Here is a 243,793-nt window from a genome sequence, read left to right as displayed (position 1 = left end):
CTCGCGAGTGCCTGGTCCTGGGCGGGGACTTTAACACCACCCTCGAGGACCGGGACCGCTCCGGGCCTGAGTCTTCCCAGGCAGCCGCGGGCGTCCTCAGGGAGATCGTAGACCATCACTCCCTGGTGGACGTCTGGCGCGACCACCACCCGGACGACGACACCACCTTCACCTATGTCCGGGTGGAGGACGACCGGTCGCGCCACTCCCGGTTGGACCGCATTTATCTGTCCCGTTTTCATCTGGCGCGGGCCCATGCCTCCAGCGTTCGGCCGGCCCCGTTCTCAGATCACCACCTGGTGACCGTGACGGCCTCTCTCAGTTCCGAGCGGCCGGGGCCGGCCTATTGGCATTTTAATAATAGTTTGCTGGAGGACGTGGGCTTTGTGGCATCCTTCCGGGAGTTCTGGCTGGCCTGGCGGGGGCAGCGACGCGCCTTTCCCTCGGCGCGGCGGTGGTGGGATGTGGGGAAGGTCCGCGCGCGGCTCTTCTGCCGGAACTACACCCGGGGCGCCAGCCGGCGGCGGGATGCGTTGTTGGGGCAGTTGGAGCGGGAGGTTTTGGAGCTGGAGAGGCGTCTGGCCTCCGGCCCCGAGGATCCACCCCTCCGCGCGGCGTACCGGGAGAAGCGGGAGGAGCTCCGGGCCCTGGAAGACCACCGGGCCCGGGGCGCGTTTGTTCGATCCCGCATCCGTCTCCTTCGGGAGATGGATCGCGGCTCCCGCTTCTTCTACGCTCTGGAGAAACGGAGGGGGGCCAAACAGCATGTCACCTGCCTCCTGGCGGAGGATGGCGCCCCCCTCACGGATCCGGAGGAGATGCGTGGCAGGGCCAGGGCCTTCTACGCCGCTCTTTTCTCCCCAGATCCGACCGACGCCGAGGCCTGCAGGGTGCTCTGGACCGAGCTCCCGACGGTCAGCGCGGGCGGCCGAGACCGGCTGGAGCTGCCTCTTTCTCTGGCTGAGTTCTCGGCGGCCCTCCGGCTCATGCCCACTAACAAATCTCCAGGCATGGACGGGCTGACCGTGGAGTTTTACCGCGTGTTCTGGGACGTCCTCGGCCCAGACCTCGTCACCGTCTGGGCCGAGTCCTTGCAGAGCGGGGTCCTCCCTCTCTCGTGCAGGCGAGCAGTGCTCGCCCTGTTGCCGAAGAAGGGGGACCTCCGCGATTTACGAAACTGGCGTCCCATCTCGCTCCTCAGCACGGACTATAAGGTCGTAGCGAAGGCCATCTCGCTGCGACTGGGGTCCGTGCTGGCGGACGTGGTCCACCCCGACCAGACCTGCGCCGTCCCGGGCCGGAGCATCTTTAACAACCTGTACTTGGTCCGGGACCTATTAGAGCTGGGACATAGGGATGGTCTGTCGTTCGCCCTCCTGTCTCTGGACCAGGAGAAGGCGTTCGACAGGATGGACCACGGGTACCTCCTGGGCACTCTGCGGGCATTCGGCTTCGGGCCCCAGTTTGTGGGCTTTCTCCAGGTGCTGTACGCTGAGGCGGAGTGTCTGGTCAGGCTCAACTGGACCCTGACCGAGCCGGTCAGCTTTGGGCGGGGAGTACGGCAGGGGTGCCCCCTCTCGGGCCAGCTGTACGCTCTGGCGATCGAGCCCTTCCTCTGCCTCCTCCGCCGGAGGTTAGCAGGGTTGGTGCTCCGGGAGCCGGAGCTGCGGCTGGTCCTGTCGGCGTACGCCGACGACGTGCTCCTCGTGGTCCAGGACCCTGAGGATCTGGTGCGGGTGGAGGCCTGCCAGGCCGTTTATTCGACCGCCTCCTCTGCCCGGGTCAACTGGGCCAAGAGCTCTGGCCTGGTGGTCGGGGACGGTTGGCAGGCGGGCTCCCTCCCACCCGCGCTTCAAGCCATTCGGTGGAGCGCGGGCCCGCTGCTCTATCTGGGCGTTTATCTTTCCGCCACGCATCCCTCTCCGCCGGAGAACTGGCTAGATTTGGAGGCCAGGGTGCGTGAGCGGTTGCAGAGATGGACGGGACTGCTCCGGTGTCTCTCCCTGCGGGGGAGGGCGCTGGTGCTGAACCAGCTTGTCCTGTCCATGCTCTGGCACCGGCTCAACACCCTGAGCCCGACCCCGGGACTCCTGGCCAGGCTCCAGAGGATAGCCCTGGAGTTCTTCTGGCCTGGACTGCACTGGGTCTCTGCGGGGGTTCTGAGTCTTCCCCTGGAGGAGGGGGGACAGGGCCTGGTCTGCCTTCGTAGCCAGGTCCATGTCTTCCGCCTCCAGGCCCTGCAGAGGCTCCTTTATGGTGAAGGTAGTCCGGCATGGAGCAAGTTAGCGCACGCCTTCCTCCGCCGCCTCCGAGGGCTCCGATACGACCGGCAGCTCCTTTTTCTTCATCCGAGAGGTCTTCCGCGAGACCTCTCGGAGCTGCCGGTCTTCTACCAGGACCTTCTCCGGACCTGGAAGCTTTTCTCGGCGACCAGGTCCATTGTGGCCACCGAGGGCGCGGATCTCCTCGCGGAGCCCCTGCTGCACAATCCCGATCTTCGTGTGCAGGTGGCGGAGTCGCCCTCGGTGAGCCGGAGGTTGGTCCTGGCGGAAACCACCAGGGTCGGAGACCTCCTGGACTACACCAGAGGGGACTGGGTGGATCCCCGCGCGCTTGGTCGGCGCATGGGGCTCTCCACCCTCGCGACCCCTCTGCGTGTACTCCAGGAGGTGGGCGCTGCATTGTCACCTCCTGCTCTCAGCTTCCTGTGGCGGGCCCTGCGGGAGGGTGTTCCCCGCCCACCCCTCACCCCGGGCCCTCCGGACCTTTTTCTCGGGCCCCTGTTCCATGAGCCCCCCCGGCTCTCCCGCTCCCATAACCCGAGCCGGCTGCGCGCTTTGCAGCCGGTCCAGTTTCGAACCGCGCCTAGGGACTATCTGTACGCGCTCGTGCTTCACACGTTGCATCACCTCACCCTCGTGTCCCGCCCCGACACCAAGTGGAGGGACTATCTGTTACCTGTGGAGGGTGAGGAGCCCCGGTGGGCCAGCCTTTATTCCACCTTAGTTCCAAGGCCCGCCGGGGACATTGGTTGGCGGCTCCTTCATGGGGCCGTGAGCACGGGCGTGTACTTGGCGCGGTTCACCCCTATTCCTGAGGCCTGCCCATTTTGTGGCATTAGGGAGACCCTGGCGCACGCTTACCTTGAGTGCGCCAGGCTGCAGCCCCTTTTCCGGCTTCTCCAGAACCTCTTGTTGAGGTTCTGGCTACACTTTTCCCCGCACTTGTTTATTTATGCACACCCTGTCCGTGGCCCCACTAAGTCGCGAGACCTCCTCGTCAACCTCTTCCTGGCCCTGGCCAAACTCACCATCTATAATACCAGGGAGAAGATGTTGGACGAGGGGGTGCTTTGCGACTGTGGGGCCTACTTTCACACCTCTTTGGTTTCACGTCTCCGTGCGGAGTTTCACTGGGCAGCGTCCGCTGGCTCCCTTGCCACCTTCGAGGAGCAGTGGGCGCTGTCCGGGGTTCTCTGCTCGGTGTCCCCATCTGGTTCCCTGATTTTGAACCTTTGACTGTCACCTCGCTCCCTGTTTTTTTATTAGTTGTCCCACGTAATCATTTGGTACTGGGTCCAGTGGTCCCTCCCCCTAGGCTGGAGGAGGGGCCTTTAGTAGTGGGCGGCTAAGCCCGCCCACTTCCCGGTTTGCCAATACGGCCTCACTACAGTTACCAAGAAAGAGATCTTGGAGTCATTGTGGATGGTTCTCTGAAATCATCGACTGAATGTGCAGCGGCAGTCAAAAAAGTGAACAGAATGTTGGGAATCATCAAGAAAGGGATAGATAAGACCAAAAATATCATATTGCCTCTATATAAATCCATGGTACGCCCACACCTTGAATTCTGCATGCAGATGTGGTCCCCCTATCTCAAAAAAGATATATTGGAATTGGAAAAGGTTCAGAAAAGGCCAACAAAAATGATTAGGGGTATAGAACGGCTTCTGTATGAGGAGAGATTAATAAGACTGGGACTTTTCAGCTTAGAAAAGAGGTGACTAAGGGAGGATATGATAGAGGTCTATAAAATCATGAGTGCTATAGAGAAAGTAAATAAGGAAGTGTTATTTACTCCTTCTCCTAATATAAGAACAAGACGCCACCAAATGAAATTAATAGGTAGCAGGTTTAAAACAAACACAAGAAAGTAGTTTTTTCACACAACGCACTGTCAACCTCTGGAACTCCTTGCCAGAGGGTGTTGTGAAGTCCAATACTATAACGGGGTTCAAAAGGGAACTAGATAGATTCATGGAAGATAGGTCCATCAATGGCTATTAGCCAGGACGGGCAGGAATGGTGTCCCTAGCCTCTGTTTGCCAGAAGCTGGGATTGGATGACAGGGCATGGATCACTTGATGATGACCTGTTTGTTCATTCCCTTTGGGGCACCTGCCATTGGCCACTGTCAGAGGACAGGATACTGGGCTTGATGGACCTTTGGTTTGACCCAGTATGGCTGTTCTTATGTATTCTGACTTAAGCCCATTTCTAGCCAGCACTTATGGTTTCTTAAATGATCAGGGAATCATAACTGAGCTTGTCTAGAAATGGAAAATTAACTGAAAAAATTCAATATTTTTAAAATTATTTCTATTTTGCATAGTTTGAAAGAATAATTCAGTTTTACTGACATTTTTGCAAGCTATTTTTAAAAAATAAATTTTCTACTATTCTAAAATTTGATATTTTTTCCACTTTCAGTACAACGAATAGTATGAAAATGTTTGGGTTTTGGCTTTTTCCATTTTTTTTTCTTTTCATCTTTTCTTTTGTACTCTGTTATTTTTCAAAACTTCTCCAATCTTTGAAAAGTCACAAAGAGGCAGAGTGGCAGAGTTCCATTTTTTCCTGAAGTTGAAGAAGTTTTGAAAAATTAGTGTGTCATAAGGAAAAACAGAAAAGTGCAAAAAACCCTATTAATTTAGGTATCATTTATTCTAAAAGAAAAAAGGGGGCAAAAAAGAAAATTAAAAAAATAATTTGAAACATTGAAATTTGACATTTCTAAATTTTGAAACTTTCGTTTACTATGAAAAACAGAGAATTCTGAAAAATTGAATGCTTTTTCCTAAAGTTTTGGGGTTAGAAAAAAGGCAATTGTCCATCTTAAAAAAATGGGCAATGAGAATTTTGACCACTTTTAGCTATAATGGAACTTAATTCATGGCCTCTTACTTCCAAGAGCCACCAGCAAAAAGATTGGTTGGTACATCTTGAGGGGAAAAATTCACCCTTAAGGTTTGTGTGTCTCTTTCAATGTTGTTCCAGTAAGTGAAGCAGCTTCTCCTTTCATATGTTCTCAAATGTTCGATTTCAATCTCCATCAGCAGGGTTGTGTGGTGGCAGGTTATGTGGTGGGGGAAGATAAAGGAAGTAAAAAGAAAAGGAGAAGATCCTTATTCAAACTGATCCACACCTGAATGGTTTTGGAACTTCTCCCAGCACTGGTGATTTTCAAGACGGCAGCTCCTTCAGTTTGTTAATTTATCTCATAACAGGTGAGTCCCTAGTATTGCAATACTGACCCTTCTTTAGCCTTTAACTCCCCATACCCTTCATTCGGTAGCAGGGCAATTGTCCTTATGTGTGAGGGCCAGAGCTGGCTTCTTCTAGAATTTGCCAATGCCTCTCTTGGGTCATTCAGAGTTCTTCCCTTTTAGACATGAATTACCCTGAAAACGTCTTAGAACATTGCCTTATTTTTGGCCACCTGGGAAAATACTAAACATAAAAGTGACAAATACTTTCAAGATGCAAACGATGTGTGTGCTGATTCACATTACATTTTGGAAGGAGAAAGTTTGAGTTTCCAGGTAGACGGACTGGACTTGTCTGGTGTTTGGGGTTTTTTTTTTTTTTTTTTCCTTCTTCCTGTGCAGTGTAATGAGAGACCTTGCCTAAAATGATGAAACACTGACTCCCAGCCAAAAACTGAAAGCAACATATGTGTATTTTCCACTAGGAAAGTTATTAGCTCATTAGCATCCTTCACAGCTGAAATAACACAGTGAGCCAATGTGAATCAAACATTCCCAAGGGGCTAATTTCCTCCCACTGATTGGAGAGTGGTGAAAACAAAGAAAAAGAGATCAGCCTACTTCTAATTTTAGAAACTGCCCTGTTGATTGAAAAAAAATCTTAGCTCAAAAGACCATCACCCAGGTGCAATCCATACTGTCCTGATCTATGATAAGCAGTGAAATCGCCCATTATAAGAACATTAACATTCATTATTATAGCACATTTGATAATCCTCTCATATAGGCCTTCTCTGCACAAAATCTGTAGTTGTATTGGTGCAGTTCTCTTGTACAGTGAGTTGATGAACATCTTATTTGGCAGTTACCTGGCAGTTAGACAAAATATCCACTGTCACCACAGTAGTCTCACAGTAGTTGGTTTACCTGGTTGGTAAAAGGGAGAGAATATCTGAATGTAAGAGTTCCAGTGGAGTGATATACCTCCTAAAGTGGGCTGTCTTTGCACTCCACAGCCCCTCTTTAACACACATTCTCTGAGGTGCATATCTTCAGCTGCTTAACGGTCTCTGAAACCAGCAGTTAAAAATTAAAAATAAAAACCCAAACCTCAGCACATAACAGATGCACAAATGAATGTTGAGATGAATATAGTATGGGGTCACAAGTTAACTGTGATCACTCCCCAATGCATTTTTGTCTCTTTCATGTGCTGTGCACCTGTGGCTTGTAGACAATGGATTTGATTGCACTGTGGAAAATTGGCAGTCAAGTTCAAAGCTGCTGCTCCTGCTGTTGTGTCTTTGTTCCCTCCTGTGAGCTTTCTGCATGTTTTTTTCTCCCTTTTTTCATTGCCTCTGTGTGCTCTTACAATTATATTATTAGTATCTTTAACACCCCTTTGCTGCTCCTTTTGAGACATGCTGAACATAGCAAAGGAAAAATATAGCTTGATAAACTAAGACATCACAGATTGTAGAGAAAAGAAAATCTTCAGCAGGCTTTGAAATAGACAGAAATATGGCATGATTTACTCTAATCCAATGTTGTAGTAACTTGAGAGCACCACACAATAGAAATAGGAGCTGAACACCCCAAGAGTATAATAATCAAAATAAAGTGACACCTGCACTAAATAAAATTGTGCTGAACCAGCATGAATATTCAGAACATTCAATGCTGGGATTGATTTATCATTCCATTGCTCAAGTTTTATGCTAGTGTAAATCCATTTTAAAGTGATGGAGTTACACTGATGTAAAACTGGAGTAACACCAGTGTGAATCAAATCCTTCTGTTTCTTAATCATGCTGGTGTGGAGGGTGTGTGCATAATACTGGAGGGCCAACAAAGATACTGTTTAGTGTCATTTCTGGTTGTATTTTGTGATGTGGACACTTGTTGGATTGCATGAATTTGATGAAATGTTATTTTTGCAAAATTTATTATTTTTGACAGTTTATTTTACAAGATTTTTTGAGATTTTGAAATTTTGCTTTTGCCAGAATTGTGAAGGCCAAATAATTTTTCGCTGCTGTGGCAAAGTACCTTCTTCTCATCAGCAGGCTCAGTCCTTTTTAGCCTTGGAGACACAGGCTTGGGCAAGGCAAATCCTTATAGGTAGCACAGGGTCCGGCTATTCCTTTCCTCAGTCAGTCCCTTGTGCTTGTTTTCCTTCCCTTCTGGGGAGGGAGTGCAGCCTTCCTTCCTGGAAGGATTCAGTGTCTTGCTGCACCTAGTCTACTGGTAGCTTCCCTGCTTCTCTCTCACCCCCTCCTCCTGCCAAGCCGGGGAGGGTTTAAAAAGGTCTCAAGCAGTTGGAGCCAGCTGAACCTAATTAGATCCCCGGTAACCCCTTTTCCAGCTGAACCTTATTTTCCCTGGTTCTCTCTCCTCAGTGGATAGGGAGAGGCCTTTTAACCCCCTGAGACTAATTACTCCCCTCACTCCCCCCCCCACCACGTAGCTGTTTGTCCTGGATTTACCACATTGCATAATGCACTTCTGCCTGAAAACATAATGCATTTCACAATTCCTAATTAAGTACCATCATGTGCAATTTTAGGCCCTGGTCCTGTAATGAGTTCTGTGTGGCTACATCCCTGCATCCTTGTGAATCAACCACTGGGGCTCTGCAACACTGCAAGGATTTGCTTGGGCAGAAATCATTGCAGGGGTGAGGGCCTTCGTGTGTACAGAGTAATGGAGTATCAATCACATGTACATTTATACACAGACACACTCCAGATCAGTTTGGAATAGAAGAGTCCAATGTGAAATGCATTTAGATTCCATCTCCAGAATTGGTACAGGGATCACTGCTGACTGAGTCCTGCCTAGATGAAACATGAGCTGCTGCCAGATCTTTCCACTGTGCAAGACCAGATTAAAGTAGTTCCCAGTTGTTTTGGGAATGCTCTCACTCAGCATAACTGGGCTCTGTGTGACTGGGAATTCTGAGTGCTCAGCTGGAAATACAGGCCTATCCTACCTTGTGCTGCCAATATCCCACATCTAATTTGAGTTTCTGGCCAATGTGTTGGCTATTTCTTATTTTGTCTGAACCATTTGGTGCATCCCTAATGAACTGTGTAATTTTCCGAGTCTCAATGCTCAGCTCCTCACTTCATAGATTCATAGATTCTAGGGCTGGAAGGGACCTTGAGAGGTCATTGAGTCCAGTCCCCTGCCCTCATGGCAGGACCAAATACTGTCTAGACCATCCCGGATAGACATTTATCTAACCTACTCTTAAATATCTCCAGAGATGGAGATTCCATAACCTCCCTAGGCAGTTTATTCCAGTGTTTAACCACCCTGACAGTTAGGAACTTTTTCCTAATGTCCAACCTAAACCTCCCTTGCTGCAGTTTAAGCCCATTGCTTGTTCCATCCTTAGAGGCTAAGGTGAACAAGTTTTCTCCCTCCTCCTTATGACACCCTTTTAGATACCTGAAAACTGTTATCATGTCCCCTCTCAGTCTTCTCTTTTCCAAACTAAACAAACCCAATTCTTTCAGCCTTCCTTCATAGGTCATGTTCTCAAGACCTTCAATCATTCTTGTTGCTCTTCTCTGGACCCTCTCCAATTTCTCCACATCTTTTTTGAAATGCGATGCCCAGAACTGGACACAATACTCCAGTTGAGGCCTAACCCATGCAGAGTAGAGTGGAAGAATGACTTCTTGTGTCTTGCTCACAACACACCTGTTAATGCATCCCAGAATCATCTTTGCTTTTTTTGCAACAGCATCACACTGTTGACTCATATTTAGCTTGTGGTCCACTATAACCCCTAGATCCCTTTCTGCCGTACTCCTTCCTAGACAGTCTCTTCCCATTCTGTATGTGTGAAACTGATTGATTGTTCCTTCCTAAGTGGAGCACTTTGCATTTGTTTTTTGCATTAACTTCATCCTATTTACCTCACACCATTTCTCCAATTTGTCCAGATAATTTTGAATTATGATCCTATCCTCTAAAGCAGTTGCAATTCCTCCCAGTTTGGTATCATCTGCAAACTTAATAAGCGTACTTTCTATGCCAATATCTAAGTCATTGATGAAGATATTGAACAGAGCCAGTCCCAAAACAGACCCCTGCGGAACACCACTTGTTATACCTTTCCAGCAGGATTGGGCACCATTAATAACTACTCTCTGAGTACGGTTATGCAGCCAGTTATGCACCCACCTTATAGTAGCCCCATCTAAGTTGTATTTGCCTAAGTTTATCGATAAGAATATCATGCAAGACCGTATCAAATGCCTTACTAAAGTCTAAGTATACCACACCATCCGCTTCTCCCTTATCCACAAGGCTCGTTATCCTATCAAAGAAAGCTATCAGATTGGTTTGACATGATTTGTTCTTTACAAATCCATGCCGGCTATGCCCTATCACCTTACCACTTTCCAAGTGTTTGCAGATGATTTCCTTAATTACTTGCTCCATTAGCTTCCCTGGCACAAAAGTTAAACTAACTGGTCTGTAGTTTCCTGGGTTGTTTTTTTTCCCTTTTTATAGATGGGCACTATGTTTGCCCTTTTCCAGTCTTCTGGAATTTCTCCCGTCTCCCATGATTTTCCAAAGATAATAGCTAGAGGCTCAGATACCTCCTCTATTAGCTCCTTGAGCATTCTAGGATGCATTTCTTCAGGCCCTGGTGACTTGCAGGCATCTAACTTTCCTAAGTGATTTTTAACTTGTTTTTTTAATTTTATCTTCTAAATCTACCCCCTTCCCATTAGCATTCACTATGTTAGTCATTCCTTCAGACTTCTTGGTGAAAACCGAAACAAAGAAGTTATTAAGCATCTCTCCCATTTCCAAGTTTCCTGTTACTGTATCTCCCTCCTCACTGAGCAGTGGGCCTACCTTGTCCTTGGTCTTCCTCTTGCTTCTAATGTATTGATAAAAAGTCTTCTTGTTTCCCTTTTATTCCCGTAGCCAGTTTGAGCTCATTTTGTGCCTTTGCCTTTCTAATCTTGCTCCTGCATTCCTGTGTTGTTTGCCTATATTCATCCTTTGTAATCTGTCCTAGTTTCCATTTTTATATGACTCCTTTTTATTTTTTAGATCATGCAAGATCTCGTGCTTAAGCCAAGGAGGTCTTTTGCCACATTTCCTATCGTTCCTACCCAGTGGAATAGCTTGCTTTTGGGCCCTTAATAGTGTTCCTTTGAAAAACTGCCAACTCTCCTCAGTTGCTTTTCCCCTCAGTTTTGATTCCCATGGGACCTTACCTGTCAGCTCTCTGAGCTTACCAAAATCTGCCTTCCTGAAATCCATTGTCTCTATTTTGCTGTACTCCCTTCTACCCTTCCTTAGAATTGTGAACTCTGATTTCATGATCACTTTCACCCAAGCTGCCTTCTACTTTCAAATTCTCAACAAGTTCCTCCCTATTTGTTAAAATCAAGTCTAGAACAGCTTCCCCCCTAGAAGCTTTTTCAACCTTCTGAAATAAAAAGTTGTCTGCAATGCAATCCAAGAACTTAGTGGATGGTCTGTGCCCCGCTGTGTTATTTTCCCAACATATATCTGGGTAGCTGAAGTCCCCCATCACCACCAAATCTTGGGCTTTGGATGATTTTGTTAGTTGTTTAAAAAAAGCCTCATCCACCTCTTCCATTTGGTTAGCTGTAGTAGACTCCTAGAATGACATCACCCTTGTTTTTTACCCCTTTTAGCCTAACCCAGAGACTCTCAACACTTCCGTCTCCTCCTCCCTTTTTCCCGTTTATCCTTCCTGAGCAAACTGTACCCATCCACACCAACATTCCAATCATGTGTATTATCCCACCAAGTTTCAGTGATGCCAACAACGTCATAGTTGTATTTATTTATTAGCACTTCCAGTTCTTCCTGCTTATTACCCATACTTCTCGCATTTGTATATAGGCATCTAAGATACTGATTTGATCTTGCCTCCCAGTTTTGCCCTGACCCTCCTTTCTCTCTGCCATTATGGCCCACACTCCCTCCTATTTCCGACCCATCTCCCAGATCTCCATGTTCCCCACCTACCTGTGGGCTTTGCTCACCTGTCCCCGTCAAACCTAGTTTAAAACCCTCCTCACTAGGTTAACTAGTCTGTGTCCAAATAGGGTCTTTCCCCTCCTCGATAGGTGAACGCCATCTCTGCCTAGCAGTCCATCCTGGAATAGCATCCCATGGTCGAGGAAGCCAGCTTGGACATGTGTTATTCAGAACATCTGAATATCTTTTTACTGATATGGTAGAACTAGAGATATTTCAGGAGAAAGGTAGTAAAAAGGCTGTGAGATACTTGTGAATACAGCCAGGGCCATAGTACTGCAAGTAAAAATATTAGGATACCAAAATATATTGAGACCATAGTCTCAGTCCTGTGTCTCATAGGGTTCAAGCTAACATCCATTAAAATCAATGAAAAGACTCCTGTTCACCTCAGTGGGCATTGGATCAAGCCCTTATTCCTTTTCATTTTAAAGCTTCCATTAACACAGATAGTTGTCTTTTCAAAAACCTAATACGACTTTTTCACCAGGTGTTAAGTAAATAATTTGCTCTGCTTATGACTAAAACATCCCTTTCTTCAGACATACAGCTGTGTTTTCTGAATTATATGTTATAAGTCTTCAAACACACTCAGGAAACTAAAACAGGACCTTGCAGTTCTGAGAAAATATTTTCAACATAAAGTCACCTTAAAAAAACTCATTCTCTTATGATTCATCTTCATCTACTAAAGTTGCCTCCCAAATATACTTCATCCAAGAAAGTTCTCTATTTATCAATTCAGACTGACTTGACAAAGACATCTCCAATCCTCTAATGATTTCTTACTGAGAATCTCCTGATCTCTGCAAGCATCTAGTGAGAGCTGTAATAAACCACCCTCAAAGTAACCTTGACTCTGAGTCCTGAAATTCCAAATGACAGCAGCCAGAATGTTTCAATATTCAGTCTTACATATGGCAGTAATTTTCCATGTAGTGTCCTCCATGGTGGTCACCTTATTTTAATTTAATCTATGTTATGGATGTGCACTAGTGCCCATCACCGTAGTATCTGAGACATAGTATCTCCCTTCTTTGGCAGATACGTTTCCAATAGATGTTATATTTGATGCAATGTGCACCGCCTGTTTTTTTGCGGGTTTCTCTGAGAAGTATTGCAAGAGCCAGAGTAAGACTGAGGAACTCCCGTAAATAGGGGTGCTCACTGCATTGATCATCAGCCACGTTCTGCTATTACTTACCTGACCCATACAGAAAGGGAATGCAGTGAGCTACCATTGAGCCCAACACTGCTCAAGCAGAGCAGGCTAGTTCAGGGCAGCCGACAAGGGTGATGAGACAGCAAGGGAGGAACTGGCCATTCCCCTGAGTTGGATCATAGACGTTCTTGGTGAGGTGGTGATCAGGTCAGTAGTCCACCTGCAATGGCAGTATTGTGGGGGCTGATCTATGTTTCTGCCCCTGCATGTTGTTCTTAAGTAAGTTGTTTCATGTGCTCAGGCAAGGCAAGGCCCATGGCTGCTGGGGACGAAGGCCAGAGTGGGATCCAGGGGGCTGGAGTGGCCAACACAGCACCCAGGATTGGGATGGGGAGCAGGTAGGAATCGGGGTGATCAGGTTGGGGCTGGGAGCTCCTAGCACTGGCAAGAGACATGCTAACTGCTGGGACCCCCTACCCTCCTGAGTCTCAGTAGCTCCCCTCACCACTCCATGCAGAGCACCCCGACCCCTGACTTCCTCCCACTCCCTCCAACTCACCCCACTCCCCGTGCTTAATATGGTGTTTAGTATATTTAGGTCTCACTGTGTACCTCTGCCCCACCCCCATTCAAAGTGGGCTTCTGACACACTTCTGGGGAGTGGGGAAGTATTAAAGGAAGCAGTTCTCCTTCTCTTAGCATGACAATGTAGCAAGATTCTGTGTGTGTGTGTGTGTGTGTGTGTGTGTGTGTGTGTGTGTGTGTGTGTGTGTGTGTGTCCAGATCACTGGTTCATTCTAGCACTAGATGATGCTGAGTTTCTGTGCAGAAATGTCACTTGCAGAAATATTTGAGATGCTGAATCAGAGTCAATAAGTAAATTATGAGGGGCTTGGGGGTTGGGTTTTTAATTTTAATTGTTAAAAAGCAAACGTAATGCTGTTATGATCAAATGTCTGTGCTTGTCAAAAAAACAGCCCATGATCAGATCTCTTTGTTTACAGACACCCAACATAGGCACTCCAGGGCTCAACCGTTCACCAATAGGTGCAATGGCAGCATGATCATGATTCATGTGAGTACTGACAAAATTCCATAATTTTGGACAATCTGGACTGTTAAACAGCTGCATTCCCTCAATTCCCCAGTCTGGAGTGCCTTTTTCACTTATGTGCTATGAGAACAACCACTCCTGATCCTGCTCACACACAGCCTCTAGCATGCAAAATCATTCCTAGTTGAGTATCAGAGGGGTAGCCGTGTTAGTCTGGATCTGTAAAAAGCAACAGAGAGTCCTGTGGCACCTTTAAGACTAACAGATGTATTGGAGCATAAGCTTTCGTGGGTGAATGCCCACATGCATCCGACGAAGTGGACATTCACCCACGAAAGCTTATGCTCCAATACATCTGTTAGTCTTAAAGGTGCCACAGGACTCTCTATTCCTAGTTGAGTTACATGAATGTGCTGGTCAGTCACTTGTGAATTACATACAGGCCAATACAAGCAAGTTTCCAATTCCAGACCTTTCCCAGAAATGTGTGTCTTGTACTGCCCTGATCTCTCTTTCTGGACAATGCAAGCTCATAGAAAGTCTATCATTTCATCAATGGAAAATGATATTCATCAGTTCTGTTATCTCAAGTGGAAGTTCCCAAACACTTCAGTTCAAACATACACTGGTTTAGATAAAACAATAAAACAAGTTTATTAACTACAGAAAGATAGATTTTAAGTGCTTACAGTAATGAGGTACAAAGTCAGAATTGGTTACAAAGAAAATAAAAGATAATACCCAAATTAATACCTAATTTTGCATGCTAAATGGATTCAAAGCAAAGGTTTCAACTCGCGTTATGCTTACAGCAGTCTGAACTATCTAAAAAGCCTCCCAGCCAGGACCCCTCCCCCAGTTCAATGATGCTTCCTTTGTCTTTCAAGTGTTGTAGCTGCTGTGAGTAGAGATGGAGGGAGGGAGAGAGAGGTATGTTTGGAGGTCACTGTTTCTCATTCTTCTACCCTTCTCTTTTCTTTGATGATTATCTCCAGCTGGGGTCCAGGCAACAGCCAGTTTGTTTACATGGAAACTCTCACTGTTTCATTGTCAACATGTAAAGTTTTTGCTCACGCCCTCTTCCCTGCTAAAGAATGGCTAGTTAGCCAGGTGATACTTCATGATTCTCCATTTGATTATGCTGATACCTGTCCAGGGTGTCAGTATGTCTTTTGTCTCTGAAGAACTGGTTTGGGCCTGCCTTTCTAACTCTGGAACATGTTACAGCAATGTTATGCAGTAGAATCTTATAACTTTACATACAAATACAATAATGTTCAGCAGATTATGAGTTTTCAAATGATACCTCACAAGGCATACTTTGTCCAAAATGTACTATAGTTTTGTAAAAAGCCTGACAAGTCTGTCCCAATGGCTATTTTATTTTATTTAAAAAAATGTAAATAGCAATGTACAGTTCTGTAGCCTTGTCTGCCTTGGAGAACCACCCAGATTCTAGCAGTCATTGGCCAGCCACTGATGGTGTTTGCACTGGTGCTGCTATATGTGTCGAGAAGGCAAGCCACAGCTTGCACTGGTGGAATTTACCCTAGTTTCAAGGAAGTGTGCAGCAGGCTATAGCAGTGGCTGGCTCTAGATTGCTGGAACTGGGGCAAATTGCCATTTTAGCCAGTGCTTGAGTTGAGGCACATTGGTAAGACACAGTTCCACAACTTTCACTGCTATGCTCTTGCTGCACCTTTGATGTGGATGAGCCGAAGTCTTTAACCTCTGGGACTGTTAATCCTGCACCTTTTCCATGCACTCATTTACACACAAACATTTTCTCAAAAGAAAGAGATGTAATGAATAGAATAGAGATGGTGTCGTTTTATAGCACAGTGGAAAGGTTGTATTCAGGATTTAATTCCTACTATGTTGTTTTAATGCAAAATATCCCATGCTATTGGGAACTTCTTAACAGTCGTCCTCTTTGATTGCAGGGGCATTTTTAGCTTGCTAGTCTCAAAGCAGGCATCAATACAGAATGTCAATTTCTAGTTACAAGGAAATTGTTACCAGTCCCCTAGATCATTTGCAGCCTGATAACTAAACTGTCTTCCTCAAAGAGGTTAGACAAATATAACTAAACAATGAATACCCCAACGGAACATCACAAGTGTGTACACAAACACAGTAAAGAGAAGGAAACACACAATCCATATTGTTGACATCTACAATATGTTGGAAAAAATCCCATCTGATAGTTTTAGATGTTGTCTGATCCAGCTCCACTGAATTAAATCTTGCATTGACTTCATGGATGCAGATTCAATGTGCCTAGTCTTATTGAAATCAATCGGAGTTTTGCTACTGACTTCAGTGGCAGCTGAAGTATGAGGTAATGCTCTGTGGATAATATTCATCTGGGAGTGTAAGGCTAATGCAAGCCCTTCCATGCCATTTAAGTCCGGAAGAGGCTGGGCAGCTGGGTTGGAGTGTTGTGCACCATCTACCCAACATACATGCTGTATAAAAGATCTCCGTCATTGGCATGAAAGGCTATCTGGAGATAAGCTTGAGGGTATTCATAAGGGAAGGGGCTTAGATCTGGTTTTATAATGATCTGATGGCCCCAGTACCCATGCAAATAGTATGGAAGATCTGCAGATACTACTCCAGCATGTAGGTTGCAATAGTGATGGATTCCAGATATCTTCCACCTGTATAGGGCCTGATCCAAAGCCCACTGAACTCAGCGTGGGTCTTTCCATTGATTTCAATGGGCCTTAGATCATGCCCATAAAGCCCAAATTCTTATGTTTTATGCAGGTGAGCAGAGTTCACACTATATGACGATGTTCATGGTAAAGTGAATGACAGTAGCACTAAAATCAAAACTGAAGCAAGCTTTCACATGGTTTCAGAGTTCATAATGCTTTTTCCCGGAGACATAAAAATAAACTAGTGCATCAGAGCAAAATGCAATGCACTGTATTGGGGGATAGTTTTGGAGCAACAGAAGAATAAAGTAAAATCCAGGGACAAAGCTGGACAGTGATGTGAACGTGCTGGAGAACTGTCTTGTGAAAACAAAGCTGTTTTTTAACAGACAAATAAATCTGTCACGGAAAGGAAATGTAAAGAAAATTATTACATCATGCAATACAGGCTGTAGTTACCCTAGGAATAAGGAGTCATAGGAGGTAGTGAAATTTATTTTAAAGGGGACTGTATAAATCCTACAAAGCCTTTTGACCTGTTTTACATCCTGGATATTAAATCTTTACTATAAAAACATCGCGTGGAAATTGTAACATCCTTTTCTTTTTTAGATAGAAGAATCAGCAATGTTCCATTTTTAAAGTATTACTGAAGTGTTGGTGAGTTACTTCTTCCTTTTTTCTTTCTAAAAAGAATAACACCAGAAGACAAATTCATTTCTGGCGTTACTACATTGATTTTACACTATGGATTAATTTAGCCTGTGATCGTAATAGTTTCCGATTAGAACCTTAGTTTTTTTAAATGATTATGTACATAGTTGTGCAACCATTTTGCATGCAGGATTATTGTAAAGAAGGTAATTGAACATGCAAATGGATAGTTCTGGCCATTTGTACATGCAATTGCATGTACAGTTGTAATAATTTGCATGCACAAATTAGGTGCACGGTTGCATGTCTAACTGTTTTAAAAAACAAGCTTTTGCTGTTCGGTATAGTATTTGCCATTTAGAGTGTTTTTCAGACTTGAAGCTTTCCTGTGATGAATAACAATCCCTGAAATAAATTGTGTGCATAAAATATATGAAAAACTAAACAGACAAGAGCTGCACATTAACTTAATAATAGGGCAGCATTTGTCAAGCAAACTAAAATAGCTGTTGCCACTTTAATCCTTCTACATTTATTTAAGTAGACTAAGCACTTCTAAAAAAATCTATAGCAATTCTGAACCAAGGGGAAAGGAATTCTGAATCTGCAGCTGAGTATAGTGGATTCTGTAGCTCATTTGTGGCAGTCAAGGCTTGGAGCCCCCACAGAATGAATTGCTAGCTGACCTACTCCAGGAATATCTGGCTTTTCACAAAACTATTGACATGAAATCATTCACTATCTCCCTCTCTTAGATGTATGGGGTGGAGGGACTGGGAAGGAAGGGGAAAAAAGAGAAAAACCCATGTTTCTGGTTTGTCTTTCTACTGAAGCTACTACTACGTACTTTCTACATAGGAGAACGTTGATGTCACATATGCTCTACAGTGATGCTTCTGTATATTTTAACTTTATCACTTAAGCCTGCCATATAATATGGCGAAGGAAGGATTTCTTTGTCTTTGAAAGGCTTTTAAAAATTGTAGCAACAATATTACTGGAATAAAATTCCTATTGGTCAATCAGTTGGACTGATGATGGAATCTGGTATACTGAAAAATATTAACAAGATTTCATCCAATCAGAAACCTATGCATATATAAATGTCTATAATATAAACTGCACTTTTATGCATAAAATACTTTTTAATTAGTTGACTCATGGAGCAAATCTATTCTCCCAATTCATCAGAATAGTGTTTCAATTACAGTAGAATGAGCAATTGCCCATGTTTGGACCACTCTCCATCCCACAAAATGATTACATTTACATCATTAAGTATTTGGTCTAATTGGAATAAAACATAGTTACAGGATAAATGTCATCTTCTTTGAAAATAAACATCCCTGCTTCTCCTTTAATGTTTATTGAAATTGATAGTTATAATTACATAATGGCCAAATAGATATATTTTTTAAACATGTTGTTTAAAAAACAAAACAAAAAATTCCAAAAACATTCACTCTGAATATGGAGCCTCATGTGCCAAATTTTAGCTTGAAGTACATAATTTTTCAGCCAAATTTTTATAGGTCCCTGAATGTTTGGGTGTATGATAGAAACAGCTGCTCAGCTGGAACTATAATTATAGTGGTGCAGTTGCGCTCTTCCATTTTATACATAAAATGCCCCAATAGGAGTAAAACCATCAATAGAAAGGAGCCTGCTGGAGAGAGCAATAAGATAATGTTCAACTAAAGTATTTAAAAGATTTGATCATTCACAGAAGCTCAATGGATACCTGAAGTATCAACTAGAAAAAGGCACAAAATAAAAGTACTGAAATCTTAACCAGGCTGAAGACACAGAACTAACTGCCCCTCACTAGATTGTGTCAGGCAAAAGTATAACCAGACTTCTCAAAAGAGAGGAGGGGGATTTGAGGTAGAGATCTTCCATACCAGTCAAAAAGCACATAACATTCTTGAGTAAAGCTGAGAAAACTCTCCTTCCACTAAACTTTGTATCTGCTCTGTTTCTGTACGGACTGTGATGTCAAAACAAATTTCAGAGAATGATGAAGAAGAATGAAAATACACAAAATGCAGTGAAGGGAAATCGCACAGATTATCCGAACACTAGTAAAAAGACAGAACCTCTTCCAGAAGTGAAATCAAAGGCTGCATAATCAAGTGTACATTTTGAAAAAAAAGGGGGCAAGCCCATTCATCTAATCATATTTTCCCTTCTGTCAGTGCAGCCAGCAAACTGTCCAGTACCATAAATCCATATTGTACACATTAACACCTCTACTCTTTTTTGGAAGAGTGCTAGAGCACAGGTCATCTCTGCACCGAGTCTGATTTGTAAGCAAGCAGAGTGAAGGCACACTGTCAGCAGGCACAGGTCATCTCTGCACTGACGTCAGTAAGACAAACAGGGTGAGTTAAGGGCAACAGGGTGAAATCTTGGCCCCATTAAAGTCAATGGTAAACCTCCCACTGGCTTCAGTGGGGACAGGATTTCACCCACAGCATTAAAGTCTAGAAAATCTTGATGGCAGTTTTACCTGAATAAGAACTGAGCAGAGACTGCAAGACTGGACCTCTAGTCTATAAAACTGTGTTCTTTATTCCTATTAAAACCCTTTGAAAATCTCTGAGTGTGGAGGAAGGTCAACAGCAATTACACCAGGCAGAGAAAGGAAGGATGGCCTTGCAATTGAAGTACTAGCTTGGGATGCTGGAGATTTGTGTTTAATTCCCCGCTCTACCACAGGCTCCCTCTGTGACCTTTACTAAGTCACTTAACTTGTCTGTGCATTAGATTCCCGCTCTGTGTAATAGCAGAATAATAATTATTTTCTCCCATTCTTTTGTTTGGGTAACAGTGGGGTCCTGTTCTTGGCTGGGGTGTCTAGCCGCTACTGTCATACAAATAATAATTAAAATAGGCTAATATTACGTATGCTTCTTTATGCAGTTCTGCAACTGCAACTCTGGCCAGGCCAACAATCTCACTACTGTTCCAGTCTCTAGCATCTCTCTAGATGAGCATGTCAATCAGGCTGAAGAGCACAGTGAGTTTGCATCTGTATATTATAAATGCAGGAATGAAGGCAGAGGAGACATTAGTTATTTTTGCTTGGGACATTAGTCAGTGCTTGAACCTAGGTCTTCAGAAATTAAAGGCTAGTGCACTAACCAATCTCTCTCTCTCTTTTTTTTTAATCTTTTTCAATTTCATGGAACTGGTAAATGGTTATTAGGTAATTTAAAAGATCATATGGGGCCTTTAAAGAATGACTTTTAATCTACCTATTAAGTTAGAATCTAATTTTATCTCAATTGGCTTTTTACAATGTGTCACTATTCCTGAGGGATTCCAGATTCACTGTAATGGTCTGAATAAATATATATGTTTTCCACCATATATGCCACACCGTTATTTGCACTTCTGGTGAAGGGGTGGAATTATATGGACAAATTCCTGATTAGCATAATTTTAATCAAAGTAACGTGAGCCATCTTCACTGTCACTCTCCATCAGTTGGTTACCGCAAGGCACCCATACGTCTCACCATCCAGAGGCAGCCTGGTGCCCCTACACATTTGTTTATTTTAACTGTGATTCATGATTCCTACAATGGCACTCAGGGAATGTGCAATAGGTGCTGGGGAAAAAGAGGAAGTTATTAATATTTATTAACTGCAGTAATGTGCTCAGTGCTATACAAGAGCCCAGTAAAGGCCTGGATTCATATGCTTAGCTATATGCATGAGTTTTGTCCCACCTCATTGGCACTAATCTGGTGCATAATGTCAAGCACGTGCCTAAGAATTCACAGGATCAGGGTCAAACACTGCCTCTGCCCTGTGCAGTGAACAACCCAAAAACTTGTGCCTAGGATACAACACAAATGCTTTTCTGAGAGTTGTATAGTTTTCATGATTATCAGGAATTGTAGGTCCCATGACTGTTTTGACAAAATTTATGACAACAATAGTACCGTGTACTTACATAGTGCCTTTTTTCCTCTGAGGAACTCAAAATGCTTTGCAAACTTTAGTCCTTTAATGCTCCTCTGAAGTAGGTAAGCATTGTTATTTCCATTTTAGCAGTGAGTGCAGTGAAGAACAGAACAACAAGAACAATTATCAGCAGTTTTTAAAATGTTTTGTCCCTTCTACACAGGCCAGCGTACCTGGAATGATTTGTTATCCATTCCCCAAATGTCTGTCTTTTTTTCCCCAGCTGTTATTCACCAGGAAAAGGTGATTGGTTCTAACTTTGCCAGAAGAAAAGGTGCTGATGAGTTTGTGACACAAGTCATTCCTTTTAGAAGTGAAATGAGAGAGATGCAGCAGTAGAAGAAAAATCATGAACCTTCAAGTGTCACATACCTTCAAGTGTCTTTCTTCCTCACTCATTTACCAGTGTAAATATGCATATTATGATCTCACACCTAAATCCTTTATATGGTAAGCAATAGCCTTCTGAAACCGATCTTCCCTGCCTCTCTTTTAGGCACTGCTCACTGAAACATGTGTCCTCAGATACTTCAAAATGTCCAGGTGGAACTGTGCACAGCATGACTGCAATGCCAGGCACATCATCTTCTATCTCTTCCATCTGGACATTTTGAAGTATCTGAGGACACATGTTTTGCAATTTTATGATCTGCTACTAAATGACGCAGAAAGTTTCCAACTTACTGTTTGATCATCATGTATACCCAGAAAGAAACCCTCTCTCAAATGTTCAGTTTTAAATAGTTCCTTAAAAACCCAACCTCTGAGGTTAGAACACATAGTATCTCTGGAAGAATTAGAATTGTTGATAATTATTTCTCTATCCTAACTTGGTTTTAAAAAGCATTACTTGGTGCTAGTTGAGCTGAGGACCTCAGAAGACTGGGAGTGTTTCGTGGCAGTAGCTAGCAAATACCCTTTCTACCCAGGAGACTCTAAAGAGCATCAACTCAGAAGGTTGCATCTAAGCAGTTTCTAATGAGTACACAAAAACATTTTGAAAGGGAACTGGATGATTCAGAGTATTTGTAATAAGATCTAAAGATTTTGAGCTTAGGTCATCTGTTCAAATCCAGGCAGGACCAGTAATGACTGAAACACTTTTGAAACACTCCATGAAATTACTCAGAATTAAAGCAACAGAGAGTCCTGTGGCAGCTTTAAGGCTATGTCTTCACTACCCGCCTGAATCGGTGGGTAGAAATCGATCTCTCGGGGATCGAATTATCGTGTCTCGTCGGGACGCGACAATCAATCCCCGAATCGACGCTTGTACTCCACCAGCGCAGGTAGGAGTAAGCGCCGTTGATGGAGGAGCCACGGAGGTCGATTGGCCGCCGTCCTCACAGCGGGGTAAGTCGGCTTGGATACGTCGAATTCAGCTACGCTATTCGCGTAGCTGAATTTGCGTATCTTAAATCAACCTCTTCTCCCCTCCCTCCCCCCCGTAGTGAGACTAACAGATGTATTGGAACATAAGCTTTCGTGGGTGAATGCCCACTTCGTTGGATGCAAGCTTATGCTCCAATACATCTGTTAGTCTTAAAGGTGCCACAGGACTCTGTTGCTTTTTATAGATCTAGACTAACATGGCTACCCCTCTGATACCCAGAATTAAAGACTATTATGACTTCAAAAACTGGCTAAATTTAATTTTTTTTAAATGAAGTCCATTTTTAGTGAAAATGGCTCCATTCTCTGAACAAAAACAGCTTTCACATCAGAACATGCAATAGATAACTTTTCACATGGGTTTTTGATGTGAAAATAACAATTTCATCAAATTTGCAAAAGAGGTGAATTTTGAAGGTGCAAAACTCACACAAAACAAAATAGCAAAAATATTCATGAGGAATTCTGTGACTTGTTCAGTGTGAATTGTACGCAGTTAAGGCTGTTAGCACTGGTTGGTTGTTTGGCCTATGGGGAGTGAATTTGTATCCTCAGTCCAGCTCCCAGAGGAAAGGTCTGTGTCACTGAAACAACCACTACATTTAACACCACAGCTGGCAGCCTTAACAGAAATACTAGAGAATAGATGAGTCAGATTAGTTCAATTTCCATCTCAGTCCCAGCGGGAATCCCCCTAGGTTAGTGTGGATGCACATTGGCAGGATGGGGAAGGCGCGAAGCAACAACTTATAGCGCTACTACCAATGCAATATCTGTGGATAAAGAGAGATCTTCTTTTGCCAAGACTTTCAGTTTGGGATCATTCAGATACACTAAGGTAGTTCCAATCCAGCAAAACACTTTAGCACATACAGTAAGCATGTGAGTGACTTTAATATTAAACACATGCTTTGCTGGGTTAGGGCCTAAATTTGCATCAATTAATAAATCGCCATTAAAATGCCAACAAAATAAATGTTTATATTTTGAGGAGTGTGTTTCTAAAATGCCTGCATGAAATTACATATGCAAAATGTATGGTTATTATTATTCATATTATGATAGCATCTAGATACCCCCACTACATATACATAGTAGGAAACAGTCCTTGCATGAATTGCTTACAATCTAAAATGGCAACAGAGAAAATGTCATATAGCAAACAGGCAGAGAGCAGTAAAGTGATTTGACTAAAATCACATATCAGGTCTGTAGCAGAGCCAGGATTAGAATCCAGATCTCCTGACTTCCTGTCCAGTGCACTACCCCCGGGTTGTGTTGCCTCCCCTGTGTGCCTGATTTGTTCCTGTAGTTATCCTGGTAATACAGGTAACAGTACATGCAGAGTTGAGGAAATCAGAATGCAAGATCTTGTAAAGTTCCAAATAACTGTTATCAAGTATCTGCTGAGAAACCTAACAATGCTTAATATTGTGATGCATGTTGCACACATTCATGGACCTTCTTTCCTTCCACAGGTTGAAAGAATTATTTTTTTAAATAATGTTATAAAAGTCCAAAAAGGATACTGTAAAAATATTATAAATGGGCTCATTTCTTTTACAGCCCCAAAACATGTAGTAGGCACTTTACAGTAAAGCTAAACACATAGTTGCTGCCCCCAAAGGGCTTACAATCTAAAATCTGCCACAGGATTTTTTATTTCTTTAAAATAAAACTATTTAACACAAGTTCAACATATCAATCAGGTTCCCCCCCCCCCCCCCCCCGGCACACACACACACATATCCCCTCACAGGTTCTCTGTAGGAGCCTATCTATTCCCAGCGGACCTATGTTTGATGGGTAATCTGCCTGGGAGCCAAGGCAAGTCTCCCTTATCCCTTCTCCTTCCAGCAGGATTAGGCTCTGCATATCATCCACTGTGAGCCATCCATGGGTGGTGCATGCATTCCCCCGTTTGGGGAGGCTAGCCCCCTGCCTCACCTCTTCTGCCCAGGTCTGGCCTCTTCCACACCCACTCCTCTCTCGCCAGCCAGCCCACCGGCACAGCTCCAAATCCTGGCTGGCACCTGGAGCAGCCCCAAGCCCCGGCTGGCCCGCCAGCACCTGGAGCAGTCCAGAGGAGCCTCAAGCGCTGGTCAGATGGCCATGGCTGAGCCTGGGCCGCCCAGAGGAGTGTTTTCGTGGCCTGGCTGTGGCAGGGAGCATTGGTGGAGGTTTGGGGAGGCTTAACCTCCCCCAGCCTCCATTACCTGCTGCCCATGGAGTCATCTATACACTTGGTTCCTTCCCTTGCCTTAGGATCTCCTGTATGAACCTATTCACTCCCTACATCTATTCCTGTAACAATATGGAAGCAAGGATGTTGGAGCCTTCCACGCTACCCCCCTGCTTACCAACCTGCCCAGGGTAGGTGGGGCCTGAAAGCAACCGCCTTGCCTGTGTCCCTTCCCTCCTGGGCTCCCCGCCCAAGACAGGTGGAGGGACCCAGGCTCCCCACAGCTGGCTGTGTGGCTCTCCCCGACCCGTCTCCAGGGCCTTGGAGCCGCAGCCCAGCTATGATAAGAGCCATGCAGGCAGTTGTGGAGAGCCGTGGTGGACCCTCCACCTGCCTGCGGTGCAAGGGGCCCGCCGAGAGCAGCCCCTGGCCCATGTCCCCACCCCCCGAGACCTCTGTTCACTGAAATTCCTCATGCTCTACACAACTTAGAAGCAATCGTGATAGTCACCAGAAGAATGAAAATGGTGGAAAGATGTAATTTCTTTAGTCAGGATCAAGTAGCTGAGGAGGGTGTAGATGTGTACAGCACCAATTTAAAAGTGCTAGCTGCCAGTTGCACTTCTGGAAATATTAAAGATCCATTTCCAATCGATTGGATAGTGTGTGGGATACAAGCCTGGCAAGTACAAGAGTGGTTGCTGAGGAAAGCTGATTTAGCTTTGGGGAAAGTTTGAAGATATTCAAGGCGACAGAGCTCTCCAGAGAGATGTTTAGAACCCTGGAAGGGCAATCGGCCGAAACTGTCCAGGCAGTACATAAGAATATGAAATCAAAACCAGATACAACACCAGTAGCTGACAATGGTGCAGACACATGCAAATACTGTGGGAGAAAACATGTAAGACCAGAAAAGTGTCTGGCTTATGGGAAAAAATGCCAAATCTGTGACAAATTTAATCATGTTGAAGTCCAGTGTTTGTCTAGAGAGGAGAAAAACAAATCCAAAGTACACTCAGTAACTGAGGAGAGTAACTGAGTATGAGGACAGTCAGGTGGGTGACCGGACAGCTGTTAAACACAGTGCAAGAAGACCCTACCAAGCACCAAAACCAGTTGTATGCAGCCTTGTTACTTGGAAAAAAAGTGATACTGGATTGTGGTGCAAGTTGTAACATTATCCCGATCAGTCTGTTGAACCCAGATATATGGATGGAAGAGACTAACCGGCTGTTAACAGGGTACAATCAGACTACTTTGAAGCCCATGGGGAAATGTATAAATTGAATTAAGAAATCCAAAGAACAAAAGGAAATACAGACTGGACTTTGTGGCCATAGATGATGAGACAGCAGTACCACTTCTGGGCAGCAAGGCCACCCAAGCCATGAACCTGATAAAAGTACAGTTCCCAAACATAATGAAAGTGGATAGCAGGCTGACTGAAGATACCATGGATGGTATTACCTGGGACCAGGAGATGATACAGAAGAAATAGAGATGTGTTTCAGGAAGATGGATGACTAGATGGTAGCATGAAGTCAGTCAAATTGCCAAGAAGAAAAGTACCTACTGCATTACTACAGCCACTGAAAGATGAACTTCAGAGCCAATGGAATCATGGAATAATATAGCCTGTATCAAAAACACAGACTGGATAAGTAGTTTTCTTGATGGCTTTCTTGCTACCACAAGACTGAGACCCAAAGCCTTTAAAAAAAACTTTGACACTGAACCATTTCCCTCTGCCTACAATTGAGGACTTATTACCAGATCTGTGTAAAGCCAGACTTTTTACCGTATGCCTTGTAAAAAATGGATTCCAGCACAACAAACTGACTGAGGAATCCAGTTACTTGACAACACCTTATAGGAGTGGAAGAACCAACAAGAACAAGCAGCCCAGAAAGTAAAAGAGATGATTGGGAAGGCTCCTATTTTGAAATATCACTATGCAAAGGAGCCCCTTGATTCTGCAATGTGATCCATCCAAGATGGGTCTCAGGGCTACCAAGCTGCAAGGGGGACAACCCATTGCTTTCATAAGCAGAGCACTGTCCGTGACAGAGAAGGGCTATGCTCAAATTGAAAAAGAGTTGTTAGCAATACCCTTTGGAATGGAGAATTTCACCAATATGCTTATGTTTGCACCATGGACATACAATCTGACCATAAACCTCTCTAAACCATTTGAGAAAGCCATTAATCAGTGCACTAAAGTCCTTACAGCAGATGTACCTCTGCAGTTGCATCATCCACATACAGATCAAGTACTGCCCAGCCAGAGATTTGGTGTCAGTGAACATCTTGAACTGTGCATACCTGTCCGAAGCCAGCAAGGAGGGATCCATAGACGCTGAGATGGAGGCAATAAATATGATACAGTATTTACCTATTTCAGAAGAAAGGCTGAGAGAGATACAGAGCCAGACAGAATGCTGCAGATATTGAAACTCATGATCTTACAAGGATTGCCAGCAACAAGAGACCAAGTACTTAGAGGCCTTGGCTACACTTGCGAGTTGCAGCGCTCTAAAGCCGCCCCCAGTGCTGTAACTCACTCCCAGTCCACGCTGGCAAGGCTTTTGCAGCGCTATATCTCCGTGGTTGCAGCACTGCATGTACTCCACCTCTCCGAGAGGAATAGCGAGTGCAGCGCTGCCACCAGTCTGGCCGCCCAATGCGCTGTGAATGGCCTCCAGAATTATTCGGCAGTATCCCACAATGCCTGTTCTAGCCACTCTCGTCATCAGTTCAACCTCTACTGCCCTGGCCTCAGGTAACCAACCATGTGACCGACTCTTTACATTCTCTGGGAATTTTAAAAATCCCCTTCCTGTTTGCTCAGCCCGGCGTGGCGTGGAGTGCTATCAGCGAATCTTTCCAGGTGACCATGCCTCCACGTGCCAAGTGAGCCCCAGCATGGAGCAATGGCGAATTGCTGGACCTCATCAGTGTTTGGGGGGAGGAAGCTGTACAGTCCCAGCTGCGCTCCAGCCGTAGGAATTTACGATACCTTCGGGAAGGTATCAAAGAACATGATGGAAAGGGGCCATGACCGGGATGCCCTGCAGTGCAGGATTAAAGTGAAGGAGCTGCGGAGTGCCTACCGCAAAGCCCACGATGCAAACAGCCACTCGGGTGCTCCCCCCGTGACCCGCCGATTTTACAAAGAGCTGGATGTGATACTTGGGGTTAACTCCACTTCCACTCCGAGCACCACCATGGACACTTCAGAGCCGGTGGGGGGGGGGGGGAGAGGAGGAAGAGGAGGAGGAAAACGGGCGTGATGGTGGTAGGCCAGATGGAGACACCCTGACATCCCTGGAGCCATGCAGCCAGGAGCTCTTCTCGAGCCAGGTGGAAGGTAGCCAGTCGCAATGACCGGTACTTGGTGGAGAACAAACAGAAGAGCAGGTTCCCGGTAAGCAGGTTTTTTTTTCGGGAAGGAATTTTTTCGGTGCGGGCTCTTTGGGAGAGGAGAGTTAGGCATGCATGCCTAGATGCAGAATAGTGCATTGATGTGGTTTATCACATCTCGGTAATCTCCTCAAATGTCTCATCCAGAACGTGTGCAATGCGTTTGCGCAGGTTTATCGGGAGAGCCACCGTGGTCCTTGTCCCAGCCAGGCTAACGTGTCTGCGCCACTGTGCCGCGAGGGGTGGGGGACCATTGCTGCACACAGGCAAGCTGCATATGGGCCAGGGCAGAAGCCGCATTGCAGTAGAAGACCCTCCCTTGCTTCCCAGGTCACCCTCAGCAGCGAGATATCGTCCAGGACGATCTCCTATGGAAAACGTTGGAACAGTGTTCAGTGTAGGTGCCCCCTGAAGCTGTTGGCTCTCCCCAAGGCACAGAAACCCAGAGGACAGTACAGCCCTGAAATAATCAGTCCCCCTTACTCACCATTTGGAGGCTCCCGTGGGATATGTGTGCTCTGTTTCGGATGGGAAAATTATGCCATTGTGTAGACCCTGTGTGTTTTCTACTCCTTAAGTGCGGGGGGAATCATTACTCTACCTGCTATAAACAATGCTGCCTCTGTTAAATGTTGCATTTTGCCTATACAGCTGCATCAACCTTGAGACCTCAGCTGTCCCTCTTATCGCCTGCTCAGAGACTGCAAAGACTCAGGAAGAGACCGTGAAAAAGCAAAGAAGACATGCTTCAAGAAGTGATGCGGCAATCCATTAAAGAGAATGAGAAAGCACAGAACTGGAGGGAGAGAGAAAGCAGGATCCGCCAGGAAAACGCAGTGCACCGGCGGCAAAGCACCGCGCACTGGCAACAAAGCACTGATAGGCTCATAAGCATCCTGGAGTGCCAAGCAGACACTATCCAGGAGCTGGTAGCCATGCGGAAGAGGAGCAGTACCGCAAACGCAAACACCACCCCCCACAGCCCTTGTCCCAAAACTCTTTCCGTTGTGCCCCACTGTCACCTCCAACCCACTTTCCCCAACTTCCGTGTTCTTCACACCACCCACTGCCTCCAACACCAGTATCTTCACCACCCAGCCCTGAAAACCACGACCCTTACCCTCTGCACTCAACCCCCATCACCATGCAGAATAGCTATCCTGAAGTGCAGCACTCACTGCACAGCACACCAGACAGGACATACGCGAATCTGTGATTGTACTGTTCCCCACTCCACCCCCTTGTTTCTTTTCAATAAATGGATTCTTGGGCTTTGAAAACATTCTTTATTATTGCATGAAGTAAAAGACTCCTTAGCCCAGGAACTACACGGGCACTGCAAGTCTGCTTGTCTGCTAAGCAGACACTGATTCCTAAAGATTGGAACTACTGCACTTCACTCCCATGCAGGGCACCAGATATCACTGCTGGTTTTCAGCCTCAAATTGCTCCCTCAAGGCATCCCTAATCCTTGCAGCCCCACGCTGGGCCCCTGTAATAGCCCTGCTCTCTGGCTGTGCAAATTCAGCCTCCGGGTGTTGAACCTCGGAGATCCATGCCTGAGTGAAGCTTTCACCCTTCCCTTCACAAATATTATTGAGGGCACAGCACGCGGATATAACCGCGGGGATGCTGTTTTCGGCCAAGTCCAGCTTCCCATACAGAGATCGCCAGTGGGCCTTTAAACGGCCAAAGGCACACTCCACAATCATTCGGCACCGGCTCAGCCTGTTGTTGAACCATTCCTTGCTGCTGTCAAGGCTCCCTGTGTAGGGTTTCATGAGCCACGGCATTAACGGGTAAGCGGGATCTCCAAGGATCACAATGGGCATTTCAACTTCCCCTACCGTGATCTTCCGCTCTGGGAAAAAAGTCCCATCCTGCATCTTCCTGAACAGCCAAGTGTTCCAAAAGATGCATGCATCATGCACCTTTCCAGGCCAGCCTGTGTTAATGTCAATGAAACACCCATGGTGATCCACAAGCGCCTGGAGAACCATAGAGAAATACCCCTTCCGATTAACGTACTCGGATCCTAGGTGGGGTGGTGCCAGAATAGGAATGTGCGTCCCATCTATTGCTCCTCCACAGTTAGGGAACCCCATTTGTGCAAAGCCATCAACTATTTCCTGCACGTTACCCAGAGTCATGGTTCTTCTGAGTAGGATGCGATTAATGGCCTTGCAAACTTGCATCAACACGATTACAATGGTCGACTTCCCCACTCCAAACTGGTTTGCGACCAACCGGTAGCTGTCTGGAGTTGCCAGATTGCAGATTGTCTTCCAGATTGCAATAGCCACCCTCTTCTCCACTGGCAGGGCAGCTCTCAATCTCGTGTCCTTGTGCTGCACGGTGGGGGCGAGCTCCTCATACAGTCCCATGAAAGTGGCTTTTCTCATCCGAAAGTTCTGCAGCCACTGCTCGTCATCCCAGACTTCAATGACGATGTGATCCCACAACTCGGTACTTGTTTCCCGAGCCCAAAAGCGGCATTCCACGGTGCTGAGCATGTCCGCAAATGCCACAAGCAATTTCGTGTCATACGCGTTACGCAGCTCGATAGCATCGTCGGACTCCTCACCCTCACTCTCACTGTCACTTTGGATCTTAAGGAATAGTTCGACAGCCAAACGTGACATGCTGGTGAGACTCCTCAGCATACGCCTCAGCAGTTCGGGCTCCATTTCCCGCAGACAGATCGCGCTGCAGAGAAACCGCTGAAAGATGGCGCCAAAGGTGGACGGAAACAAAGGGCTTTCTGGGATGCGAAGCGATGCATCACGGGGCATTGGGACAGGACCCAGAATCCCCTGCACCCACGCCCCCTTCCCACAACCCACGGCGCCAGAATGGAAAAAGGTGCTCTGTGGGATAGCTGCCCATAATGCACCGCTCCCAACAGCGCTGCAATTGCCGCAAGTGTGGCCACGACAGTGCGCTGGGCAGCTGTCAGTGTGGACAGACTGCAGCGCTTCCCCTACTCAGCTGCACGAAGTCAGGTTTAACTCACAGCGCTGTACATCTGCAAGTGTAGCCAAGGCCAGAGTGAGAACACCATTCTTTCAGATAAGAGATGAGTTGTGCGCACAGAATAGCATTATATTTTGGGGAGAGAGCAGTTATTCCCAAGAGCTGGAATGAGATTATTCACAAAGTTCATCCATTACATCTGGGAACTGAAGGTTGCTTAAGGCAAGCCAGAGAGACTATATAATGGCAAGGAATGAATGAGCAATTAAGGACGTTCATGAAAAAGTGTGATCTATGCAGATCCTGGGAAGACTGTCAACCAAAAAAGACCCTTTGGCAACGGAATACTGGATATCACATGTTCAGATAACGGACCACAGTTTGTTTCAGGCAAGTTCCAGAAGTTCAGTAAGGACTGAGATTTTGATCACATAACATCTTCACTGGGGTATCCTCAAAGCAACTGCAAAGTGGAATCAGCAGTAAACAAACAAACAAAAACACCAAAGACAAAAACCTAAGAAACTGTTGAAAAAAGCAAAAACATCAGAGGTGAGACATCTGACAGATCTGGAGCTAGGTGACAAAGTGCATACACAATCATTAACAAAACAAGATAAGGTCTGGCACAAAGTGATAGTGGTACAACCAGGAAACCAAAGATCATATCAAGTGCAAATGGATAATGGACAGACAATGAGGCAAAACCACAGGCACCTCAGGAAAATACAAGAAACCTCTAAGAACAGGACGGACAACACGTGTTAGGGTTCTACAGCAGGAGAATCCCAAGCCAGAGTGTTGGATGTGGACAATGTCAAGGGCATAGAATCATAGAATATCAGGGTTGGAAGGCCCCTCAGGAGGTCATCTAATCCAACCCCCTGCTCAAAGCAGGACCAACTCCCAACTAAACCATCCTAGCCAGGGCTTTGTCAAGCCTGACCTTAAAAACCTCTAAGGAAGGAGATTCCACCACCTCCCTAGGTAACCCATTCCAGTGTGTCACCACCCTCCTAGTGAAAAAGTTTTTCCTAATATCCAACCTAAACCTCCCCCACTGCAACTTGAGACCATTACTCCTTGTTCTGTCATCTGGTACCACTGAGAACAGTCTAGATCCATCCTCTTTGGAACCCCCTTTGAGGTAGTCTGGTACCAGAGGACAGACAGGAGGAAGAAGATGGTTTGAGGGACACTCCCAGAACTTCAAGCCAAGAGACTGTGGCTGACCAGATGGGAGGAAGACGACATCAGGGAGGCGACAATGAACCACACCATTTTAGCGGTGGGTGGATTGTTAAGAGATCTGCTCACCTGAGGGTGATGGACTTACAAGTTGTTACGATTTTATAGCTAGACAAACTGATTAACGCAGTAACTGCAAGAATAGTCAGCCTCTGAAAGGAATATTAGATTATCAGTCATTTCTGGCGTGTTTTATTGTTTTAAAAGAGAAAGGATGTGACAATATGAAAGTGTTAGCAGATGCTTTCTGGCAGCATGCTGTTTCCTGGGGCGAACTCTTTGGAAGCAAGAGCTCCTGGAGAACTGTGTGAGAAGCCATGAGGCTGAAAAAGTCATGTTGTAAGCAGCCACAATAAAGCTAGAGTTTTTTAATTAACCCTGCATCAGCATGAGATCTTACATGACAGGTGAACCAGACACAACAAAGCATAAACCACTCCTAGCAACTGAAGCCTAAATTCATAGAAGTATGTAGGCACGTAAACTCCAGATTTATGTACTTACATCCCAATTTTAGGCTGCACAGCAATTCACAAAACTCTCCTGAACCCTGTAGTCTTCTAAACTCAGTGCCTACATTTTTGAGTAAAAAGGTTCTTACATGTCTGTTTCTGCCTTTGAGCATGTGCACTGCTACCTTACTGTAGGCACCCAGATGCCTAATCTCCCACCTAAACCCCACAGCAATTCCCAAACCAGGGGAAGATAGTGTTCACCTGCTTAACTTGTGTGTGGGGCCAAATCCAGTAGGCATGCTCCCAGGCTGCCTATCGAATCGGGTCCCTCAGGCAAGTTCACACAAAACAGCTGGGGGTTGAGGACCTCCTTCATACATTTTAGCCCAGTGGTTAGGATATTCATTTGGGAAGTGGGAGACCTCCAGTTCAGGTCTCCCCTGCACCTGATTAGAAGAAGGATTTGAACAGGGATCTGCCACCCTTCAGGTGAGTGCTGTAACCAGTGAGCTATGGGATACTGTGCAGGGATGGCTGACAACATTCTAGCAGGTTCAAGGAAAACGTAGTTCTCAGAAAGTCTGGAAGGTTACATGAGATTCTACAAAGGTCCAGAACGTACTAGGAGATTAGTGAAAAATGAATCCATATACGGAATACCTGAACCATTTTACTTCAAACATTCTATTTCCCTTTTGTCGCCTACAACAAAAACAGCCCCCTAAGTCCGGCACCCCAGGCAGTCGCCTGCTCCTAATTCTGGCCCTGCAGACTTGAAGAAGAGCTCTGTGTAGCTCAAAACTTCTCTTTCACCAACAGAAGTGGGTTCAATTGAAGATTTTACCTCACCCACCTTGTCTCTCTTGAGTCATTGGAGCAGAGAACTGGATCCTGAGTCTCCATGTCCTGCACGAGTTATAAGTTAGAGTCATTCTCATAAAAAGAACAGGAGTACTTGTGGCACCGTAGAGACTAACAAATTCTTCCAGTATTGGGAGGTGAGAAAGTGGAATAATGCCCTTCCACCTCATGTGTGCTCAATGGAGGGTAGCTCTAGTGCACCTCAGAATCTAGCCCTTGAAATCTATTTGAAGTGAATGTTTCCAAAATACAGTGCTGTTGTCTAGAGGGGGTATTTTGGAGGGCAAACATATTATCTGTATCTCAGCAATTTTTAAAAAGGTATGTCAGTAATTTTTGCACCGTCTGACAGTTACAGTCTGCATTCATGAGGAGCAAAAGAGGACATTGAAGCTCAGTCATTAAATCATTTGAGCTTCTCATAATTCACCAAACCATAGAGATCATGTCTGCCCTTATAATCGTATGGTGTATTGCAAGTTTTTTCTAACATTTTGCACAAAGCGGAACCATCCATCAACACTCCAGAACATGTTCTGATTCTGCAGGCATTCATTTAATTGCAACGTCTTATTTCAAAATGTACAAATGGCTTAGAAATATTGCAAACTCATGTTTATCTAATGTTAAGCAAACAAGTTTGAAAAATTCATTTGCTCATACTAATAGACTATAATCCCAAGAATATACATATTATTCATCTTAGAAAATAGTACTGGGAATGCCATATTTCTAAACTACTTTAGCAATATAGTATAAAACAACTTGTGCAATACTGTAAGCTGTCTAAAAATTAGAAATGTTGAACCAAAGAAACAATCTTTGTTTACACATCATGTTGTACTTAATCACATTAGTCTCAAATATGCCTTGATGATTTTTGTACTTAAGATGCCACTATTGTTTATTTTTCAATTTCTTCATTAATGCCGGATTCAAACAGCATTAGGCATAGTTTGCTGAGGTGCTGGCATATATTTTATTGCAAAAATGTAATCATGGTTGTCAATTATAAAACTGATTGCATTATATCTCTAAGGCACTTCTGCTTCACATAATTTAGAAGAAAAAGAGGTCTTTAAATCAATCTTACAAGTAGCATCTTGTACAGAAAAATAAAATTAACATCCAGTTCATTCATTACTTATACTAACATTAAAAGTATACAGTGATTGACAAAAGCAACCTGCTGTGACAATAGTGTAGTTGCTAATTACAAACAGAGATGTGATTCTGATAGGTCAAAGCTTGATAAACAAAAAGATCATCATGTGTTTCACAGGAGCTTCTAGCTCTCCATTATGTTTGAGATTTGGTTTTGTGTGGCATAATGTTTTACCGTATAAGTTTGGTAGGGCTGTGTAACAGAGTCCTTGGAGGCCAGGAGGCCTAGTGTGTAGCACATCCAGTTTCTAATCTCGTTTCCCTGTGGGAAGGGCTTTCAGTCTAGTTCCTAACCCTTGAATGTGACCTAGCTCCACCTTAAGGATTTCAACAACCTTGCCCTCTCCTTACTAGAGAAGGAGTGGGGTGGGAATGACGCTTATGCCCCTCTTGCAACAAGGGCAACTGGTAGGGGAGCCAGGACCATCCTTCTCCACCGGGCTCTGACAGTCAACAGTGTCTGGTACCTTGGAGTTTCCTCAGAGTTACCTCCCTCGGTCACTTCCTACCCTCTTCCCCATGTCTTCAAGTCCAACATAAGTTAGGAAAAGAAAAGACAACTAAACCTTCAGCACCAATTGGGCTAAAGCAGGCAGTCTTCTTCCTCACAAGGAGGCTTCTTTGGCACCCTAGTTCTGAAGCCCTCAGGGTAAGTCTATTTACCTCCCTCTTCGGAGCTGAATTTTGCTCCCTTTTGAGCTTCCTCTGCAGGTCTGGAGGTACAGGGCTAGCTGGGCCCAGTATTATCCTTTATCTCCTTCAGGTTCAGTGTGGGGTTTGTACACCCCATCACAGGCTGCTTCATCCATGAGTGATAAAGGTTATACAGGTCATGAGTGGAAATACTATCTGCATGCCGTGATACATCATCATGCATTCTATACGAGCATTATGCCATGTATTACACAGAAAATCCAGTTTAGAACTATTTTAGGGGTGTTTTTCTATTTTACTTTGTTGGAACCACTTCTTCCATCCTCCCTAATGTTGTTGTGAGTCCTACTGAGCATGGTTCATAGGGAGAAAAATATTAAGCCTCTAAACAAAGATGTCTCAGCTTTAAAATCTGAACTCTCGGGACGTTTAAGAACTGGACAGCAGTATGTGCCGGGTTGGGAATCTTCACTTTTCAGTGCTCTGAATCTCCTGTGTCTAGCTTTCAGGATTACAAGTGGTCAGAATTTACACACATTCCTGACCCAGGACTGAATATTGCCCATCCTATGCCTCAGGTGAGGGTAATTTTTGGGTGTGTGGGAAGGGGGCAGAACAGGGGTCCTGGAGTAGGGTAGAGAATGGCTGCCTCTTCCTGAGGACTGAAAAGGAAAAGACATTTTATGAGTGGTTATTGTACACATTTATATACAAAGTGGAAATAACATGCTACTCCATGTCTCATCCTACCTACTGACGGCTTGCTGCTGGCAAAGCAGATGTTGCTCTCAGGCTGTTGCTTGGCTGTTTGTAAATAACTTCCTTCAGTGGCATTCCCATGAGCATATCCCTTCTCTTTTGCAGTGATTTTTTTTCTTTTCTAGTCCCTCTTACTTGCTGTGACCCCAGTTGCTGCTAGACTTCATTAAAACTTTGGAGTGCCTGTCTGTTCTGACAGGTGTAATTATCTCTGCAGTATTACCACTAATTGCTAATAATTACTATTTCACTCTTTTTGGATTGTCACAGGTTTAATGGTGTGAGTTTGGATGTGGGATACTGTATTCCAGCCTCCCTGCCATGTCTCACTCTTCTGTATTGACAAGCTTGGCTAAGAGTTCCAAGAACAGACAGTTTTCATAGCGGGAACCAGAAATGCTTATACTGTGAGAGCCACTGAAAAGGAATTAGCTCCAAACAACCAGTATCCCCTGCCAACGTGGGGGAGGGAGGGTCAGTCAAACAGAGAGAGGAAGTCTGGGGTTGGTGGAGAATATATTGTGTGAGGTAAAGGTGAGTTTACTCACAGGAGGAGCTAACTGACTCCTGGAATTCAGATGTACAGTAGATAGTCAGTAGGTCATTGGGGGGTGTTTGTTTACTTTTATTTTGTAGTATATTGTACAATTAACTTTTATTAGGCATTAATCCTGGTAAAGTAATAAGAATACAATATAATTTGTAAGACAAAAGGGGAGAAAGTAGCAAATCTAGAGGGTGAAAGTCTTTACATTTTGTTATCAAGTCCCCGAGCCAGCCAGTCACCCAATAATGCACATTTTGAAGAAGAGGATGGTCTTTTGGTTCAGGCACAAGATTGGAAGTCAGGAGATCTTGGTTCTGTTACTGGCATTTCCACAGCCTTCCTATGTAAAGCTGCTGTAGAAGTGTGAAGTTGTTGTTCTGTGAATGGGGTAGGACAATGGGTAGACAATGCATTTATTACTGGTTGAAATCAAAATAAATATATTTGGCACTTTAAAACATCCAAATTATGGGATTTTCTAAAAAAAATTAATCCTTCCACCTAAGGATCTTAAAACACTTCAAAGCCTGACAACAACCTTCTGAGGTATGTAAGGGGATGTACCATATTGAGAACACTTAGCTGATCATGGAAATGCAGCCACCTTAGAGGTTAAATGTTGAAGCTCTTTGACAATGAATACCATTTTTACACAATGCTTTTAATGTCAGCCAATAGCCAATATTGACAGATGAGTTGTTGACTCTTGAACAACAGCTGTATTATGGATTTGCTGAAAGACCCTTGAGTGTGAAGGTGCTATCAAGCAACTTTCCAACATTTTTATAGTTTTGGAAATAATGGTTCTTGCATTGTTTCCCTAAGCAATATTGTTCTGTATTAGAACAAAGTGTAATAACATCTCTGCTCAATACTGAAGGTGATAAGGCATGAGTGCCTGCAGCATAATTCATGCTCTGAGTTCTGTCTCTTTATGCTCTTACTGATCTCAGAGCCAAGTAGAAGCTATTATATCAATTGAGTGACAAAGCACTCGCCTCAACATAGTTGATCTAAAACAGATGTTGCAGAAAGTCCAATGGGATGGTAAAGGAAATTACAGTCTGCATTTAATGTTAATCTACGTCATCAGGTACCATATCTGCTGCTTCCACCTACTTGTATTGTACCTTCTTAAAAATACAGAGCTGTACAAAGCACAGCGGGAGGTGTCCTGGCTAGGGGTAAAAATGTGACTAGAGGATCCTTGCATCCTGGTGACCCCCAATTTCAAGAATGGCCTTTGGTGCCAGGGGTAGCCAGCACAAATTAGAGCATCCTTAAGACTGCTCTAACTTTAACAGGAGACTGGCATGATGCAAAGCAACCCATGATCAGGGGAACATAAATGGCAGATGAAATTTCATGTTGATAAATGCAAAGTAATAAACATTGGAAAGCATAATCCGAACTATACATATTAAATGATGGGGTCTAAATTAGCTGTTACCACTCAAGAAAGATCTTGGAGTCATTGTGGATAGTTCTCTGAAAACATCCACTCAAAGTGCAGTGGCAGTCAAAAAAGCGAACAGAATGCTGGGAATAATTAAGAAATGGATAGATAATAGGACAGGAAAATAACATGTTGCCTCTATATAAATCATGGTATGTCCACATCTTGAATACTGTATGCAGATGTGGTCACCCCATCTCAAAAAAGATGTATTGGAATTGGAAAAGGTTCAGAAAAGGGCAACAAAAATGATGAGTGGTATGGAATGGCTTCCGTATGAGGAGAGATTAATAAGACTGGGACTTTTCAGCTTGAAAAAGAGGTATAATTGAGGTCTATAAAATCATGACTGCTATAGAGAAAGTAGATATGAGAAGTAGTAAACAACACTTCCTTAACACAAGAACTTGGGGTCACCAAATGAAATTAATGGGCAGCTGGTTTAAAACCAATAAAAGGAAGTTTTTCTTCACACAACATAAAGTCAACCTGTGGAACTCCTTGCCAGAGGATGCTGTGAAGGCCAAGACCATAACAGGGTTCAAAAAAGAACTAGATAAATTCATGGAGGATAGGTCCATCAATGGCTATTAGCCAGGATGGGCAGGAATGGTGTTCCTAGCCTCTGTTTGCTAGAAGCTGGGAATGAGTGACAGCGGATAGATCACTTAATGATTACCTGTTCTGCTCATTCCCTCTGGGGCACCTGGCATTGGCCACTGTCGGAAGACAGGATACTGAGCTAGATGGACCCTTGGTCTGACCCAGTATGGCCATTCTTATGTTATTATGATTAAAAGTCTTTAGGGGCAGTTGAGGATTGAGGTTAATAATCCTAATGGGAAAAATGCCTAATTTATATATAATAAGCGAAATCGCCACTTATTTTAGAGACTATCCCCCTGAAGTTATCAGCGGCCCCAAATGTGCACCCAGTGCAAATTGGAATTTGTCATTGTTTTGAATGGGATAAGGAGCAGGTCCTTTACTTAATACTTGTTTGAAGAATTTCCAATCCTCTATATATTTAAGGCATGTTTCATTCTGTCTCTGAAATACTGTTCCTTAACAACAACAAAGCAATTAGCATCACACGTGTAAAAAAGTCCTGTGGGGCTGTAAATTATTTACCATCTTTCACCAGAATGCATTTAGAACATAATATGGCCACAGCAATCCATTTCTTCTTAATGTTATTGAATGGTCAAAATCGCAACTGATTCCTTCCTGTCTCTGGCACCCATCACAATCCTTTGATCTATACATTTAACTTTCTCTATGGCCATTAGTAGGGATGTAATATTAATATTTTCAGTTTAGTTTCCCAGGCAGATTCAATAGGCAGCATCAAAACATTATTTCTGGTGCAGCAAGACTGATGTAGTAATTCCTAAACCATCCTTAATTGAAGGGTAGCCTCATCTAGCCTTATAAGCTAGTGTAAGCAGATGTCATCAGGGTGGCATTTGACCCCTGGAGTCTTGTTAATTCATTTGGAGTAAGCCAGAAACTAATTGAAACTTGATAGGCCAAATCCATTCCTGGTGTAACGCCACTGAAATAACAGGGATGAATTTGGCCTGAGAAATTTGACAAACAGGACAGTACTCTGGATATACATTTGCATGACAGAAGGAGAAAACCATCAAGGAGAGGTATAGGGAATGATTTGTGGGTGCTACAGAGATATTGTTTTCCCTTACATAAGATAATTGACAGAGGTTGTAGAGACCTTTTACTTTTTAGAAAAACAAGTACTCAAAAACATGTCATTTCTAATTTTCTTCAGTGGGACTCTTATAGCATTTGGGCTTTGCATGTGAGTCCCTGTACTCCCGGTGCCTTTATAGACAGGAGACTTATAGCTGAGTGAAAGCCACCACATTACATGCAGCAGCTTGCAAAAGTACAATAAATATCCTTCAAACAAATCCTCATGTGCCCTGACTACAAAGTGAATTGAAAGCAACATACGGTGCTGGAAAGAAACCATATTTCTAGGCAGGATTGTCAATAGATTCCTAGTTTTCCACTGCATTCGTTCTCACTGAGTCTTCCTATTGTACCCTACTCCCCACACACCTGCAGCTCATCTCCAGTGTGCCTAGAGTTGTGACATTTTGGGGGAAACAATTTTTAAATCATTGTAGGCACCCTTTTCTAGTGGGGTATCTGAACTTAATTGGGACCATTCCAGTTATCCTGATTTTTATATGGACAGTCCTGATATTCAGGGCTTTTTCTTATATAGGCGCCTATTACATCCCATTCCCTGTCCCGATTTTCCACACTTGCTATCTGGTCACCCTAGTTGGGAAGATCTTGTGTGCAGCAATCCAGCTTTAGAGACCACAACTCCCATGATGCCTTGGGGAAAGTGAGAGACTTCCTCTTCCAGGGAGAGCAGGCAGTGGGCTCCATTTTTGGGGGGAGAAGCGAGATTGCTGGAGTGGAGTGCTCTCCATACGAGGAACTGCTGCTAAGAGCCTGCTGGGGCTTTGATCAAGTAGGGAGCTTGAGAGGTGGTTGGTGCTTCACTGGAGCTAGGGCAGAGACTATTGCTATGCCTAGAGCTAACTGAGGTGGGCCTGCAGTGAAAGAACTGAGTAACCCCCACTCTTGTTTGGGAAAGTACTTGCAAAGGAAGAGGTCCAGCAGAGAGCCTGAATCTGAGGAGAGGCAGAGTGATCTTCCCATAGAACCAGTACCCATTGCTGACCTTTGGTGGGGCCAACTCCAATCTTCAGAGGGGTTGTGCAGCTTGTTGCCTTGGCTGGACTGATGCACAGAACCAACAGAGCGCTGTCTCCAGCAGCAGATCTTCAAGTACGCCCATGCAAGCAAGTGTCTAGGACTCTGAAATCCAGAGGAGTGTACACTCTGAGGTGGCAGTGTAAATGCCAGTTAGATAAGTTTCATTTATTACTGTATACTATACTTGTTAGTTGATTTTATTCAACTGCCCCCTGTGGATTTAAATTAGTAGTGACATTTAATCTTAGTCTGTTACACCCTGTTTCTTAAATTGTTAAGTAAATGAGTGTTCGCTCTAGTGTAAGTATGTTGGATGTTTATTATTTATAATTGGTATTTTTGAGTTAGACCCATGCTGCAGATGATGATGATTTTATTAGAATAGGTTTATTCCTGGAGGTTCCCTAGGCACACCATTGTGTGTATTGAGGCTAGCCAGGTGGAGGCACCACCAATTGTAAATTCCTCTAGGAGTAAAGGGACTGCAGCAGAGGGGGTGGCTTAAGGATGCCTACCTATCCAAGATCATCATTGGGATACTTCAGGATGTCCTCTAATGTCAACAACATCAGGTGCCCAGGCACACAGGTGAGTGTTGCCTGCTCCTGAGTAACCCAGGGAGGAAAGGGGGGGTTACGTAATAATTAAAAATGGCCAGTTGTGTAGGGTTGGTAAATGTAATTTAAAATTCAGTCAATAGAGAAATTAAAAATAGCAAACGCTATCTCCTTCTGCTGCACAACAGGAGCAGGAAGTAGAGTAGGAGAGCAGATTGAAGCAGAACTCAGGGTTAGCTTAAATACTTGAGCCACATTGTGTATTTTTAAACAGAAATTTCCACTGAGCTCAGTGCGGATTTCTGATTAAAAATCAATGGCACAGAAAGATTCCCCCCAGAATAAGTTACAAAGCTGGAAGATGGGTCCAGCCTGGTGAAGAGTTGTTGGAATAGATTTCCCCTCCAGAGGGAGTTGCTCTTCTTGACTGTAAATGAGAGGCAGAGAAAGGCAAAGACATTCCCAGGCAGGAGGATTGTTATTCTACTGTAAAGTTAACTTACACCAGACTTCCCTAGTATCATTAGAACAAATTCAGAGGCATATTAAGTATTAATCAGTTCTACTTATCTGGTAACATCCAGAGTCTTCATCAGAAACTAGAGTGCACTGTTTAGGAAAAGGAAGGATTATAGTCTAAGGACTATAACAGGGATTGGCAACCTTTGGCACACGGCTTGCCAGGGTAAGTACCGTGGCGGGCCGGGCCGGTTTGTTTACCTGCCACGTCCGCAGGTTTGGCCGATCGCGGCTCCCACTGGCCGCAGTTCGTTGCTCCAGGCCAATGGGGGTGGCGGGAAGCGGCATGGGCCGAGGGATGTGCTGGCTGCTGCTTCCCAACGCCCCCATTGGCCTGGAGCAGCGAACCATGGCCAGTGAGAGTCGCGATCGCCAAACCTGCAGACGCAGCAGGCAAACAACCCGGCCCGGCCCACCAGGGTGCTTACCCTGGCGAGCCACGTGCCAAAGGTTGCCGATCCTTGGACTATAATAAACTCTATACATCTGCTATTCTGAAAGTATTTATTTATAATTTATTTATTTTATTATATTTATTTTCTGTAGGGTTTAGCCCCTAGTACCTGGGCACCTCTCACTAGTGGTGATTTTACCCTTGATAGACCATGTGAGGTGGGGAAGTATCATTATCCCCATTTTACCGATGGGCAACTAAGGCACAGCAAGGTTAAATGACTTGCCCAGGTTCACACAGGAAGTCTGTGTCAAAACTGGGAATTAAAACCCACATTTCCCAGTTCAGTGAATAACCACAAGTTCTTCCTTCTCTCTTTGGAAGGATGATTAAGGATTTTACAAGGAAGGGGAATTTTTCGTATGGATTTTAAGTGGTAACAGGATAAGTTTCAGAAAACTTAATTAGAACCTTTGCTAACAAGTGGATTAGGACACGAAAGGCTTTTGTTAAAATCATAATTTTTTGGCTAGTTAAAAATGGCAGAACTTGCTGGAAGGAACATGAAGATGAGACTTAAGGAAGAGCTTACTGAAAATGATTGTCAAATAACGGGATGAAAACACTCAGATTCCCATCTGTGGATTCTTGATTCTAATTACCTGATTGTAGGCCCCAGTCAGGTAGCTAGAAGCACAAGTGCTCAGATTTACAACCACAGTTCACCTTGCTGGGCCAATAAGGTAGGTGCAGAGTTTGTTGATTCATATGGCCACTGCAAACTGCAAAGCTGGGCCTCGGCCTGGAGGAAAATATATGCTGATATTTTGAAAACAAAATGCATTGTTGTTAATGGAAGACTTAGACCTGGCATTTCCCCCCTCAGAAATACTGCCCTGCATGCATAGAAGCAGATAGTACTATCTGAATGTGCATGATTTTGTCCACAAGATTACATGCAATTTCCTCAATGAATGAAGGCGACCTAGATTAACCAGACTTTCTACAACTCAAAAATAAATCTACTGATTGACACTTAATTGACCTAACCCAGGGGTCGGCAACGTTTGGCACGCGGCTCACCAGGGTAAGCACCCTGGCGGGCCAGGCCAGTTTTATTTACCTGTTGAGCGGCAGGTTCGGCCGATCGCGGCCCCCACTGGCCACGGTTCGCCATCCCGGGCCAATGAGGGCGGCGGGAAGCGGCGCAGGAGAGCGATGTGCTGGCTGCGGCTTCTCGCCCCTTCCCAGCTTTTGGCAAACAGAGGCTAGTTATACCATCCCTGCCCATCCTGGCTAATAGCCACTGATGGACCTATCCTCCATGAAATTATCTAGCTCTTTGTTGAACCCTGTTATAGTCTTGGCCTTCACAACATCCTCTGGCAAGGAGTTCCACAGGTTGACTGTGCATTATGTGATAATGGGGTAATGATCGGGGTGTTTTGAACTAGGATGTCTGTATTTGGGTAACTGCATTGGGTGAATTCAGGACAGGTGATACCCTTTACATGGTTGCATAAATAAAGTATTTTTAAACAATGATTGAAGCAGAGCAATGTAGAGGGAAAAAATGGTTTCATAGAATATCAGGGTTGGAAGGAAACTCAGGAAGTCATCTAGTCCAACCCCCTGCTCAAAGCAGGACCACCCCCCAACTAAATCATTCCAGCCAGGGCTTTGTCAAGCCTGACCTTAAAAACCTCTAAAAAAACCACTGTCTGTGCCAACTCCACCAGCCATGGGCAACATAAACGCTCTCCTCCAGGACTTGCAGGCCCCTCTGTTTCGCTACAGGATAGCAATAGGCACACTCCAACCCTTGAGCCCTCTGATTGTCATCTTGGTCCACTGACCCCTCACACTGTTCACAGATTCACTGCTTCCATAAAAACAGTACACCCCAGCTTGCTAGTTCCACCTCAGAACACTGCTGTGCTCATTACTCAGCTCTTATACTTGATGTCACTATAAACATATCTAAGTTTATTTAACAAAGCATACAGATTCAAGTAATAGCAAGTAGAAGCATTGGAAACAAATGGTTACATATAAAATCATAACATCCATTCTAGAGCCTAGACTTGAGATACTCTCATGTCTTGTAGAGTAATACTCACCCCAAATCCTTGCAATGTGTTATGGCCATGCATGGCTGTGGTCCTCCTTTCTTGAGATGAGTACTTTGTGAGCTAGCTTCCCAAGTGAAGGATTCCAGGTGTTTCCTTGCATCCTCAAGGTATACTGCAACAATCCTTTGTCTTTAGTCAGAAACAGGACACCTCCTGCTGTTTGTTTCATCTCGTGAATTTCCTTTCTTGTATATTTTGCAATCTCTTCTTTTGCCTGTGTATGCAAATAGGCCCATCTTGTGAGGCATACAGTATGCCAATGACCAGACAGGAAGATAGGTGACTGCTACTTCCTGCCTGAAAGGAACATTTCCAAGGAATGTCCCCTCTTGGTGACCTATCTTAACTCTAAGACCTGAGGAACATAACTTTTGGTATAGATATGTAACTCTAAATTTCATTTGTACATATGTTTTACAATGGCTATGTTGACCAGTGGACCACTGGTTCTTTGGTAGAGACCTCACAAGCCACCCTTTGGAGAACTGTTCTGCATAGAGGGATCCGCTGGATCAGATAAAAAACTTATGCACCTCCTGTGCCCTCTGACAGTTGCCACTAAAAGGTCCCTGGGTCACAGCAGGGGACAATCTGGGAAAACGGAGGGGAGAGAGGGCACTCTGGGGGCCAGCAGTGTCCATTGTGCAATTTAGGGCATGTTTACATAGTGGTTTAAACCAAAGCTTTTTGATGCAAATCAGGTAACTCCCATCAACTGTTTTCAATTCACATCATGTAAACACAGGGCAGTAGTCTGCTGTGAACTGAAGGCAGAGTCGTCTTGACAGGTATTCCATAGTCCTTGACTTCACTGCTGGGCAACATGCATCCTGGGATCGTTAGAGGCACCTGTCAAAATCAGTTAGTCGAGAATCCACGAAGCTAGGTTCATGTCCCACCCCTGTCCCACCCATTCACCTGGGCTGGGCTTTTCTTGGTGTAGTAAGGAATCTTCCCTTTATGTGTAAACCATATTTGAAAGCTAAGCATCGTTATTATTTATTGCTGTCCCCTTGTGCATGTGCTGACAGGTTCTCCATGTTTGGAGACACCAGATCTTTTCCATCCCAGTTCTCTGCTGAAAAAAATCCTTTATTGAAATCCATTCCACTCTTGCTCCTCCCTTTCTTCATCTCTCTGATATTCATTTAAAAAAACTTGAAAATTATCTTTTAAAATTCATTCCATCTGTGCTGTCTCTTCTCTTTCAGCCCTAGGTCACAGAGCACACACAGAAAATATGTATGTTCATAATGAGATAATAAATAATGCAGTGGTCTTATTCTGATCTCATCCTTTCAGCATATCTGTGGATTCTCGTGCTCTGAGCAGTTTGAATTTCTCAGCATTGCTATCTTTGTAAGATCTATGGGCTGACTCCCTGTTATGATGTACTTAATGTGAAGGACACAGACTAGAGCTTGTGATTTTTGGGTAGATATTTTGTTTGCTTTTTATTAAGAACTTAACAGATGCATGGCACATTAATCAGGTAGGGGCTTGTGTACTGAGAGTCCTGATGCAGCTAGGTTCATGCTACACTCCACTCTGACCTTTGGAGGGTTGTGCCCCGAGAGGCACATAGTGGTTGTGTGGTGGTGTTGAGCATTGGCAGTGGATCCTGCTAGGCTAATTAGATTGAAAGAGGCAAAAGAAGACCCTCTGAATATTTGGACATGGAAGCAAGTTCCCCACCTACTCATAGGTTCTAGATGGTCTGCCTCATCTACAGTCAGAACATTTTCAAAGGGTAAAAAGGTTGAGTCATCTGCATAAAATTTGATTGCACCATGATTGCTACTTAAATTTAACTCAAAAATAAAACATCAAGTTTAAATTTATTTCTTTATTGCTGTGTATTTTGTTGGCAAGTTCTACAGATTGGCCGCATGCAGATACTTCCATTGATTTGTCAGTCTGGACACATGTTGTTGTTAAACAAAACTTGTTAATCGTCACTAATCTCCTATCACCACAGGCTAGATACCCCGCCCCCCAGGGACACACCTGTTGCAGGGGGCCAGAGAGTCAAGAATCTCTGTGATATGAATCTTGTGGGGCTCTCTGTGCAGCAGCCCACACTAAGGAGAGGGTCTTGAAGGTTTCTTAATCCTGCACATCCTGTGGCTTCCCAGGGAAGAAACCTGCTCCACCAAACATAAGAGGCCTGGAAACTCCCCAAATGGCTCTCCTGCCTCCTGATGTCCTGTGGCAGCATGATTCCTGTGAGATTCCCATTGGCTGGCTCCCCAGTAGCAGGTGTGGAGATAACTGAGAGGAGGCAAAAGGGGATAGTATTACAAAATGTACAGTACCAGGTCCCCTCCTCTTTCCCTTCCCACCCCATGTCCTATCACAAACCCCTATGGAGCACTGAGCCCACCAACTCTAGAAAAGAAGTATTTGAGGGCTTCAGGAAGGATAGAAACATGATGCAGGGGCAGCAATAGAATATTTAATAAAATACACTCTGGTGTGAGCGCTGGTGTTTTCTCTGCATGTTTAAGGTAGGTGTTATCTAGCTTTCACGAGTTTTGCCTAGCTCAAGCAGAAGCATTGCCAATTTGTTTTGGGCTCTTTTCCCCTCACATCTGTATGCTAATCCTAATTGGTAAGGGTGATGAGCATGTTTGGATTAGTGATATGGAGCAATGATAATGCAGCAAAGGAAAGTTGCTTATTACTTGAAATGATTTATTTTTAAACAAACAACTCTAAAGGCTTGTTAATCGAAAATGCATATACCACTGCAGCCAATGGGAAACCTCTCTCTTCCTACATACTTCGGAATTAAAAATAGTATGTTATCCCATTATCCTTTGACTCAGTTACCAAAGGAATAGGCCCAATTGTTTAGAGGACATGTTGCTGTTTGGATTTGCATCTCCTTAGCAAACAGTAGCAAGCTGTCATTTCACAGGCATTTGGCAAAGAATTCTGCCACTTCACAGGTTACAGTCTATTAGATGTAAGGCTTGAAAACTTGATGTCTTTTTGGTAAACTGCCCAGCCTGTAAAGTAGTATTATATAACATAAAAAGTATGACATAACAATAGGGCAAATGATGCTGTATTGTTTTCTTGGTAAAAACATTGTAACCTGAAATCATAATAATTGCTGAAAAAGGAAACTTTATTTTCTATCTGGAAGCTCAAATAATGTAGGTTCTTATTTATATTATAGCAGCACTGATAGATGTCAACTGAGATTGGAGCCCCATTGCCTTAGGCATTGCACAATCGCATAGTAAGTGACAGTCTCTGCCCCAAAGAGGTTCCAGTCTAAATAGACCAACAACAAAAAATGTAAGAGAAGGGAATTATCATTCTCATCTTACAGATGGGGAATCAGGCACAGAGAGATTATGTGATTTGGTCAAGGTCATGCAGAACAGCTGGGCAGAACCAGGAATTGAACCCATGTCTTCTGGAACTATAAGATCCTCCTTCCACCCTAAGTGCAAACTCAAGCCTGGGCTACATCTCAAACTTAGGTCAACCATCTATATTGCTCAGGACTGTGAAAAATTTCACACCCTGTGCGATGTAGTTAGGTGGACATAACCCCCACTGTAGACATAGCAAGATTGATGGAAGAATTTTTCCATTGGCCTAGCTATTGCCTTTCGAGGAGGTGGATTTACTATGTCGACGAGGGGAGGGAAACCCCTTCTGTCACTTTAGTAAGTGTCTGCAATACAGTGGCATAGCTGCAGAGCCTCTGATGGGGAGAAGATTGTGGCCAGGCACAGCACTTGCAATTGCAGATGTAGACTATGGAATGAGTCTGGAGCCCTTTTTATCAAACTGTGAATCCTGTCCTAACCCGAAGAGATGGAAGTAGAAAGCTGGACAGACGTTATCACATCTGTAAAACTTTCCTATTCAAGGGGTTAAATATTGAGGCTTTGGGGAGGGTATTCATATTTTAGCCAAAGCAGTTAATCCATCCCTTTATTTAGATTCCCCATTGTTCATACAGCATGTAAGTGTCCCATATTCCAGCTATCTGAGTTATTAGCGAATGGTTCATTGCATTTTAGGCATAATCATTATTGTGTCTGATAAAACATTTCATCTGAGTTCATTTGAATTAATTTATTATATGATGAAAGACTAGTTTGTGGCATAATTCCCAGATTAGACAGCTCTTGGTAATGGAATCCCTTTGTATATGTGAGTGACACTAACATATTTGCTGTGTTTGTGTAAATATTCATAGAGAGATTTTCTATTTACATCATTATGCAGTATGTACACAGTATATTGTATTTTTGCAAAGACATTTTTGGAGTAAACAGACTGAATACTCAAAGTCGTAAGTGTTAGGGAATGGGAAATGGCAAACTTCCATACTCTTTGGTTTAATAGAGCTTTGTTGGAAAAAGCTTTCTGCTGTAGATGATTTACAGCCTTCTGTTAAAGTGCATATAATAATTTAATTAAGTGACAAACTGCCAGTGTGAGACAAAGTTTAGTTTTGTTTAAGAAAGAGAAATACTTTACTAGTACTACTAATGGGAAGAAATAGATTAGGCTATGTCTACACTACAGTCTATGTTGGCAACACTTATTTCACTCAGGGGGTGAATATTCCAACCCCTTGAGGGACATAAGTTACCCTGACATAAGCGCTTGTGTGAACAGTGCTATGTCAACAGGAGAGCCTCTCCCACCAATATAGCTTCTACTGTTCACAGAGGTGTAGGGGTTTTTTTTGGGGGGGGGGTTGTTTTGCCAACGGGAGAGCTCTCTCCCATTGGCACAGAACGTCTTCACCAGATGCAGTGCTGTATGTATATAGACATACCTTTAGAATAAACTCAAATACAGAGTAGTTCAATTGTACAGCTAGTGAGTTCAAAGCCTAGCTGAACAAAATCCCTTCTCATGGGTGTAGAGTGTTTTTGTGGAACAGATGAAATCCAGGCCATTAAGTTAGTCTCCAGATTCTGTCCCCAACTTTAGAGTGATTAGTGATACCAGGTGGGGACCATTATTGAGATCCTCAGATCAAAAAGTCGAGATTAAAACTTTCCCAAAGTGAAGATGGGGAGTTTGAAATACCTTGAATCTCTGAAACCAAAGATTTTAATCTCAGCAGGATTTAACTCAGCTTTTCATCCTTCTGCGCTAACTGAAGGCCATGCATTTTACTGTGGAATAGAGTTGGTCAGAATTTTATTTTTCCCAGTGAAAAATTGAAAACTGAATATTTAAATTTGGAAATGCTACTGTGGTATCTTATAAGAATTGTAGTTCAGTAGCCTCATGCTATCATTCTCATTTATAGGCTGAGCTCCCTGGTCAGACTACATATCCCATGATGCACTCCAGTCTCCCCCTGAGTGAGGGGAAGGACATGGGTGTCCTGTGGCTAAATTTCTCCATGAGAGATGAAGTTCTGCTGGAGAGCCTGAACTACAGCTTCCATAATGCACTGCAGCAGCATATCAAAATAGCAATATTTCCATTTTTGGCCAAAATATTGTTTTGGTTTTCAGATGACAAACAAACATTTTCTGTTTTGGGGTGTTGGGTTTTTGACAGAAAATCAATATTTTTGTGTGTGGAAAGCAGACCCTTTTGTGAAAAAATAATTTGAGAACCCATTTTTTGTGTGTGAAAAAAAAAAAGCAGTGGGGAAAAAAATCAGCAAGCCCTACTGTGCAGATATCTTTCAAACAAGATGATAAAAATAAACATTTACATAATTTATGTATTTTAGCACAGTGTGCCTGTGGTGAATTGTTTACTTAGTTGTGTACTATTCTGTGACTAATACTTTGGAACAAAAACATTTTGAAAAATAAAAATGGAAACTCAGTCTCTGTACCAGATGACTGGAGCTAATGTAATGCCTAGTTTTTAAAAAAGACTCCAGTGATGATCCTGGAAATTACAGGCTGGTAAGCCTAACTTCAGCTATGTTTATACTGCACTTTTTGTTTGTAAAACTTTTTTGTTGGTCAGGGGTGTGGGAAAAAAAACACACCCTGACCAACAAAAGTTTTACCAACAAAAAGTGCCGGTGCGGACAGCGCTTTGTCGGTGGGAGACAAAGCTACTGCCCCTCATTGGGGGGGGCTTTATTTTGTTGGCAGGAGAGCTTTCTCCTGCAGATACGCTGCGTACCTTACAGCAGCGCAGTTGAAGCGGCAAGGCAGTGCCACTGTAAGGTGGGCAGTGTAGACGTAGCCTGAATATCAGGCAAATTGGTTGACACTATAATAAAGAACAAAATTATCAGACTCCTAGATAAACATGATATGTTGGGGAAGAGTTGACACAAATATTGTAAAGGGAAATAATGCCTCACCAATCTATTAGAATTCTTTGAGGTTGTCAACAGGCAATGGACGAGGTTGGCCCATCGATATAGTCTACTTAGACTTTCAGAAAGCCATTGACGAGGTCCCTCACCAAAGGCTTTTATGCAAAGTAAGCAGTTATGGGATAAGGATAAGCATAGGAATAAGTGGTCAGCTTTCACAATAGATGGGAGGAAAATAGTGGGGTTCCCCCCAAGGATCTGTGCTGTTCAACATATTCATTAATGATCTGGAAAAGGCAGTGAACAGTGAAATGGCAAATTTTGGCAAAATGGCAAAATCCAAAGCTGACTGTTAAGACTTTCAAAGGGATCTCACTAAAGTGGGTGACAGAGTGACAAAATGGCAGATGAAATTCAATGTTGATGAGTGCAAAGTAGTACACATTGGGAAAAAATAATCTTAACTATATACAAAAAAATGAAGTTTCTGAGCTGTTACCACTCAAGAAAGATCTTGGAGTCATCATGGATAGTTCTTTTAAAACATCCACTCAATGTGCAGCAGTAGTGTGTGGGAACAATTAGGAAAGGGATAGATAATAAATGAGAAAATATCATAATGCCACTATATAAATCCCAGTAGGCCTACCCTGTGAATACTGTGTCCAGTTCCAGTTGCCCCATTTAAAAAAAAAAAAAAGATGTATTAGAAGTGGAAAAGGTGCAAAGAAAGGTAATAAAGATTAGGGGTCTGAAACAGCTTTTGTATGAGAAAAGATTAAAAAGACTGGGACTGGTCATCTTAGAAAAGAGATTGGGGGGATTGGATAGAGGTCTATAAAATCATGAATGGGGTAGAGAAAGTGAATAGGGAAGAGTTATTTATCCCTTCACGCAACAAAAGAACTAGGTGTCGCCGAATGAAATTAATAGCAGCAGGATTAAAACTAAATACTTCATGCAACACACAGTCAATTTATGGAAGTTGTCATCTTGGGATGTTGTGAAGGCCAAAAGTATTAGATAAGTTTATGGACTATTAGCTGAGATGGTCAAGGATGCAACGTCATGCTCCTGGTGTCCCTAAACCTCCACCTGCCAGAAGCTGGGACTGGACAACGGGGATGGATCACTCAAAATTTCCCTGTTCTGTTCATTTCCTCTGATGCATCTGGCACTGGCCACTGTTTGTGACAGGATACTGGGCTAGATGAACCATTGGTCTGACTCAATATGTCTGTTCTTGTTATGTCTACTCTGTGCCTAACTGTTTACTCAGTTGTATAATATCCTGTGCCTTTGGAACACACAAACATTTAAAAAATAAAGTGTTTTTGGATGTTAAACATCCCAAGGCACATTTAATCTAGTGACAAGAAAACATACTCCATTAAGACTCCCTTTGACTTCAGTGGAAGCCTTGATTGAGTAAGGATGTCAGGATTAGCTCTGGTGGGTGAGGTAATCTATTTTATTGGACTAAATTCTGTTGATGAGAGAGACAAGCTTTTGGGCCACATACACAGCTCTTCGGGTCTGAGAAAGGTACTCCCAAGGTCACAGAAAAATGCAAGGTGGAACAGATAGTTTAGCACAAGTATTTAGCACATATTGTATGGGACTATTCAAGGTAAGTGGCCTGTTAACACCTCTGCAGTCATAGGACAAAAAGAGGTGGTTTGGGTTACAAATTGTGGTAATAAACTATAAATCCAGTGTCTCTGTTCAGTCCATGATTTTTTAGTGTCTAGCTGAGAAATGAATTTAAGCTCCCGGGCTCATCTTTTGAAAGTGTTTTGCAGTTTTCCTTTGAAGAGAAGGACCGCAGGTCGCATATCGAGTGATCGCTTTGTGAAGTGTTCACCCACAGGTGATAGGGTGTTTTTGTCTTTTATCATTTTCCTGTGTGAGTTCATTTGAGAGTGTAGCGATTGTTTGGTTTCACCCACATAGTAATTGTTGGGGCATTTAATGCACTGGAGGAGGTATACCATATGTTGTGATAAGCATGTGTATGATCCATGAATCTTTGGGGGGGTTGATCATTGTAGGAGAGATGTCTGCAGGTTTTGCAACTGTTGTTCTGGCAGGGTTTGGTGCTCCTTTGATCAAATGTTGGTTTCCTGGTCTGTGAGAAGCTTACATCTGATGATGAGATTGGGGGAGAGGGGGCTTGTCTGAAAGCCAGAAATGGGGGTTCAGGAAAGATTTTTTTTAGGGTGGGAATCCCCATTGAGTATAGGGGTTGTATTGAAGCAGGTTCTCTTAGAGTATTTAGGTGGCTCATTCCATGCCATGATGCGATCTACTTCTCTGGTAGGGTGCCCTTGTTTGGTGAAGGCAGTTTTAAGTGTGTTAAGGTGTATATCCCAGCCTTTTTCTTCTTACAGCATAGTCTGTGGTAGCTGAGGGCTTGTCTATACTACAGGTTATGTTGGTATAGCTTATGTCACTCAGGGGTGTGAGTAAGCCACCCCCCACCCCAAGCAACATAAGTTACACTGATCTAAGCACCACTGTGGACATAGCTACTGCATCTCGGGGAGCTGGATTTATTATGCCAACAGGAGAGCTCTCTCCTGTTGACAGAGAGTGTCTTCTCCAGATGTACTACAGAGGTGCAGCTGTAGTGCTTCTAGTGTAGACTAGCCCTTGTGCCAGGCTGTAGATAACAGACTTCTTGGGAGTGTTTGGGGTGGTTACTGGATTTATGAACGGTTTCAGAGTAGCAGCCGTGTTAGTCTGTATCCGCAAAAAGAACAGGAGTACTTGTGGCACCTTAGAGACTAACAGATTTATTAGAGCATAAGCTTTCGTGCATACAGAGTGGAATAAATATTGAGGAGATATATATACACACATACAGAGAGCATAAACAGGTGGGAGTTGTCTTACCAACTCTGAGAGGCCAATGAAGTAAGAGGAAAAAAAACTTTTGAAGTGATAATCGAGATAGCCCAGTAGACAGTTTGATAAAAAGTGTGAGAATACTTACAAGGGGAGAATACTATTCTCACACTTTTTATCAAACTGTCTGTACTGGGCTATCTCGATTATCACTTCAAAAGTTTTTTTTCCTCTTACTTAATTGGCCTCTCAGAGTTGGTAAGACAACTCCCACCTGTTTATGCTCTCTGTATGTGTGTATATATATCTCCTCAATATTTATTCCACTCTGTATGCATCCGAAGAAGTGGGCTGTAGTCCACGAAAGCTTATGCTCTAATAAATCTGTTAGTCTCTAAGGTGCCACAAGTACTCCCATTCTTTTTGTGGATTTATGAAGGTAGGCAGTACCACAATAGCTAAGGTTGCATCACAACATCTTATTTAGAGGTTGACCTTTCTAAACCCTCTAAAATTGACATGGTCAATTCCTTTGAAATGTGGTGTGTCTTTGGCGGGTGCAAAGTGGGGTTAATGACCCTAATTTGAACTTGAGGTTGTGGCAATATAAGCCTCCCCACGGCAAAAAAGCTACTTTCCCACCAAATTTTAAGCTTACAGCTGGAGATCAAACTATTGATGTGATGTGGGTCAAAAAGGTCTCAATCTGTCTAGTTTTACCCAGGGTTGTGCATGACACCCACTAAATTCTTGAGGGATCCAAACTGAGAACAATATTTAAGAAAATCTGCACTTTGTACAGTGTACATGCCCTGATTCAGAAAAATGTATGGAGGATTTCCATTTCTGCCATTTTATATGCTTTAAAGCTCGACTCTTGTAAGTGCTCTAAATCCAAACAGTTAGTTGGATAGTTTTGCAATGTGGCACGCCTTGTGGAGGTGCAGGGATAGCATTAGTGGTCCAGATTTGGGGTCATTTGACCAAGAGGTTCCCAGGTTAATGCCCCTTCAAAATGATTTCCTACTGCTGTCTTGTACTGTTAAACTGAGAGGTACCAATGATGGGAGGAATCAATGACCCTATGGAGTTCAATGGCTGTGAATTCTCAATTGAAATAATTAGGGCTAAGTTAATCACAAACCCCCACCTAAGACAAAAGGAGTTTTGGACTGAGTGGCCGGAGGATGCTACAATTTGTGAATCAGGGGGACACTTTTATTTGTAGGGGGGAATGTAATCAAAGTCTTTGGGGGAGAGAATGAGACATGTGGATGCTTCTTGGGAGGGGAGGAGTATTCGGGGGCAGAGGAGTGGGGAAATGGGGGAGAAGGGTTGGGGCTTCAGTGAGGGGAAGGGATTTATAGGGGGACACATGGTAGGAGAGGGTAGAGAGTTTGAGGGCTCAGGTGAGGGTGGATTTGGGCATTGGAGGGGTGAGACAGTAAGAAGTGGGACATGAGGGTGAGTGGCAGGGAAACTGGGAGAGAATAGGGGCAGAGGCATAGATTGGTCCCACATTTCCCTCCTTCCATGTGTGCCCAGATTTGGGGGGCTCTTGAACCTCTGGGGCTCTGAGCCCCCTCTCTGTTCTCCTCTTATGAGCTGGGATATAGAGGGTCTTGCCCCTCTGGGAGCATCTGAGCCCCATCACTGCCCCCAATGCATATGCCAGGATCTGGGGGGCCCATGACCATCTACATGGGTTAGACCCTTTACCCCTTATATATGTGACCTGGGTTCTTGGGCATGGGGCTTGCCTTTTCGAGAGGCCCTCTCCATGTGAGCCAACATCTGGGGTGTGGAGCTGAAAATGGGTATATTTCATCCATATTATAGGCTGTAAAGCACTCAGGAGCGGGATGGAAACACCCATTGAGATTAATGGAGCAGTTCACACATCTTAGAGCTTTTTCGGGTCATATTCATCTCAGTGTTGTGTTCTCATTCTGCTGAAAACATCACCTTGAGATGAATGGGCTACTTCACACCTTTCAGAGTGTCCCATGATGCAGATGGGTGTGTGGAGGAGCCTTTTCCTTCTAAGGATGACATTTCTTAAGTGCTCTAAAAATCCACAGAATTTCTTGAAGTTTCCTGAACCATGTGGAAGTACAGAATAGGGTTACTGATCTACAGTGGGGTCATTTGATTCAGAGGTTCCACAGATATAAGCCCTGAAAAAAACACTTAGGTCATTTTTGTGTGAGCACAGAGATAGAGACCACACTATTGCTGTGATACAGGTCCGAATGGCTCAGTTGTTGTTTTCCACCCAAGGTAGTGCTTGGTACCTTGGGGGACCCAAATGGTGGATGATATTTAAGAACATGTTCACTTCTTCATTTGTGTAGCTATGCAGTCTGGCAGCATTACAGGCTATGTCTACACTTGAACCTGTGGGTGATTCCCAGCTCGATTAGACATACTCAGGCTAACTTTCATCCTTTGTCCATTATTAGTGTTAGATGGAGTATTGTGGGTGAGAATGAATGGGTTGTAAAAGAAGATGTTAAGGTTGGTTGGGCATTTTGTGATGGTCAGACGATTGAGTTTTGCTCAGCTCTGTGTTCTGCAAGAGAATGACATATAACCAAGCACCCCTAACTGTGCATTATTGTAGCTTTTTGCCAATGATTATTTGCACAATGTGGGGAAAAGAATGCTATGAGACATGCAGTAGGTTCTGCTCCCCAAGTGTCTTCTCGGAGGCTACGACTTGTGTAAACACTCAGTGGGCTCCCAGGTAAAGCCTATGCCTTAAATACCCTCTCTCCTCCTCCAGCCATTGACTGAGGATTCCAAACTTGAGAGAAAAAGCCAATAAAAATGTATTTCCTGACCGTCTCTCTTCAAATGCAATCACCTGTTTGCTGTCTTGCTCACAATTCTCAGAAAGTAAAGGGCAATGATGCTGTTCAGATCAGTTCTTACCCTTCTGTTTGATGACTTAGTCATGTCATGCCAGCCAACGTGAATGTGAACATCATTTTCGGGAGTCTAAGTTAAACAGTCTCAGTAGTCCACAGCTGCCCTGTCGTGTGCTTGCCGAGGCAAAGAACTTTGAATCACAGCAGAAGACACCGTGGTTTGCTAAACTAGGTTTCAATTCACTACTTGAATGTGGCGGTGATGGTGGTGGCAGGGGGAAGTCAGTGGTCCACAGCCTCACAATACCACACTAACACAGTGTTCAGTATGCCCTCTTCTAAAACGCCAGAACACCAACATGCACTGCACTACCAGTCAATACTGGCATTTGAGTCTAAGCTGGGACAGAAGCCTTTGTGAGTGTCTTAATATCCTGAATGACCTTATCTTTCTAAACAGTGTCTGTCTCAAGGGACATAGAAGAATTTAAAGAGTGAATTTGCAAGGATGTGTTGTGTTTATAAAAATAACTGAGTATTTTCTGAACAAGACTCATCTGAAAGCTTTTGAAAAAATTAAGGCTAATGTGTTGACAACTGTAGCTTTTAATCTTTAGGCTTTTTTTCATTAATAGGGATTCCAAGACATGGGTAGCAGAAGATTAGGTTTATCCACTAACAATATAAAATCCTGTAATCCCTTGAAAGTTTAAAATCTTTCTTGGGCTGGAGAAGGAAACACTTTATCAATATGTACTGGTAGTGGCCTCTTTTGGCTATACAAGCACATCCCCTTGCTTCGGGTTAGGGAGGGGTGGGGGAGGGATTTGGAATATTTTGAGTCTAATAAATCTAATTTTTTAACCCTGTGCATCAATAAATGGAAAAGGTTTTGGGGAAACTGTACTACCGATTGTTCAGATAACTTCTTTGGTGGGCAGATTTCAGATTCAGGGAAATTAATTATACTACTACTACTTCGAGTGCTTGTTCATGTCGATTCCAATCAGGTGTGTGCACACTGCATGCACAGTTGCTGGAAAGTTTTTTTCCCCAGTAGCTCCCGTCGGGTCAGCTGTGAAGCCCCCCGGGAGTGGCGCCTTCATGGCACTCAATATATGACCCTGCCGACCCAGTCCCTTCTTAGTTCTTTCTTATCGCCTGTGATGGTTGTTGGAACTGCGAGTGGCTTGCTTGCAAGTTCTCCTCGCTTCCCCTAGCTTTCCAGTGTAGTTTATCTCAGTAGTTCTAGCTTTAATTAGTGAGTAGTAGTTCTGTTGGGAGTGGGGGGTTCTCCTTCCATCCCAACCTTTCCCCTTTGGGACCTTAGGGCATGTCTTGATCCCCAGGGTTCAAGTCCTGCAATAAGCCCATGCTAATCGGCAACCCCCACAACGCTTGTTTAAAGTGTTTGGGAGAGGCTCACCAAGCCGATAGGTGCAGGATTTACAAGGGTTTTTGACCCAGAACAAAAAGAAGTGGGACTTCAGACTGAAACAGCTCCTTATGGAGGCGGCTCTTAAACTGCAGGCATGGCAGGACCCGACACCAAGCTCCTCGGTGCGGAGCGTGCCACTGTTGGTGGCAGAATCGGCACCGCGGAAGATCTCAGGGCACAGAGACTTGCGGCACCGCTGATTCCTCCTCCTCCCCATACCTAAGACTGTGGGAACTACCCGGCACCGGTCCCGCTCTCCAGTGCCGCAGAAGAGGCACACCAAACAAGGTAGAGACAAATCTCCTGTGAGACCCTCCCCTGCAGTCTCAACTAATAGGGCACATCCCAGAGAGGAGTACTTAGCTCCAAGACCCTCGGAGTCAGCACCAGGAATGTCACACCGGCAAGGAGTACCATTGAGTCCGGGGCTATTGGACTCCCCAATCCATATGGTGGAGGAGGAGGGACTATCGTCTACCCCAGACACCTTTGAGGCCACGCAGGACTTCATTGCCATGATGGCACCGTGCTCCCTGACTCTCCGCAACAAGCCCCCGGCACTGCTGAGGATGCTATAGTCCCGCGACAAGCCAGTGATGATGCGCCCACCCGCGTCTCCAAGTCACCTGTCCCCAGCACCGGAAAGGGGGCATGATCCTGCAATCCCGGTCCCAATCCTCAGAATCAGATGCAGGATCTAGATACGCCAGCACCAGTTGGCACATCGACGGCCCGACATGGGTGCAATGCCATGGTTGCCTCAATGCCAAGGATTGGCACAATGGCCTTTTAGCCCAGGGTGCTGATGGCCTCGGACAGCTACCCTGCGCCCAGAGGGGCGGAAGGGATTTCAGCTATAGCACCTTCACCGGCACAGACCCCTGCCCCTATGGTGGAACCGGTGGTTACTCCGAAACAGCAGGTGAAACAAGAGGTTCCCATGGACTAACAGGCCCATAATGACCCGGTTTCTCCCATCTGCATCCTCGTCCTTTTCCCCGGATGAGGCGGTAGTGGGAACTTCGGTCTCAGGGGCACCACCCATAGATAGTCATGCCCACCACGACCTACTCCACCAGGGTGGTGCGCAACATGGGCTTACAAGCCGAGAAGGTGGTGGAACAGGAGGAGCCAATGGTGGACATTTTGGCCCCAGAAGGTCCATCCTAAGTGGCACGGCCACTCATTAGGACCATTCAAAACAACAACAAAACTGTGTGGCAGACCCCGGCCTCTATCCCCCCGATGGCCACGGGAGTAGAATGCAAATACTTAGTCCCCTCCAAGGGTTACAAGTATCTATACTCCCACACCTAAGTCCAAGGACTCTTTAAAAAAAAAAACGTGACCTTTTTGGTAGAAAGGTCTACTCCATGGGGGGCCTACAGCTTAGGATTGCTAACCAGCAGGCAGTCCTTAAGTCCTAGTGACTTTAAAGTTAACCAAATATTTAAGTGTCCTTCCTGAATCACAGCCAAAGTATTTACCCCACCTTAGGTCCCATTTCAGCATCATACAGTACTTAAGAAGTATGGCCCTTTAAAATGGAGTTAGGTGCCTAAATACCTTTGATCTGGGCCTACATGCCTCACTTTAAACATGTGAGTGTTCCTATTGAAATCAATGGGACTACTCACATGATTAAGTTAAACATTTGCCTAAGCACCTTGCTGAATCAATGCTTTAAGCCCCCAGACTTGCAACTGGGTCTACACATTGGTTCAAGAGTCTACTCTTGTGGAACCACTTGCAGAATCAGGGCTTTAGAGATTAAAGAAAGACCTTTAAATCCCCTTGCAATTGGGCTTCTACAAATAGAATAGACATCTATATTTTTTTCTCCCCAAAACATTATAAAAAGCCATTAAGGCCATATTCTTTCTTTCTACGTATAATAGAATAATTAAAAAACAATAAACTACAAACTGAGGGATCAGAAAATTTAGAATAGTGATATATAATTTATCTTTGGTATCAACTTAATTTGTATCATTATTCATCTGAATACATAAAAATTCTTTAGATTCATCATAGAACAAATTTATTTTACTGTGGCATAATTTAGATGGAAAAATATGAAGACTCTAAAGCAAATGGCAAAAAATCTGTCCTCAGAAATCAGTACTTTTCTTCCAACTGTGAGTTATTCTTGAGACATCTGGAAATGTGAGCCTGATTCAAATCCCATTGAAGTCAGTGGGAATCTTTTTTCTTTTACTCAATGGTCATCAGATGGAGCTCTATATGAACTTTTCTATTACTATTTTTTCTCTGGATATAGTGTACCAATTTTTTACAATCCGGAAAAGTTAATAACAGACCAATACTATAAACTCTTACTCACATGAGTAACTTTATGCATGTGAATCGTCCCTTTCAGTACCTTAGGACTAGAGGAATTACATGTGCACATAAACATCTTTGTATGCATGTATTTTTGAAGGAGTGAGGTCCTAAATAGATATAGACCAGGGCCAAGTCATTTAACCACTCCATTCCTCAGTTTCCATATCTGTAATATGGTGATGATATCTATCCTGCAAAGTGCCATGAGCTCTATGAATGAGAAACAATGGAAGGTAAGTTTTATTACCAATACTTTAAGAAGAAACATCCCGAACTACAATTGGGGCAGATTCAAATTATAACTGGGACTAGTTCAAAAAAGATTTTTCCCAATAAAAATTAGGGTTAGCTCCAAAAGGAACCTCTCCAGTAGCAACTAAGGTTATTTTGATAAAGAAAAAAATAAGAGTAAATTTAAAAAAAAAAGTAACACATTGCAACTAGATATGACTAAAAATAAAGTTCCTCAATGATAAATGGAACCATTTCCAGATGGAAACTTGTCAGATTACAATAAGGGTTACTTGAGTTGCATCTGAAGAAGTGGGTTTTTTACCCACGAAAGCTTATGCCCAAATAAACTGTTAGTCTTTAAGGTGCAATCGGACTCCTTGTTGTTTTTGTGGATACAGACTAACACGGCTACCCCCTGATACTTAAAAAGAGTGTCCCATGTTATAGGAATGCCTATTTCATTAAGAAAATTCCCCAGTATCAATCAGGACAGATTTAGGGGCGGGGGGGGAGGGGGAGGAATTTCCCCAGCTGCAGAAGAACATTCAAATACCCTTAAGCCCAACAAAGGATATTGCAAAAGGTCTCGATTCAGCAAAGCATTTAAGAGAAACCTCTATTTAGGAGAGTGGGAAGCAGATTAACAGGTTCAAGCATCTAGCAGCAACAGGATCTGAAGAGGGGAATATGGCTTTGTGCCTCAATTTACTGACCTCATGTTTTGCGAGAAGCCTTGGTGTAAAAAAGAAGGGAAGTCGAGGACCAAGACCCAGCCTCCATAGTAATGGGTCATATTGTCAGTGATTAGGGAACAGAATCCATTGCCATTGAAGTCTGTGGGCACTTGGCCATTGAGTTCACTTGCAGCAGGATTCAATCTTCAATACCCTGCTCCTTTTTCTGCTTCACTGTAAGGCTCTATACCTCATATTTTAAGGCTTTATAAATTCTTGGTCATTCCACCCCATCTGTCTGAAAAGAATAAACTACTATGTACGCTCCACAATTTCCTGAAAGTAGCATTCTCAGAGAGAGAAAATGGAAGAATATCTATAGCTATCATTTCACCTATTCCAGATCCTAAAAATTACGAGTAACGGTGGGGCTGGAAGCTATACTTTGACTTCACTTTCCTGGGTATGAATACAATACAATTTATTTTTATGTAGTGTCCTTCATACAAAGTATCATCACTTGAAGCATGATTTTGTGCTCGCTGCCAGAACTAAGCTACTGAAGATACTATAATGACATCTCCTACATCATCATCATCATCAATATTATGACAACCTAAACTGACAATAGTGCTATATCCCATCTCCTAGAACTGGAAGGGACCTTGAAAGGTCATCGAGTCCAGCCCCCTGCCTTCACTAGCAGGACTAAGTACTGATTTTGCCCCAGATCCCCAAGTGGCCCCCTCAAGGATTGAACTCACAACCCTGGATTTAGCAGGCCAATGCTCAAACCACTGAGCTATCCCTCCCCCCCACCACTATGTATGGTGGTATAGTGAAAATAAACAATGCATCAGCATAATGGCTTAGAAGGAGACAGTGGGGTTTGTAATATTATAGGCAGAGCTGGTAGTGCTGCCTATACTTAAGGATGTCTACCACTTCCCTGTATAAGACCCTCTTTTCAGTTGCATGAGCAAACTTAATTCTGGCATTTCCTAATTTCGAGTGCTTGACTTTGCAAACTTTGTTGTTTTAATATAGTTTTTTGTCTGAAATATGTATGTTTAAATTGTTATTGCTATCCTCATTCTTCCTCCCCTATTCCCTTTGTTTTAAAGCTAACTAGATAGTTTGCTTTCTGGAGCAGGGACTATATGTTTGTACAATGCCTAGTGCAGTGGGACTGCAATTCCAAATGGATCCAGTAATGGGTAAACTGGCCCTTTAAGAGAGAGATGAGGGAAGTATCTAGAACCATTTAAACATGTTGCAGCAGTTTTATGGTAAAGGCAGAGTTGTAGGACAAGAAGAACAGCCACTTAGAAATAAAAGGAAGCAGTATTGGGGAGGCAGTAGGGATGTTTGTAAGTACAGCAGGACTGCTGCCTCTGCCCAAGAATGGAACCCTTGAAGCAAAGTGAGTGGAAGCTTCCATCTGATCTCAATTCAGAGGGAATGCTGGGTAGTGTATTCCCAGGACTTCTGGTACATGTATGCTAGTCTGGAGAGAGATTGTGGGAGGATATTGCAGGCAATCTGTCCCAGGTACAGGGAAAACTCTGTTTTGATGTTTCAACTTTGATCTCTGAGGATGGTCTGAGTTCTCAGAAGAAGAAAAACCCTGCTGTGACCTCTGACAAATGTTGGCCTGCCCCAGGGTCCTTAGTTACTATTGAGATGCATATAAATAATAACCCATCAGCATTTTAAGTCACTGCCAGTCCAAACCTGTCAAAATTATGAGTCAGGCCATACTGCTTTAAAAATCATGCCACTTATAAAAATCCTACATGTATTTTTTTTTTGTTTGCCTCTGGATTTTCAGCCACTAGAGTTCACATTTTCAAGTTTTTCTCTGCAATCATGAGGACAATTTTTTTTTAAATGGAAGCTGATGTAACTGCTTATTCCAGGAACTGGGGCTTTAGTGGACACATCCAATATCATGAATTGGTAACACTGTACCGCTTTCCTAGGGCATTGTTGAAATAGGGTAGAGTTACGGTTGCATAGACAATTTTAACTCTGCATTTCCTAGTTTTCAGAAGTTTGAGTTTTGCTCAACACAACATTCTGCAAGGAAATAACATAACATCAAGCAACCTTAACTCTTAATCAGCTGGCCTTTCCATCAGTTCATTGAGAGTCCACCTGGCTGTCTATATCAGCAGTATGCCATTTCTCACTCTTTGATATCCAGATTTCAGAAAGTTCTAGTCAAGGTCTACCCTACTGTGTCTGATCCAGTATCTTTAGTCTGGAGAAAACTAGGTTAAGATCCCATAATGTATTCCCCTTTTGAACCTATGGTGAGAACCTCACTAGCTCTATTGTGTATGAAGACTGCATTTCTGGTGTCAAGCACTTCTGCAAGGAGAGTCTCAAAACTTGAAGATCTCTTAGCTAATCCTCCTTTTGTAGCCTTTCAGAAAGATAAGGTTTCCCTTAGGATGGACCCTAGGTTCACGTTAAAGGTGATGTCAGCTTTCCACCTCATTCAAACTATTCAACTTCTGGTGGTTTTTTTTTTCTTCTAAACACTCACTCGTCCACAGCTGAAGAAGTGTTCCATACCTTAAATGTTTGCAGAGCTTTGGCATTTTACCTACACTATGCAAAGTCTTTCAAATCTTCTCCCAGACTCTTTGTGACTTTACTTAGAGAATTAAGGGTCAACCAGTAACAGCGCAGCAAATTTCACATTGGATTTCTGACTGCATAAAGGGCTGTGCTCAGGGCTGGCTCCAGGCACCAGCATAGGAAGCAGGCGCTTGGGGCGGCCAATGGAAAGGGGCGCACGTCCGGGTCTTCGGCAGCAATTTGGCGGCGGATCCCTCAGTCCCTCTCGGAGGGAAGGACCGGCCGCCGAAGTGCCGCCGATCGCAGCTTCCCCCCCTTTCTTTCTCTTCACCACTTGAGGCGGCAAAAAAGCTGGAGCCGGCCCTGGCTGTGCTATGATCTTGCTAGAGTCTCTCCACCAACGATAGCAGCTCACTCTACCAGAGCTCAATCAACTACATCAGCTTTTCTGAACAACATTCTGTTACTGGGGCACCCCCTAGGCTCTGGGTGGGGCCCAAGCACTCACCTAGGCTATGGCTCTGGGATGTCTAGGTGGTTTTCCCACTTCAGTTCCAACCCTAAAAGGCTCATCTCTCTAGCTGGTCCCCAGATAATCCACCTCTTCTGGGGTTGTCAATGAACAGAAAGAAAGGGTAATTAACACAAATGGGTTGTCCAAAGCTGGGTTAAGGCTTTCTCTTTTCAGAGGGTGCTCATCAGGCTGTGGCCCTATACTAAGTTCACGGTAATAGAGAGGAATAGTCCCCTCTCAAGGAAAGTCAGGCCCTTCCTTCCTTCATGGAGGGGCTACTGGGCAGTAGTCAGTAAGGCGCTCCTACCTTTAGTTGGCCCTCTCTCCAGGAGCTGAGGACTGAAGATCTGGTCTGCCATTAACTGAGCTGGGTTTCTCCCTCTTAAAGCTCCTCACTCCAATTCTGACCTCTCTCACAGGTGTGAGGGGGGTGGGGCTGCCTGAGCCCACACTAGCTCATTAAACCCATGTTGCCCAGTGTGGTCTTTGTGTACCTTATGACACATCCCTATAGTGGATATCTGCAAAGCAGCAATATGGTCATCTGTACATACCTTTTCCAGACATTACACCATCAGTCAAGTCTCTAGACACAATGCCACCTTTGGCAAGTTGATGTTGCAAAAAAATCTGCTCAAGTGATCCGAAGTCCCACCACTTGGAAGGGAACTGCTGGTGCATCACCTGCAGTAGAATGTATAGGTGCACTATCACTTGAAGGAGAAAGCATGCTTACTTATCTATTCTGTAACTGTTGTTCTTTAAGATATTTTGTGCACATATACATTCTACAACTCTCCCACCTTTCCTGCTGTTTTGGACTTTACGTATACGTTGGTGTGAAGAAATGCAGAGAGGCAGTGGATATGCCCCTTCTATGCCCTCGGCCCAGCTCATGAGGAGATCAAGTGCTTGTGTTGACTAGTGATACTGCTGGCAAAAGTCTCCAACTACAGTGCACGAGGTGCACTGGCAGTAGAATGTATATATACACAACACATTTTGAACAACAGTTACTGTACTGATACATGACTCTTCTCCCCCCTTTCCTCCCCCCATGAAGGTTAACTTCTGTAAGGCTTAATTACATTCTGTAAGTGCCGGCCAGTCCTGAAATTGTTAAAACCTGACTTTTCAGAAAAAAAATTGAGGTTCTTTGGAGAAGAAAATGACCTGTGATAGTTAAATACTTTGAACAAGTTTAAGTCACAGACAGAGAGATTCATCCATCTCAGAAATGTCAATTCTAGCTACAGGTGAATCCTAAAAGACTTGCTGGTAAGCATGTAAAAGTTCAGATGATTATCCACTCCTTTTTGGTTTGGAACTATAGGAAGAATAGGCTTTCACATACTGTTTTGGCATATGCATTCTATGACTTATCCCAGACAAAAATCAGGAATAATTTTTAAAAAGTTTTTAGACCTTAAGACTTTTTAGACCTTAAATAATGTTTCATTTCTTTCCAGTATAGAGTTTTGGGACAGTTATGACTTATTTCAGACTGACAGGCCTATACTTAGTTAGATCTCTTTTCTTATGCTTGACATACCATCATGCTAATGTAGAATTTACTCTTGATGCCAGAGGTTCCCAAACTGCAGTCTGCAGAGTATTTCCCCAAGGTATATGGAGATCTGGGAAGCCATGTGAGGAACTGCCACAGATATCTGCTGCTTTCCAGGAATCTGCTGCTACCACCAGAGTTGTTGCCACTGAGGAACATTCTGCAGTTATACAAGTTGCCATTGTCACCAGAAACTCTGTGAGATCTGTAACCATGGGACTCTCTGCTGCTGAAAGATCAGCCATCAAGGGAGTCCCATTGCCCACAACTTCTGCAGGACCCTAGCTGCTGCAACTACTTCTCTGAGACCTCCTACCACTGAGGGACCAGCTGCTGCCACTGAGGGGAGAGTAGGAAATATAAAAATCCAAAACAGGGGCCTGTGAATGAGGGAAGGAGTTGTGGGTACGTCTGAATGGGGAAGGAGGAGTAATGGTCAGTCTGGGGCAGCTGGAGACTGGGTATCCTCGGTGTGACTGGGGCAGGAACCTCAGTGTGTAACCCGAGGCCAAGGGAGGAAGACAGGAACCAAGTGCCAGGAGACAGGAACTGAGGACTGGTGTGCATCTGTGTTCCCCCTCTATGGTTCACCAAGGGTCACGTTTCTTTGGTGGAGGCACACATCTCTCTCACTGACTTGAGTAGTTCCAGGCTGCACAGTCTCTGCCTACCCAGTGCATTCCCCAACAAGTCAGACTGCCTAAACTGACCTGCTTTGCATTTCACCTCAGGTTATAAACAGCAGAATTGCCCACTGTTATAAGTTACCACAGTTTATCCTAAGCAAGCACAATTATTTTTTAAAGTGAAAGCATTACAGAGAAAACATATTAAAATAATAAAAGCGCCTACTTGAATGCTAATAAGCTTGCCAGCGATCACCCCAGCTCCAACAAGGGCTCTGGTAGGAATCAGTCCTTCAAACCCCACCAAAGGGTTTTTCTGTGGCTACAAGTTCATAACCACCTTGGCTCAGAATAAACAAACTTATGAACCTGAGAGTCAGTCCTTTATACAGTGTGGGCCTCTGAGCCTGTCCTCCTATAACAGGTGATCTGCAACCATAGGTCTTCTCCTTAGGGTGAAGCTTCAAATGACTGAGTTCTTGCATAACCAGAAGGGGTATATTTGCATACATTTTCCTCTAGAGAGTTTCTGGGAACCCTCTTTAACTTTGTTTGTCCCAAAAGTGCTTTGTTGCCTGGCACACTGTTTAAAAAAGTCCTTTGAAACTCATAACACTTCCCAGGGTTTACACTGACCATATCTCCCCTCCTCTCCCCACCACCCCCGAGAAGTTACATACAATCCCACAATAATACATAAACATTTGCATTTTTAGTTCAATGAACTCCTAAGATAGTTAAACTTGCAATGTGAGAAACTCACACCATTTAGTCCCCATGCAACATTGCAGGAATTCAGTTGTAGATTTATTGGATCCTGAAGTACTGAAAAAGGACAGACATGCAGGTAGTAAGTTGCATCTGGATGCACCAAGCCATAAATAAACAAGTTTTATTTGGTTCATAAAACTATCATCTGCGTGTCAATCATAGCAGAAGTGGAGCTGATATGCATTGCTGAAATTAAGGATGAGTAAATGGTGGTGATAAAATTCTAGACTCGCTCAATTATTAAGGCCTTGTTGCCAGCTGAACAGAAATAATACATCCAGGAACAAACCTCCAGCACACAAAGCAAAACCATACGAAAGCTTCAAATTTTTATTTGACCTGGTGCCTGAATAATTAAAAAAAACAAAAATTATGTTGAGCAAGCGAGATCTGATCTGCTACCATCAGTTCCCACCAAATTGCTCCTGCTATATGAAAAAAACAAAACAGAAGAACTTGAGGCTACATCTGTCACATAAATCCAACTGAAGAGGGCATGGTTGCAGCTCACTCCAATACCATTTAATACTACTCCATACGTTAGCCAGAAGCAATCACTCAGGGTGCTCTCTCCTGGAAGGCAACAAGTGTTTTGCATGCAGTGCTCTCATTCACTCTTGAGATGGGACACAAGGGACAAATGAAGGACTCAAATTCAGATCCCCTCTAAGGACTCTAAACCAGAAAGTTTGCTTGTATTTTCTTGATCAGCCCCCCTATTGTTCTTACCAATTAACTCAATTTGATACTCAATTATCCAGCTGTGTATGTCCATGATGGCTGGTAAGGAGGTCTAGAAAACCACAATCCCGTTTTGTGGGGAGGAAAATGAGGTTTCTAGATTTGTTTTTGTTCAACAGGACTAAATCAAGACCTTGCAATATTTTTGAGGGAGCAACAGGATAGCAAATAGTCCAGTGGTTTGGGCACTCAACTGACATAGAAGACTCAGGTTTAAGTTCCTGGTCTGGCTGAATCAACCCAGGGATTTAAACTTGGGTTTGCCAAATTCTAGGTGAGCATATTAGCCACCAGGTTATCAAGTCAGTCAGTTTCTCCTGATGGAACTGTTCTACTTTGTATAAATAATTCAATTTTCACGGGACTAGAGAGAGAAAGAGAGAGACAGACTTAATCTATAGCAGGGGTCGGCAACCTTTGGCACGCGGCTCGCCAGGGTAAGCATCCTGGCGGGCCAGGCCGGTTTGTTTACCTGCCACGTCCGCAGGTTTGGCCGATCGTGGCTCCCGCTGGCCGCGGTTTGCCGCTCTGTGCCAATGGGGGTGGCGGGAAGAGGTGGCCAGCACATCTCTTGGCCTGCGTCGCTTCCTGCCGCCCACATTGGCCCAGGAAGGCGAACCGCGGCCAGCGGGAGCTGCAATCGGCCGAACCTGTGGACGCTGCAGGTAAAAAAACCGGCCCGGCCCGCCAGAGTGCTTACCCTGGCGAGCCGCGTGCCAAAGGTTGCTGATAGCTGCTCTATAGCCTGTTAGTTAAGGTCTCCCACATCCCCGAAAAGTGCTGCAACCGCTAGGCTATTGGCTAATCAGGTAGGGGTAGGTGAATTCATGAACACATCAGAAATTCCATCCTGGATCGGAGAATTCCTTCTGACGATTCTCATTGAAAGCAATACTTTTTAATGAAAAGTTTTGGTTTTAATTAATCAGTATCCAAAGTAAATTCAACAGCACGCTGATGTTGCAGATTGCTCTTTTTGGCTCATTCTGTATGTTTTGCTGTTTTTCATGCTCTATTACTAGTTAATAGAGCATGAAAAACAGCAAAACATACAGAACACTAGTTAATGCCCAGTGTTGATCAGCCAGTTATGGCAAGCTGTTGTCACATTTTTGATTAATCACATTATACCCTATCAGCATATTTTGTGATGTTTGTATTACACGTCTTCACATCTCCAATTCCTGCTATTGAAGAAAGTGATACTGTCATGCAATTAAGCCTTTGGTGTCCAGACTTCTGAATGTTGTTTTTTGTAATAATAAACGATAAAACCTGGGTCATCTGGCATATCTTTGGGTATTTTGATTCTGACAAGTATTGATTTCCCCACACATTATTTCCTGTTGTTCTCCAGTTTTAATGGTTGACTTGCCTCAGTATGATTTCAACCTCTTCCTGGTGACTGAATCCTGGATATTTCAGTCTGGGGATCTGACCCTTAATCATTGCTGTTCCTCTCTATGCCTAACAGTGATATTCTGAAACCTAACTATTGTCTCTGAGACATTGATATATTTAAATGGCTCATGAAAAATGACACAAGTTCATTTTTCAAGATTTAATCTTGGGGACTTTCCAATGTATATTCAGGGAGAGTTGTAATTCTCACTTGTTCTGGAGGCCTAAGAGATTCTAAGATCATTGTTCTTTCCAGTACAGAGAGGCTGTCCATGAATTATGCTGGTGTTAGCTCTGGTAGAACTTTGTGAGCACCATTTAGCTGAGGCCTTGAAAGCTCACTGCTGAAGTTGTAAATAGTGATATGGGAACCAATTAAAAGAGAAATCTCCAACCCCAAATGCAAATCTTCACATTGATGTGTGAAATCTTACAGGCTAGATGCTCCTAAAACTCATTTAAGTTATTTTTTCTTCCTTCCTCATTCCATTGCACTATAAAACTATATGTATTTTTTTTTTACTTCTACTTAATTTTTTGTTGTTAAAATGTTTTTAAATCACATGGCCATCCATATATATTGTATATTAGTAGAAAGATGCATTTAGGCTCCCAAATGCTCTTTGAAAAATAGGTTACTCCTAGTCATGTTTAGTATTTTTTTTTTCTCTCCTCAGGATGGAATCTGCTTTCAGACTATTTTTCACAGAGGATAAGGATTAGTGCCCCTTTATCAATGTTGTCCATATCCCCACTCAGTATACTTTATTATAACTGCTAGAAGGTGCTTCTCAAAGACTGAGCTGTGAAGCTGTAAAAATCAAGCTTCTCAAAGCTGGGGAAAATTGAAATGTCACTCTCTACAAGGAGTTTTAGGAGTGAGACTAAGCATTTACCTCAACACAGGCCATCCATTCCATGGCCTAGTTCAGAAACTTTCAAAATCAATTTTAAATCTTTTTCTTATAGCTCTCATGTCCCTTCAATATCATACTTTATTATTAAATTGCCATACTCAGAGCAACATTTGGGGAAGAAATTGATTTGTTATTTGCAGTGACTACTATTCTTCCTCCCTCTGCTCTACCAAACACCAAACTGGATGCAGAACTTCCTATTTTCACCAGATGCAATAGGCTACTGTGCTGTTTGACAGATGATTCCTCATGTTCATCGAACTAGCAGTGCTCTTCAAGGCCAAATTAGATTTATATGGAACGGTAGGTCAGCTAACGGCATTATGTACCAGTCTGAGTGGCCAGGTTAATTAGCAGCCAAAATATAAATAGTAGCATCTCCACAAGGAGGAAGCTGACATGCTAAATGCATCTGTGGCAAATCAAATTAAGAGAAATCCCATTATCTTGTTTGGGATTCTGCTTTCTACCGACCATGTGTTTCAATGTCCAAACAGGCCAGTTTTTGCAGAGATATTTCATTACTCTAATATACTGTCCTAAAACAGAGTATAAAACTAGGGGTGGAAAACCTAACCATACAACAAGATCATTATTTACAATTAAACTATATTCATTTGTTTTCTCTTTTCTCAGCTGAGATTACACAGTCAGAAAAGCACATGGTATTTTTGCATTTTTAATACAGCCTCTGAACATTTTTATTTAGCTCTCTGTTATCATAGTATTACTAATGAGCTGGTTGGAAGACAAATGTTTTTAACAATACTTATAACCTTGTCATGCTCTGGGGTTTGTTTTCTGATGTTTATGAATATTTCTCATAGGGACTGAGTATAGTAAGCTGTCCATTAATCTCTAACTTTACAGTCTTCAAGTTATTGAAGAAAGACAAAAGAAACCAATAAGCATTGGGAGTTTTTAAACAAGATTATTTTATTACTAAGGGAATGAAGGACATGAATAAAAGCAGAAACGAGAAACATGTACAAGTTTTTATATAAAATGATACTGTGGGTGGAATAAAAAGCAAAGAATAAGAGGAACATGCACTGATCCCTTTGTACCTTTGCTAACTCTGGATCATTAAATTCAGCTTCATGGGCAAGACCTGACATTTAAGTTGCATATTTAACTACGCTTTGACACTGATACTTTCCAACAAGGGATAAGAAAATAATTTGATTTTCAGAGCAAACTATTACTATTTTAAATATTTAAGATAATGTAATTCATTTTTTTCCAGCATGTAGCCATATTATAACCAAAACATCCCCAAAGGGACAAATCCTCCAGCATTAAGTATTTTACCTAACTCAATTTTAATTAAGGATACCTGAAAATAAATCCCATCTTTTCTGTGGCCCGTTTCCTCAGTCTGTTAAATCTTTGCCAATGAAAATAGGTCTCAGATTCTTATGTAAAACAGCAAGCAGTGTAATTAAGTGTTCCAGCAAACCAATCATGCGCTTTCAGGTATCTTAAATATGTAGACTGCCAGCGATACATTCTTCGATAGAACTTTAATTGAGATAATTGCATGTATTTTAGCATTTTTCCCTTCTGTTATGTTTCAGGTTTTAAATTGTGTTCTGTTTCCTTGTGCTGGCTCATCATCACTTTCACTTTTAATTTGACAGAAAGAGTGGTAATAATTTTAGAAGAGGAATACATTTTTGTCAGAAAGTAGCAGCCCATTTCCACCTGCGTGGCATGATGCTGTGTACAAAGCACTACATAGGTAAGTTCTGTACATATTATACTTTAATGATTTCCTTTGATTGGAGGTGTGACCAAGGATCACACATCTCCTTCTCAGGAGTGAAAATTCAGTTAAAAAACTGTTCTGTTGTGACTGTCATTTCAGTCCCAATGTGGACCGACAAAAACATTGCATATATATCATAATATTTCTCCTGCCACCTTGTGTTATTTTATTTATGTACTTTAAGTGAATATAGTACTCTTGAAAATACCAGATTGATAGCACCGGAGACTGATTTTCTGTATTTATCCACAATTATAGGTATAGTGCAAGCTTTTCCATACCTCTCTGCTCATGTATTCATAACCAGAACCAGGAGGACCATCTGCAAAGGATGAGAAGGTACAATAGTCACCACCATTTTTTAAGTGCTACCACGTAGCAGTCTCAGATAAACCATTTATGCACTAGATTTTTTAGAGAATGGTGTGTGACATACAATGACATGATTTCTGATAGTAGCGAGTGGCAGCGGTTGGTAAGTGTTCACTTTTAATGTTGACTACTCTTTTTCAGTCTCCATGCCCATTTAGCCCATGGCATCTCCTCATAGAATTTAGGGACCCAATTAAGAGGGAGTGGGAAAATAAGTAATACAAACAAGATTTATAATGCATCAAGCTGTTAGCATTGTTTACATAAGATAATGTGTGTTTCATGAAGTATCAATAATAATACAATATTATTTTGTTGGTTTACTCAGATATCTCCCCCCCCCCCCCCCCCCCCCACACACACACAGTTTTTGAAGACCAGACATAAGTTGTTTGTGGCTGGCAGGTATCTCAATCCTTGCATATCTGAACTATGTAAGAGTTAATTATATCCCACTTCACTGCAGCTGTGGTTAGATTCATGGGACCTCTCTGTGTATAATGCTGCACTTTAATAATGTGTGTCACTGTAGAGACAAGACACATTAATGCAGACCTGAAATTATTAACAACAATTTTTGTGACTTACAATACTTAAAAATATCAGAGCTAGATGAGATTCATTATGAATAAAATTCATTATGAATTTAGCCCTTTTGGGGGTAGTAAATATTTCATTAACATTATTTTTTTAGTGCATTTGTTATTTTTCAATATTTGCTGGGTAGTCTGGACAAGTAACATTTTAGCCTATCTATTTTTAGTAGTTAATTTTGACTATTTGTTTTTGTTATTCATTTTGTGTCACATAGCATTATTTCTGCTCCTTGTTTGGATGTCAGGAACTTTCAGATAGCAAAGACTGAATAACGCCTTTCCAATAAAAATATTTAGATGAATAAACTTTCAGGATTCGTGAACATTTTCACAGGTACCTCACAGATGTCCAAATACTTTTGTGCAACAAATAATATGATCCTTAAATTACAATGAACGGAACTTGGTGTTTTTTAAATAGTCATTAAGCATTTTTTTTTGCTTGCTAATTTCTTAAAAAACATTCACTACAAATTAGAGCTAGTCAGAAATATTCCCTCAACATTTTCCCTCAGATTTTATCAATTTTTGTTCAAAATTGAAACATTCTGTGTAGCTGGTTCAATTTAGATTAAATTCCTCCAAGCAGTCTTTGAAACATGCCTGCCAAGACTTCCAGGTTTCAGGGCAGCCCTCCAGGTGGATGGTTCACATGCTGGGAACTCCTGGGTTTTCCCTTTTGTGGAGAATTTCAAAATTTTTGGTTCTCATTCCAAATCAGGACAAAAACCAAATTTCAAAATATCAAAATGGAATTTCTCAGCACAGCTCTATTACAAATAGATTCATAGATGTTAAAGTCAGAAGGAACCATTAGATCATTTGGTGTAACCTCCTGTATATTAAAGGCCACAGAATTTAATCCAATTATTCCTGGACCAAATTAAGCCCAATAACTTCCATTTGCCTGAAAGATATCTTTTAGAAGGGCATCTAGTCTTGATTTGAAGATTTCAAGAAATGGAGAATCCATCTCTTCCCTTGGTAGTTTTGTTCCAATGGTTAATCAGCCTGACTGTTAAATAATTGTGCCTTATTTATAAGTTGAGTCTTCCTTCAACTTCCAGATGTTAGTTCTTATTCTCTGCTACATTCATAATCCCTATGTTACCTGGTATTATTGTTGAAAATCATGAAAGTAGTGATGGTGACATTTTAATTTGAATATCTGCCTCCTAACTGTCTCAAGTTCACTTTGATTACAGTGAATAGGGTCCCAACAACTTGGGGTATGATGTCTAGAAAATGTTTTCTATCTTTGGTGAGAAATCAAAACTCATGTTTTGCTTCTTTCTTAGAAAGTCAAAATAAATATGCATTCTGTTCCTCAGTGCAATCTAACCTATTTTTTGCATTAAGTAACCAGATGTTTTTGCCAGTTAAACTGTTATGTGCTTAGCAAAATTTAAATATTTGTGTCCAATGGAGGGGAAAGTTGAAAATCAATTGGTAAATTCCTCTTCAAGTGGGAGGTTTTCATAGCCTGAATTTTCCCTGTGTCATCAGTAACATCCAGATTCCCAGCAGGGAGAACTTGATAGAAAAAGTTGTCTAGCTGTCTTAGGATTTATTTTGTGATTGAGAATGAGACAGACAACACTATCAACTGAATGGGAGTCAAGAGATTTGGATTCTTTCCCGAGCTCTGTCACTAAGCTGCTGAGGCACATTGGGCAAGTTTGATTAATTTTCCATGCCTAACATTCCCTAATGATTGAAGAGGAGACTATCAGAAGCACCCACGGGATTTTGTAGCATAATTCTCCTTGAAAGTCAATGAAGCTTGTGCGCCTAAATCTCATAATTGTTTTAGAAAATTTCTCCAAGAATCAGTTACTTACCAAACACAGCATAGTTTAAAGTACAGTTCTGCTCTGAAAGTGACTATAAAGAAAAGCAGCATGGAGTTTCTGGTTTATTTTCTCACTATTTGATATCACCTGTGTACATTTTCCAAGTAAACTGATGGGGGATTTTTTTTAACTGCCATTCCAGCAAACTCAACCAACGCTCTGAAAATCAGATCAGGATCTTTTCTGCCCAAACATAGGACCCCTAACAAAGTTTAAATTAGTTCTTCAGTGACACTTGTGCAACCCCACTGCTGTTGTAAGATTGTCACAGATGTAACTTATTGGAACTTAGCAGGCAATTCTCCTGGTGATGCAAGTGGTGGCATTTTGTGTGACTTCAATCTACAGCACTTAAAATGAATAGAACTTTAGTATCTCTAATAGAAGGGAAAATATCTTACAAAAAGAAGATACAAACCTTAGCACAGAGTTGGCAAGGGTATAAATATGGATTTTAAGAAAAGTACAAGCAGATTAAGAGAGATTCCAGTATTTACATATATCCCTCCCCCACCCCAGTGGAGTGCTGTTGAGAGTTCTAGTAGCATCTCTCTCCAGAGTTTCCCTGAGAATTTTCTCAAGCTACCGTACTCTTCTTGAGACCTTGGACATCTATATATCTCCATAGCATATGCACATTTTCTCCCCGTGCCTTGATCAAGCTCCCATGACTCATTTGACAGGTCCACCCCCATAAGGCCAGTAATTGAGTAGCAGAGCATTGGAAAGTGTTGTGCTTTGAATGCTAGTGATTGCAAATCGAGGTCCCTTCTAATCTGTTGCAGGGGTTGTGTACACTCCTTCCAGCTGTATCAGATCCAAGTGCAGTAGCAGCAAAGAGTCTTTCCTGGCCCTAGGAAATTAATCCTAGCTATGCAGGGCAAACCCCCCTTGCAGGGAAGCTCATCCCATGGTACGATTTTTAAATCTCCTCCTGAATTGCTAGACGAAATAGACTCAAGAATACCCAAGAAGATGTAGAATGCATTTCTCCCTTGGAAGTTTTAACAAGTGTAAAAGGCAGTAATCACTTTTATATTATTTTTTTTTATTTCTTTTTTCATTGCTTAAGTCACTTCATGTGTCTTTGAATAATCACAGGGAGGGGGTTAGGAGGCTGCCATTTTTACATTAGCACTTTTCAGAGCACAACCATGCTTGAATTCATCAGCCTGCTCCTATGCATGAGTTCAATCAAGAGCAGGAATGAGCCCATTACTTGTCAGCAAAAAGAATGAGGAGTACTTGTGGCACCCTAGAGACTAACACATTTATTTGGGCATAAGCTGAAACCACTCTGAAACCTGTCACATTACTTGTCAGTTGCTTGGAGATCTTCAGATAACAAGCAAGGTGTTAAGGGAACTTGTAACACGATAAGGCTTCTGGACAAAGTACTGTTGTTTGGAAAACTATGCCAAGCAATAAAAATCACTATTATATTTCAATTTCTTTTATTGTAACAACTGTCTTTGAAAGAAGCAGTTGTTACAAGTGTGTTTTACTGGCACAATATGGAAAATAGGCTGGCAAAAGAGCAGTGGTACCTGTGGAGATAATAATAATGATCAAAATAGACTGTATTTGCAGCTCAGACAGTTGGTTACTCTTATTAGACATATCTATGGCCAGACAGTCTAAATTCACCACATGTACTTTTTCTTTAAGAAAGGATCTCTTTCATTCTAAACACTTCACTGACAATTATCAGCCATTCTATGATGTGATCGGAAATATGAAATCTTACTCCTGTAGCCATGCGTCTGTTACACGTTCACTTGGAAACTTAAATTACCATGGACTGGATCATGACAGCTGTAGCTTTTGCTGTATTAGAGGATGGGATATATACAGGGGCCTTGAACAAGCAGCAATGGCTAGAGATATGTTGTCTGCAAAGGGCAGCAGTAATGTCTCTGAGGTCTGCAGAGTACATTCAGAAGTACATACTATTATGATTGCCTTTATAAAGGATACAGTAGCTGTTCCTTGTGCCAGACTCAGATCTCTAGAAATCATGGCCTGTTTTCTTTGTAGTGCCTAGCAACCACTGATGCTCCTCCACACTTCACAGCAAGGGAGCTTATGGAGAAGGTATGTCAGTTTGTAACTACAATAGGGTCTTCTGCCAAAAGTTTCCCATGATTACTGCAGCTGGTTCAGGACAGCTATTGTAGACATGGTTCCAGACAACTGCTAGTATTTCAAGCACTGTAACACCTAACCTTGATCTGAGCATGTGCTCGTAAGGCCAGCAGCTGCCAGAACTTTGTCTATGCTATCATTCCCACCATTCCTGCTACTGCGACGGCTAAGTTAGAGGTAGAAACAATGGGAAATATCATGAAAATAAGTCTAGGATAGGGAGGCTGTGGAGTGAAAGGCATAGGATTGAGGGTATGTCTACATGGCAAACCCAACCTCTTATCCCCCTGCAGCAGCAAGTCTCAGAGTCCAAATCTACAGACTTGGGCTTGTGCTACAGTGCTAAAAATTGCTGTGTAGGCATTTGGGCTTGGGCTCTGAAACCTTTTTGGGCTTCAGAGCCTGAGCCCAGATGTCTACACAGGTGTTTTTAGTGCCGTAGTGTGAGCCGTAGTGTGAGCCTGAGTCTGTAGACCTGGGCTCTGATACTCGCTACCATGGGTTTATTGTTGGGCTTATTTTTTGCCCAAAAATAAGCCCAAAATCCGAATATTCGGGTACATCACTCATGAAAAGTTGTACAGAGATTTGGTTGTGGAAAGCATTAGGCTGCAATTTTCTCTGAACCACTAGCAGGGAAGGAATCATGCACTATCTTTCCCTTTGCAAACATGCCATGAGCAGCCAAAATATAGCCCAACTATGTTTACTTCATACAGACCAGTCCTGTGTTCTTCGTGAAGTTAAATACCATTGTCTTCAATAAGCAACAGAGGGTCCTGTGGCACCTTTGAGACTAACAGAATTATTGGGAGCATAAGCTTTCGTGGGTAAGAACCTCACTTCTTCAGATGCCATCTCAAAGGTGCCACAGGACCCTCTTTTCAGAGTAGCAGCCGTGTTAGTCTGTATCCGCAAAAAGAAGAACAGGAGTACTTGTGGCACCTTAGAGACTAACAAATTTATTAGAGCATAAGCTTTCGTGGACTACAGCCCACTTCTTCGGATGCTCTGTTGCTTTTTACAGATTCAGACTAACACGGCTACCCCTCTGATAATTGTCTTCAGTGTGTGTCTTGAGCATGCAAGGAATGTAGGTGTTGTGTCGTTTGCTATATACACAACAAACAGAATGTGAGGGACAGAACACTGGCACAGTGGGGTCAAAATAATCATGTTTACAGAATACACATAGAACTCTCAAGGTCTAGCAGCCTATATATACTGCTGCTCTGGGAGGGTTCTCCTAGATTCTAAGTATAGAACATAGTGAGTACTATTAGGGGACTCCAACTATTTAAAGGGATACTTCTCTATTCCTATACACTATAGTAGGATAGGGTCCTTTAGTGATTTTGAAAATGCTATATTTTGACAAAGTGGTGAGGTAATATCTTTTACTGGACCAACTTCTAAATAAATAAATAAAATATATTACCTCACCCACCTTGTCTCTCTTATATCCTGGGACCAACAGGGCAACAACACTACTGCATATTTTGACAAGTGATTTCTAGAATTTTTTAGTCTGTTCCATCTGTCCTTTTTAGCTGAAACAGAGTGTCTGAATATTGAGCTTGTACTGTTAACAGGAAAAGAAATATTTCGTTCCCATTTTTCAGAGTGTTTTAATCTCCTAAAATGTAATATTTTCCCAGTATAACTTCATATAGGTTTCATTTAACCTAACTTTTAAAAACAATCCTTCCATTAAATGTTAAAATAAGAAGTTGTTTCTTTTGTGAAAAAGCTAAAAAATGCAGATTTCACAGGCCTGTTCAGTGAAGACCACCAGAAAGCTGCCAAAGCAAATTGGATTCATCCATACAGAAGAACATGGTTTTCTTGCAGTAAAATTTATTAAGTTGCCCAGAATCAGAATTTCCCAATGCTAATCCCAAGCTTGATTCTTTCATGAGGGTGGAATGCTCTGCTGGAGTATCTTGTTTGAATTCAATGGAGTTACGCTGGACTATACAGAGTTAAGTTTGGAGTACAGAAGAAATAAGGGTGGCAGACTTTTTCTTCTGAGAGATTAAAAGTTTTTATTTAAGCTAATGTTAAAAAAATTATAAAATACATAGGTTGGGAAAAGAGTGTCTGTACATCTGGGTATAGTGCTTAGATTATCCACAAATACAAAGTTTGTTTTTGAAGTCATATGATACATAGAGTACATAATATCAATAACCCAAATTTAGGTGAATAGATTTAACAATACAGTTTAGATATTAGAATCCGAATATTCGGGTACATCACTCATGAAAAGTTGTACAGAGATTTGGTTGTGGAAAGCAAAATATATCGATGAGTGGAGATTGTCCCTCAGTAATTGAGAATTAGGTTGGTTGTCCATTTAGAAAATACAATCCATGAGGAAACTAATTGTTACTTTCCTGACTGTGCTTCTCATCCCGCAGTCAGGAAAGTAACAAATATATCTACAATATCAAAGTGTGTTTGTGTGTGTGTGTAGTGTCTGAGGCACATAGGGCTTATTTCTGCAAGGTGTTGAGCTCCCTCAACTTCCATCTAGCTCAATCAGAGTTGAGGGTGCTCAGCCCTGATACAAGAAACTCTGCATCTCACAGAAGCAGGCCTTTAGACAGCAAGTGCTTGGATCTTACCCTCCCATTCCTATTTCACCATTTGTGCCACGAACATATTTCCCTTCAGGAGAAAGGCTTAGTTAACTGGATTATGTGTGAAGCTTTAATTGCTCAGATAAATTGCCTATGGTATATTATTTTGGTATCTTGTGAATCAGCATGCAGAAAAACGCTAAGTACCCTTGGTGTATATCCAAATGGGCCAAAATGTGACTTTTAGTGACACCAGTTTAAATCTGGAATACATCCATTGACTTTCATGATTATTCTGATTTTTTTACCAGCGCGCATGAGAGCAGAATTTGGCCCAGTAAACCTTTCTTATTGCATAACTCCTCTGCAACTGTGCAATCCATTTTTCATATGGAGAACATTGGTATTCTATGGCATTCTAGTCACGATATGTAACAGGACCCCAAAGACAGATTATGCAGTCACAACGATGAAAATTGATTACTAAGCACTCAATGAGTCATCTGCCTCAGGAAGTAACTACTTCAATCTATTATTGTCAAAGTCCTGATGGGTCAACCAGGACGTGAAAAGGAATTTGCATTAAATTGATTTGAGTGTTTTTTTCTAGAAATAACATCACTCAATCAAAGGAAACATTCAGACAGAGCTAGACAGAACTGACTGAATTTGATTTGAGAAGGCAGAGCAGCAAAGGATGAGCAGGCTGATTCAGATAAAAATATAAATGGGATTTAGAGCACCATAAATCTAATTTTACAGAATAACAAGTTAGAGGTGGTGGTAAGAAATTCTGCAATGCAGATGGGGATGCACAAGCAAAGAATCTTTTATTTGGTTATAGATGTGTGTATGTATATATAAACAGCACACACTATAGTGTGTTTATACAGGTAGTGTATTTATATATGTATTCACCATAAAAAAAAAGGGGGGGGGGAAAGTGTTGTCATTCAGTAATAAAGGATAAGCTCAATTTCCAACATTGGGTGATGTCATAAATCACAAGAGCAAAGATCTTATGCTTTGTAACAAGATGCTGAAAATGGAGTTGTTCTGGATTATGTAGTTGCATTGAATATTTATTTTTTATAGCTCGGGGTTAGCGTGTTTCTGTTTTGAAGGCTTTTACCTTCCAAAGTCAGGATTTCAGTATATGCAGCCCACCACTGCATAAAATTCAAAAAGTGAAATATTTTCTCTTGATTTACATTAATCTGAGATCAGGATCAGGCTTTCAGAATAGGCAGAAAACGGGGCATTGAAATTCTGTTGTTTTTTCTGACAACATTCTGTATCCTGAATAGTCTCCTCCCTCTCCCCGCCCCCCTTATAATCTAGCTCTTGTGATCACTGGCAAGTCATCTTCAAACTGTTTAAAATGTATGGCTTGCCAGATGTCTGGTTTTCAACCGGAACCCTGGCAGCTCCCATCAGCACTGCTGACGGGGCCATTAAAAGTCCAGTTGGTGTGGCTGGCAGGCCCCATACCTGACTCAGCGCGACTCTCTGGAAGCTGTAACATGTCCCTCGGCTCTTAAGCAGAGGAGCAGCCAGGGGGGCTCCGTGCGTTGCCCCTGCCCTGAGCACCGGCTCTGCAGCTCCCATTGGAGCTGCGGCCAATGGGAGCTGCAGGGGCAGTGCCTGCAGGCAGAGGCAGCGCGCAGAACTGCCTGGCCGCACCTCCCCCTAGGAGTCAAGGGACATGTTGCAGCTTCTAGGGACACCCCAAAGGTGAGTGTAACCTGGAACCTGCATGCCCTCCCATACCCCCACCCCCTGCCACAGCCCTGAGCTCCCTCCCAGAGCCTGCACCCTGACCCTCTACCCCAGCCCAGAGCTGCCTCCCATACTCTGAATCCCATGGTTGCACCACCAGCCCGGAGCCCCCTCCTGGACCCTGAACACCTCATTTCTGGCCCCACCCTGGAGTCCGTACCCCCAGCTGGAGCCCTCACCCCCTCCTACACCCCAACACTCTGTCACAGCCTGGTGAAAATGAGCAAGTGTGTGAGGGTGGGGGGATGGAGTCAGTGGGCGCAGGGCCTCAGAGAAGGGGAATGGCAGGGATGGAGCCTAGGAGAAGGAGTGGGCAAGGATGTTCAGTTTTGTGTGATTAGAAAGTTGGCAACCTTATGTATGACAGACCATTATTTATGGAACAGTTCCTAAAACTCTAGGGGCAGATCCTCAACTGATGTAAATTGTCACACTCCTATTGACTTCAACAGAGCTATGACAACTTACCCTGATTGCGGATGTGCCCCCTAAACTTTGTATTCTTTAATCCAATTCTGCAACTCCCATTCAGTCTGAATAGTAGTTATGAGACTAGGCCCAAGAGAACTCAATGTGAGTAGTCCTATAAAGCCCCATTGTGTTCTGTATTGTACAAATGCATAGTTGGAGGCAGTCCCTGCCCTGAAGAGTTTGCAAACTAAAGGAGAGGTTTTTCAAATGTCTCAGGCTTTAGGAACTCAAATCCAATTGAAAGAACTTGGGCTCCTACATCACTTGAACACATTTGAAAATCTTCTGTAGAGATGAGACAGGCAAAAGGTGGGTAAAAAGACATTTTATTTCCATTACTGGCGGGGTTGAAGCACACAGAGACTCAAGTCCTGATTCAGCACAGTACTTAAGCATGTGCCTAATGTTGACTTTAATCAGCATTTTGGGTGGCTAAGGAATGCAGGTTTGGGCTCCTTGTGAGAAACAGAATTAGCATGAACAGGGACCAAACTGTAAAATAGTTGAATTTTACCAGTGAGCAAAGAGGTGTCAGGGCAGACAGAAATCTGCGTCTGACATAAGCTCTCAGATGGAACATAGACATCGATCAATTCCTATAAATAACAAGTTCCTTGAACATAAGTAGAACTTGAAATTATATCCCCATTCTCAAAAAAAAGTCCAGTGAAGCTTCTTAATCCAAGGGGTAACATGATCAAAATTGGTTTCAGGGCAGATAAATCAAGGCACCAAATTCCAAACAGCCTGCCAAATGGGTGAAAGTAGACCCACCATAAGTGCAGTGATACAAATCAGGAAGCGTCCTTCCCTACCCTGGCATCTTGAAATTAAAGCAAATTAGAACTCTGGGCTCTGTATTCACTGGTACATTTAAGCTGGTACATACAAACTTTATTAACTCTGTATTCACTGGTACATTTAAGCTGCTTTGTGCTACTCCAGTTAAAATACACCTCTACCTCGATATAAGGCTGTCCTCGGGAGCCAAAAAATCTCACCGCGTTACAGGTGAAACCGTGTTATGTCGAACTTGCTTTGATCCACTGGAGTGTGCAGCCCTGCCCCCCCAGAGCACTGCTTTACTGCGTTATATCCGAATTCGTGTTATATCAGGTTGCGTTATATTGGGGTAGAGGTGTATGTGAAACCTAATTGGATTCCCCATTACATTTCCTAAATACAAGAATCCTGAACAACACCATCTAAAAGACTGGAGGTATGGAACACCTCTTCCCAAATCAATGGTACTGCATGTGTGAGTAAGTTTTGCTGTAATGGGCCCTTAATGTTTGTACTGCACCTATATCATCTAAGACCTGATTTTTCTCTGTTCAGCCTATGTCTGTGTGCACACTGGTATGCATGCTTAGTGTGGTAACATCATTTACGTGAACCTCTGACAAAATGTGCATGTGTAGAGCAGATCAAACATGCAAGTATTAGTACACCAAACAGTACAAAAGGTGTGTGCAGGTGCAAAGTTGCACATGAAGGCTGCCTGCTGAAATGGGGTTCATAAAGTGCTATATTAGAGATAAAAATATTGTTTTCCTTACTACTATTTTGTAAAATGACTGCCTGGGATTGTCTCATTGAAAGTCAGTTTCTCATTAAACACTATCACTGTGCATTTTTGTAGAATCATAGAATATCAGGGTTGGAAGGGACCTCAGGAGGTCATCTAGTCCAACCCCCTGCTCAAAGCAGGACCAATCCCCAGACAGATTTTGCCCCAGATTCCTAAATGGCCCCCTCAAGGATGGAACTCACAACCCTGGGTTTAGTAGGCCAATGCTCAAACCCCTGAGCTATCCCTCCCCCCGCTTATGCTCCCCTTAGGCTCCATCTACACTACCCATTGCTGGTGGCAACATGTCGGGTATGTGCAGCTACATGCTACAGTGAAAATGCTGCTGTGTCCACATTGAGATGTGTAGCTACACATGCCAGTGAAAAGCTCTGGTGGGGGGAGACAGTGAGGAGAAGTTTCAGCACCTCCTCCCAACCCTCCCACTGGAGCCTTTCACTGTGGTGAGGAAAGGCTGTAGAAGTGGGGAGCTGGTGAAGCCTTTCCCTGCTGCCTCCCAGGTGCCAGAATCTTTCCCTGTGGTGAAGGGCTCCAGCAGCAGGGAGGCACTGGCACACTATGCTGCTAAACATAGCAGTGTAGATGGGGTGGCATGGCTTGGGCAAATAGAGAGCTGTTTAGGGTACGTACTTGTGTACATACTAAAACCCGTCAGGCATGTCTGCACTCTACTCACTTAAGCCATGCCCCACCAACTACACTACTGTTTATACCCATGCAAGGGGGCTGTGTGGGGATGTACACCACACACTGCCCTGTGCCGTCTAGACATACCCTAAATGAAAACTCTTCTTCCACGTCCATCTGGATTCAAATGAAAACCAAAGCCAGGCAGAAGAACCTCTTCATAGGCTCATCTCTAGTACAGCTTATTCCATTTGGAGGGGTCGAGAGAGTGCTATTAGACTGATCAGCTATATTCTTAACATCAGAAAAAAGCATTGAGGTAAAGAGGAAATGGCTCTCTACCAGGAGTGTTGGTACCAAGTGCCATCAAATTACAGCACTCAACACTATGGCAAGGAGGAGCTGACCACTGGATTCTTTTAACAGAAGTGCATTTATTGTTACTTAAAAGTTGAAGAGCATTACTAGACTCAGGCAGCAGCTAGTGCTCTGAGCTGGGATAGAGGATGCTGATGAATTTCAAATGATTTCAATGAAAGCCAGAGAAGGTGGCATTATTTAATATGAATATTGAAATAAAATATTTAAATTGACAGCAAAATGTACATGTACATACAAACTTTATTAACTCATATGAATGATATATAATCGCCAGCTATCTTTACATGGAAATAACTGAACTGCATCTTTTTGAAGGTGGAATGATCTAAGAGGCTTTAGGTAGAGGTCAGCATAAATAAATAATATATTAGGAAGGATACTCCTATCACTTGCACTAATTTCACATAGATGTAACTTTATTGACTTCTTCATTTAACTTCCCAGTATAAGTAAGAGAAGAAGTGTGTTCCTCACCATCCTTCTAACTTTATTTTAAATAAAGAGTGGGTCTCTGCAACTAAGGCAGATTCACTAATCATCTGGCATAGTTAGTCAAATTTCAATTACAACAAATACATCAGCTCCTTCAGAAGTCCAGCAGGCAGTTCTAGAAGAACATTAGATTTTGTCTAGGGAGTTAGCCATCCCATATATAACAAAATTAAGACGTTAACTAGTGTGTTCAGACTCTGATGTCTTTGCAGGATTACAATGGTGAGAATGATTGTAAGGCCTAGAGACATTCCTCCTTTGCCTAAAATGAGCAGTCCTTAAAACACATTATCTTACAAAAGAGCTGGAGTCTAGTTCTGGGTTGTCATTTCTCTATGAACGTAATAGTCTGAGCCACAGCCAAAGTATTTGAATGACATATAAATAATTGAAACAAACTATATATACTTGGTACAAGGCTGAGAAGAGCTGCCACTTGGATTAGGAAACCCAGCTCAGGATGAAACAGACCTCAATCTGCTCTTCTGCAGTCAGCCCCAAAATACTTGGGCACTACAAGAAACCAAAATACAATAATATAATTGGAACAGTTGAAAACTGAAGTACAGAATTCTGTATCCAACCCACAGGGAACACCAATAAGAGAAGAAAGAAATGTGTTCAATAGCATAAAGAACATTAAGTGAAATTAATCATATTTGAACACCTAAATTAAAAATGCTTCTCTGAGACAAAGTTACGAAAAAGTCAAAGGTTGCACAGAAATCACCCCAGCAGAAGCGCATGACTGGCAGAAAACACCAATAACTGACCATAGTTACCTAGAGCAATATCAAAGCGTGTTTAAATTGTCAAAACACATTGACTAAACAAAGCTTCTTGGAGCCAAGTTAAAGGCAGACAAAATCTCTACAGATAGCAGTAGAACTGATTCTTTTTTAAATGATGCTGGTATAAACCTGGAGTAAGTCTACAGAAAGCAATGGACCTACAGAAGGGTAAAATCAGAACTGGTCTGAATAAGTCCAAAATCAAGCAGGAGGTCCATACCCAATGGTTTTATAAAAAGACTTGTCCATAGAACAGATATATCAGAACAAACTAGTGTGCCTGGATGTTTCCTGTGAAGAGTAGCTCAGGGATCCTTATGTAATGCCCATACTTTGCCAAGACGTCATTGCTCATTGTCTGCTGACAGAGAAATTAAATTAGTTTCTCTCTGGTTGGCTCTGTTTAATTGGCAGAGCTCTTCAACCTCATAGACTTTTAGCAAATGCAAGTCAGTTCCCTTTTATCTCCAAATTGTCCAGATACCTCCTTTACAACAACTCGATCTCCAAAGACAAGAAAGTGGTCCAACCAACAATGTTTCCTAGCCCAGCATGCTAAAACATTTAGACTGAAATGGGAAGAAAAGCGGCACAGATGATGTTATGCCATTTATTGTTAAGCAGATGTTTCGATCACCACTTGCAAAGAGACCAGATTATTTCCATGTGCGTGTGCTGTCAATCTTTCTGCAAATGCATCTGTGCATTATTTTGCTAAGATTAAGCAAAATTCAATTTTACTAAAAGACTTTTAAATTATCATTTAAATGGAGATTTTTCTTAATTGATTGTGTGAGAGAGGTTTTGAAAGACTAGGCTAGATCTTTAGCTAGTGTCAATCAGTGTAGCTTAATTGAAGTCAGTGGAACTTCACCTCACAACAGCTGAGGACCTGGCCCTCTATAGCTGAACCAGAGATAATGGGGAGGAACTCCAGATAACTGGGAAATACTGCAGAAAGGGCACAGAGACAATTGCAGAAGTCAAAGGGCTGTGAAGGGTATTCCATTTCCTTCTCTTTCTACAGTGCTTTTCCATTAAATGAAAGCCAGGTGTCTGAAAAGAATTCAAGCTCAAAAAAGCAGCGACCATTAGCACTGGAGCAAATGAGGAACCAGGAACTGATTAGCAGAGGATCAAAGTGAATGTGACTGGTGCCCCAAGGAGCAATAAGTGGTTTGTTTGTACATTCAGACATTTTGTGCCCCAAAAGTATCTTTAGGTTTACTCTCAAGCATGTGACAACTGGATGGAATAGTAGTCCTTGTACATGAATCAAGATGGATCAATTGGCAAGAGAGTTGTTTAGATGCAAAGTAGTTGCCACTGTCTTGGTTGAATTAGTCTCCATTGCTGAAAGTAAGTGATCAAAGTATTTAGGTCTTGGCTGAGATTCCCTTTAATCCTGTGGAAATCGTATCCATTGTCAGCAAAACAGATGCCATCAGCATACACATATTTCTTGGTCTGCATTTCAAGAAGGTTGTATGTGTAGATATTGAACAAAAGAGGAGCCAACATTGACCTTTATGAAGGCCATTGCGGAGATGTTTAAGGTGACAGATTATCTCACCGACTTGCAGAATGAAGCTTCAGTTGCTAATCATTTCTTGAATGAATGGCACCATCCGCCTACATGGAATAACTTGCAGCTGCTTGGCAGTCAGCCCGATGTGCCGTGTCATAGGCTGACGTAAGATCAATAAGAAATGCACCAACTTTCTTTCCTGATTCAAATGCATTTTCTGTATCTTGATTTGGGTAGAGTACTTTCTATTGTCCCCTGCTAAATCAGCCTAAAGGCGAGGCAGCTGAGGATAGACTACCTCATTAATCTGCATCAGTATTAGTCTCTTCATCATCTTGTAGATAATACAGAGCAGAGAAAATGGTTGATAGCTCTTTGGGTCTGTCAATGCTTTCTCTGGCTTGGGAAGCTATGACCTTTGCTCGGCACCAGACTTTTGGGATGCTGCAATCCTGGGTACCGGGATGCTGCAATCCTGGGTACCAGGATGCAAAAATCAAAGGAGCCAGCTTTTGGTGATTGGCCCAAAATGAAAGATGAACTTGTTATGGATGTTATCTAGACCAGGAGCCTTTTTAGGCTGCAGTTGATGTATAGCCAGGTTGAGTTCTTGATTGGTAGAAAGAGCAGGTTCATGTTCACGCTCAATATATATTCCAGTGAGCGATTGAATGACTCTAGAACAATGTTATGCATAGAACTTGTATAATCATGGGGGAAAACTGAATTTAAATGTTAGTTTCCAGAAAACAATACTTATGCATGGGACTTGGAAATTCGGACATCTCAGCCAACGTTAATGCCAGCAAAACTCAATTGGTAGTGGAAAGTGAACACAAAAAGAGTCTGAATATGGTGGGAGAAAATTTGCTTAAAAATGCAAACCAATATTCAAAATATTTGCTTTTGTAATCATCTAATCAGGGAACAGAAAAAATATGATATGACTTACATGGCGAATCACAACACAGCTCAGTGGTTGGATATATATGTGATCAATCTGGAGAGTTAAAAGAAAAAAGTGTTAAATTAATGCAAATAACAAACCTGTAGAAATTACAATGTGCCCATGGATATTCTGTGAACAGTAAAAAAGGCTAAGTTTATTGAATAAGGTATTCATTGTAAAATATTAATTCAGCTCCAATTATGAATGAACATAACCTATAACCTTCAGTGAACCTGGGTGGCAATGTCTGTCTGTTTAGAACAGAGCTGTACTAAGGGGTACGTAGAACAAAAGAAGAGATTAAATATGCATTGAACTGCTAAGAATCACATGGGTCCATATGTAGATGAGAAAATGTCTAGGCTTGCTAAAGAAGGAAAGCATAAAGTGGAAAGAGGTGTAAAAGGTCTCAGTATTAACAAAAAGCATTTTGGCTGCCTGATGTAGACCTGTTGGCATTTTCCCAGGGCCTTAAAAATTTAATTTGAGGCTTACTGTGCATAGCCTGTCTGCCTTGCAATTTCTTCGCAAGTTAGATTCAGGACTACTTACGTGGAACACACTCTGATACCAAGGAAAGGGTTGATGCAGTAGTAGCAAAACTTGAGAAGCATTAATATTCAGATAATCTTGACAACTTGGGAGTATCCTTTTTTTTTCTTCCCAGAAGTTACAGTCCTACCTTACTTATCCTAATCACGTCTGAGAAAATGGCTTATCTGCAATGTATGAGCTTGCAGGGCTACTTCTTATAGTGATTAATGGTGAGCAACTGATTCCCCTTCCCTTCCATTCACTTGCTGAGCAGTCAGGGCTGATAAAGACAGGGTTCAGAAAACAGCCTCACAACTTGTTCCCTACAGCCTGGTGGAGATGCCAGGCATTCTTGAAAAATGCCAAAAACATTTAAAATAATTCCCATTAAGTTTTTTTTTATCCTTAGCTAAACCCAGCATTGTTTGTATAGTCCATCTGCCCCCAGTGATTTATAAATATTCAAAACTTCCAACAAGATATTGGCACAGCATTGAGTTGCTCTGTTTGTATCTTTTGTACAGGGGTATTTATAATATTAAAGAATACTTGTTTATTGCAAGTGGGCCGGAAATGCAACAGCTATTATGGGCATCTAAGGGTAGCGAGTCTAAAAGAATCTCTTGACAACATTACTTCCTTCTGCATTTTTGCAGTTTATATATGTTCTTTCTCTGGACCCCAAACATACAGTGGCAGAGTCATAAGTAGGATTGTGTATAACACACTGGTTTTGATTTTATTGATTTCACCACATCCTGTGGGTTAAGTTGACACTTCACAAATCCAAAACCTTCAAGCAGAGTTGGAGCTAGCACCTGTAAAACAAGTTGGTTTCTTATAGTGGGTGTCCTTTGTTTAGTATTATCGGTACTACAGAGAGGGCTGTGTTAAATGATAGAACATTCTAACAAAGTAAATGATTCAAAAACAAGATAGTCTTTACTAAACTTAAGCATGACTTCATCTCTTTTAGCTCTTTGTTATTGTTCAGGCTATATAGATTATATCTTGTAATACTCGGAGGGATGTTTTCTATTTCTAAAAGAAGAATACTTTCTTGTAATCAGTGAGGGCAATAAGAAAAAGAGATGTACCAATGTAGATAATCTGTCTCTGAGCAAATGTTCTCTCATGTAACATATGAGGTTGTCAAATCCACTCTCATCCTTTGGGCTAAGGTGGTTAATAGTTGAGTCTAGACATATTAAGTTGATTGGGGGTACACAGAATTTCACAGCATGGTGGTAAGAACCAAAGGGCTCTATGGCAGATATTTCCAAGGTGGGTATATGAATGGAAGATGATGAATAAAGATATCAATATGCTGTTGTCAAGCCAGACCTCATAGCATGTTCTCATTGAAACTTTGAAGAAGAATATCTTTCAAAAGAAGTTCATGTTAACATTATCTACTTTGATAAAGGCAGAACATCTTAAAGGCCTGCGGGCTACTAAGTCTACAATAAAATTGTACTATAGTGTTGATGTTTACTTTTTGGTCACTGGATTATCAATGGATATTTATGCAGCATTTGTGAGTAACCATACATTGGTCACCCTTTAAAAAATATTCAGGGTGAGATCCACAAATGGATCCCCATTCAGCTGCCACCTAATCTTGTAAGCATTTTTTTTTTTTTTTGGCAAGAAGGGGCTGACCTAGTGTAGACATCTAACTCCAGGAGATGATTCATGGCTGTGAATAAATGAAAGTAGGTGCCTTCCTCTTGCCAAGAAATAGGTGCCTGACTTCTGAGGGATGGGGTTTAGGCCAGCTCAGCTCGCTGGCTTTTGTGGATCCCATTCTTAGGAGCCTAACTCTTTCCAAGTCTTGTGTAGGGAGTCTGGACTCCTGTCTTGGGGTAATGGAGTCCACTGGCATGGCACCCAAAGCTAGGTGTGGCAGGGCTAAGTCCAAGTCCCCTTTGTGACTCTAATCTCTCAGGTCTATAGAACCCTATAGAAAGTATAGGGAATACTGGAAATAATGATGTAATTTAGGATGCATGAAATCTCAATGTATAAAACTTGAAAGCACATGGGATAAGACAGCAGATATTCCTTTTCCTTTCCATTCCTTTTCCATCCTGAAATTTGAGGGTGAAAGTAATGAATATTAAAATATTTTTCTTGGATTAAATTAAGACCAAATACCACAATCAATGGCTACATTAATCCAGTTTGTCTTTAGTAAAGAAATCGAGTCAAATGGGTGCCTTTCTTTGCGCCCATTTAAGAAGATGGGTGGCAACTTAAGAAAATCAGAAAAGACCTCTCAGAAAATTTTGACAAGTCTTTAAACACATATATATGACCACCAGATTTTTTCAAAGTTACTTTTAAAAGACTTTAGAAGTTTGTTTGTTTGTTTGTTTGTTGGGTAAGAGAGCTTTGTGCTTTGTCTACCAGGATTGATTTTAAAAATTTGGGACATGGCCCAGTAATGAGCTGTGTGGGAGAACACTGCATCTTGGGTCTTGAGAGACCAGGGATCTGAGCATGTAAAAGAGTGGTATCAAATTGTTGTCTGAAAAGGGGATATTGGAAGATTGGTCTGGCATGTCCAGGGTATTTCAAATAATTGAGAGAAACATGAAAGTGCTTCACCACATGCAGATCACTATGGCATTTTAAAATCTGTATACCCTTCTCTCTTTGTTTTAATATCACATAATTCCTTCAGAGCCTTTAGCTGGCTGGCTTTATCCAGTAGGTTCTCAAATAAATCTTCTGTGGAGCCTGCTAGCCCAGCAATAGCTATGAAAGTCTAGCACCTTTTTGATATAAAGATATCTGTTGGGTGAAATTCACCCTTGATTGCCAGGACAAGGTCCTGAGGACTTATGTGATGTCCGGGCTTTATGCTGACACTCTGTGCAAGAGTACATTTCACCCATTCTAGTCATCTTCTAGTTGTTTGTTTCTGAGCCCAGAGAAAGTGAATATACATAGTTACAACTTTTAAGAGCTAAGCAAATTACATTGGATGATTTTGAAGAGAAATTAAAAAAAGACAGTATTCATTATTAAAACATTAATTCTATCCAAAAAGAGAGTTCTACTCTTTAAATTGTGTTGTATTTTCTATGCTACTATCTCAGTTAAAAGCTACCAAACAAAAATAAAATGCTAAACATTTTAATGGCATAAAGTACATGACATCCATTTTACAGTAGAATCAGGAACTGCATATGGAGTTGTAATGGGATTTGAAGTCTTTTATTTTTTCTTTAAGAATTGAGATATAAAACTTCAAAAATGTGATTGAACAATCTTAATTAGAGTAGCTCAGCAGTCAGAACGGAAGCAACAGACTGATTCCTCAAATCTTTCTCAGCAGTGTAGAACTGAAGTGATAAGTCTTTTGCCCTTTCTCTTCAACACCCATCTCTCAATTATGTTTCTCTTGTGGCTAGGCAGAAGAGGGAGCTATGACCAGCTCTTTGAAGCTGATCATTTCCGTTCTTCCCCTGGATGGAGTGGAGTTGAGCCCTTGGCATCTAACTTCAAAACTTTCTACAAACATGAAGGGTTTTATTATGGCTCATGAGTCTCGGGTTTAACTGGGGTGGGATGTGGGCAGCACCCAAGCAATGAAACCCTTGATGAATTATGCCTACATAGGCCAGGAACAGGCATCATGCAGCAGGGGTGCTGGGGTAAGCAACTCCCCTGGAGTACCTGAAACACTTGTCTGTGTAATAGGTGCAGTACATATTCCCACAATCAGCTGATATGCAGTATTCTACAGGGTGTGTGCATTTTAGCCAATGCTGGACAGCTTCCTCTCATTGAATTCCTCTTGAAGAGTGCAGCTATTAGTTGAGCCCTTTGTAATTAATCCTTATGTCATTTGTAAGGTAGGTAATATATACTATTAGGCCCATTTCATAGGTGAGGAGATAGAGGCACAGATATATTAAGTAACTTGTCCAAGACTAGATAGTGAATTAATGGCAGAGCCAGGATTAGAACTCAAGATTTCCTGGTTTACAGCCCCATGGTCAGGCCAGGAGCCCATGCTGTGTCTCATTTATTGTGACGTGTAGAATGCAAATTATGCTGCATTTTTCCTGACTCTCTGAAATGAACCATGTTTTCCCACAAATGGGGTTTTGTTGGTCACAATATTAGATCTGTTGAAAAGGTTATAAGTTAAAAAATGAATAATGGGTAGAAATGTATCTTGATATTATAAGTTGTACTGGGCAAATAATGGATTTTTCAGTTTGCTGGCAATTCCAAAATAAATAAATAAAGCTCAAATTAAAAAATAAATTGTTTTGGGTAAAAAATAGTTTCTTTTCAATTTTGAACATTATAGTATGTTTTAATTTTTGAAATAAAATTAGAGAAAATTTCTAAACAAAGTCATTTTGAACTTAAAAATCAACATTTTGTTTCAAAAATGTCAAATGGAACATTTCACATTTTTTGGAATTTTTACCGAACAATTCAGTGAAATCAACGAGGATTCACCAAAAAATTTTGGGGCTGAAAAATTTTGCCCAGCCCTAATTACAAGACATTTTGTGATGGAAAAACAAATGAAGATTCAGAGCTCTGTAGGTAAAGAAAACAGTATATGTTATAGCAATTTGTATTATTGTTATTAAACAAAGGATAAATGGGAGCATTCCAATATTCCCATGGAAAGAGCAGGAAAAGACTGAAAATCCATTTAAATGAGAAATGTTTCACCAGCCTTTTATTCACACCATGGCAAAGGATTCATATGATGCACAGAGCATATTGACAGAGATCTACTCTTACAATAAGAAATGAATGAAATTCTTTCTTGCTTTGTCATGTACAGAGCAGCCAAGAGATTTGATGTTTTTTTTTTCACTGTGAACTTCCTTATGGCAAACAGTGCTATGCTGTTCATGTTTCAGAATATTTGGCCATCTTGCTCCTCAATTCTCTTCTTTCCTCTCCCTCTCCTCTGTCTAGCAGACAGTTAAACAAGCTGCCTGAAACCTCCAAAAAGATGTAAATGTGTCATTTCTGAGTTTGCCCCAGATTATTTATCTACAGTGGACATACTTAAAAGTTCATTCCAGTTCTAGAGATATAGCTAGTTCCAGCAGTATTCCCCTTGGTGTAGGGAACATCTCTGAACCCTTTAATATCTCTAAAATCAGAATGAACACTTTAAGTGAGCACACTATAGACAATTTTATCCATGCAGTTTCTGCATTTAGAGTCAAATCCCACTGAAGGCCATAGGAGTTTTGTTATTTAAATTGGCAGAATCGAGCTTTTGTTCTTCGTGTTTTCTGTTAGATAACAGAAACCTCTCTATAGATATGTATATATATATCACAAGTTTGCTGAAAGGTCCTATCTATTGAGACTTGTATATGCTGGCCATTTCTACAAGTGGATATAAGTCTGATACCAGGATATTTTTCATACCAGACTTATTTCTTGCAAATTAAAAAACAATTCCAGTATTCTCAGAGCGTGGGTGGAAACAGCGAGGGAAGGCCTTTCTGAGTTTCAGGGCTCTTTAATGAAGTTTAGTGAGCCAAATTAATTCTGGATTGAATTTCAGCATGAAACTATCTTTTAAAATGAGGGTTTATCTGGGAAAGTAAGTCTCAATATTATAAAAGTATTTGTAAGTGAGGAAGATGGCTCTCGAAGTGGAAAAACTTTCCATTCAATATACAGAGGCGAGTCCAAATATTGGAATGCCTATATTTTGTGCAAGCCATTAGACTCAAAGCATAATGACTGAGGGCATTTTATATTGATCTTAGGTTGTTTTAATGGTAACATTGATGGGTGGGCTGGAAAACACTCTCAAAGGAATCTCTGGTTCATTCTGATCATACTTGTATAAGTTACTGATCTGCACATATTGCACCACTTCCTCTCTGCCCAAGCCACAGAACACGTGTGAATCTGTTACAGCCCCCTAGCTCCAGGGGGCTGTTTTTTAGCTCAAGCCGTAGAGACTCATGTTTTTAGCTTTTTAGGGTCCTGAAAAAGTGTGTTGGCTAAGATTATGGCCATCACTTTTGCATACCTTTGTGTCCTGTGACTAGCTTTTGGCAGTGCACTCAGCTTTTGAAGACCACTTAGTTAGAACATTGATATCTACCAGATAGGAGGATGTACATGCTATATATGGACCACCTGTTGCTGCTAACCTAGGACTTCAATACTGTTTATTTTCCTAATACACAGTCTCTTTAGACACAGAAAATCATTTTTAAAAAGATGGAGTCATCCTTTGAGGGTAGAGGGTGGTGGTGGCGATGGGGAATGAATTTAAATTACAGGAAAATTTTAGTGAATTTATACTAATCTTGCAAAGAAAGAATGATAGTTCTAAAGGTATGCAGACCTTTCAGCTTCCTAAGACTTGCCCATCTCCAGCTGTTACCTGCTGGAGACATTACATCCAAGAGTCTCAGCTGGTGCAAATTGATGTAGTTCCATTGACTTCAATGGAGCTATGCCGATATACATCAGCTGAGAATACAGCTCTATTTTTGCTTTGTTGCTTTTGTAATAGCTTGCCTTTTTCTCCCCTCAAAACTGTTCATGGTTTATATTATTTGTTGGAGTCTTAATAATCTTTTCATTATAACCCCCCAAAGATACTCTGTTATCAAAATGGAATTGTGTTTGATTGTCAACAAATTAAATCCTGAGGGGGAAATGCCAGTTGAAAACAGCCTTATTAAGGAAATGTAAAGGCTGGCTAGCCTTTTTTTTTTTGCTGATTTTTACCTATAATAAGTAAACCAATATGATTTCTTTTATTGTTGTATCCAGCAAATGTTTTATGTACAAAATTCAGGTTTTTATATGAAAGTCTTTTTTATTCCTTAATTTGTTTTTATTTTAACCCTACCGGGCAAACATACTTTACTTACCAGCATTTGGATGGCAGTCTGGAGTAGGTCAGTGTTCTAACTAAGATTGAGGCTATATTGTAAGCATTCATATATTTCTTCTAATTGCCTATCATTTCTCAATGGTACATCTGAAATATAGTCAAAAAGTGAATTCAAGATGTTTGATACGGGAACAGTAGCAATTCTAAAGTGAAAACTTTAGAATTAAAATAGCATTCTTGGCAACTATCTTTTCCAGAAAACTATTTTAAGAATGAGTTACTGAGTGATAATTAGATACTGAAATGCACCCAGTTTCACATTTCAGTGCTCCTTTCCAATTAGAATGGCATTAGAGTGAAAGTGTAGCTATATAATTGTATGAAGAATAGATCTAATTTTCTCAATGTCACTGCAATATCACCTTTCAGTAGTAACGGCACTGAATGATTACGCATATCATTTAGTAATTGTATTTTATCCATTTCATGGGGAAAGCTGATTTTTTTTTTAAGTGGACATGTGATTAGATTATAAATGAACACATCACAAAGAGATTGTGCTACATATCAATATGTCAGCGTTAATGTTGCTGCATCTTAAACTGCTGTGAATAACATGGCATGCTATTTGTTAGTATTCAACATTTACAAGCAGGTTGCATCTTTACTGGCTTTTTTAATGGTCAAAAAAAGCAACAGTGGGAACCTCTGAACTCTTGAGTTAAGGAAAAGGTCTTTACAATTTTTTCTTGATCTGGTACTGTATGTAACTACAAAATGAGCTCTGATACGGGTCCAGGATTAAATGCTCCCATTAGCCTTGCTGGATGCCCAGCCTGAGTCCTTCATATGTATGCATCTTGCCTACCCAGACCATATCATTCTATCTTGCTGCAGAGAAAAGCAGGCTACAAAACAGATAATCCCTGTGAAGAGGCAGTGCTATGGAGTGCAAATTAATCATACCAAATGTTACTGGCAATATTTCTTATAGGTCATGAGTGGAAATTTATACAGTAATCTGCATTTAAATGGCAGATTTGAGAAGTAGAATGTATAGAAGCAGATCGACTTTAGGCCTTAAGTTATGGCACTGAGGCCTCTGGGAGAGTATTGAACTCTTCAATTCAAGACCATAAATTTGAATAAACACAACATTTTGGTGTGCATTTGAAGCTACATTATCATACTAACCAAAGGCATATTGATGGGCTAAGCATATGGTTTGCTTGGGGGCGTTCCCATGACATAGAAATGTGAGCATCTTCCACCTCATAACATTGTGACAATTAACTGTGTGACCTACTCTCCTTATAGTAGCTCCATTAAAATTAATTTTGTGCCCATGCTTCTAGCTAAGAATTTTGTACATTCCTATTATACTTATTTGTTACCCTGGCCTCCTCTAACTGTTATGTCTTGTCTTGTAGATTTGTTAGGTTCTTAGGGCAACAACTGTCATTAATAGAGTTGGGCAACTTTTTCAGCAAATTTTAAGTAAGAAAAATAAAAAATGCAAAAAAAGAAAGCTCTGGGTTTAAACTGAAAAAAAAAAAAAAAAGGCTAGTGCACCTGTGTAGTGAATGTTTTGGTAGGGATTTACTATGCATAGTGTGTCTTCTAAAGCACTGCTTCCCTGTCTAAAGGGTAGAATTGGTCTTTAAAATATACCTCTCATTATACACTATAATTATAAAAATAATAAACTCGGATGATTCAGATGGGCCTTTCTGGTGTTTTGAGTAAATAATATGAATTTTTTAAAAAGATCTTATGTTCATATTTATTGAGAAACTGAAATACTTCCAAAGGAAATTGCTCTTATCCCTGGGGTAATACTTATGTATTAAATTCATGGAAATTAAAAAAAAAACAAGAACATTAAATATGTGAAGGTTATAACACACCTATAAAAGAGAATTCAAAGCTAAACCTGATGCTCTATCTTTAACTACTGTATTTTTGCTGCTGATTATTTTAACACAATGGCAAGTTAAAGACAAATTGTCTGACCTGACTGAATTTCCTGCCATTCCTGTTGTTCACTAGTATCTTCTTTTTTTAATTATTGTATTTTATTCTTATTACTGCAAGGAAGTGTTTAATCTGTGAGATCGCCTCAAAATAAGAAATTGGAAGCAGCAGCAGAATGTTGATTTCACCAATGGTTTGTTTGTCTTTCACATATAGAAAATTAAACATTTACAAAGAGAAATACATTCAAGGGCTGTTAGAAATTCCAAAGGAAAATAATTTGGTTGGTGGAAATTTTCCACTTAACCTCTCTCAGTCTTCTTAACACTTTTTTGACAAATGCATATTGAATGCTACATAATTACGTAGTAACTTTTGCAACAGCTCAGAAATACTAACGAGGACATTTTAAAGACTGCTTTTGTTTTCAGGAATACAGTTCCAGTTTGTTCCAATCAATGGAACCCTGGGGTTCACTGTGAGAAGCAAGGACTTCAATGTGTGGTGTTGTACCACTACCAAAAGTAACTATTGGACTTGTTTTGGACATCCTTGAATTAAGCAGCAAAAAGCACAGATGGCCAGCAAAGGGGACTGAGTGACTTGAACAAATTAAAACCACTTAGAATATTTGTATCAATTTAGTTCTTATTTTTTGTGAATTTCCCAGTCTTATTTTTTGCCATTTGTGATGGCAATGAGAAATGCAAACATACAAAATAATTTAACTGATGCATAGTGCGCCACCAAGGCACAGAGTTTATAGTACATAATGGGTCCTTTGCATAATTAAGGGTTTTCCCAGAGAAAACATAGGTGTGCATGTTTATCATTCTCTGCACATTGCTCTCGATTGTCTGCCAGAGTTAATTTAGACTTGAAAATTCTATTCATCAATATTTTCCCTCAGTGGAGCCCAGCCAGTGTGCTTTACCTTAATGTATTCTCAACATCTGCATTCCAATAATTTATTCATAGGCTGAAATCTCTAATCCCAGTTTGGGGTGGAGAAATGTTTACTTGGTCACTTACACTCTGTTAATCTGGGACAGTGACAGGCAGGTCACACACAGCTGTTCTTTTTCATACAACTTTTTGAACAATGGATTGTTAGTCATTTTATCAAAGAGCCAAGGGTAGCAGTCTGTGTGGATTGTACTGAGAATCAGCTAATGGACAGAAAGTACCTGCTCCGACACATTAATTCCCTTCCCTGTCAGCCTGCATCATTGTAGAGTGTGCATGATGGGAAGCAAGGTCCCATCACACCATGGCACCTGCTGCTTTTCCATCTGCCGAGCGCAATAGCTTCTTTGATTGCCCATTTTTCAGCCTAATGGCTTTATTCCTTTTCTCTTTGTAAAGTTTTACATTTTTTATTGTTATTTTAATAGTCATGGGGTTTTTTTATTTTCTCCTCTCTGGTGGGCATGCTAAGAGAGTTGATAAAAGAATAACATAAATAATATTCCAAATCTGTGCCCAAATTCAGATTGCCCCAAGTGTTGTGTTTCACAATTTAGTCTGATAAAGTTGTCATGGTGATAGTGTCTCCTGAGAATAAAAGTGCCATGTGCCTGGCTGATTACAGGAAATAGCTCAGATGGTACACAAACTGGTAAATATTGAACCCATGGGCAATGATGCTGGCCATATTTTTTTGTTTCTTTTTATTTATTTATTTTATTTTTCTGTAGCTCTGGTCAGTTTGATTATGGAAAGAGTGTGACACTTCATATTTTGCTTTCCATATGCTAAGAGTTATGGGTTTGGGTTTTTTTTTTCTTTTTTTCTTTTCTTTAAATCTAGTGGAATAGATGTTGGCTGTGTTCCCTGAAATGGCCTTTGAATTCTGTCTAAAGCTGTTGACTTGGCTGGATTAGTCAAAGCAGCAGATCATTATTACATATCGAACATCTGTCAAAAATAGCACTTGCAATTAACAGATATATCCTCTGTAACTTGCTGTTTCAGATTTTGTGTGTGGGAAGAACCTTTAAAATCCTGACAAATGCTGACTTAATTCATTTCAAATTTGACGATAACAGCCATGCTTTTAAATAGGTTTTTCTTCTAATAAATAGAAAATGAAATAATGTCGTCTTCCATGTCCCAGATGCTGATCATGTTAAAATCAAAGTACACTGGTGTAGGATTAAAAAAAAGTGTTAAAATTGCATAATTATGTACTCAGGAGTGAGGAAATATCAGATATAAGGCTTTGTGCACAATCTTAGTTTTATCCCGTTGTGCATACATACTACAATAGTCTTTAATTGGCATTTCTTAAACAATACAATGTAATAACATACATTTTTATACAACCTAGATAAATGTGTAGCATCTTGCAATATTTTCACCACTCTTGTATTTATTTTTTTAATATCATAGACAGGTAGGTTTTCTGCTTCCATTGAAAGTCAATGGGGATTAGGTACCTGACTGCCATTTATGTCCATGAAAATCTTCCCCTTTAGGCTTTGTGGCTGAGATTTTTCAAAGGTGCCTAAGCAAGTTAGCCACCTCCAACTCCCATTACTTTGGAACTCATTTTAGGCCTCTCTGAAAATCCCATGTAAAGTTCTTTAAGTCATTCAGCTACATACTTTAGAGCTTATTCAGCCGCCATGTAGTCAGCCAATAGCACAGGCTTCATTGGGTGCAATTCAGAGGATGAAGAAGCATTTAACTCCAAAGCTAATTTAAATGCTCAGTCTATGCCAGTGGATTATTTTTCATGATTGCTCAATTTACATAACATACTACAAATCAAGTATAAGAATGGTTTGCTATGTTCATTTAAAATAAGTTTAATTGACATTTTTGGTCATGAAGAATAGTAGACTATATCACAAGATGCTGTAAATGTGTATCTAAAGTTACAAAAATATTGTATGGTGTTACGCTGTACTGTTTGCAAAACAGTATGTGATCATGTAACTAGATTACTTTGGAAAGCACATGTGCAACCACCACACCTTCTGGGTGTGGTGTTCTGTCCAATCTAGTGGCACCAAGACCACTTCGAGAGAAAGTTAAATGAGTCTTCTCTACTGCCTTAGCTAACAGCCAGTTGGCTTTTAGCTCATGCTGTAGAGCAGGGGTGGGCAAACTACGGCCCGCAGAACCGTCCTGTCTGGCCCCTGAGCACCTGGCCCAGGAGGCTCGCCCCTGGCCCCTCCCGTGCTTCCTCCTTCCCCCGCAGCCTCAGCTCGCTCGCTCTGCCACCGGCGCAATGCTCTGGGCGGCAGGGCTGTGAGCTCCAGGGACAGCGCAGCTGCAGAGCCCGGCCTGATCCAGTGCTCTGTGCTGCATAGTGGCGGCAGCGGCAACTGTAGCTCTGCCAGCCACTGCAATGCGGTAAGTGAGCGGGGGGGGTTGGATAGAGGGCAGGGGAGTTTGGGGTGAGGGTCAGGGTAGTCAGGGGGGAAACAGGGGGTTGAATAGGGGCAGGGGTCCCGGGGGGGCAGTCAGGAAGGAGGGGGATTGGAGGGCAGCAGGGGGTAGTCAGGGGCAGGGGTCCCAGAGGGATCATCAGGGAACAGGGGGGTTGGATGGGGCAGGAGTCTTGGGGCGGGGGAAGATAGGAGGTGGGGGTCGGGCCACGACCCCCTCCCCTAACCGGCCCTCCATACCATTTATGAAACCCGATGCGGCCCTCAGGCCAAAAAGTTTGCCCGCCCCTGCTGTAGAGGCTCATGCACTAAGCTCCAGAGGTCCCCAGAATGACCAGGGTCTGTCAGCGGCATTACACATGCACAAGGAGGCAAGTTTGGAGTTGTGCCAGCAACATAAAAAAATCAGAAAATATTATTTGATTTTGTGTGTGTGTGTGTGTGTGTGTGTGTGTGTGTGTGTGTGTAATCATTCTGCCTTAATATTTGTTTAACAAATTTTTTGGATGGAATTTTGTAAGGTATTTTAAGGAGGAAAAAATTGGAAAAATAAATTTCATACTTTGTATCTATTTGGACAGACACCACTAAAACACCCTTTTTGCTCAGGTACTTTGAGGTCCTCAGAAGAGAGTGTGTCTCATGCAACTATTAAGAGCTGTTCAGCTTGTAACTTGCAAGATCTACAGTGAAAGAAGCAAGGACAATTTCAGAAAGTCTTAAGTAGAGCTGAGTGAATATTTTTCAGCTAATTGATTTTTGCCAAAGAATGCATTTTTTCAGCCCCCAAAACTTGTCAACAAATTTTGACAAATAATTAAGGTTGATTTTTTTTTTGAAAATCCAAATGTTTTGTTTTGAACATTCTGAAAGGTTTCATTTCAACTTCTTCATTCAAATCCATGTTTTGATTTTTAATTTGAGGTGTTTTTTTTTTTTAAATAACGCCACTTAAAGTGAAAAACACTTGAAACAGCCAAACCAAAATGAGAAACTTGGGGAGGGCAGTTCATCATGAGTCAACCAAAACATTGGTTGAAAATTTAAATAAATAAATAAATAAATAAATGCAAGTTCAGTTTGAACTGAACTTTTTTTGGGGGGGGGAGGAGGGGAGGTCTTTAGTCTTAAATTTTCAGAGAAATTAACTGTACTTATGTGCAAAATATGAACATTCTTAGCAAAAAAAAAAACCAACTTCCTGTAAAGTATGCTGCTAATTGCACAGTGCAGATTTTGAGCAACACAGCTTTGTCAAATCAGAAACAACTAACATTGGGACACTTGAAAGCATCTCTATTAATTGAGGACTATTAACATGTCAAATTTCTACTTTCTACCCCAAACTGTTCCTGGTCTAGAGCTGTTCAAAAAGGTGATGAAGTGTTTCTGTTTGTTTTTTTTTATAATGAATAAAATTTATTTTTTCTACTCTCCTCCACCTCCAAAATGGCTGAACTCAAACTTTCCAAAGAAATCAATGTTCATGAGAGTAAAGCCCAGAAATTTTAGCCGGAGAGGTGAAAATGTCACATGTTCATGGGCACTGAAATCAGGAGGTTGGAATGGAGAACTTGAACAAACTTACCTGTAGCCAAGGCCCTTTATATTGTATATCTGTGTAAAATGGCTGCTTAATTCTCTCATTTGTAATCCATCTTTTGGCTCATAAATAACCGTCTGGAGGCTTCAGGCTTAGAGAAGCTACAGAGAGACAGGGTGTCAGGCAGTGTCCAAAGAAGCTGATGAAACTGGAAGCAGTAAGAGTAGGCTTTTGGAGGATTTATTTGTCCCACAAAAGCCTGTTCTGGTTGTACTAGCAGAACAGGTGCTATCTCCAGCTGCTGAGAAAGGGGGACTTCTTTCTTACCTTACAAGTTCAATTGTACTAGAACCAAGCAATGCTGAATTCTATCTGCAACTGGCATGGTGCCTGTTCTGGACAGCTCCAAAATTGTGCAATACCATAGTCTGCTTGATGCTTGTAACTTTGTTGACTTATCTGGAGTTAAATCAAATCTCATTCCCATCTTTCATACTCTGTGGGTGAAATCCTGGCTCCAATGAATTCAATGGCAAAACTCCCATTGACTTCAGTAGGGCCAGGATTTCACCCTGTATCTGTAAAAGACTGAATGAATTCATAATACTGAGCTACTGCAACAGGGGGAAAATGTACTGTTCCTGTAAGACATCGAGTGCTTATTAAAAATAAGCTTGCAACTTATTATGAAGTCGGTGTGAAAGTCCCTGGCACTTCTCCATTTCTTATGGGAACTTGCAGTATATTTAGTTCCTTGACAAGGTTATACATTACACCTAAAAAGAAAGGCAAAGGAAACACAGCACACTGCAGACAAAGCCTAGAATTATCTCTAATGGGTGAAAGACAGCTGTGACCCGTGGCACAGTACAATGATGGAGAGCTGCTGGTTTGACAGCTCCTTTCTGTTCTCTTTCAGACACAATGAGACAGATGAGAATGCCATTCCGCTTCCCTGCTCCCCATTCTATAGGAATCAGTACAGTAGAGGAAGCGTCAAACTTGCTAAAAGCAGAATGAGACATTTTCAGGTGCAGTAGGTAACATGGAGCATTTAAAGCAAAGTCTTAAAGGTTTGTAGTTTTTCTGAGCACCATAGACAACAAAAGGGCCAAGAGGGAAAAAAAAGCAACACTTCTTCCTAGAATTGGTTCAAATATCTGAGTTCACAGATCTTTTCTTTATCTTGGAAAAGGTTTGTGCCATGGATTAATCAAGAGCCTTTAGAACAGCCTTCCATAGATTTGTTGTGGGGAGGGCAAAGGAAAAGAGTGGGGGTGGAAGAGGAATAAGGCATTGAAGGGCCAAAGCCTGAGGATTGTGCAAGTGCTGTAAAATTTGCAATAGTTTCTCCTCCAGTTCTTAACTTGATGGGTTGCATATGATTCGGGACCCCTGGTCTCTGCTATCCTTTGGATGAATTCTGCTAAAGTTCTAAGTAACCATCATTGATGTGAGTAATGCTGAACAGTGCAATGGGCTAGCTGAGCAAACCCACCATGAGGAAACCATACAGATTACTTTTTCACAAGGTCTGTGGCATAAAGTCAACACTACTTACCAGGGCACGGAGCATGAACTAATTGCAAAGCATTCCATCAGATAATCAGCTTAGAAGTGTTATTGTTTAAGGTACTGTAGATGCTGAAGTCAGGGGACAAGTGTGTAGAGCCCTGCGCAGATACAAAAATGTGGATCTGCATCCACCTGGATCAACCCACATTGGGGGGAGGGCTGGGTATTTCGGGGAAGAGGCAGTGCGAGGGTGGGGACTGGGGATAAGGGGCAGCGCGGGGCGGTGTCTGGAGTTGAAGGGTGGTGCGGAGGGGGATGGGGTGTTGCATCGCGTGCTGCTCCCGGGGCTCTCAAGCAACGGCACACGGCAGCAGCAGTGCCTGTTGTGTCACAGCGGGGCAGGAGAGGGGTGCCGGGGTCCCGCCCGCTCCAATCCCCGTGATTGTGGGTGAGTTCTGCTGCCCAGGAGATGGCAAGCCAGGCCCGGGACTGGGAGCGCGGCCAGTGCTGTCAGGCCACGGTGGGGACGCTGGCGCTGCCCGAGGGGCCCAAGCTGCTGGACAGGAAGCAGCTTGGTGACTGGGTGCTGGACAGCCCCAACTCCAACCTGCCGCCCAGCCCCAGCCACTGGCTGCTGCCATTGGCCCCAAGCGCGCTGTGCCCCCACGGCTGCCTGAGCCAGATGCTGCAGGCCAGGCGCCACCAGTGAATAGAGCCCTTCATGGTTGTATCTGCATCCGATCCACTATCCACCAAAATGGTCCATAGATATGAAGTGGATATCCACAGATTTGCACAGCTCTGCAAGTGTTTGTGTGATTTGTTTTTTGTTTTGGTTTGTTTTTTTTTTTAAGGCAAAATAACTTGCAGTTAAATAAACATAATCTTCAAAAGTTGAAACATGGTGGGTTTGGGTTTTTTTTTTTTCTGATCTGTACTTCAGACCAGATCCTCACTAGGAAAAAATTAGTGTAGCTCCGTTGTAGTCAATTGATTTTATGCCACTTGACTTTAGCCGAGGATCTACTCCTGTATGATTTAAACCTCTTGGTCGTTATTATCAATTTGATAACGATGCTGACCTCCTTTGTAAATACGTTTTGAGATCTACTGATGAAAATATTACATATGCGCTAGGTATTATTAGGATATTCCTCAATATCCAAATCACAGCATATTGTTCTCAGCAAGTTTCAAGTTTTGAATCCCAGGGCAGATGTTCTTTCCTTCTAATGGTTCATTTTAATCTTCAGTGGGCGTAGCAAAGAAGTGTCCACCCTGGCCTCCTTAAACATATCCTCAACAGGAAAAGCATTATGAAAAACTCACTAATTAGCTGCCACCTGAAATGACAATAAGAGTTTTGCTTCATTATCAAACGTGTGTATGCTTGGAAAGCTTACCTGGCAATGTCAGGGCTCATTTTTCAGACTATTTTCAAAACGTCCCCTGTCCAGGACATTCGAAACAGGACAGGGGCAATTTTGAAATAGTCTGAAAAATGAGCCCTGAGATTGCCAGGTGGATATCAACTCTGTGAAAAGCAGAGCGTTTTTAGCTAGGGTTACCATACGTCCGGATTTTCCCGGACATGTCCGGCTTTTGGGGGTTCAAATCCCCGTCCGGGGAGGGAGGGAGGGCTCGGCCGGGGCCGGTGCGGGGCCGGTCCGGGGTAGCGGGGGGGGTGCGCCGGGCCGCGGGGCCGGGAGCCGGTCCGGGGAAGCGGGGGGGGTGCGCGGGGCCGCGGGCCGGTCCGGGGTAGCGGGGGGGGGGTGCGCCGGGCCGCGGGGTCGCGGGCCGGTCCGGGGAAGCGGGGGGGGGGGTGCGCTGGGCGGCGGGCCGGTCCGGGGTAGCGGGGGGGGGGTGCGCCGGGCCGCGGAGCCGCGGGCCGGTCCGGGGTAGCAGGGGGGTGCGCCGGGCCACGGGGCCGGGAGCCTGTCCGGGGTAGCGGGGGGGGGGGGTGCGCCGGGCCGCGGGCCGGGCCAGGGTAGCGGGGGGTGCGCCGGGCCGCAGGGCCGGGAGCCGGTCCGGGGAAGCGGGGGGGGTGCGCGGGGCGGCGGGCCGGTCCGGGGTAGCGGGGGGGGGGTGCGCCGGGCCGCGGGGTCGCGGAGCTGGGAGCTGGTCCGGGGTAGCGGGGGAGGGGGGTGCGCCGGGCCGCGGAGCCGCGGGCCGGTCCGGGGTAGCGGGGGGTGCGCCGGGCCGCGGGGCCGGGAGCCGGTCCGGGGAAGCGGGGGGGTGCGCTGGGCCGCGGGCCGGTCCGGGGTAGCGGGGGGGGTGCGCCGGGCCGCGGGGTCGCGGAGCTGGGAGCTGGTCCGGGATAGCTGGGGGGTGCACTGGGCCACCGGGGGCCGGCAGTGCTGGGCGGGCCGGGGGTGGTCGGCCGGGGCTGGCACCCCAGGGCCCGAGCCAACCCAGGCTGGAGCCGCCGGGGGCCAGCCTGGGCCGCGCCTCCTCCCCCCACACTCCCCCTTACCTGCTTCAGGCTTCCCGCGAATTAGATGTTCGCGGGAAGCAGGGGAGGGGGCGGAGACTTTGGGGAGGGGGCGGGGTTGGGGCGGGGCATGGGCGGGGGCGGGGCCCCGTGGAGTGTCCTCCATTTGGAGGCACAAAATATGGTAACCCTATTTTAGCTGGTAATTCACATAACTTTGAAAAAGTCGAAAGAGGAAGGGATACCCTTTGCCAAGTGCTGCAGATTGGTGTCTGCCAGAAAACCTTCACTTAGGAGCATGATCTAGGGGAGGCCGCTCTGCAGCAGGAGCGGGGGAGGGGGTGTTCTAAGATGAGGCCTAAGAGTCAGTCATGTTTGTGAGCATATGCCCCCTGACCCAGACATGGCCCTTAAACTCATCCCATCCCTCATATAGACATACACAAACATTATTTATTCTCCTGTCAAGAATAATCTGTTCATGGGGCTGCTGCAAACCAGAATACTAAGGCCACATATGCAGTCTGTGCACCCATCTGCGGGCTATTTCACTTACTTCCAATACCATTCTGCCTTAGCCCCCAGCCTTCTTTTTTCTTTTCACTGTGATTCTTTAAAGAGGAAAAAAAATTGTCTGTTTGCAGTATTTTGGTGCTCAGTTCATGCCCTCTTTCTTTCAGTCTGTCACATTGACACACAGAAGCTCGGGCTCAGTTCCTCCCCTCTCTCCCATCAAACCTCGTGTGTAGGATGAGATCACAGTGGAGTGCAATCTCATTCTGAGCAATTCCTTTCAAGTCCATAGCTCCATTTGGCTCCTGCTCCCCCCCGCATCAGTATGCATGTTTTCACTTGTGTGTTTCAAAGAATTTTGTTTGTGGGATTTTTTTTTTTTTTTTTTTTTTTTTTTTTGGTATAAAGACTTGTTCTTCCTTTCCTGCCAAATGGGCATATTCAAGCATATGATGATGATGACCTAACCTCCTGGGGATTATGGCAGTACATTTACGATCCAGAAGTCTTTGATGGGCTTAGCTGTTTGGAGTTGTAAGATGTGGCAAACAGTCCAGTGAACTCTATTCAACACACAGCACACACGACTTATGTTATCACTCTCTGACTGGACTGATTAAAAATCCACACCATTTTACTAGGGCTGGATTGAGGCAGGACCTCTAGGATCCTGATTGGCCTCCTACTGATATAGCAGTAAGGCAGAGCAGGAGATATCCGGTGATTGCTGCTGGCCAGTTACCTACTGAAGGAGATCAAGGACTCAGGAGCTGGGAAGATGCGAGCTTCCTGAGAGGCTTGAGAGTAATTGTCTAGGAGGCGTGGCCAAGAGTGGGGCAAAGATTTGTCCAGATGTTCCAAAGTATGGGGAACTCGGCATTTTACTGGCTGCAGGCCATATTTATCCTCTATTCACCCCTGTATTTCATAAATTTAAATAGTATATAAATCCTCCAGTAAAAGCTCGTTTCCCAATGGGGCATAGTGATGATGGCATTGAAGGAAGTGTCCTACAACCCTATATTAGTTCATCATATTAACATAATGGATGTAAAAATAAAGTTTTAGTTCATAAAGGAAGCAATACTAAATACGAACATGCTCATTAAGCAGGTCGCTGTGATGAAAGCTAAATCAGATTATTGTGGCAATGTTATTCATAGTAAATCTCTCCTCCCTAGAATTGTTTAATTAATGCCCACTGAAGAAATACACTAAATGTTTGGCTGGGTGCATCCTCTATATTTAAAGGAGGAAAAATGTGAGTTTAAACATCAGGCAAATGGAATCAGATGTGCAGATGCAAAGGGAAAGACAGCTATTGGTATTGCACATACATTCTGGACTATGTCTTTTAAGACACGTCAGTTAAAAGCAAGTAGTATGGAACTTGGGCACCTCTCCAACAAGCCTTGAATGCTTCAAAACAAACCATTTATGAATTGAGAGCCAAGTCTGACAATAGCAGCATATGTCAACAGCCAGCAAGCCCTGATCCTTCCTTGTTTGTGGTTTCTTTATTCCTCTCAAACCCAAAGTCTGACCAGAAAGCATCATTGTGCTTCAGTTCTTTACTCTTCCGGAAGTTTGTTGATGTTTAAAGGGAGTTGGAGTGCTGAACTGTATTTGATTGGAGGTAGTTTAATGTACAGGCCTGGTGCTACGGGGGGGGGGAGGGGGAGAACATTTGACCCCACCCAAATGATTTTTAAGGCCTTAAGGGGCCCCAAATTATTCTCAGAAAGGGAAAAATATATACAATGTGTACAGTCTTCATTCTTTATATAAATTATAAATCACAGCAAAATACAGTGGCCACATTTTCTTTTTTTTTTAAACTCTGAAAAATCTAAGATTTTCCAGTGGTCTACCTAGCCCCCCTCCTGGAAGGTTGTTTTTTAATAAGTGCCATCCAGGGATTCCAAAATAAACACTTCCTCCATGCCCCACAATAATGGGACCTTAGAACTGGCCCTGTTAATATATTAAACTCCACATTTGTATCCAGGCTTTGAATTTTGAAGAGTACTCTGAAATGCCTGTACCATTGGAATTTAAAAGTGTTAACATCCAATTACTCTCTCAAGTAGGCAGGTTTTCTTTTTTTCTTTTATCACTACAAAAGCTCTCTCTAATTAGGCTTAGATGGTTTTGTTTGATCTCTGATCACACTCTTAGTTCCAAATGTTCCACAAATTGAGTGATATAAATGAAGCAAAGCCTGTATTAGTATGTAATGTAACTTCCACTCTTTTGTTTAACAAAGAAAAAAGTCTCTGAAAGCATTCAGGTAACCCAGCCTTTATTTAAAAGCGCATACAAAATGCAATATTTTACCAAATGGACCAGGTTCTGGTTCCATTAAACTCACTGAGTTTTATAACTCTCTGTAGTGAATCAAGATTTGTCTAATTGGCTAAACCTTACTCTTAGCATATAATCTTGGCTTCATTGAAGTCAATGATAGTTTTACTATTGATTTCAATTGAGCTAGTATTTCACCCCCAAAGTTCCTGTATTTCAATTGAGCTAGTATTTCACCCCCAGAGACAATGGGGCCTCAATTGCACAAGTATAAAAGAAGTTACTCTGAATTTACACTAGTGTAATAGTGTAGAGTTGTGCCTTGCGGTTCAAAAGTCTCCACCAATGCTTGTTTGGTTTGGTTTTTATTTTATGTTTTTTTAACTCAGACCGATGAGACATTTGTTCTAATCTGCTTTTTATTTGTACAGAGAGATTGTAAAATTGCCCCATGGTTTCTCATTTGACATTATGGAATTCATCAAACATGGGGACACAAATCTAATTGTGTTTCCTTAAAGCAGTGGTTCCCAAACTTTAACAACCCGCGAACCCCTTTCACTAAAATTTCAAGTCTCGTGAACTCCCTCTTAAAAATGAATATTTCCATGGATTTTCTTCCTTACCTCAGCGTAAATTATAAAAGCATTGATCTTGGACATATAACATTTGTTTTTATGACATGCTTATTACACACTGTTTATTAATTATTATTTATCATTACAGTATTTTTATTATGTTATGAAAATTGCAACACTCTTCCAAGATCTCACTTCTGTAGCTTGTATCACTTTTGATTAAGCCTGTTATAAGACAAGGCTCCTATCAGAGGTGCCAGTAGAAAAAAGGGGTGTGGGGGCAAAGCTCCCATGTACCCCGGGGCCTGGAGGGGGCACTGCCAGAAAATTGGGGAGTCCTGAGGGGCCACCAGAAAAAAAGGGCAGGGACCCACAGGGAGGCGCACTGACATGGGGGTGGCACGTGACCCTCATCGCCCCCCCATACTGGCACCTCTGGCTCCTATGTTTCATCAAGCAGTATCAGATGTGAAACAGCATGAAGGTATTTAAGAAGCCAACTCAAAGAGTTCCTCCTACACAAGCATTCAGGTCTTGAGCAGTCCAGGCAAACAATGCACGTTACAACAAAGCTTAAACTTGTTCTTCATAATAATTTAAAAATGACAGTAGCAGCCTATTTAATTTTAAAAACAGCAAAAAATATCCACCTCCCTTTCTATTTTGTAAAAGGAGTCTTGAAGTTTAAATCTCCTCAGCGTGATAGATATGCTTGCTTTGATCTGCTTAGCTCTTGGAAGTCCCCAAGGCTCTGGGCTGATGGCCCGTGCAGCCCGGGGTCCCTATGGACAGTTCTGTCCGCCATTAGGGAATTTTTTCCCGAGAACCCCCTGTAACATTTCATGAACTCCCAGAGGTTCATGAACCCCAATTTGGGAATCACTGCCTTAAACCACTGGTGCAACATGCAGAGTACCTGCATCAGTCTTATTTGTCAATATTTCTACAGTGTTGTGCAGAGTCCAGAACCATGGTATCTCTAAAGCTTCTATTTGCTCAGGCTTTTGGGGAGGCTGAGGTTATGGGTGTGATAGGGGTATTACAAAAAATAGAGGTGTATATTTTTATTCTTGTTGACTGGCTGGTTCATTCCTTTATTGTATGTGCCTTTGTTTTGCTTGTTTTGTATGGACTGCCATTTTAAATAATTATCAGGGTACTGAGAACCTGGGCCTGGTTTCTTTCCTTCATCCCCCTTTTCTTGTTCGTATTTTATGTCTATTTCTAGAGGATATAGTGGTGTCCAGGTTCTTGAATTGTTCCATGAGAATTAAATGGCTAGAAAATAATTATTTCGGATACAAATTCCTGGGTTAACACCAGCAACTTTGCTCTGATAATTTGCTCCCAATACTCTTAATGTTGTTTTCTCTTATCACAATAGGGTGCCAGAAATAATGGTACCCTTTTCACATGGTTTAGATTTACATATCAATAAATGACTGTCTAGAGTCTAACCAGATCACTCATCAGATGTTAGTAATAGGCAATCGGCAAACACTTTAGCTGTTCTAGCAAGTCTAGAAACATTCACTATGCTACATTGGGAACATTATTTACCAAATCATTAGCTGCAACTAAGGTTCCAACTCATTGAAATGCTACTTATAATACACTCCAGTGATGCTTGGAAAAACAGAAATGGTGCATGACTAAGTAGGCGAGTACAAGGGTACTTTCCTTTCTTCAAAGGAAGCTGACGTACATCATCAACACTTAGCAAGCAATAAATAATTTTTTTTTTTACAAAGGTCTGTGTATCACTTAAGACTAAGCAGACATTACAGCGTATCCTTAAGTCAGCTGTTTCCACTTAGCGGGTAATTTAAATCTTTTGCTGACACAAATGTAAACCCAGTTTGACAACAGCAAGCCACTGAATCTGTTTAGTCTCTAGAATTAGTGTTTTGTTTCAGAGAAAAGACAGTATTGTTAGGTGCACATGGCAGGCTTGTATAATTATCTGCATTTCTTCTCCATCCTTTGCACTTTCATATCAATCTAATCCATAGATCATGTGCCCATATGAACACTAATATGAACAGTCCCTAACAAATTCAGTACCTGATTTTCATGCATAAATAGTACACTCCAGAAAACTTATGTTCAGGATCCTTTATAAAGTATATCATCCCGGAGAAAGAAACCACAATATATAGCAATTAGGCCTAGTTTATCCTCTTTCAGTGGCACTACAAGGAAATCCTACTATCTAAATACCTACTATACAAACTTCTCTGTCTAATGGAACAGACTTTTCTCTCTAAACTCTTGGAGTCTTCTGTCTTTGAATAAAAGTTGAGTATTTCTTCAAGAAATCTTGGTTGGGAGCCTCATGATTCTTCAATGTACAACTGAGCATCGTCTGCTAGACTTCTTTTGTTACATTGTGTTCTGTTACTGAGTTAAAAATCTAATTTGCATTCCCAGCTCAGATACCTAAGTGCTGCAGGTGGCATTGTTTCCAAATGTATTTCCTTTCAAAGTATATTTTAAAAAATTGAAATAATGATGATAGGTGACAGGAAAATATAAATATGAGCTAAAAGCTTCTGAAAATGTCAGCTGCCTCCCAATAGGGAAGTAAGCCACATATAGAGAACCAAATCTTGTTCTCCTTCATCAATGCAGAATTTTGATTGATACACAAAGAGTGTTTCGCTTTTATTTTGAGGTCACGCATGTGTAAATCAGGAGCAACTCCACTGAAGTTAATGTTTGAAGTCAATAGTGTTACAACAGTGTAAAACTTTTGCAACTGTTTCCCTAAGACAGATGATTCTTGTCTTTCAAACTAGTTTTGAACATACATTACAGAAAAGAAGAGAGAATATAAATTCTCAATCTGCACCAACAATATGCAAAATTTTTGCTTTTCTAAAGATGGGGCAGTATTGTCAGGATGAGTTTTATAGTGTTTCATGGATGTAGTCCTTGGGTAAATCAGGATAATGGCCAATACACCTACATTGTCAGTTTCACTGTAGAGTACACTCCTTAAATCCCGATTTGACATAGAAAAGGGATACGCATGCCAGGGTACTTCATTCCTTTCTTGTGGCCAAGTTCAGGGAAGAACTATTCTGCATCCAGCCACATGAAAAATATAAGTCCACCAGTCCTCCATGACTCAAGAAGCAGAGGAACTCTCCAGGGAGATTAAAGGTCTAGAAAACATGACCTATGAGGGAAGATTGAAAAAAAAATTGGTTTGTTTAGTCTGGAGAAGAGAAGACTGAGAGGGGACATGAGAACAGTTTTCAAGTACATAAAAGGTTGTTACAAGGAGGAGGGAGAAAAATTGTTCTTAACCTCTGAGGATAGGACAAGAAGCAATGTGCTTAAATTGCAGCAAGGGCGGTTTAGGTTGGACATTAGGAAAAAATTTCTAACTGTCAGGGTGGTTAAGCACTAGAATAAATTGCCTAGGGAAGTTGTGGAATCTCCATCATTGGAGATTTTTAGGAGCATGTTAGACAAACACCTGTCAGGGATGGTCTAGATCAGCTGTTCTGAAACTTTAGCAACCCGAGGACCCCCATTTTCCTTGGAATACTCAACCCCATGCCCCGCTCCACCCCTTCCTTCACCCCTGCCCTGCCTCTTCCCAACCCTGTTTCACCCCTGCCACTCCTCTTCCCCGCCTCTTTCCGCCCCTTCCCCCAAGCACACCCCGTCCCTGCTACTCCCCCTCCCTCACCACCTCTTGCATGCTGCGGAACAGCACTGGGAGGGAGAGGGAGGAGTTGATCAGCAGGGCTGGCGGCCCCAGACATGACTCACGGACTCCCAATTTGAGGACCACTGGTCTAGATAATACTTAGTTGTGCCTTGAGTGAAGGGGACTGGACTAGATGACCTCTTGAGGACCCTTCCAATCCTATTATTCTATAAAATGGCAAGGTCATTTGAGTGTATTGTGTGCAATTTTTTTTACTAATTGACACTAATTAAAATAAATGAGGATTATTTTTCTCCTCTCAAGTGACTTTTCCAAAATTCAGCGGCACACCAGTTCATGCCTGATGGCACACCAGTTGGGAAACACTGCTCTAGCTGCCTGCAACCATACACCTTCCACTGCTGGGTACTCTTGTCTCCATCAGGAATAATCACTGCTGGCATCAGTATCAGAGGTGTCACAAGTTGCCTGAATATGAGCACAAATGTATATTGCTTTGCCAGTAGTAATTTGAGAGAGTTTGGGAAGAATTTTCACTCCTGAAGCTTATCTTTATTGGGTCTATCAAGGTGAGCTAGCTGAAAACTGGAATTTCCATTCCACAGGAAATTGTTGTTCTTATTCTGAATTGGAATGAAAAAAAAATTCACTTTCCCTTGGAATGAAATACTGAAATTCTGTTTTGGTAAAATTGAAAGGAAATATCATTTCAACCTTATCAAAACATTTCATTTTGATAGTTCAAAATTTTTTTGTTGACTTTTGACTTTTTGATATTATGATTTATAATTCTATGACCAAATATGTTGATCATAGTCATGATATAATAGTTTAAACATTTCAATTATATTTATATTATAAATTGTAATATAACATAAAAGTCAACTGGTTTGATATCAAAAAGAAGTGCTTTGAGAAGGTAAAAACAAAACCTTTTGAGCTTATCAAAAATTTTTCAATTAATTTTTCAGTGAAAATGTTGATGAAATTGACATGTTCCTAGAGAACATTTTAGTTGGTCAAATCTGCATTTTTTGATGAAAGGATATTCCATCAGAAAAATTTTGATCAGCTCTATTCAGTGAAATGCACATTTGCCTCCCAGTGGTCTTGCAATGTGTTCTAGCCCCAAGTATAGTGAAGTCCAGGGATGTACCTGTTTAATATGTCATTCCAGATAATACCACCTGGGGGAATCCCTCTCCGAAGTGACCCTTTCAAACCTGGAGGTTATCCAACTACCAAGTTACTGGTGCAGACTTCAAAACACTCCTGGTGCAGATCAGATTTTTTTTTTTCAGTCCAGTTCTAGGTTAAATTCCTGCTCTGAAATCTTTGTTAAGATGAAGTTAAGCATGTAGCACATATCAGTAGTTTGAGTAAATGCTAATATCCATGAATGTTATGCCCCAATCCAATAAATCACTTAAGCACATTTGTAACTTTACGCATTTCAGAAGTTCCACTAAAATCTAAGGTATTACTCAGATGCTTAAAGTTACATACATGCTTAAGTGATTTGTTGTATCAGGGCTATCATGGGGCGTCCACCTCTCACTGGCATGTAAGGACTTAATAGAGGCCTATGGAGGCTGCACAGGGAAGTAGCCAGTAGGAGGGAGACTGTGATGAGCAGCCAATCCGGGCCCAGCAGGCCCATATAAAAAGAGCCGCAGGGCAGAGCAGGGTCAGTAGCTGCCTGGAGCTCAAGGAGGGAAAATGTGTTTCTAGCAAGAGGAAGGAGTACCAGTACCTTGGACAGAGCAGTGCCTGAAGGCCCTGAGGTGAGGGCAAAGCAGGTGCTGACGGCCAGGGGAAGAGGCCCAGGGAAGCATAGCAGTCATAAGGGGAGTTAAGGAGACACAGCACGTGGCTGCCATCGATAGGGTTCCTGGGCCGGGACCGGGAGTAGTGTGCGGGCCTGGGTTCCTCCCACTCATGACTGGGGAAGTGGCTGGACAGTTGGACTGCAGTACTAACTCCTGGAAAGGGGGAGGACAGATGGTGACATGACTGGAGGGCCGTGTCATGAAGAGGATGCCATGTTCCCTGGAGTGACATGGGTCAGAAAGCAGACGTGATGGCAGGCAAGGCACCATCAGGAGTGGTCGTACCAACCTACGGAGCTAATCCCCAAGATAGCCAGCAGGAGGTGGCAGCGTGGTGAGTCACACCCTGTCACAAGGATCTTATAATTAAACACAAAGCAGCACTTCTTAAACAAGGCACTTCCCATTACTTTAACTCTGTTGCCACGGGATACCAGTCTACTGTTGGTTTTTGTATGGAGAACATTGAAAATGTTTACAACAAATTACTGATTTTTATCATTTTTCATACATACACATCTCTGGGCTACTATGTGTGGGGATTTTTTTATGACACTGACTTTTGTTCTTGTCATTTAAGTGCTCTAGAACATAAGAACATAAGAATGGCCATACTGAGTCAGACCAAAGATCCATCGAGCCCATATCCTGTTTACCAATAGTGACCAATGCCAGGTGTCCCAGAGGGAGTGAACCTAACAGGTAATGATCAAGAGATCTCTCTCCTGCCATTCGTCTCCACCCTCTTACAAACAGAGGCTAGGGACACCATTCCTTACCCATCCTGGCTAATAGCCATTAATGGAGTTATCCTCCATGAATTTATCTAGTTCTTTTTTAAACCCTGTTATAGTCCTAGCCTTCACAACCTCCTCAGGCAACCTCCACAGGTTGACTGTGCGCTGTGTGAAGAAAAACTTCCTTTTATTTGTTTTAAACCTGCTGCCCATTAATTTCATTTGGTGGCCCCTAGTTCTTATATTATGGGAAAAAGTAAACAACTTTTCCTTATTCACTTTCTCCACACCACACATGATTTTATATACCTCTATCATATCCTCCCTTAGTCTCCTCTTTTTCAAGCTGAAAAGTCCTAGCCTCTTTAATCTCTCTTCATATGGGACCCTCTCCAAACCCCTAATAATTTTAGTTGCCCTTCTCTGAACCTTTTCTAATGGCATTATATCTTTTTTGAGACGAGGAGATCACATCTATATGCAGTATTCAAGATGTGGGCGTACCATGGATTTATATAAGGGCAATAAGATATTCTCCGTCTTATTCTCTATCCCTTTTTGAATGATTCCTAACATCCTGTTTGCTTTTTTGACTGCCGCTGCACACTGCGTAGACGTCTTCAGAGAAATATCCACGATGACTCCAAGATCTCTTTCCTGATTAGTTGTAGCTAAATTAGCCCCCATCGTATTGTATGTATAGTTGGGGTTATTTTTTCCAGTGTGCATTTCTTTACATTTATCCACATTAAATTTCATTTGCCATTTTGTTGCCCAATCACTTAGTTTTGTGAGATCTTTTTGAAGTTCTTCACAGTCTGCTTTGGTCTTAACGATCTTGAGTAGTTTAGTATCATCTGCAAACTTTGCCACCTCACTGTTTACCCCTTTCTCCAGATCATTTATGAATATGTTGAATAGGATTTGTCTTAGGACTGATCCTTGGGGAACACCACTTGTTACCCCTCTCCATTCTGAAAATTTAGCATTTATTCCTACCCTTTGTTCCCTGTCTTTTAACCACTTCTCAATCCATGAAAGGATCTTCCCTCTTATCCCATGACAACTTAATTTACGTAAGAGTCTTTGGTGAGGGACCTTGTCAAAGGCTTTCTGGAAATCTAAGTATATTATGTCCACTGGATCCCCCTTGTCCACATGTTTGTTGACCCCTTCAAAGAACTTTAATAGATTAGTAAGACATGATTTCCCTTTACAGAAACCATGTTGACTCTTGCCCAACAAATTATGTTCTTCTATGTGTCTGATAATTTTATTCTTTACTATTCTTTCAACTAATTTGCCCAGTGCTGACGTTAAACTTACCGGTCTGTAATTGCTGGGATCGCCTCTAGAGTCCTTCTAAAATATTGGCATTACATTAGCTATCTTCCAGTCACTGGGTACAGAAGCTGATTTAAAGGACAGGTTACAAACCATGGTTAATAGTTCGCAATTTCACATTTGAGTTCTTTCAGAACTCTTGGGTGAATGCCATCTGGTCCCGGTGACTTGTTACTGTTAAGTTTATCAATTAATTCCAAAAGCTCCTCTAGTGACACTTCAATCTGTGACAATTTCTCAGATTTGTCACTTACAAAGAACAGCTCAGGTTTGGGAATCTTCCTAACATCCTCAGCCGTGAAGACTGAAGCAAAGAATTCATTTCGTTTCTCCGCAATGACTTTCTCGCCTTTAAGTGCTCCTTTTGTATCTCGATCGTCCAGGGGCCCCACTGGTTATTTAGCAGGCTTCCTGCTTCTGATGTACTTAAAAAACATTTTGTTATTACCTTTTGAGATTTTGGCTAGCTGTTCTTCATACTCCTTTTCGGCTTTTCTTATTACACTTTTACACTTAATTTGGCAGTGTTTATGCTCCTTTCTATTTACCTCACTAGGATTTGACTTCCACTTTTTAAAAGATGCCTTTTTATCTTTCACTGCTTCTTTTACATGGTTGTTAAGCCACAGTGGCTCTTTTTTAGTTCTTTTACTGTGCTTTTTAATGTGGAGTATACATTTAAGTTGGGCCTCTATTATGGTGTCTTTGAATAGTGTCCATGCAGCTTGCAGGGATTTCACTCTAGTCACTGCACCTTTTAATTTCTGTTTAACTAACCTCCTCATTTTTGCATAGTTCCCCTTTCTGAAATTAAATGCCACAGTGTTGGGCTGCTGAGGTTTTCTTCCCACCACAGGAATGTTAAATGTTGTTATATTATGGTCACTATTTCCAAGCGCTCCTGTTATAGTTACCTCTTGGACAAGATTTTGTGCTCCACTCAGGTCTAAATCGGGAATTGCCTCTCCCCTTGTGGGTTCCTGTACCAGCTGCTTCAAGAAGCAGTCATTTTAATGTACAGTAACTCCTCACTTAACGTAGTAGTTATGTTCCTGAAAAATGCAACTTTAAGTAAAACGATGTTAAGCGAAACCAATTTCCCCATAAGAATTAATGTAAATAGGGGAGGTTAGGTTCCAGGGCAGCTTCCCCCACTCTGTAAACACCAAGGGCGGGTGGGCTCAACCCTCAGCCCACCCACTCCACCCCTTCCCGCAAGCCCCTACCCTTGACCCACCTCTTCTCCCCTCCACCTCCTCCCCCTTTACTTTGCATGCTGTGTCCTGGCTCCTCCCCCCTCTCTCCCCTCTCTTCTAAATGCCGCAAGCCAGCTGATTGCCGCGTTTGGGAGGCAAGGGAGGGAGGGGGAGCCTGCGCGCCGAGTCCTCGCTCCTCCCCCCTCCCTCCTGCCCAGGGCAATCAGCTGGCTTGCCGTGTTCGGGAGGCAGGGGAGGGAGGGCGTAGGGAGGCTGCCAGCTGTGGAGAAAGCAGGCAGCCAAACAATGTACGAGTGGGCATTGCACAACTTTAAATGAGTATGTTCCCTAATTGATCAGCAACGTAACAACGTTAAGTGGGACGACTTTAAGTGAGGAGTTACTGTATTGAGAAATTTTGTCTCTGCATTTTGTCCTGAGGTGACATGTACCCAGTCAATATGGGGATAATTGAAATCCCCCACTATTATTGAGTTCTTTATTTTGATAGCCTCTCTAATCTCCCTTAGCATTTCATCGTAACTATCACTGTCCTGGTCAGGTGGTCAATAATAGATCCCTACTGTTATATTCTTATTAGAGCATGGAATTACTATCCATAGAGATTCTATGGAACTTGTGGATTCATTTAAAATTTTTACTTCATTTGATTCTACATTTTCTTTCACATATAGTGCCACTCCCCCGACACACACACACACACATACAACCTGTTCTGTCCTTCCGATATATTTTGTACCCTGGAATGATTGTGTCCCATTGATTGTTCCCACTCCACCAGGTTTCTGTGATGCCTATTATATCAATAGCCTCCTTTAACATGAGGCACTCTAGTTCACCCATCTTATTATTTAGACTTCTGGCATTTGTGGACAAGCACTTGAAAAACTTGTCACTGTTCATTTGTCTGCCCTTTTCTGATGTGTCAGATTCTTTTTTATGTGAATGTTTCTTATCTGATCTGGCCCATACTGTATCCTCTTCCATCTTCTCCTCCTGACTAGAACCTAGAGAATCTCTATCAATAGATTCTCCTCTAAGAGAAGTCTCTGTCTGATCCACGTGTTCCTCTGCAGCAATCGGCTTTCCCCCATCTCTTAGTTTAAAAACTGCTCTGCAACCTTTTTAATGTTAAGTGCCAGCAGTCTGGATCCACTTTGGTTTAGGTGGAGCCCATCCTTCCTGTATAGGCTCCCCTATCCCAAAAGTTTCCCCAGTTCCTAATAAATCTAAACCTCTCTTCTCTACACCATCGTCTCATCCGCGCATTGAGACTCTGAAGCTCTGCCTGCCTACCTGGCCCTGTGCGTAGAACTGGGAGCATGTCTGAGAATGCCACCATAGAGGTTCTGGATTTCAGTCTCTTTCCTAGCAGCTTAAATTTGCCCTCCAGGACGTCTCTCCTACTCTTCCCTATGTCATTAGTACCTACATGTACCACGACCACTGGCTCCTCCCCAGCACTACATATAAGTCTATCTAGATGCCTCAGGAGATCCGCAACCTTCGCACCAGGCAGGCAAGTCACCATACGGTTCTCCCGGTCATCACAAACCCAGCTATCTATGTTTCTAATGATCGAATCTCCCATTACTAACACCTGCCTTTTCCTAATGACTGGAGTTCCCTCCCCCGGAGAGGTAACCTCAGTGCGAGAGGATACCCCAACATCATCTGGCTTCCCTCTGCTCCCTTTGACTGCTTTCCTTCCCTGAGCCTTTCATCCTCCTTAACAGTGCAGGGACTGTCTGACTGGATGTGGGACAAATCTACAGTGTCCTGGAAAGCCTCATCAACATACCTCTCTGCCTCCCTTAGCTCCTTCAGTTCCACCACCCTGTCCTCCAAAGCCCGTATGTGGTCTCTGACGGCCAGGAGCTCCTTGCACCAAATGCACACATACGCCACCCGCCCACAAGGCAGGTAATCATATATGCTACGCTGAGCGCAATAAACAGGATAGCCCCCACTCTGCTGCTGGGCTTCTGCCTGCATTCTCTCCTACAGCTACCTACGTTAAAGATAGGGTTTTTGTTTAAATCAAGAAGTTTTGATTATAGTTTAGTTGAAAAGTTTTAAAGAATGGCATGTGTACCTCGCCCCCTTCCCACTCCCCTTCCAAAGTCCCTCTCGAAACTCCCTGTTAGCAGTCCCTGTTCACAAAGCTCCCTGGTCGCTTGCTCACAGCTTTATAAAGCCATGGCCTTCCTGATAGCCCTGCCCCCTGACTAAGGCTCAGCCAATGAACAAAGGCTTCTAGATTTCAAACCTCGTTTAGAAGCTCACAGCTTCCAACTGCCCGCCACAGCACACGGTCCTACAGACAGCCATTTACCCCAAGGGTCCTATATTTAATCCTCCTTCATCTGGAGAACTCCCTCTCGAAACTCCCTGTTAGCGGCTCCTGTTCACTCTAACAGCATGATCAGGCCAAATGAGGTTTCTATATGGAGACTCTCTAGCTCTTTGTTTCACAGCCTTTGCATACTAGGCTGCCACATGGAATCATACAGCATGTATGAATGAATGCCACACTTTGCGTGATCCAGCCCTCAATGATGAGTAGACAATGATTTTCTTCAATGTGCTATTTGTTCAGTCAGGAGTACATAAGTGTACTATATGTGACAGTAAAAGAGGTTCATAACCCAAGCACAGTACACTCAAATTTAAGGCATTCTAGTTTTTTTAGGTGACCGATTAAACTATAACTGTTTGTTAAGGATAGATCAGGTAGTGTGTTTGTCTGGTTATATTTTCCAGGGCTTTCTTGCGGGGGCAGAGTGAAGGCAGTTTGGATGCCTTGTCTGAGAAGAGGACTGGGTGAGAGGTGGGTGTGGAGTGTGAGGAAGATACCAATGGATATTGCTTTCATTCCCAAGGACCTTCTCTGGTCTGCAGCAGTGGAAAACCTACAGCAAGCCATAAGAAGCTCATAGCCCCCTCCCAAGAACCTTTTGTTAGAACAATACCCTTATTTCCATTGACAAACCTTCCTAGAGATCAGGTTCTGCATTATGTCTATCTCTGAAAGGGAAAAAGCCGTAGATTTCCTTTTTTTTTTTTAATGAAAGTATATGTCCTGCTATACTGAGCTTGCCAGAGTCACTGATCCATAACCATGTTCCAGATTCAAAAGTTAATACCTTTTGAAATTAGACTTTAATCAACTAAAGTTAGATACCATGCACTAGATCTCAGCCAGGGAGCTGAATAAACGAAGTCTAATTTCTGTTCTGCTTTCTGTTTCTCTGGTCCAAAGTGGTAAAAAATATGAGCAGAGACTTTCTGAACTCTGGGGAACATCTCTATTCCTAGGGTGTCATAATTCAGTGACACCCCTTCCCCATCCAATTCAAATGTTGTAGAAAATATCTACACTAGCCTCCAATCTAACTTGCCACCGTTGAGGCTGATATGACTTTATTCTGTGGGTTTTAGAGGAGATATAAATCAGGCTTATAAAACTCATTTGCAACTGTTGTTGCGCCATAAAAAACAAACCATACACTACTGAACCTACGCAACAATGTAAAAGTAACGGGCCAGAGTAAAGCATGCAAAAGGGAATGACACATAAGAGATAAATCCTTATAATTTGTTTGCTGGCTTTGTTTTACGATTTTGTAACCTATTTATCAGGAAAAAACAGGGATTTCAAAACAACTATTCTGGGCACCTCTCCAGCATTAAGTGCCCCTGTTTATGCCTTAAACTTAATTATTTTTCATGTTTGTTCTCTAATCATTCATTATTTGTAGATGCCACAAAACTATCCATGAAGAGCTGGCAGAACAAACATTAGTCCCCTTAGATTTCTTTTAGTATTATTATTATTAACCAGATGCTGGAAAATTTGTATAGAGTGGTTTTGTGAACTCAGCAAGGTGAGGGAGAAAGGGCAGCAGTTTGTGAATTTAAAGATTTTTGGCACTATTAAAAATCAGTCATCTTTATTTTTTAAAATACCTTTCTTTATGTTATCCCTGTCTTTTTGCCATGTGTTAGTGTCAGGATAAATCTGTTAAAATATGTGCTGAGTCAGTGTGAATCTACTACACTGTGTGATGCTACTGGGCCTTTTAAAATTAATATTTTAAACAAAGATTCATCTCTGTCACTTTAGGGGTATAACTACCTTTGTCCATATAAGGTTGCCTTGCCTGCTGCTAGAGCCTCATCTTGAGAATTTCAGCATTTGATTAATTCTTAATAGAGGGCAAATATGATTCTTAGCTACATCGAAAAAGTTTCAATGAAGAATGCTGGCAGTAGTCATTATGCTTTTCAATTTAGAATCTGTGAGCTTTTGTCGCCTAAGCAAAATCCTGAGTCACTCACATTTTTAACAACCATAAATCTAAGAAAGTTTTGTTAGATTTATAGCTTGATATGTGTATAAACAAATAGCTCAGATGGGTCCCTGTGGATCTATAATATTTAAAAATACTTAAATATAAAAATCTATACAGCAAATCTTTCTGGTGCTATAATATGGCAATGTTGTTATTTAAGAAAGAACCCACGGCACCGCTCACTTAAGCTATTTAGAGCTCGGATCTGTGGATGCTGAAACTCTTGATATTGGTCCTCAGAAAGCTGGCTGGTTGCCTTTTTTATTTCCTGTTGCTTCTATGGGCCTCTGGGATCGGACTCCTGAAATGTAGAAGCTTCTAGACATACAGTGCCGGAACCAACCTAGTTACATTGACTAAGGGTTATTGCTATATAATGGTTCCTGCTATACATAAAGTGGGAAGAGAGGGAACAGGAAGTATTGCAGGGATCAGGGCCACCGGTGTGACTGGAGCTGAGAGGTACCAACCAGATAGGAATGTCCAGGAGGAGAAAAGAGAAGGGAATGAGGCATCTTAGCAGTATATCCAAGAGAGCCAAGAGAGGAGAACCAAGCATTTGCATGCAAGAGAAGATTAAGAGTAGTACCCAGTGGCAGAAAAGTGTGTGTAAGAGTATGTGTGTGGGAGGGTGAGAACAACGTTGCAAAAGTTAATGGAGGGGCAAGATTTTAAGAGGGTGTGACTAATCAGGAAAGGGAGGTAGTTCCAGCAGTCAGGGATGGGAAGGTACCCATGAGACAATTTCTGTATTAAAATGTGGCCCACACTGTGGGAAACATTACACAAACCCCTGATTTAGAGTAATTTAGAGCTGGATTCTTTGGTTTGTTTTTTAAAGAGTTAGCAAGAGATTACATAGTTTTAGAGCAAAGGACAGGACATCCTGTAGCACAATTGAGTATGTCAATGAATATCATTGACCTTTGTCATTTGGTTGGTTGGTGTCACTTTAGGGTCTACCAGATAATACTGTATCCAAAGCACACTCTGGTAAGCCACTTTACTTTTCTTATTTTTAAACTGGTTACAACCCAGGAAGTGTGGCAAATCCCTGACTAATATGATCTATTCTGCTTTTTCTAAAGCAATTTTTAAACCTCCAGGATATTCAACTTTGAAAATAGGCTGTTTCACAGATGCAGTAGCTTGTGTTTATGGGACTTTTTACTGCAGTTCAAAATGGTTTAGCTTTATATTGATTTAAAATATTATTGAAGACATTTCTGGAAAAGTGAATGTTTAGAGGATAGTCGGATAATTTGACCACCCAGCCTGGCCCTCTACGTCCCTTGCACAATAAGAAATGTCCATAAAGTACTAGTCTAAGAAATGTCAGCTAATACAGGTTTCACATTGCTGTGGTGTCACTCTGACAATGACTGATCGCTTTTTTAGGAGACTATTTTCATGATTGATGTAAAAAGTTGCTGGGAGCTGAGGCAGCTGCAGAGTGATGGGGGGGGTCAAGTATTTAAATGCCAGCCTACTTCTGATATACACCCAGGAGTCAGCTATTGCATTGCTAGGTAAAGTAATGTACTATAATGGCAGTCCACTTTTAGAGACCAGTGATCAAATCCTTTGGGAATGATGCAGTTTATTATGATAATTCTCAGTGATCTCTAATTCCCACTTTTCTGAAACCAACTATGGGTGTAAAAATGCAGCAAACTAGCACACAATAAACTGTATTTCAGATCGGGGTGTTGTGATAATTGGGCCTACAACCGTAAAAAGTGAGTATAAGTTCATGAAATGTCACAATATCCTATAATAATAAATATTGATGAGAAGTTGCAAAAGGGAGACAGACTGAGTCCAAACTAAAAGGCTTACAGATAAAACTCAAGGAGTGTGTGAAGATCATGCTTAGTAAACAAGAAAAGTGTGGAACCAGAAATCAGTGACCCAAAATTGGTGTGTTGGAAAGGCTTAACTGGTGAACAAAATAATGAAGGCATGAGGCTATTCCATCCCTCACTCTCTTTTGGGGGTCCTTAAAGAGACATTGGGAAGAAAAATTGGCAACTGTAGCAATCTTCACCATTATGGCTGACACCCTTGCCATCTCCTGGGACCCTGGACTGTCTTTGTCCTAATCCTGAGAGATGTCCTGGCCAGGCCACAGAGGGGGAGCCAGATGATGCCAGCAGCTCCATTTGAATTCCCCCAAGCCACCTGTTTGAAGATGACTACATTAATGCGAACTAGGGACCTTTAAGTTCACGCCCTCAGTGTCTACAGAGGGGAGCATTGTGGTGCACGCTGCAATTTACACCCCCATAGTCGAAACTGCAAACCTACCCGTAGTCTTTCGCTCCCTCCCTCCCCCCCTGATGTCTCCTTTTTCTTCTCTGCCTTACTTTTTCTTTCCCATCTCTCTCTCTCTCTCTTTTTTACTTCTGTTTAATAAGAGTTTGGCTTATCCAGCCAAGACTGCATATTTAGCAACACTGCAGAAAGCCAGTGACCAGAGGGGCAGCTAAAAGCAAAACCTTAAAGAGCCTGATGCTAGTCCATTTTTGCCAGGTCTCAGAGTGGCTAGAAAAACCATGTGCTGTGCCTGTGTTTCTCCAGTGATGAGGTTGCAAGTGACAGAAGCTTCTTTTTCTGTCTCTGCTGTTCTTTTTTTCTCCCCTTTTGAGAGGGTTTGTCTTGTTTTGTCTTCCAGGAAACAAGATCAGATTTTAACAGCAACGGCAATGACAGCTCCAGCCCATCTTGACTTTTCCTTAAAAGGACAGTTACCACCATCTTTAATACCATCTGAGGGCATGTCTACACTGCAATTACAAAAAACCTGGCTGGCCCAGGCCAGTTGACTCAGGCTCACAGGGCTCAGGCTAAGGGGCTGTTTCATTGCAATGTAGACTTTCAGGCTTGGGCTGGAGCCCAGGCTCTGGCACTCTGTGAGGTGGGAGATCCAAGAGCTTGGGCTGGAGTCCAATCATTTACATCACGATTAAACAGCCCCTTAGCCCGAGTCAGCTGGCACAGGCCAGCCCAGGTGTCTAATTGCAATGTACACATCACTTCAGAGACTGTCAAAAACGGATTTGTTTTCCTTTTAAGAACACTCTGCAGCTAAATGGAAAAGGAAGAAGGGATGTTGTTAAAATGAAAGCCTTATTTAAAACTTGCCATTTCAAATGATTTAGCTGTTTTTCCTTCTTGTCTCTATCTTTCATACAAAGTTAAAAAGGATTTTTAATGGTGTGTTTGCCCGGATACTAAGCAGGCTGAGGTCTCCGGGTATGAAACTCCAAACCTTGTTTAAAACTGTTTAATGTTAGACAGTGACTGGGTTTTGTTGACCTCTTAGAGCCTCTATAGTCCATCTAAATTAATACAACAGGGGCTTAGCCAGCGAGGGCTGGTGCTGCTCCCTGGTTGTATTTGTTATGCAGTTAAATTTGACTTTGCCCTGAGTCTCCATAGCAGTTAATCTGTCACCATTCACAAATGATAATTTCACTTAAACATAACATCTTTAGAAGCTCCATCTCAAATGTATAGAATGCTTTCATCAACATTTTGTTCAATACATTAGCTATGCCCAGACAGCAGAAAACTTGTTTTGTGATCCAGCAAGATGACAGGCAAGAGATTATTATGGGCCTAATTCTGGTCTTGGGTACACCAGCATAAATCAGGTATAACTCCACTGAAGTCAGTGAGTCAAATTCTGTTCTCATTTAGGCCAGTGTAAATCTGGAATTACTCCACTAATGTCAAGACAGCGACTCTAGATTCATACCAGTGTAAGTGAGGAAAGAATTTAGCTCAGTGGAGTTACAGTGATGTAAAAATGGTGTAAGAGCAATTAGAATCAGGTCCCAGGTCTAATACTCTGTTCAGTTAAGTTCATCCCAGGAGACCCAGACATAACAGACATTGCAACATCTTAAACACAGAATGTCAGTCTTAGCTCTGTATTTCTTTGATTCGGCTGGCATGTGTCATGGTGACCTGAACATCATTTAAACTGCAAGGGTTTTTTTGCGTGTGCTATATTCTCCTGTGGCATTACAATAAATTACATAGAACACTCTAAATGCAGAGCAATTTATCAATTTTTTTTAAAAGGTGGGTAACATTAATTTTAATGTTAGGCTTTGGTGTGACACGCAGACTTTGTCTTCATTATTCTGAAACATAGTTTGGAAAAAACATGAATCCATTTATGTTTTCAATTTGCTTTGAACTATTTTTCAACATCTCAGGTCAAGACCTAATTTCTGAAGCAATCTTCACTGTATTTTATTGTTCACCAGTGACTTGTACATGATTAAGGAATCCATCAGGAAAATTCTCTTTTTATTCTTTCTATAACATCTCCTTTTCCAATATTTCACTCTCTTTGGTTTTCAGTATGGTAACTTGAATAAAATTTCAGGGTAGGGAACAGGCACTATACTTTAAAAAATGGCAGTTTCATTTCAAATACCTCCCTAGTCTCTTAGAATTTGTGCTTTCTTATTGTGAACTTCAATCATCCAAATGTAAAAAGGCGTTCAAACACTTGCAATATACTATCTACTAGACACATAATAAGGTACTATTGTTAGCTTTCAGGCCTAAGAATTCTGCCAAAATATCCACTTCTTGCAAACATTTGATCCACCTCGTTCACCAACATATACATAAAGGGTATCAAATTGAAGGGCCACTATTTGAATTATTCTATTACTCACAACAGGGTACTTCTGGCACAGGCTTCTCATGAAGTGGAAAACATAGTTAAAAAAACAACCCTTGAAAATAGCAACTGAGACTTCTATTCAAGCCTTATTTTTGTGTGATGGAGAAGGACTTTGTGTGCATCTTCAGGAAGAGAGCTGTAGAATTGTCTGGCTTGCTCAATATATGTTCCAACCAAAATTCCCTTGTGAGTAGTCTCATCAGAAAAGGCTAGAGCAAGGTGCTGTACATGGAGACTGACTGACCTCTAGATGTGGTCAGAGTTGATGCATATCGACTAGTGTAATGAATGAAATTCACCTCTGGGCAGAGGCCCTGCACAAAGCAGCCGCCTAAGTCACATTATATTGAGTAATTATGTGGCATATAGGTCTCCTGCTGGTCGTCTGTGCCGGGGTGAATTTTACTCATTGTGAAAAGGTTTACATCATTGCTGCACATGCAGTACCTGTTCTCTGGGCCAATAGAGCCCAGAGGCTCTAAGACTGTCAGTCAAGCACCTTTGGCACTTACTACATTCACTCTATGTAATTTTTTAAATCATGAAATGATATCCTCCTAGTCAGGAAATACCACCATCAGATTATACCCAGCACAAGGAGGAGATAGGTAAAAGGGATCGATTGTGATGGGGTAGTCCGCCCCATAAGGGAAGTACAGCCTACTGCTCAGTCCTCCCTGTCACGTGGCATGGTTCTTTAAAAGTTTGGGATGTTCAAATATAAACAGCATGAGGAGACCTGGGAAGAGAGGATAAAGGGTCCTGGGAAGAAGCAGGATTTAGGAGGAATCCTGTTACTGTATCTTTAAGGGCTTGGGACCAGGAGTCTTGCAGAGAGGGTAAGGCAGAGCTCCCTTCTCACCCAGCCAATAAAAAATGAGCTGGGAGAAGGGGCCAGCATAAATGTTGCCACCTCCTTCACAGCACAGATGCCTGCAGTCACTGGAAGGCGTAAGAAGGCTCCTGCAGGGCCCTGACTTAGCAGGGAGTGAACACCAGCAGGAGAAGGCTGCCAAACCTTCTGAGGATAAAGTGGGGCCAGCTCAGGGAGATAAATTGCTGCCTAACTCCAGGAGGAGAGCTGGGGACTCCTGATAAGAACGGGGATAATAATTGTTCGAATTACCCAGCTGCAGGAGGAGCACTGGGGCTTCTGCCACGAGGACAGACTGAGCAAGTATCCTCAGCGTCCTGGGAATGGAACTTAGAAGACAAGTTTCAGAGCAGCCCTGAAAGCCAGAAGTACTCTTGATTATTTGTGACTCTGTTGTGGCCCCTTTTGTGGGAGGCTTTGTAATTAAAAAAAAAAAAAAAACCTAAAGAAGGTATTATTGAATCAAGCCTCAAGATTGCCAGATGTGGAATTATTAACTTCCTGAGAAAGGAAATTGAGGCAGGGAGTATGTGTAGCACCATATTACCCCAGCAGGGGGTGCTACAGTGTAGGCATATCCTACAACATGGCACTAATAGGAAAGAGGAGGAATTCCTATGTAGATCTCCTGTTTGTATTAGTTACAACCAGTTGAGGGTAAACAGTTCCTCCGCTTCTCCCTTGGGGAATATGGCATTCAGGTCAGGTTAGTTTGCCCACTTCTTTTTTTTACTGCTGATTACAAACAGAAAAGTGATCATGGTAAGTTAATGATGTTCAGGCCTGTCCCAAATTGTGCTGAGATATGGTGCATGTGCAAGTTTGTGTACACATATGCCCAGAACATTCTCCTTCTCTCTACTAAAGAAAACATTATTTTAATACTGTCAATGTCTTTCTTAAATGTTCCAATTAAAAAAAATGTGATAAATAGTCAGTGGGCTCTATGTAGGTAAAATATATATACAGAAGTCTGATCTAAACAGTGAACTATGCTTTACCCAGAACACATTGTTCAGGTATTTTGTCAGAAGAGATTTCTAGGATGTGGATATAACAGACATGTATAAAAACAGAACAACATACAAAATGAAGAAATTTTGAATGCAGATATAGAAAAGCAGAACACTTTATGACCGTGTGCTAGTCAGTGATCATACAGGGCTTAAGGTGCATGTGAGTTCTTGCAAAATAGTATAATCCATTGCACTTCTTGCTAGTGTAAATCTATATTAGTTTATACCAGCTGAGGATCTGGCCCATTGATTGTAAAAATCCTATTAACAAATTTAAGGCTTTTTGTAAATCAAGAAACACATTTGAGGTCTGCAATGTATTTTTAAATGGGTAACAAAATTCCGGTTTTCATATATTATTTGGAGTCAGCATAGGCAAAGCGGGGAAAAGTAGATCTGATCTATGGTCTTATTTATGTGGCTGGATAACCCCTGTCGCGTAAGCCCCTGTTAGAGTCATGGGCTTGATTCACATATTGTGCCAACCAAAATTGGACTCTTGAAGGGATATTATAGGAAACAGAGAACTCTAACTGTACAGCATACACACATCATTAGAATAGGAATCACAAGGTGTTTGATATACGTAAAAGGAACTGAAACTGCAGAAATATGGCATATGCAAATGGAGGAAACCTAAAGACCTTTGTGACAGGGTGTATATATCCCACAGTGATGAGGAAGGAGCCAGAGAGGCCCTGGGCCTGGCCCTGGCCCTCGCCCTCGCCCTCCTGCCTTGTCAATCATGTATGATAGGGAGAAGGCCTTCTAATAGGAGGAAACTGCAGTCAGCTGTGAGGAGAGATCACCTTGACTGGGAAACTGTTGAAGCAACTCCTGATGCTAAAGAGGGGCCTCCTATCCAGGAGATTTCCACCCTGACCCTCCCAGGGTAAGCCTGCCAGAGTGAGCCTGATTCAGCAGTCCTGCCAGAAAAACTCAATGAAAACCACTACACAGAGGTTATACTGTTGGCTTTTTTCCTTTTGAGGGGCCCTGGGAAGACATTATTCTTGGGTGTGGTGGGGCATTTAACTTTCCTTTTGATCCCCCGTTCAGAAGGAACTTAAGAAGGCAAAAAATCCCCCTTGCAAAAAGTAAGAAACTGGGGCCTGTGCATGAGCCACCCAGTGTAAATACGTGAGCGTGCCAGGGTCTCCCAGCATCTGGGAGAAAAACCTCAGGGGATGTTTTTTACAACCCTGCGATGTGTCAAGTAAAATTTGTCTACTGATGTTTGGCACCTTAGATGTTATGACCTGTGCAATGAAGTAACTTATGATTTGGAACACCCTAATTGATACTATAATTAATAATTACTTTATAACATCAAAGGGATTTGAATTCAGACTCTTCAACTCCAGAAGTCTTAGCCTTTTACCTGATAAACAAAGGGAGATGCTCCACAAGCTGTATCTTCAATAGCTCATCTACAGCCAGGAAGGGAATGGGTTTGTATGAGCAGGTCAATCTCCCCACTAGAATGCAGTGATATATATCAAAGTATCCCCCAGTTAAGCTCAGAGTACTCCCAGCATCATCACGTGGTATGGCATGTGATGTTACAGAGGTCCATGGCAAAAGCCACAGTAGTGTTCTGTGATGAACATCCTGATAGCATCATTAGTGGTTTGCAAAGGAAGTGCTATATAGTAGTCACAGCACAGGAATACTGGATTCCCTTCCTGCCCTGCCACACATTTGTTGAGTGACTGTGAGCAAGTTGTGACAGGTCAACTTTCATCTATCAATAATATATATTTAATAGAGAGCAGAATAAAGATAAAGGGGAATTCTGCAGACAGTGAGCAGGATTCAGGTTAATTTATCAGATGGGAGTGTCAACATGCAAAAGCTTGGTCATTGGGGTAGAACAAAGAGCAGGCAGCCTGGGAATAGGGGAAGTTTATTTGGAGGTAAGATGTAATACTGGAGCGAGAAAACACCTTCAGAAAGATATTGTGGAAGTGTTACAGAACAAACAGGAACCAAAACAGTTTGTCCAAAGCAGCAAATGCAGTTCTGAATAGATCTGGGAAGCATACAATGTAGGAGACAGTCATATGCTTGCTGGAGGATATATCTGTGCAGTCGCCTTTGAGGGGACATCAGAAAGGGACAGATAATGCAAGGGCCATTCCACAGCTGGTGATCAGCAAGACATAGAGGTGTCCTTGCCATGATCCCTGTGCTAGGATCTGGGAGGTGGGGTGGCGGATCAAACAGTAAAGGGGATCTACACAATCCAAGGATTCCTCTGCATAGGGGGAGAACGTCACTGGCTTTAGGACTGCTATGTACTGCAAGGGATATTAGCTCTAGCACTCTCTGTAAAACAGGGTCGGTCTTCTCCTCCTCCTGGAGCCTCACTGCCATGCTGCTCTTGGCTCTCTGAGCTGGTTCTTTCTCTAGTTGCTTCACATGGAGTGTTTGCACTCTGAGTAGTGCTTGAAGGGTGAAGTCTTGACTGAAAGTTGTGTGATGTAGAGCGCAAGTATCTCAACAGTGTTTGTCAAGGTTAATGTTAAAATCCCTGCCTGGGATTTCTCTGATAATACGCCAGGTGGTGCCGTGGATGTTTGCTGAGACAATATGTAATTACTTTTCTTGTTCTGCTAGTACAGTTTAAAAAGGCTATGTGGGTTTTACCTTATCACTTGCCCCCTCCTCTAACTCTGGCTGCCTGTGGCTCACTGGTATCAATATGTCTTCTTGAAATGTCTCTGAGCTCAGTGGATATGACCTCAATTACTCCTTCCTTTCCCCCCCTTCTTCTCATCCACTCCCTAAGCACTAGCGAATTCTCTTCTTTACATTTACATTATGACTAAGAGAAATGATCCCCTGACCTTCCAGCTAACTCAATACACGAACCGTCAGTCTGTCACCTGCTATGAAACATTTAATGCCGTACAGAGCCATGCTGTATCATCATGTTGTTTAGATAATCTCTTATTAGAACTGAGTAGAAAAAGGTTAAAAATGAGATCAGCTTTTTGAAGCAACAATATTTTTCACTTCAAGTGAAAAAGCAGAATCCATGGTTTTACCATTACCAGGCTGGAGTCATCTTAGTCCCTAAATTCCTGCAGTTAAAAAGCCCTTTTGAATAGCAGCATGTTCCTCTTTGATGCCCTTCTGCTACTCTCCTAGCTCATGTCTGGTTGTCAAGATGATCTCATAGAGATCCCTGAGTCCAGCCTGCTGCTGCTCCAGTTCCCTATGCAGTGAAATGTGAAATTGCAGTCTTCTGCAACTTGAGTGCAAATGGCTTATACTAAAGCAAGCAGCAGTGCATGTAATGGTAATGGCCATGAAAAGGAAGTTTGCAGCAAATCACCCCAATGTGTGAGGCCTGGGAGAAGGTCGTTACAATGCTGATATTTGGACTGAAATTAGAATTTTATGTGTATTCCTGCAAATATTTTATCAGCTTTATGGGTGAAGTTGATAGCTGTTCCTTCTCATAGGTTCTTCTTGGGTAAAAAAGCTAGCTTCATCTTTGTGAAGGAATACATAGCAGAGCAATGAATCACTGAAACCTGGATGGCTAGAGGTCACATTCACATCACTAATAGCGTGTAATCCAGTGATCAAATGGTCACTTACACATTATACATAAAATACTTGCAAGCTTCCAGCCACCTATGCCCTGCCTTCAAACCAAACTGCATACGTAATGGAGGTCTTTAAAAAAAAAAAAAAAGACCAAATTATGGTCAAATTGCAAATGCAGTTAGCAGCATCAATTTGAATTGTTTTACAAAAATGTTACTGACCCTCAGAATTATTATTGCAGACAAAGGTGCCAACAACTGTCAATAAAGCAGAGGTGGGAGTTAATGTATACAGACACTCCTCAGATTCTGAACTACTTATAACTTCTCATAAATAACTCCTTGTGTGATAGTACAGAAGTACTAAAAAGAGGAATGGCAGAGCCCATCTTCACCAGTTACTTTTATATTCACAAAACTAGTTCAGCTTTGACTTTCCTCTCCTTCCATCTCCCTACTTTGGACCTTTTTCTCCCCTAAAAGGTATTGTAATTCGAAAAGAAAACCAAAACCTGTTTTTCTTTGGGAGTAGGGGGTGGATTTTTTTGTTTTGTTTTGTTCCTATGCTGTATATTCACAGATGGTTGGTCTTATTGTGTATTTGTTTGTTTTGCTTTTTAAAAGGCCAGAAGGGACCTTCATGGTCATTTAGTCTGACCTCCTGCATAACACAGGCCATAGAACCCACCCAATAAATTCTGCATCGAGCAAAAGACTATTTCATTAGTTGTAGATTAGAAGGGTATTTGAATATGCAATCACTTGCTCACAAAGCAAAACACTTTCTACTGCTCCACTCAGCCAGTTTATTTTAGGATAGACAAATTCCCCTCTCCTGCCCCAAATCTAGGCATCCAAGTATATGGTGTGTTTATTTATGGCATTTATTATTTCCTTAGTTTCTTCCTCCTCCTCTCTTTTCCCTTTTCAGTCTCACTATATCTGTGTTTATTGTGCCTGCTTTCCACTTCAGTTTAACCCCTTTCTCCGCCCCCGCCCCCTTTGCCCCTTTCCCCACAATCTCTTCCAGATGAAACTCAAACTCAGTCTTGTTCACTCTAAAGACAAACCTTCGAATTCACAAAGTTCAGATGGTGAAGAAGAGGTCAAGCATCCTGAATTGGAAGTGTCTTAGGGTGTGGCATGTAAAATCAATAATACAATTTGGCTGAGTGATGAAGGTTAGAAAAATCCTGGCACAATTACTGGAAGAAAACAACTTGCTAAGACATATCTCAAGAAGTCAACCTTATAACTTATATTATATGACCTTCTCATAAACAAACTAGGGAAATACAACCTAGATGGAGCTACTGTAAGATGGGTGCATAACTGGTTGGAAAATCATTCCCAGAGAGTAATTATCAGTGGCTCACAGTCATGTTGGAAGGGCATAATGAGTGGGGTCCCGCAAGGATCAATTCTGGGTCCGGTTCTATTCAATATCTTTATCAATGATTTAGATAATGGCATAGAGAGTACACTTATAAAGTTTGTGGACGATACCAAGCTGGGAAGGGTTGCAAGTGATTTGGAGGATAGGATTAAAATTCAAAATGATCTGGACAAACTAGAGAAGTGGTCTGAAGTAAATAGGATGAAATTCAATAAGGACAAATGCAAAGTACTCCACTTAGGAAGGAACAATCATTTGCAGACATACAAAATGAGAAATGACTGCCTAGGAAGGAGTACTGTGGAAAGCAATCTGGGGGTCATAGTGGATCACAAGCTAAATATGAGTCAACAGTGTAATGCTGTTGCAAAAAACGCGAACATCCTTCTGGGATGTATGAGCAGGTGTGTTGTAAGCAAGACACGAGAAGTAATTCTTCTGCTCTACTCCGCGCTGATTAGGTCTCAACTGGAGTATTGTGTCCAGTTCTGGGTGCCATATTTCAGGAAAGATGTGGACAAATTGGAGAAAGTCCAGAGGAGAGCAACAAAAATGATTAAAGGTCGAGAAAACATGATCTGTGAGGGAAGATTGATAAACTGGTTTTTTTTAAGTCTGGAGAAGAGAAGATTGTGAGGGGACATAACTGTTTTCTAGTACATAAAAGTTTGTTACAAGGGAGCGGGAGGAAAAAATGTTCTTAACCTCAGAGAATAGGACAAGAAGCCATGGGTTTAGATTGCAGCAAGGGTGGTTTAGGTTGGGCATTAGGAAAAACCTCATAACTGTCAGAGTGGTTAAGCACTGGAATAAATTGTCTAGGGAGTGTAGCCTGATTTAGGGTGTACTAATAACATTAATTTAATTTATCAATTTAATTTTAATTTAATTTAATTATTATTAATAATAAATTGTTAATATTAGTATGGGTTTTAGGCTCACCAATCTGTTTGATCAGAAGATAAAAGTTCTTGTCCCGAATCAGGCTCCACAGAATTTATAAAGGCCCCTCGGGGGTATGACAGGAAGCTCACACTGAGACAGATATAGTCATAAAGACTTTTTATTAAAATCAATGAAATAGTAAGCAAATGGTAAAATACCCAGAGTTACAAAGTTACAATTGCATTACTGCTATTCAAAAGATACATATGGTAATATAGTATTATATGCTACAAAGCTTTGGTTAATATACTCACATCCTTCCTTGATAACCTGGTGGTAAGAGACACAGGACCAACCTGGTGGTTCAAGTTTCTCCATTCTTGAGTGAGGGATGCAGTGCTTAGAAAAATCTAATGCTAAAAGCTATCAAAACTAACTTAGGGTTAACTTGACTAACTTAAACTTAAAATCAAAACCTAATAAACAAACTAAGAAATTTAGTTCCCTAACTTATAAAACTTAGGGAAACCAAGCTTAGCCTAGTTCCCTTGAAACTTAAAGTTTAAGAAGAACAAGTATAGCCTACTAATAGTAGGAGTCATGGTAGATAGAGTAGAAATAGAATGTAAGTGAGAATGATAGAGCGGAGTGCTCTAGCGAGGTAGGTCACCTCTTTTATAGGGCATAAGTGCCGGAAATCCTCCCTCCGATGCCCAAATTTCATTCCTCACCCACAAAATGTTAGGGTGTGCTTACTTCATAGGCAAGTATGTTGGTGCGTATTGATGACACATATATATGCACATAAGTTTTCTTGTGGTGTACCGTTAAGTTTGTGGGTACAACATTGAAAACTCCCCTATGCCATTCTTCATTGTCTATTGGTCTAGGTAAAGGTTTTAGACATAGGCGTGGGTACTTATCTATTTAGGTAACAAGATGAAGGTCAACTTTACTTTCTGGGTAAAAAGTCTTAATATAGATATGCTATATTTGCCTTAGCTTAACATACAGGATATGGCCTGTAGGTCTCTTGCATTACAGCCAAACTTACTTTAATATAAACTTATAAACCTATTACAATAAACCAAATACTTAACCTATAAGAAAAGTTTATATATATACGCATGCAAGCAGGTTAGTCCTGTAGGCTACAGGAGGTGACGGAATCTCCATCATTGGAGATTTTTAAGAGCAGGTTGGACAAACATCTGTCAGGGATGGTCTAGATAATACTTAGTCCTGCTTTGAGTGCAGGGGACTGGACTAGAAGACCTCTCGAGATCCCTTCCAGTTCTATGATTATGTTATATCCCCATGTTAGTAAACAAGTGTAAGCATGGCAGCTCCATGTTATATAGGTACTTAAGTGCCTTGCTGAGTCAGGGCCCTAACTAACATCTCCCTATCTGGAAACTGGAGAAAATCAGTAGTGAACTAATAATAAAGTAGAAATTTGGTTCTACCACTTACAGTAGAACCTCAGAGTTACAAACACCTCAGGAATGGAAGTTTGTTTGTAACTCAGAAATGTTCCTAACGCTGAACAAAACATTGTTGTATCAAAAGTTTACAACTTAACATTGAGTTAATACAGCTTTGAAACTTACTATGCAGAAGAAAAATGCTGCTTTCCCTTTATTTATTTTTTAGTAGTTTGTTTAACAGTACTGTACTGTATTTGCTTATTTTTTTTGGTCTCTGTTGCTGCCTGATTGGGTACTTCTGGTTCCAAATGAGGTGTGTGGTTAACTGGGCAGTTCGTAACTCTGGTGTTCACAACTCTGAGGTTCTATTCTTGGGACCAGCACCAATGGGTGGTTCGTGTGAGGTGAATACAAGTGACCTTAATATAAGTGAAACTCTGTGAATAAAATCTGTGCACACTTGGACTCACTTGCATTTGGCCTAGTTTTCCAAGCATTTGTACATGGCCATAGTGTGGAGAATGAGGGAGATAACTGTTATTTTATGTGAATATTATACATATCTCAATTTATCTACTTGATATTATACTGACTGACTGCATGGAGTTAAATCAAAGGAGGCTTTTAGGGTTAGAGAGATGGTATCTCCAGGGAGAATACCATGGGTCCTTAAGAGAAGCTATGGGTGAGTGTGCCCTTACAAAATCTCTATCTGTAAACCAGGATGACAGGCCTATTCTTCTAAGGCCAGAGGCTAAGCTCAAGAGAACGTGAGGCCATAAAACCCTCAGCCTAGAGTAAAAGCAGGGGAAGTGGGCAGCAGCTTCTCAGAGAGAGTCACTGTGATAGTGCTGCAGCCTCAGCCTAAGGCAGGAGCTCTGCAGGATGTGCCTGAAATAGCTAGTTTCTCCTAAGCTTTGAGAGAGGTGATGAGGCAGTCAAGCCCAGGCATGCAGACCTCTTGTGAGGTTAACCTTTCTCCTAGCTTGCTGTCAGCCTCTGGGTGACTTGACAACGTCTGTTTAGAAAGAACTGTTTTGAATCACTTTAATCAGCTGCTGGTCATAGACATCCAAAGATGCACACCTTGCAGGTTGACAGTTGCAGTTGAGCTTGTTGTGTTAACACCGTTGGAAATGAGATGCATTAGAAATGTGACTGTCAATGTCTAGTCACAGTCATACTGACTCAACAGTTAGACTTATAATTTTGTTTCTTATGTGGGTTTTATATTGTTTCATTTCTGAATGTTCAGAGTATTCAGTATTTGTTAATGAGCACAACAGAGAAAAGGGGAACCTCTTCCTGTTCCATGCACACAAGTATGCAGATAAAGCCACACGCTCTTCAATCAGATTTTTAAAACTGGGATTTTGCTGCTGTTCTACTTTAGCCTGGCAATTTGGTGCTCATTACAGTTACTGAGTTCCCTTATCAGAAAAAGTACTGTACACAGGAGAGTCAAGAAGCGGGGAGAAAAATCATGTCCGTACCAAATAACCAAGTTCCCTAGAGCACAAATTTTACCAAATTTTAAATATCTGTTTGTTTTCCCTGAAGAGAGCACAAAAGAAGCAGTGATATTGTGCCATGATGACAGAATCCCCAGGAAAGCATAAAATTTAATAACGCAGACTCTACACTCTCACACTCTCTCACCACAGAAAATTCTCTTGCTAAATTCATTTGAGACTGAAGTTGGGCAGGGCAATTTTTCTCTCTTATGCTGACATTTCCATAGACATACAGTGCGCTTATTCAACAACCACATGTGCACATATCTATACAGATATTATATAAGTTATTAATATTAATGGGGCCCGGCACAAAGGCTAACAATCTTCATTTTAGGCATTTTCAAAATAAGTAATGTTAATGCCACTTCCCACAACTTGGGCTGAAAAACAGTGTGAAATTTCCCCGATTGAACACTTTTGTCCAACCCACACCACAAGCCTCGTTGGGCCTTATTCTAAGGCATAACAGGATAAAGCCTTCCTCCAGTCTGTGGAAGTTCTCTGGTGGAGTTGTGTGCCCTTACAAACCTAGGTTTAAATGAATAATGCTTTCACAAGATTTTCTATCCTTGCTTCTGGCATTTCCTAGAGGCAATAGTCCTGGCAGTGTTGTAAAAACTTGGGCTTGATGCATCTCTTCACTTCTGCTGCCAGAGTGGAGCAAAGATTGGAAGAGCTGCAGTGAGATGAATATAAGAGGGGGAGCAATGGCTCTGCTTTAGGATGTAGCGGTTGGAGCTCTGTGGATTAAAGGAGGCAAGCTGGAAAGTGGGTGGACCAGGCGAGCAGCCACTCTATGAAGCATGGAGCCCTGGGTCAAGAAACAAAACTTCATAGTAAAAGGAATAGGGTAACTCTGGTGAGAAAATTATTAATTAATTCCTGTAGAGAAAGTTGCTAACATGCAGCTGCTGCAAGGGAGTCGCCATATCATGGAGGAGGGAAGCTCTCTGAGAGCACATGGACGGAGAGCTCCTCCATAGGTCTAACAATTTTGCGGCCCCAACCAGATAGTGGCTCAGTGTTCTGAAAATCTGTGTAAAGTGTAGTAGGTGCAGTAAATGGGATTTGTAAAATCTATTGTTAACCAGGAGGGTGCAGTTCTGAGTCACTTCCTATTTCTTATTTGTACACGGAAGTTTACTTAGAATTCAATCTTCATTGAAAGGGATATTTTTCTTCACCTATAATTTATTGACCATTCTGACAAACATGCTGTGGAACTTAAATTACACAATTGTTCAAGAAAGACTAGTACCCACTGTAGTGTCCAGAGAGAAAAGCTAGTTGCATTAATCAGGATCCCTGAGAATTCTGATAATTCTTTTCTAATGTACTGATATAACTCTCAATTGTTTCATATTAAGAGTAGAGAAAGGGAAGAGTTAGGAGACAGTACACATTTTAATAGAAGCAATAATTCTGCTTGAAGGCTTGTCTGAATGCTTTGCATGGGAAAAGAAACCAGTAGATCATGTTATACTGAATAGGGCGGGACAGGAAGAAATAATAATATAGGTCACAGCCCTAGGTCTAATTCTGTACTAAGTGTTTTAAGGCTGGGGTTAGCATTTTGCAGTTTGTTTTGTCGTTTCAGAATGGCAAAAAAAATATGTACAATAATTACTGTGCACTACATGATGTTTTGTCTTGATTGGAACAGAAAAGTCTTGTCTTAGGACATTAAATTTGATTTAAACTGGTATCTACACATCCATTATAAAGTAACTTATGCCTTATAAAATATAAACATGAATTGATCAGATTATAACATATGTATGGTCAGGTCATCCGCTAGTGTAAATCATGAAGGCTCCATTGACCTGAGTTATGCCAGTTGACACTAGTTGAGGATCTGGCTCATTAAACTCATTAAAGGCTTAATCTCATACTTTTTGCACAAGCAAAATTCACACTGATGGGCGGATTGCTTGTTTAATGAACACTGGATTCATCTCCAAAAGTCTTTGCTAACTTAACAGTAAGATCAAGTTGACCTCTTTTGAATTTTCATTAGCTAACTATTATGGGCCTGACTCTTATTTACCCTAAGGCCCCTTTACATTGCTGTGGAAGTGTATAGCGTCTTAAAGTGGATGTAAACGGGCGTTAGGCTAAATATGAGGCCTGCTTCTTAAATTTCCATATATGTCTCAGAGCTCCATTATTCACAATGTGTTCATAAAATTGTAGTCCAGAAAGGACCCCTGAAGCATGATCCCCTTTGTTTTACATTCTTTCCCTTTGGGAAACCTAGATTATAAGCAGGGCCAGCTCTGGCTTTTTTGCCGTACCAGGCAAAAAAGCCTCCCGCTGCCCCGCCTGCCCACCCTCCCCCCCTGTGTGGCAGGGGAGGGCGCAGAGCCCGGCTGCGGCTGCTCTCCCCGACTGGCCGGAGCGCTGGGGGGAGGGCGGCGAGCCCACCGTGGCTCCGCTGGTGGCCGGAGCCCCGGGAGGAGGGCGGAGAGCCCTGCCGGGGCTTCACTCTCCCCGGCAGCCAGAGCGCCGGGAGGAGGGCGGAGAGCCCAGTCGCGGCCCCGCTCTCCCCAGCGGCCAGAGCGCCGCGCCGCCCCCCTCCAGGTGCCGCCCCAAGCACAAGCTTGGTGGGCTGGTGCCTGGAGCCGGCCCTGATTATAAGATCCTTAAGGCAGAGACTAAAATCATCACCTCTGGACCTGAACCTGCAATCAGAGCTTAGTTACTTTGTTTCAATTTAGATTCTTCAGATGAGGTGTTGATCCCTCTGCTTTAAATATCAAGAATGAATGTCTCACCAGGATAATCTGTTTTTGTTTATACAATGGAACTTGTCCTGTTTGAAAAGCCTCTCTCCAAAAATAGAGAACAAAAATACACTTCAGCTCTTCTATTCCATTAAGCCCCATGCAAAACTAAAAATCAGACACTTAGTTTTCATATGCCTGGCAGTCTGTCTGAGGAAGAGGCTGGGGCAATCCTGGGATTACAGTTGGGATCATATAGTTCCTCAACAAGGTAGAATTAAAATAAAAGAGGGGGTGGGCAGAGTACCAAAAAACCTAGTTATTTTTGTAAGGAGCTAAATCTTTGGTTGATTTTAAAGTGGTTTAATCGTGTCTGATCTCAGTTGGTTGTTTTCTGGTTTTCAATGTAAGAAATAGCCAAGAGGCTCCTGGAGATTCACAAAAAAAATTTTTTTTTGATGAAGGCTTTTATGGCGTTTCTAAAGTCTGAAATGTTTTCAGCCATTGCTGCAAGCTCAAGCAAGCTTAAAGTCACCTCCTCAGCATGATTGGCCAGTTCATTATGCAGAAGAGGGGCTGTGGAATTTGCTTAAGATTTACAAAGAAGGCTTCATGTGCAAGGGGCAATTTAGTAGGATTTAAATGTCTCTACAGGAAAGATTTAAATCTATATAGGAAAATTCAGACACATTTTCTCTATTACCATGTATGACTCTCTATGTATACACAGTAAATCTCAAGAGGAATGTGTGCAGGACTTTATTCTAGAGAAGTGTATACAGTGGGTTGGCATTTTACTTTCTACCCATGAGAAATAGTATAAAGTACACCATTACCTTCAACAGAAATGATATTAACCCTTGACCTGAATGTTTCTACAGGTAATGGTACAAATAGTCACTTTTCTTAAAGTGAGTGATTTTTTTTTCATTAGATTCAAATGAATAAACTTTCATTAGTCACTCATGCCAGGTCCATTTAGCATTGCAGCTGATAGGGCAGCTTGAGTAGGTCAGAGGTGAAATGTTAAGTTAAAACAAGCCATTTATAAGATACTTTGACTCTGATCCTCTGCTGTGGTCACTTCTATATTACACTGCCATCATGCTGGTCACCTAGCTGACCACACCACTGCAGAGAATGACCTGCTGCAGTGCCAGCATGTAGGGACATGGCAGAAGGAACATATGTGTGGTCATGGCTTCCCTGGATCCCACCCACCTCCAGTTGCCATATCAGCCCCCTGGAGCCAATGGCAGCCAAAGTAAATTGGAGCCTGAGGGCTTCACTAACTTACCCCAGGGGAACAGACAAGCACACAGCAGGATTAGGGAAGCCCCAACGTAGCTTAAAGACACTTTCACAGCCCCTACTTTTCCCTGAGCTGTGCTTTGTGCTCCATAGCTGAAGATAATAACCTATGTTATCAGTGGCCTGTGTGCTTCCCTTCTGCACTTGGCCTTTGGAAACCTATGCAGGTGGTGGTGTGTAGCGTGCAAGGAACGTGACCCAAAAAGCAGCAGAGGAAGGAGATTTGCAAATGTCTAGTTGCTGATTTTTTTTTTTTTTTTTTACAGGTGCCCAGCTGCAGTAGCCATGCACATGGATTCTTCCTCAGTGCTCCTTTGTGGCACAGTCCAGGAGTTGCAGAGTACAGCTGAGCCAGTAGCTATGCTACTGTTGGATGCCAGCTCCCTATAACATTTCTGGTACAGTGGAGTCGCATCATCGGCGCATTTAACTCACGCAATTTTAACTATACGCGCTCAGCAAAACAAAAAGAGAAAAATAACAATTTAAATACTGTACCTGTAGTGCGGGCGATTTCGCCTGCCATTCTACTCAATGAGCGTTTGACTATACGCGATTTTCGCCTTACGCGCTGACTTCAGAACCTAACCCCCGCGTAAGATGCGACTCCCCTGTACTACTTTATGGGGTGTGGTCACTGAGCACACAGTAGAATCAATCCTACTTCAAGCAGCACTAACTTTCCTTCCCTTTCACTTGGCATTTTTGGAAGGCAAACATATTGTGCTTTGCTCTCTTTCCTTGCTTCCCTGCAGCCACACCCCCTTTCTCCAAACGGCTGATGGGCTGCCTGATTATTTATCTAAAGGAAGAGAACTAGCTAGTGGACTGTGTGTATTGGGCTGGGGGGGGTGGGGGAGATCATGCATAACCAACTATCCACTCTGCTTTGTCCTGTGGCAGCTCTTACTGCAGACTTGCTCTCTTCTGCATGACACAGAGGAATTTGGCTTTAAAAAAGCAAGGGCCACTGAGATTGTGGGATTGCTCTGACTTTTTAAGAGTGCCATATCAATGTATAATTTATACAGTGTCTTTTATCCGTAAAGGCTTCAAACACTTACACTGCTACGCCCAGGGATCACAGTGAAATGCAGATACCTCAGGGGTGAAACACAGCTACTGTTTAACAGGGCTAAGTAGCAATATACAAGACTTTAGGCAGAGGAAGAAGAATACCTTGTTTAGTTCATATGATGGGGAATTTATGTCAGTGACCTGAGCTGGAATGTGGCCAGGACACCAGAGTGAACGCCTTAAATTCACTGCAAGAAGCCATGGGGTCTTTAGTTACCTCAAATGCTCAGAACATCAGTGCTGACTCAGGAGTAGGGTGCAATATAGATAAGAGCTAAGAATTTTTATGATAGGGAGGCAGTGTTCCCTGTGAGATAGTGCACTGGACTGGGACTGAAGACCTGGGTTTTATTCCCAGCTCTTCCACTGGCCTTCTGGGTGAACTAGGCCAAGTTCAATTGCCTCTCGGCCTCAGTTTTCCCATTTTACAGATGGGGATAATGATACTGACCTCCTTTGTAAAGTGCTTTGAGATTGGCTGATTAAAAGCACTATATAAGAAATAGGTATTATTACTGACCGGCTCACCAATCTTGCTTTCTGGAGCATATGTTTCTTGGAGGTCTCATAACCCTGACCCAGGAAAAGGTGCTAGGGGTGTAGGCTGTTCAGCATCTCTGAGAAGTGAACATGATTCAATAGCAGGGTTTTGAAAAGGCCTTTTTTAAAAGTTCAGCAAAACTTTAAATACTGTTTTTGTGTCAAACAAATGAAACCCATGTACCATATTATGATATGCTGCAGTTTAGTGCTATAGGGCTGTATTCATCTTGTACAATTCAGGAAGCTTGCAAGTAAGTAAACCTGGGCCCATTTTGCTCCATGCAGCCTCCTGTTTTGTTCAGTTAGCTGGTCCAAATCATTTCTTACTGTGTAGAAACTGTGAATTATATTTGAAAATAAAGTTAATTAAAACTGGTATTCTGAGGCTTCTACTCAGCCTACGTAATCAATTAGCTATCATTTGCCATGCACTGTGAAGATGAAAAGCACTATATAGCTGTTAAGTGATATTATTATTTTATTTTATTATTAACTCTCTGAAATGCTGGATGCCAGGAGAATGGGAGCCCAATGGCCAGGGCCGTCTCCAGCATTTCTGACGCCCCAAGCAAAAAAAAAAGCCGCGGCGGCGGCAGTTCAGCAGCAGGTCCTTCGCTCCTAGAGGGAGTGAGGGACCTGCCGCCCCCGAATTGCCGCAGGTGCCGCCCATCTCCCTTGGCCACCCCAAGCACCTGCTTGTTAAGGTGGTGCCTGGAGCCGGCCCTGCCAATGGCAGACCTTGTTAAGCAGCTCCCAGCCCTCTGTAACTCTGATTTAACAGCAAACTGAGGAGAGTCATTACTGTGGAAGCACAAAGTGTATAAACATTAAGGCAATATGGCCATTAGTGCCAGAGAACTGCTTAGGGCAAGGAAATGGGGAAATGAGCAGTGACTAGGTGGTGGTGATTGCTGCAGATCCTGTGCTTGGTAGTGAAGGGACTTGGTGAGCTGTGTATTTGGTCTATTTGTCGCTGTGTGACTTGGATTTGGGGCACCTAAATAAAACAGATGAAAGATCTGGGTTGGTTTTTTTTTTTTCCCCTTTGTCTGTGAAGATCCTGTAGCTGGAACTCTTAGGTCTTTGATCAGACCCAGTGTTTTAGGTCTGAGTGATTAATCCTTCCCTGGAGGGGTACTAAGCAATGAGACTTGGACTTAGTACATAAATCAGTTTCTGAGCAAACTGGAGTTTCAGAAGGTGTTTCGAAAGGGAGTGTGGTTCCATCCATCTAGGTATGGCTCTACATCACATAGTGAGAGAGATTCATTGCTGTGAATGGCCTCGGATGATCTATATTTTCCTTTCTGCTGAAGGACTGAAGAGATTTCTGGTGCATAAAGTGCAAGCTGGTGTCCATCACGGAGGAGAAGATGCATGGCCTGGATGTGCAAATTTCTATGCTACATAATATCCAAGAAAATGAAGACTTCTTGGATAACCAGATACTGCAACCATTGCCACAGTCACCACAGGGAAGGATCAATGATAAGGGAACTGAAGAAGGTGACTGACAATTTGTGACCCAAAGAGAGAAATCAGGAAGCAATCAACATGGTTAAATCCATTATCTGATACTCAGTGAGTCAACTATCAGGGAACCCATTACTGAAGAAATGGAACAGAAAGCACCATTGGACATACCTCATCCTTGCAGTATGAGACAAGGAACTACCAAGATAGGTTCCTCAACCATCCTAGGGAAAAAAAGGCAATAGTCACTGGCAACTCAGTATTAAGAAGAGTTGACAGAGAATTCAGAAATGGACACACAGACAACAGGACAGTGTCTCCCAGTAGAAAGGAGATGAGATGTAACTGCAGGATCATGAAATCATATGGCAAGTCTTTGGTGGTGATGATATACATTGGAACCAATGACCAGGCATGTGGAATTGCACTGATTATAGAAAACTTCAGGGATCTTGGAAGGGAGCTGAAGAAGATGATAGTCCAAGTGATCTTCTTGGCGACCTTACTATCCAATGAGTGAGAGTAGGCAAAAGGCAGAAAATATAGGTGAACTGTTGTCTGTGCACCTGGAGTAAGGGTGAAGGCTCTGGTTTTGTGAATTGGTGGGCTACATTTCAGTAAGGCGGGGGGGTGGGGATGGGGGACTGGTGGGATGATTCACATGATTGGAATGTTAATATCATGGGTTATAACCTGTTCAGGAGGCACACTGAGATGGTAAAAGAAGTGGGGGGCATTCCACATTAAAGATGCCATTACTTGTTTTTGATTTATTGATTACTGAGAACTGCAGGATCTCGATTGCATGTGGAACAATGTGTTAAGTAACAAAGCCAAGGAGAGAGCTGTGGTGGGTCTGTTAGGATGTGTCTACACAGCAAGCAGCAGCCTACAGAGTGAGTCTCGGAGCCCAGTTCAATAGACTTGGGCTTGGAAGGCTCATGCTACGGTGCTAAAAATAGCTGTGTAGACATTAACAAATTTGTTAGTCTCTAAGGTGCCACAAGTACTCCTGTTCTTTTTGCGGATACAGACTAACACGGCTGCTACTCTGAAACCTGTGTAGACATTTGGTGTCTGAAGCTTAAGGAGCAGGTGGGCTTCAAAGCCTGAGCTCCAGCCTGAGCCCTGACATCTACACAGCTGTTTTTAGTGCCGTAATGTGAGCCTGAGTCTGTGGACTTAGGATTTGATATTCACTGCTGCTCACTGTGTAGACTCACCCTTACAGACCACCAAATGAAATTACAGAACAGGGTGAACTACTCCTTAAGCACCTGTCTGTAATGTGTGTGCATGTGGGGGAATTGCAGTGTTGGGAAAACTTCAATGTTGGAGACGTATGCTGGGGGTCTCATGGAGCCAATCGTAAAACATCATTAGAGTTGCTAAAAATCTTAAATGATTATGATCTTCTAGAATGAAATGTCTTCATACAGCCAAATGCAAAATTATACATCTAAGAACAAGGAATGGAGGCCATACCTACAGAATTCGGGTGTCATAGGTTTCACCCCTACTCTGAACTTTAGGGTACAGATGTGGGGACCTGCATGAGAACCCCTAAGCTTAATTACCAGCTTAGATCAGTATGCTGCCACCACCATATCATTTAAACAACTGTTTGAGTCATTTGGGAACTCTGTCTTCCCCCCAAAATATCTCCCTCCCAAGTACTATAATCCTTCCCTGGGTAGCCTTGAGAGACTTCTCCACCAATTTCCTGGTGAACACCAATCCAAACTCCTTGGATCTTAAAACAAGAAAAAATCAATCAGGTTCTTAAAAAGAAGACTTTTAATTAAAGAAAAGGGGTGAAAGGAATATCTCTGTGAGATTAGCATGTAAGCTACTCTCACAGACAACAGATTCAAAACATAGAGGATGTTCCCCTGGGCAAAAACCTTAGTTACACAAAAGAAAACCCAATTTGATTATCTCTCTAATGCAAAAAGACAAAGTCACAAAAGGAAATAAACATAAGCTAATTCATTCCTTCTCTAATACTCACTACCCTGGTTGATTCCTGGATCTTTTCACTCCGGCACAGAACTTAATGAAGAGAACAAAGGAAGAACTTCTCTCCTTCCTCTTGAAACATCTTGTCCCCCCCCCCCCCATTGGTTCCTCTAGTCAGGTGTCAGCTAGGCTAGGTGAACTTCTTAACCCTTAACTGTCTGTTTATGACAGGGGGACTGTAATGTAAAGGCCTGAGATATATGCGAAGGTCAGACCAGATGGTCTAAGAGGCCCCTTTGGCCCTAAACTCTATTAATCTGAGAATATGACCCAGTTCTCCTCTCCTACCAGTTTTAGATCAGTGTAACTCCATTGGCTTCTGTAGAATTACTCCTGATTTACACCAGTATAAGTGAAAAGAGAATCAGGCCTATAATTTTTTGTGGAGTGTTTTGTAGGGGAGATGTTCAGAAATAGCAGTTCAAGAAGGGTGCAGTGTGCACTAGCAGGTGCACAAGAGCCAGGAGTCATAGTGGTATGCACCAACAGGGACCAATTGTCCCCCTCACCTTTGTGCTCAGGGACCTGACTCCTAACTTTCTCACACCAGTTTGAGATTCTGCAGATGCTGAAGGAGCCAATCTTCTCCTGTGAGCATGCCATTCCAGAACTGACTACTTCAGGGTTCTTTCACCTTCCTCAGAGTTATCTGGTGCTGGTTGTTGTCAAAGACACAATATAGAGGTCTGGTCCAGCACTTCCTGTGTTTCACTGACATCAGTGAACTTACCCCTGCTTTACTGAACTCTAAGATGAGAATCAGGCCTCCAGTGCAGAGAGAGTGGGGCAAAGGTCCCCTTCCATCCTTGTCCTGCTATAACCAGCTCCTCCATACTGGGACAGCCACAAATGGATGTCTCTGTTTACTAAGGCCTCAATTTGGCAAAGCACGTAGTCTTGTGTTTAAATCCACCCTTAATCAGGAAAGAATTTAATCACATGTTTAACTTGAAGCATGCGCTTAACTACCACTAAAATCAATAGGACTGAACCATGTTCTTGCATAGAGAGAGCTTGCTGAATTGTTGCCAAAAGGCCGAATCTTGCAAATACCTAAGAGTGAATAGTGCTTACTACCCTAAGTAGTTCAATTGATTTCAGTGGAACTATTCAGAGAATTTTGTACTAAACTCAGTGGAAAATGATTGCAAGATTGGGCTCCAGAGCAGCCATATCAAAGCGTGATAGAAAAAGATTGATTACCTCTAATATTGTACTCAGTTCTGCTGATGTCACCCACAATGTCACTTTTCAGTGAGAGGATGGGTGCCAGCCGGAAGCTCAGAAATTCAAATGTTAATTTAAAGCAAAGTGTTTTAAAACTAATTCTCCATGAGACTTCAGGGTTGTATACAGAGTGAAGCAAAAAAGGAGCATATCTTTATTAAGGCAAAATCTGGGCTGCCACACAGACTGCTGTGCAAAAATAATAAAAACTTGACTTTATAAACAAGTCAGTGTCTATAGCTCAAGGTTTTGAACCTTAACATACAGTTTCTTTGCTTTTGCGATTTTACGTCAGAGGATTAACATTCCTTAAATGCAACTATATGTTTGTAGGAGAATTTCCTCTCTTAGCATTAGCATAAAACTGTGGTTTTCAACATTTTTTGAACGTTTGCTGAACCCTAAAAAAAATTTCAAATGGAAGTGCGGACCCCTTTGGAAATCTTAGACATAGTCTGCAGACTCCCAGGGGTTGAAAACCACTGGCATAAAAGAACAACAGACCATGCAGTGGATCTTAGTGGTATGTGCATAGAAGTTGACAAATAAGGTTATTGAAGAGCTATTCTGGTTTATCATGTCGAGACAGACAGTGGGCCAGCATCTTGCGTCTATTACATCCCCTTCACGCTGCTCCAGCAGTACAAAGGGGCTATGCAACTAATTTAACCAACCTCCTTAGAATTCCTTTGAAGTGACTGGTTCTATTTTACATACCTGCACACCTCACTCCCCCACCCGCCCACCTTCAGGGTAGTGGGCATGCCTGGCTATTCCCAGTTATCGGAATGGCCCACTGGGGCCATAGGCAGCAGAATCTTAGAGCAACTTTGAGGCATAAAGCCATCTTTGCCTCCCTCCAGCCCTACCTCAAGTTCTCCTTCAAACACAGCTCACCCAGGCCTAAAATGTGATCCTTGAAATCTTTCCTCATGAGAGTAGCTCCACTGCTTCATGTGCATAAGGACTACCTATCTGAGTAAACTCAGGACTGGGCTTTTAATCTGTAGAGTGCCTGAGTGGTGGGAATGTCTCCTTTGGGACCAGTGTAGTGTATATTTGTGTTAGTGGAATGCTGTTCGTGCTATAGGTTTATTAGCTAAAAAAAAAAAAATGGAAAATGTTTCTTGAAAGAGTTTGTTTCAGGATTGCTAACCATAAAGTCTCGTTTGCCTTTTTATCTGTCTTCCAGAATAATCAAAGGCACTTATTTTCATGAAAGTCTTGCATGCCAAGTTTCAGCCTGGGACACAGTTTACAGTCAAGTTATAAAACCGTAGGGACATACTGACAAACTCCCATTGACTCCAGCAGTATAAATAGTGATGTGTAAGGTTTAAGTACTGCTATTTAGAAAAAGATTTAGGATCAGATGCATTTCTCCATTTAGCCAGACAGGGAAACAAAAGCAGGTGAAAATAGGGCAGGGAGTGTGTTAGGAGAGAAGCAGTGGTTCCATGGGATGTCCCTTCCTTCAGCCTATGAAGGTTGGATTAGCCAATACATACGGGTTACTTATACACAAACACAGAGACGTAAATGCCGCCCCCCCTCCATTAACAGGTAATAAACACACAGTATTAATATGGTATATATTACATCCGAGTGTTGAATAGTCATGCTAAATTGTATTATGTTTACTCTTCCTTATGCTAAGGTGTGTGTGTGTGTGTGTGTGTGTGTGTGTGTATCTATCCCACAATACCTTGTAACAGTACTAATCAGCATTTGGCATAGGCAGAGAGGAAACCTGTCAAAGTAAAGATGCATGAATGTTCTGCCCTGGTACAAGCTGGTGAGTGTTTTCATGCCTGTTGGAACCTGGAATGTGATGTCCAATACATGAGAATAAAGTAAGGTACCCAAGAACAAGTTAAGGAACTTGGGGATTGGATCTTGGATGATGAACAGCAAGCCCTCTGACTTGTAAACAGGTCTGGTATAAATGGAGGTAGTTTTGAGGAGGGTGTAAGGTGAACTGAACACCTTTCTGGAAGGATTGGTAACTTATTAACTCTTTTCTTACCTGTACTGCTTTGTCTTTAGACAATAAATTGGCTAAGCTTGGTTATTTTGTCTCTTGGACATTTTTAATACTGAACTGCAAGTGTAGTCAAGCCGTTGGCTACACATTTAGCAATAGTTGTGTAAATGTTTAAGACATAGAAGTTCAGATGACTTGTTGCATCTTCTGAAATGTGTATGTATTTTAATTAAAATGTATAAAATCGTCACATTCTCAGAGGCTGATAATTTGACTAAAGATTGCCTCCTTTGGTGTTTGTTGTAATTATATCATGCTACGGTCATTCTTGGGTGAGATCTTCAAAAGTGACTAAATGACTTATGAGAACAATAGGACATGTGCTGTTACATCACTTAGGTGTTTTGAAAATCCCACCCATTTTGTCAAATTCCTCTTTGGTGTATCTCCACTGAGTACACTGGATTACCCCAGCTGTAAATGTGTGTTGCATACTTGCCTTTGACTACTAACTTTGACTAGTAAACAAAAATGAGTAGAATACCAGTTCCTAGTGGAAAAATCCAAGAGACAGATTCTGAACATATTTGGCTTACGTGAGATGTGTCCTGATGATGTGAGGTAGCTCTGTTTGGGTTGCTTTTACTCACAGCTGAGCTCAACTCTAGGTCCAAAGATATGTGTTGCCTCTGTTTTATGGGTCAGTGTTCCAATTTAAAGCAACGTTGTACAGTGTTGTCTTGGTCCTACCAGTTATACATACCTGTAGCAACATCACATGGAAATGCAAACAGAAAGTTTGGCAGGCAAAGCAAGAAATATGTTTCCATTTACAGTTGATCAACTAGGTTTGTAAGTAAGAGAATCATTTCCTAATGTTCTTCTGTCTATTAGTATAACTGTTTCCTGATAACTCATGCAACTCATTTTAAAACCATGTGTTTTATGTTCAAGCTAAATAGCAAGCATGGGTATTAGAGGGGGCTATGTCTCTTCCACTTGTATTTATGAAAGGATTCCAGATTCTGCACAGAAACTTCTGGATCCTAACGCAAAATTATGTTGAGCCAGAGAGGATCAGTGATCAAAAATGGAGGTGATCTACTTGTTGAGTAAAGTCCTAAGACGATGGTGACTATAATTGAAACCATGACAGGGCTTCAGAATTCTGGACATATGGGGAGATATTCTAGTGGCTGTCAGTGCAGACAAATCTGCATGTGAATAATGCCCAGCTCTCTGTACGTGTCTTTGTCTAGAAACTGTAAATTCTTTCTTTGTCTGTTTGATCAAGGAGGAAAGGGTTTTCATCTATCTTTTTCAAATGCCACTTTTTTTTTAACATGGTAAGGACCATGGCAACTTCTGAGGAATTTATTCTGAATAGTTTCTCTTTTCATTTTGAGACTAGCAAAATGAAGCTGTTCCCTTAGACCAGAAAATGAATCCTCTCCTTTTTCCTGTTGTCTAGAGTCCATTTTAAGAATAGAGTTCAGAAGGTTAAAACATTTTAAAGTCCTGAAAGTTTTTAATTTAAGGAGGACACTGCCAAATGACATTTCAGTCTGAATATTTTTCACTTGCTATTGTTAAAAGTTACACCGAAAATGACTATAACCCAAAGAAATTAAATAAAAAAATTCTTGACTTTTTAAAAAAAAAATTTTTACTTGGTGCATTTGGCAGCAGTTCATGTGTTTCACTGTTTCCCTTTTGTGTAGTTATCTGTGGGGTAATGGACAACATTTTTTAAAATCTGAAATAATGTCTGATGCAGCAGTTCTCATTTAAAAACTCACGGTTTGCCCAGAGTTATCACAAATGGGTAAATGAGATATCTCAGCTTTTCCCTATTCTGACCATAGGGAATAACTGTGGTTACTATGTGGTATCTGTTGATAAATGTTGACCTGTTCATGGTGATCACTGAACTGTAATCTTCTCTGAGTAACTGAAATTAGTGGTTAGTAGGAACATTAAGCAATTGAACTACTGTTTTTTGTAACTTTTGGAAATACATATCATCACAGCTTTATGAAAACCAAATGTCTGGAACTTCCTTCTTCCTTTGCTGAACAAAATCCCTTCAACTGAGGAACAATTTGTAGCCATCAGCCTATCTTCATGTTACCTGACTGACTTCTCCAAGAGTCCTTTGCCCTAGTTATCTGAATTGCCTGCAGTTTTCTAAACAGTGACAGATACTAATCATATGTATTTCAAATTGGACTATACCGTACATGCTAGCCAGGTAGTTTTCATTACATTGTTCATCATGTAGCTACCTGGTTTACTTTAATGTAAAGTGACACCATTAACTGAAGCCTAGTCAAAGTTTTAAAAATGTCAGGTAACAGAAGTTTCCTGGGTCTCCCCCGGCAATTGTTAAAGTGATACCTCTTTTTTTTTTTTTTTTTTTTTTTTTTAATTTTCTCTGTCCCTGTTGCCATATTAAGAACAAACACACACACACACACACAGACATGCTTGTTACTGCTCCAAATGCAAAGACTTCATCTTCATGTATTTATTCTGTTTTATTTATAATTGCACTCCACTATTTTTATATATCTGTGTTAAGATCGGTTTCTTTCTTCACAACAAGTAAAGTAGTTCTCTGGTTCTTCTTTGTTGCAGAACTCCATCTTGCACCAAGAACTCTGGATTCCAGATTCCTCTCCCATTGAGAACCAAAGATCTTTCTTGTGGAGTTTAATTTAATTTGCAGGCATAACTGCATCACTAGACTAGAATAAAAATTCCAATATCCTAATCTCTGTTAAGGGCCAGTTCTCAGCTCCTTTAAATTAAGGCTATGGCACTAGGAGATCATTTCAGTTAGTATTCTTCTAATTATTTCTGCTCAAATCATATAAAGAATTTAAACTTACAAGTTATTACCATTTTTATTAAAGGCCCCACCTGAAATCTGGCCCCCTTGTGCTAGGCACTGTACAAATACTGTAAGAGACTGTCTTCATCCTGAAGAGCTCAGAAACTAAACAGACAACACCAAAAAAAAGGAGGGGAAGAGAGGGCAGGAAGCAGAGGCAAATTTACTTGCCTGAGGTCACATAGTAGGCCCAGTGGTAGAGTTAGTGATAGAAAGAAGTTCTCCTAAGTCCCAGTTCATTTCCTTGTCCACTAATCCACATTACCTCTCATCTCTATTTCTCATCAAAATTATTTTCCAGAAGAATCAGGCTAAAGCCAGACTTCCATCCCAATTTATCATGGGCTTTTCCCATCTCTGTTTTCCAGGAATGTCCATTGACATTTAGGCCTGGTCTACACTGGGGGGGGGTGGGGGGGGAGTAGTATAGACATACGCTTAGACATATCCAACCAAATTTTTATTTTGGTTAAAGTGTTTGCTACGATTTAAATAGAATATAATTCAGACAAGCTTTCTTGCCATCTGTTTTTAATAATATAATTACTTCTTTGTGTTTTTTTTATTCCTGGTGAATTTTGTAATACAAAACTCAAGATGAGAAAAAGAAATACTGTACTAACAATATACTACTTTATAGGGAGTTAACTATGAGACCAGGCTCAAAACAAACACACATAATGTTGTCCACTGATTATTTATCTAATGGCAGGGAAGATGAGTCTTTATTGTCTCCTGAGGTCAATGGTTTATCACTGAAATAACATTAATGGTTTGAAAATGGACTTCCTTGGGATGACTAGGATCTTATTTCTAATAAACTCACACTTCAGAGGTCTGAAAGGTTGTAGTTTTGGCTTCTACCAAGTTGCAATATCTATTCAAACAGTAATTTCCTCCCTCTGGGTTTGCAGCATTTGGACTCAGAAATGGTCTAACCTCAGTCACTAAATGAACACTTGGAACTGAAAGCACAAGAGTCTGAGGTTTAGCTGTTACTTGAAGCAGTAACCACCAAACATAAATGGTTTTATGTTGGCTGTCTCTTGACATTTTTCAGATCCATCTATTCTTCTGCCATTTCTTTTGTTTACCGGGCACTTTTAATCTAGCCTGTTAACCCTGTTCTCACTACAGCAAACAACGATAGCTTGGAGACTGGCATAATCTCATTTGGAAGACATATTAATAAAAATTCGTAAAGTGCAACATTTATTTTATGCTTTGTAAAATCCTGATGCTCTTGTTTTTTAAGGTAAGCACAATTTGAAATTTAGTAGGAAATGGAACTATTGGGAAATTAGTTTTAAAAATGGCTGTCTAATGAGATCTGGTTTTTGAATTTATATTGTTCCTCGTGATTTAAGCTTAGTTTTAGTGTTGCCTGGAGTGCTTCATTCATGGAGAATGATTGATTGAGAAAATAATTAGTATGGGCTGCCTCTATGACTGTATGCAAACACTGGGACTGTGCAGCATCATTAACATTATGTTTAGATCCCAGAAATCATTGCTATTTTAGAAAAGAACAAGGATGCATATTGTAGGAGATGAAATACTACATAGCAGTAGACATAATTAATGTCACTCTGTCTACTTTTGAGTTTCCAAAAAATCTCGTTTTTTTATAATAATTATTCATAGCCGCAGGAGCTAATCTCAAAATCCCACCCTATCACAGGTTTAATAATTAATTTTGGCACCGTTCTCTCATTCAGTCTATCCAATCTCCAGAAGAGTACACAGACCCTGAGGAATTGTTCCCCTTTTTGGGGGGAGGGGTTGATTTAACTGGTAACTCAAAGTAACAAAAGAATCCTTAGCTTCCTTCCCAAGACTAGTTGTTCCTAGTTACCCTTGGCCCAGCAAGATACTTTCATTCCCATTTTATGAGGGCCAGAGCTAACTGAACCAGACTGCAAGCAAGACTGAGCTGTATTAGCCCTTAACCTTAATGCAGGGTTCTAGCTCCTTTGCTTGGAGTGACTCCACACAGGAGAGCATGGCATTCCTGTACCAGGTCAGTGCTCTGCTCTGTTGCATACTTGTAGAACAAATAAATGTTACCTCACCCATTTGCACCTTTAAATTTAAATGGCAGAATTTACACCTAACATTTCTTGCTTTGACTTCAGAAATGACCAAGCTCATTAGTCCATGGGTAGAATGTGAATTTAAAAACAAGCTAATAAAAAAACCCACAACTGCTTCAACTTAGAATTGATCCACATATGTTGTAGTGCTGAGGCTGATGAAATCAGCTCACTATCTAAATGTGAAGACTGCTGCCTTACTGCACAAATTGTAGGTCTATCTCTGACGTGTGTGGGGGGTGTGGGGGAGCTGCCTGATTGTGGGGGACTTCAATTTGAATAACAAGGTCTGGAAGTCTCATGCTGCTGGTACTAAAACATGCTTGGAATTTCTAAATATTATGGATAACAATTTCCTAACTCAAAAAGTGTTGCATCCAACATGGGGGAATTCTATATTAGACCTTGTCTTGATAGATAAAATGGAACTGATCACCAAACAAAAAATTAATGGTATCTTAGGTACAAGTGATCATGACTTGATTGCATTTATAATGTTCAAACAGAATAAAGTCCAGACCAGAAAGCTGAAAACAATTATGACCAAATGAGCTGGGAGGAAGAATTTAATCAGAAAAGTGTGAATGATATTTCGGAATGGTTTAAGAATACTAGATGCTCAAAAGCCACAACCAAAGAGGAAAGAAAAAAGGCAATATTGGTTTAAAAATGAGTTGGTTTAGGGGAAAGTGAAGGCAGATATTTTATATATATGTGTGTGTGTGTGTATGTATTGTGACAGACCCAGATTAGTGGGGTACAGGAGTCTGGTAGAGGGCAAATATACTGGTCACTGGATGAGTAGTTTTCTGTTCCCTGAGTGACCAGAGCAGGGGCTGCACAAGAGTAATCAGGAACCTGCTAGAACCAGTTAAGGCAGGCAGGCTAATTAGGACACATGGAGCCAATTAAGAAGAAGCTGCTAGAATCAATTAAGGCAGGCTAATCAGGGCACCTGGGTTTTAAAAGGAGCTCACTTCAGTTTGTGGTGAGAGTGTGAGGAGCTGGGAGCAAGAGGTGCAAGGAGCTGAGAGTGAGAGGGTGTGCTGCTGGAGGACTGAGGAGCACAAGCGTTATTGGACACCAGGAGGAAGGTCCTGTGGTGAGAATAAGGAAGGTGTTTGGAGGAGGCCATGGGGAAGTAGCCCAGAGAGTTGTAGCTGTCATGCAGCTGTTACAGGAGGCACTATAGACAGCTGCAGTCCACAGGGCCCTGGGCTGGAATCCGGAGTAGAGGGCGGGCCTGGGTTCCCCCCAAACCTCCCAATTGACCTGGACTGTGGGTTCTTCCAGAGGGGAAGGTCTCTGGGCTGTTCCCCAACCCACATGGTGAATCTCTCAGGCAAGAAAATCTGCCAATAAGTGCAGGACCCACCAAGATAGAGGAGGAACTTTGTCACAGTATATGTATGTGGAATAAATGGAAAGTTGATATTAAAGAATGTAAGACATAAAGAGAAATCTATGGCCAGCAAAGTTAAGGATGATAAGGAGTTAAAAAAAATAAAATAAAGCATATTAGCAACAAAAAGGAATCCTACCAATGGTATTAGTCTGTTACTAAATGAAAATGGTAGAATTATCAATAATGATGCAGAAAAGGCAGAAGTATTTAATACATATTTCTGTTATGTATGGGGGGGGAAACAGATGATGTAGTGACATCATATGATAACACTCTTTCCATTCCACTAGTATCTCAAAAGGATGTTAAACAGCAGTTACTAAAGTGAGACACTTTTAAATCAGCAGGTCTGGATAACTTACATCCAAGAGTTTAAAAAGAGCAGGCTAAAGAACACACTGGACCATTAATGCTGGCTTTTAATAAGTCTTGGAATACTGGGGAGGTTCCAGAAGACTGGAAGAAAGTTAATGTTGTGCCAATATTTAAAAAGGGTAAATGGTAGGACCCACATAATGATAGGCCTTTCAATCTGACATCAATCCCAGGCAAGGTAACGGAGTGTCTGATACGGGACTAGATTAATAAAGAATTAAAGGAAGGTAATATAATGAATGCCAGCCAACATAAATTTATGGAAAATAGTCTGTCAAAGTAACTTGATAGCATTTTTTATGAGATTAAAAGTTTGGTTGATAAAGGATAATAGTGTTGATGTTAATAGACTTAGATTGCAGTACCGCATCTGACTTTGTACCACACAACGTTTTGATTTTAAAAAAGCCTAGAATGATATAAAATTAACATGGCATATAGTGCAAGAACTAAAAGCTGGCTAACAAAATGTAATTGTAAATGGGGAATCATCATTGAGTGGGTGAGTTTCTAATGGGGTTCCTTAGGAATTGTTTCTTGGCCCTACACTATTTAACATTATCGGTGACCTGGAAAAAAACATAAAATTATCAATTATTAAATTTGTGGATGACAAAAAAATTGAAGGAGTGGTAAATAAATAGAGGATAGGCCACTGATGCAAAGCAATCTAGGTCAGCAGTTCTCAACCAGGAGTCCAGGGTCCCCTCGGGGGTCTTAAGCAAGTTTCGGGGGTTCCACCAAGCAGGGCTGGCATTAATCTCATGGACCCAGGGCAGAAAGATGAAGCACCACTGTCCAGGGCTTAAGCCTGGGACCCTGAGTCTCGCCACCCAGTTGTGGCACAGGTGGCCTGTGGAGTTTTTATAGCATGTTGGGAGGCGTCCGAAATAAAAAGGCTGAGAACCCCTGATCTAGATCACTTGGTAAGCTGGATACAAGCAAACAATATGTGTTTTAATTTGGCTAAATGTATATATCTAGGAACAGAAAATGTAGGCCATACTTACAGGATGGGGGACTCTATGCTGGGAAGCAGTGACTCTGAAAAAGATTTGGATGTCATGGTGGATTATCAGATGAACATTAGCCCTTTTGGCCATAGCTTCATACTGGGAGCTCCTGTGATAGTTGGATTCATAAACTGGGGAATTTCAAGCAGGAGTAGAATGGTTATTTTACTTCATTTGGCACTGGTCTGATTACTGCTGGAATAGTCTGTTTAGTTTAACAAAGAGAAGATTAAGGAGTGACTTGATTACAGTCCATTACCTACATGGAGAACACACATTTGATAATGGACTCGTCAGTGTAGGAAAGAAAGATCTAACATAATCCAATGGCTGGAAGTTGAACTAGACAAATTCAGACTGGAAATATGGCATACATATTTTTTTAACAGTAAGGATAATTAACCATTGGAGTAGTTTTGCCAAAGATCATGGTGGGTTCTCCATCTCTGGCAATTTTTAAATCAAAACTGGATCTCTTTCTAAAATTTATGCTCTAGGAATTATTTCTGGGGAAGTTCTATGGCCTGTGTTGTACAAGAGGTCAGACTAGATGGTCACAATGGTCCCTTCTGTCCTTGGAATCAATCTATAACAAATCACCATAAATGAGCTTCTCTGCTAAAAGGAGTCATTAAATAAGGCACTTCTTAAAAAAAATATTTTCCAAATCACTAGTCTTTCACTATATAGAGAGAATTGACTATAATGAAGAAATTGCTTATACATTTTGTTTTTACAATCCTTTATCTTCAGTCCAGAATAAATTAGTCATCATCAGCAGGGCCGGCTCTAGGATTTTTGCCGCCCCAAGCAAAATCAATTTTAGCCGCCCTCCCTCCCCCGTTTTTTTCTTACCCCACCCCTTGGCCCCGCCTCAACTCCGCCCCTTCCCCAAATCCCCAGTCCTGCCTCCTCCCCCAGGCTCTCAAGCCTAGGAAGGAGGGGGAGAAGGGGCATGCGAATCAGCTGTTTCGCGCGCTGCGGCCACTCGGGATCTCCCCCTCCCTTCCAGGTTTGAGAGGGAGGGGGAGCAGTGGAATACATGTTCTTCTGTTATGTCTTATTTCTATTGTAGGATCTCTAGGATCTTCTCCTTTCTGTTGTTTGTGATGTTTTCTGCTATACACTATCGTTTTGCCTTTCAAGTGAAGGCCTTGAGATAAAAAATTCATGTTCAATGTCTTGAGCTTCCTCTACAAAGCAAACCAGAAATAGGAATCTCCGGTACATTTTCTGGACTGTACACCCTTGGGTTCTTCTGACCTGTGAGCCCAACAAATAGCATTATCAGGAGAGTTAATACTTCAGTGATTATATATTTTCACTCTTTGTCCCTGGCCACCTATTAGCTGTGTTATATCAAAATCTTTTAGTAATCCTCAAATAGTGATGGTAAAAGAAAGATGACCTGTCACTAGACCAGTGGTTCTCAACCTATTTACCATTGTGGCTCGCATATGCAGCTCTCTATGTATTATGTGGGACACATCCACACAATATATATACTACCTCTATGGCCCAGAGGATGTCACATGGGCCGCAGCTGCATGCTGATTGGACCGTGGGTTGAGAACCACTGCACTAGACCAACCTGCTTGAAAGAAAACCACTATCAGAGTAGATGCTGAGCATCACTATGGATTGGAAAACACTCATCTCACAGCAGTTGCTCAGCACCCTGTAGGAATAGGCCCAGGTATAGCACAGACACAAGGAATAGGTGACTGTTTCAGGAACTAGAAAGTGAAATTGAACTTTCCTTCAAAGCATATTGCCTTGACTCTAGAACTGGTTAACATCCATGACTGGCAGGATTCACTTTGTAATTTCAGGGCTTTCTTTTAAGTACATCTGATCGGAAAATGGTATCTTCTGTGAGAAATTTCAAAAAGAAGTAAAGGCTTTTTTCTTTTTTGGGGGGGGAGGGGGGATGTATATTTTCTGGAAAATGTCTGACGAAACAAATTTACCTTGAAAATGTTCATGTTGAGAGAGAGTTTTTGAAGGAAAAATTTCAATTAGCTCTACTTTTAAGGTATCTGCCTTAATCTAGGTATAGTTTATTAGTGGGAGGCACATGAATTGGATACCTTTCTACTAGCACTATAGATTCATAGATTCTAGGACTGGAAGGGACCTCGAGAGGTCATCGAGTCCAGTCCCCTGCTGACATGGCAGGACCAAATACTGTCTAGACCATCTCTGATAGACATTTATCTAACCTACTCTTAAATATCTCCAGAGAGGGAGATTCCACAACCTCCCTAGGCAATTTATTCCAATGTTTAACCACCCTGACAGTTAGGAACTTTTTCCTAATGTCCAACCTAGACCTCCCTTGCTGCAGTTTAAACTCATTGCTTCTTGTTCTATCCTTAGAGGCTAAGGTGAACAAGTTTTCTCCCTCCTCCTTATGACACCCCTTTAAATACCTGAAAACTGCTATCATGTCCCCTCTCAGTCTTCTCTTTTCCAAACTAAACAAACCCAATTCTTTCAGCCTTTCTTCATAGGTCATGTTCTCAAGACCTTTAATCATTCTTGTTGCTCTTCTCTGGACTCTTTCCAATTTCTCCATCTTTTTTTGAAATGCGGTGCCCAGAACTGGACACAATACTCCAGCTGAGGCCTAACCAGAGCAGAGTAGAGTGGAAGAATGACTTCTCGTGTCTTGCTCACAACACACCTGTTAATACATCCCAGAATCATGTTTGCTTTTTTTGCAACAGCATCACACTGTTGACTCATATTTAGCTTGGGGTCCACTATAACCCCTAGATCCCTTTCTGCCGTACTCCTTCCTAGACAGTCTCTTCCCATTCTGTATGTGTGAAACTGATTTTTTTCTTCCTAAGTGGAGCACTTTGCATTTGTCTTTGTTAAACTTCATCCTGTTTAACTCAGACCATTTCTCCAATTTGTCCAGATCATTTTGAATTATGACCCTGTCCTCCAAAGCAGTTGCAATCCCTCCCAGTTTGGTATCATCCACAAACTTAATAAGCGTACTTTCTATGCCAATATCTAAGTCGTTGATGAAGATATTGAACAGAGCCGGTCCCAAAACAGACCCCTGCGGTACCCCACTCGTTATGCCTTTCCAGCAGGATTGGGAACCATTAATTACAACTCTCTGAGTACGGTTATCCAGCCAGTTATGCACCCACCTTATAGTAGCCCCATCTAAATTGTATTTGCCTAGTTTATCGATAAGAATATCATGCGAGACCGTATCAAATGCCTTACTAAAGTCTAGGTATACCACATCCACAGCTTCACCCTTATCCACAAGGCTCGTTATCCTATCAAAGAAAGCTATCAGATTGGTTTGACATGATTTGTTCTTCACAAATCCATGCTGGCTGTTCCCTATCACCTTACCACCTTCCAAGTGTTTGCAGATTTCCTTAATTACTTGCTCCATTATCTTCCCTGGCACAGAAGTTAAACTAACTGGTCTGTAGTTTCCTGGGTTGTTTTTATTTCCTTTTTTATAGATGGGCACTATATTTGCCCTTTTCCAGTCTTCTGGAATCTCTCCTGTCTCCCATGATTTTCCAAAGATACCTCCTCTATTAGCTCCTTGAGTATTCTAGGATGCATTTCATCAGGCCCTGGTGACTATAAAAGGCTAGTTGTTGATTCTGAATAGTGTAAAAGGACTTAAGGCAATCTTTACTGCCAACTGCCCTAGAAGGAAGAAATTTTATACATGTGGCACTGGATGAAGTTCTCCGTTACACTAGGGCTGCCCCATTGAAATCATTGCAGTGACCGTCATGGAAATCCCTCTTTTTACACTTCTTAATATAAGTACAGTAATTCCTTACTTAACATCCTCCCACTTAACGTTGTTTCAAAGTTACATCGCTGCTCAATTAGGGAACATGCTCGTTTAAAGTTGTGCAATGCTCCCTTATAACATCGTTTGGCTGCCTGCTCTGTACACTGCTTGTAAGATTCTGTGGAAGAGCAGCGACTTTACAAGGGAACATTGCACAAGTTCCTCTTCTCTGCCTCCTCCCCCTCCCTCCCACCGCTGCGTCTCCGCTCCTCCCCCTCCCTCCCAGAAAGTCCTAAGCGCTGTCAAACAGCTGGACTTTGGGGGGCGGGGAAGAGCAGGGATGTGGCTGCTCCAGAAAGGGGTGGGAAGAGGTGGGCCTAGAGTGGAGCGGGGACAGGAAGAGGCGGGCCTGGAGCATCCCCTGGCAAAGTCAGTGCCTGTTCTCCAGGGAAGCTGCCACTTCTGCTGCCAAGGTGCTTCCTAGTGTCCTTGCTTGCAACGGACTGTGCCTGTGTGGGGTAAGCCAGGGGCACTTCCCAACCACAGTACAGGACAGTACTGTACAGTATATAATGCCTTTTGTCTGCCCCCCAAAAATTTCCTTGGAACCTAACCACCCGCATTTACATTAAATCTTATGGGAAAATTGGATTCGTTTAACATGGTTTCACTTAAAGTTGCATTTTTCAGGAACATAACTACAACATTAAGTGAGGAGTTACTGTACCATGGTCATAAGTGCTATACAGAAAACCTAAATAGAATTATTTTCAGATATTCATTCTTTCATACCTATATCCAGATTTTTCTATATACCTATACAACAGCTCTCTGTAAAGCAGCATCCACATCTGTTATATATGCCTTTTAAATAATATTAATTAATAAATGACTGCAGAGTAAAAATAACTTGTCTTGACAGTGTTGGAAATTATTTTCCTAATAATTTGATTGTTTACCAGGACTTATTTTCCACACAAGCATTTCTTTATCAGTCCAAAGGCCACATGGTGTTGGTTACATCCAAAATACAAGCATAAGCATATACACACCTGTACTCTATAGCCTAGCAACAACATCGTTATAAGCATTGGCCAACATACTTACAACAGGATCAGGCCAAGAAGATACCTATGCCATCATAGCGTGACTCCAGAGGGGTAAACAAAGTTCTGACGACGAACCCCTAGAAAACCTTGGGTTTTTTATACACTATAACAAATGGGTGGTGTCTGCCAATTATTGGACGTTTGCCAAAGCTAATTGAGGGAGTTTCAGGACTGAATCCTACCCCCTGGCTTGGTTAAAACAAGATTAATGGCTGGGCCCCCTTCTTCTCAAGGTTTCCTACTTATTTTATTTTACTATATTTTTCCCTAGCTACTGGACTAAGTCTTTTTAACTAATTATTTATTATACACGGTGTCCAATTAACCATGTTTTCTTTATCTTTGTTGTCTAGCCTAAACCTTAAATAAGATAACACTGGTATTTTCAGGGTCACTACAAGTTTAACACAAACAATCCCTCTTTCTCATTATTTTTTTGGGGTGGGGTATATGTTTTGGGCCTGTCACTCATATCAAGATCCAAACTCAATTTAAAACCATAGTTGATCCAGCACTAAAGTGGGCCTATATTCTTACAGATACGATCCTACTTTACTCCAGTTTTCTGGTAGATATTAGACACATAGACAGCTTTTTCCTTTCTAGTTTTTTTTTAATTAGCTGGAGCCACAGAAAATGTATTCTGGGTAATCTATATAACTAGCATGACCAGATGTCCTGATTTTCTAGGGACAGTCATGATATTTGAGGCTTTATCTTATTTAGGCACCTAGCCTCCCACCTCCTGTCCTGATTTTTCACACTTGCTATCCGGTCACCCTACATATAACTCAGTGCACAATCTGTGCTCAAATCAGCTATAGCTCAGCGGTTTGTGCTTAGCACTCTTTCCTCTTTACATATTTTCCTGGGATTTTTGGCCCTATGCCGATTATTAATACGTCAACCAAAATACTGTGAATGAGACTAGGCTACCTGGAGTGTGAAATATATTGTCCCAAGTTGCATAACGTAGCCAACTTTAAAGCTGGCAGGCTCCTATTGCTTATTGGTTTATATTTATGCAAGTGATTAGGGAGATGTGATAGCAAGAAAGAAATTTGCTTGATCAAAATATCCTTCAACTAAACTTGAGTGAAAAACAAAGCCACAGATGAGAGCTACTGTTAATATTAATGCTCAACCTGTCACTTTAAGTCACCTAATAGAAAATCCAGTGGGAACAAGACCCTAATGTGCAGGAGTAGAGTTAAGGCCCTTTAATTAAATTTAAAGATTTTCTTACTCATGGGAATGGACATAATTAGCTGTTTTCTGAGCTGTATTTGACCTGAAGATGCTTGCATCAGCAGACAATGGAATGTATTAAGAAGAAGTAGTAGATTCTAATTATGAGATTTTGGGCACCATTCATTTTTATGTGAAATATTGTTTTCTAAATGATGGGGTAACAACCTGGTAAATAAATATCATATGTTTCAATAATAGTAAAGAGGTGTTAAAACTGATGGTCTGGATTCAGGGCTGGCTCGAGGAAAGTAAGCTATCACATACTAAATCAAATGTTGCTGTGTTTGCAGGTTGTCCCAACTTCATTGGAACTCCAAACAATCAAAATAAAAACAATGAAGTAACACTGGAGATATATGAAAACTACTGCAATTGGATATAGTGTCTGTGTTAACCTTAAGAAGACCTTAATTAAAGAAATATAGCCACAATGGGCCAAAGTCATCATTGTATCACTCCATGGACTTCAATGGAGTTACACCAGGGATGTTTTAAGCCCTTAACTTCTTGGGCAGCCAATTCTAATTCTTTCTAGTCCAGCAAGCAAGCCTGGAATGTCATTTCAAATTGACATCCAATATAGTACGTGCTAATCCCTTCAGTCTCTTCTGACTCTTTGTGCTTTGGAGGCAATGTAATAGCTGGAGAAAGGCAGGTGACTCTGAGCCAGAGTCTCAGATGGTGTATATCAAGTTATTTCCATGAAAGCCACTGGAACTGTACTGATTTACACCAGCTGAGGATCTGGCCATATTTCTGAGTTCAAAATAACTTAGTGCTTTTCTTCACCCTCTACCTATACCGGTGAAGAAGTATTGGCATGAACATACATTTTAATTCATGGGCATGTTTGTTCACTGTATTTTTCAAGAAGTTTTGCTAGGCAGCAAAGGGTTCAATCCCCATCGTTGCTCATAGTTTGTTGGTGGGATTTACTATTTGTTGTGTTGCCAATGGCATTTGAGAAGGGAGACAGTTTCTCTCCGCTCATGGTGAACTTTGTGGATGGATTTCCTTGCCTTCCCCAATGCCATTTTGCTTCTCTAGTGTTTGGAAGAGGTCGCTATCTTCTCCATTTTGAAATCTTCTAGCTCAGTTCTGTAGTGGCCTTACAAAGCTCTCCAGTATGGTCGGTGAGGCGTGCCAGCACACCACTTAAGCTAGATGCAAATGTTAAATAATAACTAATAATAATGCTTTTCAAGCAGAGTAAAAACAACTTGTCTGGAAAAGATTCTGATTTATTCCAACTTTCTGGTACTTAGTAGACACTAAACCCTGATTCAGCAAAGTGCTCAAGCACATGTTTAACTTCAAAGTCAATGAGACAAGCATATGCTTAAAGTTAAACACATGTTGGAAATACATTGGTGAACAAGATAGATTTTATGCAGGTACTTAAGTGCTTTCCTGAATCCAGGCCTAAGATGGCTCTTTTCTTTCCAGTACTTGAAAGCAGCAAAGGAGTTTGTTTGTTTTGTTCTGTTTTGCTTAAATTCCTGATGAGGAGGCTGGGAAAACAAGCTCAGCCCTTTCAAATGCATAGATAAAGGAGTGAAGGAGTCATTAGAAGTGGACCCCTCCTCCTAGTGTAGGGGTGAGTTGGTTAAAAGTTAAGTCAACTACTCTTCTCAGAGAGGGGCAGGAGTATGGGAGTAAGGGGGAGAAGTCTCTCCGCCCCCTCCCCCTCCCCAAGGACCAATCCTGTCTTGCTCTCGGTTGTCTGGTGAAGGTGGGATGGGGAATTCTCTTTTGTGGACCCTTTACTTGGTGAGATGCATTGAAGCTCTCTTAATCATGGGCCCCTCCTACCAAAATATCATTACCATCAAGACAGTTTGCCAATGTTAAATCCATGCTTCACTAAAGCCTGAGGCCACAAGACAACACCTAAAAGCTGTAGTGATAAACCATTGCTAAGTACTCAGTACCCCGTCAGCCATGTTTTGGGATGGTAACCTGTTTGCTTTTGCTATTTTTGTTTTATGGTGTCTCCATTACTTTTCTGGTTTAGGAGGCTGACTGTCTAGCCACCCCTCTCTCATCAAAAGAATATAAAAAATTGAAAAGGCCTTAAAAGTATTAGTTGTCATCAACATCAGTTCATGCTGATTGTCACCAAATTTGAAATAATTGTGCGTGAGGATAAAGTCACGGAGCTCAGCAACAAGTTGTGCTGTGTCATATATACCTCCAGACCAGTGGCACTGCTATGGGCACCCACATGGCCCCACAATATGCCAACATTTTTATGGCTGACCTGGAACAACGCTTCCTCAGCTCTCGTCCACTCACGCCCCTTCTCTACCTATGCTACATTGATGACATCTTCATCATCTGGACCCATGGGAAGAAGACCCTGGAAGAATTCCACCATGATTTCAACAGCTTCCACCCCACCATCAACCTCAGCCTGGACCAGGTCCACTTCCTAGAAACCAGAGTACAAATAAGCAATGGCCACGTTAACACCACCCTATACTGAAAACCCACTGACCGCTACGCCTACCTTCATGCCTCCAGCTTCCACCCCGGACCCACCACACGATCCATAGTCTACAGCTAAGTACTGATGTACAACCGCATCTGCTCCAACCCCTCAGACAGAGACCAACACTTACAAGATCTTCACCAAGCATTCTCAAAACTATGATACCCACACAAGGAAATAAAGAAACAAATCAACAGAGCCAGACGTGTACCCAGAAGCCTCCTGCTACAAGACAGGCCCAAAAAGAAACCACTGGCCATCACCTACAGTCCTCAGCTTAAACTTCTCCAACGCATCATCAGTGATCTACAACCCATCCTGGACAATGACCCCTAATTTTCACAGACCTTGGGAGGCAGGCCAGTCCTCGCCCACAGACAACCCACCAACCTTAAGCATATTGTCACCAGCAACCACACACCGCACCATAACAACTCTAACTGAGGAACCAACCCATGCAACAAACCTCGATGCCAACTCTGCCCACGTAACTACACCAGCAGCACCATCACAGGACCTAACCAGATCAGCTACAACATCACGGGCTTATTCACCTGCACGTCCACCAATGTTATATATGCCATCATGTGCCAGCAATGCCCCTCTGCTATGTACATTGGCCAAACTGGACAGTCACTACGCAAGAGGATAAATGGACACAAGTCAGATATCAGGAATGGCAATATACAAAAACCTGTAGGAGAACACTTCAACCTCCCTGGCCACACAATAGCAGATGTAAAGCTAGCCATCTTACAGCAAAAAAACTTCAGGACCAGACTCCAAAGAGAAACTGCTGAGCTCCAGTTCATTTGCAAACTTGACACCATCAGATCAGGATTAAATAAAGACTGTGAATGGCTATCCAACTACAGAAGCAGTTTCTCCTCCCTTGGCGTTCACACCTCAACTGCTAGCAGAGCACCTCACCCTCCCTGATTGAACTAACCTTGTTATCTCCATACTGATTTATACCTGCCTCTGGAAATTTCCATTACTTGCATCTGAAGAAGTGAGGTTCTTACCCATGGAAGCTTATGTTCCCAATACTTCTGTTAGTCTTAAAGGTGCCACGGGACCCTCTGTTGCTTTTCACAGATTCAGACTAACACGGCTACCCCTCTGCATCCGAAGAAGTGGGCTGTAGTCCACGAAAGCTTATGCTCTAATAAATTTGTTAGTCTCTAAGGTGCCACAAGTACTCCTGTTCTTCCCTCTGATTCTCTACATCCAGTTTTTTAGGACTGGTTGTGAAGACACTTTCTGGATGGGCACCAGTCTGTTGTGATTGGACCCATCAACTAACCGACCTGCATCTAAGCCCCCTTGATATGGACCCTGTGTATGACACCCTCTTTAGTTGTAGGACCCTGCAGCCTGACCTCCTAGCCCCCATAACCAGTGTCGCAGCCCTCCTGAGCACGCATTTGGTTAGACATGATTTCTGTGCCCCTAGCCTCCACACAGTTCCATGTGCCTGTGGGAACTTTGATTTCCTAGTCACACCCTTTAAGGAGCATGTGGCAGTAAAGCAATGAACTCAGGCTTAGTAAAGGAATTTTATATGCACAAACACTTTACTCTTATGAAAGGCACAAGAGAGTTACAGCTCTCTGGAAAACAACAAACTCCTGAACACAATTCTCCTCTGTCTGACCTCACCACCCCAGTGAGTCCTGGATTTTGTCTGAGTCCTTAGGTTTGGTCTGAGTCCCACCAGCCTCCCTCACTTAGCCCTCTTGCTTCTTGTGGTAGAATGGCCTGTCTTGCTTAGATAAGTGCTCCATTTTAGAACAGTCTCTCTTTCTTGTGGCCCGTGAACTTCTGCTGGGGAAATTCCAGCCCCCAGCCCTCTCAACCTCTGTGTAGATAAACATTCAAAGTCAATAGTAGGAAACCCATTGTTGCAGTAGAGAAGAATTGTTCAGTGTTGGTGGCCCTTGACTGTTCTGTTACAGCTTCTCTGACGTCTGACCCACATGGTGTCACGCCTCTGCTACAAAAGGGAAACTGTAATCCACAGTGAAGGTAACAGTCATAAATAGGATTCACAAAGCAAGAAGGAATTAATAATTTGCAGAGATGTATTCCCCCAAACTGTCACAAAGACAAATTCCATTGCCTGTTGGAACTAGCGATATTAGCCAGGTGCAATGTAGTTTCCCAAGTTGGAATTTATACAGAGCCAAGAGATTAACGATGTTTTTTTGATGCTCTTATAACACTGGTCTACAATTTTTGAGAAGTTGTCTGCTTCAGAGATAAAATGTGCTATCTATTATGTATTTTGATGTGCTGAATTCAAATATGACAATTAAAACAACTGATTGGCTACTGTTTCTAAGATATTTAAGTTTTTATATTTTATGTCTATGTATATGTGTAGATAGTAAGAGTTTTAATCATAAATTGTAAACCTAGGTCTTTTCATGTGTTTATGGTTGTTTTACATGATAATATTTCACCTGTCCTGTTTATGTAACACTTTAAAAATCAGCAAAAGGGTTATATAAATACAATTTATTATGAAACAAAAGGCAAAAAACTATTATGTACATAGTTAGTCCTATTCAGTGTCTACTCGGCGCTTCTTGGCTTGTCTCTTGTATTCATTAAATGGAGCATCTCTTGTCACTGTCTAGCAATAGTCTGCAAGCATTGATGGGCTCCATTTGCCATGATAGCGTTTCTCCATTGTTGCAATGTCCTTGTGAAATCACTCGCTGTGCTTGCCGCTCACTGCCACACAGTTCAGTGGAAAAAAATCTAGATGAGAGTGCAAAAAATGTATCTTTAGTGACATGTTGCAACCAAGGCTTTTGTATGCTTTGAGGAGGTTTTCCACCAACAACCTGTAGTTGTCTGCCTTGTTGTTTTTGAGAAAATTTATTGCCACTAACTGGAAGGCTTTCCATGCCATCTTTTCCTTGCCACGCAGTGCATGGTCAAATGCATCATCTCGAAGAAGTTCATGAATCTGAGGACCAACAAAGACACCTTCCTTTATCTTAGCTTCACTTAACCTTGGAAATTTTCCACGGAGGTACTTGAAAGCTGCTTGTGTTTTGTCAATGGCCTTGACAAAGTTCTTCATCAGACCCAGCTTGATGTGTAAGGGTGGTAACAAAATCTTCCTTAATTCAACAAGTGGTGGATGCTGAACACTTTTCCTCCCAGGCTCCAATGACTGTCGGAGTGGCCAGTCTTTCTTGATGTAGTGGGAATCTCTTGCACGACTATCCCATTCGCAGAGAAAACAGCAGTACTTTGTGTATCCAGTCTGCAGACCAAGCAAGAGAGCAACGACCTTCAAATAGCCACAAAGCTGCCACTGATGTTGGTCATAGTTTATGCACCTCAAAAGTTGTTTCATGTTGTCATAGGTTTCCTTCATATGGACTGCATGACCAACTGGAATTGATGGCAAAACATTGCCATTATGCAGTAAAACAGCTTTAAGACTCGTCTTCGATGAATCAATGAACAGTCTCCACTCATCTGGATCGTGAACGATGTTGAGGGCTGCCATCACACCATCGATGTTGTTGCAGGCTACAAGATCACCTTCCATGAAGAAGAATGGGACAAGATCCTTTTGACAGTCACGGAACATGGAAACCCTAACATCACCTGCCAGGAGATTCCACTGCTGTAGTCTGGAGCCCAACAGCTCTGCCCTACTCTTGGGTAGTTCCAAATCCCTGACAAGGTCATTCAGTTCACCTTGTGTTATGAGGTGTGGTTCAGAGGAGGAGGATGGGAGACAATGTGGGTCCTGTGACATTGATGGTTCAGGACCAGAAGTTTCATCCTCTTCCTCGTCTGACTCAAGTGAGAATGATTCTGGTGCATCAGGAACCGGTAGTCCTTCTCCGTGGGGTACTGGGCGTATAGCTGATGGAATGTTTGGATAATGCACAGTCCACATTTTCTTCTTTGACGCACCTTTCCCAACTGCAGGCACCATGCAGAAGTAACAATTGCTGGTATGATTTGTTGGCTGTCTCCAAATCATTGGCACTGCAAAAGGCTTGGTTTCCTTTTCCTGTTCAACCACTGGCGAAGATTTGTTGCACAAGTGTTGCAGCATATGTGTGGGGCCCACCTCTTGTCCTGATCTCCAATTTTGCAGCCAAAATAAAGGTGATAGGCTTTCTTAACCATAGTGGTTATACGGCGCTTTTGTGATGCAAAAGTCACTTCACCACAAACCTAGCAGAAGTTTTCTGCACTATTCACACAAGTACGAGGCATCTCTGCTCACTTTGGCTAAACAGAAATGTGTCCCTTTGCAAAATCAAACACTGACAAGTAAGAGAGCACGACACTGTATGATTTCTAGAGCAGATATAGGGCAATTTGTTCAGAGTGATGTAAGCTTCGTTATGATTGCATCATCCATGACTTCTAGGAATAACATGATACAAGTCATATCATGTATGACGCAATACCAGCTTCAGATTGCATCATTCATTTTTTTGCCTAAAAAGCAAGTACTGTCCAAACCCAGTCATCGATTTATTCATAGATCCAGTCAAAGATGTATTTTAGTCATTTCTGGTTTAAATTTGAGATCCCTTCCCTTTATAGCTCACTTATCCTCCGCCATTCCCAAGTCAAGGGTCGTATATACTGACCCAATAGCATATCTTGAAAACTAGAGCCAATCAACAATTTTAAACATCATTTTCGTTCTCAGTGACCCAGAATTAGTAAAGTTTGACTACATTTATTTCAGAAGCATTTTGGCTGTAGAGCAGTGTAATGAATGCAATGGAATCTTTTAATGCCCACAGCTGGCCAGGACCTTGCTTTTAAATCTTATCTGAAAAGTGGGACCTTGAACTACACAGTATCTCTTAATACCATGCCAAGGTGTTTACTGAGTGCTGAATTAGGGGAAATAGTGCCACCTACTGAATTGTCAGCACAGTTTACGGCAACCCTTTGGTTTTCCTAATAGATCTTCCAAGTATTGACCATATTGACCCTGCTTAGTTAAATCTGATGAGATCACAGCCCAAGACAGTAGGATTTAGACTATCTGTTATATAATAAATATATATCAGTTTTGGAACTAGAAGGCTAGCACATACATTAGGTCATTTCAATTTCTTTAAGTACAGTAGTGTCTATTTTTGATAACTGATGAGTTGCTACTACCGTGTTAAACTCACAAGCCTGACACATTAATCACTGGATTTCTTGGAAGACGTCCTGCTTTGGAGTATAGCTCCTTTTGGCATTCCTTGAGCATACGTTGCTTTCTCATGACTCTCGAGAGAGTAGTTCAGAGATGAAGAAACATTTATATTTCTAAAGTAAAACTATTTAATACTTACAAATACTGTATAATATGCTCTGAAGGCATCATTCACTATATTAGGAATCTGTCTCTCCATCCTGCATAAAGCCTTCTTAAATACAAATACCTTAAAGCATATGATTAAATAGTTTTCTTTTAACCAAATAATGGCTGGCATTTTTCCATTTTCTGTATAAATGATTGGAGATGCCATGACAGTCAAAATGAATAAGAACGTGTGAGCGAATGGGCTAACTCTCTACCTTCTCAATGGGCATGGTATGCCTGGTTCACAATAGAACCAGTTCTTGTGTAGGGATTTCTCAGCCTTCTTATGCACCACTGGGGAGGAGCACTTTTTTTCCCCCTGCATGAGCAGGGGAATTGGGAGCAGGTTAGGGAGGAGTCAAAGCTACATAAATCCACAAGCAAAACATGTGTCAAGCGGGCAAAAGAACCATGGGGTCTGTGACGGGTTGGATCACAGAAACCCTCTTGGGGCTGCCAACTGATATGCCAAGACTACTTCTACCCCTGCTTTCCTGCCCTGGCGGCTTGGGACTTCAGCGCTCTGCCTGGTTTGAGCCAGACCCGCTAGCCTGCTGCAAACCCAGACCCAGGTCTGAACCACGTCCCCTAACAGCGGTAGGCTTAATTGAAAGCAGCTTAAGAAGTGTTCCTGTCTTTAATACTCAGATGCCCAACTCCCAATGGGGTCCAAACCCCAAATAAATCCATTTTACCCTGTATAAAGCTTATAAACTCATAAATTGTTCGCCCTCTATAACACGGATAGAGAGGTATGCACAGCTGTTTGCCCCTCACCCCCATGTATTAATACATACTCTGGGTTAATTAATAAGTAAAAAGTGATTTTATTAAATACAGAAAGTAGGATTTAAGTGGTTCCAAGTAATAACAGACAGAACAAAGTGAATTACCAAGCAAAATAAAATAAAACATGCAAGTCTAAGCCTAGTACAGTAATAAAACTGAATACAGATAAAATCTCACCCTCAAAGACGTTTCAAAAAAATTTTTTCACAGACTGGACACCTTCCTAGTCTGGGCACGATCCTTTTCCCCTGGTACAGCCCTTGTTCCAGCTCAGGTGGTAGCTAGGGGCTTTCTCATGATGGCTGCCCCATTTATTCTGTTCCACCCACTTATATATCTTTTGCATAAGGCGGGAATCCTTTGTCCCTCTGGGTTCCCACCCCTTCTTTTTAATGGAAAAGCACCAGGTTAAAGATAAATTCCAGTTCAGGTGACATGATCACATGTCACTGTAAGACTTCATTACCCACTTGCCAGCACACAGGTATACAGGAAGACTTACAAATAAAACAGGGCCATTTACAGTCAATTGTCCTGGTTAATGGGAGCCATTAAGATTCCAAACCACCATTAATGGCCCACACTTTGCAAACCTACAATAGGACCTCAGACTTATATTTCATATTTCTAGTTTCAGATACAAGAGTGATACATTCATACAAATAGGATGACCACACTCAATAGATTATAAGCTTTGTAATGATATCTTATAAGAGACCTTTTGCGTGAAGCATATTCCAGTTACATTATATTCACACTCATTAGCATATTTTCATAAAATCATATAGAGTGCAACATCACAGGGTCTATTACAGCCTTCAGACTGCAGTAGTGATTGTGATGTATTGAGGACTGTGTTGGAATTGCAAGCTGCCACTCTAAGAGCAGCGGAATTTCCTGGTTCTGCTTGCAGGTGAGGGGGCTCTGTCGAAAAGCATGGGATCAGTGTAATTCTGGAAAAAGCCATCTTAAAGCATGGTGGATTGAGTTATGGTTTGCTGTTTTAAGGAGCAGCCTGTTTTTTCTCTCTGTTTTTGTGTTCTTGCGTGTGTTATAGCTCTGAATTCTGAGAGATAAAGTGGTGTTACATTGCTACCTTCCAGCAAGAATATTCATGTTTTTATCAAATTTTTCTGTGTGTATACCATGAACATAACAGTGATCACAGAGAGTATAGAACATAATATCCCTTCCAGATACCAGTTGATTCCTTGGTTAACATTAGCTATTTTGAGGGGTAGGCTGTATTGTCATAGGAACTTAATTTTCTTACTACGCCATTATGTCAAGGAGCCAGTCTAGCGCTGTATTGGATTGTCAAAAGCAACGGAGCAGGTTCTGCTTTGCAATCAATACCATTTTCTGGTACTCAGATCTTGGGTAAGCAACAGTAAACGTTAATACTCAATAACAGGTTTCAGAGTAGCAGCCGTGTTAGTCTGTATCCGTAAAAAGAACAGGAGTACTTGTGGCACCTTAGAGACTAACAAATTTATTAGAGCATAAGCTTTCGTGGACTACAGCCCACTTCTTCGGATGCATACAGAGTGGAATAAACATTGAGGAGATATATATACACACATACAGAGAGCATAAACAGGTGGGAGTTGTCTTACCAACTCTGAGAGGCCAATTAAGTAAGAGAAAAAAACCTTTGAAGTGATAATCAAGCTAGCCCAGTACAGACAGTTTGATAAGAAGTGTGAGAATACTTACAAGGGGAGATAGATTCAATATTTGTAATGGCTCAGCCATTCCCAGTCCTTATTCAATCCTGAGTTGATTGTGTCTAGTTTGCATATCAATTCCAGCTCAGCAGTCTCTCGTTGGAGTCTGTTTTTGAAGTTTTTCTGTTGTAATATAGCCACCCGCAGGTCTGTCATTGAATGACCAGACAGGTTAAAGTGTTCTCCCACTGGTTTTTTGAGTATTATGATTCCTGATGTCAGATTTGTGTCCATTAATTCTTTTGCGGAGAGACTGTCCGGTTTGGCCAATGTACATGGCAGAGGGGCATTGCTGGCACATGATGGCATATATCATATTGGTAGATGTGCAGGTGAACGAGCCCCTGATGGTATGGCTGATGTGATTAGGTCCTATGATGATGTCACTTGAATAGATATGTGGACAGAGTTGGCATCGGGCTTTGTTACAAGGATAGGTTCCTGGGTCAGTGTTTTTGTTCAGTGATGTGTGGTTGCTGGTGAGTATTTGCTTTAGGTTGGGGGGTTGTCTGTAAGCAAGGACAGGTCTGTCTCCCAAGATCTGTGAGAGTGAGGGATCATCTTTCAGGATAGGTTGTAGATCTCTGATGATGCATTGGAGAGGTTTTAGTTGGGGGCTGAAGGTGACAGCTAGTGGTGTTCTGTTATTTTCTTTGTTGGGCCTGTCTTGTAGGAGGTGACTTCTGGGTACTCATCTGGCTCTGTCAATCTGTTTTTTCACTTCAGCAGGTGGGTATTGTAGTTTTAAGAATGCTTGATAGAGATCTTGTAGGTGCTTGCCTCTATCTGAGGGATTGGAGCGAATGCGGTTATATCTTAGAGCTTGGCTGTAGACAATGGATCGTGTGGTGTGTCCTGGATGGAAGCTGGAGGCATGTAGGTAAGTGTAGCGGTCAGTAGGTTTCCGGTATAGGGTGGTATTTATGTGACCATCGCTTATTAGCACAGTAGTGTCCAGGAAATGGACCGCTTGTGTGGATTGATCTAGGCTGAGGTTGATGGTGGGATGGAAATTATTGAAATCATGGTGAAATTCCTCAAGGGCTTCTTTTCCATGGGTCCAGATGATGAAGATGTCATCAATGTAGCGCAAGTAGAGTAGGGGCGTTAGGGGACGAGAGCTAAGGAAGCGTTGTTCTAAGTCAGACATAAAAATGTTGGCATATTGTGAGGCCATGCGGGTACCCATAGCAGTGCCGCTGACTTGAAGGTATATATTGTCCCCAAATGTGAAATAGTTGTGGGTGAGGACAAAATCACAAAGTTCAGCCACCAGGTTAGCTGTGACATTATCGGGGATACTGTTCCTGATAGCTTGTAGTCCATCTTTGTGTGGAATATTGGTGTAGAGGGCTTCTACGTCCATAGTGGCCAGGATGGTGTTTTCTGGAAGATCACCGATGGATTGTAGTTTCCTCAGGAAGTCAGTGGTGTCTCGAAGATAGCTGGGAGTGCTGGTAGCGTAGGGTCTGAGGAGAGAGTCCACATAACCAGACAAGCCTGATGTTAGGGTGCCAATGCCTGAGATGATGGGGCGTCCAGGATTTCCAGGTTTATGGATCTTGGGTAGCAAATAGAATACCCCTGGTCGGGGTTCTAGGCATGTGTCTGTACAGATTTGTTCCTGTGCTTTTTCAGGGAGTTTTTTTAGCAGATGGTGTAGTTTCTATATTACAACAGAAAAACTTCAAAAACAGACTCCAACGAGAGACTGCTGAGCTGGAATTGATATGCAAACTAGACACAATCAACTCAGGACTGAATAAGGACTGGGAATGGCTGAGCCATTACAAACATTGAATCTATCTCCCCTTGTAAGTATTCTCACACTTCTTATCAAACTGTCTGTACTGGGCTAGCTTGATTATCACTTCAAAGGTTTTTTTTCTCTTACATAATTGGCCTCTCAGAGTTGGTAAGACAACTCCCACCTGTTTATGCTCTCTGTATGTGTGTATATATATCTCCTCAATATTTATTCCACTCTGTATGCATCCGAAGAAGTGGGCTGTAGTCCACGAAAGCTTATGCTCTAATAAATTTGTTAGTCTCTAAGGTGCCACAAGTACTCCTGTTTTTGTTAATACTCAATACTCACCATTAATTTTTTAAATATTATTGCACATTATTTTTTACAGTTACTTTTACAAAACCATTTACCAAAATCTTGGGGGCCAGAAAATGCTGTTGATAGTACAGCAGAATTTCCCACAGATCAGTTCTTCCTACAGAGCAAGCTGCTTGATACACCAGCCGATAAACCATTCTTCCTCTACTAAAAGAGAGCAAAAAAATGGAAACTACAGCAAATTCTTCCTTCTTAGAAATGAAGTTGAATTTAACAATTTCCTTGTGCTGAGTAGGCTGACATTCAAGACACGCCAGGTGACAGTGCAGTATTGATGTACAATGGGAGGGGGTTTAATAAGAAAATAAATGTTTAAGTTGTTCTTAATAACTTTGTAACTCTCCAACCCAAATGCATAATAACAGCCAAGAGTTATACTGATGATGATAAGAGTACTCAGCACTTATATAGTCCATTTCATCCACAGACTTTAAAATGTGGTATAGAAATGGGGGAAATATTACTACCCCTGTTTTACAGATGTGGAAACTGTGAGCTTCACTTTGACTCTTCCAAAATCTCCTCACAAGTCATTGGTATCATTGGGAAGGAAGCCCAGGATCCCTGAGACCCATTCCCATGTCTTATTGACCATAACATGCTGTCTCCCTTGGTCAGATCTTACACTCCTGACTAGTGTAAGATCTGGTGACATACATTGTTCAACTCACTGCAGAAGAAATTCACTAGGGTGCATAATGCAAGCTCAAATTTCTCTGCCTCACATAAGCACTGCATTAGGACATGCAGCTGGTGGGAGAAGGCAGGTAGAGCCTGCAGGAAACCTTCTGCACTTAACGCACCCTGTGGAAAGGATCTATGTATCAGCCTCATTTAGGCTAGTATGGAGGATGGTGTTGATAAATTGTATAATCAATTGCTTGACCACACTTTAGTTCAGTATGGAATATATTCATGAGACCACATAACCAATGTCAGTCGGGTTTATTGCTAAAAGTCAATAATAGTGCGGTACAGGAAGAGTTTTGATATACCACCTGTTTCCAGGAAACAGTCTTGTGCAGCATTGTTACATTCATTTTACACAGAAGGTGTGCCACAGAAGTTCCACATTTCAGCTAGGAGTATTGATAGGATGGTTTTACAAGTTACAGAACTCTTCACATGTCATTAAAATCCAGCCCATCAGTTTGTCCCTGTTCCTTAACTTGTTCTGTACCTTTTCTTCTTTGTTTTGTATATTCACTTTCCAGGTACTGGTCTGTGAAGGTACCTCCCCAGCATGTATTAATATATTTTGCCTTTGATACGCTTCTTATTTTTTAATCCAAAGCTGACTTCAGCTTTGCAAAGTGTTATGGGGTATTTAGTGTAAGTGAACAGGATTATAAAGAGACAGGCTAATTCAGGCCATGTAACAGCTAGAAATATGTATGCAATATATTATATTGATATTGTATTCTTAAAGCATATTAACATGTGATATCATCTATTGGTTAACACAAGTAAGGGACTGACCATGGCATCCCTTTTTATGCAGAATCAGTAATCCCACACACTGTAAAAGAGTTTTGAAGGGGTTGCAGCTGCTACTCCAACTCATAGGCTGGTATAGCAGGTTCCTTAGCCTGACCCCAACCCTTCATTCAAGGGATTTGTTGATGAATTTCCCCAGACAGAAGACACATCAATAAAGCAGTCAGTCTGACACAATGATTTGGCTGGTATGCAAAGGTCAGTGCTTTTGGTTCCTCATCCTATAAAATCCCATGTGGCTTCTAGCAGCGCTCACCCTGAGTTTTAGGACTTGTCTACACTTCCCGGGAGATCAACGAGCGGCGATTGATGCATCGGCGGTTGATTTAGTGGTTCTAGTGAAGACCCGCTAAATCGACCGCAGATCACTCTCCCGTCGACTCCTGTACTCCACCAGATCGAGAAGAGTAGGGGGAGTCGACGGGAAAACGTCTCCTGTCGACATCGCATAGTGTGGACCCTGCAGTAAGTAGATCTAAGCTATGTTGATTTGAGTTACACTATTCACATATTTCCCCGGTAGTGTAGACAAGGCCTTAGATTTTATGAATATAGAGAGCTGAGATTTATCTAATTTCATTAATTAAAAACAGATACAAATTGCTGCAATATTTTAAAACAGAAAATCACTATGACGACAAGTGACAACCTTGCAGCCTGCAAAGTCTGCTAATAAAGCATCTTCTGTAGTTGTTATTAAAGCTAAACTTATGTTCCATGATTATCCAACCATTAAACATAAGGGGAGTCTAAACTGGATATCTGTGTCAGATGATATTTCAGTGCTGTCTGCACTGAGAAAATTACTCATCAAATTTAATTTCTGATGTGTCCCTCCTCTGAAGATTAGCCGCCTAAGGAGTTAACAAGCATTCAGGAAGAATCCTTCCTCCCTCCCTGTGCATCCTGTCTTTCTCCTCAGCAACTTCATTGTATGCTTTCTTTGTTTCTTTTTTAAGTCATCTATGTAAGGTAGTTGTGTATTGCATTTTTGTTTTTTTTTAACAAACTTTTACACAGGAGCAGTTGGCAGCACAGCAATGCGGCACACTTATCTGAGGCATCCTCATGCCTATGGATAATCACTGCTTTCCAGCCAAATATTCTTGGACTTTTGGTAGCAGTTTTGATGGGGTCTGTCTATCAGCGGTATTGTCTGTATACCAGGGAATCTTTACCACTGCTACATTAGCTAATTAAGCTTCACAAGAACACTGGTTCAGTTCAGATGCTGGCTGGCACATACTGGGATTTCTTTCTTTGATTGATTTATGCTATCGTTATTATTGTCAGGAACATTTTTTGTTCCATTTGACTAATGGAGACAGTGATCTCTTTAGGAGAGAAAAAAGTTACATATGCCAACACAAAGTTTTTAATGCTGTTGGTTGACTGCCAGCATACCAACAAAATTTTGCAAATCTCTCTGGTCCTTGTCCCCACTGGCTTTCACTGTTGCCAGTAAATTTGACTGGTGCAATATTTACATTTGGTTATAGCATGGATGGAAAAACAGAGTCTAATGAATTTACATTCATGCAGCACATTTTAATTTTATTCCTATTCCTCCAACTTGCAACATCAGAATTATATAAACTAGAATTCAAACTCAGCCTTCTGATTCATACCTGGCTTGACACCAGCTGATTTCTTCCCACATACATTATAATCATTACTGCTTCTTTGCTTGCAAATACCCCATCACCAATGATGTCCAGAGCAAACTCTCAACCTTCCACCGTACAAATATAAATGAAAAAACAGAGGTAGTTAAGAAAAAAAATTGTAATGAGCACTAATGGTATGACATGAGGGCTCTCTTTCATAATGATGGGCAGCTTAGAGTTATAGCATAAAAAGTTACTGGGTCACTCAATAGACAACTTCCTGAAACAAAAATATTGGAGGGTACAAAAGTATATGGTTGAAATGGTTCCAGCCTGAAATGAAGAAAAAATCAGGGGTTTTAGCTTTAATTTTGTGTTCCAGTATAGCCAGCAGCAATACAAGCTTCCCACACTGGTCATGTGCCTCAACCATAACTTGAACAGGCAAACGAAAGTGAGGAGAGGGCTATTAATTCTTTCAATAGCAATGGTACGATAACATTTTCCAGCACACACTGATCTATTAAGAACTGGACTAAGAGCACCAGTTCACTTCACATAGGCCACTGAACAGCAAGTAGGTGGAAATGATTTTTTCAGCCTCTACCAGGGGTGAAAATAACTTAAGAGACTTACCAGTACGCAGGGCCAGGGTCCTGAGCAGGTGGGGGGTTCCCCCCTTGGACAGAAGGGGCGGGGCCTCAGGTGGGAGTGGTGGGCCTTTAAATCCCTGGGCCCTTTAAATTGCCACCGCTACCCCAGGGCTCTGGCGGTGATTTAAAGGGTCTGGTAGCAGCAGCCGGGAGCCCCAGGACCTTTAAATCACCACCGAAGCCCCATGGTAGCTGTAGCTGCAGTGGCGGCCAGGAGCCCCAGGGCTCCCAGTTACTGCCACTATCCCAGGGCTCTGGCAGCAGGACTCTGTCGGCGATTTAAAGGGACAGGGACTCTGGCTGCTGCTGGGAGCCCAGGGCCCTTTTAAATTGCCCGCCCTGGGGAAGCGGCCCCCTGCCGGTACGGTCAGCTGTGTATGGCTCTTGCCATACTATGCCATACTTGACCGTACCGGCTTACTTTCACCTCTGGCCACTACTGACCTGTTTTGATTTGAACAGGTGACTTAAGGTGAGTCTCCATATCACATTACTCTAGTCCCATAAGCCGTTTGGTCCAGTCCTCCAGCTTCCACATAGTAATCATCCAAATTATAGAGCAAAAGATTGTGAGTACTGTAGAACCTCAGAGTTATGAACACCAGAGTTACAAACTGACCAGTCAACCACACACCTCATTTGGAACTGGAAGCATGCAATCAGGCAGCAGCAGAGATCCCTCCTCATCCCCCTCCCCCCGCCCAAAAGCACAAATACAGTACAGTACCGTGTATACAAATACAGTGTTAAACGTAAACTACTAAAAAAATAAAGGAAAAGCAGCATTTTTCTTCTGCATATTAAAGTTTCAAAGCTGTATTAAGTCAATGTTCAGTTTTAAACTTTTGAAAGAACCAAAACATTTTGTTCAGAGTTACGAACATTTCAGAATTATGAACAACCTCCATTCCCGAGGTGCTCATAACTCTGACGGGCTACAGTATGGTGTAAGCTACAGCCAAGACCCTTTTTAAAAACCTAACAGTCAATAAGTGTTCATGGTTTCTGGAAGTAAGTGGGACCTCTATATATCATTGATACTTTACTAATGATTTCATTTTAAATAGTGCTAAGTCATGATTCACAGAGGAGGCATTTTCCATCACTCTTGTTGTGTCCACAAAGAGGAGTCCTGCTCACAGCAAAAATAATTTCACAACAATACCACAAGTGCTGAGAACCTGATTCATAAAAACAAAATGCCTCCTTCTGAAAAAGCTTGTGATCATTCTCTGTCCTGCAGTGAGAGGTATGAAGCCAGCACTGCTGGACTTTGTAAGATGGTCTTTCTCACTGATGCCACATTAGTATGTCATTAGGCTAGTATATTTTACTGGCCCATTGATATGGTTCAGAACTGATTTTGGGCCCCGAGGAACTGTGTGTTTTTATTTTAAAAGAATAAACAATTTATAAATTTTGCATTTATTCTTCAGTAAATTGCATGGTCCTGGCAGAGAGCCCACCATGCTAACGTGTGGTGAAAACTAACAAAAAAATGTTTGTGGGGCCAAGGGGGCTGCTGCAGAAGTGGAACTAATGGGGAAAACTCAAAAAAGAATGCAAAATTCTAAAGCCCTACCTAGACTCTAAAACCTGGATATCAAGCTACCACATACCCCACACGTATGACTAGCATATGTTAACCCCCAACTTTTACAGATTTGTTTTGTTTATATGTTGAAACAATAAAAGAGAAGCTTAACAGTCTCATTAAAGCCATCAAACAACATTACCCTTGATGCAGACATTCCTCTCGGGGGCTTAACTGGGACTTAGGTGGTGCATAGGTCTGGCAGCGGTCAGTTTCACCCATCACTACACTATCAATTTACCTGGTTCCAAAGCGATGCAAATTTCACCCATAATGATTATGAAGGAGCTTGAATGCTGCTGGCAAGAAATTGCATGATGATTATCCTCTCACTAATGACAGCAGAAATGTTTAAAAGATCTGATGTTTTTGTAACTTCTCTCTCCTTAAATGGTTATCATGTTGTTTTGCCTGTTTATATCACTTCACCTAATGTAAATGGACATGAAGTTGCTCCCAGTTCTTAGGGTTTGTAAAAAAAAGGTTTAAGAAATCACACATTTCAAATAGAAGTTTAAAGAAAATGCTTTATGGCAACGTCATTGTTCCTTAAGTTTCCTGTAGGCCACAAGGGCCCAATCCAACTCTCATCAGAGTCAACTGGAGTCTTTCCACCAACCTTAATGAGAGTTGGATCAGGCCTTTAGTGGGTTGGCTCTGAAAATGCCAGGCTTGTTTCAAGGGTGGCAGGAATTCTGATTTCCAATTGTACAGAAGCAGTCCCAGAGCTGCATGACTCGTGGGATTACACATGGTACCTCCTTCCTCATGGCAAGATCTCAATGGCCAAAATGTTTTTGCTGGAGCTGTCTGCAGAAAAGTAAGGGTGTTTTGTGGCTGAGATGGTGGATTGGGTGAGAATGGAGAACCTCATCTGAAGGGGCTGTAAGTATGCTTTATCGGAGGAAGCAAAGGGATCATCCTTGTCAGGGGAGGCACAAAGGGGGTTGGTGCTCTTTAAATAAATTATGCCCTTCATTTATTGCTATTTTAAAGTGACACTGGTCTTAGTTATGGATCATTTCAGCACATCTTTATGCTGAATAGTTTGTGTTGCTAAGCAACATTTAGAAATGTGTATGAATGTTCAAGTTGCTTTTGGTACTTCAGATAACCACTTTTATTCTCATCCCCAAATTTTGTTAGCTAGATGAAAGGTTTCTATGTGGATTGATGCAGGTTCAAGGTGTGCATTGAAAATGGCACAGAGATCAGCTCTTTCAAAGTTAAATAGACCATAGCACTAGAGTAAATGCTAAATGAAAACTGGGACTTAATCGAAGAACCATATATCCGTTCTGTCTCCTTTAAACTATGTACCTGTCTTCCCTGTCACAACTGCACTCATGTTTACTTTCATTTTCAGTGCTGACAAGAACAAAAACCTATTTAAAATGTCTGAGTGAATGGCACATTGGATAAAAATAGTTCCTTTGTGAAGAATGGTGGGCCACTACAGTAGATATAAAACCTATTCTCCAGCTTGCCACCTGCCAGAACACAGCTGAATGTCCAGTGCTAACTAACCTGAGCATGAATAAATTATCCAGAGACCCCTAGTCTGAAAGCATTCTTGGATCATTTAATTCATCTCATAATTACTTTAATGCATTGTTAAGGGTCTAAATGAAGAGAATGCTGCCCATTTTCCTACACTCTTGTGCCTTGAGACATGAATCAAGAAGATCAGAAAGTACATACATAGGAGTTTTTGAGATTTGATGTAGTAGAATGCAGTAGGCCTGATGCTGATCTCACACCACTGTAAATCAAGAGCAGCTCCTCTCTAGATGATGGTGTTACACAGGCCATCCCTTGGGGTGCACTCCTCTGGTCCTGATGAAGATCTGTGCAGACCAGCCTTGTGCCCCATATTAGAACAGGCAGAAGGGTTGCTTTAACCTAAGCTACAATATCTGCACAGGACCAAAACCACAGCTGAGGATCAGTAAAGTGAAGGACCATCTTAGCCATACCTCCTTTTCTCCAGGATGCCTGTGTCCCCTAGGGTGTTCCTTCCTCCTGCTATGCTGGCAGCAAGGAGAAGGAATGGTGTAAAAAACCCTATGATGGGTCTATGTCATTACACTAGTGAGATCCTATGTGGATTAGTTAAAGGATCTGGCCCACATCAGAATCAGAACCATTTGCTCTGAACGGAGCCACTAGAATCATCTAGACTCTTAGAATTTTTGGCTGCAACCCATTGGGAAATATTTTGGGAGTCATAATTTAGAATAACCCTGAAGCTGCTCTATTTTATAAAGGACACAGAACTGGTCCCCAACAGACTCATGGATCAGGGGAGCATAAAGGTTATACAACACCACTTTCCTCAGATCCTGTGCCAAACATAGTTCATCTAGGATTGGCACCACAGCATAAGATCTCATGTATAGTTATACACTCCGTGTGGGATTAAAATGAATAAAACAGCCAACATGTTATGCGTTTGAAAGGAGCTACTGTGAATGAAGCCAGTGATTTAATTTCTTAATATGGTGTAGTGTATTGGGCTACGGAGTAGTTTGGGAAGAGTTAAACTCCTATTCATCAACACTTGTACACTGGTGTTTAATTCCCTATTCAGCAAAGTACTTAAACAGATACTTCACTTTAAGCAAGTATTTAAACTCCCTGGACTGTAATAGGATGTAAGCACATGCTTAAAGTTATGCACCTGTTGTAGTGCGTTGCAGAATTGGGGCCTTAATCTGAAAAGCACAGTGGTGCCATGTAGGTGATGTTCAACGTAATCATTGTGCAACTAGAATACTATAAATAAAGTTACCTATTGTTTCTAACTTTACTTAGGCTTTGTCTACACTATTGGGGTAAATCGACCTAAGGGCTTGGCTACACTTGCAGATGTAGAGCGCTGTGAGTTAAACCCGCCTTTGTAGAGCGCAGTAGGGAAAGCGCTGCAGTCTGTTCACACTGACAGCTTCAAGCACACTGACATAGCCACATTTGCGGCACTTGCAGCGGCATTGGGAGCGGTGCATTATGAGAGTGTGTCAGCATGCTGTCTTGTAAGTTCAGACCCACCCACCGCCTCTCTCTCACACACTCAAGGCAAACAGTAAATGTTTGCTTTTTCTCAGAGCTGATAAGCAGCCGGCTTCTCCGAAACGGAGCTTTGAAAGGGCATTTCCGCTTTCCTGCAGCCGATTTCACAACAATGACAAGAATGGTCACTTGACTTAAGGGGATTATGGGACATTTCCAGAGGCTGATCACAGCGCAATAACGCAACACCATCAATTTAGCGGGTCTTCATTAGATTCACTAAATTGACACCAGCTGCATCAATTGCAGCCGCGTCAATCTCCCCAGCAGTGAAGACAAGCCCTTAGTTAGTCCCAGCCCCAGTGAGTTTACAATCTTTTTGTTCTGTGTTTGTACAATTCTTTGCCCAGTGGGGTCCTGGTCCATGACCGGGGCTACTATGAATTACAAGTAGTAATAATAGAAATAATATTAAATAGTAATCCATAATTAGCTGTTTAGCACAGTTTGTCAAGCAATACACAAATCAAGTAGTAAAGCTTTTTGTCTTGGTCCATATGAAGCCTGTGAAAAGCACAGTCTGCCATATGTGTTCCCTTCTAGTGATATTTACAGAAGAGGACTTCACAGGAGAGAGAATTAAATTTTAACTTTATATTTCATGAATTATTTTGTGGTAAAGATCAAAAGCCAAAACAATAATTATATATATGTATAATTTTTAATTTCGAAACCTAGCCAAGGCAGAAGATTACTTTCTAGAAATGTTGACATGAGAACTGTTTTTATGTAACTTTCTGTGGTGAACAGATTGAATAATGTTAACATTCATTTGCTGCTACAGATATACAGGAGGTTCTGCCTTTTGCAAAACCACTAAATATGTAAATTCTAGAGAGAAACTTGACCTGAACTTTAGATCTATGGTATCTATCAAGATTCTTCCATTATAATCTAATTCATGCAGTCAGTCAATATTCAAGGCATTTGTTTCATTCTTTCAGTTTAACAGTCATCTTTGCCATGGTACGGTACATAAAAACAAATAACTATTTCCTCTTAACTTTTTTTATGTAAATGAATTACAGCAGCACTTGTTAGTTGCACTAAAATTAAGGGGATGTCAGTATATCAATTACAAACCTCTATTTTCAGGGGCTAATAATTCAGTTGTAAAAATTCTCTCCAGAACACAATTCACTTGGCAGACATAGTCTTAAGTGAAAAGCACATTTATTTACAATATTTTAGTGATCTTGGGATGTTAATGTTTGGAAAGTGATTTGAGATCCTTTATATGGCATTTGACAGCATATGCTAGGAGGACTCATTTGAGTCAGAGTGTTAGATCCTACAATGCATCTATTAGCAAATGTCTTCTGGACGTTATTAAAGCCTCAGTTGAAATTTGGTAGTGACTTACTTTGGCAAGAAGAAAAATTGCAATGATGTGGAAAGATGCAAGATATCCAGCTCTTAAAGATTAGATAAAATGTGCAATACTGGAGAATTATCTTATGCTGTTGTAGAAGAGGGAAAATTTGAAGCTATAGATCATCCTTTAAACTTCTTGTGAGGATAAGGATAAAGTACAAGGGTTTCTGTTATGCAGTGATGCATTTATCATTCTGTGTCCCCTGTTAAAAAAATATTAGACACCAATCCTGCAAACAATGAAACATGTGATCTACTTTATGCACAGAAATCAACGACCTACTTATGTGCTTAAACTTAAGCAGTACTTATTTTTTTTAGGATGGGACCACATAGAGACATTGCTATTTGTACTAGGGCTTCAAAACCCAAAATAAGGCTTAAAGTTCTGAGAGTAATTTCCTTTAAAGATTATGATTATAGCTGCATAAAATGGGCCAGGAGGGGGGGAAGCATCATTTAGTACATTACAGGGAAATCCATTTTCTAATTGCACTTAAATTGATTTAGGTAAGAATTCATTTGAACAAACAGTAACTCAGCTCTGTAGCTAACTATTTACCTCTTTCATCCCCTGAATCAAATCCACAGGTATAATCAGAGATATCCAAGCCTGTTCTTGCTGGTACTTTAAACATCTCTTTTGCATCTTTCCTAATTTTCTCTTACTCAAAGAACAAATTAAAGGAGTGTTAGAAAGTGGAGTTGTCAATGTTCATAATGATCTGAGATGCAGTGACTATAAATACCACACTGCTATTAAAAATATATTTAGGGCTTCCATTTTGGGGTTTATTAATTTCTTTTTAGAGTTTATTTTTAGTATGTTTTAAATTTTATTAGCTATGCAAAAATCATAGATTTCAGGACTTCCTTTTTATATACTGTATATATTTATATTTGCTTTAACGAGTATATGCATTAGTTATTACAGTAGTATTGTACTATACTTATTACAGTAGTACGTAATCATTATGTAATGTTCCCTAGCGCACTTTAACATAGTACTGTCTCATACAGCACTACTTTAAAGTGTGCTAGGGACCCTTTAGTATGCACCAGCACACATGGACCAATTAGTGTGCTTTTACAGGGGTTCTTGCAACCAATTTTTTGGTGGCCTCAGAGTGCAGCCACCAACTCTTGCTGGTGGCCGCACTGACACTTTTTCCCTAAAATTATTTATTTTTCCTAAAGTTAATAAAGCAATATGCACATATATAGATCAAATCATTGTCATTTATTTATATAAGGTTTGGGGTTTTTTTTTGTTGCAGACTCAGTAATAAAAATCATGCACAGTTATATCTATTCTTTACTGGACCTAACAGAATAGAAACACAAATAAGGTGCTTTGCACGTGCTTGTCCTTTTTTATTATTGTTTCTTTTGCTTTTTTGGTAAAAGTGGTTGTCCATGTAACAATTCTGAAGTAAATTTAAAAATGCTTTGACATAATAGAAGTCCAAATAATAATGAAAAACATCTGGGTGGCTTGGATCTGGGGAGAAGAGGGGAGGCACGGCTGCGGCTAGCCCGGGGCTCCTCCAGGCAGATGGGGGTACTCAGAGCTTTGGCCAGCCCGGAGCTCCTCTGGATGAGGGGGATGGGGCGCTCCGGGCTTTGGCCAGCCTGGGGCTCCTCTGGGCAGGTATGAGAGGGGGAAAGGTCTTGTGGCTCCAGGCGCAGAGGGTCTTGGGGCTTCAACTGCCTGGAAGGAGCGCAGGCAGAAGGGGTGGAGTCAGGGGCTAGCCTCCCCAAAGGGGGGCTCTATCCACTGCCCATGTGCCCATCGCTCGCCTCCTCACCCTCCCGCCCACAGCTCGCCTCCTGTGTCCCTCCTCACTTCCCCACGCCCCGCTCGCCTCCTCAATCCCCTGCCACAGACACCCACCCCCCCGCCCGCTGCGAGAAGTTCCACTCACTGGTGGCTTACTGCTCACCTCCTCACTCCCCCACTCGCAGCCAAACCCCCCTGCCCACCTCCTCACCCTGCTGCTGGCTCACCTCCTTACTCCTCAGCCAGGGCCCTCCCCGCCACTCGCCTTGCCCCCTCCTCACTGCCCCCTGTTGCTCACCTCCCCTCCCCGCTCACTCCCGCCTCCTTACCCCACCCCCACTCGTCTACTCACCCCCCCACCCACTGCTTGCCTCATCACTCACCTCTCGTCTCCTCACCCCACACCCGCTTGCCTCCTCACTCCCCCGCCAGGGCCCCCTGCCACTCGCCTCTTGTTTCCTCATCCCCTCAACCACTGCTCGCCTCGCCGCTCGCTTCCTCACCTCCTTACCCCCCTGCTCACCTCTCACCTCCTCACCCACCCCCACTTGCCTCCCTACTCCCCCGCCAGGCCCCCCCATCCACTGCTCATCTCGCCGCTTACTTCCTCACCCCCCCGCCCACTGCTCACCTCGCTGCTCACTTCCTCACCCCCCTGCCCACTGATTGCCTCACCGCTCGCCTCCTCACCCCCCCACTCGCCTCACCGCTCGCTTCCTCACCCTCCAGCTCACCTCTCGCCTCCTCACCCCACCCCCGCTTGCCTTCTTACTCCCCCGCCAGGCTCCCCCGTCCACTGCTCGCCTCGCCACCTCACCTTATTCCTTAAGCATTGTGTCCCACCTGTGTCTCCAGAGAGGCAGCGCATGCAGGAGCAAGAGGGAGTAAGGTGAGGGGCTGATGCTTCCCCCACACACACTGCACAGGAAACTGCCCTGGCCGCAGAGAAACCTCCTGGTCACTGTGGCCACATTTGAGAAACGGTGCTTTAGAAATCACACACAAACGTTATCCTCTGCTGGAATTAGTCTGTAGCCCAAATATTTTGAATTTGAATTTCACATATTTTAAAGCATGTTAAAATGTTGTAAAATCAAATAAACAACATGATGAAAAAAATCATTTATCTTACTGGAAACTTTTGACTCTTTACAGCAGTATAATCTTTTCTTTGTCCTTGATAAGTGCAGAAACTATATCCTAGTTGCCCTAATTTAAAACAGTCTAATAACTTTTATTGTTAAACCTGTGTGTTGTACCACTGTCTTTTTGAAGGTGAGCTTTATAGTCAATGAAAAGAAAAAGTGTGAACATTTGTTTGTATTTTCCAATGGTCTATAAACTCAAATTAGAAATCTTGCACTTTTTTGTAGTATCTGGGGATCAGCCAGCATGGGTTTGACATGAGTTTTGAAGGAATCCTTCAGATGTATTTCTCATTTGTTCCTAAAGCATTGTACCATCGACAACACTGTAAATGCAAATGAAGCTTTACAAAATAAAAATTGGCAACACTGAGTAGGAAAATAACCCTTGTGATGTGACCATAATGGAATATATATATAAGTAAATCATAACTTTTCAGGGTCACCTTTCTTACAAACTCTGTTTTAAAGTTTCCTCACTGATTATTTTTGAGGGTAAGAAATGTGGGATCAAATTAACAAATGCATGCACCTATTAATATTAATGCAAATCCCCATATGTACACACATCAGGGATAGTGACCTGCACACATGCACGGCACTGACTTGTGCGCACACACATCAAAAATCCAGTATGGCCAAATCAAGATGTTCAAAAACCATGACTCTGGACTTCTCCAAATAATCACAAGATTGATTTAAAAATCATGAGGTTATTTTTTTTTTAAAGTATTGGATTATTCTTATGTGACTTCTGGTTTCTGAGCCTTGAGGGTGCATTCTGTTCATGTTTCCAGGCTTTTCTCTGCAACTGTGAAGTCTAGAAATTAACTTTATTTAAATGAAAATGGAGGTTCTCATATAATCATAGGATTGCAGGGGTAGAAGCTTTAAGAAAAATTCCATATCGTGACAAAATAATGTGGTGGCAACGTCACATGTGGTGATCCACAATCTGCAGACGATGCACACGATGGGAAGTTTTGCCTTGAGTAATCTGACAGTTGTTTTAGCAATCCCTGATTGGATCCTGGAGCCTATATAAACCCCTGGGGCATACCAGGAAGTGTCCAGACAATAATGTGGATCATACCTAGCTGACATGACTGTCCTGCTTCTCTGTTTCTGTATTCACCTCAGCTGTGACTTGGACTCTGACTAGGGTTACCATCCATCCGTATTTCCCCGGACATGTCCAGCTTTTGCGTCTCTAAATAGCCGTCCGGGAGGAATTGATAACAAGGTTAAAATGTCCGGGTTTTTTTTCTCCCTCGCCTTCCTCCCTCCCTTCCATGCAGAGTGCAGCTGCTGATTGGGTGGCTGGGTCGATTGAGCTGCTCCCATTGGCCTCCAGCAGCCAGAGCCCTCCCCTGCTCCCCCCTCCCTCTGCCTGCAGCCCTGTGTAACACACAAACCGACCCACCGGGCAGCGTGTTTTGGCTACACGTGGAGTCAGATGGTAAGGGGAGTCCGGGGGGGGCAGTCAGGGAGCGGGGGAGTATTGGATGGGTCCCCGGCCTCCATCTGCCACCCCCCCTCCGCGCATCCTCCTCCCCGTGGGCCTCCTCTCCCTGCCTGCCTCTACTGCCAGAGCCAGCAGCAACTGCTGTCTGCTGTCCCCGGGTCCTAGCGTCCCCCATCCACTAATGGGAAGACAGGCTGCCCTTACCCTGCCCTTCCACCCTAGCCCTGAGCTTCTCCAACACCCCAACCCCTCCGCCCCAGCCCTCATCCCCCCGCACCCTAATCCTCTGCCCCAGCCCTGAGCCTCCTCCTGCATCATGAACCCCTCATCCCCAGCCAGAGCCCTCATCCCCCCACACCCTAATCCTCTGCTCCATCCCTGAGCCCCCTCCTGCATCATGAACCCCTCATCCTCAGACCCACAGCCCTCACCCCTGCATCCCCTCCTATCCCCAAATTCCCTCCCAAACCCCCTCCCCCTTCCCACACACCCCCCTGCCCTCAAACTCCTTCCCAAAGCCTGCACCCCCTCCCTTTGCACCGCCCCCACCCCAAACTCCATCCCAGAGCCTGCACCCCTCACCCCCTCCTGCACACCTGCACCCAGCACCCAAACTCTATCCCAGAGCCTACACCCTGAACCCCTCCTGCACCCTAATCCCAAGCCCAGGACCTGCACCCCAGACCTCCTCTCCCCACCCAACCCCCCTCATAGGGGGGCAGTTAGCGTGGGGGGTTTTCAGCAGGGGGCAGTCAGGGGACAAGAAGCGGGGGGGTTGGGGTTCTGAGGGGGGCAGTGAGGGGGTGGGAAGTGGGAGGGAGTGGATGGGGCAGGGGTGGGGCTGGGGCGGGCGGGGCTTTCCCCCCCGTATCCTCTTTTTTGATTGTGGAAATATGGTAACCCTAACTCTGACCCCTGGAACCTTAACACTGACTCTGGTATCTGTTATTGGCATCTGTTCCTGACTCTGTCTCTGGTTTTGACCTCAGCTTGATTCTTGATGGGTCTGACCTCAGCTGCAGTTCCTGCTTCCCAAGCTCCTGCCACTAGCTCCTGCCTACCTTTGCCCAGGCTCCTGACACTAAGTACATGCATCTTTGGAGAATTTGGGGGCTGATCTTGTAAGATACTTACAAATTGTTGAGTGGCCTTAACGCCAGCTCAAATCAGTTGAAGATAAGGGCACTCAGCAGTTAGCAATGAGGCCCTCTGGACTACAATCCAGGAAAGTATTTAGGTCCTGATCCTGCAGATATTTATTCACAGGCTCAACTTTATGCATATCTACCCCATTGCAGTCTACCCCTTCTGAATACCTGAATAAACTTAAAAGGTGTGCACACATTTATGAGGTATGTCTACACTGCAATAACAAACCTGCTTGGGTGCTGGAGCTGTGAAGCTACGGCAGCATGGACTTCAGCATGGGCTAGCTGCCCAAGCAATTACCCAAGGTTCTGGGTGGGCTTGTACAGCCTCCACTGAAGCCTGTACTGCTGTGGCTTCATTGCTCAGGTGCCTAAACTAGCTGGATGAAAGGTAACTGGGACATGAGCTGCAGACACACCCAACAGGTGTGAACATTAACATTTGTAACATAGGTTTTCTTTTTCAGTCTCATTGGTTTCTTCATGTAGCTTTAGTCTTGCTAAAATGCATTTTTAAATAAGATGGGTTTCCATAATCCTTTTAATATAAGATAGATTTTTTTTCAACCTACTCAGCATCTAATATTTCCATCACCTGTAAATGAAGCAAACACATCTGTTGGCAAATTGCTTCATACAAGACTACAAAATTGTAGTCTATAGTCTCTGTATAAAAGCTATCAGTGTATCATTCAGTTCATCTACGTTCATAGCCGGGATAGTTATTCAACAAGCATATGCATGGGCTAATTGGATTTTCCATTTTGCATTACTTCATTGTTGAATACGTGCAGGCTTAGAAGATTCAGGCTAATAAAACAGGCATAATGCTACATGTATTTGATTACCTCTGTCTTGTCAATGACTTAATCCTGGAGCTAGTCATTTTTTTCTCAGATGGGAGAACAATCCACCATCTATTATAATATTAAACTGACTCTCATACTGCATTATTAGATATGCAGAATTAGAACTATATTTAAAGTAATTTATAGCTAGAAAATTTACCCAGATCTAGCCATTTCTAGATAGTAATATAGAGCTCTGAGACTCTGTTGCTTCATGTTGTCTGAACAGCTGTTAAGAAGGGGGTTAGTTTGGTAAAATTTTAAGTTGCCAACTTTTTACTGCCTTCATATTAACAATAGTTAAGGTTTGGGGTTCTGTCACCACGGTGTTGGTTTTGCTTGTTATCACTAAGGAAAAATAGCATTTTAAAACACTGAGTAGTTCCTGGCTCCCAGTTCTGTACTCAGACTACTAGATAATTTCTTTCTCCTGTTCAGTCAGCAATTCCCAGGCTTTTCTCCAGGATATTTGATACTATCAGTTCATTCGCTCCATTTTTTTGGGAGGATTTGTGCTAAACATACTGAATCACTTTCATTCACAGATAGTCATTATAATAATATTAATACAGCCCCTGCTATTTAATAAATAGTTATTTTTAAAATCATATGCAACTTGAAGGACACAACAAGACTCAAATGCTTATAGTTTTTACCTATGGCTTTAAAAAATCAGATTGTACATCTTTATATTATGCTGTACAACCTTTCAGGCAGACAGCTCCTTCATCACATACAGCCCATGGTATATCAGGCAGCATATTGAATTCTGCATTAATGACTTTCAAAGAGTCCTCACAACTCATCATACTGCTGAAGCTGCAGGAACAGTTTTCTGTAAGGCTTACTGCCAAATCTTTCACTTCTGTTATTCTATGAAACTATGGCAATTTAGCACAGACTTGTACTAAAAGCTCACATTTTATATACTTAAGAATGCTTGAGTAGATGGACACATACAAAATTGCCAGCAGTCCAAAAGCGGGGGTTCCTTGTAAACCCACTTTATCATTCTGAATAAGCATCCCAAAGTCTGGAAGCTTATGTGACTCTAAGCTTCCTAATGATGGAAATCTCATGAGAACACGGGGTTTCTGAGATTTCCTGCTTTCTGTCAGTCTGGAATACCATGAGAATAGCTTTTTCTTCCTTGCAACTGGATTTTTGCTTCTGTCCTCAGATAAAACCAAAAAATGAAGGCAGCTGAACTTTCGCAAACGGTAACACATTTTTTTAACCTCCAAAAAGTTTGGTTTATGTTTAAGGGCAAAGATTCAGGTCAGTTCTTACTCCATCTGATCCAGTTCACTAATCCCTAACTGGAGATGCTCACCGTGCTTTATTTCAATGAATCAGCTCTAACAGAACAATCTTGTTGCAAACTCTTCACATTCATCCTCATCCCCTCCCCTACTGTATATCTGCCATGCTAACATTCTTGTCAGGCGATAAGGTGGAAGTCATAAATAGCTCTGAAACTGCAGTTGAAGAAAATATGTACGAATAGTACATTTAATTGCAATGAAATACATATGTCAAAAGAATATTATTAAGGTTGCAAAGTCAAGCACTCCAAAGTGAGGAAATGCCACATATACGTCTGCCCATGCAAGTTTAACTAGGCTTCCTTGTGTGCATGCATGATGATACAGGTTTTAATTGCATGATCACATGCTCTTTTTTCCACAGGACTCATGCCTCATTCAGTGCACAGGATGGATGATGCTCACCAAATGAGCAGCTATTCAATATTTTGTTTTCTCTTCATTGTTCAGTGTGAGCCCCAGACTTTATTTACTGCATGCTGCCCAAGCCCTGCTCTGAAGACAGATTTATTAATTCCCTTGTGGGCTTTTCTATGGCACTCATCACTATAGTATCTGAATGCTTCATAAACATTAATTAATGCATCTTCACAACACCGCTATGCAATGAGGGGTATTATCAGCCCCATTTCACAGATGGGGGAACTGAGGCACAGAAAAACTGAGATGAAAAGTTTTCCCATTAATTTTGGGTGCCCAATATGAGATGACCAGAGTATCTAGCATTATATAGTACGTGTTATATTCAAAACACAGCTCCCAATGACTTTAGTTGCAGCTGTGAGTGCCCAGCCCTCCTGTAATTTGGACCTCAAATGGGCACACAGAAAATGAAGAACACATAAATAGTGCCCACCTGTGAAAATATTGGATTAATCACCTAGGAACTCTGTGGCAGAGGCAGAGAGAGATCCAAATCTCCAGGGCAGCATGCAAATGCCTTAATCATAAGACCATCTTTTCTCTTCCTGCAGTTCCCTGCCTCATTCACTACCTTCCAACGTCTGCAACAACTGAAGCAAGGGTCCTGCAGACACCAATCTCCTTCACCACACAACCCTGATTCTTCCCCAGAGCACAGTCCAGTCCGTGCATTGAATCAGGGAGGGGGCCCATGGAGAAATAGTATGTGAACCTGTAATTAAAAACTCTCATAATGCATACCACAAAGTGGCCAAATTAAGGTTTCATAGGCAACATTAATTCCAGCATTTTCTAATTTCTGAGAATGTGATCTTGCAATTTTAATAATGTGCTTTTAACATATTTTGTATGTGTAATTTCCTGTAAAATGAAAAAACAGAAATTGCCTCAGGTGTGATTGTATTGATTCCCAGATGGGTTGTCGGTAGAGGTGAGCAATTGATTTTTTGGTTCAGGTGACCAAACTGAAAAATCTGGGCAAAAAATAGTTTATTTTGAACTGATACCAATTTTTATTTATTTATTTGTTGTGTTTTTTCTCACCAAAATAACAGTAACACACACTGAAAGAAATAGTTTTGGATTGAAAAACACTCAAAATGAAACAAAATGAAATAACTACTAATATGAACAAAAAATTGGGAAAAAAAGTTTGATTTCCAGGGTAGTTTTTAATATGAAACCAAACTTTTTTGGCTTTTTGTTTGTTTCGATTCTGGCTGTTTTCCATTCCTCCTTTAAAAATAAATATAGGTAAATTTCAAAACAAAACATTATTTGAAAATAAACAGTTGAATGATTTTGTTTCTAAATGGCCAAAACAAAACAAAATCAACCTTTTAAAAAAATACATGATCAATTTTTGGGCAAAACTCTTCACCAAATTCAACTGAAATTCACAAATAGCTTCAGTGCCCTGAAAAGTGCATTTTCCTGAGAATGTAGTATTTGCCAAAAAAATTTTGCCCAGCTCTAGTCATCAGCAGGATTGGTACCTTTAGATCCACTCCACAGACCTCTGCCATTTGAGCTATCAGTAAGAAGCAGTAGGTTGTAATTCTTTGTGGACCTATGGTCTTGGTGCCACTAGATGGGACAGAACACCACACCTAGGAGGTGTGTGGGTTACATATTTCCCCTAGCTGAGGAAATGTGTCCCGAGCTCTAGAGACTTCCCAGTTGAAATCCGGGATGAGCCCCTACTTGTAACACCGACAGACTCCGGTTATCATCGGGCGGAATCAAACCTGGGACTCAGTGCATGAGCCTCTACTGCATGAGCTAAAAGCCAACTGGCTGCTAGCTAAGGTTGTAGAGTAGACTCATTAATCTCTCTCTCTCACTAGATGGGACACACTCACTCACTCTCTCTCCCAGGCCGCCCGGGGGGGGGGGGGGGGCAAGTGGGGCAATTTGCCCCAGGCCCTGGGCCCTGCAGGGGCCCCCACAAGAGTTTTTCAGGGGCCCTGGAGCGGGATCCTTCACTCGCTCCGGGATCCCTGGAGCTTCTTCTGGTCCGGATCTTCGGCAGCAGCTCGGTTGCGGGGGGTCCTTCCGCCCCGGGACCCGCCGCCGAAGTGCCGGGTCTTCGGCGGCAATTCGGCGGTGGGGGCCCCCTGCCGCCAAAGACCCCAGGCCCCCTGAATCCTCTGAGCGGCCCTGCTCTCTCCAGCCTTAGCTAACAGCCAGTTGACTTTTAGCTCATGTGGTAGAGGCTCATGCAGGTTCGATCCTGCCCGCCGCCGACCAGGGGTCTGTTGGTATTACACATACGTAGGGGGCATCTGGCAAAGGCATGGCGCACCTCTTCTCTCAGCTCCACATGGCTTAGCTTCGGAAGATGTATACCTGAGCCCTAATTATTATCAGGAATATGCACATGCACATATAAAATGCCATGTATGAAGAGAATATGTGTGTTCCATACAAGAAAATGTATATAAACTGGGTGATTTAGTGCTGTTAACTGAGTAAGCCAGTGTCTATTCCAAAAGTGAAGCGAATCCCCTAAATCCAGGGAGACTGTAGTTAAAAACTGCCTTTCAAACTCTTTGCTGTTAATGGTACAGCCTAGATAGAGCACTTAGATCTCCTCGCTCTCTCTCTGGGATAATTCATCTACAGAGCAATATTACAGATCAATCACTCTGAATCAATAATATTTGCATGCACTTATGTGTAGTTCATGCTAAGGAGAGTAAGCCAGAGCTAATCAAGCCAAAACATCATTTGTACCTTTGGCAGCTCCCTGCTAACTTTGAACAGTCCATTACATTAAAGTGCAATGATCAAAAGATCTAGAACTGAAGTAGTGAGTACAGCTGATTTTCAAATGGAATTACTATAAAAGTCAAAGTGCCTCGTGAAAGCATATGGGTTTCTACAAAGCTAATAGACAGATCTAGCTAATACCTAAATGCAGGCAATAAATTTCCCACAACCAGCAGACAGTTCTCAAATCTATCTATCTAATCTATCCATCATGGAAATGTGGAGAATCTTAATCCCAGCCATGCCTATATAACCTAGCTATCTGCCTACCTATGTATCTAGCCCCAAGAGCCACACTGATATTTAAAAACTGAAATAATATTGCTCTTCCTGCCTGGCCTGTAGGGGAAATAGCTCGATTTGTTTATAGCGGAGGGTTTTTTTTTGTTATTTTTGCCTGTTTGATTATATGTGTAAGTGAGTGGGTGTGTTGTGTGCCTGTATGACTAATCAGGATTTCTTTCTTTGTCCGGAGGTGAGGATTTCTGAAAAAAAGAGACTGGATTTTATTTTAAGGCCCTCCAGCCAGGACAGTTATGAGTTTAGGCACTTCTACAAAGCTGTATCTGTATTCTGGTCTCCTTCTAGATATTTGGCAGCAGCATTCTGGCAGAATTTTTTGCACAGTTCACTGACAAATTACATGAACATGCAATTAAATCTATCTGTGCTTTTGGTTTGCAATGGATTGAACATTAATCCAATATGCTTGCATATGTGTATAGGGTTTTTATATTTAAAGGGCTTTATTTTCATCTTTTGGCTTCTATTTGTGGGCATTCAAAACCGCATGTGCATATTTTGCTACATACACACATGTTTTGCAGAACCATATTTCTGCATGTGCAGTTACTAATTGTAATACCTGCATGTATGATATAGGCAAATGATAGATTTTGCATCCTCAAAAGCCATTTGTCCCAACAGGCTATAGAGAGGCATATTCCGCCACTTACACACCTGCAAAGTTTAACATTTTTTAAAGTATGTGCACAGTGCTTTGCATCTGCAAAGTGTGGATGGATGGATGTGTATGCATAGGTAGGGGTGTGCACGTGTGTGTATAGACATGGAGACACGAAAGACTTTGAGAAGAAAGTTGCATTTACTACTATGAATAACAGTTCTTTGAACATTTTATAATTTACAGCTTAGGATACAATAGTAGCAATGATTGTGAATCTCCATAAAACATCACTTTTTAATTGCAGCTAGGGTCTGGGAGAGAGAGAACTTAGCTATTCTGCCAGGCCATACCACAGTCGTTAGCTAATCTTGACTGGGTAAAAATCCAAAATTAAAATTGTCAAACTGAGCAGCAGATGTTGAAAGGGAATTGGGCATTGCCAGAAAGTTGGTGTGCCAATGTAAGCTAGTGGATGCAGCATGGAGAAAATTGGAGAGAAAAGAAGTTCCTATTAAATAAAACCCAGCAGGTGACAGGGACACCGAAAGTTAAACTAGAACATCTAGCCAGTTTATATTTTGGCAACCACATTCATGTTTTTTACACTTCTGTAATACATCCCTACTCCATTCTCTGAAGGCTTGGACTGGCTTCCTCTTACTCACAGGTGACTCCTCTACAGTCTTCTCCTAACTTATTAGATGTCATGATCTGGTGATTTAATGACTCTGTTCTCTCTTCTGCCCATTGAGTTGTCTGCCCACCTAGCTCCACTGGTGCCTGCAGCCATAGGCACATTACACATAGCGTATACCATTGGCAGCCTTGCTCCACTTCCAGCACCCTGTATTTCCTCTCAGGGATGGGGAGTGACACCTGGGCGGGTTGATCTGGAAGGTGGGGTCTGAGTGTGGCATGGATTTGATGTGCAAGGAGCTGTGGGCCAGTGGGTGCAAGGAGGATGACTCCACAGGTACTGATGGTGTGTACCATAGGAAAATTTCTGGGGGCACCCCTGACTCCCTCCACCTACACACAGTCAAAGAGGCTTCTGTTGGGTATTTGTGGGGAAATCCACCTAGATTTGCCAGAGTAGTAACACACTGGGTGAGTTGTCTGCACGGAATGTATATATATATATATATATATATACATACCCTATGTGAATAGCTGTGACACCTCCAGGATGAGCAGAGATTGGACAATCATCTGTGATATGTCTGACCATTTGCATCACGCCACAGTTGCAGTTCAGCAATTCCCTCACTTTCCATCTTTGGAGTAAGTTATGCGCATCTTCCATGTTGGGTGCGGATACAGTTTAGAGCTCTCCATATGCGCCCTGGGGAGGGGAAGCCCAGAACTTGTACAGTTGGGTCCTCGATTAGATATTTGTTTGGTACGTCGGCAGCTGTCCATGCTTCAAACCATCTTCTGTGAATGTCCTTATCTTCCACAAGGAGGGCTGTGGCACTAGACCAGATGGCTTTTCTTGATTTTAATAGGTGGGGATGGGGGTGTTCTAGGTCATGGTGGAGCAATAGTGTGGTATTTGCCATGATCTTTATGTGCTTCCTATCTGTCGCAGTGTCTTGGGTATTTGCTGGTGCCAGTACCGAGTATTTGCTGGCACCAGCCATGGAAGTGGCATTGATGTGAAGGTGCTGTTAATTATGCGAAGAGCGGCGTTAATTTCGGCATCCACTAAAATGGTGTAGGCCTTCACTCCAAACTGGGGGACAGTATTTCACTGTGCTGTGGAATGGACCAGGGCTAGTATCAATATTGGGAGCATGTGGTCATCACTTCCCCAAGATGTTTCTGCAAGCTTTTGTATGATATTGACGCTGGTCTTCCTTTTCCTTTTGGTTTGTTCAAGGTGGTGATGGAAGCTGAGCCTGGGGTCCAGAGTTATCCCTAGGTATCGCGGATTTTCATTAAACCTGGAAAAAAGTCTAATTTTCTGTCTTCTCCCTCACCCAATGTTTTCTCTGTGGCAGCTACTGCTGCTTTATGTGGCAGACAGCCCTGGGTTTTTAAAAATGTCCTTAGTTTGATTCATTTCTCTTGAATATAGATTTTTTTCTTGTTTTTGGCAAACAGAGAATTCTGGCCTCAGTGTAGATTTCTGTCTCAGTCTCTCACACACATATTTCACTTCCTTTGCTGTGTCTCCAACCTTTTCAACTCTCTTTTTTATTGCCTGCTGCTTTCCCTTAAATAGGCAGTAAGCAATGGTCAGTATCCATGGGCCACCATGAACTGTTAACTCATTAATAGCTATAATGTGGTGCATGGGTTAGGAGCCTCGCATGTGTCTGAAAAACCACACACATTAGCTTTATACATTATTTTTCTTTATTTGTGGGTGTGTGTGAGAATTTAAGCTGTGCCACTGCTGCCCGTGCTATTGTGGCTATGCTACTATTTATCCTCATGCTAGCTTGGTGACAGCTGGTGAAAGTATGTGTACACCAGATGGGAATCATATCCCTAGCTGGTAGTGTAGATAGGGTTGCCAACTTTCTAATTGCACAAAACCGAACACGATTGCCCCGCCCCTTGCCCCACCCTTTCTCTGAGGCTCTGCCCCCACTCACTGCATCCCCTTTCCCTCTGTCACTCGCTCTCTCCCACCCTCACTCACTCGCTCATTTTCACCAGGCTGGGGCAGGGGGTTGAGGGCACCAGGAGGGGGTGAGGGCATCTGCTGGGGGTGCAGGCTCTGGGGTGGGGCTGGGGATGAAGGGTTTGGGGTGTAGGAGGGAGCTCCAGGCTGGGCCGAGGGGTTCAGAATGTGGGAGGGGGTTCTGAACTGGGGTACGGGGTTGGGACGCAAGAGGGGTTTCGGGGTGCGGGCTCCGGGTGGTGCTTACCTCGGGTGGCTCCCCACAAGCGGTGACATGTCCCTCGGCTCCTAGGCATAGGGGCAGCCAGGTGGCTATATGAAGTGCGTGCTGCCTCTATCCACAGGCGCTGTCCCCACAGCTCCCATTGGCTGCGGTTCTCAGCCAATGGGAGCTGGGAGCCGGCACTCAAGGTGGGAGCAGTGCACAGAGCCCCTGTGGCCTTCCCTCCACCTAGGAGCCGAAGGACATGTCGCTGCTTCCGGAGAGCCATGTGGAGCCAAGTAGGGAGTCTGCCAGCCCCTGCACCACCCAGTCTTTCAACAGCCCAGTCAGCAGTGCTGACTGGAACCGCCAGGGTCCCTTTTCGATTGGGTGTTCCGGTCAAAAACCGGACACCTGGCAACCCTAATTGTAGATGTAGCCTCAGTACGTGTTTGCACGGCACTTATCACAATAGGGCCCTGATCTTCATTAGGGCCTACGGACTTGATTCTGTGCCAATTGAAATCAAGAGTAAAGGTCCCTTGGACTTCAGAGATGCAAGATCTGGCCCTATACATGCTACTGTAATGCAAATAATAAAATAAAGGGTGTGGGTTCATGGCTAAAGAGATTGGAGTTCTATACTTAAGCACAGCCAGCAACAGAAGTGCTTCAGCACTTCCCTTGTAGGACCCATCTCTCTGGATGAGATGGTACCTTCATGCCTTCAGTTCTTACCATATCAGTCAATGCTCCCCATTAATATGAGGGTAGTTTTTGCAATGTGGACACCTGTCCATCCAGAAATGTGCCAGGACCAGCAAACCCTTTTACATTTGTCAAAATGGACATGATGACCAATGTTGAGTAGAGAAATTTGTCAAAACCAGTCCTTTCCCACATAAAAAAATTGTTTTGGACAAATCTGGATTTTTTAATTAAAAAAACTTGTTGTCGAAAAATTCCTGACCAGCTCTACTTGTTATTCTATTGACAATCCTCTGACCCAAATTCTTTGTTGTTTCCTTGGAATGTAAATGAATATAGGGGTGTCGTTGAGATATTTTTGGTATATTTTCCTGTATACTTAATCCCAAATTGCTCATATATATATCTTGCCAATTTAGCATCACACTATCTGTATTATCTAATAATCTTATATTTTGCTACCTGAAATAATTATTTTGTATTCTGTATATTTAGCTGAATTTCATCCTCCTATTTCCATCCTTACTAAAGGCAACTAGACTAATCTTAGCCAAGATTCCAACACAGAAAGGAAGGTGAAATCACAAAAGAGGAAGCAAATGGCTATATTAAGAATAGGCTCTTTGTTTTGCTCAGTTCTCTAATCATAAACAAAACCCAGAACACACCGAGGTTCAGTAAAAGGTTCATATGAACGCTTTGCTAAATTTTTTTGCTGCCTGGCTTTTGGAAGATTTGGTAAATGTTTACCCAAAATAAGCAGATTTTGTTGTGAAACTGATGAAAGTCAACAGTCCCTTAGCCAAATCAGCAGGGTTTGTTATGAAGCCAAAGATATTTATCATTGTCCGAATTTCACACTGAGTTTTTAGGTTTGTATGAGAGAAAAGTGCCAGCCAGAATCCCACTTCATTTCTGTGAACTTTGGAAAGTTCTGTATTCAGACCTGGATGTTGCAGTTTGGGTCTATTGCATTTGAACCTGAAACACTGAGCAAGACAGGAGGTTCTGAAAACAAGTAAACTAAGCCTAATCACAAGGGTTCACAAAGAGACATGCAGAACAAAAGGGATGATTCATGACAAGCCCTAGCCTTACACTGAAGTAATGACCAAGGTCAGAAAGGGTGGTATGTTACCAAATACAGTAAAAGCTGTGTTATCCAGCCCTAAACCAACCGGAAAGCTCCATAAACCAGCATTTCTAATCTTCATAGAAAGTCTGGTTTATAGCCCAGTTGTCGCGAGGCCAGCAGGCTCCCTACGTGGCTCCCCAGAAGCGGCGACATGTCCCTGCTGCTCCTAGGCAGAGGAACGGCCACGAGGGGTTCGGAGTGCGGGGAGGGTGCGGGGCACAGGGCTCTAGGAGGGAGTTTGGGTGCAGGAGGGGGTGCGGGGTGCCAGCTCTGCTCATGCTGCTGCCCTCACCCCAGCACTGGCTCCGCAGCTCCCATTGGCTGGGAACTGTGGCCAATGGGAGCTGCGGGAGTGGTGCCTACAGACAGGGGCGGGGTGCGCAGAGCCACCTAGCCGCACCTCTGCCTAGGTGCTGCAGGGACTGGTCGCCACTTCCAAGGAGCTGCCCGAGGTGAGCGCCCCTCGGATCCGGCACCCCCACCCTCCACCCAGTCTTCTCTTCTCCAGACTAAACAAACCCAATTTTTTCAATCTTCCCTGATAGCTCATGTTTTCTAGACCTTTAATCATTTATGTTGCTCTTCTCTGGACTTGCTGCAAATTGTCCATATCTTTCCTGAAATATGGCACTCAGAACTGGACACAATTCTCCAGTTGAGGCCTAATCAGAGTGGAAGAATTAATTCTCGTGTCTCTGCTAATACGTCCCCAGAATGATATTTTGCTTTTTTGCAACAGTGTTACACTGTTGACTCATATTTAGCTTGTGATCCACTATGACCCCCGGATCCCTTTCCACAGTACTTTTTCCTAGGCAGTCTTCCCATTTTGTATGTGTGCAACTGATTGTTCCTTCCTAAGTGGAGTACTTTTCATTTGTCCTTTTTGAGTTTCATCCTATTTACTTCAGACCATTTCTCCTGTTTGTCCAGATCATTTTGAATTTTAATCCTATCCTACAAAATACTTGCATCACAATACTAGTGAGGTTCCTTTGTGCTTTAATCAGAGCATATGAACAGCCAAACTGTATGGAATTGCAAAATGTGGCCAGAAAGTAGTGTCAAGAATGTGGTATGATACTGAACTTTAGTAATGAATGCTCTGGTATTGAAATTGAGAGAGAGAGAGAGAGAGAGAGAGAATTATCTTTCTCTCTTTCTGCATCTATTCTCTCCACATTGAATAGTCATGCTTCAGTTCAGCAATGGTGACTGTTACAAGACTAAAGAGAATGGATATCAGAAATGGCACCAAGCATGACACTAGTAATTAGAGATAAGTGAATAACTGACTTTATTAATTTGACCATTCTTCATTGTACATTTTCTGCAGTTTCCTCCAATGTATTTATTATTTTGCATTATTCAACACACAACTTCTATGAATAGTTTTGGCAGAAATGAGTGTTTGATATTCCTAATCCACTACTAACTCCACGTCAGGTCGTCACAATGGTCACAATACTGTTTGTCTTCTCTGATTGGTTGAGTATATTTTTTAGAATTAACTTTCTGGAGCAAGTATTCATGATCATTGATTTCTGGGTGAAATTCACCCCTGTGCGGATGGCCAGAACCAGGCCGCACTTAAGTCCAACTTAAGCCATATTTTGAAGACCTAAATGGTGCACAAAGTATTGTGCTGGGCCTCCATGTGGGGGAGACACTGATTCCCTGTGAATGTTCTTTGATAGTCACTGAATTGGGCAAATCATGAGTCCAGAACTTGATTCTACTCTCTCCATCCTCTAATACCTGCCACAGAGGGAGCCTGAATGGAACAGGGTTCTGTGCTAGTCACAGAGTGTGCTGTCTGCATAACCCCACCACCACACACACCACTCCCCATTCTTGCAGACGTACTGTCTCATTTCTGTTTCCAAGAGGTGATCTGCTGCTGAAGCTAGGGCTGTATTTGTCCCCAAATATACTGCCCTTCCTACCAGCAAGATCATTCCCTAGAATATTCATGAAAAACCAATGGAAAGAATGCAGAAGAAGCAAGTTCAATTTTTTATTTAAGTGACTATTATCAATTTACTCCACAGCATTCACCCAAAATGAATACATGATTTGGCATGAAAATGTTCGGAAGGGAAGTATCTGTGGTTATTCACTATTCATGATTCAAGAAAAAAAATACCTCTGACATTCATGGAAAATTCAGTCTAATTACTTCAGAGGCTGATAATTCTGCTGTGCTTTAACAAAGGTTACAGGTTCTTGGATCTACAGGTAGTGAAATTAAGGAAGGAAATTAAAATGGCTGGTCAGCTTTAATTTTTAATGGTTCATAAATGATTAGGTAATAAACATACACTTTTTAAATGAAGAACAGATTATTCCTTGGCTTATATCATATAAAAATGGTTCTTTTCATGTCATTCTTTCATGCTGTTTTTAAGGATTGCATGAAAGGCAGCTTTCCCTTGAACAATACACTAATATCAGGATGGTTCCACTTGGCCTTACAAAGCTCTACTCACCAGAAAGCCCCTGGTCAGTAACTTCTGTTAATGGATAAGTAAAATACCACTCCTCTTTCCTATCACCATTAGCATGATAGGGTGAACAAGAAGCATATGTGCTTCGGCTGCTAAATTTAACAAGTGTGGCCTTAAGCCCCTCGGCTTCACATATCCTCTTTCTGCATGTACTTGTTTCTTTGTGTAAAGATTTTATTAGTAGATAGATAAAAAGATCCAAACAGATGCACCAAAGCCACAACTATGCATGTTACTACAGCTTGTTTCAATACAAGCATATAATATAGCTGGGGTAACCGTTTGCCTCTACTGAAATACTAGGCATTCATTAAATAAGAAGCCCCATTACCAATTCCGTATGCCGCTTTGTTCAGTTCTAGCCTTTCAGAAAGCAGGACTATAACCATAATGTATGTACCTATATGATGGGCCGAGAAAGGGTCCTTCTCATTGTTGATGGAGATGGTGTTTGTATTCAATTTAAAAACTATTAAAAATAATTGAACAATGAGGGTGCATAAATTTCTGGAGCCTGCCTGAGCTTGACATAACTTACACAATACACATGAAAGATTTGCAAAGGGGTTATAGTCAACATTCATAAAATAAAGAAAAAAAGCTCATTAAATCACAGCAGCTCTACTACTCCAAAGATAAAGAGGTCTGTCTTGAACAATATTTACCCATGCACATTTCCACACAGACCAAGAGGATGTAATTAATTCACAGACTTTTGGTTAATGTGCAGCAGAGTTTGTCTTCTACTCGAGACAAACTGGATAGAGAGCAGAGCATCACACTTCTGCCCTGAGAATATAACCCATCAGCACTATTTGATTCAATAACTGAACCTGTCTTCTTTCCAAACCAGTGCCCCACCCCTAAGCTCAGACTGCATAGACTCATCACATTCAAGTTTTTCCCCACCACTTGTGAGTGACGAGATTCATCTCCAACTTATGAAAGTACTTTGAAACAGAAACAGGGAACGGCTGACACATTTTACTGAAGTTGTAATCCCTGTGATTGGGAAAAAAGCACGTTCTCTATTATTAGGGCCCTGCTGAGCTCATCATTGTAGAAACATATTGTAAGAGATGGCTCCTGCCTTAAAGAGCTACTATCCACAATAGATAAAATATGAGGCAAGGATGCATTATTACAGATGGGGACCTGAGCACACAGAGAGGAAATGACTTGCTGAAGGTCACATAGTAAGTGTGTAGCAGAGCTGGGAATAGAACCCATTTCTCCTTAGTCCTGGCCCATTGCCTTACCCTCAAAACCCTTCTTCTCTCGCTACACTCATCTGGAGTGAATGTGAGTTTTGGGGAGATGCTATGGGTCCAAGTTGTTGCGGTCAGTGTCCCATTACACTCCCACGTGCTGTATGCATGTGTGCTGCTGCCGCCAGAGGTGAAGGTAAGCCAGAAGAACCCTCTAACCCTATCTCAGAGAGGTGGGTTATGCGTTTGCAGGAGTGCCCTTAGATGGGCTGCCAGGAGAAGTCCCCCAGCCTCTCAGATTGTCCCCCTTCTTTGGCCAGGCTGGCCTCTGTGGACCAAGGGGCAGGACATTTCCACAGATCCCTCCCCCTCATGCCCCCCCCCACCCCAGCCAGGGAAGGTTTTTCTCCTTTTCATGTAGTTTGAGATTTCACAAAACTGGAGCCCATTTTGTGAGGTTGTCAGACATTTGACAAGGCTCCCTCCCACGTCCTCAAACTTCAGTGGGGCTTGAACCTCTCCAACAGGAACACACATTCACCCACCACTATGAACTCTCCCTTCAGGTGGAGAGAGGGCCTGATTCTGACCCCAATGGACTCAACTGACAAACTGCCAGTGACCTCAGTGGTACAGGATCAAGCCCATATGGCTCCATGAGCACCACGTTCTCTAGACTAATGCTCTCCCCAGAGTCTGTCATTGCTCCACTGCTCAATCTGCTGCCTCCTATAGAAACCAAAGATTCTCTACTGCCAGTGCCACTGTTACTGTTCTCTCTTCAGGAAAATGCTGTTCTGTAAAAACAAACACTATGGTGTAAAACAATGGCACTGATCAAAGCCAGAGGGCAGCATTCTCCATCCACTAATAGCATTGCAATCCAGGACCAAAACTGTTGATGCCAATAGAGGTATGACAGTGTAAGAGCAATGAAAGTCTGTCCCAAAGTATTTGTTTCAGTGCCTCAGGCCTATACTTCATTGAAAGCCTCCACTTACAACACCACAGCCTGCCTGGAGTTCAAGTCCAAGAGCGCCTAGATTTCAAAGCCAAAGAAATGTAGCAGTTAATGGATATTAACTGTTTCATGAAAGAGGCGGAGCACATATTTAAATAAATACATTGTCTTAATTTCTGGTCATTCTTAATCTCTTTTCCTTGTACCCTCCCCCTTAACTTCTCTCCCCTTGCCTTCCTCCTATTTATTCTGTGCTTTCTCTGTCTTTAAAATTCTTTGCTCTCTAGTCCCCACCATTTATTTTTTGCCTCTCTCTTTGTTCTTGATTCTTCACCTGCATCTCCATTTCATTGCTGTCCTTTATTTATTCTCTCTCTCTCTCTCTCTCTCTTTCACTAAATCCCTATGCCGGCCTGTCATTGATCTTCTTTTAAACACCTAAGAGTGTGTAATTTTGTACCCAGTACTGGCCAAAGCATTGTGTGTCTTAGCTATTTGTTAATCAACTTATTTTTAACTTTCTCATTGACCTGTAAGGCCAAATATGTTTCCATTTTTAGTATTGAGAAACCAGTGGTTTATAATCACAGAATAGATTTGACACATATTGAACATAAAGAAACAAGCTTGTGAGTAAAAATAACCCAAACTATATATAAATAGGCATTCCACTGCATGTTTTTGTATAAGAGCACATCTTTATATAATAATAAACTAGAATATAGTCTTCCAAGAAAAACTGTAGAGGGTGGGGTATGAACAGAAGATATATGCACTAGGACAACTCCATTTGAATGAGATAATTGATTAATTACATGTGCAAATCAGCTGTTTGCACATACAGATAATTGTGTATGGAATTTCCAGTTCATAAGTCTGAACCAAAGCCCAATGAAGTAATTGAGAGTCTTTCCCTTGGTATCAGTGTGCACTGAATTGGGTGCATAGGCAAAACAGATGGGTTTGCATATGCAAATGGGGGTACAATTAGGGTGACCAGATAGCAACTGTGAAAAATCGGGATGGGGGGGGGGGGGATAATAGGCGCCTATATAAGAAAAAGTCCCCAAAAACAGGACTGTCCCTATAAAAACAGGACATCCGGTCACCCTAGGTGCAATGGACCTTTGCCTCTACATTTTAAGATGTGGCACAGAGATCTGAGAAGAGAGCAAAGTACATGGAGTGACCAGTTGCGCTGGTAATTTTATAAATAAACTACTACTGCCTATACTGAGAATTTCTGATTGGGAGCTTGGCACAGCAGCTTTAAAAAGCAGTTCAGCAGGTAAAGCTGGAGGTAAAATGGGGTCTGGTCGGGGCCACCCTTCCTCCCTCACACCCTTAAACCCAGCACTGGGCAGGGGAGACCACCCCCTGTGGGGCACTAGGAGCCATAGGTCAACCTCTCCAAAGTCATGTGACTTTTGAGAAAGAACCTGCAGAGAGAAACTAGCCAGAGACTGAAGTCAGTACGTGAACTGCAGAAGCAGTTTAAACAGAGACCAATAGACATTGATGTTGTCTAGCTAGATCTCTGTCTAGCTAATCCCCTCCGAACATAACCCCACTGAAAGGGCTTAAATAATAAAACAAAACAAATCAGGGAGCGGACATGACATCTGTTGCCATCATGTTGTTTACTTTTCTTGTGTGTTCTACCTCTTCCTTCTTCCTTTTGTCTGTCTTGGCTACTTAGATTGTAAACCATTCAGGGCAGGAACTGTTGCTTATTCTATGTTTGTGCAGTGCCTAGTACAATGGGCCTCCTTTCTCCATTGGACCCTAGGCTCTATTGTAATAAACGTGATGGATAATAACTATGCTGGCAACAATACATTTGGCCTCAGGTATCTTACATATGAACAAATCAGACAAAAACAAATCAACAGCTTTGGGAGGGGAAATGTTGGCCAAGGATGTGGATCAATCCCAGGTCCTATGGTGGGAGCTTTTCTGAATAAGTAACCTTAAGAATCCTTGGTAAAATAAATGCTTTTTGCATGTATCTGCACTTTCTCATTCTGCTGGGGAACAGAAATGGGCAAAATACAGTGAAATAGGATGCTCTTGCATTAGGTCTATCCCAGTACTGAAGACCCTAAAGGTTTGGATAGGGTTAAAATATTGCTCTGAACATTTAGGTGCTTATCCAAATCCAACATCAGCTTCTTCCAGTGACATTAGTGTTGCCACTATGTGGTGCAGGAGAAGAAGAAGATTTATCAGAAGCCTTGGTAGCTACAAATCAAGATAGTAAGAATGGGCCAATGAATGATACCTTTACCCACAATGAATAGTACCATAATCCACAAGTGGTTCCTTTGATTTCAGTGGTAAAACTTGTGGAGCAGGCTTCTTTTCAACATCAGTATCAGACTCTGTCCCAGTATCGTCAAGTTTGGTAGGGCTCAGGTCAATAAACTGACCATAATTCTAGTGTAAATTTATTGTGTTTAATGTATTCTTGGCCAATTCACAGGATAGTTTTTCTACCAAGTTCTATTCTTTACAATATTTTCAGTGCAAACTATTTTTCTTGATATTACCTGATTGATGGCTACATCTCTTCTGTTTGTACATGGCTTATATTTGTTCTCCTCCTTTCTCTTGACCAGATTTTCAACTGATGCAGCTCCAGTGAAGTCAAGGTACAATTATGCTGTACTAATATATACGTCACTCTGTGAACCAATGCTGATTTACTCCTGTCATTTGCTGTGTTGAACTGAGTGAATATGGCAATTTGTTGGGCTCTCAATAAAAATGTAAAAACAATGTAACTTTTGTTCCTCATTTCATATTTGTATATTCTAACTGAATCTGTAAAGATGGAGCTACAGTAGTTATCCATTTCATTAGTCCCATTCCAAGTTTCAAAAGTTTTCTCTCGAAATTTGGCTGCTTTTGGCCAATGATCTTTTTAAAAAAACCTAGCATTTTCAACTTTTAATCCAAATCACCAAGAACAACGGCTGAAGACTAGGTTGGAGTGGGTGTATGACTGTATTCCCCACCCACAGGAAAAGCGCATGCTATTTATCTTAAATGAGTGACGCAGTCTATTGGCCTGATTCACCTCCTGTTCTATAATTTCCCCTACTTCTTTCCCTGCCATCTGTTTAGACTTGGTAAATATGAAGCTGGTAATTGTAACACTTTGGCCTCTAAAGCTTACATTATCCCTTGAAGGCACAGGCTTATGGCAGGGTGGATCAGTTTCTCCCCCAAGGGGACTGTGCCTGGACCCCATGAAGGGGAGCACGTTCCACCATCTTCAGGGCATGCACATTTCCCCCATAATCCCTGGACTGCTGGGGGGGACTGTATTTGCAGGAAGTAGCGAGGGAGAAGAAAGGTGGTGCATGGTGCTTCACCCTCCCTGACTGGCCAGTGCAGAGGAGGAGATGGGACATTTTCCTGCCTTTCCTCTGCTCTCTCATGGGCAATTAGGGCTCAGACGTGCTAGGAGGAATCCGCCCGCACAGCAAGGTGAGCACAGGGCCTCTGATTTTTGAGTGGTTCTTGCAGGGGGGTAGCTGTGAGGGTGTTGGCATCCCCTCAGTGTACATTCACACAAGGACCAGTTGCAGCCTAGCCTGTGATTTGAGACACTTGAAGCCACTTAACTCTTCTCACAGAAACAGAATGTCAAAGGCAAACAGGAAGACACAGCAATTCCAAACACCCAGCTCAGAAAACAGTGGGGTGCCATACCTGAGTCTTCAAAATGTAGGGAGATCCTAGGAGCACTTTTTTAGAAAAATGTCTGATCATGGTTGAAACTCCTCAGAGTAAGACCATTCACTTACAGTAGGAAATATATCTCAGTATTCTTTTGTGTGGTAGCTGGCCCTTTAAATTTGGTAGAGAAATGCAGTTGCAGCCCTAGAGGGGTCATTAGGTAGTTGACTGCTCGTTGGTGCATCTCCCTTGCTTCCAACTGGTAAGTCTTCTTAGCCCTTAATATATTTTCCCCTACTGTTATTCTAGAAAATAGCCTATAGGCTGGGCATAGCATGTGGCAACTCTTTAACTAGTTATGAATGGATGTATTATGTTTTCCACGTTCTAAATAACTGTTTTTAAAAAGCACTTCTCCTGGCAAGTGTGGTTTTTTTTCTTATTACTAATTTTAAAATGTCCAGTAAATCCTTTGTACAGGATCTACAAAATTCATGTTGGTTCTGTACATCCTGACTAGGGAGCCCAAGGAAATTACTAAATGTACTAGAGGAGTAGATTTGTTATGGGATTTAGAGCAGTTGCCTATTCAACTCCAGCCCAGATCAGCAGTGACTAAAAGTTATCAGTTGATTGTCACTGAGTGGCCTAAGTGAAATGAGTATTGGTGGTCTCAGTCAATTTCCCTGTAGATAGTTTTCACCATCATGACTGACACCATCCCTTGAATTCTTAGCAGACAGGTGAAGAATTCAATGGATCTTAGATAATGAACCTTCTAGGTCAGGATTGAGGTATATTGGCAGGGCAGTGTGAGGGGGAGTGTAGTATTGCTGCCTGTGCTTTATCTGTTCTGTGGATTCCATACACAAAGGGTTTCAGCAGAATCAATCTGGGATAATTCACAAAGACTATATTCATATACCATATTTACAAAACAAAGAAATTCTGTTCCCAGAGCTGGTCTAACAGCCTCAGCGATGATGATGCACAAATAGGGAATAGCCCAAACAAAAAGAAAAAGAAGCCCAGCTGATTTCAGTTTAATTGAAAATGCACAGGAAGAAAAGGGAGTATTTCTCAAAGGGAAAAGGACAGACTTGGTAGCAAAAGCAATGTTAGTTGCAAACTCCCATCAAACAACACAGAGACTAAAGAAAATTGCTTCTCCCTCCCCCCCACCTTTTTTTGTTTTTGTTCGGATTGTTCATTATAAAACCAATAAACTAACACAGAAATACAAGAGAGAAAACAACATCAAAGACCTACAATGAAATGTTACTGAGATTAGTAAGGCTGTGGGCCAAATTGACAAATGTCTGTGAATGCAGACATGCACAAACACTTTGCCATGTGTTGATTTTAGTTGTGCAAATACTTTGGTGCAGACTTTGGACAAATATTGGGCTTACATACACACATAGCTAGTCACATATGCAGAATCAGGAGAGTATAAAATTGTGAGTGCATTTTGCTCAGGCCCATTTACAAATCTGTCCTGTAAACCAACAGTGTCTATTTATCTATATAAATCTTCAGTGATGTGCCCTCTTCTTTCACGCTTCCAAGGCTACCTGATTGTGGAATTGGAGTTTGTCTCTTGTGCTGATTTTCATAATGACTTGGTATTTAGTGTGTGTAATGTAGTCTTACAATTTTTTTTACATTTTGGCCAACTTTCTGATTCATGAACAATTCATCTCCTGCTGTGTGTTTTTGCCCTTTTGATTAAGGAAGGTTAATGGCCTGTATTTGCAGAAAGGGCTTGTTTTGCTTTCCCACCTAATCCAATTTAAAGGTATGCTAGTCTAATTTTTGCTAGTCTTTCTTTTGATCCAGTCACTACTATCACAGATTCTGAATCATTCCTCAGTGGTAAATATCACCGCACCAACATTTGTAAGGAACACTGTGTGACTAACTAATGCACTTACACCTGTACGTTTTCTGGAGACATAAGGAGCCTGGGCCAGAGGGGATATGGCTTTTAGTATGAATTTCCACAACTCAGCATTACTTTTTCTAATTTATTGGAATTTATAATCATTTTGGCAAACCAAGACCTATTAGAAGCATGCAGGAAGTTACTAATCTTTTCAGATTCCTCATTTATCTCTAGAGGTATTAGAGGATCACATAAAGTCTGTTGCTGCAGAACTGTCCCTCTCCTTTCTTCACCCTATCCTCAATTTCCACAGGAGAAAGTAATTAGTGTCTTAAGACTAACCTCCCAGGGCTCTTGTTTAATGGAACATGAACAATTTATTTGAGTAATTTTCACTTCCTAGGATTTTCAAAGTGTTAGTCAGAATAAAGTCTATTATGAATATACATAATGATGTCTACACTGTGTACTTTTTAACCTGAAAAGAAAGGCAACTTGTGTCTTTTTTTTTTTTTTTTTTTTAAGATAACTTAGGTTTGGTATTTTTTTGGTCCAGTCTCCCTAGTGCCTTGGCAGCCTATTGCCATGTGGGAGACCTGGGTGAGGGTGGTGTTTAGTATATATCTGTTTGTCCCTGGCCCTTGCATGCTACTCATCATGCACCTGCACAAGCAACAACCTGGCACTAACTGCAGTGGCAGCAGTTGCCTAAAATAAATGGTGGGCTTCCAGTAGTGAGTTTCTTTCGTACACTCCCCTACAGGATGACCATACTTTCAAAAGTAGAAAAATAAGGACATGACGGTCAGGGAAGGATTTTGGTTGGGGACAAGAGAGGCTTATGCAAAAGTTTAGAAGTAAAGGGATGATTTCTTCACTTTCTTCCTTTCCTACCCCTTTCAGAATGATACATTGGGCCAGTAAAGAGCCAAACTATAAAAACAGTATAAACAAAACCAGGTTGGATCTCAGCTAATGCCTGTGATTAAATGGGAGGAGGTCAAGGTGTCCAATTTCCACTTTGATGACATAAATCAGTTTCCCTCAAGAGAAATCACTGGAGCTATGCTGATTTATACCCTGTGAGAATCTGGCTCATGCTCTTAGCTGGGCTTGATGAACCCTACTGATTTCTGTGTGGATAAAAGCCGCAGCACAGAGTTGGGAGGGATTCATCTTAATTTCATCCTGTTGGCAATCCTCAAGCTGCTTCTTGTCAATTTCACATCACTGCCTCTCCCCATGCTGCTATTTGTCAATTTCACTCTGCTGCAGAGTGCTAAAATGACAAGAAGTGATACAATGACCCTCACCGACATTAAAGTTATAATGAGAAGCATAGCAATTGGCCAGCCCATATATTTTGCTTTCCATTCCTCATACATATATTATGTATGCCTGTTTTATGAAGTTGAAGGAAGAAGACTCAAGGTTGTTTAAAAGTAGGAGGGAATACCTGTGCCAGCGCCACTTTTCAATGCTAGGAAGGAATAAGTGCAAGTATATTATTTTATCAGCAAATTATAACTCTCTTTTTTGAAAGTTTAAAAACATTAACCTCAGGCCACTATGTAAAATCATATTCTTTGCAACAAATGCTGCTCTGGTGGCTGATTTCAATAATAAAAGACAACAGGAGACCATAAAAAAGGACAGTGCAAGATGCTGAGAAACATTCCTTTCCCAGGAGGGTGTACTTAGCTTTGTCTTCAGACACTTGAGAAGTATCATTATCATGACAAAGCAAAATGGCAGACCCTGGGGAACATTACAGCAATTATAAAATGATCCTCTTTAAAAAAGAAATTGTGATTTATTTGGGCTTTGCTCATTGATGTTTGTCACTTTCATCATTCAAACACTTGTTCTCAGCTGCAGGGTAAAAAGGTTTATTAGATGAGAGATGGAGAACATGCTGGAACAAAGTGTCAGACATTGGCACCTCAGTTACACCATTTGCCCATTGTAGAAAAAAAAAATCTACATTTGCAAATGTGATAGGCATAGACTCATCATCATCATTGTTTATATATTTGTACTACAATAGCACGAAGCGCTCCTAATTATGGACCTAGACCCCACTCTGCTAGGCCCTTTACAATCACAGAACAAAAATACAATCCCTGCCCCAAAGAGCTTACATGTGTTCTGTGGCTGCATTGTAGGTGTTGACATTTGAGAACTCAGCCTATTTCTCTAATACATTGTAAAGTGCGATAGGAATATGTGTTATAATGTATTATTATTATATTGATTTTTATTTCTCATTTTAAAGAAAGTTAGAGCCTAAATAAAGGTGTTTTTTAAAGCTTATGTGATCTCCTGTCTTACTAAGCCCCGTTCCCTGGGTTTAGCATGACAGCCGAAAAACCAGTTATTTTAATCAGAAGAATTTCTCTTTGGGAGCATGGGCAGGGAGAGTAGGCTGGATGGGTTTTCATTTGTGTGTATTTCTGCTGTGTCCAATGGCTCATATTTAAAGAAGTCACCTTCTAAGGACAATAGCCACTTTCTTCCTCTAGAAGAGCAATCAGGCTAAGCGTGAATCAGATTCATTCCGGGAGCCAGAAAATGAGTAGGTATGCAGATGTGAATGGGAGCTACACAGAACTCCAGGCCTTAACTGACATGTGCTGGCAACATGTGTATGGGATTAAATGAATCAGTTAGGAGCCTAATAGAGCAGATTGCAACAGTCTTTATTGTAAAGCAAGGAGAAGACTGCACACTCAGAGGAGCTCTGCACTGTATACCTAACAATCTGCCAATATAAAGAGACTGTTTGGACAAACTCCACGAGGAATAGTTTTTGGGTGAGTTTCTTGAGGAAAGACACCATACAAGTACTTAACTAATATACCACTTGCACGCTGCCTGTGTTGTCCACGCACACAGTGCACAATATCCAATAATAAACACCGCTTTTAAATGTACCTTTTACTACCTCATCAGAAGCTGCATTGATTTCACCTCACATGCAGTATCCTTAGCACAGAACACAGCAAGTCAAAAGAGAAACATAAATAACCTAATTTTCTGGAGGGGGGTTAAGTTCCATCTGGGAACATATGGAACAGATCGTGTTGCAATGTAGCAAAATAAAATATTTCAAGTAAACTACCTCATTATCATCAACAAAAATAAAGCGATCCAGCCAACCTTGCTATTTCAATTTTCTGCTCATTTTCTTTAGTTCACGTCAGTCTCAGCACTCATTTTCTTTAGTTCCTGAAAGACTCACTGTAATAGCAAACCAATGAGCAAAGACCATTTTCAGACATGGTAATTATAATGAAAAAGGAAAATATCAGGAAAAAAGATTGAATTTCGACAGACTCTGCCATTTATAATCCATCAAACCCAAGTTAGAAGGGACTCTCCTTTTCCATTTCTTCATTCCACCGCTTAAACTGTTAGGAGACTTGTTGCATGTGTAGCGATGTAGCTCTGATGTCTTTGCTGTCTCTCTATGGCACGTTTAAATGTCTCCGAAGGCTGCTTGTCCATAGGGGCAGCTGCCAGTGTGTGAGGCAGAGCTGATCTAGGGTATTGCAGAGGAGAGGAACTCCGTGCCCACTCATGCAGATTTTGTTTTTGTTGTCATTTCTTCCGTTTCAAAATAAATCACTCATGCAAAATGTATGAGCTGTATAAAAACAGACCAAGGTCTACTGAAGAGGTATAATAAAGATTTTTAATTTTGTAGAGGTATCACAGGCAACCTGCGAGCATCTTGGTCCTGTGGATTAGCCATAGGACTGGGACTCAGAAGGCCCACCTTCTATCCCTGGCTATACCCCAGACTACCACTGCCCACAATACTTCTGTGTTTAGTGCTTATCTGGCCCCCATTATCATAGGAGCTCAACAGCTTGAAATCTTTAATGTATTTAATAGTGACTGTGCCCCTGCAAGGTAGGGATTCATCCCTATTTTACAGATGCACAGAGACAGTAAGTGACTCACCCAAGGGCACACAGGAAGTCTGTGGCAAGCAGGGATTTGACTCCAAGGCTATTACCCTAACGACTGGATGATACTGACCCACCTTGCAGTGGTATTGCAAGTCTTAATGCATTAATGTTTGTAAAGGCCTTGTAAACTTTGTAGAGAAGGAGCTTTATCAGTATAAAATGTTGTTTTATTCATGAATCTACAAAGCTTCCTATACTTTGCTGCAGGGGAAAAAAAGAAGAATCTAATAGGAGGCAAAGTTGGTCTGTCAAAACCTCTGTCTTTCCGTTTAATTAAGGAAGGAAAGGAGAGGGAAGTAGTGATAAAATCTAGAACCTTTTCTGAAGTCTGGGTCAGAGGGTAATAATGGAACACAAATTGAGTCAAGAAGTTAAGGGAAAGCCACACTCCAAAGTCACCATACAGAGGTCCAGGTTATTTCAATCGAAATTATTTTCAGGCAATGTCACTCTCCCTAACCAGCCTTTAATGCCATAAGGCAAAAGGCCAAAGCAGTCAGCAGTCTGACAGCTTAGTTTTCTTACATCGATCCAGAAAATATATACTAGACCGTTTGCACCATCTGCCACACAGGTGTCATTCACAGGAAGTAGGGTGGAAACCTGGGACTGTCAGCGTTGAGATGCCATTAGAGGATAAATAAAGGCTGCGGTGGGAAAAGCCTGAAATAACAAAGAACCTAAGAGAGCTGAAAACAACAACAAATAATACTTGCAACCGCAGGGTAATCATGAGAAGGCAGAATGGGCGTGCTTCTGAGACCTGGGGAAGCATACAACTTTCCAGCTTTTATCACCCAGAAATGGCTTAATATAACTCATGAGCCTGGCAAACATGTTGACATTTAAAAAAAGTGTTTTCTGCAGCACAAAAAGTGTCCCAGCATAAAAAGGGAGCTGCAGAAGCAAGATGTGCACAGGACACAACGAGCAGCCCACCTGCACAGATGTATATTTATATATGACTGTAGTATTGATAAATCCACTGACAAAAAATAACATTACCCTGATCCTTTTGCAATGTTTTTTCTTTGAACAAAACAGACTATTCAGTTTATGAAATTGTGCGAGGTAGATTAATGTATGCTGGGGCAGGGCCTCAGCAACTGGAAAGTGGCATAGCATTTCTGACTTCAGTGGAGCAATGCTGATTTACTCCAGCTGAGGATATGACCCTCGCTATAGAGGGAAGGAAATAAGGAATGAAATTGAGCTCTAGAGCCGTATCTTCGACTCTCTGAATATAGGGAATTGTCAAGTCCAGGGTTTTTGTTCAGCCAGGTACGGCAATAGCAGCCCCCTGAGAAAGTCAGATTTGGGATTGGATTCCTCCTCCCTCAAGTACTGGTGTGCTGGATTTGAGTTTTGGCTCATGCCCATCGACTATTCTAAGGCAAGCTGAGGCACTTCAAGGTCACATCGGCACATGTAATATGCAGCCTTCTGATTAAATGTTGGATGTCAGTTACAGACAGATTGGAGAATGTACAAGTCTGCCAGCTGTGTCTTGTCCTTTTCCAAGGCTAGTGTCATTGGGAACTGTTTAGCTTAATTTATTAAAGGTTTTGAAATAGATCACATTGTCATCGGCTTGTTTCAGCACCTGCTTGGAGTGTGGTTCGTGCCCACTTCTGTCTCGTTTATCTCGCACATTCTGAGTTAAGGCTGTCCGCACCATCCATAACATAAAGAATAGTGGCCGCTCACTCTGCTTTGCATGCCATTTAAACTGGGCTGTGCATAACTCCCTGCACAATTAATCACAGAACTAGAATATGTGATTGGTGTCACTCGGTGCTTAATCTGTGCCAGGGTTGAGCCCCGGCACCTCTAGGTTTGGCAGACCTTAGCCCTGGAACCTCTGGGCTCGACACATCAGTTATGAAAGTAAAAAAATTGCTTCAGCCGCAGCACCTAATTGCTTGAGCCTCAGCACCTCCTTCATTACAAATTAAGCATGGGTGTCACGTATGATCTTTGGCCACTTTGGCTACTGGCCATTATGTCAAAAAGAGTTTGGCTCATTACAGGAAGGGAAAAAGCAAAAACAAACCAACAACTTGCCAATACATCAGCTCAAAGCAGGAGGTTCAAGCTCATTGGAAATTGGCATTCCATATGCTCAAGAGACTTCTGGAACAAGCACACTCTACATATGCTTCTGTTGGCAAGCTCATAAACAGAAAGGGAGATATTTTCCTCTTCCCACCTAACATTGCTCCCACTCACTTGAAATGCTCACTTGCAAATGGAGAGCGCTCAAATATAAGAATGACGCTAGCATATACCCAATATATGTAAAGCTGGTGAGAGAAAAATGCTGAATGAATTTGAAACTAAAGAAGTCCTTGATGCAGTCACAGTAGTAGAAAGCATAGCTTGTAAGAGAGCCTCCCACTCCACAGTCAGTGGACTAGTTAAAGGAGAATAACATTTGCTGTGCTGTGCTGGCCACATTTATTTCCATCCAAGTAGATGCAGATTGCTGGAAAGATGCTTTCATGGACAAAAGATTTTAAGCCCGTGTAATTCTCTGCCTCTACTTTTTCTTCATAATAATGAAGCCATGGTATCTATCTATCTATGGTTACCTCTTGGGACATCAGAGAGTGTAAAAGAGAATCACCCATGCTGGTAGCAGCAGTATCAACAATAGACTATAAATGCACCTATTGTCTTTTTTTCAGACATGTCTTTTGGTCCTTTTCTAAAAGGTCACGGTAGAGCAGGAAAATCACCCCATCTTCTTAATTTGCTCCTACAAACAATATGCATGTACAAGTTCAAGTGTTTGTATGGGGGAGGGAGGGAGAAAAATATCTCTACAGTTTGAGAGGCCAGGTTGAGACAGCCTGTTAATCTACCCTTCAGTGACTACCTTGGGGAAGTTGTGTCACTGTATAACTAAACCCAACCTTAAAAATAATAGTTCCTCAGTGCGGAATTGTTACTTCATGAAAGGAAAATGGAAATGTCAGAGAAAATAGTGCAGGAACCCGTGCTTGAAGTGAATGGTTTATATGCATAGTCGTCACCATTAGGCAGCCTTTGCCAGCAGTTGCGACACGGGGGTACCAAAGACTTTTTTGAACATGAAACAGCTGTGGGTAAGCAGTTGATCTGTTGACAAATTCTAAGTTTTTAAATGGCAAGCATTGTAGTTATGCTGTACCCATCCTTCTCACTCGATCTGGTTAACATTTTTCAGATTTCAGCATTTTGACAAAATAAGAGTGTCCATTAAATTATTGTGAAATTTCCCACTATTTGTTGACTAACTTTTAGAGCTGGTGGAAAATTTTTAACATGTGATTTTCTTCTAGAGGGGAAAATATTTTAAAAAATGAATTGTGCAAAGTTTTCCCTTCCTCAATCAAATCTACTTCCTTACCCTGCCCACTGGGAAAGGGGAAAAAAAAGCTTGGGCACTCCGCTCTGCTTGGCTTGAGTTGAAGTTATAAAAATGAAACTGCCCCCACCTGCAAGACCTAAGGCAATTGTTTATTGGATGTTAAATAAGAAGATAATGGAAGAAATTATTTGTTGTATGTTTTTATTTGTATGTGAAATGGTTACTTGGTACAATGGAGAGCACTGAATATAGTATGTAATCAAATACCTACAACCAGTAAATCTGGCTTTAGACTATATTTCAAGTTCCCTGATAAGCAACACAAAAGGCCCTCTGCTCCTCTAGGGGGTAGTGATGGAGTCCTTTCCCTGTTTCTAGCACCACACAATTGAATTAGAACATCCCTGTCATTCAGCAAATACACAGGGCTACATTCTGCACTGACCTGACTCCCACTGGCGACCTCACTGAAAATCATTGAGTTCACACAAGCTTTAAGACAGCAGAGAATCTGCCCCACTGAGGTAGATGTTAACTCTGATCTTAACAAATACATGCCCACAGTATTAGCAACGATGGAAAAGGCTTCCAAGAAAAATGAGCACAAACTAATTACTGGTATAAATACACACTGCTTCCATTAATTTAGGTCTTCTAATGCAACACATTCATGCTAGCAGAAAGGTAAAGCAAGGCCATGTATTTAGAACAGTTCTATCAACTTTAAAAAAAAAAAAAAAAAAAAAAACTTTCAATACCCAGAATTTTACACTGAATAGTTCTAATGTGAAACATTCCTTATAATAACCTGCTAAAAGGACACAAGCATCACAAAACTGGCAGTCTGATTAAGCTAAGAGTTTAAGCACATGTTTAACTGGCAGGATCCCATCACATGCTCAAGAGAATGGGCTGGGGGGTATCACTAGCACCTCATGCTGTCTGGAACAACAAATCTGAGAAGCCCTTGGCTGGTTGCTATGACTCGTAAGAGGAGAGAAGAGTGACACAATGATTTGCTTAATCAGAACTTCGGGGTTTGGCATGCGTCTTGCAGTGCCGGGTTTACAATGGCTCCAGTGGCTCCATGGAGCCAGATCCATGTTCAGAAGGGGCCCCAGCCTGCTCCACTTGCACTGTGCCCTGAGACCCCACTGGCTCCCCCCGCCCACCACTTGCTCCTCTCGGCCTGCCTGCTGGCTGGCCGAGGGCTCCTGTCTGCCCTCTGGCCCCACTCCCTGCTCCTCTCAGCCCCCTGGTCGGACCCCAGTGCACCTCTGGCTCTGGGCAGTCTCTGCTTCCCACCACCAGTGAGGCCCCACCTGTCACCCCAGAGTTGAGCCTCCTGGGACTGGTGCAGAAGCCTGGCCGGTCTCAGCCCAGCATGTGTGTGTGTGGGGGGGGAACAGTGCGGAGGGCTTGGCAGGGCCCCTCCAGGCAAGTGTGTCTTGAAGGACCCCGGCCGGGGCAGGTCCCGGCCTGGCTGATTGTGCCACTCCCAAGGGAACGGAGCAATTCCTGGCCCTGGGACCGGCCCTGGCTGTGCTGCCGGCTCAGCCCAGCAGACACAGTCGCTTCTCAGCAGGGCCGGTGAGTGGGTCTGTGGGGAGTATGGGGGGAGGGTGCTGGGCTGTGTAGGAGCAGGGAGGATTTGTGTGTGTTGGGGCACTATGGAGTGGGGGTTCTGTGTGGGGGGTGCTGGGCAGTTGTAGTGGGGCTGTGGGCAGGGGTGGTGTTGTGCAGGGAACTGTGCATGTGAGTGGGCCTGGGGGGGGTGCTGGGCATAGTGGGTCATAAGACCATAAGAATGGCCATACTGGTCAGACCAAAGGTCCATCAAGCCCAGTATCCTGTCCTATGGCAGGTGCCCCAAAAGGGAATGAACAGACAGGTTATCATCAAGTGATCCAGCACCTGTCTCCCAATCCCAGCTTCTGGCAACAGAGGCTAGGGACACATTCCTGCCCATCTTGGCTAATAGCCATTGATAGATTCATAGAAGATAGGTCCATCTAGCTTCCTTTTGAACCCCGTTATAGTATTGGCCTTCACAACACCCTCTGGCAAGGAGTTCCAGAGGTTGACAGTGCATTGCGTGAAAAAAATACTTTCTTGTGTTTGCTTTAAACCTGCTACCTATTAATTTCATTTGGTGGCCCCCTGTTCCTGTATTATGAGAAGGAGTAAATAATACTTCCCCATTTACTTTCTCTATACCACTCATGATTTTATAGACCTCTATCAGATCCCCCCTTAGTTGCCTCTTTTCCAAGCTGAAAAGTCCCAGTCTTATTAATCTCTCCTCATATGGAAGCCGTTCCATACCACTCATCATTTTTGTTACCTTTTTCTGAACCTTTACCAATTCCAATATAACTTTTTTGAGATGGAGCGACCACATCTGCACGCAGTATTCAAGATGTGGGCATACTATGAATTTATATAGAGGCAATATGATATTTTCTGACTTATTATTTATCCCTTTCTTGATGATTCCCAACATTCTGTTCGCTTTTTTGACTGCCGCTGCACATTGAGTGGATGATTTCAGAGAAATATCCACAATGACTCCAAGATCTCTTTTTTGAGTGGTAACAAGTAATTTTGACCCCATCATTGTGTGTATATATATACATATATATATATGTTTGTTTTCCAATGTGCATTACTTTGCATTTATCAACATTAAATTTCATCTGCCAGTCACCCAGTTTTGTGAGATCCTTTTGTAGCTCTTTGCAGTCTGCCTGGGTCCTAACTATCTTGAGTAGTTTTGTATCATCTGCAAATTTTACCACCTCACTGTTTACCCCTTTTTCCAGATCATTTATGAATATGTTAAATAGGACTGGGCCCAGTACAGATCCCTGGGGGACACCACTATTTACCTCTCTCCATTCTGAAAACTGACCATTTATTCCTACCCTTTGTTTCCTACTTTTTAATCAGTTATGAATCCATGAGAGAACCTTCCCTCTTATCCCATGACTGCTTATTTTGCTTAAGAGCCTTTGGTGAAGGACCTTGTCAAAGGCTTTCTGAAAATCTAAATACACTATATCTACTAGATCTCCTTTGTACACATGCTTGTTGACCCCCTCAAAGAATTCTAGTAGATTGGTGAGGCATGATTTCCCTTCACAAAAAACATGTTGACTATTTCCCAACAAATTATGTCATTATGTGTCTGAGAATTTTGTTCTTTATGATAATTTCAACCAATTTGCCTGGTATTGAATTGAGGCTTACTGGCCTGTAGTTGCCAGGGTCACTTCTGGATCCCTTCTTAAAAATTGGCATCACATTAACTATCCTCCAGTCATTTGGTACAGAAGCTGATTTAATGATAGGTTACAGATGACAGTTAGTAGTCCTGCAATTTCATATTTGAGTTCCTTTAGAACTCTTGGGTGAATACCATCTGGGCCTCGTGACTTATTACTGTTTAATTTATCAATTTGTTCCAAAGCCTCTTCTAATGACACCTCAATTTGGGACAGTTCCTCAGATCTGTCATCCAAAAAGAATGGTTCAGGTTTGGGAATCTTCCTCACATCCTCAACGGTGAAGACCGATGCAAAGAATTCATTTAGTTTCTCCTCAAGGGCCTTATCATCTTTGAGTGCTCCTTTAGCATCTCAATTGTTCAGTGGCCCCACTGGTTGTTTAGCAGGCTTTCTGTTTCTGCTGTATTTTTAAAAAAATTGCTATTACTTTTGGAGTCTTTGGCTAGCTGTTCTTCAAATTATTTTTTGGTCTTTCTAATTATATTTTTACACTTCATTTGCCAGAGTTTATGTTCTTTTCTATTTTCCTCTTTAGGATTTATCTTCCACTTTTTAAAGGATGCCTTTTTGCCTCTCACTGCTTCTTTTACTTTGTTGTTTAACCACGTTGTCTCTTTTTTGGTACTCTTACTATGTTTTTTAAATTGGGGCATACATTTAAGTTGTGCCTCTGTTATGGTGTCTTTAAAAAGTTTCCAGGCAGCTTGCAGGGATTTTACTTTTGGTACCGTTCCTTTTAATTTCTGTTTCACTAACCTCCTCATTTTTGTGTAGTTCCCCTTTCTGAAATTAAATGCTACAGTGTTGGGCCACTGTGGAGTTTTCCCACAGGGATGTTAAATTTAATTACATTATGGTCACTATTACTAAGTGGTCCAGCTATATTCACCTCTTGGACCTGATCCTGTGCTCCACTTAGGACTAACTCAAGAATTGCCTCTCCTCTTGTGAGTTCCAGGACTAGCTGCTCCAAGAAGCAGTCATTTAAGGTGTCAAGAAACTTTATCTCAGCATCCCTTCCTGAGGTGACATGTACCCAGTCAATATGGGGATAGTTGAAATCCCCCATTATTATTATTGAGTTTTTTATTTTAATAGTCTCTTTAATCTCCCTGAGCATTTCAGAGTCACTAACACCATCCTGGTCAGGTGGTCTGTAATATATCCCTACTGTTATATTCTTATTTTTCAAGCATGGGTCCGGGGAGCCTCTGGCCATAGGGAGTCAGAGGGGTATTGGGTGGGGGGGCTGTGTGGCACACCATAGGTCCACCCCAGAGGGGAAGGGACATGCTGGCAGCACAGAGCCGAGTAGGCCACTGTGAGTCTAGCAACTGCCGGTTTGTAAATAGTGCCCTCGCATTGGGCGGAGTAGGGCCACCCCTGCCATGTCATGCCCCATTGCCTCTGGCTGGCCCCTTGCTCCGCAGACTGACCTCCCCATGCCATGCTCCATTGCCTCCATGGGGGCCCATGTTTGGCACCGAGCTCACAAAAGCTTAATCCGGCCCTGGTCTGAATGCATCCAGAACCCCTTTGCTGAGCATTCATTGTATTTATACTTTTGCATGCTCCTGCACTTCCTGCTTTTGCCAGGGATGAGAGATGCAAGTTCTGAAATTCTGTGGAGAGAAAAAAATCTGTTCCTTGTTTATGGAAGCATGTAATTGTGACATTGTGTAAATAATGTAAGGGAAGACCTCATCTTTGTGACATTCCCCAGGCTGTGTCCTGACTGGAATGCTTGGATAAATTCAGATCAGAGTTGTGTGCAAGTCAGCAGTTTTGATGTGGAAATAATGAGGAGGGCTCATATGAATCTTTTCTTCTATTTGTATTCATCTGGCTATAGCAGTCACACAAGGTCACCCCATGGAAGAGCTCCCTGGACCTCAGTGGGATTTTTGCTCAATAAAGCGCTGCAGAATTGGACTCTACCTTCCCAGATAGTAACATGTGCTTAACTAATTGGTTAAGCCTGCCAGGCCCTTCACTCAGCTTTGTGGCACTTCTCTGGCTGTTTGGTTGTAACGCAATAGCTTTTGCTCATTGCAGCTGATCAATTCCAAAAATTCAGGGGCTGTTCTTGGCGGAACCCTACTGATTTCGGTGAAAACTGGAAAACCAGAGAGTGAAATGGGGGGACACATGGGAGCCCTGGCATCTGGTTACCAGACCCAGCAACTTCTACATGCACTGTTCTCCATCCATCAAAGAAATGGCATCCATTAACACTTTCCAGCATTGCAATGCCACTCTGCTGCCCTCCTGCTAGAGTTGAATATGTTGATGTCCCGAATGACTCATCTCCCAGCAAAAAAAAGAAAAGAAATTATAGTGGGGGAATGGAAGCCACACAGATTTCTGGCATAGAGGGGAGGGGATGAGGGGCTGCAGTATGGGGCGGGAGGAATAGGCAGCCACACAGTGACCCTAGCATTTAAGGAAAGGGGGAACGAGTGGGCACACGCAGCCTCTGGCATGGGGGAGGGGATGAGGGGCTGCAGGAAGTTCCTGCAATAGAGTGGGAAGGGGGCCAGTGACACACAGGGAGCTTGTGGGAGGGAATGGACGAAGGATCTTAGCCTTTAGAAGCTACAGGAAGTGTAATCCCATACTTACAGGGAGTGTGACTTATAGGGAGTCGCATCTTCCAGCTTTACTAACGAGCCAAACTTCCGAGCTGCTCTCCCTCCTCTCATTAGCAAAAACATACCCTGCACAAACCTCTTTGTTTGCATTTAGCCTCCATATCTCTCGCTGTCTGTGCCTGCTTGTTCTTCATTATCGCACCTCTATCTTTTCATCACCTGGGGCCCAACCCTATGAGATGCTGGACACCTGCTGCAATGCATTGAATGCTCCCAGGCTCCTACTGAAGTTCAGTGCGTCACCCTGGGCTCTTCTAAGGCACACAAAAGAACTTTGTTCCCTTTTTTCTCTCTTTTAATGAATGACATTAGCAGCAGACAGGCAATTCCACTGTTCAGCAACACAGACAATACTAGAATAAACACTGCAAAGTGGGCAGCTGAGCCGAAATGCATTTATTTCTGTGGCCTGTGGGATGGTCCCTTCTGCATTCTTTTGCCTTTTCAAACGTTTCTGAAATATTAGGTTTTGCCAGGTGAGTGACAGTTCACCTATGTGCCTTGCCAGTCACATGGCTTCCTCTGGTACTAGCAGTGCCTATGACTAGGAAAGAAATAATGAATGTCAAGCCACTCAGTGGATGTTATCACTGATATGTACCGAGATCTTGATTGCTTCTCCACCTCCTCCTCCGTCTATGCCTCCCTATTGCATAGCTGATGATTTTCTGCATGATGTGCAAAGGTTTTTCTCCCCATGCTATTGCATGGTTATTTTTCAGCGTACTCGATCTGCAGCATCTACCTTCCTGCCCTCCACTAATGCATTCTCCGACCCCATTTGAATGCTGATCTAAAAACACTGATGGTTTTATTTTCTCTCTCTCCAATAGCATTGCTTCCTATGGATATATTCTCTCGGATGGTTTTTCTCTTTAGATTCCCTCTTTGTCCCTGTGCCTTGTACCCAGAACCAAATCCTTCAGTCCTTCATCATTGAGATCAATGGGATCTCATCTAAAGGGTCCGGAGTACAAGCATATTTTTAAGAGGCTACGGCATGAGAGATGCTGCTGCTCCTGCTGTACTTGTACCAGCCTGTTCCTCTCTTCTCTTTGCAGAAGGAACACCCTGTCCTTTGCTCCTGTTCTCCCTCTTCTTCAACAAAACAAAAAAGAAATCATTTGCAGCTTTACAACTTTTCTTTTCCACTCACAAGTAGAAGGATTTGGCCTGCTGTTCACCCTTCTTCCCACTGCTAGAGCTTTCGCATGGTGGGAGTTAGAACGAATGAACATATTGCACACAAAAGTGGCATAAATACCATATGCAAAAGTAATTTTCTGTGTAGGCAGAAAACACAAAACCCAGCTTTTGACACCAGCATTTGGGATAAGGGAGAATCACACCTGGTGAAAAGACGTCATCAGGCAAAATGCAAATGTATCCATTTTTCATGTTAAGCAGGGGTGAGGGAGGCCCATGGAATCCAGGGTTTGCAAACCTCACAAGCCAAATTCACAGGGGTTGCAGGTCCATACACCTATTTTTCCCCTTTCCCTGTACTATAAACCCATGTTGTTTTCTAGGGTAATTCAATTAAAAAAAAAAACAATCTAGGTAAACGGAAGAATGAGCTAAATTGGGAAAGAAGGGCAATCCACAAAACCTAGGTTGATACTGGGGTCAGATTTAATACAGCTGGCACAGATCTCAGACACCACGGCAGTTGGAAAGTCCACCCAAAAATGGCTTGCAGCAGTGCATCATACCCACACCCTCCCATCCACTGGGGGGGGGGGAGGGGCTCACAACTAGTCAGCACAATTCCAAACATGGGCAGTGTTGAGTAAGGAGGGGGTGTGCTGATTCCCCACTGCAGCCTTAGATCCAGCTGCCAAGATTTAGGCTGTCCCCTCCCTGGAGGAAACTCCCTGGCAAAGTTGTTCTGCGAAGACAATTTGCACCTCCCTGCACTCGCCGTTGTGACTCTATCCCAGATATTCATGCTGCCTGCCCATTGCTCTGTTTTTTACCCTGGTTTTTTTCACGGGACATTTTTCTCCCTGTCTCTTTTCTGCCCCCTTCTTTATATTCTCTCCTAAGCAGAATTTACACCCAGTAACTTCAGGGGTCAGACAAACTTTGGAGCCCACAATAGTTATGTGGGTTTCAGATTGGTTGAGCTGGTTTAAGAATGGAAACCTATTATTGTGTACCAGCGGCGGCTCCAGGCACCGGCACACCAAGCGCATGCCTGGGGCGGCAAGCCGCGGGGGGGGGGGCGGCCTGCCGTTCGCTCTGAGGGCGGCAGTCAGGCAGCCTTCGGCGGCATGCCTGCGGGAGGTCCGCAGGTCCTGCAGCTTCGGCGGCAATTTGGCGGCGGGTACGCCGAAGCCGCGGGACCGGCGGACCTCCCGCAGGCATGCCGCCAAAGGCAGCCTGCCTGCCGTGCTTGGGGCGGTAAAAAAGCTAGAGCCGCCCCTGTTGTTTACAGTTGTCAATTGTTCAAAACTGGTCAATTCATTTTTTTTTTTCAGAATCTTTTAGGGGCTGGAGTGAGTGAGATGAAATTTATATTGGACACATGAATGGTTTTTGAAATTTTCATTCAACAAAAAAATTCAATAGCTATTTTGCTAACAATTTTTTTAAAGGTATAGGGTAAAATCCTGGCTCCACAAAAATCAATGACAAAACTCACATTAATTTTAGTAATGGCAGGATTTCAGCCATAAGATTTTTTTTTAATTGTTTTTTAAAAAGGCCATTTTTCAATTAAAGCAACTTCAGAATTTTTTTGGTCAGCTCTAGAAATTAGATTAAACATGTTTGCATTGTAAACTGGAGAAGAGAGCACAGACGTTTATTTCTAGGTGATTCGGGGACTCAAAATCACACCATGTTTACTCCATACTTACAAGCAATAACAGCATCTTATTTTGCCCGGGAGACCGAAGTAGCTGATCGTCTCAGGGATAGAGAAAACAAGGTGTAACTTCATTTCAAAGCTGTCTTGAAAGTGTTGAACATCTGAAAACTTTCCCAGATGTACTGAGAGCATAACTTGCCCCAACCCATGAGCCTAATATCAATTTATGTAGTCCCATTGGCCTCATCTGACCATGTACTGTGGTCTTCTAACTACTTGCATCAGTGCTAGAACCTGACTTGGAAATGCAGTAGCAATCTAGGAATGTATTTCTCTTAATTTTTTGGTCACTTCTCTGAATTAGAATGTGGCAAATATTATGGGCCAGACCCTCAGCTGATGTAAACTTCTGCAGCTCCATTGCTATGGTTTTACACTTGCTGAAGACCTGGCCCTATGTGTGTGCATTATAGGGGCTGCATAAGAACATGTTGATTCAGTTCCTTGGAAGGACTTAGCAGAAGGAAAGGCTCAATTATAGGCTTCTTGTGTAGCTGACTTTAAAACTCCCACCCCCAACTGTAGAATCTCAAACATTTGTAAAATAAAACAGTTGCAACATGTTGTTCTCTCTTCTGTTTAGACTGAAGAAATTAGGGGGAGGGCTCTTGTCAGTCTTTGCTGAATTTTCTGTATTCGGAGATATTTCCAAAGCTCCGTACATAAAAAGAAGGTACAATTAATTCTTCCTGAATTTGGACAGCTTGGAAGTTTTCTGTTGCCCTCTGTCAAGCTTGGCACATTGAATTCTCTCTTTGAGATTTCTTACAGCATGTTGTTTCAGGCATTTCAAAGATGTCTCTGCCTGCTCCTAGAAATACTTGAGATAGTTTGTGCAGAGACTGTTTCTAGGAATTGCACAGCAGTGGCAATCACCTGTGCTTGCTGTCTTCAGAATCAGAGAGCAAATATATATTTTATATATTTTGTTTATTTGTGCAAATGCTCCATCAATTGGTAAGTCAAGTTGCTATTAAGAGATGAATAGGGATCTGAAGTACAGACCTAACCTCTCATAGGGCATTATTTGGATGGGTGGGTATTAGCTGCCTCCAGTTGTACCTGCTAGTAACCTGAGTTCCAGTTTCCACTCCCTTCAAAGCTTGTGCCTAGTATCCCATAATACTTGTTTTCCATGTGGTTTATACGCCCAATATTTTCAGTAGCAAAATGGTTTTTGGGTCCTGAAGAACAACAAAAAATGATTCAATTGTGGTTTTAGCAGATGAGAGGGAGGGGGAAATCCACAGGTTTCTGCAAAAGCCGACATTTTCAGGGGAACGAAAGCACTCTGAGCCCGAAGAAGCTGTTCATGACAGTGTGGGACATAAGAGGTGAAGAAGCCATTTGGAAACCTCTTCATTTATCCACACATTGCTCTTCTCCTGGATCACCTCAGAAATATCATTCCTTCATCTCCGGTTTAGAATTAGAACTAGGTAAATAAATTAAACTAAATAACATCAATTAATTCCATTTTTTTTTCGGTTCATGAACTGTCTAGGTCCCAGATCATGATTGTCTCAAATTGATTCATTATCTGTTGAACAATTTTTGTGAATAATTCTTGACCTGTAGATTGTTCTTGGTTAGTACTTTAATAATCAAGATGTTTTGATTGAACACATTAGTCATGTGGTATGTTTCTGTGCCCTGATTGGACAAGTGCAACTCTTCAAGCATCTAGTATGGTTACAAATTCACAATTTGTTTCTCATTAATATTTTGCATAAAATTCACCATTTTGGTTAACTATCATGCAAGTGAACTAACTCATATTAAGTGAACACTAAAGGGCTGCAAGCATGTCAAAGACAATTTAATATAGCGCAGGCCAAATAAACTCCATTCTGCAAAAAATCTCAGTTCAGCCAGATGTGATAACTCCCTGTAGGTCAGATTACCCCCAGCTGTGGGAGGACAAATGACGGCTTTCAGGATTTTTGTAAAATATCAGGTTCCTCTGAAATTAGGATACCTGGTCCTAAAGGAATGACTAGATTACTGTTCTATGGTGCCAGGGACTTGATCCTTCAGTTTTTACCTTTAGTAAGGCAGACTGAGCATATCTAGAAGGACTCAGCATATTAGTATTCTGAAGTTACACAGTGTCTCTTAGCGCTGTGAAAGCACCAGAGGGGTAGCTTCCTTCCCCCAATAGAGTTTTATCAGTTATCAGATCCTCTTTTTCCTCCAGTTGTATCTTTCAAAAATAGTATATATTTTTTAAATTTTGCTCTCATTTGGTTCCAAATTAAGCCAAGGACCTTGCTGGGCTGTATGATATACAGGTCAGTATGGCTAATGAACTCTGACTTTAAAATTGTGAGCATTGGGAGGAAAGCTCTTGCACAGAAATGGAGGTGGGTATTCCTGAGGGTTAGTAGCCAGGATTACTGTCTCCAGATTAATAATCTACAGTAATTAGCATGAAGATGGTGTTTTTTCACACCATTGAATGGATTGTCCTGCTCCCTAGCACTCCAGTAATCTGGAATCAGCCAAAACTTTCTCAGTGGGACTGGCCTTTATATATGTCCACAAGTTATTCTGTAATAACTAGTGTCCTAGCCCTTGCCCTTCACGCAAACTATTAGACAAGGTTACCCATTTCTCTCTCTTCTTGAGGCCTGGTTCCAATCTCATTTACAACATAAATTGTTAGTAACTCCATGGAGCTCAACAGAGTTACACCGTATGAGTCTGTTCTGAATCAAGTCCTTACTACTTTAGCCACTGAGTCTTTAGTTTTCTGTTGTTTGAGCTATTAACAGAATTCAAACAAATTGGGCCTCAATTTTCCTTCCTTTGGAAGGAACTTAGCTGCTAATGTCAATAGTCTCCCTCTTAGGAGACAGGTTTATTTCTTTTAAACATATGGATCAGCTTCCCTCCTTCAACTGAATGTGTGTGGGTATGGGTTTTATGGAAATATCTCCTTCTCCTAGCTCATCAGTCTCAAATTTCTGCCATGTTATTTATTGTGTTTGTTATAGCACTGCCTAAGGACCAACCAAGACTGGAACGCCATTGTGGTAGGCACTGTACAAACTCAGAATAGTTGACGGTTCCTGCCTTGAAGAGTTTATACTCGAAATATGCCATGAGACTTCTGCAGGGTTTGGTTTCAACTGTGGGAACCATTAAATCTTAAGGATTACTAAGTAAAGAGCAATTGTGATTATCTATGTTGAGCTACCTAGACTATATTTTATTTTGTTAGGACAAGGGCTTCCCTTTATCAAGCTTTAATGGTTTAGCTGCCAACGTTAATTAGTTTCTAGGGCTTTTTTCACTGATTTTACAGGCTATGGATGTGGTAAGATTAAGAAATGTCTGTTTCCCTTTTACTTCAAGGGATTCTCTCTGAACTCAGCATGGTTCTTTTATGATACGATTTCCATACCTAACTACCTGATCATCAGCCGTTCTGTACATGGTTCAGCATATGTGAAGGAGTTCAACTTTTTAATCAATAGATACACTGATTTTCTTCAGCAATGCTTTCCCTGGGATGGGTAACCCTTTACCCTCCAGGAAGGGATTACCAGTGGGAAATCTGCAGTGGAGGATGTGGTCATCAGTTGTCTGTTCCTGACCTTTTCAGAGCTGAGTCAGAAATACAGCAAGTCTTGTATGAGTATAAATTGATTTGCTCTGAATACTGTTTAATTTTTTTCCCTTCCCTCTTGTTGCTCTGCTACATTTATATCTGTCTGAATCCATGTTGATGTCTCTGATGCTGATTTTTCTTTGGAAAAAGGATTTTCATTTTCCTAAAGCTGGGATTTAGTAGTTTGTGAAAATGGAAAACAAACAAACCCTGATCAATTCCTATTCCTCTAAAAGTATCCTAGTAAACAGTGTTTGAAAACAACTAAACTGTATCTAACTGGTTTGATTCATATTTGTGGTGCACATAAAGCAAAAAGCATGCCTGATCTTGCTTCCCTTGAAGTCAATGGCAGAGCTATCATTGACTTAAAAGGGAGCAATATTCAGGACCTTAAATGCTACAATTTTGATCACAAGATTGCGGGTTAACAGTTAGACCAGGTGACTGGATGACGGAGCTCCTCGGTTCTGGCCCCAGCCTTGCTACTAGCTCACCGCACAGCTCAATTTCCCTCCATGAAAATGCATTTAATATTTCAAAGCAACATTGTAAGGCTGAAATAATTATAAATATTCTTAAAGCTCTCTGAGATCCTCGGATGAAATTTGCTATAGAAATGAAAGTATGAGTATGTCTTGTGACTCCACTGAGCAAGCAGGCTGACGCAGCACCCCACCCCACTGCATCGCACAGCAGCGACTGGCTGACTTTGCAGGGCTTTTTCATTTCAAATAACATTTGCAATTTGTTGCAGTGGCTCCAAAGAGCTACATAACCTTCTTTTATATTCATATTTGCCTGTTCAGTGATGGGGGTTTTGGGGGGGGTGGGAAGTTGTTGAAAAATACACACAATTTATTAATTCAGTTAGGGATGTTCTGAGCCTGGCACAATTATTCCTTTTCCAGGCACATTGGAGTGGAATTTCCTTGCAGTAGAACATCATGGGTTGCCCTGATTCCCATACATTTTCTCTGTGTCTCTGTGAAGTGTCCTCATGATAGTTCCCTTCTGCATGTGGTCTGGAAATCACAAAGCTGAGATTCAAAAATTAATGAAAATGTGGAAGCGCAAAAAAGAAAATGAACAGCTGTAGCGACTGTAATGATTCCTACACCCACAGGCTCAGCAGGTTCTGGAGCAATCAGCTATAACTTGGCTTAAAAAGCATAGAATTTCTGGTACTACATTTGCTGCTGCTTTGCTCAGTTTAATTGTGGTGAACTCTTCAGAAAGGAATAAGACTTGAGGTCTCAGCTGAATCCCAGCCTGACATAACCTATGGGACCACTGGAATAAACATCAACTTTCAGGCCAGTATATATCCTACAATGAACAAACTGTAAAAGACCACGATTTATTGCACCGATAGAAGAAATGGTATATAATTTGCCGCAGATATTAGGAATGGAGATGTTGTGCATTTTGGGACAACCTCCACCTCTCTAATTCAAGCCAAAATCATCTCCAGCTGAATTAGATAGATGGGTAGAGAATCTGACAGTGACACAGAGCAAGGCAGTGCAAGTAGAAACTCAGGATTCAGCACGGTGGCAGAGGGAGGATTAGTGCCAGTTGGACACTCTCTCTCTCTCTCTCTCTCTCTCTCACCTGTCTGATTGCTGCTTCTTAATCCATCTAGGGAGGCCAGGGACCTCATTTTCCCACCCTCAGGCTACATGTAACTCCTATCAATGCCACATATCCTGCAGGGGGAGAGGAGAGGCCCAGCTGTTTTATGGAGGTGACTACAAGGCTCTAAAGAAAAAGGTTAAGCACAATTCAATCTGTATAATGTTTTCTCTGTACGAAATTTGTACCTGATGCAGGCGGGGATTTGCTCCTCGTCTCTGCTGCAACTGCTACTCCTTCCATTGACCTTAATTCATTTCCGTACCCTGGTCTCAACTTACTGCAGACTGGAGGGTGCAGTAGCCCAAGATAGCCATGTAAACACTGTCATTTCAGAAAGAATGACTCAGGGGGCTCATCCACCTGCGCAGTCAGAATGTGAACTGCTTCTCTTTCAGTAGACAGCTACGTGTTCATAAAATCATAGCCAAATCAGTTTGATTAAAGTGAACAAAAGGAGAACTCAGTACTTTCCTTCTCCCTGGCAGAGACTGTGACGCTCATGCAAATGAGGTCCTCGTTTCCCTTCCATCCTATCTTCTATTGGTTCCCTAGCTGGTACTCCCTGTACTGCCACACTAACCCACATGTGGATCCAAATGGCAAAGTTTCTCTGTTTTTTTTATTTCTTCCTTGAGGGTCACTGGGGATGTCTTTTCCTCTTATTCAGGTTGTAGGGGGGAATCTTTGCACAGATCTCCATTTTCTCTTCCTGGCTGACAACTTCCTAACTGTTGGCTGGAAGATCCATCTTCAGGTCATGCAGCCCCTTTGAATACCTCCCAGTCAGCCAGAAACTCACATTTCTGAATTTGGCCTGCTAACCCTAAAAGCTGGAATTGAATTTTAGGAAAGGCTCAATTTCTGAAGTATAGCCTTGGCCTTTCACAATTCCTGCTGCTCTACAGAGTGAATTCCATTGAACAGCACAGAGTTCCTCACCACTTCCTGTTGAAGAAATTCTAAAGGGCAGGGTCGGTATGCACTATAGAGTACCAGTGATATTACCCTATAAGTTACATCATACTGTATCTCTGCAAAGTCCCTTTCATTCAGTGATCACACAGTAATTTACAGACTTTAATTAATTAAGCCTCAAACCACGCTGTCAAATATATAAGGAGTATTATTGCCTATAAAATTGAGTAAGATGAGGCACAGAGAAGTTAAGTGTCTAGCCTAAGGTCACTTCTCATTTCTGTTTCTGATCTGTTATGTCCTGAATCCTCGGGCCTTGCTCTGAACATTAATTCACACTCCAGCTCTGAAATGCCATGACAGAGAGTTTGGGTAGCTATATCATGAAAGAGAGATTTGTGTTCTGAGTGGCACAAGCTGTTAATTTTCCTTTCTCTGAGCCCTAATACGCAACGGAAGAGAAAGGCACTCAGTTATTCTAGGCAAGAACATCATAGCAAGGGAAGAGAGATCCAGTTCAGATAAAATACAATAATATTTTGCCTTTATATAGCGACTTTCATTCAAGGTTCTCTGAGTGCTTTGGTGTTCAAAGGTGGGGGAAAATTTGACAGTGTGTGTCTAATTAGGAGTACAGCTATGTAGCTAATGGTACCAATGCTCTAATTTGTGTTTACAGCTGATTTTTGCTACCTGAAAGTAATTTTGCAGGCTCATTTTTCACCCACAAATAAGGAGGTTGGGCCTGAGGATTAGCCTTGTAACCATACAGTACTGCCGAGGCCACTGTATGCAGCTGTCATTGCCTATAGTTTGCTTTCCCACAGCCCCAGTGGGATTGAGATAAATGGCAAACTGTTGCTTAACCTGATGCCATTTTTGTGCAGGGTATGTTTGCTTGCTTGCTTGCAAATCTGTCGGGTGTGGAGAGAGGATAGTGGGTGCTGTTAACATTTTTTCATCAACATTTTATCTGGGAGAAAAGTTATTGCCAGTTCCAGTGCTATCAGGGAGGCGGAGCCAGATTTCCAAAGATACTTAGGGGCCTCAGGCTAAAGCCACAAAGGGGTCCTAGGCTCAGCATTGAATATTTTCTTATATTTTTCAATGGTAGGTAAGATGCTATTATTGTTGTATATTATTTGTATTCCTATAGCACCTAGTCATGGAGCATGTTGTGCTAGGCACTGCACACACAAGGAACATAAGACAGCCCCCAAAGAGCCCCAGATACCTTACAATGTAAGTCCTGGTTTAAGTAGGTAGGGCCAGATTTACCAAGGTAGTTAGATGCCTAAAATGCAGATGGGTGCCTAGCGGGGTTTACAAAAGCATCCAAATAAATTGGGTGCCCAACTCCCATTGACTTTCAACAATGCCAATGGGAGTTAGGTGCCCAACTCATTTAGGTGCTTTTTCAAATACCATTTGGGGCTAGATCTACAAAGGGAATTAGGTGCTTAACTGCCATTTTAGGTGTCTAAGTCCAAAGTCACATCCTCAAAAGATCCACTCAGCTGCTGCCTAACGCTGTACACCCGTAAGTTTCTGCTAGTAAAATTCCTGCGGCACTTAAAAATCTGCCCATAAGCATGAGTACAGCTGACAAAGTCCTGACTCCCAGCAGAATCCTCAGACTAGCCATGCTCCCCCATCTCCCGCAGGGCTCGACCTGATAGATGTTCTCAGAGGCTGCCTAACAGCTATCACCCTGCACAAAACACAGCTGGAGGAGAAAGAAATGATGGTGTGAGGTCTCCCACCCAAACCTTTAGCCAGTGGTTAGGGCATTCACCAGGATGTGGGAGAACCAGATTCAAATCCTTCTTCTGACTGATGTGAATATCTCCTACGTCTTAGGAGAGTGCCTAACCACTGGGCTATGGGATATCCAGGGGGAGGGTGGAGAGGGAGTCTCTCAGTCTTTCCAATTGAAACTGTTCCATTTTGTATAACATACTTCAATAGTCACGAGAGAGTGAGAATGACTCTATAGCTCAGTGGTTAGTGCACACTCCAGAGATGGGGGTTCAACTCCACATCAGGCAGGGGAGGGATTTGAACTTGGGGTTTCCACATCCTGGGGGAGTGCTCTAACCGCTGAGCTACAGGTTATAAAGGGGGTGGCTCTTCCTCATGTGTTTCGGGTTTTTTTATTTTTCTTCTGAGAAGTGGCTTAAAGGCCTAAATATCAGGGGGCATCCGAAGAAGTGAGGTTTTTACCCACGAAAGCTTATGCCCAAATAAAGCTGTTAGTCTTTAAGGTGCCACCGGACTCCCTGTTGTTTTTAAAGGCCTAAGTCCAGGAAGAAGGTTCACAGCTGTGAACCTCAAGTGGAGAGAGTTGCCTAACTTCCCTTGAGCTGCGGAGCTTAGGCCACACTTCTCTCGTCAGTACTTCCAGTTGGCTGTCTAGGTGAAATCCTGGCCCAATGGAATTCAGTGAGTTTTGCCACTCAGTGTGCTGGCTTTTGTAGTTCCCGTTTTTAGGCACTTAACTCTCCCCAAGCTTTGTACAGGGAGCCTGGGTGCCCATCTCGGGGCTGTGCATTCCATTCAGTGGCAGCATGCTTAAAGTTACATCTTGACTTTTTGATTGCGTCCGCTGTAACTGACGTTATCTGATATAACCTCTGGTACCATTTAATGTTTTAATAAGCATTCAGGAGTCAGGTTTGTCCAGAGTTAAGATGAGGCACTTGCCATTAAGATCACTAGCACTCACCTTATTCTGAGACTGCTCAGGTTTCTGGAAAGATCTCGTGAAAATCCTGGCCCTATGGAAGTTAATGGCAAAACTCACTGAATTCCATAGGGTCAGGATTTCACCCTTACTTAAGCATACTGGGCATGCTCAGAAGCTTAAGCTAGACATTAGCATCCTCAGTGGGTACCAACATCAGCTCATTAGGAGACTCACTCCCATGCTTGTAACTTGATACCTTGCCCTACACCGTCACTATTTCCTCCACTGTCAGAATAATAGCCTCTGTATCTTCCTGATTATTGCCTTCACTGTCATTGAGTTTAGAGGAGATAGACAGACACACCACTGTCACCTCAATCAGTATCAGCTGTACCTGGTAATGTATCAGCTGAGTCTGACCTGACACACCATTCTCCTGATATCTTTATTATCCTTATTGGTAATTTCAAGTTCAGACTGAACCTGACTGCAGCAGTTCCTTGAGAGTTTGATGTATCTGAAGTGCCTGGTTGGGAGGTGGACAAGGACTCCCCTATCCCTCTGCTCTGAGTTGAGCTCCTTGCAAGCTCTGCTTGTTTCTCCACTTGTTTCTGACTTGGTGGTTATTCTTTGAGGGCTGATGTCTACTGCTTGCTTTATTTGATCTATTGATTGATTCTATTTATTTTATCTTGTGCTTTTACTGGTGATGAGAGAAAGAATAGGTTGGATCCAGACACACAAATTAACTAGTTAATTGTTCTCTTTCCCTACTCTTTAATCTGTTCCTCTGTGTATTTGCTTAAATTGGAGTTCAGCTTGTTTTTCTTCTTTCTTATGTACCTGCACCCTTTTTTACATATCCTATCTATATAAGCAGAGTCAGGACGAGCTCTACCCTGACATCTGGTGGTGAATTATGGTGAGTGTGGAAAAGAACTCCAGGGGCTGATCTTGTTTGCATAGGCACACCCACTCGCCTGGCATGAAACAACAGCAACTGAAAGTGGTTACTTTGGCTGGTGTGGGATCCCCAGTTTCTCTGTTATTGGGGCAGGAAGAATAAAGTTTTGTTACCCTGATTCTGTGAATCAAGGCCAGTGGAACTGTTGTATGACAGAAGGACTAAGTGAGTCCTTCACCATTACCTAAGTAGCACTTGCTCGACAAGGGGCATGGGTTACAAAACCCAGTGAATTGAGAGAGGATGAGGACAGGTAGTTGTAGCTGATGGTATGGGCCTTCTTCACTCTCCACTGTTGAATGTCAGAGCTAACTTTGATTCTATTAGGAGTCTAGTTACAGGCTGCTGAGCTGAATTCACTTTGGGCCAATGGTGTACCAGCACTGGGGCTCCCCTACTGTGAGCTGAAATTGCTAAGAGCTGAAATCACAAAAGAGCTAAAGTTATTAAGAGCTGAGATCACTGAGTGCTGTGTTAACTAGTGGGAGAGCCCAAACCTATATTGCTAAGCAGCTGGCAGAGCAATTTGTGGGGACGACTGGAGGAGCAGCGAGTGGTGCGGAGCCTCGCGGGGACGGTTGGAGTGGCCCAAGGAATGGCGAGCAGAGCTGTTTGCGGGGACGGCTGGAGCAACTCACAGGTCGGTGAGCGGAGCAGCTCGTAGAGCGCAGCAGTTTGTGGGACGGCAGGAAGTGGACTGGCTCATGGTGAAGGCTACGGTGGAACCCCACGGAGAGATGGCCGGCTGGCCTTGGATCACATAAGGTGCCCCTTAACACCCTGCATGCCCCCCCTTTTACTCTGGGGCTGCACTGACCAGGGACAGAGACTTTGGGGTTTGTTGGACTTTTGGGACTTTGGGTGGTTGCTGAACCCAAGAGACTTTGGGGGTGTTGGACTTTGGGGACTCTGGGTGATTTTTGGGTTGCTGGATTCAAGAGCCAAAGGGAAAGTACACAGCCCAGTTTGCTGGGGTAGGTTTTTTTGCTCATGGTTTGTGTTATGAATCCTGTTTGTGGTGTTTTTCCAATTTAATGCTGATGTCGTTTACCTCATGTTATTAAACATTTTCTGCTACACTCAGACTCCGTGCTTGCAAGAGGGGAAGTATTGCCTCTTAGAGGGGGTGGTATGTAATTGTCCCAGGTCACTGGGTGGGGGCTCGAGCTGGTTTTGCATTGTGTTATTGAAACAGAACCCCTAGATACAGAACCCGGCCATTGTTGCTGCCAACTTAGATGGACAGAAGGGTTACATATAACTCATGCTCCAGTTCTTCTCCCTCCTCACACTGGAGGACAACTGGATTGTGCCCATCCTTGTTGGGGCACAGCCCAAGGGCACCCAGTAAGCATAGCAATAATTTATGCTAGCAAGGAAATTTGTCTGTCTTTGCTCTGAAATTACACTCATCTAACTGTGCTGGGTAACCTTACCTGAATGCCAAAGCCTGCACACTGTGCTTCACTGAATATTTGTGCTGTAAAGTGTGGCAGGTTGTGCACAAAGATGAATAAAATGAATTGTACAAATACCAACCTTCATGCTGTTAAAATTGATACATTCCAGTTTTATGAGAGTGACCTAAAATCAAAGAGTTGACTCAGAATTACTGCAGTGGAGGAACTGGAGAAAATGTTAAGACCTTTGTGGTAATGATCAACAATCCTGAATTACTGTCCAAGACATGAGAGCTCCTTGCCAGGATACATAGAAAGTTTGAGGTCAGAGGATGAGTGAGAGCTCAGTGAGAAAGAAGAATATTGAAATGGTAGCAATAAAGAAGCCTTTATGGTCAGGAATAGAAATGGAGGGTGTGTAGAAACAGATGGATACTACATGCTTAGGTCTCTGAAGAGCCAGACATGTAATGATTTCGCTGCTGATTATCAATAGTGTATGTGTCTTGAAATCTAAAGCCTGGGACAGATCCTGAAGAGACATTCATGTCCATATAAAACCCTGACAGAGCCAAAACCCAGTTTCTACCACAGCAACAGGCCAGCCAGCAAAGACGTCCTGAAGGAAGTATTTGCTTCTCCTGCACAGCAGGGTAGCCCTCATAACATTACATGGAGGGCTAGCAGAAGGGTTGGATGGGTTTGCATTGTGCAAAAAGCAAATCCAGAAGAGACAGGCTCCCTCCTCCCTCATCCCTTTGAAGGACAGGAGGGCACTGCCGATGCAGCAGTCGGCTATGGGAAAGGTCTGAAGAATTCTGAGGCTAGCATTGTAGTGGTGGAATCTTTTCCTCTGTCCTGCTACGGTTCAAAGCATTTCCATTTTATACTCTGGCTTTTCTCCATTACCATAGAGCCTCTCTAAGTCACAGGTGGTGGCCGTAGCAAGAGTGAGCCTCATCTGAGAGAAATAAATCAGGCAGTAATTATTTATAGAGATAGGGCAACCGAATATTAATTGGAATCAATGGCAATTACCATGCTAGGAAAAAACAAATTAAGATTAAATCAATTAAAGGTAATGCCTTGACGGAAGGACAATGATATTTAAATTAAATTGTTCTAAAGGGTACTTCACAGACACAAATTGTTATTTCCGTTAAAATATTTTAAACATTTTAACATTGAAAATGAAATTGAATTCTTTTTGAAAGGTAAAGAGCAAAAGTGGTATTGGCAGCTTTTTTTTTATTCCCTCGGCCAGGTCTGGAATTGCATAAGTATCATTTTACTTAGCCTGCTGTGCACATTTATTTTATACTTTCAAAGTACTGTATATGGTCTGCTTGTGAGAGAGGCTTAAATGGCAAAAGGCATTCACGTCTTTTAAAAATTTACCTTCAAGGTCTTTTCTTGAATTTTTGTTGTTTTTTCCCCCCACAATAAAAGATTGAGATCAAATCACCTCATCAAAGTGTCAGTTACAAACCCCTTCAAATTAATGTTTCTTTGCTGATCAGTAGGAGATGTAAGATGTTTACCCCATGGTTTTTATATTTCATCCTGTTCACATACTTAAGGCAACAGTCTCTGAAGTTACATACAGTTGGCATTCTTGAGTTTCTAAGCCTGGATTAATAGTAACAATGCTCAGATGTTGCCCAAAAAATAAGAGTACTGTCCATCCATCATCTCCTTCTCCTCCTCCTCCTTTATTATCATCATCCCTTAAAATAAGCAAGCCACTTTCTAAGTTTTATATAAGGCTATATATTATTCACTGTATGTGAAATACTCATCCTATCGAGATCAAGTGTGACTTGCTGTTGTCTGGGTGTTGATATATGGAAAGAATATAATAGGAGACTTTCAAAGGCATGTGTTAACTCTTCCCATCCCATACTTCCTACCCTACACAGATATGTAACACTGCCTGATGTGACATAGTATATACAGAAGATCTGCATCCTTCACATAGTAAAAACTCCTCATTTACTTCATTTAGATGTTTTATTGAGTGAAGACTGAAGGATCAAGCCCAATACTAGTATGTCTAAAAGAATTGTTTCCCAACTGGCAATGGTTTTGCACTGTAATTGATATGCTAGATTTCTCTTTTCTTAATGATGAGCATTTGTCCTCTTCCCCATTGGGTACCCTTGTGCCAGACTCGATTCAGTTATGCGAAGTTTAAGGGCTTGTTTATAGTGGTACAGCTTTTTGCTGACTATTGTGCTGGTAATGTGAATACATTGTTCAGAACAATTCCAGATAAAACACTCGAGTGTGAACTGAGACAGTGCTAGGGGTTGGCACGGGCTGAAATGCCAGCATAGGGAAAGCCTAACTCACAGCAAAGCTTGGTTTGATTATGAGACAGCCTCCAGCATGAACTGAGGTGAGTATAGCTGTTTGGAAGGCAGCTCACACTACCCAGGGTTTAGCCAGATATAGTGTTATAGTTGCTTGAAAAGGCTGGGAACCCCTCTCCTAAGGCATATCAAGTGCATCTTAATTGGACTTGTTCTGCAGAGTACATCAATCTTCAGCAAAGTAGTCAGAGTAATAATTTCAAAGAAAAGCTATAATTACAGAGACCCTTTATCAGAAGCTTTGCATGTTCTCTGAAGGATGTAGGTTTTGAATGTGTCAGGCCATCTATTTGGGGGATCCTGATAGCTTAAGCTGCTCCATGGCTTAAATTGCTTCAAGTTATTAGTTATATTTCACAAAT

At 42.3% G+C, this 243,793-nt stretch overlaps 1 long non-coding RNA gene across 1 annotated transcript; it reads left to right on the top strand.

Moving 5' to 3' along the window:
* Positions 1 to 17,013: 17,013 nt before the first annotated feature.
* LOC128843919 (uncharacterized) lies at positions 17,014 to 210,875 on the top strand. The gene is made up of 4 exons (XR_008446389.1): positions 17,014 to 17,066; positions 71,945 to 72,045; positions 72,331 to 72,411; positions 210,757 to 210,875. It is a non-coding gene; the product is annotated as an uncharacterized LOC128843919 (long non-coding RNA).
* Positions 210,876 to 243,793: the final 32,918 nt, after the last annotated feature.

Source organism: Malaclemys terrapin, chromosome 10 (assembly GCF_027887155.1).
Source record: "Malaclemys terrapin pileata isolate rMalTer1 chromosome 10, rMalTer1.hap1, whole genome shotgun sequence".
NCBI classification, from domain to species: Eukaryota; Metazoa; Chordata; order Testudines; family Emydidae; genus Malaclemys; species Malaclemys terrapin.
This window is presented reverse-complemented; position numbering and strand designations above follow the sequence as displayed.